This window comes from Cydia strobilella, chromosome 25, assembly GCF_947568885.1.
Source record: "Cydia strobilella chromosome 25, ilCydStro3.1, whole genome shotgun sequence".
Lineage (NCBI taxonomy): Eukaryota > Metazoa > Arthropoda > Insecta > Lepidoptera > Tortricidae > Cydia > Cydia strobilella.
In genome coordinates this window covers 5,763,300-6,051,657 of record NC_086065.1, presented here as the reverse complement: position 1 = coordinate 6,051,657, position 288,358 = coordinate 5,763,300, and the positions used below count along the sequence as shown (strand labels likewise).

At 37.0% G+C, this 288,358-nt stretch overlaps 9 protein-coding genes, 1 long non-coding RNA gene and 2 other non-coding genes across 12 annotated transcripts in view; 5 read left to right on the top strand and 7 right to left on the bottom strand.

The window, feature by feature from the left end:
• Trnak-cuu (transfer RNA lysine (anticodon CUU)) overlaps positions 1-71 on the top strand; it is a 73-nt gene extending 2 nt beyond the window's left edge. Inside the window, exon 1 of the tRNA in view lies at positions 1-71. This exon is cut by the window's left edge and continues 2 nt beyond it. This is a non-coding gene — a tRNA (tRNA-Lys).
• A 322-nt stretch (positions 72-393) lies between these two features.
• On the top strand, positions 394-466 carry Trnaa-agc (transfer RNA alanine (anticodon AGC)). Its single transcript has one exon. It is a non-coding gene; the product is annotated as a tRNA-Ala (tRNA).
• Positions 467-81,033: 80,567 nt separating this feature from the next.
• Positions 81,034-82,921, bottom strand: LOC134752933 (uncharacterized). The gene is made up of 3 exons (XR_010128775.1): positions 82,809-82,921; positions 81,888-81,954; positions 81,034-81,162 (listed from the first exon to the last, which is right to left on the bottom strand). It is a non-coding gene; the product is annotated as an uncharacterized LOC134752933 (long non-coding RNA).
• Positions 82,922-85,538: 2,617 nt separating this feature from the next.
• On the bottom strand, positions 85,539-86,426 carry LOC134752627 (uncharacterized). The gene is made up of 2 exons (XM_063688297.1): positions 85,990-86,426; positions 85,539-85,773 (listed from the first exon to the last, which is right to left on the bottom strand). Exons 1-2 carry the CDS (start codon positions 86,391-86,393, stop codon positions 85,539-85,541), a joined length of 639 nt encoding a protein of 212 aa, XP_063544367.1. The 5' UTR covers positions 86,394-86,426.
• A 69,069-nt stretch (positions 86,427-155,495) lies between these two features.
• LOC134752698 (cysteine dioxygenase type 1) lies at positions 155,496-175,956 on the top strand. Its single transcript, XM_063688379.1, has 7 exons — positions 155,496-155,630; positions 164,442-164,548; positions 166,034-166,183; positions 168,152-168,298; positions 172,985-173,166; positions 173,768-173,937; positions 175,333-175,956. The coding sequence occupies exons 2-7, from the start codon at positions 164,457-164,459 to the stop codon at positions 175,369-175,371; spliced, it is 780 nt and encodes a 259-aa protein (XP_063544449.1). The 5' UTR covers positions 155,496-155,630; positions 164,442-164,456; the 3' UTR covers positions 175,372-175,956.
• A 9,336-nt stretch (positions 175,957-185,292) lies between these two features.
• On the top strand, positions 185,293-200,391 carry LOC134752576 (putative uncharacterized protein DDB_G0282133). Its single transcript, XM_063688244.1, has 13 exons — positions 185,293-185,369; positions 187,081-187,301; positions 189,413-189,748; positions 190,246-190,560; positions 191,059-191,373; positions 192,084-192,377; positions 194,527-194,820; positions 195,692-196,006; positions 196,664-196,978; positions 197,498-197,791; positions 198,262-198,576; positions 199,226-199,519; positions 199,958-200,391. The coding sequence occupies exons 1-13, from the start codon at positions 185,363-185,365 to the stop codon at positions 200,357-200,359; spliced, it is 3,717 nt and encodes a 1,238-aa protein (XP_063544314.1). The 5' UTR covers positions 185,293-185,362; the 3' UTR covers positions 200,360-200,391.
• Positions 200,392-201,189: 798 nt separating this feature from the next.
• Positions 201,190-207,854, bottom strand: LOC134752941 (E3 ubiquitin-protein ligase RNF113A). The gene is made up of 8 exons (XM_063688718.1): positions 207,638-207,854; positions 207,268-207,413; positions 206,277-206,429; positions 204,921-205,048; positions 204,130-204,191; positions 203,470-203,576; positions 202,328-202,401; positions 201,190-201,381 (listed from the first exon to the last, which is right to left on the bottom strand). The coding sequence occupies exons 1-8, from the start codon at positions 207,729-207,731 to the stop codon at positions 201,210-201,212; spliced, it is 936 nt and encodes a 311-aa protein (XP_063544788.1). The 5' UTR covers positions 207,732-207,854; the 3' UTR covers positions 201,190-201,209.
• Positions 207,855-211,663: 3,809 nt separating this feature from the next.
• On the bottom strand, positions 211,664-232,141 carry LOC134752874 (probable chitinase 10). Its single transcript, XM_063688644.1, has 6 exons — positions 232,058-232,141; positions 224,071-224,174; positions 219,884-219,997; positions 218,526-218,661; positions 213,985-214,096; positions 211,664-213,622 (listed from the first exon to the last, which is right to left on the bottom strand). Exons 1-6 carry the CDS (start codon positions 232,062-232,064, stop codon positions 213,451-213,453), a joined length of 645 nt encoding a protein of 214 aa, XP_063544714.1. The 5' UTR covers positions 232,065-232,141; the 3' UTR covers positions 211,664-213,450.
• Positions 220,829-223,709, bottom strand: LOC134752955 (transcription factor Adf-1-like). The gene is made up of 2 exons (XM_063688735.1): positions 223,512-223,709; positions 220,829-222,067 (listed from the first exon to the last, which is right to left on the bottom strand). The coding sequence occupies exons 1-2, from the start codon at positions 223,660-223,662 to the stop codon at positions 221,382-221,384; spliced, it is 837 nt and encodes a 278-aa protein (XP_063544805.1). The 5' UTR covers positions 223,663-223,709; the 3' UTR covers positions 220,829-221,381.
• Positions 228,541-230,657, top strand: LOC134752842 (DNA repair protein Rad60). Its single transcript, XM_063688603.1, has 2 exons — positions 228,541-229,849; positions 230,560-230,657. Exons 1-2 carry the CDS (start codon positions 228,697-228,699, stop codon positions 230,625-230,627), a joined length of 1,221 nt encoding a protein of 406 aa, XP_063544673.1. The 5' UTR covers positions 228,541-228,696; the 3' UTR covers positions 230,628-230,657.
• An 18,718-nt stretch (positions 232,142-250,859) lies between the features above and the next one.
• LOC134752806 (uncharacterized) lies at positions 250,860-268,396 on the bottom strand. The gene is made up of 12 exons (XM_063688541.1): positions 267,714-268,396; positions 265,759-266,661; positions 264,706-264,825; positions 263,977-264,159; positions 263,338-263,409; positions 259,509-259,610; positions 259,237-259,329; positions 257,646-257,744; positions 255,325-255,473; positions 253,920-254,025; positions 252,270-252,377; positions 250,860-251,688 (listed from the first exon to the last, which is right to left on the bottom strand). The coding sequence occupies exons 2-12, from the start codon at positions 266,635-266,637 to the stop codon at positions 251,623-251,625; spliced, it is 1,977 nt and encodes a 658-aa protein (XP_063544611.1). The 5' UTR covers positions 266,638-266,661; positions 267,714-268,396; the 3' UTR covers positions 250,860-251,622.
• Positions 268,397-274,877: 6,481 nt separating this feature from the next.
• On the bottom strand, positions 274,878-287,481 carry LOC134752626 (uncharacterized). The gene is made up of 13 exons (XM_063688295.1): positions 287,295-287,481; positions 286,442-286,547; positions 283,277-283,362; positions 282,731-282,873; positions 281,597-281,729; positions 280,811-280,937; positions 280,442-280,509; positions 279,426-279,552; positions 277,168-277,283; positions 276,460-276,651; positions 276,146-276,288; positions 275,538-275,667; positions 274,878-275,014 (listed from the first exon to the last, which is right to left on the bottom strand). Exons 1-13 carry the CDS (start codon positions 287,356-287,358, stop codon positions 274,878-274,880), a joined length of 1,572 nt encoding a protein of 523 aa, XP_063544365.1. The 5' UTR covers positions 287,359-287,481.
• Positions 287,482-288,358: the final 877 nt, after the last annotated feature.

The window sequence follows — 288,358 nt, the reverse complement described above, 5'->3', positions numbered from 1 at the left end:
CCGGCTAGCTCAGTCGGTAGAGCATGAGACTCTTAATCTCAGGGTCGTGGGTTCGAGCCCCACGTTGGGCGAAATACTTTTTGGGCTTTTAAATGAGAATCTGTAGTTTTATATTTTATTTTTGTGTATTATTTTGTTTTGTTATTTAATTAAAAATATTTTAAATTTTTCAAGTTCTAATTAATGTTATGTGAAAAAACCCACATTTTCTTATAACAATATTAATAATATGTATACGGGTAAATACTTTCACAGTGAAATTGAAATAGATCGTTAACTTTTTATATGAACAATACGCATTTTTTTGTCTAATCGCCTTGTCAATACAGATTACGTCATAAAACCTAAAGTAGTTACGGCTACTAAACATTAATTTCGACAGCTCATTCAACCGGGGGTGTAGCTCAGATGGTAGAGCGCTCGCTTAGCATGCGAGAGGTACGGGGATCGATACCCCGCACCTCCAATCTTTTTCCTTTTTAAATTTTATTTTTACATTTTATGTTCACGCTCGCGAGTCTAGAGCTATTCGTGTTGAAATAATATTAAAAAGTACAATAGAAGAATTTTTGTATCTACGTTCTCGGTTTAGCGAAGTGAGAACGAGATAATCCATTTGTGTTTAAAAGCCTACATGTGTGGTGTGGTTAAGAGGATACGGGAGCTGAGATTTAAATATTTTAGGTGAATATATCCGTCTGGCTAACGGAAGCGGCTCCTAAAACTAGTGCGAAAAATCCTGCGTAAAAATCTCAAAAAACGAGGTTTCGTACTCGACTTTTTCCTCCTCCAAAACTTAACCAAATGTAACTAAATTTTGATTTTATTTTTTATTTTTAAATGGTAATGAAATTATCTGTCGAACTGCTTTGCTTTTTAGGCTAATTGATGTCAGTTTTGAATACCATGCTTCTCTTTGCGGCCTAGTAAGTAAATTAGGTCGTTTTTGCGAATATTTAAAGTGCACTAGCGCCTTAAAAAACAGAAATAAAAAAAAGTAAAACAGTCCGACACAGATATTAATAATAACAAAACTTGATAATAATAATCTGTGTTAAAAAACTCATTGCTCTAGCTTCAAAAACCACGGAGGAAATAGTCTAGTACGTTTGTATGGAGAAATGACCACTTCCTGTTGCTTGCTAGGAGACTTATTGATATGTAATATTTGTTACATATCAATAAATAATTCTGTTAACATTCCACAATGCCTGAAAACTCGCCTCTTCAACCAATGTGTCCTGCCCACCATGACATACGGTGCCGAGACATGGACGCTCACTAAGGAGGCTGTGCATAAAATCCGCGTAGCACAGAGAGCCATGGAGCGCGCCATGCTCGGTATCAAGCTTCAAGATCGAGTAAGGAATGTCGAGATCCGTCGACGCACCAAGGTGCAAGACGTTGGTTTCGCCATTACCAAACTAAAATGGAGTTGGGCGGGACATGTTGCTAGGCAGAGTGATGGCAGGTGGACTACAATGTTAACGGAATGGTGGCCGCTTTCGAATGAAAGAAGCCCCTGGCGTCCATCGGCTCGTTGGGTGGACGACATCCGGAAGATTGTGGGTCACTTCTGGATGAGATTAGCTCAGGACCGGGACAAGTGGCGTACTGGAAGAGAGGCCTATGCTCAGCAGTGGGCGATAAAGGGCTGATATGATGATGATGAATATTTGTGACGTTTTCAATCAAAAGGTACCACATTGTCGGTTGTCGATAAGGTTGATTTCTAATTGAAACTATATGGAAATAGCGCCTTACTGACAAGCGACAATATTATTGGTATTGTGTAAGGGTGGTATTCCATTCCACCTGTCACAGATGGAATACCATCCTAAAATATGTACTTGTTTGTTAAGGACAGTTGGTGGTTCTCTTAAGAAAATAATTGTCCTTTATCTACAAAGTATGTATTTGCCTCAAACCTTTTCAAATTCGGTATATTTATATTGATTTATATACCTATTTTTATCTTATCTCTAAATCTTATTGTCACAGGCGTCACGACCCTCGTTGTCGGATTGAAATCAATTGACATTTTGAAGGTAAAATTGACATTTGACATGTCAAGGGTCATTAGCGCAAATGTTACTTTGGTTTAACCAAATTGTTCATTACGTACTATAATTATCTATGATATAAGAATGTCCTTCGTTATTATTTTAGCAACATTATAACCTCAATAAGCCATTTATATAAATCAGACCGTCGCCTGCAAGTATTTAAGCTATCCGACGCTAGATGGCGCAGAACGCAATCCTTTACCCAACTATTTTGGCTTCCTACATAGTTTGCCATTCCGAATATCTGCGCTAAAACTTTGAATTTATGCCAAAATATGGAGTCGATAGAGGGCAAAGTTGGTAGCTTCGGAGACAGTAGATTAAATTGAAGTTTTGCCTCATTGTTCGCTTAGTTTGTAGTCAAAACCATAATATCCTAACGATTGTATGAGATGAAGTTAAGCTGCAATTTGAGCTGTTTGAACTCTTACGTACAGGCACTGCTTTTGCTGCTATGAATTAGATAGCGAGTGACAGCCAAAGAGTATAAATACATTGGAATACATTTTATTTCTATGGTAACACACGTGTGCTGGATATTTGATGATGACATTGCTGACTGTACATTGGGTTAATAACAAATGTCTAAAGTAGAATAACGTGAGAAAAGATTTATTATATCATATTTGGGGTACTTCTTTGGCAGGATGCATTGATATCTCGAAAAAGTTAGTCGTTAAAATTGCTCGTTAAAAACTTACAGGCGTGGCTTTTTTGTGTGCAAACAGCAAGCACGGGAAAACGATTGTTTAAAAATGCTACGTAATTATCGGTATTTGCTTTTACTTGCTTTTATAAAAATAATAACCATAATTACCGTTTTTCTAGGATTAGTTTGCCAAAAAACGCAATAGTTACTAGTTTAATGTTATACAGTATGTATTTTTAATAGCAACGCAAATATAAAGACGTAGGTCAGTGCAAGTTGAAACGGAGCGATTTTGAAAGAAAATCTTAATTTTTGAATTATTTCGAGCGGCAATGTATTCCGTCCAGTCATCACTTATGACGTTGCGTCAGTAAGTGCGAAGTTTTGAATAAAAACAAAGTATGTAGGCACCAAAGATAGATATCTATATTTAAATACATTCTATCGTATTTTTATAAATCTTCATTTTTAGTTTTAAAGTGTGTCGACAGATGGCAGTGAATTTACTGGGGTTACATAATTTACTATGACAGTACCGCTCTAGTATAAGTTACTCTATGGTAGGCACATTGCATGCCGAATTATTTTATAAGGAAAACTTGAAGTCGGATTTTTTAAACAAAACATATGAAAGTGTGTCCATTAGGCCTGATACTTTAAAATATACGCTGTTGAATTGAAAAAAACCGGCCAAGTGCGAGTCGGACTCGCGTTCCAAGGGTTCCTTACATTACACAATTTTTAACAATGCATTTTTTTATGTGAAACGAGAGTGAATTGTCGTTAAAAAACCCGTAGGGGTCGGATCAAAAACTAAGTAAGTCCGACTTACGCTTGACTGAACATTTCTAATAAGTTTTCCTGTCATCTATAGGTAAAGAACTATTTTGTGTTTTTTTCAAAATTTTAGACCCAGTAGTTTCAGAGATAAAGGGGGGGGGGGAATGGTAATTTTTTGCATATTTTCTACTATTATTGTATAGAATTAAAAAGAAATAGATTTCTGAGCGCTTAAATTATTCTGCTTTTGATAATCTTTAAGCCTCCTTAATGGCGGTAGTTTGACATTTGCGAAATGTCAGCTTTCAACAATAGAAAGGTCGGTAAAAGGCACGCTTACCCCTCTCAAATGTCAAATAGGGTAAACTAGGTTAAGCGAACATATATAAAGGTGTTATTTTTGATTTATCTACTATTTGTATAATAAAAGCACAAAAAAACCATTTTATTTTACTTGTAAGTACACGAGCAACAAACATGTTCAAAAATAATAATACGATTATACGATATGAGAACGGGTCGAAGTGTTAAGCAGATGGCGCCAGCATAACTTGCCCTGTCAATCCCTAGAATTGTGTCAAATTTTTGCTTTTTTAATGCCCAGCCCTTTAAGCCAAATCTCATAGAAAAAGGGGCAAGCTATGATGGCGCCATCTCTGCAAACCTTTGACAGTTGCCAACCCCATTGGTACACTTGTATATGGTTATTATGGTTCCGATTATTCATAGCAACACAACACAAGCCTTATTAAGGTTTACAGTGGGACTTAGTCAATTTTTGTATCGCAATTCATTCGCAGTCCATCGCAATTCAACGTGGTAACGCGGCTAGTGTGATGGGCACCTTTGCGCCGGGGACAACTCGTGGGGGACTTTTTGACTAGGCTTAAGTTTAGTCTTAAGTTTATTGAATTGTTTTTGTTTTTGTATTGACTTGTACCTGAATAAATGATTCAGAAAATGGATTGTAAAAAAAATTTCAAAATACTTATCCATTTGTGTAATAATGTCCTATATGTATAAAATGTATATTTAGGTATTTATTTATATTTAATTATTTATAGCATTCGCTGAAAAATCTAAATAAAAAATAGTTTCGCTACTTGATGCTAGATGTAGAGACATGTAGACTACGAAAATAATAGTCTTTTTGGTAACAAAAAAAAACCGATGTATGGAGTGAGCACTCTGTCTTCGTAATTCGACGACTGGTCTTGCCTAGTGGGTAGTGACCCTGCCTGTGAAGCTGATGGTCCTATGGTAAGGGCATTTATTTGTGTGATGAGCACAGATGTTTGTTCCTGAGTCATGGGTGTTTTCTATGTATTTATATATTATATATATCGTTGTCTGAGTACCCACAACACAAGCCTTCTTGGGCTTACTGTGGGACTTAGTCAATCTGTGTAAGAATCTCCTATAATAATATTTATTAATATTTATTTTCTTTGTCTAAATCTAAAACCTCCCTTTCACAAGTCGGTTAAAACCTTGTTAACAATAAGAATCTCTTCACTTGATCATCCCCGTAATTAAAAGGCAAACAATTATGGCGCATAAAGCTCTATAATTAATATTTCCGTTTTAAAATGGCGGCTATTGTAAACGCCATATTGTTTTGCGGTGCTATTCCATAGGCATGTTACGGGAGTGATGACTCAGTCGAACCGAAGTTAAAAAAAAACATGGGTTCCGTACTTTTTAGTATTTGTTGTTATAGCGGCAACGGAAATACATCATCTGTGAAAATTTCAACTGTCTAGCTATCACGGTTCACGAGATACAGCCTGGTGACAGACAGATGGACAGACGGACAGCGGAATCTTGGTAATAGGGTCCCGTTTTTACCCTTTGGGTACGGAACCCTAAAAAAACCGGACAAGTGCGAGTCTGACTCTCCCACCGAGGGTTCCGTACTTTTTAGTATTTGTTGTTATAGCGGCAACAGAAATACATCATCTGTGAAAATTTCAACTGTCTAGCTATCACGGTTCATGAGATACAGCCTGGTGACAGACAGACAGACGGACAGATGGATAGACAGACAGACGGACAGAGGAGTCTTAGTAATATTTGACAGCTGCCAACGGTCACGATATATTGTTATAGCGGCAACAGAAATACATCATCTGTGAAAATTTCAACTGTCTAGCTATCACGGTTGATGAGATACAGCCTGGTGACAGACAGACAGACGGTCAGATGGATAGACAGACAGACGGACAGAGGAGTCTTAGTAATATTTGACAGCTGCCAACGGTCACGATATACTGGGTGGTGTGAGAGTTGGGCTGAAAATGAATGGGAATATAGGAGTGCTTTTGACGCAATCTGCGCTTTTATTTCGCGGTTTTTATAGGCCTACTGTCACCAGTAATAGTATGAATAAAAATAAATAAATATTTGGGGAGAATCTTCCGCAGATCGACCTAGCCCCAAAATAAGCAAATATACATACAAGTAAAGATAAATACCTACATTCAGATATAGATTTAAATCTCTTTAGAATAATAGAAATAAACTTGCCCCGAAATCATCCAAATAAATATGAGATACTACGAAAAATCCCTGTAAAAACCGCCTATTATAATTAAAGCTATTTAATAACAATAATAAGAGTAATGGATGCTAAATTATTTAATAAATTACCTGACTCAATTAAAGATCGGATGTAAAGGCGTTTAACAAATCTTTAGTAAAAGTATTGAAAAAGAAGATGCCGTACAATATAATAGTTATTTGTGCAACAAGAGAGGAAAGTTGGTTTTTCTTGCGAGTGTTAATTTTGAGTCCCGAGAAAGCGAAGCGAGTGATTCTAAGTTAGAATCTTGATCGTAGCGAGGGACTCAAAAACACGAGATGTAAAATAACTTGGCTCTCGTGTGACACATATAATTATTCACCTCAATAGTGAGAACATATTAAAGGTTAAAATGTATTTCGAACTACACAGAATAATACAGAAACAAAAAAAAACTAATTAGTAATAGAAGTATGAAGTGGCAGTTCATGGCCTTCAATAAATTAAAAAGCTACTTTGGGTCACTCCCTGGAGTGAGAAAAGTCGCACTTTCGTCACTCCCTGGGGTGAGGAAAGTGCGACTTTCCTCCAAGGAGTGATGAAAGTAGGCTTGTTCGAGCTGCTGAGGTGAAAAAACAATTCAGTAACCTAAGAATAGTCACTAAAGGGGCCAGCTGATTATCAGTCTGTCGGACTATATCTGCCTGTCAGTTAGAAGAAAAAGTTGACAGTTCCGAACAACTGACAGGCTGATATCGTCCGGCTGACTGGTAATCAGTGGGCCCCTTAATAGCCAATTAGACAATAATAATGTTGAATTAAACACGTCGTTTATGGCACTCTGTAGTATGACAATACAAAATTCACTTAAAAAACCCAACAGATTTGTACTACGTTTAAAACGGCGGTCTCCTAATGAATCCCCTTATCTGGCCAAACAAGCAAATTCACCCCCACGGGGAGGGGGGAAAAGGGAGGCGCAATTGATAAAAGGCTAAGTCACGGACTTTAATTGTTGAACCATTTAGAGTTCACTACATTAGATATTTCATACAGTTAGTATTGACAACCAAATTAGCTTGAGCCCTTTATGGATCAACAATTAAAGTCTGTGACCATACCTACTAGAATGTGTGAACGTGAATAAAATAGTTTTGTGTGTACTTTTTTACACTATACACGGTGGCTAAAAAATAAGTGCAATGCCGTTGCCAGGGAGGTTTTGGGATTATACTGAGCAACTTTTACTATAGGACCAACCCCAAAATCGCGAAAAAAAATGTGGCTGTTTAATACATTTTGGCTGGTCCATTTTCTATGGGAGGGTATTTTTTTTTGTCCCGTAGTAAAAGTTGCTCAGTATAATCCCAAAACCTCCCTGGCAACGGAAATGCACTTATTTTTTAGCCACCGTGTATAGTGGCAAATAAGCGTACGGCGATGAAAAGCTCGCAATGTAACCTATATGGACAATTGCTTCAAAGAAATCAAATACCAGTTACCATTCTTACCAACTATATAAAGATATACAAGGGTGCTGTATACTGAATTCTGTATTGAATAAGGAGTCTTGGCCCCCTACATACCTTAAGTTAAAGAAGCTTTAGTTTTTAAAATTCAATTTTGAAAAAAACCCTTTATATAAGAGGATATAATAGGATAGAGCGGTACTGTCATAGTAAATTTTGTAGCCACAGTAAATACACTGACATCTATCGACACACGATTAAAACTAAAAATATTACACGATTAAAAATAAATGTATTTATGTATGGATTAATGATGTTTTTTATTTGCATTAATTATTTTTAAATGATTTTGACCCATTCTTTCACTGCTATGCCTTACAAATGTTAAATAACAAACGAAACTGTCAATGCCATCTATTCGAGAGTAGCCCAAAGGTTGGCGCCATCTGTTCGAGTATCAAATTTTCTTGATTTTCGAGGCACGTTTTTTCCTTAGACTGTATCTATCTATGACGGAGTTATATATATATCTATCTTTGCCTTTATATTCCTTATAAGGGCCTCTGGGACTCAGAAGATGGACGGTCTGTCGTCGTCGTGTGCCTGGTTCCGTACCCAAAGGGTAAACATGGGACCCTATTACTAAGACTTCTCTGTCTGTCTGTCTGTCACCAGGCTGTATCTCATGAACCGTGATAGCTAGAGAGTTGAAGTTTTCACAGATGATGTATTTCTGTTGCCGCTATAACAACAAAAAAAGTACGGAACCCTCGGTGGGCGAGTCCGACTCGCACTTGTCCGGTTTTGTCTGGTAATTGTCATGACGAATTTCGAATTTAAATGTCAGTCGCTCCAAATATATCAGGTCGCCAGGGAGGTTAGAAGCCCAGACAGAAGGATAGCATTATATAAAAAAAAACGTATAAAATAAACTAATCATTTGACAATTTGTTGCATATAAAGCCATAGTATACATATTTATTATACTTTTATGTGCTTTTATGAACACTCTTTCACATAAGGCTTATCATTTACTCTTTGATTTTGTCGTGTGGACACATACGTAATGACGAAATCACAGGAAATTGCTGGACGACTCTATAATTTCCTCGTCTCTGATTTATTATTATTATTCTAGGAATATTATTATACTACCTATATATACAGATATAAATAAAGATAATTCAGTTTTTTGTAGACGTATAAAGCCTGACCATGAATATATGATCACGCGCCATGTTGCGAAATTTCACTGGAACTAATTTTTTCATACTATACTGAACTGTCGAGTGTAGGGCACTACACTCGGCGACAGACAGAAAGAGGTGGCGGCAAATTGTCCATGAGAAGCTGCTCCCTAGAAGTGACCACGACCCTCAGTGATGAGGAAACCGATGCAAGGAGTAGGATACTGAACTGTGACCGTATACATGAAAATAACAGCGCCCTCTTGACAATGATCATATATTACTGGTCGAAGTTTGACGTTTAAAATAACACCTGCACTGCGTGTCCTTTTATCTCTGCAGACTTTTCTTGGTTTAACTCTAGTGTTTAACTCTAGTATGTAACTCTTGGTTTAATCCTAGTTAACTCTAATCCTAGTCATAACTTTTGACCATGAAATTATGACTTTTAGAATGGCACGCACACTTCGTCACCGGAAAGTGCAGAGTTAGCTTGGACCCTCTCTCCAACGATAGAGTAGTTTCAGTTTTTAAATAACACTTCATCACTCAGAGCATGCACGTATGTGTAACGCACAGCTAGGGGAGGGGACGATCGTAGTGATGGTATGTTATCGAGAAAAATATTTTTAACGTTACGATTTTGATTTTTTGAATAACTTAGTTACTCAGAGCAAAGATATATGTAACTCCGTATAACATACTCGGCTAGATGGCGTTAAAGGCACCATTTGATATTTAACAATTTTAACACATATCAGAAAGAACATGGTTCAAAATCATATAGCATAAAAAAAAACAAAACATTTATTCATATATATTTGTATATATAATTGTTTGATGTTTTTATACCTACATTTTCATATTTAGTTTTAATCGTGTGTCTATAAATGGCAGTGAATTTACAGTGAATACACACTTTACTATGACAATAACATAAAAAACATAACAGCTTAAAGAACAGAGTTAATTATATATTGTGTTATACTTATTACAGATTCTTTGAAGGAAAAGTGAGATATTTTTTTACGTATACCTAAAGGTAAAGGCAACATAGATGTTGAGAAATGGTGCATCTAGATTGCCTAGATTTTTTTGATTTTTTTATTTGTTATTGTATTTTATTTTATAATTTATGTGTGTGTTTTGTGAATTGTAATTGTATGTCACTAATATTAAATTAAAAATTCTAATATTAATTTTAAATTCGAGTATGTCACTAACCTTAATTAATTTTAAGTTTTGTTGTACTTACTAACACTATATGGATCAAAATGATTCGAAATAAATAGTTGAATTGAATTTAATTGAAAGGTAAAATTAAAGGTAAAAAACAACGATAACACTGACGTGAATTATTCGTCGCTATTAGGTTTGTTGCTCTTTAAATGTTTTGAAATATGTCTCACGAAAGTGTTAAGTAGTTAATGAAAGTGAAAAGCAGAGGGTTGTAATTTGATTCTCCCCCCGTGTCTCGTGTCTGTTAAGATGACAAGATCTATTCCCTACACAAATAGGGGGACATTATTGACGCTTTAAAAATGTTTTGGTGTAAATGAGACGTAATATTATTTTATGAGTTGACGAGATTTATAAATTGTAGTCATTTCATATTTTTATATCTGTCTACTTATGCATAAATGTAAAATGCAATGTTTTTCTCTATGACGAAACTACCATTATTTATAAACACTTATCAACAAGTAAGATCAGTAAAAATTAATATTTAAAATTATATTCTTATTACTTTAATATCCCGAGCATCTACAACTAGTATACTAGTACAATATGGGGTTCTTCATAAAAGAAGTGTACAGGTTTTTAAAAGGTCGGAAACGCGCAATTAACACCGCTGGAGTTGCAGGTGTCCATAGTCTACGGTGACTGCTTACCATCAGGCGGGCCGTATGCTTGTTTCCCACCGATGTGTTATAAAAAAAACCATTTACGTTTGTTATAAATGAGACAAAACAAATTCTAAACTATCAGGCTAAGAGCATCAGGATTTTTTAATAGTTTTAGATTTATCTATGGTGTAATGAACAATGACTTCACAATTTCTAATTATCGACGACTTACTGTCTGCTACTAGTTGACCGAGCGAAAGCAGAGGTCTCCCGTTCAGCTTGGGCAAAAATTCTTGGGCTAGATGTTCTCCTCTACAGGTCGCATATCTCAACCGATTCTCGTCAAATTTGGTGAGCAGGATCGATAATTATACAGATTTTTTTGTTTATTCACTTCTTGTTTTTTTTAATGCCATAGTCATGGGGATTCGTGAGGTCTACTACAGCTCACGAACCACTAGTTATTATTATTAAACAAATAAAAATTATAAATTAAATATGTATCTTCCAATCCCCTAAAGTTCCTAACACAATATTCAACAAGCAACAGATTTGCCAAACTTCGTCCACTTAATTTCCAGCAACTATTAATTATCCTCAAAATTAATAAAATCACCCCATCGATAAATTAACAATTAGGTGTCCGTCACTAAATGGGCGCCATCTTTGAATCGAGTTACTTGAGAGTCCATCATGTCGGTTAATGGCCTGAAAATTGACGGGAGACGAATTTCTTGACGTTTTACTTCGCGATAGTGATGGGGCGTAGTCGATTAACGAGTGATTTAATTAGTGTCATTAAGGTCGATTAGTAAAAGGGATTTCTTTAGTTACCTACCTCTCAAAAGCAATATTGTTGTCGATATTTTTGCTTTTCATCTTAACTTTTACTAGCGACCCGCCCCGGTTTCGCACGGGTAGTTCAACTAATTTAAACAAAACCTTTACAAATTATACATATAAGCCCTTCCTCTTGAATCACTCTCTGTATTAAAAAAAACCGCATCAAAATCCGTTGCGTAGTTTTAAAGATCTAAGCATAGGGACAGACATACAGACAGCGGAAAGCGACTTTGTTTTATACTATGTATATAGTGAAGATAATTATATTAATTTCAAACCAGTGGTTTTATGCCGATATGTTTAGTATGAGGACTGTAGAAAAAGTTCTCATAATTTTTGCAGCTTTTAATTTCAACATTGTTTTAGAAGAAGAAGGAAAATATAAACAAATAATACCCAATTTATAGTGCAAAGACTAATAGTAACTGTGCGCTCTGGGATGGTATTCGCCACGTGTGTCTCTTGATTTTAGATTAAATTGTCTTAAAGGACCTCTGCGCTATTGGGTTCGGCCCCACGCACGCCTCCCAAAACCTTGCCCCATGGTCCCGAGATATGGAAAAGACATACAAATAATAAAAGCAACAATTGGTAGGTAGTTAATTTAAGTAACATAATTTACTTTATCCTTTCACGTGTTCTAGCCAAATTCACTTTCCCTTTTCGAAAAGAAAGAACACTTTGCTATCACAAATCTTAAGAGAAAAAACGCTGTCAAACTGTTAAGGCTTTCGTGTACATATATATGAACCGTGATCTTATACCTCACAGTTTATACGGATTTCTAGCTAGCATATCATCTGGTTTGCTTCAGTCAATGTGAGCTGTAGGAATACAGGATAACTTCTTCGCTGAGACGAATCCTAATGTGACCCACGTGCCCTATTCCACGTACCAACCTTTTGGTTATTACTGCATCTCTTGCTAAAGAAATACTGTTACATTCTCATGTGTAAGCTTGAATCAGAGAATAGAGATGGTGTCACTTAATTTTGACTACAGTTGTTATCTACAACACCAAATTCAGTAAACAGTTAATTACGCAAGTAGTTATTTTGAAAATGTTTAATTTCTGAGACAACATTTTTAGGAGTTTTTAAAAGTACAATAATCAATAAACTAATAAAATTAATCCACATAAAAATATGCCATTCATTAACATTAATAAACAACAGATACAATTCTATTATAGGAAATTAAAATAAAAAACAAAGTTAATTGAATAAACTGGAAGATATCTCTTATAAGGATAAGTTCGCCTTTGTAACAGGTAATTCTTTAGGATATTATTTTAATCTCTGTTGTGTAGACTAAAGTGTTAACATACATGGAACCAATAAAACATATGAATTTTCGAAAAGATACAGTATCTAATAAGCGATATTATTAGAAAAATGATCATTATGTGAACAAAATTACAATAAACAAAATTTAACATCTACCTATCTCTATACAAATAAATCCATTTTCTATTCAATGTTGCGCCAGGTTTTGAAATGAAAGCTACAATATACAAAAAGCTTTGTAAATATCTGAAAGCAATGGACCGACACAAATGTAAGAGATTGCGAATCCGATAGATTCACAGGAATCGTATTGTGATAAACATTGATATCTGTAGTCCGATTCTGATTTAATAATTCGTAACGGTTTTGTTCTTGTTTCGTACGACTATGGCCGCAGCTCACTCTGATTGGTCAGAGCAAAGTGCACTGGAAGTCGGTCGTTAGACATTTCGCTTGCGCTATTTGTGCCCGTGAGATGCACCGTGAGTCGTGTCAATATATAGGTAAATTAAATTAAATTTCTTTATTCAAAATATTTAGATCAGTACGGTTTTTACTCACTATTATTTTTAGTCGCTTTTGGCGACATGTTTCGGATTCTTTGGGAATCCTTCCTCAGGCACGAGTGTCCGCGACTAAAAATAATAGTGAGTAAAAACCGTACTGATCTAAAAATTTTGAAATAATATATGTCTCACGATAGTTTAAGTGCGATTAATTTCTTTATTGTCGGATAACAAATGATCCATTTTTTTTGTTAGTACTAACAAAAAAAAAATTCTTATAAATTATTTATAAGAAATCTTAAAAATAAATGTTAGTAATAAATCAATTCTAATGTACCTATAATTTAAAACTTATATTCTAAATTTGTTTTGACAAGCTTGACTAACCCAAATATTATGGGACAGTCAAGCCTGTCAGGTACAGTCTTCAGAATACGGTTGTTATATAAGATAAAAATCATAACAAATCGGTAAATCAGAATTGGCCTCCTGGCCGCGTGCAAAAATCTGAGTGAGTTGAGTTTTAAAGCTCCAATGAAATATGAACTTGACATCCGTATGATCTATATTAGAGAGGAGATCACTCGTACACTGGTCTGTCTTAGCGATTAATAGAGCAAGTAGAATGCTCTTTAACTTTATTATGCAACTAGAATTCATGTTCTGATTGCCTTTTTACAGTTGATTTAAAGTGACAAAGTAAACTTTTAACCCAAAAATTACAGGTTTAGATTGGATATTCGAATAATGTAAATAATTTTGAAATTGATTCATTTGTACCGCCAAACACAAATGGGGCTATTTAAGAACCAACAATACAAAGCAATATTAATTACGACCAAGAAGACAAAAGTACTCCTTATCAATCTTTGACTAAAACACTTAGAAGAACTTATATGTAGCATATACAAAAGTATAAAAGATAAAAGCCAATCAAATATCTTTAAATGCATTTTGTGCTTTTATGACCTTATTAAGCGGCGGTGGTCGAGTGGATATGACGTCCGACTTTCAATCCGGAGGTCGCGGGTTCAAATCCTGGCTCGTACCAATATGTTTTTTGGAACTTATGTACGAAATATCATTTGATATTTACCACTAGCTTTTCAGCGAAGGAAAACATCGTGAGAAAGCCTGCATACATCTGCAAAGAAATTCAAAGGTATATGTGAAGTCCCCAATCCGCATTGGGCTAGCGTGGGGACTATAGCCCAATCCCTCTCCCGCATGAGAGGAGGCCTGTGCCCAGCAGTGGGACGTATATAGGCTGAATTTATTATTATGACCTTATGAATTCAATACATTCCAGTAATGTTAGACGTAACATTGTCTGTTATCTAATTTAGGTTCCAAATATGCTTAAAACTAGGATAAACGTCAGGCACAGCCTAGACTTAATAATAAACTCCCTCGAGCAAATATTTCTCGGCGGCTTACATAATTCTGTCTGGATGTCTATTTTCTTGCCTAGAACCGTCCATATTAAGCCCACACCTTTGTATATTTGAAATGTGAAGTACAAGTTATAGTTTTGGTATTATTTAGCTACCTTGGGGACCTATTTCTGTAATGTATTTTGCTCATTTAGATACTAACTAGTCCTTTTTATCCACCTGACTGGCTTATTACATGCAGTATGTAGTACAAAGCCAATTATTGTTTTTGTTGTACTTATCCAATGTATAGATAGAAAATAGAAACTTCTAAATTTGTTGTAGTAAAAACTTGTTAGAAAAACATTTAAATATATATGCTTTTGCGTCAACATCTAATAAAACTCTAATTGTGATGAATTGTGGTGAATTCAATGATATAAACCATTCTAACCATGCATGCCATGCTATATACATACTATTCTAAAAAAATACGTTTATTCTTCCTTTTTCGGCAATATTTCTTGTCAGAAGTTACCTGGTTTTTGCCCGTGTAAAATTATCGATAACTGCACAGATTCCATCACTGGCCATTCAAACGAAATAATTTCAAAATGAAAAACTATCGATATCACCTTTCGTGTCGCATCACTATCCGCTCAGACGACCTCTATCGATCCAGCATCCGTTCTGTCCGCGTCTTCCAACCAACGTACTATTGACCTGTTTATTTTTAGACCCACTAGGGGCGGGCACTGACATACAACATACATACATACAGACGAGGGGTGTTAATGTTTTAAAAGGTTTGACTGTGTGGTAACCTCTTTATGCGAATGCTTTCAAAGTTTTGTCAAAATAATGGTATGCTATTTTTAGCATTTGTTGATATATTTGTTTGCATTTCGGCACTCCTTTGAAAAAATAAAGATAAAGATAGTGTATTATTCAAGTAGGCATATTACAATGCGCTTATGAACGTCAAATAAAGATACGCCGGCTCTAACCCTACACCTCTGACCCGAGAAGATTTAAATCCCCCTCAATTAGAGGAGGGTATCCCAATATGGGACCGGCAACAAAATCGGCGGGACACATCTTTTTAAAACATAATTAAATGTCCTCACACTGCAACTCAAAGTTGAAAGCCAGTAACTGTAAGCATCCCATACATAGATACCAAATTATTCTTTTGATTGACAGAAAGAGACGAGTTTTTTTTCAAACTAGTGCCGATTTGCGGTTCAGTTGTATTGCAAATAACAAAAGAAATATGGCGTTATGATAAACACGTAACAAGCCTCAATTAGATATTAATCATTTCTTAATCTATCATTTTGACTTATTTATTTGTAAGACAGTGATAAAACATAAATTTACCGCTACTAGGTGATAGGTATTGTTATTGCTGTGTGTATTTGTTTGTCGCTTTCTGTTTTTGTTCCACTAGTTTTTAATCTTAATTGTTACTAAATAATAAACTATTATGGACCATTGTCGTCTTTAAATAAATAAATCGAATTGAATTGTAAAGTTTTATGAATAAGGAGGTAATTTTAACACAGGCTACCTAATGTAAATTAATAACAACAAGTAAAAATATTGTCCAATGGAGTTCAATTTACTCTTAAATAAAAAATAAACTATTTAAGTTTATAGAATTCTTAACAATCAGTGTTAATTTATAATATTGTTAACATAGCTTAGGTACGGTAACAGCTGACATCTCAATACAATTTATGCCATTTTATGCGTTTTAAGGTTATATCTTGTATGAAAATCAGAGCTCTCACTGTACCCAAGCTATGTGAAAAATACTATATTAATAATGTCCATCTTCATACTAAAGATAGATATAACTCCGTAATAGATGGATACAGTCTAAGGAAAAAACGTGCCTCGAAAATCACGAAAATTTGATTCTCGATCAGATGGCGCCACTAGTTTTGGCCTACACTCGTATAGAGGGCGTTGACTGTTTCGTTTGGTATTTATAATTTTAACGCATACCAGTGAAAGAACATGGGTCAAAATCATATAAAAATAATTAATGCAAATAAAAAAATCATTTATCCATATTTAAATACATTTTATCGTATTTATATAAATATTTATTTTTAGTTTTAAAGTGTGTCGACAGATGGCAGTGAATTTACTGGGGTTACAAAATTTACTATGACAGTACCGCTCTAGTATAAGTTACTCTATGTTCATACCTAATAAGTGAAAAAAAGGAAGCATAAAATTCATGCTCTCTTAGATATATTGCTTACATATTTTATATTTATTTTAGATGCAATACACTAATATAAGTTATTACACAACCCAAGACTACTCTAAAATATCAAGCTATAAAGGTACCCTATAAAACGGAAACCCCTCTCAATATCGAGTATTATTTTTATTCAAGTATTAAGAAACACGAATATATGTATCCCTTATTCAATATACTCCCCCTTGCGGCACAGCCATCAATCTCACAGCCGCGGACGATGCAATTTTCATATATAAATATTTTATTAACTTACTATGTGAACGCGTACCGTGAAAAATAGTGTTTTCCATACAAAATTACCTTACATAGCGCCTGCAAAAGTTTTAATGGCAATTGCGTTTAGTTGAAGTTGCTCGTATATCTAATACAGGCGCTTCACTTTTTAACAGTAAAATGGAGGTGGCTTTTAATGAAACTGCACGATATTAAAAGTAAATAAAATAAAGTGACGTAGTGTATGTCTTAACGAACTTTTTACCCATCAACTCGATAAGAAAAAACTTTTCATTTTTATTATTTTATTATTATTTATTTGATACACTAGCAGCTCTTGCAGCTGGTGCGTGTATATCGAGCACTTGTATTTTATTTTGCATTTTTTAAGAGTTTATCAACGTGCTCACTAGCGCCACTGCTAAATAATAGTGTTTATTTAAATTTAACGATAGATATTTAAAAAAGGGGGCCGCTACTTACTGTATAAAATTTTATATTTAAGTACCTTTAGAATACGTCAAATCAGTTTTTATGTTGCTGGATTCGTCGATCTATGAACTCAAAACAAAAAACGGCCATTTTAATTTTAGACGAATCCAGCAACGTAAAATCTATTATAATGTATTCAAAAGGTACTTAAATACAAAATACAGTACGTAGCGGCCCCCATTTTTTAAACCACGGCAGATGTATGCCAAGACTAAAAAAATAGTACCTAAGTCTAGAGTAATGTATAAAATAGATGCAGAGATTTGATGTGTATAGATTAGTTATATATATATATAATAGTATAATATAATTATATACCTAATAGTATTAAGCAAACGCGGATCGGACCGCGTGAACTCGCTAACTATTACATAAACCAGAGGTTTACAATAGTGGCATGCTGGCAAAAGTTGTATGAATATTTAAAGTGAATAAACAAAAAAAAAAATATCTATCGTTAAATTTAAACAACAATATTTTACGCTTTCAATATGTAAGTAAACATACTTGATAACAAATAAACATGTTATCTTACGTAAATACTTTATTTACTTTAATATATTTACATGAACCAAATATGAAACGTCTCAAAAACATTTGATTAACGTAGATGTTTGTTGTCTTGCGCGCCTGCAAAAGTTTTAATCGCAATGTGTGTTTACTACAAGTCATTTTTATTTCTACTCGTCGACTGTAATGGTTGAATAAGGATTTCTTATACCAAAATGTAATTGGGTACTTTCCATCAACTATAATATTAATTTCGAAACGGTTTAATCAACTATAATCAATTTGACCAATCACGTGTCGCCGCGGTCCAGTGGAAAAGAGACCAACGCGCGACTATTTCATGAGTAATATCTATTCATATATTATGCACGCGTGTCTTTTGTACTAGTAAGATACTTACCAAATTTTCTTTAATTATTTAGGTTTTATAGTTAAAAAGTATTATTTTAGATGACACGTAGAAAAAGTATTGTATACAATAGTGATATAATCAAGCTTTTCAATCTCGGACCTTCATTAGGCCACTCAGCAAGCTTCGTGGCCTAAACACGCGGTGCTCGGCTGAAAAGCTCTCTATTATATCACGATTGTATAAAATATAGTAGGCGTTTAACGTTTTATAGTCCAGTGTAGCAATGTATACATATTAATGCATAGGTTGGGGTCACAAAAGGTCAGCTATTAATCAACCAGCGCTGTGTTGTCCTGATAACTTACTCAAACAAACATTAATTGATGTTTGGGTATAAAGGTTCAATCTATAGGTGATCGAGGTATAAGGATATTGGAGATTTAATGTCAAATTATAATCCATATCAAAGAGAATAGAGTGTATAGAGGGTTATTGACGTTATTGTCATGGTAAACTTTGTAGCCACAGTAAATTTACTGCCATCTATCGACACAGGAAGGGATCGAGGAATTACGAATGAATGTGGATAGGGAAGGTATGAGGAGAGAAAAACCGGGGATAAGGTGGATGGACTCTGTGAGAGATAATATGAAACGAACGCAAGCGAATGATGAGATGACGGGTGACAAAGAGGTATGGAAAAAAAGACATGCTGCGTCGAACCCAAGTGAATGGGATACGGGCAAGCGAATGATGATGATGATGAGATCAGTTTCTTAACCAATATCAAATATTGACTGGAGTCTTTTATAAGACTTTGCTTTTAATCGTTGTTAGCCTCTCTTTCTAACCAAAATGGTTGTTAGACCGAGAGGCTAACAGTGCTTGCAGGAAGGCTTTTATAAAACGAGACTAGGTTACTATATCCATAGAACTTCAAATCTACCACTAACTTCTAAAAGCATAATTTTAGTGACGCCATTTTTTCTACCATTCAATTATTTATTTAATCGTATGGTGATATAGTCACATAGGCAACATTATTTACAGTTTTTTTTTGTAATATATTTATCCAAGTTTTGCCACCACACATTCCACAGAGCTTCCAAAAGGAGATAAATGGAGATGGACATGGGTATATACCTATATATCATTCCCTATTTTAATTGGATTGTCTGCTGTAAGTTCTTTGACCTCCTCACCAAATCCTTCAAAAAAGAGGCAGTCAAAGCCGACCTGGCTTACCCAGACCCAGACCTCAAGGAAGGGACCAATATTACTCTGAATTCTGCTCAATTATGAAGCCATAAGCCCTCAGGAAGTTGTATATTCGGAAAAATTTCCAGAGAGGCTTTGGACACCTGCTGCGATTGCAGAGGACGCTGGTTCGACTCCAGCCCTGGACACTGGAGGCCTTGTTCGCTTTTTCTTCGTATATGACATTTACTTCTATTTATAATTATGGAGAAGACAATGAAGGCCTGGCTTACCCAGACCTCAAGGAAGGCACTCATATTACTCTTGAATTCTGCTCAACTATGAAGCCATTAGCTCAGGAAATTGTATATTTGGAAAAAAATCGATCCATGCCACCGTAACCCAGTTGGCTGAGGGGCTTTAGGCACCTGCTGCGATTGCAGAGGACGCTGGTTCGACTCCAGCTCTGGGCACTGGAGGCTTTGATCGCTTTTTCTTCGTATATGACATTTATTTCGGTTTATAATTATGAAGAAGACAATGAAGGCCTGGCTTATCCAGACCTCAAGGAAGGGACCTATATTACTCTTGAATTCTGCTCAACTATGAAGTCATTAGCTCAGGAAATTGTATATTTGGAAAAATTCGATCCATGCCACCGTGACCCAGATGGCTGAGGGGCTTTAGGCACCTGCCGCGATTGCAGAGGACGCTGGTTCGACTCCAGCCCTGGACACTGGAGGCCTTGGTCGCTTTTTCTTCGTATATGACATTCATTTCGGTTTATAATTATGGAGAAGACAATGAAGGCAAATCAGAAAAAAGAATGTAGATCAACCAGTTATGACTATCCTCAGTCATAAGGGAACTCGTTATCTGTTGTGGTCATTGGTTAAGGGATGGTTTTTCAACCCTTAGCGATATCGAATAAACGCTAAAAATGGCAGTTGATGGAGACATGCCGATTAAAAAGCATTTTTTTGAGTTGGTATGGACCAATAATAGTATTAAAAGTAGTTACTGTAGCCCACATACATATTAATCTCGCAGACAATAGTTGAGGGTTAAAAAGCATCCTGTATAACTGACGAGTCATTGGATACTTACTTAAGGTAGGGAACAGTGGTTCGGGAATAAATAGCCGGATACAGTGACTCACTCAACCTAATTCCAACATGAGAGAGGCTATTTGCTTCCCTGCTAATACAGCAGAAACATTCAGCAATGGGAGAAATTCAATTGGACGAGCAATGATTATTCTAACACGTAAGGGTACTACAGTGTATAGCAATATTTGGATGACTGAGCCACTGTTTGCGTTGAGCCACTGTTCCCGCCTTAACCCTATTCCTAATCGTCTGTTAAAAGTAATAATTTAGAAATAAATCGTGAACATCGAACGACCCAAGAGAAGCCCAAAATTCCATCATTCAAAAGCCAAGCTTTCACGTCATAATCATAACATTAAAATTAACAAACTCATCTCATAAACGAAGATTAGTAAATGGAATTATTAAAGCTAACCAGACGATGTCTTATTTAATATTCCGTCAACTTTAATTATTTTCACCTTCCGAACGGTACCGAATAAGGCACTAAGCAGCTCCTGCAGCCAAGCCAATGTAGATCCAATCGGGTAGAAGTTAGAGTGCACTTTAATTTAGCAGCGGATGAGACGTTATTTTTAATCCCACTTCTGCATCAATCAATAACTAGTGTTAAAAATATCAAAAACCGCATTTTAAAACCCGCGAAACTACATTTTTAATAAAACGCTTAAAAACTAGACTTACCTTGAATCAGCACAAGCACAACACCTTAAAAAAATTAAATAAAAAACCAAAGAAACAAACTAAAATTTTATTAAAATAAAAACGAGTCTGAATTTTAAAATCGACTCGGGGAAATAAATGCGCGTTACGTGCTCACGCTACGGAACGTACTGGCTCTCTGGTTCTTAGAAGACGGGGGCGGGCTTATATACCCGAGCGCGGGTGGAGAGGGGCGCCGTCCGCCATCTTGCCGTTGCCATGGCAACGCGGAGATGGCCTATTAGGGGGAGCAGATTAGTTGTACCGTTAGCAACGCAGGGATAAATAATTAATTTTATGATATTATGGCTAAAGCTTTTAACATGTTTATGATTGTTGGTTTTAATTTGGTGGGTTGGGAGATTATTTGTTGTTGATGTCAGGTAAAATTTTATGTTTATTGTTTATTGAGATTTCATTTGAAAAAGGGTAGTGCCACTACTAGTTTTATTTATAAGTACAATTCATGTATTAATTATTAAATATTAATTCAATTTTTAATTACCAATATTAAAATAACATGTTTATGTTTATGAACATTCATTTTTGAGTTTCAACAAAAAAATGTATCGATTACTTACATTTTTTTACGGTTCGATCAAAAATTTAATTGTGCGTTTTTAGAAGCAATTTTCATATACATATTTAGCTTTCATGTAAAAACTTGCAGTTTTAGACCTATGTTTGTAAATTTTGTAACGTTATTAGAGAAAGAATTGTGATCAAAAAAGGCGCTATGATTTTGTAAAACTTTGCTAGCTGGACCTATATATAGCACTTATATACTCGTACAGTCAGCTGCAGATAAAATAAAGGTACGCCCCCTGCCCTGCATAGAAATTTGTATGCAGGGGGGCCTTTTCTCTGCAGCTGACTGTACAAAGTGTACAATCGGGGCCATTGGCGGTGAACCAACTTAAGGGGCAAAAATCGTTTAAACGTCTTGCAGGTCAGGTCAGGGGATATCATAAAAGTGACCAATAGCATGGCACTTAAAAATTTGTGTGTTGACAAAAAAAAAGGTTAGCTCAGGTAAATTTTATTTCCGTTCATTGCCTTTGTGACGGCCGGCATTTGCAAACTAAGATAAGGAATCCAAAATGCATCCTAATTGGTTGTCTTTATGGGGAGGCGAAGCTTAGCCTCAACAACAACTAATAAACTGTCCTTTCTACCTATTGTTTGTCTCATTACCTATTTTTAGGGTTCCGTACCTTGAAAGGAAAAAAAACGGAACCCTTATAGGATCACTCGTGCGTCTGTCTGTCTGTCTGCCTGTCTGTCTGTCTGTCCGTCTGTCACAGCCTATTTTCTCCGAAACTACTGGACCAATTAAGTTAAAATTTGGTATACATACGTAAGTTTGTGACCCAAAGACGGACATGTAACATAAACAAATGAATTTTAAACATGGGGGCCACTTTTGGGGGGTAAATGAGAAAATTAAAAAATAAAGTTTTTCAAACCATATCATGTTACATATCAAATGAAAGAGCTTATTGTGAGAATCTCAAATATTTTTTTTTTTATAATTTTAGGATAAACAATTTAGAAGTTATTCAAGAAAATAGGCAAAAAATGACCATTCCTCCCCCCCTTTATCTCCGAAACTACTGGGTCTAAAATTTTGAAAAAAAAAAAAAAAGATCTTTACGTATAGATTACAGGAAAATCTATTATAAATTGCAGTCAAGCGTGAGTCGGACTTAATTACTTAGTTTTTGATCCGACCCCTACGGGTTTTTTAAAGACATTTCACTCACGTTTCACATAAAAAATACATTGTCTAAATTGTGTAATGTACGGAACCCTTGGAACGCGAGTCCGACTCGCACTTGGCCGGTTTTTTTACCCTTTTCGTTATTAATATAAATAATCCTGAATGCATTGTAATTGGTTATCTCTATGGGAGGCGGAGTTTAGCTCGCTCGTGATGATAGAGATGATAGAGAGAATTTTTTCTGAAGTGGTTCACCGAGAATGTTCCCGATAGTACATAGTTACTGAAAGGAAATGCAAATTTTTTCGTCGATGTGCATTTTTTTTCTGAGCAACTTCTTTCGTGTCGTAAACTGAAATAGATGTCATATATTAAAGAAGGCCGGAATCGGGCCTTCACCACTGGAGGGATTCGTCACTTTTTCTTTAATACATGACATCTCAATTCTATTTCAGTACGATACGATACGATACGATACATTTATTGATAAAATTGTACAAATTTTACACGTCAATTCAGCCATACTATAATATACAATGTCAACCATATAATTATAATAAATTTATACTACGTTACAATATACAATTTGTGTTCGTAGTTCTATTGATAAAGTTCATTATTACAATTATTATATTTATTATTCGTTATTACAATTTTTTATGTCAGGGCTTATTACACTTCCTTAAAATAAATTCATTCACACTGTAGCAACACAGGTCAAGCAACATTTTTTTAATCTTATTGTAAAATATTTTATCGCTCGCCGAGGTAATTATGTCACTAGGTAGGGTATTATAGATCTTGACACCTAGGACAGCGAGTGACTTTCGAGCTTTAGCGAGTCTGCGGTGCGGGACAAGTAGTTTATCACTATATAGTATAAAACAAATTACAATAAGTTAAAACTACGCAACGGATTATGATGCAGTTTTTTAACAGATAGAGTGTTTATATGTATAATTTGTAAAGGTTTTTGTGTAAATTAGTTGAACTACCCGTGCGAAGCCGGGGCGAGTCGCTAGTCATTTATATACAGTAGTATGACTACTTAAAAAAAAAAAACAAAGCAAAAATACTTAATAACTTTTTTAGTTTATTATAAACCTGATACATAATTATAGATCCTTAATAAAATAATTTAATTTGTTCCCAAAGTTCTTCTTTCGTGTCGTTATGGTCGTCTGTACATTAAATGGCAATGTCCTTTTAAGCTTTTATCGAAATCGTTAGAGCAGTTTCTGAGAACCGGTTGACACATAACATAAATATTCTTATCGTAACGTCGTTGGTTTAAAAAAAAAAATCATTTTTTTTATATTAATAAAAACTTTCAAATTGTTAACTCATAAAAAAATTGGTTTGACTGTGTAGTTGGCTTATTTGTTTATTGGTAAGGTTAAAATTAAGTTTTCGGAGAAATGAAATACAGTGCAAAAACATATTTTATGAAGAAAAACAAATAAAACTATCAACCTCAGGGATACATACTCTATCAAAAAAAAAACTTTTTTATTATTATTATATGCCAAGGTTGTTTAATAATAGTCCATTTTGCCACTAATCATAGTCGTAGTAATTTAAGTACTCTATTCAACAATGTGTAACATTAAAAAAAATATATATATTAAAATCTTTCGCATTTTTTGCACACCGTACCATCCCTGCGTCCATCTCAACCCTCCATCACCCACACACTCAAAACCCACGCACACACCCTTAACACACCTAAGTACAGATGCTGAACACAGAATGCCTATACACGTTTTCCTACTACTGAGCAAATTCGCACACATGAACAAATACAAGAGGGAACATACGCTGAGTTTCCTGCAAATGAAAATCTACCTAAAAGCAGGTATGTAAGGTTCAAAATCGCGTTACACTATGATAGGTTAGTTCTCTTTGGATTCGTATTTTAAAAACACTGTGAGTCGCTAAAATGCTTGTTGGAAAATAACGCCACGATCTCAACCGTGCAGCATCTATCGATGTATAGCGCTATCTCTTTTTAACCAGCATAGCCATGTATGGTGCTGTCTTTGTTGCACCGTACACGGAGATGCTATGAGAAGTTTTGTGTGCACAAAAGTTGGACCCAGGTAATTATTTTTAGTGCTATTTAAATAATTTATTGTGAAGGAAACTTATGTTTTGTACAGGTTTTTAATCTATTAGGGACGCATAAAAATATTACAGGACTATTTTGAGTTTCATGAAATGCACTCAGACAGTTATTTTGGTAAACGTTTTTATGATTTATTATATTGTAGGAATTCTCTTTTATAACAGCAATCGAAAAAATTAAAATAGTTTTTATTGCATGAGAAATAAAATATCAATATTTATTTTCATTTAATTTGTGTTAAATTATAGTATTCTTTATTCGTTTCAACCGAATAAAAAATATATGTGATTTTCTTCCGCGCCAGAGTGTCCGCTATTCGCCACCAGATGGTGTTCTCAGTAACATCTGCCTGCATGAAAATAAAACTTAAATTTATATGAAACAAGGGTCTTAATTTAATTGAATAGTAAAAAAAGTTTTGATTAGAATTAAAACTATAGGTATATAATAAACATATTTCTTACATTACAAGTTTTGCTACTCGGCGAGAGATGGCACTACTAAACGTATGCCATATTCTTTTTCAATTCCATCATCATTTAGGTAAACGTCTAAAAATCATGATTTATGATTTGTATTGAATTGAGTACCATTAAGGGTCCGCAGTAAGCTTGGCCGATTTTCACCTTCCCATACAAAACGAGTTTCGTTCTCATTTTAAAACTATGTGTTAGATTGTAATGAAACTTTGCATATGCAATGAAATGAGGTATATCTATGCTTGTAATTAGTATATTTATAGCTCCAGGTTATAAAACAAACGAAATTGAGCAAAAACAAGTTCTGTATGGAAAACTTAAATTCGCTGTATTTTTTATGGTATCTGAAGCTAATAAACTAATTACTACAGGCCTATGCCTGTAGTTAGTTTATGTAGCTTCAGTTAGTTTCAGAGCAATTTAGCTAGTCGTTTTAAAATGAGAGCGTAACTACGTTTGTATGGAGAACCGAGCTTGCTACGGACTCTTAAGTAATTGAAAATTACTTCATAAGAAATTCTTTATTTGTGTTATGGGTTACTACTGGATCTTGCTACAAGATTTTTTTTAATGTTGCACCTACTAAGAAAGTGTTTTTTAATTTAACTCCTAGGGGGGTGAAAGTGGGGTTCAAAGTAGTCGTGGGAGGAGGCTACTTATTCATAATTATGTACAAAAATTGCCGAAAATCGTATGTTTGTATGTATCTATTATATTCATATTGTGTAATGTGTTTCTATTAATGTAATAAACTTATGTAGTTTATAAGTAATTAGTTTGCTTTTCTTTTAATTCATTTTTTTTTCTTTCTGCACCAATTGTATTGTATTGTATTGTATTTATTTAATTGTAAGTGTCTCTGTTTGTCCCTATGGTTGACTGGTAGAGAATGCCATTCGGCATTAAGTCCGCCATTTGTACATTGTTGTATTTATTTTAAACTTAATTAAGTTAAAATAAATAAATCATCATCATCTTCCTCGCGTTGTCCTGGCATTTTGCCACGGCTCATGGGAGCCTGGTGTCCGCTTGGCAACTAAAGGGGTCCACTGACTATCAGTCCGCCGGACGATATCGGCCTGTCAGTTAGAACAAAAATTTGACAGTTCCGAACAACTGACAGGCCGATATCGTCCGGCGGACTCATAGTCAGTGGGCCCCTTAATCCCTAGAATTGACGTAGGTACTAGTTTTTAAGCGACTGCCATCTGACCTAAAGAAATAAAATCATAAAACTAAACTTTTCCTTTAGCTTTTCTGCAGTCGGTTACCAACAAAAGCCAAATAATCCAGTCTGCATCTGTTTCGCAACAATCCTATAAACGTTGGAAACAGTTTTAATTTTTATTATCATGCGAGTATGAGTATGCAGGTTATTAAAAAACTTGTGCGCGGTATGTGGCAAGCGCGAGTCGGGTTTAGGGTTGAAGGTTCTTAAAATGTTAAGTCACACAATCCCGCCCCCCAACGGGTACACTACATAATTCCGAAAAAAATTATGTCGAATTTTAACTTTCGATTTTTAAATGCACGACCCATCAAAATTCCAACTGTCGTAATTACGAATGATGAAAATCAAGAAGATTTATATTTCCAAAAAACCGAAAAGCCGAATATTGTAAATTCCGAACCACATAGTTCCGATTATAACAATTCCGATGGTGACAAGCACCGAATTTAACAATTACGATTTTTGAAATCACGAATTCCGAATTGCCATTATTCCGAAATGTTAAATTCCGAACCACATAATTCCGATTATAACAATTCCGACAATGACAAACGCCGAATTTAACATTATCATATCAGCCGCTGCCATACAATCGATTAAAACGACATCCTCAAATTACAAGAAACTTGGCATGAATATTTACGAAACTCCTCCTTAACTCTAGTACCTTTGTAGGTACAAATAAACATTCCAAAAGGTAGGGGGTCAGCCTATTCTTATTTTTTCTTACATAGGGGTGGGAGGCGGTAAAACACTACCAAAGTCGTCTTACGTAATAAATGAATGGCGCCTGGGTTACCTACGAAAATACCATACTTTGTCGTAACTCCGTGGAAGTAGTAGTTTAAGGACATAATAGGGTGAAATTGCACTTATATTGTATAAAGAACTCTACCGAGATCCCTATAAGACAGGTTTACCTAGTTTAGGGCTCAGGACACTATTCCTAGGCTGTCTAACAATAGAATACTCCTAAAAATGTAATTCTACTATGTAATAAGCTGCATTTTTGATACATAAATAAATCATTTTTCATTTTAATTTTCATACAAAATTTTATCGTAACAAAAAAATCGTTAAAAAAAAATCGACAACAATAAAAATTTGCCCTATTTTTATTTCATACAGTATAAATAATGCTATATCAGTCTACACGAATTTATATTAATACGATCGTCAATATTTTATAAGTATAAAGGCGCCCACTGATTATCAGTCCGCCGGACGATATCAGCCAGTCACAACAATAATTTGACAGTTCCGAACAACTGACAGGCCGATATCGTCCGGCGGACTGGTAATCAGTGGGGCCCTTCACATTAGGTAATATTATTTGCCAAATTTATAATTTTAATGTCAAAAATGAAAAGAAATAGGTACATGATATATTACGATGCAAGTCTTTGTTAAATGCATATCCAATGTGTTAAAAACGTCGCGGAAAGCGGACGTTTTGTAGAAATTATAAAAGTTAATAGGTATAATTTCTACAAAAAAAAAACCGTTTTTCGCAACGTTTTTGACCCAATGTTATTACGCATCTGCATAATGTAACGACTAGAAGCGCTGGTGACCTAGCGGTAAGAGCGTGCGACTTTCAATCCAGAGGTCGCGGGTTCAAACCCCGGCTGTACCAATGTGGTTTTAAACTTATGTACAAAATATATAGTTACCAGTCGCTTTTCGAAAACATTGTGAGGAAACCGGACTAGTCCCAACAAGGGCTAGTTTCCCCTCTGGGTTGGAAGGTCAGATGGCAGTCGCTTTCGTAAAAACTAGTGCCTACGCCAATTCTCGGGATTAGTTGCCAAGCGGACCCCAGGCTCCCATGAGCCGTGGCAAAATGCCAGGACAACGCGAAGAAGATGCTGATAAAAATAATATAATTTCTACAAAACGTCCGTTTTCCGCAACGTTTTTGACCCAATGTTATTATGCATCTGCATAATGTAACGACCACAGACCTAAAACCATAGAGTAACTTATACTAGAGCGGTACTGTCATAGTAAATTTTGTAACCCCAGTAAATTCACTGCCATCTGTCGACACACTTTAAAACTAAAATTGAAGATTTGTAAAAATACGATAAAATGTATTTAAATATAGATAAATGATTTTTTTTATTTGCATTAATTATTTTGATGATTTTGACCCATGTTCTTTCACTGATATGCGTTAAAATTGTTAAATAACAAACGAAACCGTCAACGCCATCTATACGAATGTAGGCCAAAACTAGTAGCGCCCTCTGAACGAGAATCAAATTTTCTTGATTTTCGAGGCACGTTTTTTCCTTAGACTGTATCCATCTATTACGGAGATATCTATCTTTGCCTAAAACTTATGTGGTAACGACTACGGTACCCTAAAAAAAGCAATTATTTCGTATGCACGCGGCAATCCGACGCACTAAGCAGCGCTCGCAAATACTTCTTACAACACAATGCAAAGCGAAATACACCTTGTATATACAAGGTAAATTTTAATATTTAGGTAACGTTGCGTATTGTTTAACAGATTGAAATAATATGTTACTATATAAATTAAGCTATATTAAACTATAATATATGAACTTACATAAATAGTAAATAGTAGTAGTAATAGTAGTAGTTAGTTTAAATTCGATTAAATTCGATGAACTTACATATCTACACGATGAAATTTAATCGGTGATTAGGAACCAACTTTTCTAATTCAGTCATCGATGATTGGGAAAGGGAAAAATACATCCTGTATACATAAGGTAAATTTTACTGTTTAGGTAATGATACGTATTGTTGAAAAAAATATAATTTAAGCTATATTCAACCATAATATATGAACCTACAAATAAACCATACAGAAGTACAAGTTGTTTAAAAATACACTGAAGAAGAAGAAGTTTACTGTGTATGTACCAGAAGGTCTCTAATAATTATGTTACTAAGTTAGTTTAATACATAAAATCATTTATTTCTATTTCTATTTTCTATTTATTTATTTCAAAAAATATAAGCATTACAGTCAACAGAAACCAAGTCGCTTATATACTAGGACAATTCATAATATATACATTTAGATAGAAATAATCACAAAAAATAATACAACTGTCATAACAACTAAAATAAAAATTAAAGTAAAATGTCACAATATACATTATATATATTTTTTAAATTTTTTTTTTTCTTGGGCATAGATTTAATAACAAACTATACAATAAGACAAGTATATTACTTTGTAGATTAAGAAATTCGTTTTAAAATTAAACTAAAACCCTGCAAAAACTACACACAATTTATTAGATAATAAGTGATAATAAGTAATAGATAATAAGTGTTTAAATGAATATAAAACTAAAACTAACTACAATTATAATAACTAACTTGCTTATAAGTACTTAATAACGATTGCGGGGTCGTGATCTCAACCAATTTTTTTTCACTCACTAAACGTAACGATACTCATGAATTTACATATAATGATCATTAACTATGACAGTACCGCTCTATCTTATTATATCCTCTATGTTAATACTAAAATAAAATATATAAACACAGTGTAGAAATATTTTCTATTTTAGCATATTAGGCATTAGTATAAACAGCAAAGCGTGAGTACGCGGAAACGCCCCATTAATCTGGCCGAGTGTACAGTTATCGTTTTTGACCTGACTGTACTGTAATGAACATTTTTGCACATTCCGCGACGTAGTGCCGCTGGGGGTGCTGGTCAATTGTTTATACAACAGTACAATTTAAATCGCTTGCTACGCAAAATAAATAAATGTGTCATTTTCAATCAAAAGGGTACTATTGTCGGTTGTAAATAAGGCGCTATGTCCATATAGCTTCAATTTGAAATCAACCTTATTGACAAGCGACAATGTGGTACCTTTTAGTTGAAAATGTCAGAAATGTAAGTACATATGTGAACAGTGGAATTTCAGTTCGTAGCTAAATAGTCTTCCAATCCGACCTATAGAGTTTATAAATTTATAATTTATAATTTAACAAATAAAAGTGTACTCGTCAAGATAATTAATTATTAATAATAATTATTGTACTTTTGTGGACATCTGTTATTGGCTATGTTTTCTGTTCACTATGATTTGTATTAATTTTTGTATTGCTGTTGATGACCCAAATAAATAAAATAAAATAAATAAATAAAATAAATTAGTATAAGTACTAATGTAAGTGAATTGTAATATTCTTATGAGTAATAAAAATTCTTTAAACCTAATTTATATATAGTAGTGTGACAACTTAAAAAACACAAATCAAAATATTTAATAAAATAATTAGATTTGTTTCCAAAAACTTGTTCAAGCAAATCTTGTCAGTAGAAAAAGGCGGCAAATTTAATAAATGTAGGCGCGGGTTCTTGCCCCATAGCAAATTTGAATTTAGCGCCTTTATCTACTGACAAGATTTGCTTTCATGGCCAGTCAGTGACCACGAACGTAACGTCACGTTCGAAACGTCAGGCCATAAATAAACGTAGGTTTTTTACGCGATTAAGTTTTAGTTTAAAATTAAAAGGGAAAATCGTCCGCATACCTACCATGGTGGGCTGCCAATGTGCGCCATAATGAAGTTCTCATAGCCATTTCAACGTTAAACCTTTATTTTGACACATTATACCAACATTATTAAAAAAACCGGCCAAGTGCGAGTCGGACTCGCGCACCGAGGGTTCCGTACTTTTTAGTATTTGTTGTTATAGCGGCAACAGAAATACATTATGAGTGAAAATTTCAACCCTCTAGCTATCACGGTTCATGAGATACAGCCTGGTGACAGACAGACAGACGGACAGACGGACAGACGGACAGACGGACAGACGGACAGACGGACAGACGGACAGACGGACATACGGACGGACGGACAGACGGACGGACGGACAGACGGACGGACGGACAGACGGACGGACGGACAGACGGACAGCGGAGTCTTAGTAATAGGGTCTATTTTACCCTTTGGGTACGGAACCCTAAAAATACTACATTTCATTCATTCACCATGGTAGGCTGCGGGTGTGCGCCATAATGAAGTGCTCATAGTCATTTGTCGGTGTCGGCAAATCTCACAACAGCGTTAAACGTTTATTTTTCACGTCTACGTGTAATTACTAAGTTTAAAAACGAATACAAAGTCCAGTCGAACGTATTGGCTTATTACAAGCTTTTATTTAACTTGCAATGTACTTATGTAAGTATGTACAGTTAGGAGCAAAAGTGAGTCAATCAATAGTAATATACAGATATATTAATAATAGTCAAGCATAACTTAATTACTTTAAATACAACTTATAGATTATGAAATGCTCTATCAATCAGTTCACTAATGATCTGTGTATCATTCATGGTTTTTCACTAACTTAAAAGGCTAAACCGTAAAATTCATACTTCTTTGTATCCCTGACATAATTATCAGGCAACTACAAACGTAGCGCTGCTTACTACGGCGTAGCACCCGTAGCTCGTAGCCTATTTACGCATTCAATGCCAACATTTTAGTAGCGCAAAGCTCGTAGCCGAACCCATCGTTTTCCCGCTTTGTAGAAGGAAGCGACGACGAACAGAGAACCCGCCAAGCGGGTTCCCGGCAATCAATGTTTTAAAAGTAAATAACAAAAATACAAACGACGGAGTGACTAAAAATACGTGAGTGAAACCGCTAAGTTAGTTAAGGCGGTTCCCTGAGCCAGAAGGCGAAAAATCTCCTTATATGATCATGTTTTTCTAAGAGGCGTTGATATTCGTAGACGTGGAAAAAATATATGTAATTCTTGACTATATTATCTTTAACAACATAGCTTCCGATATACGAATTATGACACTTCGCTCGATAAATTAATTCCCAAAGTAACCTCTAACTCCGACTTTTAATCCTACTTTACTCGGTTATTTATTATGTGATACTATAAACAAAAAAAGAAGAAAAAACTATCTTTACATAAATAGTAATTTCATAGCTTTAGAATTTCGATATTGTAAGGTAACGTTTTTAAAATAAATAAAAACCGACAAAATTCGATCAAAATTGACACTTGGCGCGTATGTTATTTTGGTATCTGAAGCTACATAAACTAATTACAGACATAGATATACCTTATCCTATTGTAAGTACAAAGTTTCAGAGCAATTTAGCTAGTCGTTTTAAAATGAGAGCGGAACTACGTTTGTATGGAGAACCGAGCTTGCCGGAGACCCTTAATATTTTTTTTTAGGTACTTTGACGTCTATTATTAACAACATTATAAGATAGCAGCAACATCACATGCTACATTCTCGATTCAAATCGGGCCCCAGACTTATAATAGGTACGCAAACAGTAACAGGGCCGAATCTAAATGCCTGCGCATGACATTTCAATTTCTGCTTATCTCTAAATGTAAAACGATGTATCTCTGAGCCAGTAGTTTTTAGGGTTCCGTACCCAAAGGGTAAAAACGGCACCCTATTACTAAGACTCCGCTGTCCGTCTGTCTGTCACCAGGCTGTATCTTATAAACCGTGATAGGTAGCTAGACAGTTGAAATTTTCACAGATGATGTATTTCTGTTGCCGCTATAACAACAAATACTAAAAACAGAATAAAATAAATATTTAAGTGGGGCTCCCATACAACAAACGTAATTTTTTTGCGGTTTTTTGCGTAATGGTACGGAACCCTTAGTGCGCGAGTCCGACTCGCACTTGGCCGGTTTTAGTTTTTACACTTGAGTAGCTACGTCCGTTTACTAACTCTTTCGCTTAGCTGCATACTTTAAGCACGGCTACCACGTTGGCATTTGACATTTACGTTAGCGCATGGAGACTATATAAAGGAGCCAAATCTCTATGTATGAAAAGTGTCCATCAAAAAACAGTAATTAGGCGGCGCCACCATACACCGAAATACTACCAAAAACAACGTACGTAATTTGGTCGGGTTATTTGTTGCCTTATATAATTCATGTTATCAAAGATAGATATAACTCCGTAATAGATAGATACAGTCTAAGGAAAAAACGTGCCTCGAAAATCAAGAAAATTTAATTCTCGTTCAGAGGGCCTACTAGTTTTGGCCTACAGTCGAATAGATGGCGTTGACGGTTTCGTTTGTTATTTAACAATTTTAACGCATATCAGTGAAAGAACATGGGTCAAAATCATAAAAATAATTAATGCAAATAAAAAAAAATCATTTATCTATATTTAAATACATTCTATCGTATTTTTATAAATCTTCATTTTTAGTTTTAAAGTGTGTCGACAGATGGCAGTGAATTTACTGGGGTTACAAAATTTACTATGACAGTACCGCTCTAGTATAAGTTACTCTATGATGTTATACTCATGTCCCAGAGCCTAACTAGCGCCACCGGAGAGATTAGGAACTATTATTTAAAGCTGAAAGCGGTCGCTTTTGCAACAATTCTGCCATAAGAGATTGGCATCCTTTCTATACCATCCATACGTTAGCGACTGCGTGAACTCGATCGCATTCTAAGTGCGAGCGAGATAGACTGCGATCGAGTTTCAGCAGTCGCTAACGTAAACATCAACTCGTGGTATTAAAATTTTGTCCGTCAGATCCCTCGGCTATATCACTATTTTATAATAAAATTATACTGCTATGTTATGTATAGGTACAGTCGCCATCAGATATATCTGAGAGGACAACGTGTTCACAATATCTGATCACGCACTCTAACGCCCTGACAATAGAGGCGTGTTCAGATATTGTGAGCGCCTCGGGCGCTCTGATATATCTGATGGCGACTGTACAGGGTGCTGCGAAATTGCATGGATAAATTATGAATAAATTCATTGATAGTCGCCATACACTTTTGCGGCTGATGGTACAATTGAAAATATATAAAAACCGATCAAGTGCGAGTGGGACTCGCCCACCGAGGGTTCCGTACACATTTAACTTTTCTTTATTTTTTTTCAAATGTATAGTTCTCAGATTTTTTCCTGTACTTGCATTTATTTTATTGTATATAATTTATAAATTCTAATTTGTGTTTAAGCACTGCGTTTCGAGTTTCTAGCTTAATATAATTGGGAATTTTATTTGTGATTAAAATACATTTATATTGGGATATTGGGGACTGTTTTTACACATCTCAAGGTTAGTCTTTGGTATTAGTAGTTTATTTCTATACTGTGTTCTAGTGTTTCCCTTGTCTTGTTTTAACGTGAATAAATTTATATATTATGTTATATTATTTATTGGTCAAAACTACAATAAGCATGTTACAATTACACAATTAGCATAATTACACGACGTAACTATTAGTCAAACCCGTTTGTTATCGCGTCCGGTGCAAAAGTGCCCATAATGCTCACGGCATTACCCCGCTGGATGCATGCCTCTGCACCAGAAACGATTCGGAGCGGGGTCCTCTCCCTTTTGCCTATGTTATATATTTTTTTAGGGTTCCGTACCCAAACGGTAAAAACGGGACCCTATTACTATGACTCCGCTGTCCGTCTGTCCGTCTGTCTGTCTGTCACCAGGCTGTATCTCATAAACCGTGATAGCTAGACAGTTGAAATTTTCACAGATGATGTATTTCTGTTGCCGCTATAACAACAAATACTAAAAAGTACGGAACCCTCGGTGCGCGAGTCCGACTCGCACTTGGCCGGTTTTCTGAAGATACTGCCTCAAAATAAAACATGTGGCACCGAATCTCGTATCCGCCGGACCGAGGCAAATCAAAGGTGTCAGGTCAAACACATAAACGCTTCATTCTGAAGTCGGTAAACACTGACCACAAACACAATAACATTCTAGTCGGTAAAATGGTCTATAAATATAAAGCGACTACCACACTGATAGCGGGACAAAACGGATCGTGCTGAGTAGGCTTTATCTACTGAAGCGACCCGCCCCGGCTTCGCACGTGTAGTTCAACAAATTTACACAAAACCTTTACAAATTATACACATAAACCTTCCTTTTGAATCACTCTATTTATAAAAAAAACCGCATCAAAATCCGTTGCGTAGTTTTAAAGATCTAAGCATATTTAGGGACAGACATACCTACAGACAGCGGAAAGCAACTTTGTTTTATTGTGCCGTTGGAAATTTTTCACAATTGCAAAATATCCACATTGAAAAATTTTGGTAACTTCTCATATTTTTGAATGAGGATCCAAATTTTACGTTTCAAAAATGAAAGTTTCTTTAATTTTCTATGATTTTGTCTGAAATTTCCGAGAACTTTTTTACCTTTATTAAATCCGCAACTTTCACATCTGTAGCTTTGTCTCTAAGTGAGTGTATGCTTGTTTGCCACAATAACGTTATTGAAAACTAAAAATTCCGTACTTTATTGATTGAATAAATTATTTATTATTTTGTTTTTGGAAATTTTTCGAAATGACTGAGCCATTGGGGACCACGAGGACTGCAGCTAACAGAATATGTTAAAAATTAATATATATATTTTTTTTTAAATAACATTTGAATATATTATCCGGGATGATGGCAAGAGGCTCGATGGGATGTCCTTGGTTCCTTGGAGCTTGGGACGGACGTTAGTGTGGGATGCTACCTGCGTAGACACACTGGCACCGTCCCACCTCCAACGGCCTAACGTAAAAGCGGGCGGAGCGGCGAAAAGCGCCGAAATTTTAAAACGTAATAAATATATCAAAGATAGATATAACTCCGTAATAGATGGATACAGTCTAAGGAAAAAACGTGCCTCGAAAATCAAGAAAATTTTATTCTCGTTCAGAGGGCGTTACTAGCTTTAGCCAACTGTCGTATAGATGGCGTTGACGGTTTCGTTTGTTATTTAACAATTTTAACGTATATCAGTGAAAGAACATGGGTCAAAATTATAAAAATAATTAATGCAAATAAAAAAAATCATTTATCCATATCTAAATACATTTTATCGTATTTTTAAAATTATTTGTTTTTAGTTTTAATCATGTGTCGATAGATGGCAGTGAATTTACTGTGGTTACAAAATTTACTATGACAGTACCGCTCTAGTACCACTGTATATATCTTCTTTCTTTTCTTGATGGACTTGAGGGCGGTGTTGCCCGTAGCCAATGTCACGTAAAAGGGTAGGAACAAAATAAATGCTCTTAGAGCCCGACGCTGTTCGGTGGTTGTTGTAGTTGTCTCGTAAAACCGATAGCTGGATTTTACGAGAAGCACGTGGACTACCGGCCGTTGACTCCAAAATGGTGGTTAAACACGCTTTGAGATTAATTCTCCATTCACTGCACACTACCACATTAGATTATTGTATAATAAAGCTATCGATATTACACTTTAAACAATATTAATGAGCAAAAAACAAAGGAATTAATCACGAGGCTACTATCAAGATGGCGTTCGAACCGGAAGTCCTGTATATATCTTGTATGTAATTAAATGCCTTAAAAAATTGAATGTGTTATTTCAACATGAATACGAAACACATCTTACATACAAAGGTTCTTATCTCCATCTTAGATTGGCTTTCATCTTGACATTTCAATTTAAACTTCCACATATGTCAGCGTTGAAACAATGCTGTCAGTTGAGGGCGGACAGACAGACAGACGAATATCGGTGACAATGGTTCGCGCGCTTCCGATGCGACCATTTTGTTTATGGTACTACAGTGGAACCTCGATAACTCGAATTTCGCGAAATTCTCGTTAGCATGAAATAAATTATTGAACAAAGATTTTTTAAATAATTGAATTGCCTTTATTTGCTCGTTAGTACCGTTACCTTAAAACGTTTCATTGTGTTGAAAATAAATAACCTACTTAGTCTTCTTTTAACATTTTTTTTACTTTGATTTGGTTCTCAAAGATGCGTACATCTTAGCCAATTTGGAGAACCAAATCAATGTAAAAAAAGTGCTAAAAAGTTTTTTCACCTTACTGCATTGTAATAAAGTGAAAAAGAACTACCAAGAAAGATATATCAGGGTATACATACTACAGGGAGGACTACATATATACCTATATACTATATACAAGTATAGGGTACTTTCCCACTAGTCAAATCAGTTTCTTTTTCCGAACTTTCAAAACGATTTGTCAATATGGATTTTTTATGAAAACAATTGACGTCACGGTCAAATCACCAACTTTTTTTAGTTCTATCCGATTAATAAATATAAACGGTTTCAAAAATAAGTGCTGTGTTTTCCTAATCATTATCTGGTGCATATTTCGTGCATGGTGTGAAATAATTTATTTTTACCACACCAACGGGTAAAGGCTCTCTTGATTGTTCAAAAACTGATAAGAAAGTTGCATTTTATTCACATGTGAGGCAAAGTAATCTGATGCTTTTGAGTTGTTTCCTTATGTTGGCTAGTAGAATTGACTTTTAAGTGATTATTTTGAATGATAAATATTTAATTTAACTTGAATTTTATTTTGTTTGATTTTGATGGATATTTTACGGTTAGAATTTTCCTTGCATTGTTGTGGTGAAAAATTTTGTGTTTCACTCGGTGGCAAAATTTGTTAAACCTTCATGCCTTGAAACCCTCGCAACGCTCAAGATTCCCTTTTCGAACCACTCGCTACCCTCGTGGTTCAATTTTGGCATCTTTCGCTTGCTCGGGTATCAACATAAGCACGAACGGTTAAACAACAACTTTAACCGTACGCAAAAAAGGCAAAAAAAATCACGTCTGTTGTATGAAAGCCCCATGGTAAATTGCGGTTTACGATTTATGACGCTTTAAAAAAACTACTTACTGGATCTCATTCAAACCAATTTTCGGTGGAATGGTGGATTTATTTTAGTTTTATCATTCTCTTATTTTAGAAGTTACAGGGGGGGGGGGGGCACACACATTTTACCACTTTGGAAGTGTCTCTCGCGCAAACTATTCAGTTTAGAAAAAAATGATATTAAAAACCTCATACATTTTGTAACCTTCCGACATCCGATATCGGACCGGACAATGCGAAAAAGTTCTTAGGATAAAGGAAGTCTCAGTGACTTTTTCCACTTTTCCTTTATCTCTAAGCATTGTGGTATCGTTTGCAGACTTTTTTGCTCAATGCAAAGGTAATTTACTAGTTTACTACTGGTTATTGTTTTCGTACGTACGTAAAGCGATTTCGAGTTGAATCTCGATCGAGATCCTCTAGTAACCCCGGCACTATCTCCCCACTTCCTGAGTTTTTGATTCTAACGGAGGGGAGATTGTGACCTATTTATAGTCGTTTCACATGTGTTTATCTATAAAGTTGTCTTCTCTAGGCAAATTCAATGATACAATAATAGCTACTTACGCAGCGTTACTACGTAGGCGAACAACACGCGAAAGCGAAGCGAAGCGATGCGGCGCGGGGTGAATCAATCCTGTGATACCTATGGAGGTGTCCTAGGCGATCTCGTATTTTGAAAGAATATAGAAAACAGTTCATTACCCATATACATATGACGATGATGATGATGATGATGATGATGATGATGATGACATATACAGCTAAAAACCTATAAGTATATTTATGGAACTGTGTATGAAAATGCGAATATACGTAAAGTCGCCGGCATAGCTACTATTCTGGTAGCATTCAATACCGTGCAATAAGTGTCGAGACAAGTTTAATCTTGCCGGAGTCGGCGCCGGAACCGAACCTAGTAACTTGTTGCGTCTACCACAACACTACGGACTTTGGACATCTTCATATGGGGCATTTTCTATGAAAAGGGACCTTATTGTCGATGGCGCTAACGCCGCACAGCGTCGCGCGGCATTGTATTTATACCGGAGCATCGTTAATAATGGCGTAAGCGCCATCAACAATGAGGTCCCTTTTTATAGAAAATACCACATATACACGGTGTAACATGAGGAAACCGAATAATTTTAATAGCGTATTCCTGATCATATTTAAAGACTAAAATGTCCTATAAACTTTTCTGTAATTCGCCTAGTTTCAGTTAATACCAATTAAATAAAACAAGTTTTTATTGTTACATAGTGCAAAACGCATTTTTGATGGCGATGTTGCCAACTTGCCACTATGGCATGGAGACTGTATAAAGGAGCCAAATCTCTATGTATGAAAAGTGTCCATCAAAAAACAGTAATTAGGCGGCGCCACCATACACCGAAATACTACCAAAAACAACCTACGTAATTTGGTCGGGTTATTTGTTGCCTTATATGGTTCATGTTATACTCATGTCCCAGAGCCTAACTAGCGCCACCGGAGAGATTAGGAACTATTATTTAAAGCTTAACGCGGTCACTTTTACAACAATTCTGCCATAAGAGATTGCGATCCTTTCTATACCATCCATACACTATGGGACGTAGTCTTTCTTATTGATAGATGTCAAAAAGTGACAAGTACCACTTTGTAAAAACTAGGTTTAACGAAAAAAAAAGTAAAAGTCCATTTTAAGTGACAAGTTTTCCAATAACATTTATTTTTTGTGTAAATACATTAAAAAATAAAAACCGGCCAAGTGCGAGTCGGACTCGTACACAAAGGGTTGCGTAAACTTACGCAAAAAACGGCAAAAAAATCGCGTTTGTTGTATGGGAGATTAGGAGCCCCACATAAAACAGAAATACATGATCTGTGAAAATTTCAACTGTCTAGCTGACACGGTTCATGAGATACAGCCTGGCGACAGACGGACAGACAGACAGCGGGGTCTTAGTAATAGGGCCCCGTTTTACCCTTTGGATACGGATACAGAATCCTAAAAAATCAAAAAACAAAACAAAGATTTTTTTGCGAATTTGACCTAAACTCTTATGACATTTTCATTTCATTTCATTTCATTTACATTACATACACACATTTTTTCCTTCTTTTGGCCTCAGAAAAGCGTGGTTAAAATCTTTCGGATTCCTCGTGAACACCTTGTGCTATCCACGATGTCCATGTAGATAGCCCATAGACATCGTTCAAAAAAGGCGAGGTAAGTACCTTGCATTAAGGCGGTTCCCTGAGCCAGAAGGCGAAAAATCTCCTTATATGATCATGTTTTTCTAAGAGGCGTTGATATTCGTAGACGTGGAAAAAATATATGTAGTTCTTGACTATATTATCTTTAACAACATAGCTTCCGATACACGAATTATGACACTTCGCTCGATACAATTAATTCCCAAAGTAACCTCTAACTCCGACTTTTAATCCCACTTTACTCGGTTATTTATTATGTGATACTATAAACAAAAAAAGAAGAAATAACAATCTTAACATAAATAGTAATTTCATAGGTTTAGAATTTCGATATTGTAAGGTAACGTTTATAAAATAAATAAAAACCGATAAAATTCGATCAAAATTGACACTTGGCGCGTATGTTCTTTCCCGTTCTTTCTTGCGAAATGTGACAAAGACAGCGGCAAACCGATGGAACGGCCTTAACCAAGGATCGGCTGGTTTTTTATACCTGGCCATCCTCCTTCTTCTTTTTCTTTGCTCCATCCCACTTTAGGTGGGGTCGGCTCTCCTAATTTTTCGGCGCCAAGACTGCCTGTCATGGGTTGTCGGGTCGGGTAAATTTAATTTATTAGCTAGTTTGGTCATGCTGGTCCACCATGTCAGCAAAGGGCATCCGCGGCCTCTCTTACGTTCCGGGAGGCATAAAGCTTTTTTGACCACGTGTTCTTCGTCCCTACGCATTACGTGGCCATACCACCTTAAGCGACTTTCTATTAGTTTTTCGGGGATAGGGGCCACTTTTAAGCTACCACGGACATATTCATTCCGGACTTTGTCGATTTTAGTTACTCCTCCTGACCATCTTAACATTTTCATTTCTGCGGTATGTAATTTTTGCACATGCGACTCTTTATACCTGGCCATCCAGCCATTTTAAGATGGTCATCACGTGAGTTTTCCACCACTTTTGTTTAAAACATTGCTTGACAGATCCCTAAACCATGTTATTTTATACCAAAGATAGATATAACTCCGTAATAGATGGATACAGTCTAAGGAAAAAACGTGCCTCGAAAATCACGAAAATTTGATTCTCGATCAGATGGCGCCACTAGTTTTGGCTTACACTCGTATAGAGGGCGTTGACTGTTTCGTTTGTTATTTATAATTTTAACGCATACCAGTGAAAGAACATGGGTCAAAAACATATAAAAATAATTAATGCAAATAAAAAAATCATTTATCCATATTTAAATACATTTTATCGTATTTTTATAAATATTTATTTTTAGTTTTAAAGTGTGTCGACAGATGGCAGTGAATTTACTGGGGTTACAAAATTTACTATGACAGTACCGCTCTAGTATAAGTTACTCGATGTTTATACTAAAATTTATCGCAGTTTTATATACCATAGTATATAGAACTGAAAATATATTTTTTTTATCAATCCAACTAACTTTTTATGGTTTTGGTTGGTCTGCCTTTGCGAATTTTGTCTATGTAGTTTTCGTGTGATTTTTTTCATAATATTTGGCCTTGATAAAAACCAGTGAAAAAGCAACATACAAACTACAATGCGTTAGCTTCCTCTTAACCCATTAGCGCCTACACCTACATTTGGGAACCCACCATTTTTCTAAAGCTGTTAAGTAGTTACAGTTGAAAATCGAATCAAACGCCGTAACATACGTGTACCCAAGTGGGTACAATGGGTTTGTCTCAACTCCAAAGTCTACAGAGTTACAATCGCGGCAAACTGCAAAACTCAATTTAAACAGGCATTGTGTTTACAGACACCATTGTCTAACCTTTCTGTTCACTTACCTGTTAACAGTTAGTTCTGATTCTGTTATAGTAATAACTTTACACGCAGTTACGAAAACAATAGATTATAAGCTCGAACGCGTGCGATATGTTAAACTCACTCACGACAGAAATTCAAACAATATGATTATTAGCTTTATTAGTTATATGCAGTGACGAGATATATACACGGTGGCTAAAAAATAAATAAAACCGGCCAAGTGCGAGTCGGACTCGCGCACCGAGGGTTCCGTACTTTTTAGTATTTGTTTGTTATAGCGGCAACAGAAATACATCTGTGAAAATTCCAACTGTCTATCACGGTTCACGGTCAGCCTGGTGACAGACAGACGGACAGACGGACAGCGGAGTCTTAGTAATAGGGTCCCGTTTTTACCCTTTGGGTACGGAATCACTAGCACTGGTACGTTTTTGCCCCCGAAAAACCGGTCGATAAACGATTAACACCTAACAGCTCACTGCGCAAGTTTTCTACCAAACCCCATTTCCATCAACTACAAACGTCAAAACGTCCATTTTTCAATGTTAAACGCAAAAAACATAGCGTCCTAAAACCGGAAGCCGGAAGCGTGCGACACCGCATTTCCGGGCAGCCGGATTCAAATTTCGAACAGGCGAGATAACGGCCGGCGGCGACGGAAATTGAAGTGGACAGTTTTCAGGTTAATGCAGTCGATGAAGGGTTACATTTCAGATGTACTTGGAGTGCACTGCAAGAAATACGAGCTTAAATAACAGTAACGAATTGTATTTTTCAGTACATATGGGGCTAATTTACCGCATTAGTGCGATAATTAGCACATTACGCAACTATGTCGAAAATTTAAAGGGCCATATGTACTGTTAAACGTTGTACGATACATGTGCGAATAGGTAATTCGCAATTCGTGTCGATTTTTAATTTATCGCCACTCGTTTCGAATTTTCTATTTTTCGCACTTGTATCGTAATGTACTATTGTGCAACAGGTACATAATAAGGGTTCTTAAAATTCAAGGGCCGAAAAAATGTTTGTAAAGACAGGCCCGAGAATTTTAAGACCTAATTATATAGGATGTAGGTACCGTTACACACAATTTTTTTAAGACAGCGCAAACACCTAAACTTATAAATAAAATCAAAGTAAATAATTGTTTGTAGATCTTTGCCTAGAACACAGAATTGAAAAAAAAAAACAGTTGCATAATATTGTATGAATATCCCTAAGAACAATGCTGTTAGGTTAGGAATGTTAGGATTCTAAGAACACTGCGCCGGGGCCTTGATTTGATTTGATTTCGATCTCACTGGCTGGCTGGCTGGCTGGCTGGCTGGATACGAGTCATACGAGTATTACAAGTACAAATGTGACGTTTTCAACCAAAAGGTACCACATTATCGCTTGTTGATAAGATTGATTTGTAATTGAAGCTATATGGAAATAACGCCTTACTAACAAGCGACAATAAGTACCCTTTTGGTTGAAAATGGCACAAATAATTGCTGTGTGGCTACCACCAGTTTGACACTAACATAAACGCTATCGAGAACGTAACTTACTTTCTATGCATCTCGCTCGTACTCGCATTATGCGAGCGAGATGTATAGAAACCATAACAGAAACTAATACATAGAAAGATTAGAAAGTAAATTACGTTCTCGATAGCTTATATGTCAGTTTTCACACTGTCAGTGACTCATGGTACGGTTACTGGAGTAGAAAAATATTTATTTTATCGCTACTTACCTACCTATAGTTTGTCAAAGGACTGTCTCATTTCAAACATAGCCAGAGAGAATCATACTATTTTTATCTTACATTAACTAGTACTAGCACCCAAAAGAAAAGGATGAGTAGAGTAGGTATAGTTTTTTTTGTTCTTATTTACTGACTTTTTGGTTTGACCAACTTAGGTTCTGGACTTGTGAACTATGGTGTTACCAGTTACAAAACCGGTTTTAGGATATTAAGCGCAAAACTTGATTTCAGATTTGAGTATCTCGATGATAAGGTCTTATCAAAATAATATCGAAACCGTAACAAATTGTATAATGTGAATCGGGTTCCTAGTTATGTAAAACACGACTTTTATGAATAAAGAAGCAATTTCGATAATATGTGTATTTTTATAGATATCTATGATGCATGTTAGTCTGGCTAATTTTAAATTTGACGCGTTTCCATTGCACTTTTAAAATGTTTATAAGCCAAATTTAGTAATACAGGCAAAAAAATTTTAACATTAGAAAGAAGGTAAGCGATCTTGACGTGTTTTTTTTATTAAAAATCACTTGAAAAATAAGTCACAGCAAATGTGTTACAATTATCATATACGGTCTTTTACATTATTTTGATTTTATAAATAATATAAACTAATTTTTTAAAAGCGGGTTTCAATATTTTTCAATAAAAAGACACGTCAAGATTTTTTACCTTTTTTCTAATGCTTAAGAAACGAACTATACCAATGCGAATGTGTCCATATTTTGCGTTCCCTATTCGTCTCTTAGAATTCTTGTACATAATATTTTGTACATGGTGTAAATATTAAATGCTAATTCCGGCTTCTCTGGTAGCTACGGATAGGTATACGGTAGTTGCCTGGCAGGTGAATTGTTTGACATACAAACATTTTTATTTATCTATGAATTTTGCACAGATATGTCTACCAGACATCTGTCTGCAGACATATTTGTACCTGACGGACACATCTGTACCCGTAGCCCTAGTATAATCGTATATAGTAACGATATAACGTGTCGCCATTAATTTTAGTTTAAGTCAGGTCCCCACAGAAAACCAGCGCCACGGTTTGCCGCGGCATTATGCTGAGTCCTTTTTAGCGTCCAAATGTTTTTTTTTGTCTTCATGCCTTTCTTCTTTTTTATGTACTATGTTGTGGCATTAAATAAACGTATTTTCTTTCTTTCTTCTTCTTTCTATATAAAATCGTGAGACATTGGAAACCCGTCTAGATCTGGGATACAGCACGGACCCGCCATATTCCTGCTTTTCAATAACCGTTAGCGTGCATCGAGGTGCAACCCGTTTGAACGCAATAAGGTATTTTACACCTATCAAAATAGGTATTCTTATTTATTATAAGGTGGGCCAAAAGTACGTAAACAAAAAATGTTTAGGAATATAATTTTACCTATAATGCGGCATTTTGAGTGTGTCATAACCGCTATTAGATGATAGTTATTGTTATTGATGTCTGTTTTCGTTTGTCGCTTCCTGTTTTTAGGGTTCCGTACCCAATGAAAAACGGGACCCTATTACTAAGACTTTGCTGTCCGTCTGTCCGTCTGTCTGTCACCAGGCTGTATCTCATGAACCGTGATAGCTACACAGTTGAAATTTTCACAGATGATGTATTTCTGTTGCCGCTATAACAACAAATACTAAAAAGCTCGGTGGGCAAGTCTGACTTGTCTTTTAAATTAATAAATTAAATTGAATTGAATTGATAATTATTTGTGTAATCTTAAATTTGTGCAATGACGAAGCGTGTGTTTCTTTATTTCTTTATAACTAAATAAATAAAATAAAAAAAACCTAAAAAATTTAGAAGTAAGACAAACAAGGCCATAATAATTTATAAACTTGATGAATAATTTCTGTTTCGAAGAAACGGCCCCATCTGCGCCCGCCCATGCAAATACAAGTATTATTGTGCTATAATTTTATTAGAATTGTGCACAGTTTTTACCATAAAGCGGAAATCTGCATAAATGGAGTCCGCGAGCCAGGGATAATTGGTATTTTATACAGCTCCTTGAAGTTTGGGACAAATAATGGAGTTGAGTGGATAAGACTGTTTTTTTAAAGACCTACTTAGTTCCACTAGACTTATATTGTCCATACTCATACTCATACTCATTAATTAATAATTATTTACAGATTACATTATTTTACAGTTTTGGGTATTGTAGGTACAAATATGTCAATTTGTTTATTTTATTAATACTTTATTTCAAGCAACATGGCTCATAAAAGCAGTGAAACATTAAAATTGAAAATAAAAATTAAGAATAAAATTTAAATTAATTAAAATTAAAATACAAATTCTATTGACCTATGGGAAACATGTCAGAAAATATAATTAAGATTTAGAAAAATATAAACATATTATTATTGATTGTATTCTTATTTCAATTTAATTTAATGTCAAAACTAAAATCATTAACATGTCTCCGATAAATCAATTAATATTGTACATATATCTTTTTATTATAAATATATCTCTTATTTCGCCCAATTTTGAGACACTGATGCATGCAATGACAACCAGTGTCTCACAAATGGACAGTCAAGTCGGTCCGCGACAACCGCTAGTAGGGCGCTGCCACTGGTGCGCACGCGGCAGGCAGCTGACCAAGCCCTCTTGCGCATGGTGGCGTAAAAACAATCCACGCGCGTCTCCGCGAACATACCTGAGGCGCTGCAAAACCGCGGCAGCCGCAGCAGCGGCTTATTAATTTTACAATTGTGAATATGAATTAGTATTGTTACATTAAATTATTTTTTGGATGTCAATTAAATTATATATTGTAGAAGTCGTTCAGGCTGTAAAAGGCATGGGAGAGGAGAAATTTCTTTAATTCACGCGCAAATAAGTTAGACGATTTTATCGTGGTGATGACTTTTGCCAATTTGTTAAAAACTTTTGGGGTCAGAACCTGCATGGTCTTAGAGGACTAAGTCAATCGGTAACTTGCGGGAAGCAGGCGTTTTCTTTGCTTCCTATTCCGGTCAATATAAGTCTAGTAAAAATAACCGTGCGTGAATTATTCAAAACCCTGACCTGCTTAGGTATTCATATTGATTTATTTAATAGTATGGTATTATAAAAAAAGTGTGTGCGTGTAATCTTTACGCGTGATTACTCTATTATAGAAAGCGAGAAAGCATATTACTCTATTATAGAATGTTTGACTAAGATTTACTGCATGACATAACCCTGTTTTGACTATTATTGTTTTTCTGTGATATTATGATTAGTGTGTATTTTTATTGAACTTGTATGCCAATAGGCACGACATAGTGATACTGAAATATTTATTTAACATCTTGTAACTTTTGACGATGATTTTTATCGCTATGTTGGCACTTTGACGTGTATCCTATTGTGCAATTTGTGCATGTGTTACTACTGAGCGTTACTTCCGTCAGAAAAAAAATCAGAGTTACCTAAGTTTTACTTAAACCATAAATCTAACTCCAGTGACTGTGGAATCAAACAAATTACAAGAATAACAGATTAAAATACAGAAAAGTTTGAAAAAAGCTTGTTTTTTTCGAATTATTTTTTTCGAAAGGAAACGAGCCATTTTGGAACAATCCGCATTTTTTCCTGCTAGTCAGTTACTATAGCATTTATTATATTAGTAGAGATTACTAAATCAAAATAACTAAGCGCTATTTCATTTTAATAATTAAGGGTTAAAGCCGGATCCACACTAAACTCTCGCGTCACCCTCCATATTGAAATGAGCACGCGGCGCCGCGCGCTCTACAAACAAACAATGATATTATAATATTTATATATACATACTTGTTGCTTCTTAACGTAATCTGTTTGTTTGAGGCTTTGTTTCTCTGTTCATGGAAAGAGGATTACATGTTTAATACGAGTTTTTTTTATCTTACGAACACTATACATATACACCGTGTTTTTTCCTAAGATTAAATTGTTATTTTTACAAATACATCGGATTTAATTAACTCCATTGTAAACGTAATCAATAATTTAATTTTTATTTGATAAGGCCCTTACGAGCGTGTACACTTGCCTTAGGGCCTGTTGATATCTTGATTAGTGTTTTTGAATGATTCACGGTTAGTTTCACTAGACTTATATTGACCGGGATATAGACCGTGATTACCTTTTGAATTGTTTATGAGCTCCCGATATTTCGACGCAATTAAATGCATCATGTTCATCTTGATTAGTGTTTAGTATGAGTTCATACATTTGCTCCTAAGCGCTAATACTATCTCGGATTATCGATATTCGAAAATACATTGATATGTCATAGTCATAGCTTTCAATTGTGTGGTCGAGTTAAATACCTATATCATTGATTTCATTGAATTCAGTCCCCCAAAATACTATAATAAAATATTTAGGCAACTCTTGACGGCTGAACCCTGAAAACTACCGTAATTTCGGCCACGAGAGTAATAAACTTTTAATATCACTTCAATTCGTGTAAACATAAAACACAGGGCGTAATACAAAAATTCACTAACTCGAATATACTCCCAGACGGCCATTTTATTACTCCAAAATGTCTTAAACATACTCAGGAGCATTAATATGTATTTGATTCTTATCTCAATGGATTTAGGAGCAAAATTGCATATGAAGATACTTTCTGGGCGGTTAAAACGTTTTGGTATTTGGAGGGTAGTTTTAACAATTCAGTCAGAAAACTAACAGTTTTACAGTGCCGTTAAAGTTAACGGGTCGTTAAATTCGCTAAACAGTTAGCATACAGAGCAGTTTTTAATTTGTAAGGCTTTTTATCTGAGATTTTGTTTAGGGTAATATTTTACGCTTAATTGACTTAAAGTCTGATTCAGATTTCATAATTTGTTCTAAATTTGAACTGGTTTTGATACGGTCTTGACGATGATCGCTTTGGTGATTGGCGCGCATCTCACGCACAATTTTCTCTTCATTTCACATGCACCAACTAATCAAGCGATCAATCTTCAAGATCCTATCAAAACAGTATATGTCCTTTGATTAATATACTTATGTTTGCCGGTGCAATTTAGTTTAGGTAGGATAACTGAAACTTAAACTAAGTAAAAATGATGATTATTATGACGTAATACGGTACCGGTAATTTTTAAATATACTATTTTCAGGGTTCCGTACCTCAAAAGGAAAAAACGGAATCCTTATAGGATCACTCGTGCGTCTGTCTGTCTGTCTGTCTGTCCGTCTGTCACAGCCCATTTTCTCCAAAACTACTGGACCAATTAAGTTGAAATTTGGTACACATATGTAAATTTGTGACCAAAATACGAGAGAACAAATACCCAAAATGTAACGTAAACAAATGAATTTTAAACATGGGTCCACTTAGAAAATTAAAAATAAAGCTTTTCAATCTATATCGTGTTACATACCATTAAAAAAAGCACATTTGGAGAATCTCAAATATATTTAGAAGCTATTTAAGAAAATAGACAAAACATTACCCCTTTATTTTTATTTTATTTTATTTTGATAGGTACAATAACATAATGCAGGCAAACAACATTGTAAAATATTTCTTACATAAGCAACTTACACATTACTTACATTAGGCCAGGATTAGACTCGTAAGTTTTACTTACGTAAGTAGGGACAAAGCTATTTGGTAGAATGAGATAACGATATTCATATCTCATTCTGTAGTATAGCTGTGTCCCTACTTACGTAAGTAAAACTTACGAGTCTAATCCTGGCCAAACGATTACAATTGTACATTGTACACAACATTATCATGAAATAATTATTAAGCTAAATACTAATTTTGACTATAAAATCTTCTGTTATTAAAGTTCATAAAAGAATATAGTAAAAACACAATAAATTGTTAGCACAAGGTAACAACACTTACAAATATACTTACAAATTTTGAGACAGCAAAACATTTTTGAACTTAGGTAAAGAAAAGCTCAAAATATCAAAATCAATATCTAAGTTATTATATAAACGACACTTTCTCTAAAATTTTGAAAAAAAAAAAACAAAATAGTTATTTTTATAGATCACAGGAAAACCTATTAGAAATGTGCAGTCAAGCGTGAGTCGGACTACTTAGTTTTTGATCCGACCCCTACGGGTTTTTTAAAGACATTTCACTCACGTCACGTTTCGCATAAAAAATACATTGTTTAAATTGTGTATATTTCTTTGTAGTTTTACATGTATGTAAAATGTATAATTTTGGTGCAATAAAGAATATTTACTTTCTTACTTGTGTAATGTACGGAACCCTTGGAACGCGAGTCCGACTCGCACTTGGCCGGTTTTTTACGGTTAGGGCTAAAATGAGAGCGTAACCTCGATTGTATGGCGGCGCGGCTAGATTCGTATGACGGTAGACCTATAGTAAACCGTCCAGAACATAAGTAACAAATACTACGAAGTGTCTGAAGGCTATCGAACGAAGCCTGTATGAAACATTCATGGCAGCTCATTGATTTTTCAGAAAATGAAATGAAATGAAATGAAATGAAATGAAATGAAAGGAAATGAAATGAAATTGAGTACACTGAGCGGCGAGGAGGCTTAAACTCACTACCTTCACTGCCTTGGTTATTTTTTGCGTTTTTTTTATACTACGTCGGTGGCAAACAAGCATACGGCCCGCCTGATGTTAAGCAGTCTCCACAGCCTATGTACGCCCGCAACTCCAGAGGAGTCACATGCGCGTTGCCGACCCTAACACTCCTCTCCCTCGTTGAGCTCTGGCAACCTTACTCACCGGCAGGAACACAACACTATGAGTAGGGTCTAGTGTTATTTGGCTGCGGTTTTCTGTAAGGTGGAGGTACTTCCCCAGTTGGGCTCTGCTCTAGATCTGGAATGACATCCGCTGTCCTGTGCCCTACCACACAAAGCGAGATGTCATTCACAGTGCCCATACCTCTCTTTTGGACGTAGTTTAAGGTCATACCCGGGTTTAGCGTGACTCCGATTGTATGGAGGCGGCTCCGTATGCCTCTTAAACGGAAGACCTATAGTAAAATATCCAGAGCATAAGTTACAAATACTAGGAAGTGTCTGGAGGCTATCGATCGAAGCCTGTATGAAACATTCATGGTACCGCATTGATTTTTCAGCGCCGGGCGGACACGCCCAGCGCGAGTAGGAAGGCTGAGCAGAGTCGGTGTGCTTGTTGATGCGGTATTTTTTAATGGCGTTATCATAAACGCTTTAAGAGTCCCGGCAAGCTCGGCCGAATTGCACCTTCCCATACAAACGTAGTTCTGCTCTCATTTTAAAACTACGTGTTGGATTGTAATGAAACTTTGCACATACAACGACATGAGGTATATCTAGGTCTGAAATTAGTTTATATAGCTCCAGTTTATAAAAAAAAGAAATAGAGCAAAAACAAGTTTTGTATAAAAAAAACTTAAATTCGCTGTATTTTTTTAACTATGGTATCTGAAGCTACATAAACTAATTACAGACATAAATATACTTATCCTATTGTAAGTACAAAGTTTCAGACCAATCTAGATAGTCGTTTTAAAATGAGAGCGGAACTACGTTTGTATGGAGAACCGAGCTTGCCGGGCTCTTAAACTCTAGCGAATAATAAGAATAAGAATATTTATTTAAAAGAAAAAACCTTAATAACAAAACTTATACACTTTTGTACACATAATTAATCTCATTACCGGGTATTACGAAATACAAAAAAAAATATATATATATATATATAGTAGTAGTAGTAGTAGTAGTATCATAGAGTAACTTATACTAGAGCGGTACTGTCATAGTAAATTTTGTAACCCCAGTAAATTCACTGCCATCTGTCGACACACTTTAAAACTAAAAATGAAGATTTATAAAAATACGATAGAATGTATTTAAATATAGATAAATGATTTTTTTTATTGGCATTAATTATTTTTATGATTTTGACCCATGTTCTTTCACTGATATGCGTTAAAATTGTTAAATAACAAACGAAACCGTCAACGCCATCTATATGACTATATGCCAAAACTAGTAGCGCCCTCTGAACGAGAATCAAATTTTCTTGATTTTCGAGGCACGTTTTTTCCTTAGACTGTATCCATCTATTACGGAGTTATATCTATCTTTGGTAGAAGTAAACTCTTTATTGTACAAATATACATATTAAAAATATATGGATACATGATTATTTTATTTGTCTTTATTTTTATATGATTTTGACCCATGTTCTTTTACTGATATGTGTTAAAATTGTTAAATAATAAGAGAAACCGTCAACGCCATCTAACCGTGAATAGGCCAAAGGTTGGTTGGTATTGGTGGTGCCATCTGTGGGGGAATATTTTTATTTTATTTCCGAGGCAAGTTTTTTCCTATGAATACTTATTACTTACTGGCGCAGCGACCCAGTGTGTCTTGGCCTCCAACACGACTGTTCGCCACTGATCCCGGTCCTGTGCTGTTTCTCGCCAGTCTTGGACCTGGAGCTCGCGCAGATCAGCGTCCACCACATCCGCCCATCGGTACCTAGGTCGCCCGACCGGGCGGCGTGCCGTCGGTTTTCCCACAAACGCAACGCTCTTTTCACCGCCCGATCGCCTCCCATCCAACATCCTCGGTCCTATGAATACAGTCTATGTATTCATCTTATACGGAGTTACATAGGTGTGGTATAATTTAAACAATTTTCATAATAAAAATAATAAGGGGAAGTTGGGGCGGGTGGCGAAGATATATTAGATTTTTTTAAACTATTTTTAAGCATAGAATAAATTTAAAAGTGGAAATATTACTGCCTTGGGTGAGACTTGAACTCACGGCCTCTGGAGTTCAAGTCTCACCCAAGGCAGTAATTTTTCCACTTTTAAATTTATTCTAAGCTTAATAGCATCGATCGCAGACGTTTCTGCTTGTTAAAAATTAATATTTTTAAGCAGTTCATTTTATTGAATGGATACCCATCTACTATCTACTCTATTTCTTGATAAAATTAGTGTTTTACTTGGGCGAAGCTTGACACCAACGGTGAAGTTTGGGTACCCTACAGAAGATACTTTTGCTAACCCTAAATTATAATGAATTACATAACGAGGTTTGTCATATAAAAATCGTCGCAGATTTACTGTGGTTTACCGTGAGACTTAGCCAATTTGTGTACGAATGTCCCTATAATATTTATTTATTTATTTATTTATCAATACCGCATCCAAATTTTCGACATCCTCAAAAAGTTCGCCACGCCCACCGCTGGCCCCGCCCCTTTAGGTAGGCGTGTCTATATAGACAAGATAACTTATATACGGAAGTACATAACGTGGAAAACTAACCGATGGAGGAAAAGAGGTTTGAGAGTTCTATAACAGTGTGAGAGGTTAGTTTGCATATGCTGAATTTTATTGCACCTATAGATTATATTAGTAGTTTATGTGATTGTTACATAATGAAAGGCATTCAAATACGAGTGAATTTTTGAAACGATCTGAAAGCAAGTTTGATAAAAACATCACAAGAAAGTTTTAATGCCTAGAGTTAGACCAAGAAAAATCAGCAGAGATTTTGACAGTACACGCAGTGCCATTGTTATTTATGCCAGTGTGTGCTGTCTCTTTCTGCAGACTTTTCTTGGTCTAACTAATTATGTACCTACTATTACATACACTCCTTTTGCGTTCGGCATAACACGCTCGTAAACGTTATCTCGACTGATATTCGAAATGAGGCCAAATAAAAGTCTTGTTTTTCAGACGTTCACAATTTAAATGTCAATTAATGACATTACCTATTTAATCGATTATTTTATTACGCAACAATAACATTTCTACAGTTAAAAAATTTATGAAATAAAACGGATTATATCGCGTATATTGAATTTATAATACATCCCGACGTTTGGAAACATTTACAGCGTCTAGAGTGTCAGCGTTTAGAGTTTAAACGTCGGGATGTATTATAAATTCAATATACGCGATATAATCCGTTTTCATAGTTTTATTTCATGAGTAACTATCGCGGTAACCGAAGACAATATTTAAGAAATTTGTTTTAACAAAATAATTTATCTAAGTTGGCCGTAATTTGCGGTTTCTGAACGCGTCATAGAGGGCTTATGACATGTGTGTTGATAGTTTTTGAAAGTATAGTACATATGAAGGGTACACGGAAACAACATGTCTAGTCACTTTATTCGGAAAATGAGATTTTCATCTCAAAATGTAGAGCTCCTAATGAGCTATTAGTTATATCTTTTGCTACCACTGTATAATATATGTAACACAACTTTTTCTTTAGTTAAAAAACACCTGGTCACGGAATAACCATACATTGTGATATGGTTCCAAATTTTAAAACCGCGATTGCTCAAAATGTTACTTAAGTGACTAGACATGTTCTTTCCGTGTACCATAGAGTAACTTATACTAGAGCGGTACTGTCATAGTAAATTTTGTAACCCCAGTAAATTCACTGCCATCTGTCGACACACTTTAAAACTAAAAATAAATATTTATAAAAATACGATAAAATGTATTTAAATATGGATAAATGATTTATTTTATTTGCATTAATTATTTTTATGATTTTGACCCATGTTCTTTCACTGATATGCGTTAAAATTGTTAAATAACAAACGAAACCGTCAACGCCATCTATACGACAGTAAGCCAAAGCTAGTAGCGCCCTCTGAACGAGAATCAAATTTTCTTGATTTTCGAGGCACGTTTTTTCCTTAGACTGTATACATATATTACGGAGTTATATCTATCTTTGCGTGTACCCTTCAGATGTAGTGCATAATAGGGTAGAGGAGGGGGGGACACTAGAAATATAGTTTAAGTTAGTAAAGATGGTAGCGATTTCTGTTAATTCATAACGTCGCTTTCCGCTGTCTGTATGTCTGTCCCTTTGTATGCTTAGATCTTTAAACTACGCAACGGATTTTGATGCGATTTCTTTTAATAGATAGAGTGATTCAAGAGGAAGGTTTATATGTATATATAAGGTTTATATGTCAAGGAAGGTTTTGTGTAAATTAATTGAACTACCCGTGCGAAGCCGGGGCGGGTCGCTAGTTAATTATAAATAACAAAACAAACAAAAAGAAACTAGCCAAGTGCGAGTCGGACTCGCGCTCCAAGGGTTCCGTATATTACACAATTTTTAATAGTGTATTTTTTATGTGAAACGTGAGTGAAATGTCTTTAAAAAACCCGTAGAGGTCGGATCAAAAACTAAGTAGTTAGGTTCGACTCACGCTTGACTGCACATTTTTAATAGGTTTTCCTGTTATCTATAGGTAAATAACTATTTTGTGTATTTTTTTCCAAATTTCAGACCCAGTAGTTTCGGAGATAAAGGGGAGGTAGGGTCATTTTTTGCCTATTTCCTAGAGTAACCTCTACTATTTATCCTTAAATTATTAATAAAATATATTTAAGATTCTCACAATAAGCTCTTCCATTTGATATGTAACACGATATAGTTTGATAAACTTTATTTTTTAATTTTCTTATTTACCCCCCCCCCCCCCCTCAAAAGTGGCCCCCATGTTTAAAATTCATTTGTTTACGTATCATGTCCATCTTTGGGTCACAAACTTACATATGTGTACCAAATTTAAACTTAATTGGTCACGTAGTTTCGGAGAAAATAGGCTGTGACAGACAGACAGACAGAGACGCATGAGTGATCCTATAAGAGTTCCGTTTTTTCCTTTTGAGGTACGGAACCCTAAAAATGTCGAAAATTAAATAAAACTCCTGTGAAACTCCCAAACTCCGGTCCCCAGACCAAATAAAAAGGCAATATAAAATAATTAAGGCACTAATCTTCAATTTGGTAAGTTTGCCCGCACATGGGGCAAAGTTGCGAAGTTTGGTCATAAATATAATGTTTTGTCGGTTGTGATTGTTTTATTTCGGGTTTTAGTTTTTGGAAGGAGTTACAGTTGAGAAAAGTTTTGACTGAAATAGAAAAATTAAGTGACAATGCACAGATATAATAATAATGTCTTATGTATATTATGACATATACATATGTATGGTTATTATGTGTGTATTATGTTTAAAGGGTAGGTAATTAAAACACAAAAAACATACACGGACGAAGTGGATGTGTTTACTGGCTTAATTTATTCAGACAAGATATACCTAATAATAAATGGAACTACCTACGTTGATAAATTTGTAAATTTGAATTCAATTTTTTTTACAAGCTTTTATTTAACTTGCAATGTTTGTTTATAATAATGTTTGCTGGGGTTTAAATCTTGCAAGCTAAAAATATACCCACTCCCCATTATTCAATAGGAATGTTGACATGATTTGCGAATATATTAAATGTTATGGTTTTACAATAGCATGGAATATTAGAATGCTGAAATAGTAGATTGTGTTACAAGGGAGCAAAATAACATATTTACGGCGAGGGCGTACTTTGAATCCTAAACGAAGTGAAGGATTCTATAATAGAATCCCGAGAGTAACGAGGGATTCTAAAGTAGAATCCTGAGCGTAGTGAGGGATTCAAGTGTGTTACGCCCAAGATGGAAATAATTTTGCTACCATATGACACATACCTGCTTTTCACATCACCTATGAGGTAATTATGATGTTTAAAAATATTATTTAAGCTAAAAAAATAATGTGCTTTTTTTAAAATAGTGTCCCAGTACAGAAAAGTGTTACTTTGATCCCTCCTAGCAGGGAAGAAAAGTGCCACTTTGATCCCTCCTAGCAGGGAAGAAAAACCCCTTTTTCGAATTGGTGATGTGAAAATCATATTTTGTAAGTGTAAATATGCGTAATAAATTAATTAAAAATAATTAAAAGTATTTAAAATAATGCCCAGCATCACGTGACTGCAAACGCAAATCGGAGCGCGTGACGTCACGTTGTGAGAAACACGCACAGACAAGTTGTCAAACCTGGTGGTGAGGAGCACCAGGTCAGTGCCAGAGGTGGCACTGACAGCAATTTGTTTATCACATCGTTACGTCATCAAGATCACGTGACAGCTTGGACCGTTTTTGCGCGAATTTTAAACACTAAACTAATTAGTCGATTTTTTATTAAAAATTAATGTAGATTAAAAAACATTCTTTTGCAATAATTACGTGTCTAAAAAATGAAAACGGTTCTAAAAAATTGTCAACATCCCTTTTGAGCCGAAACTTCACATACATAATGTGTTGGGTGACAAAGCAATATTATGGTACCAGCGAGCTGATCTGATGATGGATACAGGAGGTGAACAAACCTAATTTAGATTTAGATTTATTTATTTTAGGATAAAATTACACTATAAATTTGCACCAATGTCAAAATTATGCTTATCTTCTTATCATGATCGTCAAACATTACATACTAAAAAATATAAAATAAAAAATAATTTTCTCTCCCAATAAGGATCGTCATATAAGTATGTATAAACAAAAACATGTCAAAAATTGATGTCAATCTAAGCAAATAATTGTTTTTGGGTTTGTTACAATTATTTCGACGAGTATTAGGCAGTTGCCTGTTTAAAGATAAGTATAGTCACCGAAAGCTTGTATCATAAATTAATTTTTTGACCAAAAACTTATTTCTACATATCTATAAGCTAATTTTCACTTTCACCAAAACGAAAATTCCCCTTTTCCGGAATTTTATTCTCCTTTCCTTACCGCAGACCCCAGACTATAAAGCCGTTACCGGCTCCTTAAATATTTACACGCGCCGGGCGTCGTAAATATATGGGTAATGCCCGCTATATTGTCCAATTACCTTGACGGATGTGACATGACCTTGTTGCCAAGAATTTGACCCGTACCTTTCTATTAAATATTTATAGCATTGTGAGATCTGTTTTTTACCAAATTCTGGACAAAAAATATGAAAAATTCTTATAAAAAGGATCTCGTCTTTTTTGAATTTTGAATATTTTGTTTTAGAACAATTTTACGTTTTTACCCTTTGGGTACGGAACCCTAAACAACGATTTTGCTCAAAATGGATATGGTACAAACGTATTCTCAGCCGATATCATATTCTTAGAATTTTCTTTCTCGATTTGTCTTCCATTATTAGTATTCTAGAAGTAGAATTTGGTACATGTCATATTTTTATAATGTTATAACTATTATAATCTGACCTTATTTATTGTAAATATATGGGTAATGTGCGCTATATTGTCCAATTAACACGTTGGCTGCCCGTCATACTTCACCTAATGGTGTTGCTCGCACGCTCCGTACAAATTTAGTGATCCCACCGGTGATGCTCACAGCATCTATTACTGAGGTTAATTAAAGAGGTAATGAGCTTTTGATCCCACCGATGAAGCTCATGGTCACACAGAGAAGATTACGTGATCCCCCCGGTGATGCTCATGGCAACACAGAGAAGATTACGTGATCCCCCCGGTGATGCTCATGGCAACACAGAGAAAATTACGTGATCCCCCCGGTGATGCTCATGGCAGCCAACTTGTTAATTTGACGGGTGTGATGAAAAACGACAAAATTATCACAAACGTAAAATCTTCCGTCCAGGGATCGAATAGCGGTATATTTTTCATACAAATTAACCGGTGTTCAATTTCGGTATCTCGGTTTGTGTATATTTTTCCATTTCATTTAGGTAATCTGATAACTCATTGTCCTAACCTAAATACCATTCTACAATATCAAAAAAATATGTCGAATGCTACGTGATATTTTGATTTTAAGTTATACCGGTAACGATACATGCTTCCGTCACAAGTTTCGCGCATCGCGCCTAATCTTTTGTTTTTTTTTCTAATTTCCAGGCTTTACTTTAGAAAATTAGAGCAATATGTTTTGCGTTAAGGGTTATGGAAAAAATATTACTTAAGTTGTGACTTTATGAACTTTGGAAACAAATCAAATGATTGTATAAAATATTTTGACTTAAATCTAATAACGAACATCAGTCCGCCCAAAAACATCAAAACATCCCCAATACGAGTACGTACAAATACAGAAAAACAACATTTAAAAACACGCCTTCATTTAATACATTCAGATCTCCCTGTCTCAAACAAATATTTCACAAAAACATCCCTGAACTGGTTGACCTCTGTACACAAACATTTCTGAAGCAAACTAGTGTCTACCAGTATTTGAACCCTTGAAATATATCCGAGGTATCGGACGTTACGGACGTCTTAGGTTAGCTTTCGTCTCACGTACACCCTGTATGTATATATTGTGTATATACACGTGTATACGACTGTACCTGTATCAAATTTAAATATACATCGCGAGTGTACGTGCTTACTCATTACGGTGAATACAGGGGGTGGGAGTTTGGTTATTTTATATTTTGTGGTTTATTTTATACCAGCTTTTGCCCGCGATTTAGTCTGCGTTACCAAGTGCGAGTCGGACTCGCGCACGAAGGGTTCCGTACCATTACGCAAAAAACGGCAAAAAAATGACGTTTGTTGTATGGGAACCCCACTTAAATATTTATATTATTCTGTTTTTAGCATTTGGTGTTATAGCGGCAGCAGAAATACATCATCTGTGAACATTTCAACTGTCTAGCTATCACGGTTCATGAGATACAGCCTGGTGACAAACGGACGGACGGACGGACGGACGGACAGCGAAGTCTTAGTAATAAGGTCCCGTTTTTACCCTTTAGGTACAGAACCCTAAAAACTACCCTATGTTCTTTCCCCGCGCCACAAACTATTTTCGTACCAATTTTTATCTAAATATTCTAAATTGGTTCAGCGGCTTAAATGTGAACGGGTAAGACAGTTACTTTCGAGTTAACTATTATAGTAGAAACCAATGAATAATAAAAAGTATAAACTCGACTGATCTAGTCAAAACGCTTTTTTAAGTATCTATAAATACTTTTTACAGATATCTATCTAGTCTAGAAATTATTCGAAAACATCGGAAACTATTTTGGTAATATCTGGAAAATTTTACAGTTTAAAATAATTAAAAATTTAATTTAAAAAAGTTAAATTATTAAAATTAAATTTTATTAATTTAAATAATTAAAATTAATAAAATGTAATTTTAATAATTAAAATTAATAAAATTTAATTTTAATAATTAAAATTTAATTTTAATAATTAAAATTAATAAAATTTAATTTTAATAATTTAACATTTTATTTATACTTTTTGGAAATGGTAGTTTGCCGTATAAAATTGAAAGAAGTTTTTAAATTCTTTAAATTCACAATTTTTGATTTTTTCCTCTGTACATAAATTATTCGGATAAACTGCAGCCAAAACAACCAACAACAAGTTTTAAACCGTCTACATAAGGTTTTATAAAACGGCCGAGAAATTCCGATGTTAATTTTAGAGCAGCCTGTAGCTGTAGAGAGGGGCAGTATCGAAAGTAACCGCGCGGTAAGTGCTGTATTTTGTACGAAATTATAGCATTGCGGCAAATAGGGAGGGGAAATGGCGATGAATTCTATATCGATATCGATAAATGACATATATAATAGTTATTAGGTTTTATTTTTAGATTTTTTTGGTTAATTATGCTGTTTATCGTTTGTCTCATAAGGCACTGTCTATAGTTGGTCACAAAATGACAGACATCTTTTGAATTAGAATTTAATATGATTAAATTAATTTCTTCAAGACTGGTATTCTTTAGTTAGAGTAAGATGTATTACTATGTAGTAGTAGTACATATAATTCAAGTTAGTTCCTATCTATACGTATAAAAAGATACATTTCAATGTGCAAAATCCAAAAATAAAAACACTATTCAATAATAACGTAAGACGCCTACTTTCGCCTACGCCTACTTAATTATAAAAACATAATTAGGCTAAGTAGCTTTAGCCTAATTATGTTTTTGTTTTTGTTTTGAGGTAAAGAACTATACTATTAAAGGATTTCAAACAAACAATTGATACTATTCCTGAGAGGGTCATGTTTAATTAATAGTATTAAAATATGTATAGATACTTAAATTAATAGAGTACTTGACTTCAAATCAGTTTATTTTTCGAACCGTCAAAACGAATTTGCTACTATGAAATTTATATGAAAGACTAGCATGTGACGTCACAATCAAATTACTTACTCTTTATAGTTTTAAATACGGGTTATAAAATAGAAATTGTGTCTAAAATAACTGCTGTCTACGTTTCTTATGGTGCTTTCATGCATACTGTAAAATAATTTATTTTTAATACAGTAAAAACCCTATTGTGTTCTATTTTTTGGTTTAGCGACAAACGTCAATATTTATCTACATGAAAACCAAATATTTAACAGATACCATTGGACATTTATCGACAACTCATTATCTCATCCCCGCCCTACTAATACTCCCTGCAAAGTGCAGTCTCGCCATCATAAGGTGTACAACGTACAACACTAATTACTATCGATAATACCTTAAGTACGTCACTACACCGTATGACAAATGTATCGTTTAGGAGTGCTTTTAAATTGTTATGTATTGTTTTATCTAATGGATTTTGTCTGGTTTTGAGACTAAAATTATGGATGTCCGCCGCTATTTCACCACGGTGACAGGTGGGACAATTGTCGACATCACTGTTACTGACGTCACAGGCGTCCATAGGCTACGGTAACCAATTACCATCGGACGGGCGGTGTGCTTGTTTGCCACCAACATTTTAATAAAAATAAAACTATTATATCGCCAATAAAATAAATAAGTACTTATTTTGCAAAGCTAATGACAAATGTCACATTTTTAGGGTTCCGTACCCAAAGGGTAAAAACGGGACCCTATTATTAAGACTCCTCTGTCTGTCTGTCTGTCTGTTCGTCTGTCACCAGGCTGTATCTCATGAACCGTGATAGCACGACAATTGAAATTTTCACAGATGATGTATTTTTGCTGCCGCTATAACACCAAATACACCAAATAAATATATATGCCGTGTGATTTTTTTGCCGTTTTTTGCGTAATGGTACGGAACCCTTCGTGCGCGAGTCGGACTCGCACTTGGCCGGTTTTAGGGTCCACAAAGCGCATGACCACTCTGGAGGTGTAAGCGTCCATATCCTACAGTGTCCACTTACCATCAAGTCAACAAACGTCTAATCAAATTATTTCGCCTTGTAAGTCCCAGTGCAATAAAATGCAGCATGCAATGGAGTTGCATTAATATTAGATCCGTCTGGCCGCTGTAATAAAATGCAGGCGAGTGTATTATTAACTAGTCTGAGGTCCGGTACAGTCGGACATAGTTACAATTTTGTGTACAGTCGTCAAATATAGTTAAGATCCGCTTTTTCAAAATATTGGTATATCTCCATTATAAATTAATAATCAGAGCTAAGACATTCTTAGCTCTGATTCTTAGTAAGAATTTATAAGAACTTGTCTTTTCTAGTCAAGAAAGATATAGGTAGGTAGGTAGGTATTTAAAACCAGGGACCGGGCAACCCTTTCCGCGATAAAACCCTTTCAATGGGCGACACTTAAACACGGCTAACACATTGAAAGACTTTCCCTTTTGAACTGCAAGCCCATTCATACCCTTACCTTTGACTAACCCTTACCGAAAACCGAAAAGCTAACCAAAAATAAGGCTAGCTCTTAATAAGGGTTACCCTTATCTTTAAGCGCTTTTTATAAAAAAAATTGCGTGAAAGAGACAGGATTAGTATATATCTACGGTAGTGTATGAAAAGGAAAGAAAATACGTGCCTAGTCAAAGAACGCCGCCGTCGCCGCCAACGATCGCTCGGATTCGAAGTAATGTGTGCTTTATGAACAAGGTAGACGACTTAAATTAGCACGCTTATATGCTAAAATGGAAGCCCTTTATAAGGCTAACCCTTATAAGCAATATGCAAGGTGTTGGTGAGTGGATGATAAGGGTTTTGTAAGGGTATTTGGGCTACCGATTACTCAAATGTGATAGCTTTATATAAGGGTTTTTAAAACCAAAACAAAGGGTTTCGTCTGGCAAAGGGTATGGTGAGTTAAGCCTTATGCAATACCCTTATAAAACCCCGATAAGGGATAGCGGGCCGGTCCCTGTTTAAAACAATAAAAATCAAAATAGGTAGGTACATCTTTATTTATTATTATTATTTTTTTGTTACACTAGCAGCTCTTGGAGCTGATGCGTGTATATCGAGCACTTGTATTTTATTTTGGACTTTTCAATCTTTCTTTAAACTTTCCTTCTTCCTAATATTGTCTTCGGTTACCGCGATAGTTACTCATGAAATAAAACTATGAAAACGGATTATATCGCGTATATTGAATTTATAATACATCCCGACGTTTCGAACTCTTTACAGCGTTCGTGGTCAACGGGTGACTGAGGAAAAATTACAAAATGCAAAATACCCACATACTAAAATAATGAACAATCATAGACTACAAACTTTAAGGCTGGTTGTACATGCAAAATCGGTTCATAAGGCTAGTTATACACTATATTTATTTTTCAAGTAAAGATATATATATATACGCGATAAAACTATGCCGGCTCCAACCCTACACCACGGACCCGAGAAGATTTAATTCCCTCCTAAATTGTAGGAGGGTATCCCAATATGGGACCGGCAACAAACTCGGCGGGACACATCTTTTCAAAACATCAGAATGTCCAGCATCATCCAACACTACGGTCTCACAGTCTATGTCTCGCTTGCTCCTTTCCTTCTTCCTTTAAAAAATAGGTACATCATGTACCTTGTACCTTGTAAAAATAGGTACATGTTAAACGAGCAATTCTTGTATATATATTTATATATTTCGAAGATATCGGAAACGGCTCTAACGATTTCCATGAAATTTGCGATATGGGTTTTCGGGGGCGAAAAATCTATCTAGCTAGGTCTTATCACTGGGAACCCGCGCATTTTTGAGTTTTCATATGTTTTACGAGCAAAACTCGCTCTCGCAGGTACTACTCAAGTACCTATACAGGTTGGCTAAAAATAAGTGCATTGCCGTTGCCAGGGAGGTTTTACTATATGGTTTTAAAATCGCGAAAAAAAAATTACCTTCCCATATAGAAAATGAACCAGCCAAAATATAAAACAGCCAAATTTTTTTCGCGATTTCGGTGTTGATCCCATAGTACAAGTTGCTCAGTATAACCCCAAAACCTCCCTGGAAATACGTGAATGCACTTATTTTTTTGCCACCGTGTATATGATTTGGTACTTTTGGTCGGTAGTCGGTAGTACTGTCCCCGCGCGAATTCCGTGCACGGCTGAGGAATGTTGGGCGTCATGACAGAGTGGTGTCATTTTGTACGTACGAGCGCGGCGCAACCCCCCCCCCCCCCACTTCCTCGACCTCCGAATGCACGGAATTGGCGCGCGGACAGTATTTTGTATTTATCTTATTTTTTGTTGTTGGGCTAAATAAACAAAATACTTGTTAGCCATTAACTTTGCCAGAATCTCTTCTGTATTACAGATGTAGTGCATAATTATTTTCCATCGTATTTCCTCGGAAACGTTCGTATTTGTCACGCTACCAGTCAACGTCAGTACTTTTTGTACCGAGACTGACTGAAATGGCAAGACACGTTCGTACGTTTCCGTGAAAATACGATGGAAAATGATTATGCACATCTGTAAATCTTTGTCAAATCACTTTAACATTTTATGATATACTTACAACAAACACCCACCATTTGGTAAAGAAGGTATTGAATAGGTAATATTACTGCAATGTTCTGCCACCAGAGTGCAGCACTAGCCTTTCTAGTAAACCATAGAGTAACATTCATACTGTGCCTATTATGGACGGTATAGATAGGACGACAATCTCTAATGGCAGAACTATTGCAAAAGTGACCAGCTTTCAGCTGTAAATAACAGTTCCTAATCTCTTCGGTGGCGCTAGTTAGGCTCTGGGACATGAGTATAACATGAACCATATAAGGCAACAAATAACCCGAGCAAATTACGTAGGTTGTTTTTGGTAGTATTTCGGTGTATGGTGGCGCCGCCTAATTACTGTTTTTTGATGGACACTTTTCATACATAAAGATTTGGCTTCTTTATATAGTCTCCATGGTGCCTATAACAGGTTTTGACAAGTTTTCAGAGATAATAAAATATGACATTGATGCATCAAGGCGGATTTTACAGAGGACCTACCGGGACCGTAATTTCGCTATCTGCCTCTTTATCGCTCGAATATGCAAGTGACAGAGATGTTAACGAAATTTCGATTTTCTTGTTTCGCGATAGACCCTAAGATAGTGGTAGTGGCGCCCCCTACGCAGAGTTTCGCGTAATATTCCCTATTCATGAGCATAAAAATATTATAAGTTGTATCAAAGAGGATATAATAGGATAGAGCGGTATTGTCATAGTAAATTTTGTAACCACAGTATATTCACTGTCATCTATCGACACACTTTAAAACTAAAAATATAGATTTATAAAAGTACAATAAAATGTATTTAAATACGTATAAATGATGTTTTTTACTTGCATAAATTATTTTTGTATGATTTTGACCCATTTCTTTTACTGATATGCGTTAAAATTGTTAAATAACAAACGAAACTGTCAACGCCCTCTATACGAGAGTAAGCCAAAGGTAGTGGCGCCATCTGATCGAGAATCAAATTTTCGTGATTTTCGAGGCACGTGTTTTCCTTAGACTGTATTCATCTATTACGGAGTTGTATCTATCTTTGGTTGTATCAAATAAGACACCATTATGCATTTCACACCCGCAACATCACCTGAAACATTAGGGTAACCATAATAATAAATTGCAAGGGACACTCAGCCCGAAATAAAAAGCTTCTCATATGCAATAAAGCTTTTAAAAGCCGTAAGCACGTGACAATAACATGGCGTGTCAACAAACAGTAAACTTAGAGTAGGGTGGCCATGTTCGTGGGTCATTGTGGGACAGTCCCGAACAAAATCCCTATTTACTTATTTTCAAACACGTGTCTGATGAGAATTTGCGACGTTCAGCTCTTGCCATTAAGTATGAGGAAACGAACTAAAAAAAATAGCCACAACCGAATACAGAACCTCCTCCTTCTATGAAATTGAAGTCGGTTAATAAAAGAGTGATTAGAGCTCATTAATGACCCCAAGGAGATTGCGCCACAAGCGACTCGTACGATATCGTAATGGCGATGGCGCGGAAGAGGTTTGACACATAGAAGTTTATTATAGCCAATCATATCATTGACCAATCATATTAATTAGCTGTCATTCGCGCGTTAATTTCACGCGGTTTTGTCCGCACAAGTATTTAGTGTGATTGCCAAGCCCGCGCGAATGACAGCTATTTGATATGATTTCAAGCTCATTTAAAATATCGGTTTGATGTCAGTGCACGTGCGAAATGATACGCAAATGAAATCTAGTATTTATATATGTAGTGTGTATATAAGATGATTTCACTTGTTGATATGGATTGGAACAAAGAATAACTTCATGTGTTGCTCTGTAAACAAAGATTTATTATTTTATAATACACGGTTTAATTTTAACCCACACTATATGTACTAATACTAACAATACCGACCTGTAAACAAAGAAACGACATTTAAAGTTTATTCCTGCTTCAGTCACTCCTTTCTCAATAACAAATTACAAAATTATAACGGCGATAATTTAAAGCGGCATTGCAATCTACGTACATAACCTCACTTCACAATTTTGACGTATGACGTGTGACACAGACAAAAGTGACAGGTCAAAGCAAAGTATGGCCACATTAAAAAAGTAAACGATATCGTTTATTTTTTTACATGTATATTCAAAGATGGATTAAAACTGTCTCATTTAGAATAGAAAGTGTGTACACCATACAGTGCACCGTGTGAAGGAGCACGTCCGACGCATCCAAATACAACCGTTTAGCGGTAAAAGGAACGACATTACAACATCGTAAACAGCATCTTTAAGCATTTACATTATACACGATAGAAAATTAAAGAGTGTGAAAGAAGAGGAAATTATAGGAAGTATCTATAAGAGAACAGTACGGCTACCATCAGTTCGGCACTGACATAAACTCTAGCGTGAACGTAACTTACTCTCTATGCATCTCGCTCGTACTGACATATTAGTGCGAGCGAGATATATAGAAAGTAAATTACGTAGACGTTAGAGTATATGTCAGTTTTGACACTGTCATTCACTCATGGTACGGGTACTGGTAGTATTTATGAATTATGATAGCTAACTACTGCCCGAAATGTCTACGTGGAATGATGATAAAGATTGATAAATACTCCCCTATACCAGTATTTTTTTTATTTGCATTAATTATTTTTATGATTTTGACCCATGTTCTTTCACTGATATGCGTAAAAATTGTTAAATAACAAACGAAACCGTCAACGCCATCTATACGACAGTAGGCCAAAGCTAGTAGCGCCCTCTGATCGAGAGTCAAATTTTCTTGATTTTCGAGGCACGTTTTTTTTTTAGACTGTATCCATCTATTACGGAGTTATATCTATCTTTGATTTAAATCAGTTTAAGCGTGAAGAGGTAATGTTTTAATAGTATGTTGCACTTATAATCTGGACTTATTGGCTTTGATATATTTCTGCTGTAATGTTATTATAGTACGTTGCACCAGAAGAAAGAAATGACAAAAATGTTTTGTATAAAACGCCCATTATAAATCAGTATATTTATTTTTAATGCGTAAAACAAATAACTAACTGAAATAATCCACATAATAATTATGTGTTGGTTCAATGTTAATGGCACAGTGCACAGTCACATCTTAAATAGATTCACGATCCTATATTTTACTATATTTGATAAAACTATCATTATTCTTTACTAAAGATCTTAAATAATCATTCAAATTCTTCATATCACTCTCAACATTCCTTCTTAGGACCCTGTGTTCATTTAGTTTATCATCTTTAATTTCAATGTTTTCAAAAGGTCTATTGGCTTCATTTCTGTCATCATTTTCATTTCTGGCTTCATTTCCTTTTATATTCCTATAATCATCAGTAGCGTCGGCAAAAATGGTGTGTTTTGTATGTTTCTTGCCATAGTAGTTTAGGAACTTGTGTGATTTTCGTTTTCGCTGATTGTTTGATCGTTTTGGCTGCCGACGCTTTCGGATCTGTTCTTGGTACATAACTGAAGACTGAAAAAGAAAAAAAAAGAAAATTGGATTTTATTTTTTGAAGGGCACTAGTAAGGCGTGCTGATTTAAAAATCGAGATCATATTCAAACCCCGGTTAAGTTTTACACAACCCAATCACAACTTTCTGTCTGTTACCTTTTCAAGTTTAAAAACTGCAGGTGATTTATATATGAATTTTGGTATTAAGACGGTTGGAGGCCCGAGGAAGAAAATTGTATAGTTTTCATCAAGGAAATCATCAAACTACGCTTTAAAAGCCTTGGGTAGAACAGAAGCTAACCAAATAATTTATAAATTGAAGTTAGTATTGTCAACTACGGTTGTTCTTAGTCATTAACTAATAAACTATGCTATCGAGAAATGTGTTCTCTCGGAAACGCTAAACAAGAAATACTCCAATTGAAATACCCCATATTCGTTGAAGTTAGACAACTGTATGTGTAGATATTGTAGCTGATGCTCTAGATACTCCCTTACGCCGCTCATTTTGCTCTGAAAAAGAAACAAATAATTCACATTTCACAGTCGAAGGTATGGCATAGGTGGGTCATTCTGAATAAATATGCCTGCGGTCTAATTGCAGCGACCCATACAAAATATATAAAGAGTGGCAATTAGACGCAACGGCAGACATATTCTGAGCCTCTGTTCCAATATAATTTCTCTATGCTAATGTAATGTGCTATTATTGTTGTTATAATTGTTGCTGTTATATGTATTATTATTGCCGTTAGTCTTAAGTTTCGTGACGCATTGGTTCAACTGTAATGTCGTGTAAACATTTTTATCAATAAAATAAAATAAAATATTCTCAGAGAATGACCTAGATACATTTGCCTTTCCACTTGTAACTTAACTTAAAGAAATCGCAATGGAAGCGTGCATTAACTGTAAACGGTAGCACAGAGCCGAACTTTAAGAATTTTCCTGAAAAGCGTGGCAGTAATCGCGAAACTTTCCGTCACATCACATTATAGTTTTAGACTTTTGTTATGTTTTGGTCTACCAATGTAAAGAAGTAAGAAAACTCATTTCGGTTTAGGGTCATGAGAATATGTCTGTGGTTGCATCTAATTGCCACGACTCTTTTCATAAATTTTGTATGGGTCGCGGCAATTAGACCGCAGACATATTTATTGAGAATGACTCTTTATAGTTATAAAATATGTCAAATTCGAAGCACGTTTTTTTTCTTAGATTTAAGGGCTACCCCCCCCTAGCGTCCTTTGAGGGTCGGCATCAAGTCAGCGCTATGGAAAATGGCGTCGCTACGCAGTTGCGCCAACGTCGCGTCTAGCAGCAGCCATAGAGTTGACTAGTCCCCGACGCTAAACGCTAGTGTGGGGTGGCCCTGTGATTTAACACATCTAATAAAGTCCCACCTTGTCTTCCTCACTCATCTCATCATATTGCATTATGAGGTCTTCTACATCGTGTATAGTACCCAAGCATTCGCTCCTTGCGTCGGAAGACAAGAGATCATCGAAGTTGTGTATATTCGACATAGGACCTTAAAGAAAAATTACTATAGTTTTTAATATTGTCTTCGGTTACCGCGATAGTTACTCATGAAATAAAACTATGAAAACGGATTATATCGCGTATATTGAATTTATAATACATCCCGACGTTTCGAACTCTTTACAGCGTTCGTGGTCAACGGGTGACGGGCGGGTGGGGTTTTTACACGAATTAATAAACTAGTGGATGTGAAATGACTCCTATTTAGTATGAAAACCAGTGTCGCTAAACTCACACATTCATAGCCACGTTAAAATACGTCACACACTTACAAAATTGCTCTGATTCGTAGCAGCTTTCCATACCAAAAAGTTATTACCGGTGGACATTTCTCGAACGAATATCAACTGTAGGCTACATGAGTGACGGTTTAAATTATAATGTCAAAACTATATGACATACGACTCTTTTATTATCTCATTCATCTCACAAAAGCTCGCTCAACGTTCACCTAATACAACTACTCAACACCAGATGGCGTTATTTTATATAATTTTAAAATCACTACTTATTACAGGCGAGAAAAGGGCTAAAAAACCAGTATAAGTAAGGTCTAATTACGCATGGTTTGTTACGGATCTCACGGTCACGTTACACTGGTGTTTTCGAGACCTCTACACGCCTGCGAGTAGCTAACCGTTGGAACTTCTTTCCATTCGACGATATAGGGAGGGGACAGTGTAATCGGAGTGTTTTATCGATATTTGTGTGTTCAGTTAGGTATTGATATTTCATTACCGTATGTTTTAACACATTTAGATGATACTTTATTTATGATTATAATATAGGTAGTGATAATCGTGATTGTATGAAAAATAATATGTAGTACAGTACAACAAATATCTAACTAGAAATTTGTTTCTTATTAATTGACCAACTAGGTTGTTAATGTGAACATTAAATATATCTTAAAGTCAAACAGATAAAATCATAGTTCTTTAAAGGTCTATTAACTCGGTATTGCTGTTATTTTGTGATCACAAATCTGCAATTACTTACATAGGTAAGTATTCGTCTTTAACAATATATTTACTTGTAGCAGCATTTAAGGCCAATCTAGACGGGACAACCTGATTATATTGTAAAAATTAATTGTATGGTGTGAAATCATACATGAAACTGGCTCATCGATCCCACTTGATTTGATTGTAAGATTGTGACCTATCAAATCAGGAAGGGGGGCGGCAAAATTCCAATATTTGACGCTAGTTTGCGTGGTACGGAACACTTTTTATTAATTAAGTGAGCCCGAATGTCACTAATAATTACTAAATTAGTAACTAAGTTTTAGGCGTGTGGACGCTAGATGAGATGTATGGCAATTTTATCCCCAGAAATCTTTCTCTAAGAAATGCTCCTAGCAAATGGTGCTATATTTTTGCGGAAACTAATTTTCTTGCCCAGTAGCATTGATCCATTTATTTTTAATATCGGCATCTTGTGGTAACCTACAATAATTAATAATAAAGAAATAGAAAATATAAAACGTTTATTCATGGCACATTGCATGCATTGTACGCATAAGTGCATTAAGTACCTAGTCTAATTATATTAACGATAAAAATATGATGGGTGTAAAAAACAAAAACGTATGTAAAGGATGAAATGACCCCGACTTAACTTAGTGCTTGATGACCAGTGCTGCCATATTTACTAAGACATTGATTATCCCAAATAATAATTAGAAACGTGTCTAAAATAATAATTTATTACCGAACTACCAAACATCAAACTTGAAATATCGTAACTTTAACTTTATCGATATAAATATCGACATTGCGCAGCATCTGAGTAGCGAAGTTATTTGACATTTAGGATAGCGAATATTCCAGATAAACGTAAAGAATAGTGACAAAGGATTGTGAACTCTAAGTTCTAACTGATAAAATATAGATTTACTTAACGAACATTCGTAAATAATGCAAAAGAAACAGATTTTTCTTATTTATCGGATTATATTTAAATAAATAACCACCGGTGATAGGAAATACCTCCACGTGAAAGATTGTTTAAACCGCTGTGATTTCTGCAGCTTAATACTGCACAATACGGCATTTTAAATTTAATTATCAATTTTTGTTAGACGAGCGTACGTACGACGTGAATGTCATTCGAGCATGAAGTTTACACAACAACTGAGCATAGTCTGTGCATAAAGTGAGTCGGTCGCTACTAACTGTCGGATAGACGGGAAGGCCTACTTGCCATCTCCATCCTACTCTGTGGGTGGTCACGTCGGGCGAGGACAAATGGGAATATACCGCTATAAAGTGTTATACCAACCAGCATCGTAAGTATCTACAGAGAAACCCGCATCGTTGCGTTCTTCAGTGCCCGGCGATGTCAACCAAGCGAGGAAACTGCGTAGGTCTTCCGGTAACTCTGAAATATGAATTACACACAAAGCTATTTGATAGAATGAGATAATTATATTCATCTTTCATTCTGTAGTATAGCTGTCTCTACTTACGTAAGTAAAACTTACAAGTGTAAGTGTGTGTAGTGTGTAAGTGTGTGTGTGTCTCAGGCCTAAAACTAAAACTTACGGATGCAAGTCTTCTCTCGAACCTGGACGTCGACCAGCTCCGACATGAGACCGACTACCTGCTGCATCAGTGAAGATGCCTGGTCGCTATCAGCTCGCACTGAAAATCAAAAACTTTCAAACTAAAATGGGACTTCAACGTGGTAACGCGGCTAGTGAGATGGGCACCTTTGCGCCGGGGACAACTCGTGGGGGACTTTTTGACTAGGCTTAAGTTTATTGAATTGTTTTTGTTTTTGTATTGACATTTATTGAATAATGTATATGTGATCGCACCTAAACTATCGTGAGACATATTTCAAAATATTTATCAGTACGGTTTTTACTCACTATTATTTTTAGTCGCTTTTGGCGACATGTTTCGGATTCTTTGGGAATCCATCCTCAGGCACGAGTGTCCGCGGCGGTGGCAGTGCACGACGTACAACCGCCGCGGACACTCGTGCCTGAGGATGGATTCCCAAAGAATCCGAAACATGTCGCCAAAAGCGACTAAAAATAATAGTCAGTAAAAACCGTACTGATACATATTTTTAATGTATATGTGGTATATTTTCATTTAAATAAACAAATGGGACTTAATCGCATACACTTAGGTTTATTATTTGGCCTTACAGTTTGAAACTGACATTAATTAGCATTAATGCTAAAATGTATGGAAATTATAGCGTTTTTTTTTGATAAACAGGAACTGCTGATGGAGACCATTCAACGCCTAGGAATCCAAAAAATACACAATTTTGAGTAATCCCTAAATGACTAAGAACAATATAGTTATGTAGTTGCTAAAAAAAATCCAAAAATCAGGCTCTAATGGATAAAACCTTTTTAAATTTATTTTCTACTGTTCATTACATCCATTACTGCTGATAGTCACCTTCCCTATTGGTAGTTTCATGGATAACCTGGGCAGCTTCCTGGCACACTCTCTTCATGTTTGCCGTCAAATCCTCAAACACACGCTTGCCGGAGTCCTTCTAAGATATAAATAATTTTAGGTTTGATCACTATTTACTAACACATACATATAATCACGCCTATTTCCCGGAGGGGTAGGCAGAGATCACGGATTTCCACTTCCTACGATCCTGGCATACCTCTTTCGCTGCCTTCACTTTCATAACATTCCTCATACACGCTCGCCGGTTTAGGGTGCTCTTGACCTGACTTTTTTTCAGGATTTCCCCGATCTGATCAGAGAAAGTCCGCCGAGGTCTGCCCCTTCCAACTCCCGTTTCTACCTCTCCCTTATACACTTTTTTTGTTTGTATTTATTAACACATTTCAGTTTTACTTAGGCACTGATCAGTGTAGGTCCTACACTGATCAGTGCCTAAGTAAAAACATATTTATCATGATAAATATTTAAATTGCAAAATGTTAACGGCAGCATATGATAGGATAATACATTATAACCATAGATAGAAGGAGAAATATGATCGGACACTTAATACGACACTAACATCTAATTAATAAAATAATAGAAGGGATACCGAGGAAAAGTTACATTCATATAGATCAAATAAAGCAACGGATAGAGGGGATAGATAGAGTAGAACCTCCACTTGCATTAAGAAAAGACTTGAAAGAACTAAACCGACAAGTGATACTCTTAATTTTGAATAGAAAAGAACACGGGCGCACGCGCAGGCGCCGGTTGCGCGCGCGCACGCTCTGCTCAACTCCGTGCTCGAGGCAAACCCGGAGTGTGATTTATTTGTGAGTGCAATCGGTGGTGATGATTGAGTGTAAGAGAGTGATAGAGCGAGAGATGCCTGTAAGTAGTATTATATAAGTATAATTAATATTGTCATGAAAATACTTTTGTACCCAATGTATAAGTATTACTACTGTCTCCCAACTCGTGCCGCTTGGCTCTAGCTGTTAAGGTACAATTGACAACAAGTTTGGGAACAAATCAAATTATTTTATTAAATATTTTGATTTGTGTTTTTTTTAAGTAGTCACACTACTATATATAAATTAAAAACTGTAATAGATGTCATATATTAAAGAAAAAGTGACGAAGCCCTCCAGTGGTGAAGGCCGGATTCGAACCGGCGTCTTTAGCTATCGCGGCTAACGCCATGAACCCCTAGGCCACCCCGCCACGGCGGTGCCCGTCCGAATTTCTCGACTATATGCCATCTTAGTAAGACTAGGCGTCTTTGACCAGCTCTAAGGGCAAGCAGTGCGCGCTTGCACCTCCTAAACGAACTCCTTACGGATTTACGGAACGTAAATATATGACATCTATTACAGTTTTTACAATTGTCAAGTTAAATAATAAATAATAAACATATTTTGACGGGTGGAGATATTTACCCTTTTCGGTAAAGCTAAGCGGTTTTCACTTTTGACATAAATTACTTACGTTAGGTACAGGAACAGATCTCTTGTTGTGAGTGCTAGTTTTGTTCCTGAAATTGCAATACGTACAATATGTCAACACTATAGAAGATATACTTATTTGATATTTGAAAACACATAGAAGATAATATTACAGTTCTATGACCATCTAAATGGGTCAAACACAGAACTGTGTTCACGTCTTTTCATACGTATATAAATAAAAGGAGTGCCTTTTCAAGTGGATAAGGGTTAAATAAGAAAATTAACGTTTATAGCCCTTAACTTTTGGGTATGTCTACAGGAAAGACGTAAACACAGTTTTCTGTTTGACCGACTAAAAAAACTGATACTGATGCAACGCAAGACTAGTTAGGACGTTGCAAATGCGTCCATTTGCTTATTTAACCCTTATCCACATGAAAAGGTACTCCTTTCATTTGGATACGTATGAAAAGAACGAACGAACGTTCGTGAAAGAACGTTTGTGCATAACTACGTGTAGTTAGAGTTTTGAATGATTCACGGTTAGTTTCATTACTTATATTGACCGGGATATAGACCGTGATTACCTATCCCGGTCAATATAAGTCTACGTGTAGTTATGCACAAACAACTAACAACAGCAAGTAACTAGGTAAGTCTATATTTGTATTAAGCAGAAACGTCTGCGAACGATGCTATTAAGCTTAGAAACAAATTAAAAGTGGAAAAATTCACTGTCTTGGGTGCGACTTGAACCCAAGAACACCGGATAGCTAGCCCGGTGCTCTTCCATCTGAGCAAAGAGGATATAATAAGATAGAGCGGTACTGTCATAGTAGATTTTGTAACCACAGTAAATTCACTGCCATCTATCGACACACTTTAAAACTAAAAATAAAGATTTATAAAAATACGGTAAAATGTATTTAAATACGGATAAATGATTTTTTTTTATTTGCATTAATTATTTTTATGATTTTGACCCATGTTCTTTCACTGATATGCGTTAAAATTGTTTAATAACAAACGAAACCGTCAACGCCATCTATACGACAGTAGGCCAAAGCTAATAGCGCCCTCTGATCGAAAATCAAATTTTCTTGATTTTCCAGGCACGTTTTTTCCTTAGACTGTATCCATCTATTACGGAGTTATATCTATCTTTGATCTGAGCTACCAAGACCTTACCCAATAGAGCGAATATTTCCACCGTATATGAGCCTTAGGCCCTAGCGACATCTAACGTAAGAGTGTTATACTTCTTAAACGGCTACCGGTGTTTTAAGTCATATTGGAAATTCACCAGTAATTATGCGCTATCCCATACTAAATTAATTTTAGTATCAAGCAGATACGTCTCCGAACGATTATATTAAGCTTAGAAACAAATTAAAAGTGGAAAAATTCACCGTTTTGGGTGGGACTTGAACCCACGACCACCGATGCGGGCTAGCGATGGTCGTGGGTTCAAGTCCTACCCAAGACAGTGAATTGTTCCACTTTTAATTTGCTTCTAGGTAAGTGATGCTCCGCAAAAGTTTACTGCGGTTTGGATGCACCTTAAATGATAACGTGGATGAAATCTTACGGGGATATTACTTTTTACATATTTTATCCTCTTACCTTGCATTTTTTAAATTCCGATCCTTTTTCCTCTCCATGATACGATTTCTTTTATCTTTTATACTTTTAGCTAGCATCTTGAACTTCGAACCTATCCAGTTATCTTTACCCATAAGATCATTAAATTTAACAGCCGATTTATCCTTCATATCGTCTTCCATAGGGTCTTTGATACCATATTCATCGTCATACATGTCATTCCAAAATATACTGTCGCCGTCTGCACTCCTTTTTACTACAGTTCTGTTGAATTCCTTGTTTTTGCTTTCAATGTTGGATAAATTTGCTATTTTGTTAGTTTCTATAGTTGCGTTTGCATGTTTATCTGCAATATGACAACGCATTAAATAATACAATTCATATTTTTTACTATTTTCAACACTAATTGAAGATAACATTTCTAAATGGCGAAAGTAACACCCTTCCATTTTAGAGTCTTACTAACTAAAGTACTTAAAATAGAATAGCTAAATGCATATGCAATGGCAGAATCATACCTATAGATATAGTCAGCAATACTATTAGCTTAGCAACTTTACATAAAAACTTCAATGCAAGGAAGGGGTACCGTTTCTCTGCAGCTGAACTGCAAAAGTGCATACCCACTTTTACAGCTGGTTTATTACTACCCCACTACGCATATCCCGTTACTGCATTTTACACAATAGGGAAAAAAGTGCCACTCACTACAGTAATAATATAAACTTCCCTGTCAATCGTGGTCGAACCGGGAACAAAAGTGTACACCAACTATACCTACTTCGTGTTTTTAGCATTATAAAGAACTTCGATGAGGTAAGCTTGTGGTTCCAAATCGGGTACTTTTTGCGGTAAAATATTGAAGTAGATTATAAGAATTGACCATGCTTCATTAGATAATTCCATTATTAATAATTAGAGTCTGATACGAGATATAGATACTGGGCCGCGCTTACTTCTGGTGAGCACTTTCTAATGCTAAAAAACGAAGTATAGGTAGCTTGAACAGTAAAAGACAAAAATATAAGTTTGATATAGCTCATTTATTTCAATTAGGGAAATTACAATGATCTTTATTGCCAAATATGAAGATTTGTAACAAAAGACAGCCGTAATTCTTAAGACAATATTTTTATTTCAAATAGATTTTTACAGAACACTTTTTGAAGGTCAAGAAATGTAGGAAATAAATATTAGAAAGAGTCTGATACGAGATATAGATACTGGGCCACGCTTACTTCTGGTGAGCACTTTCTAATGCTAAAAAACGAAGTATAGGTAGCTTGAACAGTAAAAGACAAAAATATAAGTTTGATATAGCTCATTTATTTCAATTAGGGAAATTACAATGATCTTTATTGCCAAAAATGAAGATTTGTAACAAAAGACAGCCGTAATTCTTAAGACAATATTTTTATTTCAAATAGATTTTTACAGAACACTTTTTGAAGGTCAAGAAATGTAGGAAATAAATATTAGAAAGAGTCTGATACGAGATATAGATACTGGGCCACGCCTAGTTCTGGTGAGCTCTTTCTAATGCTAAACAACGAAGTACACGTAGCTTATACAGTAAAAGACAAAAATATAAGTTTGATATAGCTCATTTATTTCAATTAGGGAAATTACAATGATCTTTATTGCCTAAAATGAAGATTTGTAAGAAAAGACAGCCGTAATTCTTAAGACAATATTTTTATTTCAAATAGATTTTTACAGAACACTTTTTGAAGGTCAAGAAATGTAGGAAATAAATATTAGAAAGAGTCTGATACGAGATATAGATACTGGGCCACGCTTACTTCTGGTGAGCACTTTCTAATGCTAAAAAACGAAGTATAGGTAGCTTGAACAGTAAAAGACAAAAATATAAGTTTGATATAGCTCATTTATTTCAATTAGGGAAATTACATTGATCTTTATTGCCAAAAATGAAGATTTGTAACAAAAGACAGCCGTAATTCTTAAGACAATATTTTTATTTCAAATAGATTTTTACAGAACACTTTTTGAAGGTCAAGAAATGTAGGAAATAAATATTAGAAAGAGTCTGATACGAGATATAGATACTGGGCCACGCCTAGTTCTGGTGAGCTCTTTCTAATGCTAAAAAACGAAGTACACGTAGCTTGAACAGTAAAAGACAAAAATATAAGTTTGATATAGCTCATTTATTTCAATTAGGGAAATTACAATGATCTTTATTGCTAAAAATGAAGATTTGTAAGAAAAGACAGCCGTAATTCTTAAGACAATATTTTTATTCCAAATAGATTTTTACAGGACACTTTTTGAAGGTCAAGAATTGTAGGAAAAAATATTGGCAGGCAGGCCAGGTAATATGATACAGTCGCCATCAGATATATCGGAGCGGGCAAAGTGCTCACAAATATCTGAACACGCCCGTATTGTCATGGCGTTAGAGCGCGTATTTCTGAGCACCTTGGCCGCTCCGATATATCTGCTGGGGCCCGTTTCTCAAAAGCTTGTAACTTGTAATACAAGCGGATGTCACTTTTTGACAGCGTTTGTTAGCAAGGGACTTCCACTTGTAATACAAGCTACAAGCTTTTGAGAAACTGGCCCCTGGCGACTTTACTAGCCTGGGGCCCGTTTATCAAAAGCTTGTAGCTTGTAATACAAGTGTGTTATGTATAGATATGCGGGTACCTATAGTAATGTATGCATACCGTCAGTCGGAATAAAGCATCAGCTGTGTTAACGTACTCTCGTGGTTTCAATTATTAAAATACCTCATTGGCGACGAGGATGGGATAAAAAATGCCAACACTGCTGCAGTGCTTTTTGACAGCTTTTAATAGAAAGGGACTTCCACTTGTATTACAAGCTACAAGTTTTTGATAAACGGGCCACTGAACTGTATGTCCTATGCTATGACGTTAAATAAATGTAATTATTTTCTTTCTTTTCAACACGCCCCACTTCCCCTAGCATAACTAGGAAGTGTAATAAGACCTATACTGAATAGGTATCGATGCATTTATTCTCGTTCGCGACTCCGGGTCTCACGCACAAACAGGCGATGTGGTAGTAATGACTTGGTACGTAGGAGCCAGGTCTGCAGTCCACCAAGTCCTCTGAAAGTATTAATTAATAAATTAAAAAAACTTTTATAAAAAAAAAAGATAAACCGACTTCAAAAAGGATGAAATAAAATATTATCCATTTTAGGGTTCCGTGTTTAAGTATATGCGTTACCAACTGATATGTTTGAAGTCGGTGCCAAGCCAAGTACTCCAAGTAGTAACAATACCAGTCAAAAATAATCAGCTTTATTAGACTTATATTGACCGGGATATAGACCGTGATTACCTTTTGTATTATTTGTGAGCTCCCGATATTTCGACGCAGTTACATGCATCATGTTCACGGGTGACTGAAGATAGCGGGTGGGTGTCCAAGTTGTGTAGACAGCGCTCTGTCTACCCTCATTCTTGCGCGTCGGCTGCGTTCACTTTCAACGTTACCAACGGTCGCATTCACACTTGTTGGTCCGGTCGCGTTCACACTCGTTGGTCTGTCCAAACACACTACACTCACGGTGTCACTACGCGTGTTTGATTCGGATATCACTGGTTTTTTACACAAACAAATCACAGGATTCCACACATTTGACAGTTTAAACCCATCTTCACGATTAAAATTTTTGTATTTGTGAATTTCAACGGCTTCTCTTACCAATCTTGGTATATAGTGGCGTTCTGTCGAAATGACCTTGGGACTATGCAACTCGATCCAGTGATTTGTACCCGACTCAAGGAGATGCTGAGCAATAGCTGACTTGCGAACGTCATTGTTCTTGACCGCAGCAATGTGTTCTTTAATTCTGCAGGCAATAGTGCGTTTGGTCTGCCCAATGTACGAACTACCGCAGCTGCACTCAACTTTGTATACACCAGGTTTTTCCAGGGGAAAATTGTCTTTGGGCGACCGCAGAAATTGTGCAATTTTCTCAATTTTCTCAGGGTCTCGGGGTCTTCAGTCACCCGTGGACATGATGCATGTAACTGCGTCGAAATATCGGGAGCTCACAAATAATACAAAAGGTAATCACGGTCTATATCCCGGTCAATATAAGTCTAGTGAAACTAACCGTGAATCATTCAAAACTCTAATCAGCTTTATGTCTATAAATCCTATTGTCATGGCATTAGAGCGCGTGTTCAGATATTTCTGAGCACCTTGGCCGCTCCGATATATCTGCTGGCGACTTTACTAGCCTCGGGCCCGTTTATCAAAAGCTTGTACCTTGTAATACAAGTGTGTTATGTATAGATATGCGGGTACCTATAGTAATGTAGGTATGCATACCGTCAGTCGGAATAAAGCATCAGCTGTGTTAACGTACTCTCGTGGTTTCAATTATTCAAAATACCTCATTGGCGACGAGGATGGGATAAAAAGTGCCAACACTGCTGCAGTGCTTTTTGACAGCTTTTAATAGAAAGGGACTTCCACTTGTATTACAAGCTACAAGTTTTTGATAAACGGGCCCCTGAACTGCATGTCCTATGCTATGACGTTAAATAAATGTAATTATTTTCTTTCTTTTCAACACGCCCCGCTTCCCCTAGCATACCTAGGAAGTGTAATAAGACCTATACCACCCTATACTGAATAGGTATCGATGCATTTATTCTCGTCTGCGACTCCGGGTCTCACGCACAAACAGGCGATGTGGTAGTAATGACTTGGTACGTAGGACCCAGGTCTACAGTCCACCAAGTCCTCTGAAAGTATTAATTAATAAATTAAAAACCAAGAAATGCCAAATCCTTTCAACGGTGGGCGATCCGAATCGGGCGTCACTTTTTACAAGCTTTTATTTAACTTGCAATGTACCTATGTGGTGGTAATAGGGGGTGGTCTGTGTATGTAAGTATGTATGTAAAATGTTTGTAATTGTCAAATCTTGCAAGTTAAATTTGACCCACTTCCCGGTTTCCGATGAAGCTGAAAATTTGCATACATATGTAAGTCGTGTGACAATGCAATATTATGGTACTGATCTGATGATGGAGACAGGAGGTGGCCATAGGAACTCTGTGATAAAACAACGTAACCTAATTGTGTTTGGGGTTTTTAGAATTGTCTCGATGAGTATTAGTTGCCTGTGGAAAAAAAGTACAGTCAGCGATAAAAGCTTGTACCAAAATTGAAATTTTTGCCAAAAACTTATTGCCTAGGAGGATATAACCAAACGGAGACGCCACGTCTGTAATTTTCTGTACAAAAAATCTGCCGATTTTGCGGGGGAGGGGGAATTCACTGTCTCTGGCAAAACCCGAAGTCACGAATCTGAATCACTAGCCCATCGCTCTACCAAATGAGCTACTGAGCCTTACTTGATGACAGCGAATTTTCCCTCTTTTTCCTTTATTTTTAAGCATTAAGGCAGCGTTTAAACTATTTCAATGTTACTATTTACGATAAAAATATTGTTAAAATAACTTACGTGGGTCATACTTCGGTGGCGGCCGCATGCACTCGCTATAGTCAATGGTTAGAACTAAAAGGAGTCCCTGAAATAAGTGTAGTTTAGTCAATTTATTTTTCAATACAATGTCCATAGCTAATGTAAAAGTATACACAAGCAATAGGGAATATTACGCGAAACTGCATAGGGGGGCCACTACCACAATCTGAGGGTCAATCGCGCAACAAGTAAATCGAAATTTCTTTATCTAACGTCTCTGTCACTTGCATATTCGAGGGATAAAGAGGCAGATAACGAAATTTCGGATTCGCGTTCGAGTCCTCTGTAAACAAACCGCCTTGATGCATCAATGTCATATTTTATTATCTCTGAAAACTTGTCAAAAACCTAGTTTTTAGAGTTGTTAAGAGTTTTATGTATACATATAAGTTACTCTATGGTTTACTAAAGCTTATGCACTGGTGGCAGAACATTGCAGTAATACCCCCTATTACTTATCGTATAGTGTAGTATAATAGGTAGGTACAGTCGCAATCAGTTATATCGGAGCGGGCAAGGTGCTCACAAATATCTGAACACGCCTCTATTGTCAGGGCCTTAGTGCGTGTTCAGATATTTTTGAGCACCTTGCCCGCTTTGATATATCTGATGGCGACATTGGCGACTGCACCTCAAGTATTAAAAAAGACTGTGCGTGTAATTTTTACGCGCGATTGAAGTAAAACTTCTTTGACGATGACGTTTATCGCTATGTTGGCACTTTGACGTGTGTCCTATTGTGCGTGTGTCACTACTGAGCGTTACTTCCGTCAGAAAAAGATCTGAGTCACCCTCTAGTCGCGCCTAAAGGAGTTTTACTTCAATAATTACAATAAAAAATATAGGTACATTGTGTTTCTAAAGTTGATAATTATTGTACTAAAAATCAAAACAACTTACCAAAATAAAATATTGCAAGTATTTCATCTTTTACCGAAAACTGTTTTCAGCTAAACTGGAACTTGAAAACTATGGCTAATAAACGTCGTATTTAACTTTTATAGGTTTTCGTGGAATTTTGTGGGTTGCCATTAAAAAAACCGTAAGTTTGAAGAAAAATTAATAACAGTGTCTGAACAGGTTTGCGTTTAAGAAATCCCTAAATGAGTATTTTTCTGGCATTACTGAAAATTCTTAGTGTCTCCGTTTTGTAAATTTCATCTGATTCCATGTACTATGTACACTGTACACTACATAATTCCGAAAATTTTTATTCCGAATTTTATCATTCCGATTTTTAAATGCTCGGCACATCAACATTCCGGCTGTCATAATTACGAATGATGAAAATCACGAAGATTTGTATTTCCGAAAACCCAAAAAGCCGAATTTTGTAAATTCCGAACTACATAATTCCGACTATAACAAATCCGATGGTGGCAATGGCAAACACCGAATTTAACAATAACGATTTTTGAAATTACGAATTCCGAGTTGCAGTTATTCGGAAATTTTAAATTCCGAACCTCATAATTCCAATTATAACAATTCCGACAGTGACAAACGCCGAATTTAACGTGAGTCTTCATGTGAATATCACGGATTTCATTTTTCCAATCTTACAAAAAACCGAATTTCTGAATACCGAATTACTAAAGTAAAACGTGAGTCTTTATTTGAATATCACGAATTTCATTTTTCCGACCTTACAAAAGACCGAATTTCTGAATACCGACACACACACAGACAGATTGACTAAGTCCCACGGTAAGCTCAAGAAGGCTTGTGGGTACTCACTCAGACAACGATATATGTATATAATACTTAAATACATAGAAAACATCCATGACTCAGGAACAATTATCTGTGCTCATCACACAAATTAATGCCCTTACCGGGATTCGAACCCAGGATTATCGGCTACACAGGCAGGGTGACCCACTAGGCCAGACCGGTCGGTCGTCAAATAATAGAATAATAATAATAATTTATAGAGCTCATTAATAAATTGGAGTAAATAAATGGAAAATTGTACGCCTTACGGCACAACATAGTGATACAATGATTATGTGAGACCTGTACTTATGTACCTTACCTATGTTGAACAAATAAATGCTTTTGACTTTTGACTTTTTGACTTTTTTTGAATATTCTGGTAACACTGAATTATGCAAACTAAATCGATTTAGCTTCACGGTCTGAGTAAGGTTTTAATATAAGTAAATCTATAAAAGTAGTAATTAAAAAAAATAAGAGCAAATAATAACACAGTGTAAAGAATTGGTCAGTCACGCATTAAATTTTATACGTTTCCCGCTTCCCGCTACAATGTCACAACTGTATTTGTATTTTGACAAGCTGTTTTAGGCAGATTAGAATGTCATCTTACCAAAAAAATACTTTTTTTCGTGGACAGACTTTATGTAAGACCGCTTTCCCACTGACGTCCAGGTTCTTGCGGGTACGGATTTCTGTAGGATCCAGTTTTCTGACTTTTCTGTTGTATGAGTGCAGTATCCCGCAAACAGAATGCTCGTATAAACGTTACTATATTAGCACGTCCACTACACCTGATCCTGCAGAAAACCGTATCCCGCAAAAAACTGGACGTCAGTGGGAAAGAGCTCTAATGCGTTTTGAGTGTTTCATTCCAATAAAATGTGTTGTAACAGTCATTTTAACAAGTCCATTTGTATCAAATTTAAATTTGAAATTTTTCAATTGCTGTTACAATCGCCATCAGATATATCGGAGCGGTCGAGGTGCTCAAAAATATCTGAACACGCACTCTAACGCCTTGACAATAGAATTACATTTGCAGGAAGTGAATTCCACTCCTTAGCCGTTCGCGTGATAAAGCTGGATCCATAGCGTTTAGTGCGAATCAGTGGCAGAGTAACGACGTCAGATTTGCGTAGTGGGGCAGTGTGAACATGTTTACAAACATCTCATTTCTTAAAGCGAGGTTTAGACTAGCAAGAACTTGCATGCTATTTAAGTCACATTGCCGACTACTAAAGTAAACTGTTTTCAATAGGTTGATCAGATACCGCAATGCAACGAAAATTGTTTTTAACTCGTGTGTTTTTATTGTATTCTGGCAAATTGATACTGTCAGTAGAAACAAAGCGGTAAGTAAATAAAAAATGTAGGCGTTTAATTGGAATATAAGTAGATATCGAGTAGAGACCTAGAGACGGTCTGATGGGGCCAATTTTGGTTTGAAGATAGTGCGAGGGCAAATGAAGTTTGCTTTATAAGTTTATCGATAAACTTTGATTCACATTTATTATTATTTAGAAATGGCTTCATATCAATATCGATACAATTGTAGTCGATATTTAATTAATCATTAACACTCATCATTTGTGACATTTGTATCACAAACAGGATGTCGCTTAAGTGTGCCATAATTAACATTTAGCGTAACCAGCAATAAGTTAAGTAGCATAGCAAGTAGAATAATTTAGTTAACTATCTTACCTGCAGACAAACTGTGAGAACAGTGTTGCAGGAAACTGTATAGCATAATGTATAACTTTTGAATAATAAATCTCCCTATCTATCTATCTACTCGTGCATATTTGCTTTCGTCAAACCGGAGAAGGAATATAAATTATGAAAAACGCCTTTTTTATTGACAATAGGTACCTAAGTATTCCAGACTATATTAATTTATTCCACATACATTTATTTCTTACTTGTAACTACGTACGATTCATTCACATCTTTTTCATAGGTCGTGGATGTGACATTTTCTGTTTCTTCGAAAGACATTAAGACTCTGGACCTGTGGCCTATATTCTCCACTCTCTCTGAATCAATGGAAGTTTCAATATATCTTGTATCATTCATTACTTTTTCTGGCAAAGTGTTGTTTCTCGAATAGTTCGGATTTAGCATTGTGACAAAATTATAAAGAAACCTACAAAAAAAAATATTTTAGCAGAGACCACTGTATGGAATTGATAACTTATCTGTATCTATTAGCACTTTCTACTCTGGCAACAGTAAACAAGATGCCTTGGTAAGCTTGCAGTAGTAAAAGTATCGCCAAAGTGTAAAGTGCTGCTGGTTTAGTAGGTACTATCAATTTTCGCATTTGAAGTTAACCTAATGAACCGTATGTCTTTTACTATACCTGTAACCATTATCGTCTTGATTTGTATCGAAACCAGCCAAAAACATGCAAAGGTCTGCAAGCATACTAAATATCTCGCCCAGACCCCATGATGTACTGGTGTTATGTTTGTAAGTACCTTCGTTAAATTTTATAGCTTTTTGTTCATGGGCAATAGAGTCAATAGTTTTATTATTTGTTTTATTAGTCGCATTATTAGGTTTATATTCCCCTTGTATGATAGCACTTATATATTTTAGGTTATTCTGTTCATTATATTGTAGGTGATCTGAATTGTTAACATATGGTTCAATATCACTGGTAGAAGGTGCGATTTCATCATTTGGTTCTTCAGTTTCTACAGATTTTAATGATCGTCTGTGACCAGAAAACATGACATTGCGTTCTTTATGTTTTTGATTCATTTTCAGGGTAGATTTAATCCGAGAAGTAATAGTTGCAATTGTTGAGTTAGAGACTTTGTCTACAGTATTAGACGTTTTTTTAGCTTCGATGTTATTGTTCTTTATTTCAGAATGAAACATTTTCGAGAACTTGTTCGTCAGATCGAGCTTTTTTAAAAACGTATCTTTTTCTATGTTTGATGCGCCGTTAGATTTCAATTTTATTCTTTGCCCATGTTGATTATCTTAAATGAAAAGATACATCTTGTCAAAAGAATTACACAAATATAAATTCTTCTTTTATATTATACGTACCAAAGTTATTGTTAAACCATTCTATTTTGTGTGATTTGTCCGATTGTATTGAATTAGTATTCCCTGGTGCCATATTGTTTTCAATCATCTCTTTCTTATTGTCCAGAACACCATAATCGCTGTAAGCTTGAGCCATTGCTACTAATTCATTATAATTACCATTTCCTTTTAAATCTTCTTTATCTTCTTTAAAGTTTGGATTACTTTCTTTGTGCTTCATGTCATCTATCTTACCTGATTTCATTTTCATAGCTGCGTCAATTAGGTAGTTGATTTCTTCACTATATTGGGGTGTTGATGATTTTAAATCAGAAATTTTCGAAGTTTTTGATTTAGGCTGTTTTGTTTCGGGAACAACATTTGTTTCCGTTTGCACGTATATCTCCTGGAATCATTAATCCTGCACAGTATTTATTATTATTTTAAATATATCTATCTCAGTCTTATCTTAGTCCTTCTATCTTATTTCATTACTAGTTTAGTATTATTACCAACAAAATATTTTGATTTTAGGTTACTAATTTAACCTCAGGGTTGTTATTATTTGCATTAGAAAAATAAAGACTAAGAAAAATACAAGCAGAAAGAAAAGAAACTGCGCCATATGTGTTGTGATCACTGAATTATTAAAAGTAAACTTTTGACAACCAGGGTTACCGCATAATGTACTGAGCTGTACAGTTATATGCAATAATATGTCACACGCTCATATGACTCTACAAATAAGATCGTGTCAAATATTTCTGCAGCCTTCATTGTGTAACAAATTATTGCAGGTGACTGTACGGCATGATCTACATCCGAAGTTTTTTTCTCATCTTACACAATGAATCTTTGTTACTAACTGACCAATGACTTGACGTCGGCTGTCCGTTTCTCTCTTTCCCAAGCCTCTTTGGTTTGTTCTTCATAATCTTCAGTTGCGCCTGGATCATCGTCTTCATCATCATCATCATGTTGAAGCAATCGACGATGCCGCGTGGCGGGTGATTCTCTAAAAATATATATCAAAATATCGAAGGTCCGTGACATCAGACAGATGAGGGCATCTAAGTCATGACATCTCACCGGCAGATTAGATGGCGCTGATCGCCGCACATTCGCCACAGCAAAGTCGCGTTCAGTTTTAAAATAGAGCCATGTCGTACAGCTGCGTTCGTTCGTGGCCCTCAAAATGGTCTCGCCGGAAGATCAGCGCTGACTTTTGGGTTAGCATTATGCTGAGGCGGGACCATTTCGTGGTAAACTATTTATTTTTATATTTCTTTGTTGTTTTTATACTTTTATATGTTATAGTTTATCACGAATAAATGCGATGATTTCTGATTTCTGATTTCTAAGCGACGCCGGAGGCCGACCTGCGGGCGGTTAGTGCTTAGCGGAGCTCAGCTTTTACTCCCGCAGCTTTACTTCGGCCTCGCGTGTAGGCGCGCATCTTCTAAACATAATTCACTCCATCAATCAGTTGGCCGCATTATGGAGGGTTTATAATATGTGTTGATAACAGCTTGTATTAATAAAAAAATGCCGATAAAATTATACCTGCCAAATATCGTCTCCAGCCATTGCGTATACTTGTTATGGGATTTCATATTATTTTTCGCTGCCTTCAAATCTTCTGTTTGAAACAATTTATAGAGAACATTATTGTTTCCTTTATCTTTGGCGCCATGTTCGTGCTGAACTTCATCATTCTTAATAAGTGACTGTTAAATTTTACATTTTATTAGCACATTATCTGTAGGTGTACAGCTGTACAGGTGACCCAAAAATATGTTGATAAAATATTTTTAGGAAAAATTTTCTTACTTACAGGTACGTTTTTTACAAAATAATCTCGTTTTGCTTTAATACACAAACCAAACGTAAAGGTATGTTAAAATGGGGCATTTTCTATGAAAAGGGACCTTGTTGTCGATGGCGTTTACGCCGCACAGAGTCGCGCGGCATTGTATTTATATCGGAGCATTGTTAATAATGGCGTACGCGCCATCGACAATAAGGTCCCTTTTTATAGAAAATACCACAAATATCATTAACAATGTGCACAGGTAAAGAAACTTTTGTCTACGTTTTTCTGGATCACCTGTTTTTTTTTATATATATTTTACCAGCAGCATCAGTACTACACAAAATAATATTTTATGTACTGTTGTAATAATATTTTATGAGAGCAGAATTTTTTTATTGATTTCGGGTTTAGCCCCATAGTAAAAGTTGTTTAGTATACACTATATACTCAGCCGTCAGTTTGGTCAGTGATAACAAAATCACCCTGTTTCCATATCCAGTTTTTATAACTTACTTTTTCTTTCTCCAAATCATTAGACACGCCTGCATTTTCTTTATTCTTCAAAATATCCTTCGCAGTTTTCAAATCATCACCCAGTGGACAATTATTAAAATTTCCTTTATTTGTAGGGGTCTCAGTATGTCTCTTAGGGCCCCCGAAAATTTTAAGGGACCTTTTCAATCGTGCGTTGGGGTCAGTTATGTCGATGTTACCTCGCTTGGTGTTTCCGAGGCCTTTCTTCAGGTTTTTGATTTGTAGGTCGGTTTTTAACAGTTTCCTGTAAAAATCTGTAACAAAACATACGATCTATCAAGTAGGTAATGTCCTTGTCCAAACATGAGGATTTAAGATCACATTTGAAGGTGTATTCCCACTTGTCCCCACCGAGAACGGATGGCAATAGGTGTTTGCATGCAGGAAGGTTAACTTTAATTCTGTTACGCTCAAATATACATTAACTATTCACTTTTTAATATGTTGTGCTCTACATTTTATCGATATATGTGTATCGGTAGTCGATAAATGAGAAATCCTTATGATACTCTAGTAGTTCAAAAATGCCACGATAATTCCGGCCTCTGCTCATTTCTTTATTTCACTATAAAAATTACACTATAAATTTGCATCAATGTCAAAATTATGTTTATCTTCTTATCGTGATCGTCAAACATTACATACTAAAAATATAAAATAAATTAAATTAATTTTCTCTCACAATAAGGATCGAGGTAGGTATAAACAAAAACGTGTCAAAACGTGTGTTAGTACTAATAGGGAATGCAATAACCGGACCGAATTGAAAACCGGTTATTAACCGAAAACAATGAGCAAAAACCGGTTAACCGGTAAAAACCGGTTTTTTAAAAGACATTGCAAAACTACATTTCTGTATATTTTTTTAGGTTTTCTTTGTTAACCGGTTAACCGGTTTGCAAACCCTAGTACTAACCTCGTAAGTTAGTGCTGCTGTAGCCCTCGTTAACCTTGACAGGGTCCAGTATGCTTGACAAATCTGGTGACAGGTATTCGGGATAGTCTTCACCCTGCGGACAAAGTTAATTAATGTCAGTTATGAACTTTAAGCATAACTAAAATGTGACTAAAATTAACCTTACGCTGTGTCTTACGTAAGCGAACAAGTCGCGAACGCGAAGCGAAGCGGCGGGCCCACGGCGTTCGCGTTCGCAACGAGATCGCCCACGTAGGACACTTCTATAGGTATCATAGTATTGATTCACCCCGCGCCGCATCACTTCGCTTCGATTCACATTCAACGATTTACTCGATAGTATTCATTTTATGGAAGGTAGAAATTAGGAATACAATCTCCATATATCAAAAAGTCCGTCAAAAAACCTTAAACAGGTTGCGCCACAATACCTAGAAATCCTAGAATATCTGATAAAAAATTCAAATCATTGACAGCGCCACGCCGCTATGCGTTGGTTCCCCTATAACGTCCATGAGGACCATGAGTATAATAGTATTCAAAATCGATTTTTAAAGGATATAGTAAACTTAAGGCGTACAATGTGATAATCATTACACAAAAAATGTTTATTAAAACCCACTTAACCCTTTCCATCTCCACATAAAAACCGTTTAATAATTAACCCAACGAGCGTCGTTAGGGGTTCGTTGGGCGGCTACGTGCATAAATACGGCGCAGGTGCCGGCCTTGAGTTATATGCGCTTTATTTTGCTAAAGTGTTTACTAATACACTAGGTAACACAGGAAACAGCGAACGTAGATTATTTAAAATATTAATAGGTACAGATGTACCTATGTCGCGGGTTCAAACCCCCGCTCGTACCAATGAGTTTTTTGGAACTTATGTACGAAATATCATTTGAAATTTACCAGTCGCTTTTCGGTAAAGGATAACATCGTGAGGAAACCGGACTAATCCTATTAAGGCCTAATTTCCCCTCTGGGTTGAAAGGTCAGATCGCAGTCGCTTTCGTAAAAACTAGTGCCTACGTCAATTCTTGGGATTAGTTGTCAAACGGACCCTAGGCCCCCATGAACCGTGGCTTAAAATGCCGGGATAACGCGAGGAAGATGATGATGATCAATACACATGTACTACAGCTTAATTAAGAAAATGATACGAAAATTATCCCAATTTAGGAGGGTCACAAAACTAAAACTAAAAGTTTAATAAAATGAAGTCATATGTAATTTGTTGGAAGCTTATTGAAAGTAGAATAGAATAGAAGAATATTTTCAGTCTTTCAAAAAAAAATTATAAAAGTTTTGCTAAACTGACTTTATTGCAAAAGGGTAATTGTGTGAATTTTTAAATAGGGCAATATGTAAATTAAATAGACATCCTGGCCATACCCCGGGGGTTTTAGAAGCGAGAGTGTATTATACTACCCAAAAAATAGGTAAAACCTGAAAAAATAGTAAATATTATTATATTTGGGCTGATTAATGCCCAAAGGAGGAGGGGCATTTTTACGTGTCTGCGGCTAAAAATGGTTGAATTTACTGCTCGAAAAATCTGGATAAAAGCAGGCGTTATTAGCCTTTAAACTGTCTGGGACACTATAATTTCTTTATTGGTTATTTATAATTAATAATACAAGAAAAAAAATGTCAAATGCGAAAAATGATGTTCGGTGGGGTGTCCCGCACCCAGATTTTTTGAAACAAAAAATCTTGACTCAAAATAGGGTTTTAGATCGGAGTTATTATGGGGATTCATGTATAAGGTATTAGTTAACTTATCATATTCTTTATATCAAAATAATATGTTTGACAAATTTATGATGTGTCCCGGGCTAGTGACTGACTTCGGTGCAAATTGTAAAACATGTATTGCTTGCATTTTAATAAATTAATGATACAGAATATCTGCCAAGTTAAATGCCATGTCGGTAATGGTACATGTGTAATTTTATTACGATCGATTTATTAAACTTGATAATTTTAGGAATAAGGTTTAATCTACAATTTGAATTGTTTATAATGTAATTTAATAATATGACTGAGTACAATTGGTAGTTTAAGAAATGATTTAAATTATAGTTTGACATGCGTGAATTAATATAATGTAATTTAATAATATGATTTATTGTAGTATGTAAGTGCTTTGGTTTAGGACTTGGAAATAAATAAAAATCATCTCTCATAAAGTCTCATAAAGTAGTAGACTAGGAACTCAGTGGCACAAACACAGTATGTTTTAGTTGTGCCTTATCAATCAATCGATGTTTTATTGATAAAGTATAAGTAAAGTAAATATTATACATGTCAATACAATACTTATAGCTAATGGGAACCGCATTTTATTATATTTTGAATGAAATTATTACTAACTTATCTAGGGTACATCATTATTTTTGGGTCAAAATCAATTTTAATATATTTTAATTCGAATTATACAGTAATTTAAATATAATTTAACCGTTGAATAAAGTGGCGGTGCAGTCACTGTATAATAAGGTGATTTTTAAATTCGGTGGGTTTGGTCCTATGTTTTTTTGAGATCGATTGCAATTTACTCCTACAGTTTTAGTGCATTTATCGTTATGCAAATGATTAAGAAATCCTCAATAGTTTGATACTTTCAACGTTTTAATTAAAAAAATACCCAAACAGCCCTACTGTTTTAAGCTAAACTCTGTCATAATTACTGGGCACTCAATTTATTCACTTTCTTAGTACCAGCAACACAATTGTATATCAGTAGACCTTATGTCTATGAAGTGAAGGTTCAATATTGGTCAATTTATTTTATGACTAATACTGGCCGTATCGTTTCGTGAATTAGTAATTAACTGACAAATAATTGTCAAGCGGATGACTTTCTTAAATGGGCTTCGGCCCATCAAGTAAGACTAGTCCTTTATATTTTTAGGGTTCCGTACGCAAAGAGTAAAAACGGGACCCTATTACTAAGACTCCGCTGTCCGTCCGTCTGACAGTCTGCCTGACCGTCTGTCACCAGGCTGTATTTCATGAACCTTGATAGCTACACAGTTGAAATTTTCACAGATGATGTATTTGTCTCAGATCGTGACACGCGCTCAGACACAATGGGCGACCGCTCACAGAAACGAAACAATGGCTTTTGTTTAACATATTAGGGCCTTAGGCGTAAATATCATTTGAGAATCTAGATTCAAATCAAACTATAAATAAAAGCTGCTAAAATATTTGCCACGGCTCACTTTTTTGGGAATTTCGAAACCGTTCGGCAACCTAATCCATAGAATTAGTACTAGTTTTCACGAAAGCGACTGCTGATCTTCCAATCCAAAGTGGAAACAAGGTCTTATTAAGATTAGTCCGGTTCGGTTAGATAAGTATATTTTCACATCACCTATTCGAAAAAGGGCTTTTTCTTCCCCGGTAAGAGGGATCAAAGTGGCACTTTTCTGTTCTAGGACATGATTTTTTTTCTTTTTTGCATACAATTTTTTTGGGTTAAATAATATTTTGGAACATAACACAAGTACCTCGGTTCGCTCGTACAGTGCGATGGCGATATTGACCGTGACGTGAAAAACCGGATTAGCACAGGATGGATGAAATGGCGACAGGTTACGGGAACCATTTGTGACGCCCGTATGCCCCTTCGGTTGAAGGGTAAAATTTATAAAACGATCATAAGACCTGTCGTCATGTATGGATCAGTGTTGGGCCCTAAAGGTGACGGATGAAAAGAGATTGCATGTAGCGGAGATGAGAATGTTAAGGTGGATGTGTGGCGTGACGAGAATGGATAGGTTAAGGAATGAGTATATAAGAGGAAGCCTGAAAGTTGCACCCATAACAGAAAAAGTAAGGGCAAATCGCCTAGCATGGTACGGGCATGTGATGCGGAGGGATGAAAGTCATGTGACGAGAAAGGTATTAAGAATGAATGTGGAGGGAAGTACGAGGAGAGGAAAACCGAGGAAAAGGTGGATGGACTGTGTGAAAGATGATATGGAACTAACGCAAGTGAATGATGAGATGACGGGTGAAAGAGATGTATGGAAGAAAAAGACATGCTGCGCCGACCCCAAGTGAATGGGACAAGGGCAAGCGAATGATGAAATGAATATTTTGGAACATAACAATTTCCTCATAGGTGATGTGTAAAACAGTATGTGTCACATGGTAGCAAAATTATTTCAACCTTGGGCGGTAACACTATCCCTCACTACGCTCAGGATTCTATTTTAGAATCCCTCGCTACGCTCAGTTATAGAATCCTGACATGCAATTATAGAATCCTTCGCTTGGTTCAGGATTCAATGTGCGCCCTCGCCGTAAATATGTCATTTTGCTCCCTTATGACACAATCTACTATTTCATTTATCAAAAAGCGATTGCTAAACGACAACCGCAGGTTCGGAAACCACGGCATACCGCTAGGCTACCAAGCCCCGCGCCCGCGTATTAAAACATGCAGTATTGTAACGCAAGGACACCTCGCCGGCTAATGCTGGTTTTTAATCTGCCGCCGCCGCGGGCCCATTGTTATCTGCGGACAGACTGTACGAGATTTCCTACCGCAAGATGGAGTATTTAATGCGATTACCACATCGGTGGCGAACAAGTGCCTGTAACTAGGGGTGTTACAGGGGTGCTACAAAAAGGTACAACAGGAACCCTTATGGTGCAACTCTGTCCGTCTGTCCGTCTGTCTGTCACATTGCTAAATATCTCGAGAACTACTTAAGCTATCGATTTGAAATTTGGAATAGTTATGAACAACGCTAACACATCTTGGAAGTGTATTTTTTAATTTTTTTTTATTAATTATGGAAAATATCAAATTTAAAGAGGGAGCAAAATTTCAAACTCTAGTTACCAGGTCAAGTGGGATATCATTTCAAATTGTACATTACAAAGAACTTTTTTATTCTTTTTTCGCAGTGAAAAATAAATGGAGTTATGAAGGAAAGTGTGAAAAAATAAACCATACCATTCCCCCCCCCCCCTTGTTTCTGAAGTTTAATAACAAAAAATTATGAATCTCTAATTCATTTCCCAAATCGCGCTGTAAGTATTTAACTGAGACACCAAGATAGAGGGCATAAGCGGAGTCTAATGAGCAGTAATCAACGAGACGGACGGACGGCCCTTTGTTATTGTATGTATATTATATATAAACCGCTAGGGATCTTGGAGCATTGCGAAAAATGAGTCTAGAAATGCATTCTGGAAAGTGAAAACTTTCGTCATTTTAAAGACAACTTTGTGCAACGTTTAAAATTACTTGATAAATATCGTATGTGGATAAAAAAAAATATGGTTGTCTGTAAAGTCGGTTTAAGGACGATAATTTTGCGTGATAATGTCATAAGAAAAAATTGATGAAATAACCGTAACGTTACGACAACGAGACAAAATAACAGTACAAATAAGTTGATGGACAAAGTTTCATTTAAACAGTTTAATAACCAGTTTAGTTCCTCGCATTGTCCCGGCATTTTTGCCACGGCTCATGGGAACCTGGGCTCCGCTTGGCAACTAATTCCAAGAATTGGCGTAGGCACTAGTTTTTACGAAAGCGACTGCCATCTGACCTTCCAACCCAGAGGGGAAACTAGGCCTTGTTAGGATTAGTCCAGTTTCCTCACGATGTTTTCCTTCACCGAAAAGCGACTGGTAAATATCAAATGATATTTCGTACATAAGTTCCGAAAAACACATTGGTACGAGCCGGGGTTTGAACTCGCGACCTCCGGATTGCAAGTCTCACCCTCTTACCGCTAGGCCACCAGCGCTTAATAACCAGTTTAGTTCATTAAATAAAAAAATAAATTAACATGTTTGAGCTTTCAAAAGTTCATAAGATTTTAATCGAACAAATGCATTGAACGTCATAAACAAATACACAGACTTCAGTAAATAAGCGCGTACAAATAAGTTGTGACATAAGATGAAACATGAAATGAAATCATTATGTTCCACATGAGATTCCAACTTATAAAGAATCAACCTTCTGTCTGTCACTTTGCACAGTGATATTTTTGGCTTATTTTTCAAATTATACATGGCTCTAGATGCCTGAAACTGCTTTTATCTTATCTAAAAACATCAGATTACTGTGCAATAGTGTGGGCAGGCCCAATACTGAACAAATAATAACATATCTTTTTGTTTCAGACGTTGCGGCCTTGTACGGCTACGTCGTGTCGTCCTGACGGCCGACGTCAACGTCCATTACGAACTATAAATTTTTTTTTTAGTGAATACTGTTATTTTGTGTTTAAGTTTTTTGTGCTTTAGTTATTGTAGATACTGTTACGGTAAGTGGATGCATGCCGCAACTCAATCAGGCGATGGCACACCATATCTAAATTTTAATTGTGTACAATGCGACAACTCTTTTAAAACGCAGAGAGGCCTCAATATTCATATTTCCAAAAAACACCGTCTTTGTATCAGCCAAAATGATGCCGTTTTTAATTTAGACCAACCCTTTTTGACCACCCCCCTTTCTGACCAACCAAATTCCATCCCTTTCCATTCATACCTTAGCGAACTTAAAAATAATGTGCCCGTTGTTAAAAGAGTTCCGCGCGGCGCCAGGATCACAGTCGCTAATCACCTTTCAGGCCTAATTATAAAATGTGTGGAAAATAATCAAATTGATGATTGGCATAATCTTTTCCTTTTTTCATTCAAAACCCTTCATGCCAAAAAGGATAAGACAATTTCTTTAACACAAAAAATCAAAAACAATTGCGTTTCGAATACAATTCCACACATTTCTCGACCTTCTGGATGCGCCTCATCCACTTTCAATAGAACTAAATTAATTGAAAGTAAAATTAGCGACGGCGATCTTAAAGGTGCCGCTCGTCTTCTTTTCACAAATGACGTGCTATCGCCAGATACTCCTGATACCCTCTCGGCTTTACGTTCTAAACATCCCCCAGCTCCTTCAGTACCACACTTGTTTGCCCCACCTACATCTGACCGGGCCTGCCTCCAAATCGAAGACAAAGACGTTATTGACGCCATATTTTCTTTCAAAAACGGTTCGGCGGCCGGCCTGGATGGGATCTCGCCCCAACATTTGAAGGATCTAATTTCTCATTCCGTGGGCGACGCAGGTGTGCAGCTTATCAGTTCCCTTACTAAATTAGTAAATTTTATGTTTTCAGGCAAAATTAACACTGAAATCCTCCCTATTCTATACGGTGCAAACCTGATCGCCCTAACCAAAAAGGACGGAGGGGTGAGACCCATTGCTGTGGGGTCTACTTTACGACGTCTGGCATCAAAAATTGCGGTTAGACACGTTAGATCAAAATTGCAGTCCCTTTTTGAACCAATACAGCTAGGTTTCGGCACGAAAGGTGGGTGCGAGGCAGCCGTCCATGCCCTAAGGACCTACCTTTCACTCAATGATTGCGAAATTGTAGTCAAAATTGACGTTAAAAATGCTTTTAATTCGGTTAGTAGGGACACTTTGCTGACAGAAGTAAAGGACAAAATTCCAGAGCTATACAATTACCTTTTCTTTTGCTATTCAAACTCATCTAAATTAATGTACAAGTCACATGAATTATCTTCTGAGGTTGGCTGTCAGCAGGGTGACCCTCTCGGGCCAGCAATTTTTAGTTTGGCTATAAATCCAATTATTAAAAATTTAAAATCAAAATTCAATGTCTGGTATTTAGATGACGGAACTCTAGGAGGCGACGTGAATACTGTGCTCTCTGATTTGTCTTTTATTAAGAGTAGTTTCGAAAATATTGGTTTAGAACTGAATTTCAGCAAATGTGAACTCTTTATTCAAAAACCTTCTTGTTCTTTGGCAGACTTACAACCCAAATTTGACGATCTGGCTCCTGATATCAAATCAGTAGACAAGTATTCTCTTTGCCTCCTGGGATCTCCTATATTCGAAGAATCTTTTCCCGGTTATATTTCTAACTCTATAACTAAATTCAAAAGTCACACGAATCGCTTACTCGAAATTAGCCCTCATTATGCTCTTGTGATTCTTAAATTTTGTCTTTTTGTCCCTAAATTTACATATGTGCTCCGCTGCTGTCCTTTTTGGAAACATCAAAATTTATTGTCGCCTTTAGATGATTTGATCAAAATTAGTTTAGAGACTATTCTAAACATTCAGCTAAGTGAGCCTTCCTGGTCTCAAGCGTCCCTCCCTATTCGGTTTGGAGGTTTAGGAATTCGCAAAATTTCCAGTGTGGCTTCCCCAGCCTTTTTGGCGTCCACTCATAGCACGTCTGGTCTCATAGGAAATATTTTAAGGGCTTTGCCCACAAACTGTGAGATTGCGGGCTTTGGGGACGCCAAAAATGCTTTTAAAATTGCTTGCCCGGGAAAACAATTTCCAGACAACCCAAATTCACAAAGGAGTTGGGATAATGTTTACTGTGATTTAACTTACAATATTCTCCTAAACAACTGTACAGGTCCAGACCGCGCGAGGCTTTTGGCGGTCGGAGCCCGGGAAGCGGGTTACTGGCTACATGCCCATCCTTCGCCTAATACTGGTACTTTCTTGGATCCGGCCTCCCTTAGACTGGCGACTGGTTTGCGACTCGGGGTTTCGGTGTGTACGCCACACATATGCTCTTGTGGCACGGACGTGGACCGACTGGGACACCATGGATTATCTTGTCAAAAAAGTGCCGGCCGTTTTTCAAGACATGCGTCGCTTAATGACATAATCCGTCGGTCTCTTGCCACCATCAATGTACCCGCTCTTCTTGAGCCGACTGGCATTATCAGAGATGATGGCAAGAGGCCCGATGGGATGTCCTTGGTTCCTTGGAGCTTGGGACGGATGTTGGTGTGGGATGCTACCTGCGTAGACACACTGGCACCGTCCCACCTCCAACGGACTAATGTAAAAGCGGGCGGAGCGGCGGAAAGCGCCGAAATTTTAAAACGTAATAAATATAAGAGCCTCGGTAGAGAGTATCATTTCGTTCCATTTGGAGTTGAAACTCTAGGTCCATGGGGTCCCAGCGCGCATAAGTTGTTTGCAGAAATCGCGAAGCGTCTGGTTGACGTAACTGGTGACCGAAGAGCTGGCGGCTTTCTCGCACAACGTATCAGCATTGCGATACAGCGGGGAAATGCCGTCAGCATCCTTGGTACAATGCCTCAAGGGCCTATTTTAGATTTAAGCTAGTTATTAATTTCGTTTACGTAGTACCACTGTATATATCTTGTATGTAAATAAATGTATAGAACATTAAAATAAAAAAAACTTATAAAGTTAAAACATCCATTACTTCCCAATAAGTTACCAAAGTTTTCCTTCGTCTATTCAAAATAAATGATACACAAATTCACATTTCCAAATTAATTAAATTTCATACAAAACCTATTTAAAACGACATTCAAACATATTCTCAGTTCAATTTACCGTAATTGTGCAACATAAGGGACATCCATTTTGTTCGAAAGTCCGCCATTTTGAATTCGCTGTCAAACGTCATATTTCGCGTAGGTTAGTGAACTTGGCCACTTGTTTATGTGAAATCGATGTCAAATCGGAGGCTCGAAACTTTGACAGTTAAAAGTTAGAGGGAAACAAACATACACGTATCGTACGGGGTCTTGGGTTAAGGGGAAGAGGATATTACGAAATTAAATTTACATTTTACAATAGCGGTAGATAAGTAGGCACCAAAGATATATGTAACTCCGTATAAGATTTGTAATGTCTAAGGAAAAAAACGTGCCTCGGAAATCAAGAAAAAGTTATCCTCGAATAGATGTCACCACACATTTGACCTATACTCGTGTAGATGGCGTTGGCGACACCGTTTGATATTTAACAATACATATCAGTAAATGAACATACGTCAAAGTCATATGGCGTTCTAAAAACAGAAAAAAGAAAATATGATATATCCAATTGTATTAGCCATGGAGGGAAAGTGCCTTAAAACCTTAAAGTAGTTTTATGTTGAATCTATTTAATGTTGTCACTCAGTAGTGTACCTACACAGAAATAAATATACCATAGAAGACGCAAATGCATCTATTTCGCGTGTCCGAACCCCGACCAAGCGTCGAGGTTGACCGTCGCTCTTTACAGTCCACGCGGCCGGTTGTTGCAGCCGGACGTCCGTGAAAACTTAAAAAATGCTTCGTTGCATGATAATTAACTGCAACAGCCCAAATATTGCGAGCACCCAAAGGCAAGAACATATTTCCTATCACAGATAAGTAATTTTAAAATTATATTATGCGTAAATTTTGCATGAAAAAGTCGGCACGCTTGGTTTCAATACAAATTGTGGTGTTTGCGTCATCTAGCGTATATATTAAATCTGTGGTAGTGTATGTGGGCAGTAGTTAGTCAAGAAAATGTAGCCTATGATTTAAAAAAACTATTATAAAATTAACCAAAGTGTAAAAATCTTCATTTATTTAAACTTCCCGTAAAATATGTTACGTATGTATTAAATCAAGGCTAGGGTTAAATTTTCATTAAATAAATTACATAGTTTCAAATATTATGTACTAACATAATTATTCAAATCTGAAGCGCAAGCTTCCCCTTAACCCAATTCAAATTATCCGCCCATTACTAACATGTGACGAACGTGTGGCACCAAATTAATTTCCGTCCCTTACCCACCCGCCGCGTTAGAGCGGGACGGCGAATGCAATACTAGATGAGATTAAACTGTGTTACCGGCGAAGGTGATTTGGAGTCAATATAACTTGAAAGGTAGAAATTAATATTTAAATTAACATTCGTACAGTCACCATCAGATATATCGGAGCGGGCGAGGTGCTCACAAATATCTGAACCCGCCTCTATTGTCAAGGCGTTAGAGTGCGTGTTCAGATATTTATGAGCACCTCGGCAGCTCCGATATATCTGACGGCGACTGAACATATATTTATAAGTAACATTTCTTAAGAGGAAAGGGGACGACCGCTCCTCCATACAAACGTAGTCCCCATTTTCCTCTCTTAATTAACATTATAGGAAGTTGTCAAAAGTTCTAACCTTAGCAGCATAACTTTACTCTACGCGACAACATTTCCACCACTTAGCGTTAGCGCCACTTGCACCATTCCACTAACCCGGGTTAACCAATTAAACCTGGAGTTCCCATGGTTACCCGTACAATTTGACACTGGGTTAACGGTTTAACCGCTTAACCCCGGGTTAGTGCGACAGAAAGACATTAGCGTTTACGGCGCGAACGATTGGCATCTTGCACCTTTAAAACTTCGAGAAAAGAGCGTTTCTAGTTTCTATTCCCATATATTAACCCATTCAGGAGTGTACAGGTTTTTAAAGGGTCGGCAACGCGCGTGTAATATCTCCGGTGTTGCAGGCGTCCATAGGCTACGGTAACTGCTTACCATCAGGCGGGCCGTATGCTTGATTGCCACCGACGTGGTATAAAAAAAAATTCAGCGCTAATCACGACACGTTTTCGTTTTTCCTCTACGAAGCATTTTCGCTACATACCGGGAAACCCATGTTATCGGCTACGACGTAGCGCTACGACCGTAGCTCTGCGGTGAACGTATTAAAGGCGGCGCTAATTTCTTACCATCAGGCGAATCGTCTGCACGTTTGCCTCTTAATATGTGGCTTTCCATCACAAAAGGGTCCTTATGCTTTAAGTGCAATAAGGTCCTTTTTATCTGAAATTCCAACAGAAATTCTGATAGAAAGGTCCTTATTGCACATGAAGCGTAAGGATCCTTCTCTGATAGAAAGCCACATATCATTAAAAGAATTATAACGTCACTATACTTTGAAAAAATCTAGTATCTCGTTCACACTACTACTCAAAGTTGAGAGGCAGTAACTGGATGCATCCGATCAGAGTCCGGAATTATCTCAGAATAATGACTAAAGCAAAGAAGCCGGGCAAAAATAAAAGCTTGGTAAAAGATATCGTATTCACAACACGTTATTACTTTTTGTCTATGAGTGAGTGAGACAACAATCCGCAAGTTCTTTCGTTTTTTCCAGTATTGTCATAAGATAAACTGAGGGAAATGTCAAATGGTCCTATGTGGTTCTATAATATAATCCAGCCAAATAAAATATATGTTCGTTATTTCACAGGTATGTGTCAACTGTAACAACTTGACATAGTCGTATTATTTTAGTTGAAATATTCGGGATGTTTCAGCGGTCATCTTGGTTTATTTTAATTATATTTTTGCTATTCCTGAAAGATTGTTGGAAAACGTGCTGAGTTTTTATTTGTAATGGTTTGAAGTTCCCTTTGTGATAATATCTTGTGTGATCGAGGGCTGTAAATCGCATACAGGAAGAAAAGAAAATACGCACGAACCGATAACCTTTAATCGGTGAGTTTTGTTCAATTTTGAAGAAATTTATTTATAGGACCTGACCCTAAACATAGAAATCGATATGTTGTTTATGTAATTATTACTTGCATTCAAGTCTATATAGATTTTTGCATATATTTTCGAACTTTTCTGCTAAGTATGAAAGGTTATATTTTTGGCATAGTGATGTATCGACCTCAGATCAATAACCTATCGACATTTACAGCTTTCTTATAGTTTGGCCCAGGACTGTCTCATTTTAATTTATGAGTACAGTCAAGGGCATAAATATATATACATTCCCAAAGTCTCAAAAATATGTGTACGCTCAGACAATAAAATCGTGTTCACATATTTTTAAGCCATTTGTCTGGATCGATATTTTTGCCTTCGACTGTACCTATAGTTTTCTTTGTTCTTACTTACTGACAGATTGTGTTTGCCAGACTATAGTTTAATACTAAAAACCGGTCAAGTGCGGGTCGGACGCGCGCACCAAGGGGACCGTACTTTTTAGTATTTGTTGTTATAGCGGCAACAGAAATACATCATCTGTGAAAATTTCAACTGTCTAGCTATCACGGTTCATGAGATACAGCCTGGTGACAGACAGACGGACAGCGAAGTATTAGTAATAGGGTCCCGTTTTTACCCTTTGGGTACGGAACCCTAATAAAAAAGACATTAATGATCATTGATGAATGTTCCTTTTATTAATATTGTTGGTCACAAAATTCAACTTTTTATTTCAGATTTCCAAAGGACGAGGAATAGGGGATATTACTGCAATGTTCTGCCACCAGAGTGCAGCACTAGCTTTTTTAGTGCACCGTAGAGTAACTTATTCATACTGTACCTTTAACAGGTTTTTGACAAGTTTTCAGGGGACCTACCGGAAAACTCGAATCCGAAATTTCGTTATCTAGCTGCCTCTTTATCGCTCGAATACGCAAGAGTGACAGAGATGTTAGATAACGAAAGTTCGATTTTCTTGTTTCGCGATAGACCCTCAGATTGTGATAGTGGCGCCACCTACGCCGAGTTTCGCGTAATATTCCCTATTATTAAATAATAAAAAAATATTACACGAACGTTTTTTTTTTATTATTTCCTATTTGGTACAGTCAGCTGCAGAGAAAAGGTACCCCACGTCCATACTAATTTACAGAACTTTGTATGCAGAGGGGTGCCTTTTCTCTGCAGCTGACTGTACATGACTAGAAACTATACTTAGTCTTTTAGCATTAGAAAAAACGGTAAACCATTTCCACGTGTCTTTTTATTGACAAGTTTTTTTATAAATATAACAATATTTTACTTATGAAAGCAAAAGTATGTAAATGATCGTATATTATATTTGTTGTGACTTATTTTCAAAGTGTTTTTCGATAAAACGACACGTTAAGATCGCTCGCCTTCTTTCTAATGATAAAAAAACGAGAGGTATAGTTAGACGGTTCTGAGTGGTAGACTGCAAATGTGATAAAAGCTATATTAGGTACATGCATTAATCCTCATATCAGGCGGCTCTTTGATTCCAAGGATTGCATAATTTTTATACTTTTTAATGATTTTTAGAATATGAAAATTATAAAAAGTGTAAAAGATATGCAATCCTTGTATTCCACACATTTCATTTCAACGAGCCGCCTGCTACAGATTTCTTGAAATTGCCGCGTTTTTTCAGGTTCAACTTTCATTAGCCAGACTATTATCAATTTGCCAATTTCGTGATTATTATTTTACACGGCACATAAACTTATGCATAATTTATCGATATAAAAAGTCGACACAGTTACATCCCTAGCAAATTATCAAACTTATGACACCGTACGTAAATGAGAAATAACAAGCATATATGCATCTCTTTTCGGCACATTATCTAATTCGTAAGGAAGTAAAGTACGGGTATACATATTTGCGAAGCATTTTTGCCCGACTTCTATGCTTTAGTCATTATTCTGAGGGAATTATCGCGGCAAAACAAAAGACTGTCGCAATCTTGCTAGAGTCAGAAACATTTTTTTTTTTCGATATCGATAGTTGTGTAATAGAAGAAAAATACGGTCAACCAAATGAAAACAATATTTCAAAAAAATTAAATTGTGATGTTTGTATAAAATGATATACAAACAGACACAATTAATAGTATACATAAATGGCTTTATATTGATAAACGAAACTAGTTGAGTGTGCTCAGGCCATAAAAAGGTCAAATACGGCGTTCTCTAAACAAAAGATTTCCTTTGGCAGAAATAATCTATGTGTTCCTAAGATGTATTTAAAGCTCGCTCCAGACTACGCGGCGTGAAGCCGCGAACGCGAGTGTGGAGTCGATTTCGCTGATTAGCGAACTAGACTCCACACTCGCGTTCGCGGCTTCGCGCCGCGATACGCGCATGAGTGTGGAGGGTACTTAAGAATAGATAGGTACCACATATTCCTTTTGATTGACAGAACAAGATACGAGTTTTTTTTAAGTACCTATTGCCGATAAGTCGCCTTAAATCGCCATTATTCAATCAGTCAATATCAAGCTTTTATCAATTTGTAACCAAGGTTCAAATAATACAGCGCGCGTCGTATGAACTCGCTCCATATTTTTAGGGTTCCTTATCCAAAGGGTAAAAACGGGACCCTATTACTATTACTAAGACTCCGCTGTCTGTCTGTCTGTCCGTCTGTCACCAGGCTCTTTCTCACGAACCGTGATAGCTAGACAGTTGAAATTTTCACAGATGATGTATTTCTGTTGCCGCTATAACAACAAATACTAAAAACTGAATAAAATAAATATTTAAGTGTGGCTCCCATACAACTAACGTGATTTTTTTGCCGTTTTTTTGCGTAATGGTACGGAAACCTTCGTGCGCGAGCCCGACTCGCACTTGGCCGGTTTTAAATTCAACCACCCCTGTATAATTACTGGGTATTTATTGAGCCTTCTCCTAATTGAGTTTGAGACATTGTGTATTACCGCTACTAACTCGTGGAGATTTATAATGGCTTTAAATCGACGCTTGAATACCATTTGGCTTAATTAAATTGTTCAGGTGCAAAAAAAAATGAGAATATTTTATAAGCAAACAATTTCGAATAAAGACAAGACACAATTTTAAAAGTGGAAAAATTACTGCCTTGGGTGAGACTTGAACTCACGGCATCTGGATCGATACTCCAGCGCTCTGCCAACTGAGCCACCAAGACCTCATCCATAGTCAGCAAATCTTCCCACTATATAGATCTAGGGGACCCATATAACACCCAAGGCAGTAATTTTTCCACTTTTAAATTAATAGCATCGATCGCAGACGTTTCTGCTTGTTAAAAATTAATTTAAGACAAGACACGTTCGAAACGTCAGTATGTTTTAACGCGATTAAATCCCGTGTTAGTTTAAAATTAATTAATTAAGATTGTTAGTACCTTTATTATCTATTTGCAAACCTCATTGATTTATTCTTATTGCAACTGTAAATATTTGACATCTGACATTGACTCTAATAGTCATTTTTAGGGTTCCGTACCCAAAGGGTAAAAACGGGACCCTATTTGCTAAGACTCCGCTGTCCGTCTGTCTGTCACCAGGCTGTATCTCATAAACCGTGATAACTAGACAGTTGAAATTTTCACAGATGATATATTTCTGTTGCCGCTATAACAACAAATACTAAAAAGTACGGAACCCTCGGTGCGCGAGTCCGACCGCACTTGGCTGTTACACTACATCAGGCCGTGAGGATCATTAAAAACACCGAAAACTCCATGATATTTTGTATGGTTGTACTTTATATATTTTGATTACAACAGCCAGACATCAGACTATCATTATGTACACAAAAGAGCCGGCGAGGCAAAAAGAGCAGTCCAGGGTTCAAGTCTCGTTCGGGCACGGGACAATCTGCGAGAGGCCAGGGGCCAGCCATCTTATTTGATAGTATTATTAGTTTTCATTTCTCATGCTCTGAAAGAGGTTCGTTGTTGTTCTAAAACGTGTGCAGAAAATTATACGTTTCTGCACTAGAGCATTTTACATTCCACGTACGATTTTAGATTTTTTTAACGATAAGCAATTGAAATTTGGATTTAAATGGATTTGTTATACAATTTCCATTATGATATTTAACTCCCCATTCCTTAAATAATTGTCCGTATGTCATGCTACTTCAGTCAACCTCAGTACTTTTTATACCGAGACTGACTGAAATCGGTGACATTTTTTTTTTAATCGATAGCCCGATAGTGATTCTAAGTAGAAATAATCCAAAGGTTGATGGATTTTCGAAAAAAAGTACACTTTTTAGTGAAAATGCCCTTGCGCTACATCTGTACATATTTGTGCCATTTTCAACCAAAAGGGTACTTATTGTCGCTTGTCAGTAAGGCGCTATTTCCATATAGCTTCAATTGGAAATCAACCTAATCGAAAAGCGACAATGTGGTACCTTTTGATTGAAAACGTCACATTTATTTTCTGTTAACGCTTTTCCGACGTCAGCTCTTAGGCTACAACATTATGATGAAGCCCGCATCCACGACCTTTTATTTTGCCATTTGGTGCTTTCATAAATACTTGTTGATATTCGCGACCGTTTTTAGGTACGGAGGAAAAACGAGAAAAAGCATGTTTCATGTTGTTACCCTTTTTTCAAAGAAACTTGACTTGAACTGTTTTCAAAGAAACTTGACTTGAATTTCTTGAATTTCTTGAAACTTGACTTGAAACTTTTAAGACGTGTTTAAGATTTAAATTAAATTAACATGTTTTATAAAATACCCTATTGTGGGCATCATACCAATGGTGGGCATTTTCAACATTATTAAATTGATAGATTGGGGTCTAAGCCCCCTTATTTTTTTTTATTGTAGCTGAAAAAGCATTTTGTGTCTATCTAGGCGTCATTCATTTATTAGGTACTAGCTTTTGTCCGCGACTTCGTCTGCGTGGACCACGGACTTTTTTTTTAATCATTCAATTTGAGTATGCAAACAAATTATCAGACAATTCATTAATTATCTCAATTCCACCCCGTATTTCACCGTCTTAAGGGATGATTTTCGGGATAAAAACTATCCTATGTCCTTCTCGGGGACTCAAACTATCTCTATGCTAAATTTCAATTAAATCTTTCGTATTTATAATGTTAGTATGGATATGATTTTTGCCAGTTTTTTACTGCCTCCTACCCCTTTGTAAGAAAAAAATAAGAATAGACTGACCCCCTCCGGTGTTTAGTATAATATTACGTAAGAAAGTACGTAAAGGAAAAATGTAAACATATTTGGTTTGTTTTAATTTTTAATTTTCAAAAAAACAGTTTTTCGGGACATTTATTTGTACAGGTATGGTACAGGTACTAGTTTTTTTTGAGTAATGATTAACTTTGGTTTTATTTTAAATATTTTTATTATTAATATTTACATGAGACGCTTTTCAAAGTATAATCTTAACTTAATTTTTGTGATCTTACATACTACCCGTTCGCTTCAAGATTAGCAGAATATTGCGAATATTCAACTTTTTTATATCTGTTTAGTACACGCCTTAGGGAGGCGCAAAAAATTTACATACATACATACATATAATCACGCCTATTTTCCGGACGGGTAGGCAGAGACCATGGATTTCCACTTGCTTCGCTTCCTTCACTTTCATAACATTCCTCATACACGCTCGCCGGTTTAGGGTGCTCTTGACCTGGCATTTCTTCAGGATTTCCCCGATCTGATCAGAGGTCCGCTGAGGTCTGCCCCTTCCAACTTCCGTTCAAAAAACTTGTGAGTTGACAACTCTTAAATAACCAATTATCCAAAGACAGACAAAGAAAAATGCATCTCCAACGTCCCATTCACAAATTCCCAATCGTGTAAGTAATAAATCTGGTTCTAATGGGGAACCCCCACAAATCACTTAAGGCGCGCGTCGCAAATAAATAAAACGGGACTAAGCTGGTATGATTTGTCGGAGGGGCCTTAACAACTACAGGGTGGTGTTTTGAGGGGATAACAAGTTTAATGGCATTATTCATAAACGGGTCTATTGTTTGACATATAATTATTGAAAGTCATAATGTAATGATTGTCATATTATCATTAGTTATAATTTGTTTTTTTTCTCAGAAACACGTAACTTTTCAGGATTGCCATAAAACAAATCTAACCTAACCTAACCTATTTATAGGATAACCCGAGGAAATCCTGAAAAATTAACGGTTTCAGAATTATGACTTATGATAATATGACAATACACTATGACTTTCAATAATTATGTCAAACAAAGGGACCCCTTCATAAACACGTTACAAGCCTCAATTAGCTATTCATCGTTTGTATATATCTGTCATTTTGTATGAAATGAGGCATGTAAATTTTTATGAATAAGGAGTTTAATCACTATTTTTATAGGTAACTGTTACCTGACTTAATATTAGAATTAAAAATGAAATTTTTCCTTTTACTGCTCTACAATCAAATTCCATAAACTGTCGTATAGTATTATATAATCTGTGCTGTCGTTAACATTAAGGGGCTATAACGCCAATGACCTTCGATCTCAATCCCTTCGATGTTTAATGTAGCTTATCATATTACCAGCAATAGCTTTAAGCAATATTGTATTCCATATTTACTTTAAAGTATTGCCTTTGGTCGAGGCATCATACTCGATCATTAACCCGGCCCCTGGAGAAATAGAGCCTCTTCTCTATTTCTCACTTGGGTAATTCTCGTCCGGCGCGTCCCAGTCGCGGGGGTGGGCATCCTGCACCTCAGTAGTTCGGGGTGCTAGGGTGGCGGAGTTCGGATGAGGACCCAGCACCGCGGGGTATAGCGTGGTCCCCTGCCCAGGGTTACGGGTGAAGACCTCAACGGCTGCTAAAGCGGAGATGGCGGACATCGGTACGGTGGAGCAGGCGGAAGAGGCAAAAGCCCAGTGGAAAGCTGACCTGCCATTAGTGGGACACAGGTTACACTGGAGCTGCATCGCCAGGCAGGGCGATGCAGTAGGGATGGCGGCGGATGAGGCCTCGGCCCAACGGCGGCGCCCAAGCTCTACAGGAGAGTTACTGCCTTGGCGTCAGGCGGCAGCCGGCCGTAAAATCTAAAGCCAAAACCATTTTCTCCTCACAAAAAATTTACTTTAAAGTATTGTCTTCGAGATACCTATTTGGCATCAAAGTTGAACAATTTTAGGCCAAAAAATTGGTTTTCTGGCCATAATTTTTGTGTTAATGAGTTTAAAATTAAAACCTTTGATACCTTTTTCTAAACGTCAAAGTCGAAACCAAATATGTAGATTTCGTATAAAAATTCGTTCTTTTAGACAATGTTTAAAAAAAACCTTAGAAAATAAATATTCATTTCTTTTAAAATCCGGTAGACAAGAATGGAGATAAAAGATTGAAGAACCCATAGCCGTTTTTCTTATAATTCTATCTGTAGTGCAAATGTAGGAGATACGATTCAAAACTTGTCAAAAATCGATGAAAACCGAGGGTAGCCCCATAAACATAAAATTCTACATTCATATCTTTTTTTTAAGTTGTCTCTTTGCCTTTAACTTCTCCGAGCACCCTGTATATATTTGCTTAAGGCACCAATTGACTCCCTTCACCTTACAAAACAATATATTAATATTTATATTTTAAGAAGGGTTCCTTACATTATCTCTTACAATGTTGCCTTTTACAAAAGGCATTTAAAAACCTACTCTATTTTAATAAAAATAAAGTCTAATTTAAAAAAAGCAATTAGTTAGACTTAGATGTTTTTGGTACAGAAATTACAAGCAAATTTCAATCTTATAAAGTATTAAATAGGGTTTGTTTTAAAATGGAGGGTTTCTAAAGAAGTCGATTTTGTCGCAGTTGTATTTGAATTATTTACTTTTAAAATTATGGTTTTTTCTTTGGAGAATTGAATAATCATATTTTATGATAGAGGTAAGTGTATTTTATGTCAGTTTCATAATGGTGTGTTCCTGCCGGTGACTGCTTACCATCAGGCGGACCGTATCCTTGTTTGTCACCGATATAGTATAAAAAAATAGAAGCATAGACAATATAATTGAAAGTGTTCCTTCTCCATTTCCCGTTTTTTTTTTAACAAAGCCTCAACCACTTCGACAATCAGCCGCTAAAGCATAAAGTCCAGACTATCGCTTTACAGTAAAAAAACTCTTTGTCACTCGGCGGGCCCCTTTAATTCATCAACAGACAAAGGGAGGACAATACGGACAGAGATGAAAAATATACAAATATTCTGTAAGTATAGGCACAGGGCGGACACGCTATATATCAAAAATTACTTGCGTTTCTATGTGTGAACGGCGCGTCTGTACTACACGCGGCATTGTGTGAGTAAGTTGCTTAAAAACAGTACTGAGCGGTCAGCAAAAGGTCGTCAATCTGCTGTCGCGGGGCGAGGTAATTTGAATCGGGGCGGGGCGGTGCGTGGCCGTTCTGTATGATAATACTATTACTTATTCTGTGGTATAGGTACACAGTTGTGAAAACAACTCTTAAATGGGCATTTTCAGTCTCATTTTGTATGGGATTTTGAACAGCGCGCCAAGCGGGACGTTTTGGAAACTCATAATCCCATACAAAATATGACTTATAGCAAACGCGTACGTCACGTCACACTATCGAATGACATTACCGTTTACTTTTTTAGGGTTCCGTACCCAAAAGGTAAAAACGGGACCCTATTACTAAGACTCCACTGTCCGTCTGTCCGTCTATCCTTCTGTCCGTCTGTCCGTCCGTCCGTCCGTCCGTCCGTCCGTCCGTCCGTCCGTCCGTCTGTCTGTCTGTCTGTCTGTCTGTCTGTCTGTCTTTCTGTCTGTCTGTCTGTCTGTATGTCTGTCTGTCTGTCTGTTTGTCTGTCTGTCTGTCTGTCCGTCTATTACTATGCTGTATCTCATAAACCGTGATAGCTAGACAGTTGAAATTTTCACAGATGATGTATTTCTGTTGCCGCTATAACAACAAATACTAAAAACAGAATAGAATAAATATTTAAGTGGGGCTCCCATACAACAAACGTGATGTTTTTGCCGTTTTTTGCGTAATGGTACTTGATATTTTCATGCAAAAAAAATTTTTTAGAGAGGTTCGCCTTTTTTCTATGAATATAGTTTCATGAATGTTTCATGGCTATACATTATTTTAACCTTAAAAAGTATTTATATTATATTAGTCTGTTAAAAGGTTCTTAACTGAGTTTTGCCCGCTGATAATAGTACATCGAAAAGAAAAATAATGCTACGAAAGTCACGTGACTATTTATTTACATACATTATTTGAGTTTCAATTGTTTTGTATTGTGTATGTTCGTACTTGTGTTGTGATCGTCACAAATAAATGTCTTTTATCTTTTATCTTTATCTATCAACAATTGTCATTTTGGCTAGGCACCCAAAGAATTCTTGCGTATAGATTACACAATCCTTAGCCACCAACGTTTAAAAACATCATCCCTCAACCCCTTCGACGTGTATACACGTCGACGTGTATATACGTCAGTGTTTATCCAGGGACATCGCAATCCCTTTCTCGAGGGGCTGCTGCGTTACTAGCGGTTTGTTACTTGACTAGGTGAGATTGTATTTGCTTTTGCTGGCAGAAATTCTTAGTGTTCCTAATATTTTGTAAGTTTGCTGATATATTATGTATTGGTATATAATGTAAGTAAAAAAACCAGCCAAGTGCGAGTTGGACTCGCACACGAAGGGTTCCGTACCATTATCTATAAAAATGGTCACCCATCCAAGTACTGACCCCGCCCGACGTTGCTTAACTTCGGTCAAAAATCACGTTTGTTGTATGGGAGCCCCACTTAAATCTCTATTTTATTCTGTTTTTAGTAGGTCAAGGGTTTCCCGAATAGAGAATGCCTTATAGCATTAAGTCCGCCTTTTGTACGATTGTATTCTGTTATGTGCAATAAAGGTTTAATAAATAAATTGTAGTAGATATTTTAGGTAGATACTAGAGACGAAAAAACAAATAAACGCCCCACCAGGCAATAACAAAGTTTTGATTTGCCATTCTAGTACAAAATATACCCTGTTTTGTACTAAAACGGTACTTAAAGCCGTAAGTACTTAAATTGGACTTTAAAACTGTCGTTTTAGTACCTCAAAACTTTTAGTACCTCAAGGTTGCTACTCAAATTTTTGGCAACCTCATTGGGATATATATAAAAGCGCTATGGCTTTTCAAAAACTTCGTTCTCTAAGACTACTGCACCTTAAGGAATGTCACATCCTGGACGTTACTCTTTACAAACCTGTATAACTACACTTCTTAGGGTCACTTGCACCATTCACTAACCCGGGGTTAACCGGTTAAGCCTGGAGTTACCATGGTTACCAGTACAATTTGAAACTAGATTAACGGTTTAATTAACCGGTTAACCCCGAGTTAGTCGGATGGCAGAGTTGGACGTTATCTAGATAATTTCAAATAAATTTATTCGAAGATAAATTCAATCACAAATAGTGCGTTGACAACTTTTTTATTTAGATAAATTATCTAGATGAAGATAACTGGCCTCGTTTGTTATGGAAGTAAGCTTATAATAATAAATTTGTAGAATGTCACGTCGGATCAAACCGTCACACTGACACTGTACTATTGACATTCATTTTTTATTTAAAATCCCAACTAATTTATCTAGATAAAAATGAAACTGATGTAGATAAATTCAAAATAACAAAAGACGGATTATTTAGTTATTTCAAATAAAAGATGATTTAGTTTCTTACCGGTTATTCGTAAATAGATAATTTTTGCCCAACTCTGTCGGATGGTGCAAGTGGCGGTCACTTTTAGCCAACGAATTCGGGGGTTAAATTGTACTGTCAACTCTGGGTTTAACCGGTGTGGCTAACCCTGGATCGCGCAAGTGGCCCTTTAATGAATCATAAATATCATAATTACTTTTAACCATTAAATTTTTTACCATTAAACTTTTTTTACTGAACTCGAGACCGTGGTACCGCAGCGGACGACTGATTGATAAAAATTACTCCCAAAACATTAAAGTCTGGAAATATAGCATCCTGTATAAGGCCCGGAGGGAGCTATATATCTGCCGTATCGAACTTTTATATAACCACATAAAACATAGTTTACAAGTGGGGTATTTTATGTAACTTAGGCGACAAGTTCAGTCAGCGGGAGTTGTTTGAAATGAGACAGCTTCCTTTGACAAACTATAGTTATGATATGGAAGTAGATAAAAACACTTACCCCACTGTGTAAGTTGGATTCCCTGGCGTCTGAAAAAAGAATATGAAAATTTAACATTATCAAACATCAAACATTTATTCAGCAAATAGGCCACAGGGGCACTTTTACATGACAATTTTTACAAACAATAAAATTAACCCAAAATTACAAAAAACAATTACATAAATATAAATGTCAAATTACACAAAAAAATACTAATAAAAAATATACAAACAACAGAAGTACTAAAATTGTTTAGAGATATAAAAGTCTCTAGGTGTCAGAGATAAAATGTATATAATAATAAAAGAGATCATCAAATTCTCCAGAGATGTAAAGGGTCTCCAAGACTGGAATTGTTATATAATTAATAAAAAGACAAGATATTAAATCAGACCAACAGACAAGAACCGAATGAAGTGCCTCACGTTAATGCCACTCAAAAGTAAAGTTACATAGGTAAAATGAAGCCCGTGTAAACTTAAACAGACCGGTCTGCATAAAGTATAATCTAAATAAAGCATAGTAACGGTAGAAAGTATGAGTAAATGTAAATATTTTTGTTTTTACCATTTCAACCCCGGCTCGTACCAATGAGTTTTTCGGAACTTATGTACGAAATATCATTTGACATTTACCAGTTTTCGGTGAAGGAAAACATCGTGAGGAAACCGGACTAATCGTGCCTATTTTACCCTCTGGGTTGGAAGATCAGACGGCAGTCGCTTTCGTGTAAAAACTAGTGCCTATGTCAATTGTTGGGATTAGTAGTCAAGCGAACCCCAGGGTCCCATGAGCCGTGGCAATATGCCGGGATAACGCGACGAAGATGATGACTTTATGACCAAAATGGCGTTACCTTTCCCTGTAAGCTCAGAGATCTCACTCATCAGCTTCGATTTAGATGCCTCCCAAGGTTTTCTGTAACAATAACACAGAATTTATCATACCATAGAGTAAATATACATGTTTACTCTTAAAAGTCCCCTATAGAGACCGTGTGTGTTGAAGGGTATGCCATCTCGTGACCTGAATCTAAAGCGGAAACAATTCACGCTTCTAAGCAGGTGCTGCCACTGCTGCCCCTACACTCCATGCTTTGAATAGTAGGGTCTGCCATCTAGTGGCTTAAAATCTAGAAATGGAAACTTGACATAATGCCACAGAATAAGTAATAGTATTATCATATAGAACGGCCACGCACCGCCCCGCCCCGACTCGAATTACTTCGCCCCGCGACACCAGATTGACGGCCGTTTGCCGGCCGCTCAGTACACTTACAATGACGCATGACGCGTGTACAGACGTGCCGTTCAGACAGAAACGCAAGTGATTTTTGATGTATAGCGTGTCCGCCCGGTGATAATGCTTCGCTTCAATGAATAGGGGGCTTCTATGCTGCCGTCTACAGAAGGCAAACGAACAAACGATGGTGGTTAGCGATTACTATCCCTAAGGACAAGCTAGAGTAGAGGGTTTCTAAGTACAGCTACGTTGCCGGCCTATATAATGTTACGTTGATATTTTACCTCTCAACTTCGTTAACAGCATCATTACTCCGTCTCTCTCTAGTCTCCGTCAGATCGGATATGATTGCTGGACAGCATATGCACTTCAGCACCAGGATCACAGTGAGGGTGCCGACTGCCACGATTAGGGCCATCATGAGTTTTGGAGATTCGGAGGCCAGGAGCTTCTTTAGACTGAAATATAATCGATTAAATGAATTAGAAATTTGAAATGGCGACCACTTTTAACGAATTATTCAACGGGAAATGCATTTCAATGCATATAGCAAACTGAACCAGAAATATTCTTGATGCGAGCGTACATTTTTGCAAAACATATCTAACTGAGGAGATGTGGTGAGTGATCTACTGTGTCCATGGTACTTACGAGCATGAGGTGAACGAGAACGTATCGTCTGCGTTCTTGCTGTGGTTCGTCTGCATACCCGCCTCAGTGCAGTCACACTAGGAATTAAGATAAAACAAGTTTCATCCCTTGGTTACAAGGGATGAATGGCACCCATTACACTGTCGAGGTAGTTTAGCGCTCGAACGCAGTGAGAGCGCCAATAGTTCGAGACTGAAATCATCTGAAATGGTGCCTTTCATCCGAGTTAAACTAGTTTTCATTTCGAAGGCGGGGAAAGTAAAATACACTTGCATTAAAAAAAACCGGCCAAGTGCGAGTCGGACTCGCGCACGAAGGGTTCCGTACCATTACGGAAAAAAACAGCAAAAAAAATCACGTTTGTTGTATGGGAGCCCCATTTAAATATTTTTAGTATTTGTTGTTATAGCGGCAACAGAAATACATCACCTGTGAAAATTTCAACTGTCTAGCTATCACGGTTCATGAGATACAGCCTGGTGACAGACAGACAGACAGACGGACAGACGACAGACGGACAACGGAGTCTTAGTAATAGGGTCCCGTTTTTACCCTTTGGGTACGGAACCCTAAAAACACGTTTAAATATAAACTTTAGTAGTATTTTTTGTACTTTCAATTAACAGTCTATATACTATTTTTTCCTTCTGATTTCCTAGTATTACATCCCCTTTTAAGATTATTAGAAAAATAATACAAATAAATTTATATTTGCATGCGTAAATAATTGGAAATTAAACGTGAAACTGTACCTTTTGTGATGTCTTTGGTTGAACTGGAGCTGTACATGGCATTGATTTCTTTTTCTTCACTTTCACAAGATTCACTGTTTCGGAGCTGGAACAAGACAAAAACAGTATAAATAAAAAAAAATGGTTTCGGTCGGACACTAAACATATTTAGATGTATATTTAATTTTAAGTGCCACTTGCGCGTTCTAGGGTTAGCCACCTAACTCGGGAGTTAACAGTGCACTTTAACCCTGTATAAACGGTTAACTCCGGGTTAGTTGGCTAACCCTGGAACGCGCAAGTGCCCCTAAAGATGCAATAAAAAAACAGCCAATCAACTTTTTTTGTTGTTATTTAAAAATAACATTACAATAATAATACAATAATGCTGTAATGCGGTAATATATTATTACACTTATCAGGTAATCCACAGAAAAGAAAGGCAATAAACAATTTCGTGTCAAAATCAAACTTTTCAAGAGTGACCCAGGAGACACTATACCTCTATGGCAAACGAGCCAACACAAAAAAAAATTGATTGACTGAAATACGGGTTATTCCAGTTTGTTCTTTACAAATATTAAATCTGTAATTAAATAAACAGTTAAAAAGGCACCTGGAATCAGAGCCTCCGAGTCTCCTGAAAAGTTTAGTGACGGGTGACTGTGTCTCCTGTGGCACCTTGCAGAGCCCGCTGAAAAGACAATTTTATCTTTTTTACAAGCTTTATAGGGTTCCGTACCTAAAGGGTAAAAACTGGACCCTATTACTAAGACTCCGCTGTCTGTCTGTCTGTCACCAGGGGGCCTACCGCAAAAACCGAAATTCGCAAATTGTGGGGACCTTTCTCTTTTACTCCAATGAAGGCGTAATTAGAGTAACAGAGAAAAATGCCCGCAATTTGCGAACTTCGATTTTCGCGGTTATAGCCCAGGCTGTATCTCATGAATCGTGATAGCTAGACAGTTGAAATTTTCACAGATGATGTATTTCTGTTGCCGCTATAACAATAAATACTAAAAAAGTACGGAACCCTCGGTGGGCGAGTCCGACTCGCAATTGTCCGGTTTTTTTAACATGAAATGTTGATAGTTTAGTTATGTTTATTCCTTTGTATGTCTATCAGTACAATGTTATTTAAAATACACACCATTTATTACTTTTGAACATGATATCAACAAATAATTATAAATAAATCACTTATAAAAACGTTTCTCAGTTTGACATCTGTCACAATTGCTGTGGTTTCTTCTTTATTTTACTGCTGTCTAAATAACATCTTGAGAAAATAGTTTGTACTTCCTACAAGATCCAAGAGATTAGTACCAAAGAATATAATACTGATTAGTATATGGATGGTATAGAAAGGATGCCAATCTCTTATAGCAGAATTGTTGCAAAAGTGACCGCTTTTAGCTTTAAATAATAGTTCCTAATCTCTCCGGTGGCGCTAGTTAGGCTCTGGGACATGAGTATAACATGAACCATATAAGGCAACAAATAACCCGACCAATTTACGTAGGTTGTTTTTAGTAGTATTTCGGTGTATGGTGGCGCCGCCTATTTACTGTTTTTTGATGGACACTTTTCGTACATAGAGATTTGGCTCCTTTATATAGTCTCCATGGATTAGTACCTATAGTTTGTCAAAGGACTGTCTCATTTCAAACATATACAGAGAGAATCATACTATATTTGTCTTACACTAGTAAATATGTAGTACCTACTGTCAAATTACTACGGTGATAGGACACTTAGCAAACGTATACCCTAATTACTTAACACTTTGCCCGGGGACATAGTCTTGGAACCCAAAAAAAATAGTTTTAAAGATCGCTTAAAAAAATATCTCCTTGATGCGCTATAAGCGATTGTCTTCCTTATAGAGTATTCTGGATATACCTACTTACTTAAAGATAGATATAACTCCGTAATAGATGGATACAGTCTAAGCAAAAACACGTGCCTCGAAAATCACGAAAATTTGATTCTCGATCAGATGGCGCCACTAGTTTTGGCCTACACTCGTATAGAGGGCGTTGACTGTTTCGTTTGTTATTTATAATTTTAACGCATACCAGTGAAAGAACATGGGTCAAAATCATATAAAAATAATTAATGTAAATAAAAAAATCATTTATCCATATTTAAATACATTTTAACGTATTTTTATAAATCTTCATTTTTAGTTTTAAAGTATGTCGATAGATGGCAGTGAATTTACAGTGGTTACAAAATTTACTATGACAGTACCGCTCTATCTTATTATATCCTCATTGCTTAAACTATATCTTCATGTAACTATTAGATTAAGTAACTCAAAATTGTGCTATATGTTACCTACTTAATAATTATATAACTTTAAATAATAGTGTAAAAAGAGATTGATACTTGACTCCACAGTCAAACTATAGTTGGTCAAGCAAATCTTGTCAGTAAATAGAAACAAAAAAACTACACTCATCCCCTTCTTCTGGGCGCCAGCACCAGTGCAAGACAAAGACACTATGACTCTCCGTCTACGGCCGAAATGAGACAGTGCCTTGACAAAGTATAATTACAGTTTTGTGGAGCTTTGTTAAATTGTAATTTTCAATATAATAGAGCGGTACTGTCATAGTAAATTTTGTAACCACAGTAAATTCACTGCCATCTGTCGACACACTTTAAAACTGAAAATGAAGATTTATAAAATACGATAAAATGTATTTAAATATGGATAAATGATTTTTTTTTATTTGCATTCATTTATATATGATTTTGACCCATGTTCTTTCACTGATATGCGTTAAAATTGTTAAATAATTTGTTAAACCGTCAACGCCCTCTATACGAGAGTGGGCCAAAGGTAGTGGCGCCATCTGATCGAGAATCATATTTTCGTGATTTTCGAGGCACGTTTTTTCCTTAGACTGTATCCATCTATTACGGATTTATATCTATCTTTGTGTGTAGGTAATGAAATGACCAAGTCTCACGTTCCATCTTGTAATAGTTGATGTGTCTTGTGCTTAAAACCAAAGATAGATATAACTCCGTAATAGATGGATACAGTCTAAGGAAAAAACGTGCCTCGAAAATCAAGAAAATTTGATTCTCGTTCAGAGGGCGCTACTAGTTTTGGCCTACAGTCGTATAGATGGCGTTGACGGTTTCGTTTGTTATTTAACAATTTTAACGCATATCAGTGAAAGAACATGGGTCAAAATCATAAAAATTATTAATGCAAATAAAAAAATCATTTATCTATAATTAAATACATTCTATCGTATTTTTATAAATCTTCATTTTTAGTTTTAAAGTGTGTCGACAGATGGCAGTGAATTTACTGGGGTTACAAAATTTACTATGACAGTACCGCTCTAGTATAAGTTACTCTATGTTAAAACTTTATAAAAATAAAACTAATAATAACTAATGCTACCTAGGGGTCTGAAAATCCCTAAGGGCCACTAAGCCCGCAATTATAGCGCCACACATCAAATATCGTTTTACCGCCGTAATGGTGGATACACGCAATTCGCTTGAGTGATACTACTTCTTTTTTAGGGGTCCATGGGTAATAGGTAGTAGGTAATAACTAAACCCCGATATGAGTTAGGGTTAAGTAAAATGAAAATCTATATGGAAAGTCGTGGTTTCAAAAGTATTATTATCGGCTGTCGGTAGGTACTTTATTTTGCAGAATTATACATTATGTTACCTAATTTGTCTCTCAATCTGTCTTGATGAGTCTCTCATAAAAAGTCGCTTGCATACAATCGAAGTTAAGCTCTCATTTTAAAAAGACATGCATGTTTTACACGAAACTTGGCATAATGTATCTGGTACCAAAAAGGGAAACCTATCCTAATATACATGGAGACTATATAAAGGAGCCAAATCTCTATGTATGAAAAGTGTCCATCAAAAAACAGTAATTAGGCGGCGCCACCATACACCGAAATACTACCAAAAACAACCTACGTAATTTGGTCGGGTTATTTGTTGCCTAATATGGTTCATGTTATACTCATGTCCCAGAGCCTAACTAGCGCCACCGGAGAGATTAGGAACTATTATTTAAAGCTGAAAGCGGTCACTTTTGCAACAATTCTGCCATAAGAGATTGGCATCCTTTCTATACCATCCATAATAATATAGTAACCACAGAAAATTCACTGCCATCTATCGATACACTTTAAAACTAAAAACCGGCCAAGTGCGAGTCGGACTCGCGCACGAAGGGTTCCGTACCCTGTTTTTAGTATTTGTTGTTATAGCGGCAACAGAAATACATCATCTGTGAAAATTTCAACTGTCTAGCTATCACGGTTCACGAGATACAGCCTGGTGACAGACAGACAGACGGACAGCGGAGTCTTAGTAAAAGGGTCCCGTTTTTATCCTTTAGGTACGGAACCCTAAAAATGAAGATTTATAAAAGTACGATAAAATGTATTTAAATATGGGTAAATGTTTTTTTTTTATTTGCATTAATTATTTTTATATGATTTGACCCATGTTGTGCAAGCATTATTCATTCTCTCAATTTTGAAATCCATTGTCTGTGTCATGGCATGGCAACACCAAACTTCGCACTGCGCAGCCGCGAAAAGAACAAGCGTTCAAATGGACCAATCAAGTAAGTTGATTGTCGGTTGTAAAAATGTCGAATGTAAAAGTTATCTCAGTGCATCAAACTAAGATTTATATTGAAATAGTGTGAGAAGTGAACTCATCTTTACCTAAAAAAGATTTGTAATATAACTATAAGTGTGTGTGCATAAAGATATATACGCTGGGCCCGGTCGAAACATTTAAATCTGTGCATGAACAATCTAGCGCACATCGCCGTCGTCGCATGTCATCAAAGAGGTATGTGGATTCATTCTTGGTGGTTTGTGTAATGCTAGTACAGTTAAAGGTTTAACCTATGCATGGAGACTGTATAAAGGAGCCAAAACTCTATGTATGAAAAGTGTCCATCAAAAAACAGTAATTAGGCGGCGCCACCATACACCGAAATACTACCAAAAACAACCTACGTAATTGCCTATGGTTTACAGTTAGCAATTATAATATCGAAGGCAAAAATACACAACACATGTCCTTTCGCTGATATGCGTTAAAATTGTTAAATAACAAACGAAACCGTCAACGTCCTCTATACGAGAGTAGGCCAAAGGTAGTGGCGCCATCTGATCGAGAATCAAATTTTCTTGATTTTTCCTTAGACTGTATCCATCTATTACGGAGTTGTATCTATCTTTGCTATTACCAAAGACCTAATATAACTCCGTATAAGATAAATAAAGTCTAAGGAAAAAACGTGCCTCGGAAATCAAGAAAATTTGATTCTCGCACAGATGGCGCTACCACCACCAAACCTTTGGCCTATTCTCGTTTAAATGGCGTTGACGGTTTCGTTTGTTATTTAACAATTTTTACTCATATCAGTGAAAGAACATGGGTAGAAATCATATAAAAATAATAAATACAAATAAAAAAATCATTTATCCATATACATATATTTATATTTATTCATTTTATGTTATTTTTTAGTTTTAATCGTGTGTCGATAGATGGCAATAAATTTATTGTGACTACAAAATTTATTATGACAGTACACCTGCACTATCCTATGACAGGATATATAGGATTCCTATATACTCGTATTCTCTTTGCTATGACAGTTCATTATTATATGGATCAGCTGTCACGCTTTGCTGTCACGTAAAATGTTTTACAATGCATGTGCTCGAAAAGTGCGTTTCCTACGGAGCCCTATCATGCGGAAAGTACTACTTTTCCGCACTAGTGCTTTTTGTTTTAATTTTTTTTTTTACAGTTCATATGGTGCTACTTTCTCGCACTAGTGCGGAAAAGAGCACTTTTCGTGCATATGTCAAAAGTTTAAAGGGCTATATGTACTGTAAAACTTTGTACGATACACGTGCGAATAGGTAATTCGCAACTCGTGTCGATTTAAAAAACTCCTTTTAATAATTAAACTTATTTGCCATGATATGTTTTTTTATTTACTCGCACAATGCATAGTAAAACAATGTATGATACACGTGCGTAAAGATGATTTCCGACTCATATTCCTTTATACACTCGCTCGCTTTGCTCGCTCGTGAATAAAATTCCACTTTCCGCACTTGTTGCATAAATAGCTATTTAGAGATTTAAGTAAAAACATATTTCGTCAATTATTGTTTAATTTAAGCCTATCCAAAAAATAACTTGGAGGGACTGCCATAGGGGATTCATTTGACGCGTGAAGTAAAGTTTTTTTGCTCAAAAGAAAATAGAGCGAGCAGAAGTTTTATACATAAACGTTTATAATTAGAATTAAGCGATAAGGACATTTTATTTTAAAGCAAAAACCACAAGAAAAACAAAAATATTTTTTTTACTGCCCCACGGAAGTACACGGAACCATTACATTCAACGTAAAATTCAACCGCCATTTTTTTAGGGTTCCGTACCCAAAGGGTAAAAACGGGACCCTATTACTAAGACTCCGCTGTCCGTCTGTCCGTCGGTCCGTCCGTCTGTCTGTCTGTCACCAGGCTGTATCTCATGAACCGTGATAGCTAGACAGTTGAAATTTTCAGATTAAACATCAGATGATGTATTTCTGTTGCTGCTATAACAACAAATACTAAAAACAGAATATTATAAATATTTGAATGGGGCTCCCATACAACAAACGTGATTTTTTTGCTGTTTTTTTCCGTAATTGTACGGAACCCTTCGTGCGCGAGTCCGACTCTCACTTGGCCGGTTTTTTTATTACACATATTTTACGTGCACTTTATTTGTGCCGGTTACGGAGAGGAGAGTTATGAGTTTTATCCGTAAATGTTTTACTGAAGTAAATTATTGAATGTTCAACTTTATGTGGTTATGGCTTGGAGGATGTAATTCTCTGTACAAAACAGTCTACCGATTTTTGCGGGGAGGGGCACGTCAAATTTATGAGCAAAGATAGATATAACTCCGTAATAGATGGATACAGTCTAAGGAAAAAAGTGCCTCGAAAATCACGAAAATTTGATTCTCGATCAGATGGCGCCACTAGTTTTAGCCTACACTCGTATAGAGGGCGTTGACTGTTGAGTTTGTTATTTATAATTTTAACGCATACCAGTGAAAGAACATGGGCCAAAATCATATAAAAATAATTAATGCAAATAAAAAAATCATTTATCCATTTTTATAGTTATTTGTTATACAAGGGTGCAAAGTTGTATTTTACCCGCGAGTGTGGAATTGAAACATGAGCAAGCGAAAGGATTCTATAGTTGAACCACGAGCGAAGCGAGTGGTTCTAAAATAGAATCCTGAGGGTAGCGAGTGTTTCAACACACGAGAAGTAAAATACATTTGCACCCGTGTGTAACACAAAACTTTTCCCCTCACTATAGCGAGGAAAGTGCAACATCCACAGGCGTTAGATCATCTTCATAACTGGAATCACTAATTTTTTTACGATATTATAACAGAAAACACTAGAAATTCTGATTTTTACGTGAGTCGGTGAGAAGAACAGTAAAAATTTTGTTGACAATGTTGACATTTCTGTTCTGATGTATGAAATGTCAACGATGCGTTTTGAAATTGCATCGACTCAACTTGTGCGTTCAGAATTATATTTAACATCATTACAAAAAATCTAACGTTTCTTATGGAATTTTAAGGTTTATGACTTAAAATTATTAAATAAAGCTAAATTTGGTATTTTTTATTAGATTCTCAAACCATTTATTTAATGATAATTAATATCGAACGAACCATTATCATAAGCGTTTTACGTTTTGTTATCTGTCAAGCTACTTAAACACGCTCCATCCAAGGTCAAATTACTTTCCCCACTAGTGGATAAAATGCGTTTTTCCCCGCTTGTTTTAAAGGATAATAGACGGCTTTCCGAGCTAGTGAGGGGAAAAATACATTTTATTATATTTTTATAAATATTTATTTTTAGTTTTAAAATGTGTCGACAGATGGCAGTGAATTTACTGGGGTTACAAAATTTACTATGACAGTACCGCTCTAGTATAAGTTACTCTATGTTATGAGTAACGTAAAAATATCCATGTCAGATTAACGTCAGTCCATACAATGTGTAGTCATAGAGTTTTTCTACTCATAGGCTACTCCGTTTGGTTAGGTCAATGAGGATATAATAAGATAGAGCGGTACTGTCATAGTAAATTTTGTAACCATTGTAAATTCACTGCCATCTATCGACATACTTCAAAACTAAAAATGAAGATTTATAAAAATACGTTAAAATGTTTTTAAATATGGATAAATGTTTTTTTTATTTGCATTAATTATTTTTATATGATTTTGACCCATGTTCTTCCACTGGTAGGTATGCGTTAAAATTATAAATAACAAACGAAATAGTCAACGGCCTCTATACGAGAGTAGGCCAAAACTAGTGGCGCCATCTGATCGAGAATAAAATTTTCGTGATTTTCGAGGCACATTTTTTCCTTAGACTGTATCCATCTATTACGGAGTTATATATCTTTGGTCATAGTCATAGAGTTTCTCTACTCATTCTCACTCCGTTTGGTTATCGTATTTAATGACGGTCGTTTTATGTTTCTGTGTATAACTGGTATTTATAAATACAAAGTTTGAGAAAAGTCTGGGTAGTATCGAGATATACAGGATGTCTCTGACGATGAGGATTTAAATTCAGGGCTCGATTCTACTCGGTAAACTGAGCTAGTTTTATTATGGCACCAACCCCAAAATCGCAAAAGAAAACGTCGACATCTGATGTGTTGAAACTTGAAATTCTTTATTTCGAACTTGACGTCCATAGGGTTAGGTCATACAATAACTTAATCTAGAGTTAGTATTACAATTAATTAGACAAAACAAACAATTGGACGAAACAAACAGAACAAAACATTACATAACAGAACATTACATTTATAAGTTTTGCGGCGGAGCAGCAACAGGTGCGTGTAGCTGCATGTACCGCTTGACTAGGGGCGAGTCCCAACGCTGCGCCAGCGTACTTAGGATGCTGTTCGTCCTGTTTCAGCTGCGATTGAGGAGTGACGCGCATCGCTTCCTCATGATGGCAAAAAAACAGTCTGTTTGAGCCTCAGCAAACATCGCTGAGGCACTACAATACCGCGGCAACCTGAACAGCATCCTAAATGCATCATTGTATTGAACACGCAGAGCGCCGTACGCCCTCTGCGTAAAGTTAGCCCACAGACCGCACGTGTAGAAAGTTTGACAAAAAGCTTTGAACAATATTAACTTTACTTCTTTACTACCACGTGCAAATGTATGAAAAAGCCAATTTTTTTTTCGAGATTTCCAGGTTGGTCCCATAACAAAAGTAGCTCAGTTTAGGGAGTAGAATCGAGCCCTGAATTTAAAGCCCCATGGTCAGAGACATCCTGTATATATGTATGTAGAATCGAGACGTCTTACCGAGCGTATAGCATATGTATCAATGACAAAGTGAGGAAATATCATCAAATTAAACGAAACACCCTATTAGGGTGTGGGTGTGGGTCATATTTTTTTCTGAATCATTTTATCGTTTTTTTTTTTACAGTTGAAAGTTGCCAAATAAGTACTATGGGACGATATGTTCCACAAGAGCTCATATTTCCACCAAGTCGTGGAAATACTTCCCCCACCCAAGCCAAATAGGTCAGCAACATTTTTAGGGTTCCGTACTCAAAGGGTAAAAACGGGACCCTATTACTAAGACTCCGCTGTCCGTCTGTCCGTCTCTCTGTCACCAGGCTGTATCTCATGAACCGTGATAGCAAGACAGTTGAAATTTTCACAGATGATGTATTTCTGTTGCCGCTATAACAACAAATACTAAAAAGTACGGAACACTCGGTGCGCGAGTCCGACTGGCACTTGGCCGGTTTTATTTTTTTAAATGGTCCCTATGTGGGTTGTAGGTCAAGGGACCATTTAAAAAAAAATCTTTCACCTCGCAGACAATTTAATTCTAAAAGACACAAATTACAACCACCTAAATTTATTAATGACCTAAATGTGTCCTACTTTGCCACTAAATTTTTCTGAAAAACCTCAGTACAGTTTAAAATGACTTTCCAGATGTTCAGAACCTTTTCAATCGCGCTTGATTTATATTCCCCGCACACGTTTCCGCTAAACGAAATTTAAAAGCAAACGCGTATTTGGAGCGATTTATCTGAGATCTGAACCAGTCAATATTTTATTATATAAAAATTTAATTTAATTTAATTTAAAAACATTCATTAAACAAATACGGACAATATTTATTAAAAGTTAGGTATAGAATATAAGATGAAATCGAAACTCAAGATTCCTTTATCCCTTATAAGTTATTAGGTACTTAGCTTAAGACAAACTAACTAAATCTACGGATTGTTATGATCTGCAATAAATGATTATTTCATTTAATTTTAATGTATGGTTAAATGAGTGTGGCCGCACATTTGCTGCAAAGATTGGCTACGTCAGTCACATGAGAGGACACCAGCGACACTCTTAGCGGTAGAAAGCAATCGCTGTGGCCGAAAACGGCTTTGGAGATGATGATGGTGGTTAAATAAGCTTTAGCTGGAACTGTATTATTTTGGGCTGTAACTTTTACCAGGCGGTTTATCCAGTCATAAATACTAATAAAACAAATATTCCTCACTACCGATACCATACCCAAGACTTGCAACTTAGGTACAGATTTTGTAAAAGCTGGAATTATTGTTATGATTGTACCATCACGCCCGCGATTTTTATAGCATTTAGGGTCCTAACTAAATTGGTTACGCCATACTTACGCTATAGAATGTCTAATTTAGCTAGAACCCTAAATGGCATAACAATTACGGAGCGTGACTGTACATTATTATTAAATATTACAGAATTGAACTGCCGCCTGCAGTATTTCCGAACCGATACCTTCAAACCTTAAGAAAAGAGCGTACATGTACCTACTCCGTACTTGCAATGCAAATTATAAACCCTCTGGTCAGGGGCGTAGCTAGAGGATATAGCCAGCGCCCGGGGCAGTCACTAAATTTGCGCCCCCTGACGACTGACAAAAGTTTCCCTGCTTCTAACTTTTACCAATTTTCTTACCCCCCCCCCCCCCCCCCCACCCCCCCCCCCCCCCCCCCCCCCCCCCTAGTTACGCCACTGCCTCCGGTTGCGGATATCTATTATGGGCGACGGTAATCACTTTCCATCAGGTTAGTCATTTGCCTTCTATATCATAAAATATACACCTAAAAAGTTAACAGTAGCGTCCTGATATTTTTTCTCCTAGGAGGAATAACTCCAGTAGCTGATGTGTATATTTGCATAACCCGGTCCAACTAGGTGGGCCCACAATCGGGAAACGTAATAGATATCTACGCGTTCAACATTGCACCACTCTTAAGGGGCCCACTGACTATCAGTCCGCCGGACGATATCGGACTGCCAGTTGTTCGGAACTGTCAAATTTTTGTTCTAACTGACAGGCCTATATCGTCCGGCGGACTGATAGTCAGTGGGCTTCTTTATACGATTTCAAGGTTTCAGTTTTTTGACGGGATTTTACAAGGGGACTAGAATTCGAGAATTTTATTTAAATAAACTACATATTGGTTTTTATGCTATGTGTTTCTTTAACATTGTTCATTATGGAATAAACCTGAAGAAAAATAAATACAATGCAAAAAACCGGCCAAGTGCGAGTCGGATGCTCACGAAGGGTTCCGTGCCATTACGCAAAAAAAAAACGGCAAAAAAATCATGTTTGTTGTATGGGAGCCCCACTTAAAAAAATACTTTATTCTGTTTTTAGTATTTGTTGTTCTAGCGGCAACATAAATACATCATCTGTGAAAATTTCAACTGTCTAGCTATCACGGTTCATGAGATACAGCCTGGTGGTGGATACAGACAGACAGACAAACAGACAGCGAAGTCTTAGTAATAGGGTCCCGTTTTTACCCTTTGGGTACGGAACCTAAAAAACCATGATAGTTTTCAAGTGTATATTTTTATGCTTTTTGTTTTAGAAACATATTAATTTCGCACTTATTTTTGGGTTACGAACCCGTGATATAAAAAAGCCGCGGCTCTAGATGCGCATGCGCAAGCAGGGGTTTTAAGAGAGTCAATATATTCTTTATTCAAATAGGCCTAGCAACAAGCACTTTTAAATTGTCAAGTTTCACAAATATTACCTTAATTCAGAGCAATTTATTGATGCAGCTATTATTGTTCTTAAAATCATTGAATTATAGATTTATGTCAAACTTAATAAGTAATAAGAATTTCACAAAAGGATCGTCAAACACCAAAATTGTATAAAAAATAGTAGTCTAGAAACTGTCTAGAATAAAAATCTAAATGTCAAAAAATACGGATTACCTAATATAGGTATTCATTGAATTATCAATTTCATCATTATTAACACAATATTTTTTTATATATTTACATACAAGATATATACAGTGGTACTACGTAAACGAAATTAATAACTAACTTAAATCTAAAATAGGCCCCTGAGGCATTGTACCAAGGATACTGGCGGCATTTCCTCGCTGTATCGCAATTCTGATACGTTGTGCGAGGAAGCCGCCAGCTCTAAATAATTAATTATTTTCAATCACACTTAATCCCAAGGTCCCATTCATGTAGTTTTGTGTGCTATAGGCTTTAAAGATAAACTTACGTTTTACATAATTTTTCAATTTATTAACAGACAATTAAGTTTTATTGGGCGAAGGGCCGCAGCTTACTTTGGGATGTCACGTGTGTGAGTACTTTTGCTCCCACTCATCTCGCGCGCACGGTGAACAAGGCAGGTGCAGCGGCTGAAAGTGCTGCTAGGTTCAAGCACAGCAAGTACGCGAACCTTGAACAGGTGTACGATTTTGTCCCGGTTGCCGTCGAGACGGCTGGGCCTTGGTGTGCCGAGGCCAAAACCTTTATTAAGGATATAGGGCGACGCTTAAGGGAAAGGGGCGGCGACCCTCGCTCTGGTTCTTTCCTCGTCCAAAAGATATCCCTGGCCATTCAGCGAGGTAATGCCGCCAGTATTTTTGGCACATTTGGTGCGGGGGATAATCAGAGTGGGGGGTAATATTGTATTTGTTGTAATTTAGTTTTACTTTTTTGCATTAATTATTTTTATTAACAAAATTGTGTAAGAACAATAACACCTGTACCTAAAATTAAGTATTAAGTGATGATATTTGGAAGTTTAATATAAAATCTTACACAATTACCCGTGAATGTTTTTTAATTTTATGGAGCCGAGTGAAGGGCACTGTGAGCTTATGCTTATTTCTAGTATTAATCTTATGTATGTCACAGTTTTTCTTAAAACTGGCAGTGTTTTTATGTACATACAGAATATTCTCATAAATATATTGACATTATGTCAATATTCCTTAAATTTATCTCTAAGTGAGTCTCTATGGTTCATTTTATATATTGCTCGAATAGCCCTCTTCTGCAGAATAAAAATGGTATTTATCTCTGAAGCACCACCCCACAGTAAAATACCATTTTGGAATTACGACAGTGGTTCTTCAAGTCATTCCAAAAGTCAACTGGTAATTTCTACAGCATGGGTCTTTTTCAAAAAATTTGCCGAGCCCTGCCCTAGACGGTGCATTTTTCCTATTTTTCCCAATATTTCAAAAATTATCCTCGAGTAGGTAGGTTGACAATACCTGATCCCAGTAATAGGAGTGCTCATCCAGTATTTGACAGCTGAGTATGTCGTCAACAAGCATACTTGATCCAGGCTTAGGAGAGATTTGACAAGAATACAGTGCGGGCGTGCTAAACTGGCTCCTGCATTACATTTTTTCGTTTTAAGTGTAGTATGTAGCCTCTTTCCGCCATCGCTCTACGCGACAACATTTCCGTCTTCACCACTTACAGCCCGGCCACGATATCGCGCGGCGCGGCGGCCATAGGTTGGAGCGAGACACAGCAATCGGACCTTTCGTTCCCACCTATGGCCGCCGCTCGCCGCTGCCGCCACCGCGCGATGTCGTGGCCGGGCTGTTAGATGGTTGGCAGTCTTAAACTATTCGTTTCTCCAGAAACTTCCTGCCTCGCACAGCAACCTTCGTCTGCGGTATTTCCAGACCGATACGACCTTCAAACCTTCAAGAAAAGAGCTCACTCTCATCTAAAGGCCGACGACGTACTTGCAAACCCTCTGGTGTTGTGACCCTTCTGTGTTCATTGGAGATTGGAGAGTTATCCATACATTAATGCTAGCGGCAGTCGTTCGAACTAATTTTACTCCATAAGATTTAAAGTAGAAAGGCCCACAAAAGGAGGACGAGTAGCGAATACATCATTAAAAAAAGTGTAAGTAAGTAAATATTCTTTATTGTGCACCATAAAGTTAAAAAATACACAGAAAGCGAAATACAAGCTTAAGACTAGTTAACAACAGGCGGTCTTATCGCTAAAAAGCGATCCCTTCCAGACAACATTTTACCAGGGAAGTTAAGTATGTACAAACCGTACAAATGTATAAATTAACAAACCGAAGACACAAATATTTTTGTAACACATACAAATACAATAAATATATACACATATACATACATACATGTTTAATCATATACCTAAATACAGGCAAGTTAAAGCGATAGGTAATGTGATTTCAATAGATTTTTAAAAATGGTAAGGGATTTAGCACAAGTGTGAGTACGAGCGTCGAGTAATTTCGAGCTGAGAAAAAAGCCGCGCAAAAGCGAGCGAAAGGGTGTGTAGGAGCTTCTGTAAAAAAAAGCGATATGTAAATATCTAATTCCAGCAGCCAATTCTCTGAACACTGACTATAATAGCCGTAAAAAAGAAGTACAATCGTAAAAATGTCGTGTCTCTCTCCGTCGCATTACACATCGATACCTCGATACACGGACTGTTGTGAGACAGAAGAGGTAGCGGAAAGCAAAAACCGGCCAAGTGCGAGTCGGAGTCGCGCACCCAGGGTTCCGTACATTTTAGTATTTGTTGTTATAGCAGCGGCAACAGAAATACATCATCTGTGAAAGAATGAAGCTATCACGGTTCAAGAATGCAGCCTGGTGACAGACAGACAGACGGACAGCGGAGTCTTAGTAATAGGGTCCCGTTTTTACCCTTTGGGTACGGAACCTTAAAAATGGCAATATACATAGATATGTCGCAATACTTCCGGAGCAATGGCCTAGTACTAAATCTCAACAAGACCCATTTTCTTCACTTCTATCTCTCTATCTCGGGGGTGGGGGCCCAAGAAACGTTGGAGTGTTTGTGGATGGTACCCAAGATGGTCAGGTTCAGACTACTACATTCCTGGCTTTTGAACTGGACAGAGGGCTGCAGTGGGAATCGCACATAAGCAGTACAGTCGCTATTAGATATATCGGAGCGGCCGAAAGACTCAAAAATATCTGAACACGCACCTAGCGCCATGACAATAGAGGCGTGTTCAGATATTTGTGAGCACCTTGGCTGCTCCGATATATCTGATGGCGACTGTATAAGCTAGCGAGCCTGCTTTGCCCTGCGCCGTCTATTATATTAAATAAGCAATTACCTAATGTTATTGTAGGTATACTTTTATTTGACATGTATTGATAACGCTAATTATAATCTCCAGAAATGGCCAGTTTGAGGCCCGGGAAAGGACATATAGTTTTTACCAATCATCATCATTTCACGCAGACGAACGCGGGTAGAAGCTAGTAAAAATTAACCCGCTTCCTCTTTCACCTCAAGCCCCCTAATTTGTAGGGTAACACCCTCGACCTACACCTATGGGGTAAACCAACCATTTTACGACCGTTCCGGACCGCGCTAGCCCCAAGTTCCCACACCTCACCTTTGCGTCAATAATATCTGCACAACTTTCAACTTTGTTCTTTTCGTATTAAGTTACAAAGTTGACTTGTGTGGGTTATTTTTCGTAATTGAATCCATGTTAGGTATCGATTTCATTGGGGTTCTGTAGGACTAAGGTTTTATTAGGGTTAATAGTAAAGATCACCTTGTTCGTCGTTGCCACATCGGGGAGAAAAGTCTATTATTTCGGAAAATTACATGGCACGGTGTTGGAACTTACGTTGATATTACTTTATGATTTCATTTATGTTTTATATACGGTGGATCGATGAGGTCCAGAAGGACCTAGGTGAGATCCTGGCGGCTGAATGGCGTCGGATCGCACAGGATAGAAACGAATGGCGAAACCTGGTATCGGAGGCCAAGATCCACTTCGGGTCGCTGAGCCAGCGAAGTAATTAAGTAGTATTATATCCCAAAAAATAACTGTATTGTGTTTGCATTGATATTTTAAATTTTATCAAAATATTTAGATCAGTACGGTTTCACTCACTATTATTTTTAGTCAATCGAAATAATAGTGATTGAAACAGTACTGATCTAAATATTTTGAAATATGTCTCACTATAGTCACTAAAACAGTATTTTTATGTATTTTTTCCTTTTTCTCTATTATGTAAAAATCTGTGTGACTTATTTGTTGTTGTAATTTTTTTTTCTGGATTGTTCTGTATACCTATGTCATTTCTGTATTTGAATATTTTGTGTGTATTGTGGCAAACAAATAAACAGTTTATCTTTCTATCTATCTATCTATAGTTTAATTTCGATTAAATTTTATCGTATAAATTTTATCACTTGTTTATCATATGCTTTGAAAGTTTATTTTCTTATGGATACTATTTAGCTACAGAAGGAAGTAGCAAAATGTGTAGTAGTTGTGTTAGCAGTTTGTTGTGTTGTGTTTGTTTGTAAGTATTGTATTGCAAATATTTGATTATGTAAGTACTGCGGAATGGAGTATCGAGACAAACCATTCTGGTTTAACGATGCTTTTTATCAATTATCATGTAAAATTTGTGATTTATCTCTAATAAATAAAAATAAATAATAATAAACGTGTGCGGAAAAGTATGGATCCCTCCCGCATACGTGAATAGAAGAGGTAGGTAACAGACAGACAGACAAAGAGAATTAGTAATAATATTAGTAGGAATTTAAATATCATCGCGATTTTACCGTCCTCATATCCAACTTCGGTTACACGACAACATTACCAATAAAAACTTACCGTAAGCACCATAGGTGTGCCCCAGACTATCATGCCCCACGCCGGAGCGCGGGGCACATAAACATAATAAAATTAGACGCGGCCGTAAACAAGCCGGAATCGAACCCAAGACCCGCGCGGCGCGTGTTATTTATGTGCGTCTGTCACTCACATATTAGCTACTAGGGGTGGCAATAGTTAAAAGTCAAAAGCATTTATTTGTTCAACATAGGTGTCGGGGCTTCTAACCTCCGTGGCGACCTGACATAGACCGACTGACTGACTGACTGGCTGACTAACATACATATTATTTGGAATAACTAACTAATCATGTCATCTTAGCTCATTTGAATTTTATTAAAAAAATTTGGAGCCATTTCAAATATACACAGTTTAGTTTAGTTTAGTTTTATTTCAAGAAAAAAATAGTTTTTGCCAAAAAAAATTTTGGTATGGTACAGGCTTTTATCGCTGACTGTACTTTTTTTACCACAGGCAACTAATACTCATCGATAAAAATCTAACACAATTAGTTTGCGTTGTTTTATCACAGTGTCGTCTGTCGTCTTTCATTTTGTATTCATCATCAGATCAGCTCCATGTCATCATAATGTTGCATTGTCATCCGATTTACATATGTATGCAAAATTCCAGCTCGATCGGAAGTCGGGAAGTGGGTCAAATTTGGCGTCCAAGATTTGACCCACACCACACCCACACTGAAATACTAACGGCAAAGTTAAATAAAAGCTTGTATAAAGATAATCGCAGTTAGAGCGTTTTCACATTGTCCGATCCGATATCGGATGCCGGAAGGAAGTATATGTAAAATATATGTGTTTCTCTGTATTTATTTATGCATTTAACAAATCATTATTACTAAAAAACGACAAATAACGCAAAAAAAGGCGGACTTAATGTCAATGGTCTCCTGCAGCTATTTTTGTCATAGGCGCCTTCCAACATCGGATATCGGAAAGGCGCTTCCGATGAATTCAGCTATGTCGGAGTCGCCCCCCGTCAGCTGTCGGACCGATAAAATTTGTTTGTGTGCGTATGTGTAGGCATAATGTTTGTTGTAATGTGCGATGATCGATAAAGACGGCGTCCGGGCGCGCCCCCGCGGCCTGACTACGCGGATGTCGGATCCTACAACCGATATCGGATCGGACAATGTGAAAACGCTCTTAGAGTCCATCTAAGCTAATTTTACACCGATTTTAATAGAACAAGGAAGTGTCATTATAAAATTAAATGTTATAGAAATTTGACATTACTTATGATATCGCCACACTTTGTCTTTGCAAACGCCATGCAGAGTTAGCTTGGTCCGACTCTAAATCACGTCTTGCCGCGGTCTAGAGGACAAAACCAAAGGATAGAACAAAACACATCAACGAGCTTTTAATTAAAAAGAAGTTCGTTAATGTCTTTTGTTCTATCCTTTTATCTAGGTACTGTAATACTTACCTTATTTTGTTTAAAAAAAAAAAATTATTAGATTTTTTAAAGTAGAAAAAGTATTTTATTACAGTAGACTCATGGAAAAAGTATTGTATACAATAGTGGTATAATCAAGCTTCAATTTCAATCTCGGGCCTTACTAAGGCCACTCAGCACGCTTCTAGTTTATTATATTAATTCGTGCTAAAGAAAAAAATGAGTTACCCTCTAGTCTCGCCTAAAGAAGTTTTACTTCAAAAAGCTCTCCATTATATCACGATTGTATAAAGTACTATTATGTCTGTCTCCATTTTTTTTAACGTCATAATTCACTTTCTGGCCTTTTGGCAACCCTAGCGATACGACCCTAAGATGATATTTAGCGGCGCTCGGCGATGTAACCTCGTTCTTTATTCACCCGTCCCAGGTTCGAGTCCTGTTTATGACCATGTGGCTTTTGTTTTTTTTTACCTTAATTAAATATTTACAAATGTCTGTAGTCCTTTCTTAGGACCCGACTTAAAATAGGAGTGTAATGTATTTAGTTATACCCCCTTGTTCATAAAACTTTGCGTGCCTGATTTAGTTCAATTATATTTTATCCCTGTCTTACAAATACATAAGTCAAAATGACAGATAAAGACAAACGATTCATAGCTAATTCAGGCCAGTAACGCGTTTATGAATAACGCCATTAGAGTATACCTCGATTCAACAATGCGGTACGATAGGAACCGATCTGTCAGTGTCAAAAATCACGTTATTTTGGTTGAAGAAATGTCACTTTTTACACATCAGATCGGTATCGTACTGCTGTGACTTCTTATAAGCATTGTTCAAATCTGACCGTAAGTGAGCCCAGTGTGTGAGGCCTGACTGGACTCAGTGGACGCTCGCTCGGCAGGGTGTGCAGTGTGGCGTCGGGCTCACGAGTGATGTGAGCTCTGAGCAGCGTTCACTACAAATTAAGCAAATGAAATTGAAATGATTAAATTAATGAAAATGTAATTTTGTGGCATATCGGCACTTTTATATACCTTTTATAACCAGAATTGTTATAAAAGTGCCGATATCTCAAAACAATCACATTTTTCATTAAGGGTAAATTTGCTTAATCTTCTAGCCCATATCAGTTGTCTTTTAAGCCCTTTAAGTCTTGGCGTTGATTTTAGGGACACCCTGTATAGATGAGGCATTTGTAATAGGGATCTTGTTTAAATTTTAAATAATAAATAAAACTCAAGAACAAACCTATGTCTGGAACCCCGCTCCCCTGCAGTCAGCTGCAGCAAGAATGTTCGGAATACAAAATGGCCGCTCGCTTGAGCGGCGGCTGAAGCATTGTTTTCATTTGTAATCCTATTCTGAGATTATCCTGCTTGCTATGAGTTGTACCATAAGTGTGGCTCCGATGTCTTAATTTAATTTCCTTCCTTTTGCTGAGATGGTATCCCTCCATACTAATATTATGGGTCTCTATTGTTTGACATAATTATTGAAAGTCATAATTATGTCATAATGTAATGATTGTCATATTGTCATAATTTGGTTTTTCTCAGAAACGCGTGGAAACGCGTAACTTTTCAGGATTGCCATAAAACAAACCTAACATAACCTAACCTATCTATAGGATAACCCGATAAGTCCTGAAAAGTTAACGGTTTCAGAATTATGACTAATGATAATATGGCCCATCAATCATTACATTATGACTTTCAATAATTATGTCAAACAAAAGTACTCCTAGTATTATAAATGCGAGTGTGACTTAATGTTACCTCTTCACAATTAAACCGCTGAACAACTTTCATTAAAAAAAATATAGAGATAGTTTTAGTCACAGGGAGCGACATAGGATAGTTTTTGTCCCGGAAATCATCCCTTAAAAGGGTGAAAAGCGGGTTGTAAGTAAGATAGGTATTTGAGATAATTGCGATGCATCGCCTGATAATTGATTTACTCAAATTAAATGATTCCCATTATTTTTTATCTAGGCGTTACGTTCTCTCAAATTAGGAAGTTTGTATGGGAAATTGTGAATTAATAATATGCGTGTATTTCATTGTACCGTAGATAAATAGAATTTTAATAAACAATATTTTACATTATTAATACAGAAATCAAAGCAGCGATCAGACAAGGAACTAATCCGGTTACAATGAAGATAATGTAATTCGCGAAGCGTAAGCCGCGACCGCGGCAGATGCTGCTCATTATAATATCCATCTTTTTTTCTTGTTTTTATAATAGATATCCTTTAACTTGCAACTTCTGTGGATAAAGTAGGGTAGAACATTATCCTTAAACCAAATGACATATTGTTTCATTCTCAATTGCTCAAAGGTTGACTGGAAGAGATCCCTTATAGGGATAAGTCCGCCTTTGTACATTGTATATATTTATGTTCTTTTATTGTGTTTGTAATCTGTCTTATGTACAATAAAGTGTTTACATACATACATACATACATATTATGTATGACACCGTAAAATTGTGTAAAGGTTAATTTACAATCTAACGTAGGTTAGGTTAAGTTATTTTGTATTTTTCTACCGTTAGTTTATAACTTGAGAGATTGTCATGACGAGTGTTTACAATTTTACGGTAACATACATATAGGTGCCTAATATAAATTAAGTCGTTGATGTCTTTTGTACCGAAAATCCTTATAAATATAATATTACAAAGAAGTTACCGTACTTAAAGTTTAATAAACATTTACTTAACTTAATTAAAATGCTTAACGTACGTAACATTTTATATTTTGCAAACCATTTTAAATTTTCATGCTTTACCTATAGTGTTGAAAAATCTAATATTTATGGTATCACTAGCTTTTGCCCGCGTCTTTGTCTGCGTAGAGTTAGTAATTTGGGTAGCTTATATTTTTTTATCTAATCTGCTTATTATTGATTTCCCATATTAATTTCCACCCCCATTTTCACCCCCTTAAAGGATGATTTCTGGGATAAAAGCTACCCTATGTCCTTTCCCAGGACTCAAACTATCTCTATAGCAAATTTCAACTAAATCGGTTCAGCGGTTTAAGCGTGAAGAGGTAACACACAGACACACTTTCGCAATTATAATATTAGTATCGATAGTAGTAGTAGTAGTAAATCACTTTATTGTACAAAACAAAAATTGATAACATGAAATTCATATAAATTTAGGTACAAAGGCGAGCTTATCCCTATAAGGGATTTCTTCCAGCTAACCTTAGAGTAAATGAGTGGAAAATTCGAATTAGATAGATAGACAAACTTACAGAACGTACAATAATATTTAAGAAGGAAAACTACAATATTAACGTCTACGATTAACTAAAATACATCAATTGCATTATGCAATAAAATAAATATGTACTAGCATACATAAATATATAGTACTAAATAAATATTAAATAAATATATATATATATATATATATAATATATAAATAATATATATATATATTAGCACTCAACCAAATCACAGTTCGTGGGAAAGCCAAAGCTTTTTCAGATTAACTATAGTATGGATAGTATGGATTAGCTTCTGCCCGCGACTTCGTTTGCGTGGGAGGATGATGATGATAATTGATAAAAACGACGCTATGTCCTTCCCTGGGCCTCAAACCATTTCCATACCAAGGTTTTGCGGTTTAAGCGTGAAAATGTTACAGACATATTTAAATACTTTCGCATTTATAACTCGTGACTACTTTAAAAAAAATCGTCTTGTTCTGTCAATCAATAGTAGATTGTTAACCAAGGGATGAAAGGCACTTATTTCTGGCGCTCGAACGCAGTGAGAGCGCCAATAGTCCGAGGCAAAAATGATGCCTTTCACCCGAGTTAAACACTCTACTTTTATTATTTATCTCCACGGGACTTAATCGTGTAAAATAGTTTTAAATGTCGACCCGGTAGCATCCCTAGTGCGCAAAACGTTCAAGTTAATAAACAAGACCAAGTGCGGGTAGTTCGAAAAACTCGCGCGCCTAGAAGATGTTGATGTCAACTTTAGCCAGTCTTCTCCGAGACCACGGGGACAACGCCGTCCTCGAAACGTCGGAGGTAAATTTAAAACTATTTTACACGATTAAGTCCCGTGGAGATAAATAAAAATGAGTAAAAATCGTGAAAGTTTAACTCTACTTTTAATTTCGAATACGAGGAAATGCATGCGTTTTTTTTTAAACATGACTAAGTATACATTTTTATAGTATTTCTTGAGGGTACTTTTATTTAACAATTCAGACAAAAGTATCGTTATTTATGAAATGGAGAGTCAAATATCAGAATAGAAATTGTAATAACAAATCCATTTACACTCTTATTTTAATTGCTTATTGTAAAAATATTTTTAAAAATCGTACTTTGAACGTAAAATGCTCTAGTGCAGACACGTATCATTTTCTGCACACACCTTTTAGAACAACAATGACCCGATCTCAGAGCATGAGAAATGAAAAAAGAAAAATGTGGTAACTATGTATGGGATGCATACAGAGTTACTGCGTTTTAACCTTACTTTTGTCTTTGATTCCGACACAGAACTCATTCCTGTCAAGAATTACCGAGAATTCTTTTAAATCTTCTGACAATTGTCATGAGCATCATCATAAACTTCGCAAGAGAAATATTTGTGTTTGCCGATATAATAGTATTTTTTAAATAATACAATGGTGGTGGCAAACAGGAATACGGCCCTCCCGATGGTAAGCGGTAACCGTAGCCGTGGATGCCTGTGACGTCAGCAACAGTGATATTTTATAATAGTCGCACCTGTCACCGTTGTGAAATAGGGACCTGGCCCCATTTTTATTTTGTTGTTGATATTTTTACAAAAAGGGGGGGGTGGAGGAGGCCTTCACCTGCGGAGGGGTTCTTGCAGAATAAGTATTTTTATAGTCTCAATAAAAAAATATAAGTGTTTATCATAATATAGAATTTTAGTTATGTAAAAATTCTGGTTGCAAGAACTAAAAGGTTTTTTTATTTTATTTTATTATTTATTTATTATTTAAAAAAATATCTGGTAGACAATTTTTAATTAACTTATCTTTCCTCTATTTACACATGCAGGCGTATCTTTTCACTTTATTAATAAAATAATCATGTAAAAGTAGTTAAAGAGTTTAAGGAGGAGTATAGGAGTGGTAAAGAAGTATAAAGGGTGCCAGGCATCCATAGGCTACGGTGATTTTCTAAAGCAATAAATTTTTGGCATAAATTTCATTTATGGTACAAGCTTTTATCGCTGACTGTACTTTTCTTATCACAGGCAACTAATACTCATCGAGACAATTCTAAAAACCCCAAACACAATTAGGTTGCGTTGTTTTATCACAGGGGAACCACCACCTCCTGTCTCTATCATCAGATCAGCTCAATCGGACATCAGGAAGTAGGTAAAATCAAAGATTTGATAAAATTTAGCTGCCAATATTTGGCCCACACTAAAATCTAGAAATCGCATAGGGAAAGAATAAATCAGTATTTTTTTGTATAAATTATGCAACATTTTGAATATGTAGCATTTTGTATGCGTTTGGTACTTTGCATGTACTTTGTATGACGGGATATAAGGAATACGACTGTAAAAGATACTACTTCTGCCATCTACCGTTGAGTAGTAGTTAATAACATTTTGGCATAATTTATAAAAAGTTTGCTAAAATCTGTGACTACGTTATATAAAATTATTACTAACAAGCACCTCCATTTTATGCGTTGATTAATATAAAACATTACTGAATAAAATTAATTTTGGCAATTTAATTAAGTAACGTTTTCTTTGTTTAATAATTTTGATTACTGGTGCTGCCACCTATTGCAGGGTGTGTTACACATGGTTACACTATCTAGCGTTTCTTAGTGACTAACTGACTGAGCTCTCTTTGTAACTTGGAAATACCAATGTCTACGAAGTTCAACGACATGTATACAGATGGCGTGGTAATAAAACAAACTTGAAAAGCCGACGTCAAAATACCTGAAGGTACCCAAAGGGTAAAAACGGGACCCTATTATTACTAAGACTCCACTGTCCGTCAGTCCGTCTGTCTGTCTGTCGGTGTGTCACTAGCTAGAAAGTTGAAATTTTAACAGATGATGTATTTCTATTGCCGCTATAACAACAAATATAAAAGTACGGAACCCTCGGTGGGCGAGTCCAACTCGCACTTGTCCGGTTTTTAAGGTATCCAAAGCTACTTAAGAACTCTTCCTATACCTTATTCGGACATTTAATAATAATAAATAAACGTCACTAAACCTTTCGCGGTTCGGGTACTTTTCAACTTTTCGGGTTCAACTTTTTCAAGTGTCAAAGTCTAGATCTGATTCCATCAATATTTGAGGGGTTCCCTCAATTCCATATGGAACCCTTCATCAGAAATGGACTTTGACACAAATGTTAAAATAAAATGTAGAATTTTAAAACTACTTACTTACTTTTATCAAAGATAGATATAACTCCGTACTCTATGCTTTTATATACCACGTCGGTGGCAAACAAGCCTGATGGTAAGCAGTCACTGTAGCCTATGAACGCCTGCAACTCCAGAGATATTAGGTACATGCGCGTTGCCGACCCTTTAAAAAGCTGTACACTCCTTTTTTGAAGAACCCCATACTGTAGCCCCTCGGGAAAACCTCGGCATAGCTCATTCCACAGCCGAAGTGTCTGCGGGCGGAAATTCCTCTTAAACCGCACAGTACGTCAGTAATTTACTACGATTTAGGATAAAATGGCTAATGACATTTATAAAATATAGTTCAATACCCTATTATCATATTAACGTAATCAACGCGACATGATAGAATGTAAACAAGTTGAAGTTGTTATAAAAATTCACTCACGCCTTAAACGTACGTTAGCCTACATTACTAGCATTCTAAGTGCCTTGCTATTTACGTATTACACTCAGAATGTATGAAAACATACGTAAATTAGTTACACGTAAGTCCTTTTGGTATTAAGTTCAATAAATAGTATACTACTTTTGCTCTGTGACTGTTTTGATCCAAAAAGACTTAAGTTGACTACTGCTAAAATAATAGTGTGTTTACATTTTTAGCTATATCTTCTAAACTACTAAACCGATTTGGATTTATCTTTCGCTGTTAGAAAGCCAATTAGATAAGGATTAATTTCGTATATTTTTCGTTGTAACATATTTATGCATTGTTCTTAAAAATAAGAAAATTACAAAGCAATGCGGAAGAATTTTATATTTTTAAAGAAGGATAAGCCGTTTTGTGGCGAAAAGGATATCGTGATCTCGTTTAAAAATGGTATACCACTTTTCAAGTATTTTTAGAGTAGTTTAAAAAGGTATTAAGTTATGGAAATATTTGATTATTTTGTACATTTTGGATGTAATGTTTCGTTTTCGAAAGCGGGATACGGTACAGCTTTCATTGCGAAAGGCATTTAAGTATTTAACGTTTTACGGTGAAATGTTTTTGCAATCGCGAATGTGTTTCGAAATGTGAGAAAAGTTTGGTTTAGTTGGTAATTGGCTCCATACGTGGTTATAGAATTTTTCGCAATTTTTCAAAAATGTACCTACTATTTTTAACTCATCATTGGCTCTTTCGTCTATTGCAGATATGCAGATTGCTGGTGGGTTTATAGATCGATGCGCCTCGGATAAACTGGAGAGAATTACAATGACGGGCAAAGTTGAAGGCACGAAACCTCAGGGCAGGAATAGCAGCCTGAGGAATCTTCAATAGAAGGTCATGATGTCACGATCCTCAGCATTGAGGGAACGACAAGAAGATCGTCTTTGTAAAGATCATACCTACGAAACTGATTTTTGAACACTTTCCTATAGCTACCTAGAAAATCGGTGTCTCAACTCTGTAACTCTAAATGGTCCCGCCGGAAGATCAGCGCTGACTTTCGGGTCAGCATTATGCTGAGGCGAAACCATTTCGTGGTAAACTTACACCTACCTATTTTATAAATTCCTATAGTTTTAGTTTTACTTTTGTATGTAATTTTAGTTTTAAGTTTATCACAAATAAAACATTTAATTCTGATTCTGATTCTAAATGTCTTCTATCCATTTGTTTACTCCGTAGATCAGCTCTAGACAAACAGACAAACAAGAAAAAAATTCGACGTAGTTGTGGAAACTTTTCTCTAACATTTTGGAAGTTCCCCTAGTTCTTAGCTACCGAATGACACCTTTTTAGGGTTCTGTACCCAAAGGGTAAAAACGGGACCCTATTACTAAGACTCCGCTGTCCGTCTGTCCGTCTGTCTGTCGCCAGGCTGTATCTCATGAACCGTGATAGCTAGACAGTTGAAATATTCACAGATGATGTATTTCTGTTGCCGCTATAACAACAAATACTAAAAAGTACGGAACCATCGGTGCGCGAGTCCGACTCGCACTTGGCCAGTTTTTACACATCAGAAAGGAATTTGAGTTTAATTTGGAAAACTTAATATACCTATAAATAAGAAGTTGATCAACTTTATTTTATACTAGCTCTAGTACCTAAGTACAGCGCCTATATAAAATCTAATGGCAATAGTTTCGAGAATAATGTTATGTTATGTTTGTACTAACCCTAGATTTAAGTATTAGTATGTATGTTAAGTTATAGATGGACTTTTGTTCGAAATCAATTCGAAATAAATCCCAGGTAGCAAACTGACGTCAGCGACGTCATACTGACGTAACACTGACGTAACACTGACGTCATAATGACGTTATAAAGACGTCGCTGACGTCATAATGACGTGTAAATGCTACCTGGGATGATTATTAATTGATTGATTATACGTCGTTAATGGCTCCACCATAGCTGTCCAACCACAGTATTATGGGTATATATAGGTAGTTAAGTACTAATGTTAAAATCTAATGTACTTACTTATTAACACCAAAGATAGATATAACTCCGTAATAGATGGATACAGTCTAAGGAAAAAACGTGCCTCGAAAATCACGAAAATTTGATTCTCGATCAGATGGCGCCACTAGTTTTGGCCTACACTCGTATAGAGGGCGTTGACTGTTTCGTTTGTTATTTATAATTTTAACGCATACCAGTGAAAGAACATGGGTCAAAATCATATAAAAATAATTAATGCAAATAAAAAAATCATTTATCCATATTTAAATACATTTTATCGTATTTTTATAAATATTTATTTTTAGTTTTAAAGTGTGTCGACAGATGGCAGTGAATTTACTGGGGTTACAAAATTTACTATGACAGTACCGCTCTAGTATAAGTTACTCTATGGTACTTATTAACACTAACCTATAGCTTAAAGTTTAGTTTATTTGTTTTCTTGTCATATGTTACTAACAACTATGAAGTATCTTCTTCGAAATTAAGATATTTTATTCTATTTTTTTTTATAATCGGAGCGGGCAAGGCGCTCAAAAATATCTGAATACGCCTCTATTGTCAACGCATTAGTGTGTGTTAAGATATTTGTGAGCACCTCGGCCGCTCCGATACATCTGACGGCGACTTCACCTATTATATATCTATCCTTCACCCAACACCGGCACTTTCATCGACCCGAACACGCTCAGAATTGCTATCGGTCTCCGGGTCGGGGCCGATGTATGTGTGGACCACAGCTGCGCCTCTTGTGGAGCCTCCGTTGACCGTCTCGGCCACCATGGACTCGCCTGCTCCTCGGGCGCCGGCCGCCTATCCCGTCATGCCGCTCTCAACGACATCCTGAGGAGAGCGCTCGTCAGCTCCAACGTCCCTGCGGCTCTGGAGCCCCAGATCGCAAGGGATGACGGCAAGCGCCCCGACGGGATGTCGTTGATCCCCTGGCGGATGGGCCGCGCGCTGGTGTGGGACGCCACCTGCGCAGATACGTTGGCGGCGTCCTACATTTCAGCCACCAGCAAACAGGCCGGGGCGGCGGCTGACGTCCGAGAACGCTTCAAGGTAAACAAATATAGTTGTCTCGGCGCACACTACGAGTTTGTAGCATTTGGCGTCGAGACACTAGGCCCGTGGGGTAGAGGGGCACGGGGGCTCCACAAGGCGCTCAGCAAACGCCTAAGGGAGGCCACAGGTGACCCTCGCGCAGGCGGCTTTCTCGCGCAAAGATTGGCCATAGCAATCCAGCGCGGGAACGCTGCCTGCGTGATGGGCACAAAATTTTGATAGGTATTTTTAATTTTTAGCTTTAGTTATTACAATTGTAGTTAGTTTTAGTTTTATTATTTATTTTATGTGTGTTATATTTTTTTGTAATACTCTTTGTATTAATACAAACCTATTATATAACTGACTTATTTACCGAAGATAAATAATAAGCTGTTTAAATCTGTGTGATAACAGTTTCATGACTGATATAAGTGTCATAAACAGATTTATCACTTTTGATTATCGACACCCCCTACGAAACGATGTAAATATTACTGCAATGTTCTGCCACCAAAATGCAGCACTAGCCTTTTTAGTAAACTACCTATATAGACTAACTTATACATACTGTACCTTTAACAGGTTTTTGACAAGTTTTCAGAGATTATAATATTTATAATGCATCAAGGCGGTTTGTTTACAGAGGACCTACCGGTCCGAAATTTCGCTATCTGCCTCTTTATCGCTCGAATATGCAAGAGTGACACAGATGTTAGATAACGAAATTTAGATTTTCTTCTTTCGCGATAACCCTCAGATTGTGGTAGTGGCGCCCCCTACGCAGAGTTTCGCGTAATATTCCCTATTCTAAATATGTTTTGTACTGATTCATACGAGGTGAAATGATTCATATGACATTGAAACAAAGTCGAATTTCGTCTGGCTCATTAGTAACCTACGAGTAGTTTAACCTGTCAATATTTTACTCCCTAGTAAAATACGACGTACTATACTTCGTTTTTAGGGTTCCGTACCCAAAGGGTAAAAACGGGACCCTATTACCACAGATTATATAATACTATACTAGTACTATTACTAAGACTCCACTGTCCGTCTGTCCGTTTGTCTGTCTGTCACCAGGCTATATCTCATGAACCGTGATAGTAGCAGTTGAAATGTTCACAGATGATGTATTTCTGTTGCCGCTATACTCGTAACAACAAATACTAAAAACAGAATAAAATAAATATTTAAGTGCGGCTCCCATATAACAAAAGTGATTTTTTGTGGTTTTTTGCGTAATGGTACGGAACCCTTCGTGCACTTGGCCGGTTTTTTTAGCATTACTAAAAATTGAAAAAATCTTGACGTGTTTAATTACTTTTGGATTTCACGGGCCTATAAATCCCAATCTTTGATAGGATTGCGTGGGGATATAGATCCACCAAGTAGAGAGGCCCCTTGGAGAGCTTTAATGTCATGGAGCAGGCATTGGGAGATTGGGACATTTGGGACTATTGTAGAAAATGTGAACAGTATCGCCGGTCTATGGATTGAAGTTTGGATGGACAATGAGACTGGGCTATCGTAAAGACGTCCGGGCACCTGCCATAACATTGTTAGTACACGTTATAGAAGCAGGTGGTGTCTCGCCGCTGACTAGAATGGGCCCCTGAAACTACCGTCGTGAAGAATTAATTATATTATTAAATTAACTTGCTGAGTGGGGATCCGTTTTGGCGTCCAAATGTTTTTTTGTCTGCATGCTTTTCTTTTTTATGTACTATGTTGTGGCGTCAAATAAATGTATTTTCTTTCTTTCTTTCAACTTGTCAAAAATAAAAATAAATAATGGAGAGGGAACATGGAAATCAAACAAAGTAGAACAAAACGAATCAAGCGTAAAGTTAACATCGATGCTATTTAAGAAATAATAGGAGCAATGTTGAGTCAAAGCTTTCGCCTATGCATATGAATGATATAAACGATGCACATGAATTATGCAGACTGAAGGCTATTTTGACAATTCACGTTAGAAATATACGTTAGCACCAGTAACGGAGAAGATAAGAAGTAGTAGGTTAGCGTGGTATGGGCATGTGATGAGGAGGGATGAATGCCATATAGGCAAAATAATGTTAGGGATGAATGTTGATGGACGGAGAGCGTATGGTAGACCCAAAAAGCGATGGATGGATTGTGTGAAAGAGGATATGAGAAAGAAAGGAGTGTGATGAGGTGACGAAAGATAGAGGAGAATGGAAGAGAAAAACATGTTGTGCCGACCCCACATAACGTGGGATAAGGGTAGGAAGAAGAGAAGAGACGTTAGAAATATACGAGTATCGCACAGATCTATTCACCAAGCTGTGCGAATGGAATAAATGGCATTCATCATTGTGTGGGTTCATACCCATTTGAGAAGATAAATAAGTAAATTTTAAAAGTGGAAAAATTACTGCCTTGGATGAGACTTGAACTCACGGCCTCTGGATAGATACTCCAGCGCTCTGCCAACTAAGCCACCAAGACTTCATCCATAGTCAGCAAATCTTCCCACTATATGGGTCTAGGGGACCCTAGCGACATCTACCGTAAGAGTGTTACACTTCTTAAACGGCCACCGGAGTTCCTAGTCATATTGGAAATTTACCAGTTACGATGTGCTACCCATTCTAAATTAATTTTTAACAAGCAGAAACGTCTGCGATCGATGCTATTAAGCTTAGAATAAATTTTAAAAGTGGAAAAATTACTGCCTTGGGTGAGACTTGAACTCAAGAGAGCCCGACTCTTGAGGCGAGACTCTTGAGAGGCCGTGAGTTCAAGTCTCACCCAAGGCAGTAATTTTTCCACTTTTAAAATTTATTCTAAGCTTAATTTAATAGCATCGATCGCAGACGTTTCTGCTTGTTAAAAATTAATTTAGATAAATAAGTACTTTTGATGACTTACTACTTTGAGTACTTTTGGCCTAGTGGGTAGCGAGTAGTGACCCTGCCTGTGAAGTCGATGGTCCTGGGTTCGAATCCCGGTAAGGGAATTTATTTGTGTGATGAGCACAGATATTTGTTCCTGAGTCTTGGGTGTTTTCTATGTATTTATGTATTTGTATATTACATAAGTTGTCTGAGTACCCACAACACAAGCCTTCTTGAGCTTACTGTGGGACTCGATCAATCTGTGTAAGAATGTCCTATAATATTTATTTATTTATTTACTAATATGATCCTGTGATTTTAAGAAAAGTTAATTTTTTTTTTAAATAATTGTACCGAAAATTGAAAAAAATATGTTTATATTTTACAAAAAAAGATAATTTAATTTATTTATTTGGGAAACATACAGCACATAATAATACAATAAGGTAAAAGATATAGTTAGAACATAGGCGAAAAGAGTTTCCACTTATAGGTAATACAAATTTCCTTTGCTCCGGAAAAAAAAGTACATTTATTAAAATTATTATTATTAATTATTATAATACGGCTTTTGGGCGCAATTCGGGCGCGTTCCTTCACATTTTTGACGTGATAACGTCTTATAAATCGATGAACACAAAAAGTGTCATGTTGTGGACAGATCTCCATGGTAATGTTGTAGACAGATCTCCATGGTAACGTTGTAGACAGATCTCCATGGTAACGTTGTAGACAGATCTCCATGGTAACGCTGTGGACAGATCTCCATGGTAACGTTACGGTCACTTTGTGGACAGATCTCCACGGTAATGTGACAAATTCAATTCATAAATAAAAGTATGCAATTTTTCATCAATGTTTTCTTATGACGTTATCACGCAAAATTATCATCCGTAAACCGACTTTACAGACAACATAGTCCGCCATTTGTACATTTCTCTTTGTTTGTGCAATAAAGTTTAAATAAAAAAATAAAACAGACATAGTATATACACAAGTAGTTATAGACGCGCCACCGAGCGACCGGGGGTAAGAGAAAGAATATTCTTATAAAATGTATACTACGCAATTTATCCGGTTTGCATGTCCAATGTCTTTTCTCTTTCACTCATAAATTTCGGTATTTCGCCATCGCCTCCTTGCTATGTTGCCCACATGATGCCATAACCCGACCATGAAAAAATGCCCGGTCGGTGATAAAGACAAAGCATGGCACTATTTTCTCTTTCCTCTTATAGGAATCGCAATAAGACTATCTTTCTCTATCAAAGAGTGCCAGGCCCTTGGCAGACAACCATTTTTTTTTCTTTTTCCTATCGTACGAAGGCGCGGAATGATTCCATTGTGGTTGGTCCGACATGCACTTGGGTGTTTAATTTAGGCAATTGTTTCGCTTCCTTACAAGATAATGTGCTAACTGTACCTACTTGGTATCCTTCATAAGAGAGCGTCAAGTTTACTTGAAACTTGTTCTACCTATTCAGGGGTAGAAAACCTTCCATCAACGTCTTTTTAAATCTTATGACTTGTGATACTTTGTGATCAGTTAAATTTACTTACATTTTTTTACATGTTGTAGTTAAAAGCAGAGACTTTTCCATTGACCCGCCTGTTGCTGCTTCTGTTGCACGCGCATAATTATATTGCTGTCTCGCCCATGATGCCGGTTGTCAATGTCACTGTGCGAGATTGACAGCAATATAATTATGCGCGTGCGATAGAGCTAGCAACAGGCGGATCAATGTACAAAAATCTATATGGAAAGCGTCTCTGCTTTAGGTAATATACCTATAGGAATTATTTCAGTTTCAGTAGTCACCGTCTAATACCGCGCCGAGTGTTTCAGCCGAATTATGTCCACTCCTGAACATAGATAATTCTAAACTGAAATAGATAAAATAAATTAATAGATAAAAAGAAAATAATTATCGCAAACTACGCACATATATTATATGATTCCGCCGCCGCCTATCGAAATCACGTATAATACTTACATTGATTCCGCCGCCTCATATCGAAGAAACAGTTAAATGTAACATTGAAGAACCGCTCAAGAAGATTGTTTGGAAAATATATCGACGAGGACGACGGATTAACGGGGTAAGTCACCTGCGAGTGCTGCATTTCTATTTGGACTAAACTTTGAAACACCGCGGTATCGGCACCAGCTCCGTGAATATCCAGTCTTTTACGATAATCTTCATCATTCTGGTAGCGACCAGAACAACACCATCGAGCCCAGTGTGGCGGTGTCATCATAGAGAAAAAGAAAAAGTGACGAAGCCCGCCTTCCTATATAGTAGTGTGACTACTTAAAAAAACACAAATCAAAATATTAAATAACATGATTTGATTTGTTCCCAAACTTGTGTATAGATAATTCTGTTTTCAAACTTAAAAATTGGCGTCTATTTTTTAACAAGTGACTGCCATCTGTCCTTCTAACCCAGAGGGAAAACTAGACCTTATTGGGATTAGTCCGGTTTCCTCATTTTGTTTTTCTTCACTTAAAATAAATGATTGCCAAAGTAATATTTAATTTCGTTGTAAATGTAAACAAAAAGGCTTTTAATTTGTATTACTAGCAATCCGCCCTGGTTTGACACTGATGGTATATGAGTAGGTAATGCATACATAAATACATACATACATACATACATACATACATACATACATACATACATACATACATACATACATACATACATACATACATACATACAGACGCGGCGGAGGACCTTGTTTTATAATAGTATATCGTAATCTAGTATAATGTAGGTATAGATATTCATTTATAAATAAATGTTTGTCACCCCTGTCCCAGCATAACTAGCTAGCTAAACCACTCCTAGATTACCTCGATTGGGGGCGCCACTGGTCTTTAACTATCATAGAAACATGCTTACACTAAATTGATCTTAACTGGAACTTATCACGTTGCAATAAGATTTACAATAGTTGAGCTAATTTAGTATTCTGTTAGTTTACGTTTTTCGTCAGTAAAAATACACTGGTAGTATTAGCAACTCAACTCGTAAGTCTCGTAACTCAGGGTATATTGAGTAGGTAAGTTAGAGATGGGAATTTTATCGATATTAAATGTTTGAGATTATTTTTATTTATAATAATAAAATTGAGCTTACCTGCTCGTAATGATTTGACTAAATTTTTTTAGTTGACTGTCGAATCTAAAGTTCGCTTAAGTTTTTATGCAACTAACGCTGCGTCTAACGTAAGCGAACAACTCGCGAAGCGGCGCGGCGGGCCCACGGCGTTCGCGTTCGCAACGAGATCGCCCACGTAGGACACTTCTATGGGTATCAAAGGATTAATTCACCCCGCGCCGCATCGCTTCGCTTCGAGTTCGCGTGTAGTTCGCCTACGTAGTACGCTGCGTAAGGGTCGGTTGCACCAAACTGTTTGTCATCGTTAAAGAGTTCGCAAAATTTTATTGTATGGAAAGTTTCATAGTAAACCGCCGCGGCACGCCGGGTGACGTTGATCAGTCTGTCAAGTGCGGATAGTGCAACTGGTACTTAATCTGTTGTAGAAATATCTCGTCTTTTTTAGAATTAGATAAGACACACTTGCACAATTTTCAAGATTCTTATTTATTTATTTTATTTAGATAAACTTTATTGCACGATATAAAATTGGGCAAATAGCGGAATTAATGCCATAAGGCATTCTCTACCAGTCAACCATGGGTCAAACAGAAACTTGTAATTAGAGCAGGGTTGTAGGTTCTTAATATAGAAGAATTTGCAGTAAAACAACTTCTTCTGCGTTACAAGTGTAATTTAGGACTTATACAAGAAATATTTCGGTTCGGTTCGGTTCGGTAATTAGGGTCACATTTAACACGGTGTATAAAATGACGACAATTTTCATTAAAATTTATAAAAACACTTTTTCAACAGAATAATTAAACGGATTGTATAAATGCTGGTTTTTATTAAAGGTGCATTTTTTAAGTACCTAATGCTCTAAAAAACTCGCAAATCAAAACACTGGAGTTGGTACCTTAAACGCAAAGTCTCGTGACCGAGAGGCCAATTCGATAGCATACTTTGTCATCAAAATGATATCTAAATGTACATTTCGCTCGCGTACTTGTCCGCACAGATGTAGAGCATAATTGTTTACCATCGTATTTTCTCGGAAACGTTCGTATTTGTCATGCTACTTTAGTCAACCTCAGTACTTATTGTACCGAGACTGACTGAAATAGCAAGACACGTTCGTAAGTTTCCGTGATAATACGATGGAAAACAATTATGCACTACATCTGTACATGTATTAGCGCGAGTGAGACACAAGGCCGAATGAGAAAAAAGGACATCAATTCGAAATCATTTTGCTGACAAATGTAAGTTTAAATTGGCGTCCAAGTTGAGTTGGGGGCTCTGCAGATCTCACAGATATTGTATGTCAATTTTTGTACTTAATTGATCGATTGATTCGTTATACTTGTATCAAAATTCGCAAACTCCAGTAGGGCTGTAACCGCGATATTCGATATACGTAAATTTCGAGCAACTATTTCTGTCACTCTAATTACTCCTTCATTGGAGTAAAAGAGAAAGATGCCCGAAATTTGCGAACTTCAGTGTTCACGGTAGGCCCTCAGTACTGCGTATTATATTTGTAACCGGTGATGTCCGCACATTTGTTTGTTGAAATCAAATGGAAACGTTCATTATCAACACATTAAATTATCGCTTACGTCTCATTACTTCTCGTAAACAAACCTACGTAAGGACTGAATTTGAATAGTAGTGAATAAACTTTGATAAGCTATCACACGAATACAATACAAAATATGTTTACTGTTCGATCGAGACATATTTATTAGATAAATATGTACATTCTATTTTGTTAGATAATTTAAATTTCATAATGGCCTTTGAAAAATAAAATTAATGGCAGTAAAGCCGAAACCCCACTGCTGCGCACGCCACACACACAAGCGATACACATCTACATCACGCATGTACACATCAATATTTCCACTAACACGCTAACACTGCTCCCAGCCGGGCTAGCACATGATTGACGCGAGAGTATGGCGAGATACACTACCCGTCCCCCTTTAATTCATACAGTTAGTAAAAGACTGGTAGTCTATCTCGCGACAATCCATACTAATATTATAAATGCGAAAGTCTGTCTGTCTGTCTTTCTGTCTGTGTGTTCCCTCTTCACACTTAAACCGCTGAATCGATTTAGATGAAATTTGGCATAGAGATAGGTTGAGTCCCTGAGAAGAACATAGGATAGTTTTTATCCCGAAAATCATCCCTTAAGAAAGTAAAAAGCGGGGTGGAATTGAGATAATTAATGAAGTGCCTGCTAATTTGTGTGCATAATATGCTCAAATTGAATAATTGCTATGAGAATTTTTCCAGGCGCTATACTTAGTTTAGCTGCTGTTACTAAGTCCACGCAGACGAAGTCGCGGGCAAAAGCTAGTAATATATATACGCGATAGAAACTACGCCGGCTCCAACCCTACTCCTCGGACCCGAGAAGATTTAATTCCCTCCTAAATTGTAGGAGGGTATCCCAATATGGGACCGGCAACAAACTCGGCGGGACACATCTTTTCAAAACATATTATACTCAGGATGTCCAACATTATCCAACACTAAGGTCTCACAGTCTATGTCTCGCTTGCTCCTTTATCAGATGGACTACCGGATCCCAAGCTAATAGTTAGTTAGTTAGTTGGCGTAGTTCTTATCGCGTATGTATATCTTTACTTGAAAATAGTTGTATTGTATAACTAGCCTTATGAACCGATTTTGCATGTACAACCAGCGTTAAAGTATAGTCTATGATGGTTCATTATTTTTAGTATGTGGGTATTTTTGCACTTCGTAGGTTTTCCTCAGTCACCCGTTGACCACGAACGCTGTAAAAGGTTCGAAACGTCGGGATGTATTGTAAATTCAACATACGCGATATAATCCGTTTTCATAGTTTTATTTAATAGAGTGATTGTTGAGGAAGGTTCAAGTCACAGATTAAATATATAATTTGTTAAGGTTTCCCCGTGCGAAGCGGGGGCTGGTCGCTGGTTCGATATAAAAATGAACTGTCACACGGACCATCGTTCATTCGTCATTCGAGGGAGGATCATTCGACGTAAGAGATATTAATTATCGATAATCTCCCCGCACTATCTAACAGTGTCAATAGCTCTCAACTATGTTGTTTCCTTTTTTTTATGAAATAGGAGGCAAACGAGCAGACGGATCACCTGATGGTAAGCGATTACCGCCGCCCATGGACACCTGCAACACCAGAGGAGTTGTAAGTGCGTTGCCGGCCTTTAAGATGGGAATACGCTCTTTTCTTGAAGGTTTGAAGGTCATATTTCCTATAGAAAACGACTCGTATCCGCTATAACAGTTTAGACCTGACCTACGCATTTAATGATTATTCCATACACAACTATAAACTAGTAATACTGCGTAATAAATAATAATCGTCATCGTCATCGAAAAAGTTATTTATGGCCTATACTCGGCTAGATGGCGTTGGCTATACCGTTTGATATTTAACAATTTTAACACATATCAAACAACATCCATGGGTCAAAGTCATGGCGTTCTAAAAAAACCGGACAAGTGCGAGTCGGACTCGCCCACCGAGGGTTCCGTACTTTTTAGAAATACACCATCTGTGAAAATTTCAACTGTCTAGCTATCATGAGGTACAGCCTGGTGACAGACAGACGGTCAGACGGACAGACGGACAGTCTTAGTAATAGGGTCCCGTTTTTACCCTTTGGGTACGGAACCCTAAAAATCATTCATTTTTAGTTTTAATCCTGTGTCGATAGATGGCAGTAAATTTACAGTGTCTACAAACTTACTATGACAATAACCCTCTATACTATCTATTCTCTTTGATACTACTGTATGATGTTATTCAATCAGGAAATAGATGCCAATATTATTATGCAGGTATCCTTCTTCAAAAGGCATATATATCAGAATAACTTCTGCCGGAAGAACTACACACACATATAAGGGTGTATTCCATTCCAGCTACTGTTAAAGCGATTTTACATTGTCCGATCCGATATCGGATATATCGATAATTGGGTTTATCGATATAGGAACTCCCTTTCTGTCATAAACTGACCCTTCATCTGATCTGTCAATAAATTTTGTAGTACGCGAATGCGTAGTCCAATCAAAGAGGATATAATAGGATAGAGCGGTACTGTCATAGTAAATTTTGTAACCACAGTAAATTCACTGCCATCTATCGACACACTTTAAAACTAAAAATGTAGATTTATAAAAGTACGATAAAATGTATTTAAATATGGATAAATGATTTTTTTTACTTGCATTAATTATTTTTGTATGATTTTGACCCATTTCTTTCACTGATATGCGTTAAAATTGATAAATAACAAACGAAACCGTCAACGCCATCTGTACGAGAGTAGGCCAAAGGTAGTGGCGCCATCTGATGGAGAATCAATATTTTCTTGATTTTCGAGGCACGTTTTTTCCTTAGACTGTATCCATCTATTACGGAGTTATATCTATTTTTGTTTTTTGTAATTGAAGCTATATGGAAATAGCGCCTTACTGACAAGCGACAATAAGTACCCTTTTGGTTGAAATTGGCACATATTGTGAGCATATGGTTCTTTCCGAGAGTAATTAGGCGAGTAGGTAACTATAGTTGGTCAAACCCATTTGTCAGTAAATAAGAACAAAAAAAAACTATACTCATCCTTTTCTTTTGGGTGCTAGTACTGATATAAGACAAATATAGTATGATTATCTCTGTCTATGTTTGAAATGAGAGAGTCCTTTGACAATATATATAAAACATACCAAAATCACTATAGATGTCAATATTTATATTTCTATGGATGTGACATTGAACCTCCTTAGAAATTTCGACTCACTTAAAAAAATCATAACTACTTAAACTCGGCTTTAGTGTTATTAAATCCAGTTAGGCTACTTAGACAGCTGTTAACTATGATATAAGACACCACACCAAAGCCACATCCCGAGCCCAGCCGGTTCGAGATAAAAAAAATCAAAACGTCAGTGAGAGCGCGAAAACATTCACTTGATATCCGAACGCGCACCAAGCAACACAGACATTTTCTGACCCAAGTGTTTATATTCCCCGTGCTGTTTATTTTGTGAAAAGTGGATATTTAATTTGAATTAAAAAACGTGAGTGGATTTAAATATTATTAAGAATAGTTTGAGAATGTATTAAATAATATTTTAGTACATTGGAAGCTGAGCTGATTTGAAACAGTTTCAAAATTGTTGAGGAAGCTTTTGGCAATATCACAATCAAATTATATGTAAGTAGTTTAAATTGGATAGACTTCTTAAGGAAACTAAGATTTTTTCAATATGGAAATTTATTAATTTCAAAAAACTTTACACTGGCACAACAGTAACACTATAGCGTATTCGGACTCAGCACGGTCGCATTTTTATCCCCTGTCACCATGCCTGTCACGTTCTAACAAGTATGTAAGTGCGAAAGGGACAGGCATAGTGACAGGTGATAAAAATGCAACCATACTGCCACCGCTATTGCAATAACTAGACCCCGTTATCTTGTCGCACTGACATTTCTTTTCAGTAGAGCGTGAATGTTTTTTTTATCGATCTCAATATCGATGTTTATATTATGCAATAAGTATATGCTCAATCTTAATGAAAACTTTTGATCTCACACATTCGGCTTTTTCAAGACGTTTCACTCACTTTTCACGTACAATAAAAAACATTGGTAAAAAATTATGTGATGTACGTAACCCTTGAAACGCGAGTCCGACTCGCACTTGACCAGTTTTTTTATCATTTATATTTTGATCCAAAGTAATAGTACCTACAGTCTGGCAAAAAAGAGTAGAAATTAAAAAGTGGCAACACTGTAGTGTCGTCCCGTTTTTCTTAGGTTGATTTGAAAGGGATGACCCTACAGTGTTGCCACTTTTTAACTTCTACTCTTTTTTGCCAGACTGTACCTAGTGACACTTTGAAATTATCACATACACACATACACCACATACACATACATCTTTACTTTATTATTACATATAACTTTAAGTTCTGCACTATCGACATTTAGATAATCGATAAAAAAAACATTTACGCGTTACTGAAAGGCAATGTCAGTGCGACAAGATAACGGGGTCTGGATAACAGGTTATAAATTTGATCTGGATTTGTCATGGATATGATCTAGCTGTCATGTCAGTGTCAAAAGTGAAAGGTTGAAGAAATGTCACGTTTTACACTGACAGATCATATCCATAACAAATCCAGATCAACTTCATAACCTGTTGGTACAATCAGAATACGCCCCTGGGACTGGGACCCAGCATGGGATAAGTAAAAGTCAACGACAAATATATACATTAAGGGGCCCACTGACTATCAGTCCGCCGGACGATATCGGCCTGTCAGTTAGAACAAAAATTTGACAGTTCCGAACAACTGACAGGCCGATATCGTCCGGCGGACTGATAGTCTGTGGGCCCCTTTATTTACTTCACTGAACGCGCGCACTAACGTCTTGGACAAACATTTGTTAGACCGAGACGTTTCTAAACTTAACTTTTTTGACCAATGCTTTTCTCAGCGTTAACTTTTTTGACGAAGGCTTTCCTAAACGTAACATTTTCTTAACCACGGCGTTTCTAAAGTGCCAGTGAAGTTTTCTGTGATTGTGTTTATTAGTGGAAGTCTTAACGGAAACTAAAGGTTGGTTTATAAAACGTAAATTTTTCGTATAATTAGTAGGTTTCAGGAATCCAAAGCATGTTTCCCTATTTATGTATGCGAACAATAGAGGCGTGTTCAGTTATTTTTGAGCACCTCGGCCCCTTCGATATATCTGATAGCGACTGTACTATTTCAAACACAAGTTTACACTACCTACCCGATGAACGTAATAAAATTAATGATTATTGCTATAATGATATCATTAATAATATTAATAGCAAATCTAATAGTTAACTTGTGCATGTTATTGTGATATTTGAACTTTTGTAGCATGTCATTATCATATACAGGGAGGCTAAAAAATATGTGCATAGCCGTTGCCAGAGAGGTTTTGGGATTATACTGAGCAACTTTTACTATGGTACCAAGTACCAACCTCGAAATCGACCACGAACGAAATAAGGTGTAGTGTTTTTTTTCACGGTTAGTACGATTTTCCTGTTTAAAGGGGCCCACTGACTATCAGTCCGCCGGACGATATCGGCCTTTCATTTGTTCGAAACTGTCAAATTTTTGTTCTAACTGACAGGCCGATATCGTCCGGCGGACTGATAGTCAGAGGGCCCCTTAAAACGCGTTTTTGGCGTGATAATTTCAGAATATTCTTAAGCGGTTATTACTGTATTTGCCACGATTGTAACATTTGTAACTTTTCCTTTCTTTTCCAAAGAGTGTTATTGACTTACGAAAGTTACTAAGTCGTTAAAAAATCACGTCTCAAGCAAAACAAATATGAAATAGAAAAGTTATTAGTTTTACTAGTAGAAAAGTAAGTTTATACAAATATCTGCAAACATATGTTCTAATCTAATAGGGAGTAATACGCGAAACTCTGCGTAGGTGGCGCCACTACCACAATCTGTCTTGAGGGTCTATCGCGAAACAAAAAATCGAAATTTCGTTATCTAACATCCCTGTCACTCTTGCACATTCGAGCGATAAAGAGATGAAGCGATAAATTTCGGATTCGCGTTTCCCGCGATTAGGTCCTCTGTAAACAAACCGCTTTGATGCATCAATGTCATACTTTATTATGTCTGAAAACTTGTCAAAAACCTGTTAAAGCCTGACCAGGAATATATGATCACGCGCCATGTTGCGGAATTTCACTGGAACTAATATTTTCATACTATACTGAACTGTCACCCTATACATGCACAACAACAGCGCCCGATTGACAATGATCATATATTAAGGGGCCCACTGACTATCAGTCCGCCGGACGATATTGGCCTGTCAGTTGTTCGGAGCTGTCAAATTTTTGTTCTAACTGACAGGCCGATATCGTCCGGCGGACTCATAGTCAGTGGGCCCCTTAACTGGTCAGGCTTTAAAATCACAGTATATATATAAGTTACTCTATGGTTTACTAAAAAGGCTAGTGCTGCACTCTGGTGGCAGAACATTGCAGTAATATCCCCTATAAGGCGAAAATTCTAAACATATTTTTTAACGTTGACTGTAAACGATTCCATTCTGTCATTATATAAGAATGTAGGTACCTATGATGTTAAGGGTCCCACTGACTATCAGTTCGTCGGACGATATCGGCCTGTCAGTTAGAACAAAAATTTGACAGTTCCGAACAACTGTCAGGCCGATATCGTCCGGCGGACTGATAGTCAGTGGGCCCCTTTAGACGTCTTGAATAACATGCTTATCTTGTTATGTTCTAGTGTTAGATCATTAGATGGATGATTGGAAAGTGTCTAGAAAAATAGAGTAAACATGTTTTTACCAAACTGAAATAAAAAACATCTAAAGAAAAAGTGACCAAGTAAGTGAGTAGGGTGAAGACGCGGGTTCCATTCCCGCCTTGGCCACCGGTGGACTTGGTCACTTTTTCTTTAGTATATGTTATCCATTTCAGTTTATAATTCAGTTTCAGTTCCTTATTAGCTTTCTTAAGATACAAGTATCATGCAAAATTGTATACAATATAATAACGTTCTTCATCAATTCTCATCTACTCAAAGGTTAACTGGAAGAAATCCCTTAAAGGGATAAGTTCGCCTTTGTACTGCCTATCTCTGTGCCATATTTGTGTTCTATGTCTTTGTACAATAAAGAGTTTATACATACATACATACATACATAACTTAACCTAAATCATGCATAACAATTTATATATAGTAGTGTTGATTTTCCGTTGTTTGAAAATTGAACGAAACAAAACAAAAGCGACTATTCCAATTGAATATGATTTAAATTTCATCAAACTGAAGAAGTACATAGGTAGGACTATGGACAGTATAGAAAGGACGACAATCTCTTATGGCAGAACTGTTGCAAAAGTGACCAGCTTTTTAGCTCTCCGGTGGCGCTAGGTAGGCTCTGGAACCAAAGAGTATTATAATATATGTATAGGATACTCTACTTATGACATGAACCATAGAGGTATCATAATGTAGAGATGAAATGGAGGAGGGGCAACGGGCAACAAATAACCAGACCAAATTACGTAGTTCGGCAGTACGACAGTTCAACTAATTTACACAAACCTTTACAGATTATACACCTAAACCTTTCTGAAGAATCACTCTGTATATAGGTGAAAACCGCATGAAAATCCGTTCAGTATTTTATGAGTTTATCGCGAACATAAAGACAGATAGACGCGGCAGGGGACTGTTTTATAATAATTATGTGCCTATTGATGTATAATGTTAAAGCTCTTGCGTGGCATAACGATAGTTGACGTTGTTTACGTAGCTTGTGGCGCGCTTTGCAATAAGGTATAGTCGTTCGATTTGTAGCTGGCCCCGAACGGCTAATCCTTTGTCTATTGTTAAGTAAAACGCCATGTGCTACTACCCAGTGCCGGCCCGAGTCCTTGATCAGGGTAGAGCGAAATGGGGTTTTGGCGCCCTTCGTTAAAGCTTTTTACCCTTTTTTTCTCATTTGCCATTTTGGCGCCCCCCTTGCCATCCGGCGCCTAGAGCGGCCACTCCACTCGTTCTACCCTAGATCCGGCCCTGCTACTACCTGCAAAAAAAGGGTCGTGTAATTTTAATTGGCACCTGAGCGCGGGCTAGTCCAACGCTCAAAAAACCAGTGTAGGTGTGCTCTCTGATAACGCGCCTTTGTTACGCATCTCAATGACACATTTTAGACTGAATCTGTAGCGTTCGACTCCACGGCACTCAACACACACAGCCTCGCAAAATATTTTTGCATTAGTTAATTTTGAATCATTCCAATTTCCATAGAGTCATAATTTGAAAACCGTTTAAACTTTAAAGCGACCCATCCTTTTTCTATACAGGTAGTACGTGCGGTTTTACTTAAAAATAGACAAAGGATAAGCCGTTCGGGGCTAGCTACAAATCGAACGACTATAGATGAAATATCAATTCAGCCGATTCGTCATAAAACTTTATCTTTACGAATACAAAAGGACACAATACAATCCTTTTTTTATGCAGTCGTGTAAAAAAGATGTGTGAAGTGGTTTGCTGCACCACGTCATCTACGTCTCGTCCATATAACGGGAATAACTAGTTATGACATCTACCTTGTTGTTCTAGGATAATATCGACACGTTGTTAGGTAAATTAAACTTTTTTTTCGACAGAAAGTTTATTTTGAAATTAATGTTTCTTTACATAAAACATAAATCTTTTATTTTTTTAAACAATAGACTTCGAATTGAACATTTGTTAGTCCAAGTAGGTTCTACGTAGCAATAGCAGGAGTTAATAGGGGATGTTACTGCAATGTGCCACCAGAGTGCAGCACTAGCCTTTTTAGTAAATCATAGAGTAACTTATACATACTGTACCTTTAACAGGTTTTTGACAAATTTTCAGAAATAATAAAATATGACATTGATGCATCAAGGCGGTTTGTTTACAGAGGACCTACCGGGAGACGCGAATCCGAAATTTCGCTATCAGCCTCTTTATGCAAGAGTTTCAGAGTGACAGAGATGTTTGACAGAGACGCAGAGTTTCGCGTAATACTCCCTATTGTTTTATTGCCCTATTACCCTATATCGGCTTACTTTATTTTTCGCCTACTATAATGTGCTATAACATAATGTGGACGATGGCACGTCTTATATCGTCAAGAAGCATAATATTTACAATATTAATCCGACATATTAGTTTATACTAAAGGGGAAAGGTTGAAAAACATCTCACATATTATCTTCTACTTGACTAGGTACATTTAAATTGAAACCCTATCTCAAGAGCTTTAAAGTCTAAATCAACTTGAAATTATGCTGTCTGAAATTATAATTAAATTTATACCTTATTACAAGATCCTTAAAGTTGAAATATGTTTGACATGAATATGAACTGACCTATTAGAATATTTAGAATATGACTATAAGAAAAGGCCTATGTTTTATGACAAATAAAGGCGGTTATGCCCTTATGGAATTAAGTAAAGCAAGCGTTGTTATGACGTGAAATCTTTACTAACTAGTATGACGAAATTATCTTAAAATTACGTAGGAAGGCGTGAAAATATATCCATATTATTATTATCATACACAAGTATGTTTTTATTTTTACTAATTGTACTAATTGACCTAATTGTTGATAAAAGTAGGTTATTTGTTTATTATATTTCTTTATTATCACACCGAGTTGAGGTTTATTGGCCGAGCGACTGCGAAGGTCACCCTTTCAACTTGGGCAAAAATGCTTTCGTGAGGTGTTCCTATGCCCCTAGTGTAATATCGCCGCTATACTGAGTCAACCTCGTATCTACAACACTCATTTGATGACAAAAACACCCGTATTCCGAACGAAAGAAAAGCGACATTTCCATCAAATGATTGTTGCAGATATGAGGTTGAGTAAGTATAGCGACGATATGTGTATTTCATTCGATAGCGTGACGGATTGCGTTATGAATATGATACCCACTGCCTATCAGTCCGCCGGACAAGGGCCTGACACTCTTTGATAGAGAAAGATAATCTTATTGCGATTCCTATAAGAGGAAAGAGAAAATAGTGCCATGCTTTGTCCTTATCACCGACCGGGTGGCATCATAGGTAGGCGATGGCAAAATATCGAAATTTATGAGTAAAAAAATCCTATGCTGTTAAAATTTTATATGAATATTCTTTCTCTTACCCCCGGTCGCTCGGTGGCGCGTCTATAACTACCTGTATATACTAGGTCTATGCCGCCGGACGATTTTGGCCTGTCATATGGATGGTATAGAAAGGATGCCAATCTCTTATGGCAGAATTGTTGCAAAAGTGACCGCTTTCAGCTTTAAATAATAGTTCCTAATCTCTCCGGTGGCGCTAGTTAGGCTCTGGGACATGAGTATAACATGAACCCACAAATAACCCGACCAAATTACGTAGGTTGTTTTTGGTAGTATTTCGGTGTATGGTGGCGCCGCCTAATTACTGTTTTTTGATGGACACTTTTCATACATAGAGATTTGGCTCCTTTATATAGTCTCCATGGCCTGTCAGTTGTTCGGAACTGTCAATTTTTTGTTCTAACTGACAGGCTGATATCGTCCGGTAGACTGATAGTCAGTGGGCCCCTTTAGGTATTAATATATGTAGGTATATCCTAACCTGGTTGACCTCGAATGTACCAATGTTTATGGTGTTAAATCAAATTTATCTCTCTCTCTCTCTTAAAGTTAGCGTGGTCTATTAAAAGCAAAGAGAATTAAGTAAGCATAGAGTGCTCACTCCATACATCAGTTTTGTTACCAAAACGACTATTATTTTCGTAATCGATTTCATTACTGCCGGCCTAGCCAAGGTGACAATCGCTATCGCTTCGCCATCGAATCGCTTTAATAAAATTCTTTATTTCAGGCCAGACTGCCCATAGATTGTTAGTTATATACAGACTTATAATATTAGAGTTAGTACATCTTAACCTAGGCATTATGGTTCTTATTTTTTTTACTTATTTGGGGTCCCGGTAAACAGGACGATGAGCCGACGCCCAGTGGCTAAAAAACGGACAATCCCACCTCTCGGCTATATCTACCAGCAAGCTGTTGGTGCTACCCCGTAGGCGATACATTTGAGAGGCGATTCTTTTTCTCATTATGGCATGAAAATCGTCCATTCGTGCTTGTGCAAACATGCCTGATGCACTGCAAAAGCGTGGTAGCCCCAACAGCATCCTGAAGCCGTTATTGAACTGGACACGCAGAGCACTGTAAGCACGCTTCGTATAATTGATCCACAGGCCGCACGTGTAGAATGATTGGCAATACGACATGAACAATGTTTTCTTGACCTCCACTGTACAACGCGCAAACCTGCGAATCAACATATTAGCTCTTACTGCCAGTGCCCTGCGTTCCCTCTCAATATCCGCATCGTCCTTTAGATCATCGGTGATTACATGTCCCAGGTATTTAAAACTGGATACTCTGTTCAAGGCCACGCCGCCGAGTGTCACCGGCTCAACTATTGGTAGGGTCTTGTTACCAGCTCGGAAGATGATCTGATGATCTCACTTTTTTTAATATTATAGATGAGCCCGTGAGACTCCGCATACGTGTCACACACCTTTAACAATTTGTTCATAGCACTGATCGACGGGCTCAACAGCACCATGTCGTCAGCGTAACTTATGTTATTTACCATTTTACCACCGATCGAACAGCCAACCATGGTGCTGCTGAGCTCGACAATCAGCTGGTTAACATAAATGTTAAACAGTAGTGGAGATGTAAGTCCCCCTTGCCTTACTCCACACTGAGCTCTATAACCATCCGATACCGACATCCCCCACCTCACAAAATTATACTGATTGTTGTACCAATATTTTAACAGTCCTATCAGTTCTTGAGGAAGACCCGCCTTCTGCAGCTTCTCCCATAGTTTTTCATATGACACTAGGTCGAAGGCCTTCGAAAGATCGAGAAAAGCAGCGTAACGGTCAGTGTCTTTCTATCACTCTTCCATATTAGTGTGACAGTGACAGTTGCGTTTCGTTCGCTAATAGTTCGCTACGTAGCATTAGCGATTGGCAAGTTGTCTACGGGGCCTGCTCCTCGACACTCGATGTCCCGTCTGACGCGACTGACGAAAAGTGCTCAACGATTTTCAACCTAATATTACCTGAAAATCGGTGACTTTCCTGACTGAGAATTCCGCTACTTGACGCTTGATGTCGACTACGAAGATAATAGTTGTTTTGGTAACAAAACTGATGTATGTAGTGAGCACTCTATATCTACTTAATTCTCTAATTAAAAGTCAATACTTTATCAGTAACATTCCTTTTTTTGCTCTAGAATATTTAATACAATATGGACGTGGAGAACGCGAACTGCAAAATGAGGGTGTCACAATGCACCGATATGGAAGTGCTACCCATCGAGAGACCCATCAAAATTGACCAGTGAGTACTTTCAATCAATCTCTCTCTCCTTAGCATTATTATTCCCATCTGATTGTGGGGTCTGCTTTTCTTGTCTTTTCTCTCCACTTCGCACTTTCAATTTCAGTACTTTCAATGAATCAATATATTTATTTTCAAAATAACAGTTAGAAAAATTCTTAAAACCAAAGATAGATATAACTCCGTAATAGATGGATACAGTTTAAGCAAAGAGGATATAGTAGGACGGAGTTATAGTATCTGTCTTTGGTTTAAGCAAAAAACGTGCCTCGAAAATCAAGAAAATTTGATTCTCGAACAGATAGCACCATTACCTTTGGCCTACTCTCGAATAGATGGCGTTGACAGTTTCATTTGTTATTTAACAATTTTAACGCATATCAGTGAAAGAACATGGGTCAAAATCGTATAAAAATAATTAATGAAAATAAAAAAAAAACATTTATCCATATATAGATACATTTTATGCTACTTTTATACATCTTCATTTTTTGTTTTAATCGTGTGTCGATAGATGGCAGTGAATTTACTGTGGCTACAAAATTTACCATGACAGTACCGCTCTGTCCTATCCTATTATATCCTCTTTGATTTTACGTATTGCCAATGCACTTCTAACTCAGGACGGACCGCTGTCACCTTAACTGTCGCCATTGTTATCAATTTTCTTTGCAATATTCCATTAGGCTTGCATTAGGCTTAAAAGAAGATAAATAAATTATGGAAATTAAAACAAACAGAAGACAGCACCAATATCGAAGATATAATTCAAAACTTTTTACTTGGTAATAATACTAAATCTAGAAAAAACGCACGTTTCATGGGATAAGTCAGTACAATATTGGTATGGATGCCTAGGGATTCCACACTTTGTCACTGCAAAGTCTCTGTAGAATTATATGCCATTTAATAGACGGATTATACCATGTGATACTGATGATTTTGATGATAATCTTGTCGGTACAGCGATTTCCATGTATATAAGATAAGATAAGATAAAAGACATTTATTCGTGACGATCACAATACAAGTACGAACATGTACAGACAACAACAGCAAGAAAAGAAGAGATCATCAAGTGTGCATCACGAAATGGACCCAACTCAGCATAATGCTAGCTATAAAGCCAGCGCTGGTCTTCCGTAGGGCCCATTCGGTGATGCCACGACAGATAACACACAAAGATACATATTAAAACATTACAAAGCTACACACAAAGAATACCTAATTATATACAAACATATTAACCAAACCAAAAAAATATACATGAAGAGCACAAACAAAAATAAAAAACCAAGTATACAAGAAAAAAAAGAAAAACATTCAAGAAACAAACAAACATACATATATCATATATCGATCCTCTTGCCTTCTTATCAGCCTGATAAGACACGACGTTGAGTTTTTCCTTTTCTTGATCTATGTACGCTCCTTGGTCCTTCTTTCTCTGCTTCACATGATGATGATTGAGCTTATTCTCCGCAGTGAAATCACAGGGCTGGAGAAGCTGATAGAAGAACTGCACGCCATCTTCTCCCGCGACCACGTCAACGTCCAAGATGTTCAGAAGCTGATGCTGGGCTACAAGAGCAACCCGAAAGACTGGAAGAAGTACGCCAAATTTGACCGTTTTCGGTAAGTTTTCCAACATCTTAAGTCTTTCCCCCATAAATTGGAGGAGGGTATCCCAATATGGGACCGGCAAGAATCTCGGCGGGGAATTTTTCAAAATATTACGTCTTGTTATACATGTGTCATTTAAAAAATACAATTAACGACATTTACCTGAACTGTGTCACTTACTATATACACAGACTAAGATAAGGATCCAGAGATTACTTTTGGAGAAAGTGGTAGGAAAATAAGATGGCAATTCAAAAGGAGTGGGTTTCATCTTAAGACTACTTTGCCCCACATGTGGATAAAATGCAACTTTCTCATCAGTTTTTGAACAATCAAGAGAGCCTTTAGCAGCTGGTGTGGTAAAAAAATATCTCTAATCGCGTGACATAAGTAAATAATCTTATCTTTAAGTGGAATTTCCAAACCTTCTAATGATAGACCAAAGTACATCAATGCTGTTATTTAAAACAGTACGATAATCTTGTATTTTGGCAAATCAGGGATTATCTTTATCAATCAGTCACTGTCATTTGCGAAAACACCTTTTACTAACGCAGCGTACTTACTACGGTAGGCGAACAAAACGCGAACGCGAAGCGAAGCGATGCGGCGCGGGGTGAATCAAGCCTTTGATACCTATAGAAGTGTCCTACGTGGGCGATCTCGTTGCGAACGCGAACGCCGTGGGCCCGCAGCCGCGCCGCGCCGCTTCGCTTCGCGTTCGCGAGTTGTTCGCTTACGTAAGATAAACATTATCCGTTCTGCTTACACGTGTAATATTTTTTTTATTACAAGATTACTGTAACTGTGCCGTATGATATTGAAGTTATCATTTATAATATTTATCTTATCATTGCTGATGTATATCTTATCTTATATTTGGTCAAAACAAAACTATATGAAGGGAACCATGTACATGTTAACAAAAAGCGGCCAAGTACGAGTCGGACTCGCGCACGAATGGTTCCGTACCTTTACGCAAAGAACGGCAAAAAAATCACGTTTGTTGTATGAGAGCCCCACTTAAATATTTATTTGATTCTGTTTTTAGTATTTGTTGTTATAGCGGCAACATAAATATCTACATCATCTGTGAAAATTTCAACTTTCTAGCTATCGCGGTACATGAAATTCAGCCTGGTGACAGACAGACAGACGGACACACGGTCACTAGACAGTTGTTTTTTTTTACAGATGATGTATTTTTGTTGCCGCTATAACAACAAATACTAAAAAGTACGGAACCCTCGGTGCGCGAGTCTGACTCGCACTTGGCCGGTTTTTAGTAGTCCTGTTTTTACCCTTTGGGTACGGAACCCTTAAAATCACTTATCATATATTTATTTACTTTTGTCTTAATCTATCCTTGACTGTTATGGACGTGTTATAATAGCATGAGAAAGACGAGCGGTATTTATTTCTACGCACCAGAGAGCAAAGTCAGATACAAGCATGTTGTCGAGAGGCTTTTACTTAAAAGAAAGTACTAAAGAAGTCGCCAAAAATAGTCTCCAAAGCTCCTCTCCAAAGGACCTAAGGCTTGTAAAAGCTATGAGGGTCAAATTATATTATTTTGTTACCTTTGCAAGTAAAATAATTTAGTTTTTCACCCGCGTACTCTTATCCACTAGGTGTGATAAGAGTACGCAGTTCCCATTTTTGTTAATTGTTATTATTATTAGAAAACTATCATAGTTTTGCTACTTTTTATGTCACTTTATGGAAGATGATTAAATTATAAGTACATGGAATAATAGCAAATTTGATTACCCTCTTATCGTTATATTTTTTTTTAAATTTTTTGAACTTTAAGTGCGTACTCCTACACCAGCTAAAACATATACTAATCTACGGACCAGCTTACCCTATGGAAGCAAGTTAAATAAAAGCCTGTAAAAATGTATTGGTTATTCGAAAAAATTAAATGGTACATGTATTTTTTTTATTCTCCATATAATTATGTACATTTCATTTTTCCAGTTACACGAGGAACCTGGTAGACGCCGGCAACGGAGCCTTCAACATCATGATTCTCTGTTGGGGGGCAGGTCACGCCTCCCCCATACACGACCATGCGGACTCACACTGCTTCATGAAGATACTCTCTGGAAACCTTGAGGAAGTCAGGTATGACTAAAGGACTGTTTCAGCAACAGAGCGTTTAACATTATGACATGATCCTCTGTACGGGTTAAGTCATGCCTCTCGCATACACGACCATGCGGACTCACACTGCTTCATGAAGATACTCTCTGGAAACCTTGAGGAAGTCAGGTATGACTAAAGGACTGTTTCGGTAACAGAGCGTTTAACATTATGACATGATACTCTGTACGGGTTAAGTCACGCCTCTCCCATACACGACCATGCGGACACACACTGCTTCATGAAGATACTCTCTGGAAACCTTGAGGAAGTCAGGTATGACTAAAGTACTGTTTCGGTAACAGAGCGTTTAATATTATGACATGATACTCTGTACGGGTGAAGTCACGCCTCTCCCATACACGACCATACGGACTCACACTGCTTCATGAAGATACTCTCTGGAAACCTTGAGGAAGTCAGGTATGACTAAAGGACTGTTTCGGTAACAGAGCGTTTAACATTATGACATGATACTCTGTACGGGTTAGGTCACGCCTCTCCCATACACGACCATGCGGACTCACACTGCTTCATGAAGATATTCTCTGGAAACCTTGAGGAAGTCAGGTATGACTAAAGGACTGTTTCGGTAACAGAGCGTTTAACATTATGACATGATCCTCTGTACGGGTTAAGTCACGCCTCTCCCATACACGACCATGCGGACTCACACTGCTTCATGAAGATACTCTCTGGAAACCTTGAGGAAGTCAGGTATGACTAAAGGACTGTTTCGGTAACAGAGCGTTTAACATTATGACATGATCCTCTGTACGGGTTAAGTCACGCCTCTCCCATACACGACCATGCGGACTCACACTGCTTCATGAAGATACTCTCTGGAAACCTTGAGGAAGTCAGGTATGACTAAAGGACTGTTTCGGTAACAGAGCATTTAACATTATGACATGATACTCTGTACGGGTTAGGTCACGCCTCTCCCATACACGACCATGCGGACTCCTCCGGAAACCTTGAGTACTATGTAACTATACATATTTGGATATTGATTATAATCAGTTATAGTTTTAGGATTAGGATTTTTTTGAGTAATTTTAAAATACCACTGTGTACCAATGTAATTCCCTTCGAGACGTTACCAGAATCTTCCTAAAGACAATCGAAGAACAACACGAGACAGACGATAAACTCTGAACCGACATTATATCCCATAAACAATGAACTGTTTGACCCCGCAACCGGTTCAGGCCCGATTAAAATACTTTAGATAATGAAGATGGTCATTCAGGTAGTTCTATCGTTCTCGAAGCTTGTTAGGTACCTAGGTTTGTACATTCCCCCAAAATTCTCTTGTCTATCTAACAAAACCGATGGTTGACAACGAAATGATACGAATCAGATCGTTTTATTGTTCGATCCGATATCGCATGCCAGATTCACGACTACAAAGAAGCAAAAAGTAAAGTGCCTTTTTGGGGTTCCGTACCCAAAGGGTAAAAACGGGACCCTATTACTAAGACTCCACTGTCCGTCTGTCTGTCACAAGGCTGTATCTCATTAACCGTGATAGCTAGACAGTTGAAATTTTCACAGATGATGTATTTATGTTGCCGTTATAACAACAAATACTAAAAACAAATAATAAATTAAATATTTAAATGGGACTCCCATACAATGATACAACATACGTGATTTTTTTGCCGTTTTTTGCGTACTGGTACGGAACCCTTCGTGCGCGAGTCCGACTTTTATAATTTTTATACATTTAAAGGGCCCTCCACACTCGTGCGCGAATCGCGGCGCGAAGCCGCGAACGCGAGTCTGGAGTCTAGTTCGCTAATCAGCAAAATCGATTCCACACTCGCGTTCGCGGCTTCGCGCCGCGTAGTCTGGAGCGGGCTAAACAATTGTTTGTTGTTCATTAGAAAGCGTCAATGCAAAAATAAAATGACTTGATGCCATACAGTATTTTCCAGCAGCTTTTTTTCTCCAAAGGTCATCATCATCAGTCACACGATCTCGGATCGGACAATGTGAAAACGCTCTACGTACTAGGGTTGCCACCTTTTTTCTATACACATATAGTATTTTTGTCAAAATATTGAAAAAATATAGTATTTACTGGGAAATAAGAAAAAAAAGGACGCCGATTTGAGGCGAATTAAAAATCCAAGTCGCATACGATGCGATATCGGTGACATTTGTATACCCCATTCTTGAGTGATGAAAATATAGTATTTTTCGTACTACATTGTTTTTATATAATATAGTGACTAAAATATAGTACGATACTATATATTATAGTATGGGTGGCAACCCTACTACGTACCTACATGACTGTTTGACGATTTAAAATGATAAACTAAAATTATAAGATTTCTCATTGCAAACGTGCAGAAAGCTTGGTCCAATTCTAAGTAGTTATAATACAATATCGTGTCGCCATCAGATAATATTATACACGGTGGCTAAAAAATAAGTGCATTCTCGTTGCCAGGGAGGTTTTGGGATTATACTGAGCAACTTTTACTATGAGACCAATCTCGAAATCGCGAAAAAAAATTTGTCTGTTACATAACATTTTGGCTGGTCCATTTTCTAGGGGAGGGTAAATTTTTTTTCGCGATTTCGTGGTTGATCCTATAGTAAAAGTTGCTCAGTATAATCCCAAAACATCTATGGCAACGGGAATGCATTTATTTTTTAGCTACCTGTATAGGACCGGCCAAAGCGCTCACAAATATCTCAACAATATCAATATCACTTTAAGGAAATTGGAAGTTTGGGAACAAATCAAATTATTTTATTAAATATTTTGATTTGTGTTTTTTTTAAGTAGTCACACTACTATATATAAATCCGGCCTTCACCACTGGAGGGCTTCGTCACTTTTTCTTTAATATATGACATCTATTACAGTTTTTAATGTAAGGAAATTATTCAAGTTTTTGTACGCCATCAGGCAGGGTATAGTGCTACAAACATTTATTTACCGCCACTGTAATCAGTTTGACATGTACTCCAAATAAAAACATATACTACAAATAAAAACATTTTGAACTTTGAACATGCCTGTTAAAATCTTGGTAAATTCGATATATCGGCACAGAATAACTAATAGTACTACCGTACAGAAAATTCACTCCTTCACAAAAGCCAGATTTAGGTATAAAATTATACCTACACTCGCCGCCTGCAAGCAAAATTGAAACTTATAACCGCGCACGAACCGTGAATCTTCTTTGCGCGCCGCAGTTTTATGACCGAGCTGCGAGTGTCGGCACGGGGTTGTCACTTGACAAGTTTTAAGTTAAGTATGTCTGATTCTCACGGAATTAGGTATGCCACATAAGTACTTATTCCTTTGAAAATATGTCGGTCAATATAGTCAGGAATTTAAAAAAAATGATTTTTTCTGCTTCCTTGTTCTTCCGTTTATTCAGACATCCGTAAACAGAACATTATCTTTTATACAGATTGCGATTTAGGTTTCGAAGCCATTGCGTATTTTCAAATTTTTCAATTTTGCCCGAGCGCCAGTTGATCACGTGACACGACTATCGTGCGAGCCGAGCGGCAGCCCACTGCCATACACCTGCCCGGGCGGTGCGCCGGCCAAATATACCTAAACTGCGCAGTGACACCCCCCTGATATCGGATGGCGACTGTAATGCACCTCCTTGAACCAACAGATGGCCCTGGCAACTATCTCAGAATAAAAACCTTTAATATATTATATCGGCGAGAGATAAGTAGCTTTCCATTTCTCGCAAACATACGATAGCTAGATAGTGGCACGGTCAGCGGTCAGCGTTCGTTTTGTTTAAAGTGATCAGTTGGAACTTTCGTGATTAATTTGAAACGTAAATCATTTGACAAAAACGAAGAACCAACTTCTCGAAATTAGTTTTATTGATTTAGTTTTATTATTCATTAGGAGTTCCACAGTTACGTAGTTTTTTTTTCAATTTCCAGTTTTAGGTCGAAAGGCGGTTTTTGAAACCAAAAAATTAAATTACCTTAACTTAACCTATTTGTTTTGACCCCTAGTAAAGTTGACTGGACTTTTCGCGGGACTTCGGTGCGTAAGCTTAGTATAGATATAGCTTGTAACCCTGGGATTTCATATGAAAAGTTTGTGTTTGGTTCAGAAATGTTATAAATTTATAATTTTACAAGTATTTAGAATAACTATAAATAGAATAAATATAAATATACTAGCAGTATATAATATGGCATTGACGAAAAATGTAGACACTAGTTTTGACATTCATGCAAACAAAGAAAAGTACATATATATAATATTTTTCAATGTTATTTGTGCTCAAACCATACGTCTTATCTTATCTTTATCTGATATTTTTAACTTTTTTAACTTTCTATTGTTTACCTTTATGACCGGGGTGACGTGCGAAATAGACGACAGATGTCAATATTTGTTATTTTGTTAATGCTATCTCTTTTTGGTTGAAAGATAACTCTTTAAACTCATTAGGCAAGTGTATCAGTACCTTTATTGTCCGCTGGTTGACGGGATATAATAACAACAAGAAATACCTCTTTTTTTTTTCAAAAAAGTATAACACATTTTAAACTTATACAAGTTTCGCCAAACTTGCGTTTAACGGCGAAATGGTGCACTCATTTTCAATGTTAGTACCTTAATCCCAATACTTTACCTAAAATTGAAAAAATACTTTACAGATATGACTGGCCAGAACACGTGCAGCCCGAAGTCCTAAAGAAGCTCAAAAACAAAAGCTGCTGCGACAAAATGGCGGACCAAGATGGCTGCCGGTGTGAGGAAGATGGCGGATATGATGCGGGCGACATGAAAGAAATAGGGAGAGCGCGGCTTGAGCTGAATGATGTGTGTTATATCAACGGTGAGATACAGATACTTACATCGCTTGTTGGGAAAGCGAAGGGAGGAAGGTGGATAAAAATAAATAAATATTATAGGACCACAGCCCCACATTAAGCTCTATAAGGCTTTCGATGTAGGTACTATAGAGACTACAGAACGTTATATATAATAAGATTAATATAGATAAACAGTTAAATACAATTAAAGAAAACATCCATGACGAACGGTCTGGCTTAGTGGGTAGTGAACCCGATGGTCCTGGGTTCGAATCCCGGTAAGGGCTTTTATTTGTGTTATGAACACAAATATTTGTTCCTGAGTCATGGGTGTTTTCTATGTATATAAGGATATAAGTATGTATTTATGTATTTAAGTAGGTATGTAATTGTATATATTGTATAGGAGGCTGTTAAAAGGCCGTTTTTAAGTCGGTTAAAACGACCTGATATAGTAGTTAAGTAGTCTCTTTATTGTACACAACACAGGTTTATAAAAATAAATTACAGTAACGGAAGTACAAAGGCGAACTTATCCCCCTACTTATTTTTTTATTAACTTATTTTGATATCCTCCTGCGTCGAATTTTTGAAGTCTATTCATGAAAAATATTGTATTTCCAGACGCTCTAGGCCTCCACCGGGTAGAGAACCCCTCGCACGCCGACAGCACCGTGTCCCTCCACCTGTACTGCCCGCCCTTCGACAGCTGTCGCGTGTTCGACTCCCGGACCGGGAAACCCACCACCGTCACCGCTACCTTCTGGTCTGTTAATGGGAAGAAAGTGAAACGGGTAAGTCTCTCTCCCTCATCTCTCTTCGCCTTACTGCCCGCCCTTCAACAGCTGTCGCGTGTTCGACTCCCGGACCGGGAAACCCACCACCGTCACCGCTACCTTCTGGTCTGTTAATAGGAAGAAAGTCAAACGGGTAAGTCTCTCTCTCTCACATCTCTCTTCGCCTGTACTGCCCGCCCTTCGACAGCTGTCGCGTGTTCGACTCCCGGACCGGGAAATCCACCACCGTCACCACTACCTTCTGTTGTATTAATGGGAAGAAAGTGAAACGGGTAAGTCTGTCTCTCGCTCTCACATCTCTCTTCGCCTGTACTGCCCGCCCTTCGACTGCTATCATGGGTTCAATCCCCGGACTGAAACAACGTCCTGGTCCAAAGGGAAGAAAGTTAAACGGGTTAAGCTGCCCTTCTGTTTCTTTCTCTCTTTCTCTTCGCCGGTACTGTCCGCCCTTAAACAACTGTCATGGGTGGGGGGTAAAGGCGCGACCATTAAATTTTATTATGGGAGTTCAACCCATCGCGCCCGCATTTTTTAAATGGTGACGACATTTTCTACTGACGGTAATGCCTTGCCAAACTATAGTTTCTGAATTAATTTACTTACTTAATAGTTTGGCGCGATAACCCAAAATGAGTCTCGGCCTCTGTAGCCGCCGTGCAGATCTCGACGACAAATAAAAAGACTTCGATTTGAAGTAAACTTATAAATAATAGGTGCTGGTTACTTTACAAGGTACAGTTGACGTAAACTGTTAAAGGTGTAGAAGTGGTGGTAATAGTATGGAGGCTGATGCGAAAGTGATTTAGCTAATTTTGAATGTTAAAATGGTAGTCTAAATTTAGGTGCCTCTAATTGGCCGCGATACAGGTTACGTGGAGCGCTCCTATTGGTGCATTTAAATAAGCCTCCGCATAGTAAGCGAGCCCGACGGCTGCGTTTAGCTACTGCATTACAAATGAGAGGTTGCGTTCGGAACAGCTTCCAACACAAGAGTACGCCATTTTACGCGCTCCCGCGCCTGATCCTGATTAATAGGGGATATTACTGCAATGTTCTGCCACCAGAGTGCAGCACTAGCCTTTTTAGTAAACCATAGAGTAACTTATACATTGTACTACTGTACCTTTAACAGGTTACAAGTCTTCAGAGATTAAATATGACATTGACGCATCAAGGCGGTTTGTTTACAGAGGAAACGTGAATCCGAAAATTCGCTATATGCCTCTTTATCGCTTTAATATGCAAGAGTGTCAGAGATGTTAGATAACGAAATTTCGATTTTCTTGTTTCGCGATAGACCCTGAGATTGTGGTAGTGGCACCCCCTACGCAGAGTTTCGCGTAATATTACCTATTTACTACTCTCTCCTAATAACTATATATTATTTTTTAGGGGATGCGGGCCAACGAATGTGCAGACAGCCAGAACTGAGGAAAATCTACCTATATTAATTGGGATACAGAATAAAATGGGACCAAAAACGTTGTATTTTTTTTTATTATATAATAATAAAATCATATTGTTAAGTAAGCTAAGTAAGTAAACTCTAAAGTAGTTATGATCAAAAGTAACTGTTGGATTTATCCAGGACAACGCCATTTCGAATGAAGTCCGCCATTTTTTATTGTTTTTGTGCAATAATGTATAAATATTTTATATTGAACAACTAACAATCATAACATAATAATGTAAATATAAATGCTGTCCCAATATGTGTAACAAATCATTCCATTTGTAGGTGTAGGTAGTAAGAAATTATACATATCTTAAATTGTTGTAATTTTAGTTATAAATACGAAGAACTTAATGTTATAAAATACCTAAAGTACAAACGATATAACTTTTGTACTCAATTTTATAGTTTATAAGTCAATGTAATATTATTGTAAATACTTGTTAATTTAAAGACTCGTTTTTAGGTTTGGTATTCAAATTATAGATTTTTTTTCTTATTTTCTCTTATTTTTGTAATAAGTGTGTACAAACTATAAAATAAATTATTGTATTAAATTGGCCAAAAATTATGGTGCTATTTATGAAAATGATAAATAAAATAATTATAATTTATATCGTGTTTAATTTGTGAAAATAATTTATGAAAATCTCTTCATGAGTCCGATTTACATCTAAGAAATTGTTACCGTTTTGGTCTTATTTTGATACGACCATTATTTATTAGATCGCTTACGGGTGATTAGAACATGCCAAATAAAATAAGGGAATTTTTTTAGTGCTGAAACATTTATTTTTTGTATGAAAAAAATAATAAAGGGCTTTTTAAGGCGATTCTAAAAATATACCACATCATTAGATTTCAGCCAATTTTTTTTAAATTAAAACAAAAAGAATTTTCGAAACATACCAAGTTTGGGCTCCTCCAGATACGATTGCAGATTTTTTTTGTACAATATACCACAAATAATACGTGATATCCTCATATCCAACCCCAATAAAGCAATTTTGAAAATAATATCATTAACATTTTTTTTTAAATTTTACTAAGTGGCACAGTTCTACTTCAATACCTATTTTATGAGACTTATGGAGTTTGCGGTTTGAAATTGGGGTCGAGCGGCTTCCACTATAAGCTTAGAATAAATTTAAAAGTGGAAAAAATTTATTACTGCCTTGGGTGAGTTTTGAACTTACGGCCTCTGGATCAGGCAAGGCAGTAATTTTTCCGGCAGGTTTTTTTTTAAATTGTGCTTTATTATGTTTAAATATGGTAAACTTGGTTTTTTAGGGTTCCGTACCCGAAGGGTAAAAACGGGACCCTATTACTAAGACTCCGCTGTCCGTCTGTCCTCTGTCCGTCTGTCACCAGGCTGCATTCATGAACCGTGATAGCTAGACATTTGAAATTTTCACAGATGATGTATTTCTGTTGCCGCTGCTATAACAACAAATACTAAAAAGTACGGAACCCTCGGTGGGCGAGTCCGACTCGCACTTGGCCGGTTTTTACTACAACCTTTTCAGGGTCCAAGTATATTTTTCAAATAAAGATCTCTATCATCGATATATACATCAGTTTTGTTACCAAAACGACTATTATTTTCGTACAATAGATGTCGCGACGAACGGAAAGTCTAATACTCAACGATCTTCAGCTTATATTATAACCGGATTAACCGGAACTCTATTTTCAACTCCTACTGTTTATAATATTAGTTGTAAATTGTTGAGTAATACTCTTTTCGTCAGTCGCGACACAAGTGACATCTAGTGTCGGGTAGCAGTGCCGATAATTCCGCTACTTGACGCTAGATGTAGACTACGAAAATAATAGTCTTTTTGGTAACAAAACTGATGTATGGAATAAGCACTCTATGTCTACTTAATTCTTTTTGATCTCTATCTATCTTTCTAAGTAACCTGGGTGCGTAGCCAACGTGCAATCGTTAACGCTCCGTAGCGAACGAAACGCAACTGTCACTGTCGCACTAGTATGGAAGAGTGATAGAGAGAGATGACTACGATACGCTACGGAGCATGGAGACTATATAAAGGAGCCAAATCTCATGAAAAGTGTCCATCAAAAAACAGTAATTAGGCGGCGCCACCATACACCAAAATACTACCAAAAACAACCTACGTAATTTGGTCGGGTTATTTGTTGCCTTATATGGTTCATGTTATACTCATGTCCCAGAGCCTAACTAGCGCCACCGGAGAGATTCGGAACTATTATTTAAAGCTGAAAGCGGTCACTTTTACAACAATTCTGCCATAAGAGATTGGCATCCTTTCTATACCATCCATACTTCTCAGTTTCTCAACGCCGTGTCAAACACAAAAGCTGTCACTCGGACGCCACGCCACCCAAGTGTCAAAACTGAAATTGAACTTTATGTTAAAAACGCAGGTCTATGTTGCTCTGTGGTCTGTGACGGATTAATCGGTCTTTGGCGTTGGACCTGCGCTGCCGATATATCGGTCATTGGCTTCTAAAAGGTTAATTTCCCACTGTGTATGAGGAAGTGCCTGTTGTCTACTATAGTTCAGCTTGTATGTTTGTTTCTTTTGATATTGGTAAGCAATAAAGAATATTTGTATTGTGTTGTATTCTCTACAAGTGTTTCTCTTATCCCTTCTGACCTTATTTACATATACTTAACATATTACTTTTATAAAACTACGGAAACAAATTAAAGCCCGACCAGAAATATATGATCATTGTCAAGAGGGCGCTGTTATTCTCATGTATGTGGTGACAGTTCCAGGCGCGGATCCACCGTTGTGGGCAAGATGGGCATGCCCACAACCTTTTTTACACTTTCACGGTATATTGAGATCGATAGGCCTTCATAAAATAAAAAATAAAAACAATGAATCGTGCGTGATTCGGAACGCAGCAAAGAGCCATAGACAAAAATGGTGATACTTTTTGTCACATTTTTACAACATATTATCTGTTTCTTTTGGGCGCATGAATATGTATTAGAAAAAAAGAGATGACTACTGGTTGGAAGCGCGCACTCGCGCAGACCATAGACAATAGACAGATCTACTAATTTAAAAGCAAGAGTGATTTGAGTTGTATGCATGCACATGTAGATTCCCGCCAAAATGCCAAAAGTTCCGAGGCAAGCCGCCATTCTTGAAAAGTTTTTTGTTAATGTCAGTCAGGGTAAAATAGCTGTGATAGTGTGATTGTTGTTTCGACACAATGGTAAGTTATTTTAATGAAATTATTGCTATTTTACCGCTCTAATGCAATGCCCTACTCTATATATCATTTGTAACTTTATTTTAACTTTGTTTTTTGGTCATTTCGGCCAGGGTTTACCTAAACAATCAGAGCAATTTATCGCTCTGATTGTTTCTCGACGTGTAAGTAAGCTACTCTATGTATATTACTTTTATAATAAAACAAAGTTACAAATTATCCAATAAAATATTCATTACCTACATTGTTTATCGATTTATTATTTGTACCTATGATATTTCGTGTTGTGTGTGATTTGTTTTCTTGAGGGGGTTTTTTGGCGTCTTCTAGTCAATGACTAAGTAAATATCTTGAAAATTAAATCCTACAACTACTCACGCAGCTGTGCAATAGGTATATATTTATGGGGCATATCATGCTATTTCGACTGAACATTTAGATTTAAAAATTTTAATTGGGTAGATTCTTTATGTACCTAGTCTAATATAAAATAATTTACCTACATATTTAGTGGTCGATTGAGTAGTAATGGAATACCTCATACTATAGGGAAATAAGTCAGCTAAGCGTAACTACGTTTACTAAGTATTAGGTTCAAGGGAGTTTAAAAATGATTCATAATACGTATGTATTATTAGTAATTTTCAAACTTTACCATACTATATATTAAGTAAGGAAACTGGTATATGGAGTACTCTATGCTTACTTATTTATCTAAGATTTGTACCCTAACATCAAAATGTTTTTACAAATATTAGCAACTCTCCCGGTTAGCGTTGCTACCGCAGAGAGATCTTTTTCTACTCTTCGCAGAGTAAAATCTTGGTTGCGGGCCTAAATGGCAGAGGAAAGGTTATCCGGGCTAGCTCTCCTGAATATACATAAAGATACGAACCTAGATATAGATCAAATAATCAACGTTTTCGCAAAAAAGAAACGTAAGCTTGAATTTGTAATTTAAGTATATACTTAAATAGCAAAATCAAACTTACGTTTGGGTGCTCCCACAGTTATACCTCGTTACCTCGCGCGTCCAATGATGATGCCTATGACAGTTCATTTTTGTATGGAACAGCTGTCACGTAAAATGTTCGTACACTTTTTTGGAAGTATAGCACATTCGTTTATTTAGAAATGTACTAATTAACTAATAAAAATACGGTATAAACATAAAATATTTCTTATCTTAAGTTCTTAAGCCTATTCAAATTTGACTTTGGAAAGTAGGTAAAGGTGTAAAACTGAGTCAAAAGTATAGTACCTTAGTAATAAATGTAATAAATAGATATATATTGATAATAGTCTGGCATGACTTAATTGCTTTTAATGCAACTTATAGATTATGAAAAGCTCTGACAACTAAGTAGTCCACAAATTAGCTGTCTATCATTTATGATTTTTTACTTAGCCTCCTTGGGCTTACCGTAGGACTTAGTCAATCTGTGTAAGAATGTCCTATAATATTTATTCATTTATTTACTTACGCAAAAGGCTAAAATGTAAAATTCTTACTTTTTCATAACCTCGATACGAATGACTCCCTGTATACATAAGTATATAACAGATTGGCTCAAATATTTTTTTGCAAAAAAATATTGTAAACAAAGAGAGTGGTGCAAAACTGAATCATTGCAAATAAATATGTATGAAGCAGACCACTGATTAATTTTTGCACGTAGTATTTATTTCTGCAATAATTACTAGATTTAAGATTTGAGAGAATTGCTGTTTATTATAAGACGCGTTACAATAACAAAACAAAATAATAATAAAATTTTATAGGAATGTAAATAGGTATAGTGTTGTAGCACTATACCTATTTACATAAAAAAATCCTATTTTTTTTTAAAGTTCCTACTTAAACCAACTTGTCTGAATTATATTGGTTAAAAAGGAGTAGTTATATTACTAATCATCAGTCATGATCATTATCTTTAATTTCTATTTAAGTAAAAAAAATAAACTAATTATCTATTTTTAGTTCATGTACGTATAATAACTTGATGGATGTCAAAGGATATTTATGAAGATCTTAGAAGTTTTGTTATGAAAAAAAAATAGACTACCCGACTACCCGCCAATCATACCTCTATGATCCTGACCTTTTTAAAGATAAAATAAGATAAGATAAGATAAAATTCAACATCCTATTTTCAAATTACTCAAAATGGGAAATAATTTACAGCAAACATAATTGCTTACCAAATTCGTATACCTACATTTAAGATTCATTTCAAAGTAGAGTAGAATGCGGTTCGGTTTAGCATCTAACTGTAAATAAAGTTATTTAATGTAAAATGTATACTAGCGTTTAATTTAATTTGATATCATTTGAAGTAGCCGAAATTTCATCAAATCGGTTCAGTAGTTGTAAATTAAGTCTCGCCTGGTGCATGTCACTTGCTGGTCACACTACAATTTCCGAGACACCGTCAAGACACCGCCCAGTTTAGTGTCCCTATTGGCTTACTAGCTGTGGCTAGTATAGGAAACAAAAAAAAAAGATTGATTGAAATTGATTTGGAATTTAATCAAAACTGACTATTTAATTGGACGAAATCAGCTCTGAATTAATTCAAAGCCAAAGTCCTGATGCGCAGGAAAAAGGAAATAGGTAATCAAATTCAAAAGTCATTCATGACTCATAATTGCTTTATGAGCGAACTTAGAGTCGCACTTGGCCGATTTTCGGTTTTCGGGTGGCTGTGACCACAACCTTTTTTGAGGGCTGGATCCGCGCCTGGACAGTTCAGTTAAGTATGAAAATTTAGTTCCAATGAAATTCCGCAACATGGCGCGTGATCATATATTCCCGGTCAGGCTTTAGGTACTAACAGTAAAAAAATCTGTGTATGCACTCTTCTGCTATATTCGCATTTCATTTCGAAGTCATTGTGAAAATTCCGTGACTGTCAAATACGGTGCCCCGTGTCTGGACCATCCGGATTACAAGGATTTGGATTACCGAAAGTCCGGATTAACGAGATTTCTATACATAAGTACATAATATCTGAGAGCCCGAGCTTGGGAAAACTCAAACATGCGCGTTTTCCCAGAGATAAGACCTAGCTAGATCGATTTTACGCCCCCGAAAACCCCCATATAGCAAATTTCGTCAAAATCGTTAGAGTTCCAAAATACCCGAAATATACATATATTTGTTTTTGTATAAGAATCGGAACAAGCTAACTCTGCACGTACTTTCCAATAACTAATTTTATTGTGTCATCAAATTTCTATAAAATTACTTATGAAAACTAAGTTTTATAGTACCAAGTTAGATTCAAATGTTTAATTAGTGTTAATCCACAGAACTAATCATAAATCATAAATCATAAATCATTTATTTCGTGATAAACTGACATACATACGAATCTAATCATAATCTAAAGTGTCCGCAGATACTAGTCAGTACCTATGATAGATAGTGTTATTATCCTAATGTCAGTGTCAGTCAATTTATCTTTAAGAATTAGCGGCCATTTGATAATTGATAATAAATTCGCGAAAGCAGTTTTAATTTTTTGGGTTGAATATGCTATAAGAAAATAAGTAAAACTCCAGTTGACTTAAAGACTACACCATTGTTTTCATATCTCATACTCTGAAATTGTGTCGTTGTTGTTCTACAAAATGCGCAAGAAAATGATACGTTTCTGCTCTAGTGCAGAAAAGTGGTGTACTCCTCTGCGTCCCCGTCCCACGAGCAACTGGGTAAAAACAGAATGGAAAAATAGTGTCATTATTTCCCCGCCTGGAACAATTGGCAATTATTTAATTTTACTCATCGAGCATTGATTTTTTTAAAATCAAAAATGATGTAAGTAAATTGTTAAAATAAATTATTCTTGATTTATTTTGATGAATTGTATTTACTCGATTTCATAAGGCGGGTTCCAAAAGGAATACACCAAAAATTTTTAAACCTTACACTTGCGTAAATGAGCAAAGGCAGAATACAGCCAAGGTTAAACGTTTGTACGACATTAAATGGGGTTTTTAAAGTTATTTAGCACTATATTCATAAAAGAAAAGATAAAATATAAGATAAAAATTGCATTTTTTATCAAATTGTTATTTAATATTTAAATTCTTTAAAATATTTTTATTATTTGGCTAAATGAGTAGGATGCCATTGACTATTGGGAGTTTTAGAACGAAAAAGTAAAAAAAATAAAAAGTAAGAGGCAATTAACAAATTATTTTAAAAATAACTGCAGTTTGTTAAAATATGTGTTTTCGTTAATATTGCAATCTAAATGTTTTTCGGTAGGGGTTATTTATCTTCCTTCACACATGTAAAGTCGATTGCAAAGGGAAAAAATCATGGTCGTATTAGGTCTATTAGGTACTTTAATTACTGATTTAGCAAAATTGCCTTGTCTTGTTTGGTTTCCTCGCATTCGATATGAAAAGTAGAGTGTTTAACGGGTGAATGGCACCATACAGAGATGGGTGCCTTTCAACCGTTGGTTAACAATCTACTATTTCAATATGACATTTAAAACCTTCGCGCTTTGAACTCATATTGTCACATTTATAATCGGGTCTATCGCGAATTCATTTTGTTACCTTTATTTACCGACGTTTCACGATAGACAACATTGTTTTCTTTAATATTATGTTCCTATGTCTTTACCATTACGAAACAATGGTGCTCCAGACCTTAGGGAGGCGTGCGCGGAGCCGAAGCCAACACGTAGAGTCCCTTTTGAGACTGAAGTGAAATGTAAGGGGTACAACGAGCGGGTGCTACCCTTGCCCGTGTCATAGGACGCACGCAGAGTGTAAGGACTATTGAGAGTTGATGGAATCAAAAGTGTAATGTTTATTATTTTTATTGTTTATATTATATATTTGGTACTCCTAGTCCTTTTTTTAATTTCAATTTCCCACCAATAAGCAAGCACCTGCCTTCTTCTTCATTACCATTTACATTACAAAATTTCGTTACGATTGGTTAAGTTTTGGAGGAGGAAACAGTCGAGTACGAAACCTCGATTTTTACGCAGGATTGTTTGCCTAAGCTGCAATTGTCCTTATCACACTGGTTTTAGGAGCCGCCCCGTCAGCGCGACGGATATATTCATCTAAAATCTGAGAAGGGGCTCAGCTCCCCTGTCCTCTTAATCATCTTGGAAACAAATAAGTAGGTATCAGTGTTGGCCGAAACGTTAATGCAATTAACCAGTACAAATTGAACCGTAAACTGTAATCGTCCGTTACGATTTACGGTTCATTTGTACTGGTTAATGGATAATTGCATTGAACGTTCAACCAACACTGGTAGGTATGTTATGAAAAGGTCGAAAATAATTTTAAAACCTTATAAATGGAAAGAAGGAATATTCTTCAAAGGCTGTTTAGGGGAATCCGGGGCAATGTATTTTTACATTTTTCTTCATAACCTTTACCTTTTTTTTATTAAAAAAAACTGTTTTGGAATGTAACTTAAGGTCTTTCTATTCATACCCCACTTGAGTGTTTGGGTTGGGTTTTTGGGATCTTTGGATTAGTTTTATAAATAACTATTCCAAATTTCAAATCGATAGCCTAAGTAGTTCTCGAGATATTTACCGGTCAATTCGAACAACGTGATAATTACTAGATACGAGAGCAATACGAGGTCTAATAGATACGTTATAGTGACAGACAGACGGACGGAAAGAGTCGCACCATAAAGGTACCTTACAAACTACATAATGCCTTGCGCGGAACCTATGGCATGCAAGTCTGACTTGCACTTGTATTAATTAGTTTTTAATCGTTTGATGGAAATTTCAGCCGGAAATAAATTTTTATCGCACTAGGGGAAGGTGGCGCAAGGCAAGGCAGGGGGCAATACAGACCACCCGCCTTTACGCAGCGTACTACGTAGGCGAACAACACGCGAACGCGTGAATCAATCCTTTGATACCCATTAGAAGTATCCTACGTGGGCGATCTCGTTGCGAACGCGAACGCCTTGGGCCCGCCGCGCCGCGCCGCTTCGCGTTCGCGAGTGTTCGCCTACGTAAGATAGATATAACAGTCTAAGGAAAAAACGTGCCTCGAAAATCACGAAAATCTGATTCTCGATCAGATGGCGCCACTACCTTAGGTCTACTCTTGAATAGATGGCGATGACGGTTTCGTTTGTTATTTAACAATTTAACGCATATCAGTGAAAGAACATGGGTCAAAATCATATAAAAATAATTATGCGAATAAAAAAAATCATTTATCCACATATAAATACATTTTATGGTATTTTTACGTCTTAATTAAATTAATGCATGTCACGTTTGTGGTTTCAAATTCGCATTGTTTCCAGGCATAGGGCCAGCTTGATAACTAAAGACCTGTCTGCCACACTTACCCGTATTAATCTCATTATGAAGATGAAGATGTCACTTATTCATGAATTTTACGAGTCTATGTAAATGTCAACATCTTGTGAGCAACCGATAGGTTCTTTACCCCATTACCTATTCCATCTTGACCCACCATCCTACACAGGCTACGCATACTTTCAGGACTTAGATTAATTCAGGGCATTTACAAGATTAAGACTTGTTTATAACATCGATATACCTAATTTACAAATTCTAGATGCAATAAATCTTATCAGTCTTGTATCAAAAGTAATTACAACTATATAATGAGAAGATACGTGATAAAATAATCAGTTTAGTTCTTATTCAAAGACACTGAAGTGTTCCTTAAGAGCTATAGTTTCTTTTATTAACGTGTCGCGTCCCATTTGACGCCAAAATGATCGGTAAGTTCTACACAAATTGGGCCTTGTTTAACAATGTGGAAGTTGTAGAACATTTAAAAAAAATCAGGAACATTCTCGGAAGTTTCTGGCAACTTACACGAGAATTTAGAGCAAGTTTCCATTCAGAAATATGCTTGTGGGAATTTATCAAAAGAGTATTATTGATAATTTTATATACTTATCACATATTAATTAGCCAAGCAGAGTTAGGATAATAGATAAACAATCTATTAAGGTTTTGACATGTTTCTAGTTAATACCAAAATATTACTTTGCTAATCCGCGAAAAGATAACGTACTAGTCAATCAGTACTTACTTGCTAAATGAATCATCATGATGATGTTTTTAGTAAGTATTTGCTAAATTTAAATTTCTGATAACTTTTCCTATATAAATTTGGTAACTTCGGAAACTTCTTATTAATATTTTTTAAACCCAAAAATAACCGATTTCACAAAAAAATTGTGTCGCTTAACTTCAAACTCAGATAAATCGATTTGACGCTCATTTTTACTAGTATCCAACCGAAACCGGATTCTTTGACGAAGCCGAAACCGAAGGCTCGGTTTTGCTGTAGTTTCGGACGAAACCGAACCTTCGGCAGAAACATGATTTGTATGCCGACACCTGCCTAAACAGAAACTTCGGTTGGACACTAGTTTTTCGTAGTTACATAGGTACCTGTGTTTCGTTATTTGTATATCCAGCATATACAAAATGTAGACATGCCTCTGTCGAAAAATCGATTACATCAAGATTTTTCGACCACTTATTTATATTTTCTGATTATATTTATACGAAGGGAACCGTTTAAAAAATGCGATACCGACGAATTAAGAACCTCCTCCTTCAAAAGTCGCTTAAGGCCGTTCCGTCGGTTTGCCGCTGTCTCTGTCACATTTCGCAAGAAAGAACGGGAAAGATCATGCGCGCCAAGTGTTAATTTTGATCGAATTTTGTCGATTTTTATTTATTTTAAAAACGTTACCCTACAATATCGAAATTCGAAAGCTATGAAATTATTATTTAAGTTAAGATTGTTTTTTCTTCTTTTATTATTTATAGTATCACATAATAAATAACCGAGTAAAGTTGGATTAAAAGCCCGAGTTAGAGGTTACTTTGGGAATTAATTGTATCGAGCGAAGTGTCATAATTCGTGTATCGGAAGCTATGATATTAAAGGTAATATAGTCAAGAACTACATATATTTTTTCCACGTCTACGAATATCAACGCCTCTTAGGAAAACAGGATCATATAAGGAGATTTTTCGCCTTCTGGCTCAGGGAACCGCCGGTCTCCGGCAAACTCGGTTCTCCATACAAACGTAGTTCCGCTCTCATTTTAAAACGACTAGCTAGATTGCTCTGAAACTTTGTACTTACAATAGGATGAGGTATATCTATGTCTGTAATTAGTTTATGTAGCTTCAGATACCATAGTTAAAAAAATACACATTCGCTGAATTTTTCATACAAAACTTGTTTTTGCTCTATTTCGTTTGTTTTATAAACGGGAGCTAAATAAACTAATTTCAGACCTAGATATACCTCATGTCATTGTATGTGCAAAGTTTCATTACAATCCAACACGTAGTTTTAAAATTAGAGCGAAACCAATACGTTTGTATGGGAAGGTATGAGCTTGCCGGGGGCTTAATAAATAAATCTGTTCTTTCCACAATGTTTGTATATCATTTTTTTTCCAGGAAAAATCCTAATTCTCGCCACGGTCGCCGTGGCCAACGCCAGACATGTTTTGGTAGAAAACAATGGAGCTTCAACGACGAGTGATCTTTGTCCAGCGGAGGGCCACCACCTGCTTCCCCACGAGTGGGACTGCACAAAGTTCTACTACTGCGAGTATGGGCAGAAGTGGGTCACGCCGAGGGACTGTGCTCCGGGAACTGAGTTCTCATATGAAATTCAGGTATTACCTTGACCAAAGAGGATATAATAAGATAGAACGGTACTGTCGTAGTAAATTTTGTCATTAAAACTGTTGCCAATTAAAACTAAAAATAAAAATATCAAAAAATGTATTTATATACGGATAAATCTTCTTCCTCGCGTTATCCCGGCATTTTACCACGGCTCCTGGGAGCCTGGGGTCCGCTTGACAACTAATCCTAAGAATCGACGTAGGCACTAGTTTTTACGAAAGCGACTGCCATCTGACCTTTCAACCCAGAGGGGGAACTAGGCCTTGTTAGGATCAGTCCGGTTTCCTCACGATGTTTTCCTTCACCGAAAAGCGACTGGTAAATATCAAATGATATTTCGTACATAAGTTCCGAAAAACTCATTGGTACGAGCCGGGGTTTGAACCCGCGACCTCCGGATTGAAAGTCGCACGCTCTTACCGCTAGGCCACCAGCGCTGCATTTATATACGGATAAATGATTTTTTTAATTGCATTTATTATTTTTATATGATTTTGACCCATGTTTTTACACTGATATGTGTTAAAATTGTTAAATAACGAACGAAACCGTCAAACGCCATCTATACGAGAGTAGGCCAAAGGTAGTGGCGCCATCTGATAGAGAATCAAATTTTCTTGAGTTTCGAGGCACGTTTTTTCCTTAGACTGTATCCATCTATTACGGAGTTATATCTATCTTTGCATTGACTGATGTCCGTAACTGACTTTAACTGAAGGTGGCAGTTAGCAACCTGAAGACATTGCTATATTTTGTGAAGAAGCTGGGATGGTTAGAGTAACGCTACCTCGTTTTCAGGCAAAATAGGCACAATGGTTATCGATTTATTTGAGGAAAATGCCCAGCAAAACTAACTAACTGATGTCGGAAATTTTCCAATTAGGTATGCGAAATTTACACTTGGAAAAAAATCGGGAACTCCTCATATTTTAGTAATGGATTCGAAATTTTTCATTTCCAAAGTGAAAGTTTCCTTCGTCTCCTACAGTTTCCGAGGATTATTCCAACTTGAGGCAAAGTTTGTAACTTGCTCATCAGTCATCCTTGACCTTAAACCACAGGCTAAGAAGACAAGCCTTCTTGAGCCTTCGCTTAAAGGATGACTCACGTTAGACCGGGCCGAGCTTCCGGCGCTTCGTTTTCTATAGAAAGCATCACGTGATCACCTGTCATGTCATAGAAAAGTAAGCGCCGGAAGCTCCGGCCCGGTCACGGCCCGGTCTAACGTGACTAACGTGACTTAAGCTCATACACAACCACTGTTGAGGGTCTAGCCAAATGACAATTTTTAAAAGAAAACGCCAATCATTTCAAGTTTGCTGCTTTCCTAGTTTTCAGACAGTAATATTGCGACGGCTCATGGAGAACATAAAAGCCAAGTCTTAATTACTTTCCTACAAACATTTATGTTTGACAAACCGGCACTGCCAGCTACGGACATGCCGAATAAAGGATGATTCACGTTAAACCGGGCCGTGCCCGGGGCGGAGCTTCCGGCGCTTCGTTTTCTATGGAAAGCACCACGTGATCACCTGGCATGTCATAGAAAAGTAAGCGCCGGAAGCTCCGGCCCGGACACGGCCCGGTCTAACGTGAGTCATCCTTAATATGTAAAAAATTGGCCAAGAGCATGTCGGGCCATGCTCAGTGTAGAGTTCCGTACTCACCATTCTGTCAGAATAGGCTAAATAATAGCCCCCTATTAGTAAGAATCATGTACACACAAGCAAAAGGGAGTATACTTTCGCAGCGCTTTGTACGTCTTTTTACTAAAAAGAGAAGATTTTTTGCAATAACTCAAAAACGGCTGTAGGTACCTATTATATTCGCTATAGTTTTCATTGAAAGTATTTATTACGGTTTTGTTTTACAATTTTTATTTATAAGTGAGAGGAAGGGGGGGGGCACATTTTTTATTTTTTCCTTCGGAGCGATTATTTCCGAAAATAATCACTTAATCAAAAAATGGTTGTTGGAGATCCTTATTCATTTTGAAAGACCTTTTTTTTTGTCGGAGTGGGAATGCACTTACGCACAGTGTGTGGGACTCGCCGCTCCTTTTCCCTCTCTTATCTTACCTTATCGAGTTCTTTTACAGACTTGTGTACACCCGGATGATGCAAACTGCCAACTGCCAAGAGTTCCTCCTACGTCCGAAAAGAGCGAGGAGTCAGCGGAGACCGAAGCTGGAAGCGCTGAGAATGGAAACAGCAACAGTAACGAGCATAACAGCAACGAGAACCATGGAAACAGCAATGAAAACAACGGAAGTAGCGAAGAAAGCGGCATTTTACCCAACGGATGCCCTGCTGGCTTCAACGTCCATCAGCTGTTGCCTCATGAAAGTGATTGTGCCAAGTTCTACTACTGCGTGTTTGGAATGAAGATCGAGAGAGATTGTGCCCTGGGAACTCATTTCAACCCTACTTTACAGGTTACTTGAATTACAAAATAGCCTTTAATAGTATTTTGTGCAACAGGTACATAATAAGGGTTCTTAAAATTCAAGGGCCAGTCACAAATTAAACGAAGTTGAGTTTTGTAAAGACAGGCCCGAGAATTTTAAGACTTAATTATGTACCGTTGCACACAATATTTTACTAAGACAGAGGCAAACACCTAAAATTATAAATTAAATCAAAGTAAATAATGGTTGGTAGATCTTTGCCTAGAAGCCAGAATTTTAAAAAAAACTACAGTTGCGTAATATTGTATGAATATCCCTAAGAACACTGCTGTTGGGATCCTTATAACACTGCGCCGGGGCCCCGCACACCGCGCTTCTTATGAAGTTGATTTCGATCTCTCTGGCAGTCATTTAATCTACAAATAAGAGTGCTGGAGTAGAAAAAGTACATATGCTGTAACATTCATATTTCAATCTATAAAACCATCATTTTAAAGACTGTGTCATTATTAACTTTTTCTCAGGTGTGCGACTGGCCACAAAACGCTGGATGTGCCAACGCCGGCAGCGGTGAAAACGAATCTACTGGAAGCGCTGACAATGGAAGCAGCAACGAAGGAAACGGAAACAGCGGCAGCAACGAGAACCATGGAAACAGCAATGAAAGCAACGGAAGTAGCGAAGAAAGCGGCATTTTACCCAACGGATGCCCTGCTGGCTTCAACGTCCATCAGCTGTTGCCTCATGAAAGTGATTGTGCCAAGTTCTACTACTGCGTGTTTGGAAAGAAGATCGAGAGAGATTGTGCCCCGGGAACTCATTTCAACCCTACTTTACAGGTGACTTGAATTACAAAATAGCCTTTAATGGTATTTTATGCAACAGGTACATAATAAGGGTTCTTAAAATGCAAGGGCCAAAATCACAAAACTACACGAAGTTGAGTTTTGTAAACAGGCCCGAGAATTTTAAGACCTAATTAAGTACCGTTGCACACAATATTTTACTAAGACAGCGGCAAACACCTAAAATTAGAAATTAAATCAAAGTAAATAATGGTTGGTAGATTTTTGCCTAGAAGCCAGAATTTAAAAAAAAACTACAGTTGCGTAATATTGTATGAATATCCCTAAGAACACTGCTGTTGGGATCCTTATAACACTGCGCCGGGGCCCCGCGCACCGCACTTCTTATGAAGTTGATTTCGATCTCTCTGGCAGTCATTTAATCTACAAATAAGAGTGCTGGAGTAGAAAAAGTACATATGCTGAAACATTCATATTTCAATCTATAAAACCATCATTTTAAAGACTGTGTCATTATTAACTTTTTCTCAGGTGTGCGACTGGCCACAAAACGCTGGATGTGCCAACGCCGGCAGCGGTGAAAACGAATCTACTGGAAGCGCTGAGAATGGAAGCAGCAACGAAGGAAACGGAAACAGCGGCAGCAACGAGAACCATGGGAACAGCAATGAAAGCAACGGAAGTAGCGAAGAAAGCGGCATTTTACCCAACGGATGCCCTGCTGACTTCAACGTCCATCAGCTGTTGCCTCATGAAAGCGATTGTGCCAAGTTCTACTACTGCGTGTTTGGAAAGAAGATCGAGAGAGATTGTGCCCCGGGAACTCATTTCAACCCTACTTTACAGGTGACTCGAATAACAAAATAGCCTTTAATAGTATTTTGTGCAACAGGTACCTAATAAGGGCTCTTAAATTCAAGGGCCAATTTGTCGTCAGAGTGGACTGCCCACTGATGAGGCGTTGGAACCAATTACATGAGCCCAGCGCATCATCGAAATAATTAGTTTTTAGGTATTTATTGTTTTACTACATAGTATACACACTAACATAGATATAGGTAGCATATTATAATTTTTGTACTAACACTATATGGGTTCTGTTCTGTGCCTGAAATAAATATTTTCAATTTCAATTTCAAAAGCACAAAACTAAACGAAGTTGAGTTTTGTAAAGACAGGCCCGAGAATTTTAAGACCTAATTAAGTACCGTTGCACACAATATTTTACTAAGACAGCGGCAAACACCTAAAATTAGAAATTAAATCAAAGTAAATAATGGTTGGTAGATCTTTGCCTAGAAGCCAGATTTAAAAAAAAAAACTACAGTTGCGTAATATTGTATGAATATCCCTAAGAACACTGCTGTTGGGATCCTTATAACACTGCGCCGGGGCCCCGCGCACCGCGCTTCTTATGAAGTTGATTTCGATCTCTGGCAGTCATTTAATCTACAAATAAGAATGCTGGAGTAGAAAAAGTACATATGCTGAAACATTCATATTTCAATCTATAAAACCATCATTTTAAAGACTGTGTCATTATTAACTTTTGACAGGTGTGCGACTGGCCACAAAACGCTGGATGTGCCAACGCCGGTAGCGGTGAAAACGAATCTAATGGAAGCGCTGAGAATGGAAATAGCAACAGTAACGAGAATAATGGAAACAGCAACGAAAACAACGGAAGTAGCGAAGAAAGGGGCATTTTACCCAACGGATGCCCTGCTGACTTCGATGTTGATCAGCTGTTGCCTCATGAAAGTGACTGTACCAAGTACTACGACTGCGTGTTTGGAGAGAAGGTCGAGAGAGATTGTGCCCCTGGAGCTCATTTCAGCGCTGCTTATCAGGTTAGTTGATCTACAAAATGGCATGTAATTGTATCGAAAACTCGAAGTAGATAATATTGTCTTCGGTTACCGCGACAGATACTAATGAAATAAAACTATGATGAAAACGGATTACATCGCGTATGTTGAAGATAAGTTTAATTTCCTTAAATTTAGTAAGGGGCGATGCCGCTTGGCACGATTGTTCCTTAGGTCAAACAAAGCCGAGTTGGTCCGGTAGCCACGAGATCGTACCGTGCCTACCCCCAAAAGAGGAAGGAGGAAAGGGTCGGCTCCACAGGTCCAATCTATGCTATATTTCTTCCTGCTCTTAGCAACTAGGGCAAGTTATAATTATATCATTTTCGTATAATTTAGGGACGAGGAATTCATTTTTGATATAATTATTATACCTTTCCATACAAAAATGTTTTGCGACAATTTTGGCTATTACAATCACATTGTGGCGATTCGCAATAAATAAAAAAGCGGACAATGTAGCCCATCTATTCTTCAGTTTAGAAAATATCACTTTAAAGTAGGTATTCATACTTTTTTTTCGTAAAAGAATAAAATATATAGCGCGGGGCGGTGACAATTTCCATACAAATGGAACAAAGGCCAAAGTCAAAGATTAAAAATCTTTACAAAAACACTGAATTTGGCATTTTAAAAGTAAAAATGTAACGTAATGAATCGATTTCAACAATTTTTGTTTTATTTAAAAGAAGGTATTTTTATTGTAATCTCATAAACATTTTAAGTATAGCAAACACCCGCAAACGCACTCAAATTGCAAATTAAATAAGAAAATGTTTTTTGATAATTAAAAAAAAATTAAGATAGTGTGATTATATTTTTCCTGTAATATTTATGATAATGTTATTATGTAAAAATTAAAAAAAAACGTTGGTAAACTTCGGAGATAAGGGGGGGTGGTATTTTTTTCACATTTTCCTTCATAAGTCAATTTTTTTTTCACTATGAAAAACAAATAGAAAATTGTTTTGTAATGTTCAATTCGAGCTCATCAAATGATGTCCCACTCGAACTAATAACTAGACTTTGACTTTTTGCCCCCTCTTTGTATTGGGCATTTTTCATAATTAATATAAACAAAATTAAAAAAATACACTTCCAAAGTGTTAAGGTTAGCGCTGTTCATTATCATAACTATTCCAAATTTCAAATCGATAGCTTCAGTAGTTCTCGAGATATTTAGCAATGTGACAAACAGATGAGACAGACGGACAGAGTCGCACCATAACCACCAATTTGACATGTAATTATTAAGTATTTGCGAAATTTTGTAATTTGTAATTTAGTGTTTATGAGTGAAAGGAGGCTAACAAAGAGAGTATATAAGGGAGATGTAGAAACGGGAGTTGGAAGGGGCAGACCTCGGCGGACTTTCTCTGATCAGATCGGGGAAATCCTGAAGAAAGGCCAGGTCAAGAGCACCCTAAACCGGCGAGCGTGTATGAGGAATGTTATGAAAGTGAAGGAAGCGAAAGAGGTATGTCAGGATCGTAGCAAGTGGAAATCCGTGGTCTTTGCCTACCCCTCCGGGAAATAGGCGTGATTATATGTATGTATGTATGTATGTAATTTAGTATAATTTTGAGTAGTTTTAGGATACTTTTTTATAGTTTTAGGATAGTTTTTGCTCCTTATATTTCTTTCTTGCTGTGCATGCTTGCTTTGGATGGCATTCTTATGCAATACCTACCACTCATGTACTCTTTGTAACTATGTTGAATGTTGTCTGTTTAGTGTGCCTTTTAAATAAACAATTATAATAAAAAAATAATGGTTCCTTTTGTACCTTTTTGGTACGGAACCCTAAAAATATGTCTCTAATGCCTAGCCAATGAGTGTTGTGCCGAAACTTATTATAAAGAATGTGCGTTATACTAACTCAGCATTAGGTTGAAAGATATTATATCAAATACCTGTTATACTGTATGAGAGATATATCTGATAAAAATATGTCATTCGTATGTATATGTCTTATAAATTATATACCTTGATTGTTATATCGACCAATAATATATCCATAGTTGTTATATACAGTGAACCGCACTCGGTTATCACGTCAGCCAAGTCTAGGTATTTACTGGACTTGTCTTTCTAGGTTTTCAACCGTGTCCTTATAATTAATTTTTCTCAGGCATGCGTCAGGCCAGAAGACGCTGCATGTGCCAACGCCGGCAGCGGTGAAAACGAATCTACTGGAAGCGCTGAGAATGGAAACAGCAACAGTCACGAGGACAATGGAAATAGCAATGAAAGCAACGGAAGTTGCGAAGAAAGCGGTATTTTACCCAACGGATGCCCTGCTGACTTCGATGTCCATCAGCTGTTGCCTCATGAAACTAACTGTGCCAAGTTCTACTACTGCGTGTTTGGAGAAAAGGTCGAGAGAGATTGTGCCCCGGGAACTCATTTCAACCCTACTTTACAGGTGACTTGAATTACAAAATAGCCTTTAATAGTATTTTGTGCATCAGGTACATAATAAGGCTTTTTAAAATTCAACTAAACGAAGTTGAGTTTTGTAAAGACAGGCCCGAGAATTTTAAGACCTAATTATGTACCATTGCACACAATATTTTTTTCTAAGACAGCGGCAAACACCTAAAATTAGAAATAAAATCAAAGTAAATATTGGTTTGTAAATCTTTGCCCAGAAGTAAGAATAAAAAAAACAACAGTTGCATAATATTGTATAAATATCCCTAAGAGCACTGCTGTTAGGATCCTTATAACTGCACTGCGCCGGGACCCCGCGCACCGCGCTTCTTATGAAGTTGATTTCGATCTCACTGACAGTCATTTAATCTACAAAATACAAATAAGAGTGCTGGAGTAGAAAAAGTACTTTGTATCTAAGAGGATATAATAGGATAGAGCCGTACTGTCATAGTAAATTTTGTAACCACAGTAAATTTACTGCCATCTATCGACACACTTTAAAACTAAAAATGAAGATTTATAGAAATACGATAAAATGTATTAAAATATGGATAAATGTTTTTTTTTTTATTTGCATTAACTATTTTTATGATTTTGACCCATGGTCTTTCACCGATATGCGTTAAAAATGTTAAATAACAAACGAAACCATCAACGCCCTCTATACGAGAGTAGGCCAAAGGTAGTGGCACCATTTGAGCGAGAATCAAATTTTCGTGATTTTCGACGCACGTTTTTTCCTTAGACTGTATCCATCTATTACGGAGTTATATCTATCTTTCATTTTATGCTGAAACATTAATATTTCAATCTATAAAACCATCATTTTAAAGATTATGTCATTATTAAATTTTTCTCAGGTGTGCGACTGGCCACAAAACGCTGGATGTGCCAACGCCGGCAGCGGTGAAAATGAATCTACTGGAAGCTCTGAAAATGGAAGCAGCAACGAAGGAAACGAAAACAGCGGCAGCAACGAGAACCATGGAAACAGCAATGAAAGCAACGGAAGTAGCGAAGAAAGCGGCATTTTACCCAACGGATGCCCTGCTGACTTCAATGTTCATCAGCTGTTGCCTCATGAAAGCGATTGTGCCAAGTTCTACTACTGCGTGTTTGGAGAGAAGGTCGAGAGAGATTGTGCCCCGGGAACTCATTTCAACCCTACTTTGCAGGTGACTCGAATTACAAAGTAGCATGTTAATAACTATACTATCTTAAACCCCATGTTCAGGCAAATACACATCATCAACTACATAAACAAATAACACGGTAATTACCTGTTGCTAACCGCCTCGAAGCCGGCTTCAATGGGGCATGGGGCAGAGCCCCCGCTCTCGTTGGTTCTTAAATTTAATGTTCCGAGTTCCTTAACACCTTTTACACAAACACAGAACCGCCACAGGTCAAATGTACAGCATTTTCACAATAAAACCGTTTTTAATACAGCGCGACAGCAAAAACGTGCCGCCCGTATTTTGTTTTCTCTTGCGACTCGTTTCCCTTTTTAGCCATGGGCGGAGCTCACCGGAGAGTGGCGTGACTGTCGCGCGATCGGCGCAAGGGCGGCGTTTTTCCGCGTCATTTGAATTATGTAGCCGATAGACATGTTTTATTATGCCTGAACATAGCATTTAATAGTATTTTTGTGCAACAGGTACATAATAAGGGTTCTTAAAATTCAAGGGCCAAAGGCCAGTCACAAAACTAAACGAAGTTCAGTTTTGTAAAGACAGGCCCGAGAATTTTAAGATCTAATTATGTACCTGAAACATTCATATTTCAATCTATAAAACCATCATTTTAAAGACTCTTTATTAACTTTTTCTCAGGTGTGCGACTGGCCACAAAACGCTGGATGTGCCAACGCCGGCAGCGGTGAAAACGAATCTACTGGAAGCGCTGAGAATGGAAGCAGCAACGAAGAAAACGGAAACAGCGGCAGCAACGAGAACCATGTAAACAGCAATGAAAGCAACGGAAGTAGCGAAGAAAGCGGCATTTTACCCAACGGATGCCCTGCTGACTTCAATGTCCATCAGCTGTTGCCTCATGAAAGCAATTGTGCCAAGTTCTACTACTGCGTGTTTGGAGAGAAGGTCGAGAGAGATTGTGCCCCGGGAACTCATTTCAACCCTACTTTACAGGTGACTTGAATTACAAAATAGCCTTTAATAGTATTTTCTGCAACAGATATTTACATAATAAAGGATGACTCACGTATGACCGGGCCGTGACCGGGCCGGGTACTTTTCTATGACATGACAGGTGATCACGTGATGCTTCCCATAGAAAACGAAGCGCCGGAAGCTCCGGCCCGGTCTAACGTGAGTCATCCTTTATTATGTAAATATCTGTTGCACAAAATACTATAAAATAAAATATATTGGTTTGTAGATGTTTGCCTAGAAGTCAGAAAAAAAAACAACAGTTGCATAATATTATATGAATATCCCTAAGAACACTGCTGTTAGGATCCTTATAACACTGCGCCGGGACCCCTCACACCGCGCTTCTTAATAAGTTGATTTCGATCTCACTGGCAGTCATTTAATCTACAAATAAGAGTGCTGGAGTAAAAAAAAGTACATTTTACGCTGAAATATTCATATTTCGATCTATAAAACTATCATTCTAAAGACTGTTTCATTATTAACTTTTCTCAGGTGTGCGACTGGCCACAAAACGCTGGATGTGCCAACGCCGGTAGCGGTGAAAACGAATCTAATGGAAGCGCTGAGAATGGAAACAGCAACAGTAACGAGAATAATGGAAACAGCAACGAAAACAACGGAAGTAGCGAAGAAAGCGGCATTTTACCCAACGGATGCCCTGCTGACTTCGATGTTGATCAGCTGTTGCCTCATGAAAGTGACTGTACCAAGTTCTACGACTGCGTGTTTGGAGAGAAGGTCGAGAGAGATTGTGCCCCGGGAACTCATTTCAACCCTACTTTACAGGTAACTTGAATTACAAAATAGCTTTTAATAGTATTTTGTGCAACAGGTACATATTTACATAATAAGGGTTCTTAAAATTCAAGGGCCAAAGTCACAAAACTAAACGAAGTTGAGTATATTTTATATATATACATTTTTCTAAGACAGCGGCAAACACCTAAAATTAGAAATTAAATCAAAGTAAATATTGGTTTGTAGATCTTTGCCTAGAAGTCAGAATAAAAAAAACTACAGTTGCGTAATATTGTTTGAATATCCCTAAGAACATTGCTGTTGGGATCCTTATAATACTGCGCTGAGGCCCCGAGCAAAGCGCTTCTTATGAAGTTGATTTCGAATATTTCGATCTCACTGGCTATCAACAAATAAGAGTGTTGGGGTAGAAAAAGTACATTTTATGCTGAAACATTCATATTTCAATCTATGAAACCATCATTTTAAAGACTGTGTCATTATTAACTTTTTCTCAGGTGTGCGACTGGCCACAAAACGCTGGATGTGCCAACGCCGGCAGCGGTGAAAACGAATCTACTGGAAGCGCTGAGAATGAAAGCAGCAACGAAGAAAACGGAAACAGCGGCAGCAACGAGAACCATGGAAACAGCAATGAAAGCAACGGAAGTAGCGAAGAAAGCGGCATTTTACCTAACGGATGCCCTGCTGACTTCAATGTCCATCAGCTGTTACCTCATGAAAGCGATTGTGCCAAGTTCTACTACTGCGTGTTTGGAGAAAAGGTCGAGAGAGATTGTGCCCCGGGAACTCATTTCAACCCTACTTTACAGGTGACTTGAATTACAAAATAGCCTTTAATAGTATTTTGTGCAACAGATTTACATAATAAAGGATGACTCACGTTAGACCGGGCCGTGACCGGGCCGGAGCTTCCGGCGCTTCGTTTTCTATGGAAAGCATCACGTGATCACCTGTCATGTCATAGAAAAGTAAGCGCCGGAAGCTCCGGCCCGGTCACGGCCCGGTCTAACGTTAGTCATCCTTAAGGGTTCTTAAAATTCAAGGACCAAAGTCACAAAACTAAACGAAGTCGAGTTTTATAAATAGGCCCGAGAATTTTTAAACCTAATTACTTATGTCCCGTTGCACACAATATTTTTTTAAGACAGTAGCAAACACCTACAATTAGAAATAAAATATAATGGTTTGTAGATGTTTGCCTAGAAGTCAGAAAAAAAACAACAGTTGCATAATATTATATGAATATCCCTAAGAACACTGCTGTTAGGATCCTTATAACACTGCGCCGGGACCCCGCGCACCGCGCTTCTTAATAAGTTGATTTCGATCTCTCTGGCAGTCATTTAATCTACAAATAAGAGTGCTGGAGTAGAAAAAGTACATTTTACGCTGAAATATTCATATTTCGATCTATAAAACCATCATTCTAAAGACTGTTTCATTATTAACTTTTTTCAGGTGTGCGACTGGCCACAAAACGCTGGATGTGCCAACGCCGGTAGCGGTGAAAACGAATCTAATGGAAGCGCTGAGAATGGAAACAGCAACAGTAACGAGAATAATGGAAACAGCAACGAAAACAACGGAAGTAGCGAAGAAAGCGGCATTTTACCCAACGGATGCCCTGCTGACTTCGATGTTGATCAGCTGTTGCCTCATGAAAGTGACTGTACCAAGTTCTACGACTGCGTGTTTGGAGAGAAGGTCGAGAGAGATTGTGCCCCGGGAACTCATTTCAACCCTACTTTACAGGTAACTTGAATTACAAAATAGCTTTTAAAAGCATTGAATAATGGAAGTGAAAGGATTCAGTCCTACTTCGTTTTTTGTTTCGAAAAAACACAGTTGATCATTTTTTAGGGTTCCGTACCCAAAGGGTAAAAAGGGGACCCTATTACTAAGACTCCTCAGTCCGTCTGTCTGTCACCAGGCTGTATCTCATCAACCGTGATAGATGATGTATTTCTGTTGCCGCTATAACAACAAAATACTAAAAAGTACGGAACCCTCGGTGGGCGAGTCCGACTCGCACTTGTTTTTTTTGTCGTTCTGTCCCGTCAGCCATGACACAACACTAATACAGTTTTATTGAAACACTTTCTCCTTGTTCAGTCGATGGCCCATAAAGTTACCTAATATGCTGATATAAAACCAAGATTTTAATGACTGTGTCATTATTATTTTTCTCAGGTGTGCGACTGGCCAGAAAATGCTGCATGTGCCAACGCCGGCAGTGATGAAAGCGGAGAGAGCAATGAAAATAACAACGGAGAATCTGGAGCTAGCGAAAGTGCTGAAAACGGCAGCCAAGAAGAATCAGACAAATGTAAGACTTCTTGCAATGTAGGTGCATGGGCTCATGAACACGACTGCGATAAATTCTGGCGCTGTGACGGAGAAAACGCTGTCTTAGGCACATGCTCTGAAGGTCTACATTTCAATGTTCAGACTCAGACTTGCGATTTCATCTGCAATGCTAACTGCGTGAGAGATGATGTCGAAAGTACTCCGGAAAAAGAAGGTTTGAAATTGTTCCTGCCTTGGAACAAGGTTGATAAGACTATCAGAAAATTATATCTTGGACATAAGTAATTCTTGAAGCTTTAGTTCAGTAAAGATGTCAGGATAACCCTAGCATACTGTATCTAAATTAAATACGTTTATGTAATATTTGAATGTTAGTTTTGTAACGCTATTACACCTTAACATCTTGTCTGTGTCATGATATCAGGTAGCAGTGACGTCAGCGACGTCATAATGACGTAATGATGACGTAATTATGGCGTCACAATTACGTCGCTGACGTATAACTGCTGTTAGGAGGGATCCTGCCGAATTTGTAATCATTTTCTCTTTGCTTTATATAGCACGCAAAACCCACGATTTTTGACCAGCAGTACCAGCACACAGATATGAAAGGTACAAGGTGAAAGGCACATTCGCGGACTTTAATTGTTGAGCCTTTTAGGGTTCACTTAACATTGGATATTGCATACAGTTAAATTAGAATTGATAACCAAATTAGCTTTAGCCCTAAATGGATCAACAATTAAAGTCCGTGACCTTATCCACATCTTGAATTGAAATATACTGGTATATTTTAACTGAACTAATATTATATTTATGTGATTTTGTAAACTCGAAAAACATATGTAAATTATTAGGCGATTTTGTTGAAAAATAAAATCTTTTTAATATTGTTAGCTACATTAATAATTGTTGAAAAATAAAATAATTGATTCATTATACGATTTTTGTTTTCAAATTAAAATTTCATAAATATTAGCACCTTAATTTAGCGGCAACTACTACGGCTAGACACCAACATTGGTGTGGGCCGCATGTACTTGTAGCGACGCGACGAACGCGGAGTGAGCCATGCCTGCTTAAGGTCATCAGTGAAATGATAGCAAATATGCCAGTTATTTTAAATAATTTATTATCAATCATCATCGTCATCGTCATCATCATCATCATCGGCTCGCTGCTTTAGCTTAACCTCCAGTTCCTTCGCTGGGTTAAACACTCCGTTGGTCTGTGTGTTGCAAATGAAACACCGAGTTGATTTCTTGTAGTTGTCTAAAGCGCATTTTTCACAGAAGTAGTGTTTACATCTGAAAAAAAAATGTTCTCAAATAAACCGGTAAATGAGATAAAAATTAAGTTCTTAAAACGTGCAAGCCAAAAAACACTGTTTTTAGGGTTCCGTATCTCATGAACCGTGATAGCTAGACAGTTGAAATTTTCACAGATGATGCATTTCTGTTGCCGCTATAACAACAAATACTAAAAAGTACGGAACCCTCGGTGGGCGAGTCCGACTTGCACCTGTCCGGTTTTTAACCTTTTGATAGCCAAAGACGTCACCTGACACGCACGGCTTCAGCGTACATATTTTTCATCACTCCAGGAAAGTTCATCTTTCATAGGCTGATAGCCGGGTGGAAAATTGCTTTTACCACTCTAGGGTGGAAAGTAATTGTAATATAAATATGCCTGGCAAAACTGTTAATTTTTCGAATTGTTCAAATTTTACCGTAATCTTCAACTAATTTAATTTCATTGTTGTTATGTGGATTACATACCTATAATTTGTCCTAAAGAAATATACTTACCTATTAAACAGTTTTTTAATAATTTGTTCTAAAGAGATATGGGGCATTTTCTATGAAAAGGGACCTTATTGTCGATGGCGCTTACGCTGCACAGCGTCGCGCGGCATTGTATTTATATTAGAGCATCGTTTATAATGGCGTAAGCGCCATCGACAATAAGGTCCCTTTTTATAGAAAATACCACATATATGTACTTACCAATAATAAACCTACATTTCTTGTGTTTGACTTTCCTCATAGTCGAAATGAAAAGTAGAGTGTTTAACTGAGTGTGGGTAAAAGTAACCATCTCACCCTCGAACTATTGGCGCTTTCACTTCGTTCGAGCGCCAAAATATCTCGCATGGAGTGGTTCACTTTCCACCCTTGGTTAACAATCTACTATTCCGCCTGTTTCTCAATTACTTTGTAATTGTATCAAAAACCTTATTATAATTTTACTTACTTTGTGACAACGGGGTCTGTGAAACTACTTCGGCATATGAAGCATCGGAACGGTAACTCATCATCACTGTGTATCTGTAACGTAAATAAGTTATTATAAATTATAGATCGTTAGAGAGATTAGTAAAGAAACGTAGACAGCAGTTATTTTTTGCTGTTATATGTATTATTATTGCTGTTAGTTAAGGCGGTTCCCTGAGCCAGAAGGCGAAAAATCTCCTTATATGATCCTGTTTTTTTAAGAGGCGTTGATATTCGTAGACGTGGAAAAAATATATGTAGTTCTTGACTATATTATCTTTAATATCATAGCTTCCGATACACGAATTATGACACTTCGCTCGATACAATTATTTCCCAAAGTAACCTCTAACTCGGACTTTTAATCTAACTTTACTCGGTTATTTATTATGTGATACTATAAACAAAAAAAGAAGAAAAAACAATCTTAACTTAAATAATAATTTCATAGCTTTCGAATTTCGATATTCTAGGGTAACGTTTTTAAAATAAATAAAAATCGACAAAATTCGATCATAATTGACACTTGGCGCGCATGATCTTTCCCGTTCTTTCTTGCGAAATGTGACAGAGACAGCGGCAAACCAATGGAACGGCCTTAAGCTTCGTGACGCATTGGTTCAACTGTAATGTCATGTAAACATTTTTATCAATAAAAAAAATAAAAAAAAATAAAAATAAAAATGTAGGCACAATTTCCATTTTAAAGCCCGTATAAAACTATAAAGAGTAACTAATTTGATTGTGACTGACACGTGCTAGTGTTTCACATAAATTCCATAGTAGCAAAATCGTTTTGACAGTTCCAAAAAGGAAACCGATTTGATTAGTAGTCAAATACCCTAGTTTTGTACCTCATCAAGGGCCTGACACTCTTTGATAGAGAAAGATAGTCTCATTGCGATTCCTATAAGAGGAAAGAGAAAATAGTGCCATGCTTTGTACTTATCACCGACCGGGTTTTTTTTCATGGTCGGGTTATGGCAGCATAGGTAGGAGGCGATGGCGAAATACCGAAATTTATAAGAGTGAAAGAGAAAAAGGATTATGCTGCCATACATTAACCTGTCAATAGATGTCGCTCGGTTTCATGTCTATAACTACTATACTATGTCTATGTACCTCATAGTCGGAGTCCCCGCCCCCGCCCCCCTCGGGCGCCACCTCTTCTCGCTCCAGCTGCCACCCATGCTTGTAGTCCGAGCGATCGTGAAGGAATTTACACGAATCTGTTGATGAAGGATCAATTGAGAGTCATAAACTGAAATATACATATACTAAATAATCTTGGTAGCTTCACTTCTTAAATCAATCCTTGGGTCTTAAGGACCAATCCTGTCAAAGGAAATCTAAGGTTCACGAAACGCCGTATTTTATCGGCTGCAACGGCCGCTAAATAATAAGGAGGGGACACTAACGCGAAATAAGGAAACAAGAAGACTTACGTAAATAATCAATATATTCGATCGAATAACACCGGTAAGTAAACGCATACGACCAAACGTCCACCATCGTACTACTAGCGCCACATGGCCATTTTAGGAACTAAACATAAAAACTAAAGCGCAAATGACAGCTAAGTATTGCATTCAGCCAATATCAAATTTCTATATTCAATACTTAGCATACTGAATACAAGTCGCACTTCGTCGTTCCGATGCGGGATGTCGCTATAATGCGTGCATAGCGTGGTCTCGCTCAAACATCGGAGCGGCGAATCGTTATCAGTGTGCTAAGTGCCTTAGAGACATGTATAATAATTTTGGTTGTGATTGAACTTACCTCCAAACCCACAAAAACCGGTCTCCTTGTAGTCCTTGCATATATCAGGTTGGTAGTCCCATCTGTAAACAAAACAAAATAACCCCATATTCAATCGTTTTATATAAATTTTAATTAAGTATTGTTGAAAGTTAATCATTCAATCTGGACCACAAAAACTCAATTCATTACAATATTTACAATAGACCCTGCAGTTTTATAACAGGACAGGTGTGAGACTTTTTTTTTTTTCTTCTTGATGGACTTGAGGGCGGTGTTGCCCATAGCCAATGACACGTAAAAGGGTAGGAACAAAATAAATGCTCTTAGAGCACGACGCTGTTCGGTGGTTGTTGTAGTTGTCTCGTAAAACCGATAGCACGTGGACTACCAGCCGTTGACTCCAAAATGGTGGTTAAACACGCTTTGAGATTAATTCTCCATTCACTGCACACTACCACATTAGATAATTGTATAATAAAGCTATCGATATTACACTTTAAACAATATTAATGAGCAAAAAACAAAGGAATTAATCGCGAGGCTACTATCAAGATGGCGTTCGAACCGGAAGTCCCTGTGAGATTGTTCTCTTGCATGTCCGCTATCAGTAGGCCTAGCACATGATTGGCGCGACAGTATGTCGCCGCGAGATAGGCTGCCCGTCTTTGTCAAACTGTATTAATTAAAGAGGGATGGGTAGTCTATCTCGCGGCAACATACTGTCGCGCCAATCATGTGCTAGCCCGGCTGGACGTCCAGCCAGCCAGCCAGCAGAGATGGTTATATTATATGAGATAAATCAATATTACCTGACAGTGGCCCTCAAATTTGCCGGGGCCCTGATGGGACCTTTTCGCACTAAGCCGGAGCTAGCATTGCCTGCAGCTGTATCTCGCTTCTTGTAGTATTGTGCATAATTGTTCAATCCTCGGTACACCTACGCAATCAGTACATATTTTAAGTAACAACTAAAGTAAGGCTTAGAACGCAATGCAAATTAATTTCTTGCGGTTTCAGAACCGCAAGTAGTTTATTTATTTAGTCGTATGGCTTATTACAATTCATGGTCGCTTTACAAATTTGAAGCAACTCGAACTCGAGCTGCTGTGAGGTTATTTTACAACAACAGGTACAGCAGCCATAGTTTGTTACTCGTTTAGCGCCACCCAGGGGACACGTGCAGAGTGTTAGTGGCTATTCCTACGGACGTGAGTAACTTCATCCCCGGGTTCCGTACCCAAAGGGTAAAAACGGGACCCTATTACTAAGACTCCGCTGTCCGTCTGTCACCAGGCTGTATCTCATGAACCGTGATAGCTAGGCAGTTGAAATTTTCACAGATGATGTATTTCTGTTGCCGCTACAACAACAAATACTAAAAAAGTACGGAACCCTCGGTGGGTGAGTCTGACTCGCACTTGTCCAGTTGTTTTTTTCCAGGTAGTGGCACGTGCTTAACAATAGACAAAGGATAAGCCGTTGTTTGAAACCTACAAACTAATTTAATACAAATTTCTATTGATTCAGGAATTGGAATCTTTTCAATATGGCGGAGCCATTCATTTCAGTTCTAAGTTATAATAATAATAAAATGCGATGTCTACAGCTCACAAAGCCTCTATAATGTAAAATGTTTTTTGTTTCTTATATCTATTTTTTTATTCTTTTTAAATGGGGTTTCGTCACTCAGTGACGGTGTCAGTGTGGGGTGTACTGAGATCTATAGTAATAATGTAGTACTGCAATATTACCTACACAACTACATTATTTTTAAGTATAGCTTGCACATCATCCTGATCTCGTCTGACAGTGGCCATGCCAGGACGATGTTGCAGCTACCTATATTGGTAGTTTTGATAAATGTCATGTCGCTACTCAGCGCCTCTTTGCGGATGTTTAGTTTACTGTTAGTTAACAAGTTTGGGAACAAATCAAATTATTTTATTAAATATTTTGATTTGTGTTTTTTAAGTAGTCACACTACTATATATAAATTAAAAACTGTAATAGATGTATATTCACCACTGGAGGGCTTCATCACTTTTTCTTTAATATATGACATCTATTACAGTTTTTAATTTCCAGTCCTGTTAGTTGATTAGTTTAACAACTCCTAGTCTACTGATCTGACTGAAACTGATTTTATTCACAAAGTGTGTATCTACCTTATCATCAGCCTGTCCCTGCAGCTCTTCATTGATCTTCTGAGCCTTCTCGAAGATGGCCTGAGCATCTCGGTCTGTTTCAGTATCTAGTTCATATGTGGCAGTTGCGTTTTCCCGCTGTTGCTGCACTGATAGCGTCAGGTTCTGCTTTGGCTGGAAACATTAAAAATATGGCAAATATTCAATTAAAACTTAATAATAATAATAATAATAAGCCCGCAGGGCAGCTTGTGGCGAGCTGTTGGGGAGTGACGACCCCACGGACCCGAGTGCTCCAGAGAGTCGGTCAAGGTCTCCGTCTCCGGCGTGTCTTCGTCGTGTTGGACCTATATCCCCACGCAAGCCTATCAAAAGACCGGGATTTATAGGCCCGTGAAATCCGAGGAGATACAAATAATAATAAAAGACGTTTATTCAAGAAGTTGTAACATAGATACATAATAAAAGTACACGATAATAACTTGTTATCTGCTTGTTATCAACTATCTTTGTTTTTCCATCAAAGAAGGGTCCTTATGCACATGAAACATAAGGACCCTTCTTTGATGGAATGCCACATTAAATCTTAGACAAGGAAAATATTGGTGTTTTATTTTAAATTGGAAGCTAATATGTATGTTGGTCCACCAACCCGCTGGGTAGACACTGTAAAGGCCTGCCAGGGATCTACACAGGCGCCTATTATCAGGAAGGCGGAAAATCAGAGCCTTTGTGCACAAAATAACGACCTCATGTGGTTGCGACCCTCAGACATGAGAAACCGCGGAAGAAGATGTATGTTGGCGGCCAATCGCAAAATTAGGCAGATCACGTAATTCCTAGGAATATGGTGAAATGTCAAAATCATTGTCTCGTTCCCTGGGTCAACGGAGCCCTGCTAAAACCCCGCCCAAACTGGTTTCGGTCTCAATTAGTTTGGATAATCAAGTTTCTACTGTACTCATGTCAATGTAGAACACTAAAGATTGTGTCCCTCGCAAAAATAACTTACTTTGTCCTCATTGTCACTGCTATCATCATCATGTATCTCAGGCCTCTGCCGCTTCGTGCCCGTAGACTGTATGTTAGGGTTGGCCTTCTGAGGTCTCTTAGTTGGCAAAACAACGGTCTGTTCATCTGAATCTGAACTGTTCTTTTCTATAAAAAAAATTACAAAAAAAATATTATGTTATCTGCCTCTGACGCTGGTATATTCAAAATAGAGAGACAGATAACGATATTCGAAGGTAGGTTCCCAGGTCTCTCCATGACTTATGAGCTGCCTAAAACTTCTAAGCCCTTGCAAACCAAAACATAACCTCAAACATTATCCGTATAACATTAACACAAAGTTATAATAACAATCTTAAAACATATTTTACCTTCTGAACTGGAAGTTTTGCGCTTTCTACCACCTCTATTCTTAATGGTTCTCTTTTTAAACGTAGAAGGAACTTCAACCTCTGCATCGGACATTTTTATTGTAAAGTAGCAATTAATACGGATTTATAGCGTCACTGGGTATGAAATACAAATCCGTAGTTCGCAACAAACAAGATTCTACACGATAACTATTTGATCAGAAAGTGTTTGTGTTTATAAAAATTAATTCGCTAATAATCACAATTCACAGCAGTGTTTGCACTGAAGTGAACGTTCCGAAACCTAACTAAGCAGGTAAGCAGCAATAAACAGTCATGACTTTACTAATAATGATCAACTCTACAATAAAATAAAAACATAATATATTTAATCTCTGTGTATACAACATACGTCTAAACGTTTGTTACGATTAAAATTTTATAAAATCATAAATTAATTTTTATTGAATGTTAATTAATAATTAAAGAAAACTTACGAATTTTGGATGAACGCTATTTTAGGTTCTGTCATAAAACGTAAACCATGGTGACTATATAAACGTAAACGTCAAAACGTTTTGTTTTCGCACTAGTTATAGTCTTGGCATAGTTTCACAATCATTACAAACCAAATTTTCAGTAACAAAGTATTATATGATCTGTGGTAACAAGAAGATAAATATATAGTTGGTCAAGCTAATCTTGTCAGTAGGAAAAACGGCAAATTTAAAAAATGTAGGGGCGAAGGGATATCGTCCCATAGAAAATTTGAATTTCGCGCCTTTTTCTACTGACATGATTTAACTATAGTTTATCAAAGGACTGTCTCATTTCAAACATAGACAGAGAGAATCATACTATCTTTGTCTTACACTAGTACGAGCACCCAAAAGAAAAGGATGAGTATAGTTTTTTTTTGTTCTTATTTACCGACAATTTGGTTTGACCACTAAACAAAAAATTAGGGTCAAAAAATCATTTCCACTTTGCACCCGTTTAGTTTTTGACATTTGTCGTATTTTCCATTTCATTTCATTCCACACTGGTAGCATTTTTCAGTTCCGCACAACAGGGCACAACCCATGGCCCGCACTCAAGAGTCACAGTCACTGCTAGGCATTAAAAAAAAATATTCCATCCCAACGTGTCAGTAGAACTTGGCGCGAAATTCAAATTTTCTATGGAAGTCAGCTCTGCGCCTAATTTTTTTTAATTTTCCGGGGTTTTCCCGTGTTTTCTACTGACAAGGTGCCTGTGACTGTGCCGGAGTAATCTTTTTATTTCTTAAAAAGAGTTTGAATTTTAGTCGGTGCCAAGCCAAATAGTTACAATACTGGTTATAATACTGGCTATATACTGTTTTTTTTTTCTTATAAATTTCTTCAAACTGTTCAAACTACACCAGGGTTGGCATTCGATTTGACGGGGTGTTGACGCTTTTAAAATTTGGCTTGGCATCGACTTCAAACGTTTTAGTTGCTAGCGCTTATAAAACAGGATAATAGTTTATCTTATCCCTCTGAATGTACCAAATTTTATTTGTGTGTCGTTGGCGTACGTGTCGCCATTATTTTTAGATTAAGCCAGGTCCCCACAGAAAACCAGCGCCACGGTTTGCCGCGGCACTATGCTGAGTTCCGGATCCTTTTTGGCGTCCAAATGTTTTTTTGTCTGCATGCTTTTCTTTTTTATGTAATATGTTGTGGTGTCAAATAAATGTATTTTCTTTCTTTCTTTCTTTCTTTCAAATAATCGTAATATATAAAGTCATTTATTTTGATTAAATGTAAATAGATAGGTTAGGTACTAGCAACTTACCTTCTAACCATTCATATTTGTGCACAAATAAAGAAATTAAAATCCAACATTAAATCTCCTTTTATTTTTGATAAATTAAGGGCAATCAACAAAACTAAAGATATATTTATATAGAAATTTTATTATTAAAAAAAAAATACATTAGTGAAACCAGCACTATCCTTAAAACTATTGATAACGAAGTGTAAAATCTACAAAAAAATACAATATTCATCAGAAAATCTAAATATAACATCGAAATTTTTGCTAATAATATGTACTCGAAATCCTTTTTCGTTTTGAAATATTTATTGCACAAAAAATTGTATTTACGTTGTTTTTCTTACTCAGATACAAATCTATCAATACCTAAATTCTTACACACCTATGTAATAAAAAGATCCATTTTTCTTTTGCATTTTTGCTTTCAAAAAGTGAGGCATGGAGACTATATAGAGGAGCCAAATCTCTATGTACGAAAAGTGTCCATCAAAAAGCAGTAATTAGGCGGCGCCACCATACACCGAAATACTACCAAAAACAACCTAAGTAATTTGGTCGGGTTATTTATTGCCTTATATGGTTCATGTTATACTCATGTCCCAGAGCCTAACTAGCGCCACCGGAGAGATTAGGAACTATTATTTAAAGCTGAAAGCGGTCACTTTTGCAACCATTCTGCTATAAGAGATTGGCATCCTTTCTATACCATCCATAAAGTGAGGTATTTATATTTACTTAATATGTCAACATCAATTTGTCAAGCTTTAAGAATACAACAACAAAATGTGACGTTTTCAGTCAAAAGGTACCACATTGTCGCTTGTCGATAAGGTTGAGTTCAAATTGAAGCTGTATGGAAATAGCGCCTTATTGACAACCGACAATAAGTACCCTTTTGGTTGAGAATGGCACAAATACATATTTTGTGCAAGAATAACGCAAAACAATTATTTAAAAAAATACGACTAAAGCCCCTCAATTGGTTTTTAGGTATATAAAGTTTCTTAACTAACTATATACTTAAATTGTATTATAGCCTAATTTATAGTCGTATTTTATCTATATTTATTTTTAAATTTGGAAATTGTTTATATAACATTTTTAGCTAATATACATTAATGTTTGTTCATTAGTGAAAATACTGAATGTTCACACAAATTCACAAGTACATATAGGTATTTAGTTAGAGATTTATAAAAAAATATTTATTTACAAATAATCAAAAATCTCAAAATATTAATAAATAGAAAGTCCATGCATATTCGTGATCAGCAACGCAGGCTCCGTCAAGTGGGCACAAAAGCAAATCAGCTACAGGCTACGTCATTTACTTACAAACGACGTAATCCGCAACAGGCTTTGTCAATGATAACCACTAAATAAAACTAGGCTATGGTGCCACCCCGGACCGTAGCCGGCCCAAACGTCCCCATGACACTGGCAGCGTTGCCCCGTTGAATTGCCAAGATCTGTCGGACCAGGTACGATCCGGAGCGAGGATCGCAACCCCTATCTCTCAGTCGCCGACCCAATTCCCACACAAACTCCTTAGTTTTGGTTCCAAGGCAGAGTACTTCGTATGCTTCTGTTTAGCCGCATACTCCGCAGCTGAACCAGCAGCACTGATGGTCTGACTCAGATGGATGGGGCAAAGGTGCTAACACACGTTGCGTCCCATAAGAGGCTCCGACCCTTCTGCCAAGGAATCAATGTAAGACCATCTGGCCTGCCCGGCACAATCTCGGAGGCTCCAGGACACAGGGAACATTGGCTGAGACCAAAGCCCTGCGAACTACCTCATTTATCGCGATGTGACGCGAAAAACGCCCAGCGCACCTCTGACAACTAAGAGAGAGTTAGAGATTGCTCCTAATATATCCCAGGTAGCATTTATACGTCATTATGACGTCATAATGACGTCACTTTGCTACCTGGAATCGTATATTGAGGTTAGAAGACCAATATATATCTAAGCTGCAAATAGATTAGTATTATCACTTATCGCCGTGGATAAGACATAATATTTGATTGTGACATGAGATTATGAAGGGACGTATTAGTTGTGTTTGTGTTTGATACCTGTAACTGTAATGCCTGGTTTTACATGCGTGGCAAGCCTCGACAAGCCTCAGGGACGCAGTTATGTGTTAGAGGGAGCAAGCGATATTGCTCTCATTCCACCGCATAGCTGCGTCCCCTAAGGCTTGTCGAGGCTTACCTACGCATGTAAACCAGGCATTACAGGTATCAAACAAACACAAGAAATACGTCCCATCATAATCTCATGTCACAATAAAATATGTCTTAGCAAATGTACACTTAACTTCCTCGAGTTACGACAGTCGGTGGCACCTCGAGTCGAATGATGGTCCCAAGGAGACTATATAAACGAGCCAAATCTCTATGTATGAAAAGTGTCCATCAAAAAACAGTAATTAGGCGGCGCCACCATACACCGAAATACTACCAAAAGCAACCTACGTAATTTGGTCGGGTTACTTTTTGCCTCATATGGTTCATGTTATACTCATGTCCCAGAGCTTAACTAGCGCCACCGGAGAGATTATAGGAACTATTATTTAAAGCAGAAAGCGGTCACTTTTGCAACAATTCTGCCATAAGAGATTGGCATCCTTTCTATACCATCCATAGATGGTCCCTTTATTATATGACAGTTCCTTAAAATCTCTTGGTTGGGCTTGATTTAAAAACAATTGAAGAATATAATAAATGAATTTAATGAAGTGTAATGTTACAAATTATGACATGCAACCTTAGTTTAATAATTCCTGACTAGTCGCACTAGTTAGTATAGATATTGTGTACATCATCACAGGCCTTTGCGTCCATTGCAAACGATTTATACATTGTTGTTTAGGCAACGGGTTTGGTGACTGTGGAGGCCGATGCGTGAGCGCAAAGATAGATGTGAGCGGAACGACCTCCCACATTTTTGGCAGAGAAAGCTCATGCCACCCGAGGTTCCAGTCCCGGTTTGCTTTCTGCGACACCTTCTGCTATCTAACGCATTAAACCAGGCTTGGTCGCATAGCCTACTCCCCTCCACAACACGCTTGCGCCATCCGTCACGGTCCTCAGCTAAGGTTTCTCAGGCATGGTGGTCGATTACCATGTGTGATGAATAAAGTATAAACTATTATCTATCTATCTATGTTTTGACTGTATTTTCATAACATAACTTACATGTCTCTTTTTTAATAAATTATTGTGCTTAACTTCCAGAAAATGTCTGTCTATAAAAATGAACTATCATAAGGACTAACTGTCGACGCGAGAAGGTATAATTTGTAGCTTTAGAGAGACCCCACTCTAGCGTCTCCCGAGCGTTAGCATCTAGTCAACTCTATATAATAGCTGCCGCTCGACGCAACGTTGGTGCAACTGCTGAGCGACATTACTTTGTACTGACTTAAGTCTGTATCATTAGGTAGGTTTTTTTTTTAAATGGCATCGGGCTCCTGGCGCATTCAGCCAAGGTAGTTATTTAAAAGAATGTAAACAAACCACAATTAGGTATTTTATTGGGCAAGAAAACTCTTCAGATCAATTAATTTAACTCGATGTGCCAAATGCCAAAACTTACAGAATTTTTACTGCGATATATTACTTTCTCAACATAACAACGAAGCTGCTATAATCGGGCTATTTTGTTAATAAGAATAAATCGAAATGACTTGATCAATCTATAGTAATTTAGTATTGTAATATTTGCTATTACTTCGCCCTAGTAAAGAACCTAAAACGAGATCGAATATCTATTCTATCTCATTTGAGGGTACATTACACGATTAAATGAAATAGGTTAAAGCCAGAACGATGAAGGAACAGATCCGGGCAGTTTTCTATTTTGGTTGGTTAACTGATAAATGTTTCAAGTACCCGAAAAGCTAAAAACACATTGTTTACATTTATTTAACTACCTAAAGATACAGACGACGCCGACGTTCAAAAGACGCCAGTGTGGGGTGGCCTTTATAAAATAAAGCTGGTCTTCGAACTTCACAGAAATAAAATTACTTGTACTCAATAAATTCTCCGCCCAGCTCGTTATGCTGGCTGTCGACGCACTTGCTGTTGGCCTCGAAGTCGCACTGCTGCGTGCGTTCGTTGAAGAACAGGCCGTCAGAGCAGAACGCGGCTTGAGGTACGCCGTTGGAGCAGCTCCAGTAACGCTGGCAGTCACCTCTAAAAACACCAAGTTGCTTTTACTATGTGGCGTATAAACTAGTTAGGCCCCATTCGCACGAGAGCTTTTTCAACGCGCGTTAAAAAGCGCTTGAATCTGCGGGCAGACGCTAAATTCGATTTAAAGACCAAAACCTAAAATTGAAAATCCAACAACGCTTGATAAAAAGCGCTACCGCCATCGTGTGAATAAATGCACACGTTTTCATTTGTGTCATTCAAACGCTTTTTTAACGCGCGTTGAAAAAGCTCTCGTGCGAATGTCCCAGCGCTGGTTTTCAATTAATCCCGAATTACAGAATAATAATAAAAATAAATAATAAATAGAATAATAAAATAAAAACAATAAGTTTCTTCCTAACCTGTACGGCAGCCGCTTGGCAGCAGACGCCGGACTCTCGCAGTCCAAGATGGTGCGGAAGTTTTGTGCATCCACTGGTTTCACGACAGCACTGCTCAGCAGGTCCAAGACACCTGGAAATGGGTATCACAGATTTAGCGAACTGGCTCTGATAACACCTTTACGCTATCCAGCAGGCACGCAGGCAGGGTGTTCATCCTCACACCTTATAACATCAATGATGGTCACGCACTGTGCGGTTTAAAAAGAATTTGTACAACTTTTACTGTGCAATAAAGAAAAAAAAATACAATTTCCTCCCGCGGAGGCTACTGCTATGAAATGAGCTCTCTGCCGTTTACTAGAGACTAGTGTGTTGTTTTCTTCAAAACTTTTTGGCAAAAATTTAATTTTTTGTACAAGTTATTATCGCTGACTTAGTTTGCGTTGTTTTATCACCGAGTTCCCATTGCCGCCTCCTGTCTCCATCATCAAATCAGCTCTATATCAACATAATATTGCATTGTCATTAATTGCATTGTCATCCGATTTACATACGTAGGTATGCAAAATATCAGCTCAATCAGAAATCGGGAAGTGGGTCAAATTTAGCTTTCAATATTTGTCCCACACTAACTAACTGACACACCTACATACAGGATGTCCCAGAAGAACCACGTCACAGTGACACCGGAGGTAGGTCAACTGAGAGGAACCTCACCATTCAAAACTCTAACCAGCGTGTTTTTTTACGTGGAGTAATGCAGTTAGGCATTCCGCCCAGCCGAACATGACCCCAGTAAAAGTTGCATGGTTTTCGAGTTATCGATGCTGGTAGGTACTAAAAAAATTTGTTTCGGTTAAAAAAAAATACTCGAAAACCGTGCGTCTTTTACTGGGGTCATGTTAGGCTGGTTACGTTCCTCTTGAGTTGACCTACCTCCGGTGTCACTGTGACGTGGTACTTCTGAGACAACCTCACTACTACTACTACTACTACTAACACTACTAACAGCTACAGCTACTAAGCTTGTAAAAACGACTGTACAGTGGAGAGTGTATTGTTCGCTCTCCTTAGCCCACGAAATCTTCACTGGAATATAGACCGGCATATAATTTTTTTGGTTAGTTGGCTTCTCCACATTGACCTTAAGAGCCAACAGGAGTGGTCATTTCTCCATACAAACGTACTCGACTGTTTCCTCCGTGGTTTTTGAAGCTAGAGGAATGATTTTTTCAACACAGATTAATATTGTCAATATCTGTGTCGGTGTGTTTTGCTTTTTTTGATATTTTTGTTTTTTAAGGCGATAGAGCCCTTCAAACATGGCCAAAAATGGCCTCACTGACTATGCCGCAATGAGAGGCGTGGTATTCAAAACTGATATCAATTAGCCAAAAGATCAAAACAGTCCGACACAGACAATTTCATAATCATTTAGATTTCCAAATTTGGTTACGATTGGTTAAGTTTTGGAGGAGGAAACAGTCGAGTACAAAACCTCGATTTTTGAGATTTTTACGCAGGATTTTTCGCCTAAGCTGCAGTTGTCCTTATCGTACTAATTTTAGGGGCGGGGTCAAGTTTCTAAATACGTACACAGACAGAAAAGTGATGGGCAATTGTCGACATTGAATGTCGATAATCTAGTGATGTGATAAGATCGATAAACCATTACAAAGTCGCGATTTGCCTCTTAGTAGGCGAAGTAAGTAAAGTGAGTATGCACTTTGGCCTCAGGGGATATACTATTTATTATTCCTTGGTTCATACAAAGCTGAGCTGACGCACTAGCTACGAGATTAAGTCCTGGCTACCCCCCAAAAAGGAAGGGGAAAAGTCGGCTTCTGCGGTCCAGTTTGCCTCTATTTCTACCTATCTGTTGATCATGATCTATGAGATCAAATTTGGTATAAATTTTGTGTAAATTAGGGACGAATAATTTATTTTAGAAATAATAGTTTCACATTTTCATACACAAATCTGAATATATGAACGAAACATTAAAATAAAATAAATATTTAAATGTCGCTCCCAAACAACAAACGTGATTTTTTTGCCGTTTTTTGCGTAATGGTACGAAACCCTTCGTGCGCGAGTCCGACTCGCACTTGACCGTTTTTTGTTAATAGCTTTTGAACTTTTTTTATGTGGGAATAAATTAACGCTTCGAATACATTTTTCTAAACATCATTCCGAATCCAATGAGGTATCATACGTATTTTTAGGAATTAGTATCTCTATTAGTGGCAGCCGTACAAGCCCAATTTCAATGAAAAACCGCAAATCGATGTACAGGTTAGCCGTTTGGCACACGCATACTAAGAGGTCAAAACAAAATTTTTGACCCGCAGTTCCTAAAAAAAATCCCTTATTATGTAAATTAAAACAAAAAGAATTAAACAAGTTAAAGGGTTAAAGAGGTATTTCCCATTGGATATATGGATATTACGTATCATTGTATGATTAATATGTACCGTATCTGCAGTACAGTTCCATAAGTCTCGTAAAATCGGTATTGAAGTAGATTGTGTCACTTTGTATTGAAAAAAAAAAAACTAAATAAAATTATTTTTAAAATTGCTTTTTTGGGGATCGATATGAGGATATCACGTATCATTTGTGGTATATTGTACCAAAAAAATCAGCCATATCGTAACTGGAGGAGCCCAAACTTGGTATGTTTTGAAAATTATTTTTGTTTCAATTTAAGAAAAACCGGCCAAGTGCGAGTCGGACTCGCGTTCCAAGGGTTTTCTGTACATTACAAAATTTAAACAATGTATTTTTTATATGAAACGTGAGTGAAATGTCTTTAAAAAACCCGTAGGGATCGGATCAAAAACTAAGTAATTAAGTCCGACTCACGCTTGACTGCAATTTCCAATAGGTTTTCCTGTAATCTTTTGGTAAAGATCTATTTTGCGTTTTTTTTTTAATTTTAGACCCAGTAGTTTCGGAGATAAAGGGGGGGAATGGTCATTTTTTGCCTATTTTCTTGAATTACTTCTAAATTGTTTATCCTAAATTATAAAAAAAATGTATTACAGATTCTCACAATGAGCTCTTTCATTTGATATATAACACGATATAGTTTGAAATACTTTATTTTTAATTTTCTCATTTACCCCCCAAAAGTGGCCTCCATGTTTAAAATTCATTTGTTTACGTTACATGTCCGTCTTTGGGTCATAAACTTACATATGTATACCAAATTTCAACTTAATTGGTCCAGTAGTTTCGGAGAAAATAGGCTGTGACAGACGGACACACAGACAGACAGACGCACGATCCTATAAGGGTTCCGTTTTTCCTTTTGAGGTACTTCGAAAAGCCCTTTCGTATGATAGATAAGAGAAGAATACGATAGGTTTGAAAAAAAAAATTATATAAAAAAAAGGTTTCAGCACTCCCTCCTAAGGGAATTACCTTACCTCTAGTATACGTGTACCAAACGGGTAACCTGTACATCGATTTGCGGTTTTTTTATGCGAACAGCTTACACTATATTTTTCACCCCCTTGAACGTTTTGTAGACTAGACTATTGTCCCAAATTGGGGTTTCATATTTATTCCGACCAGAATTAGCTCTTCAAACATTTTTATCAAAATCTGACTCATAAATAAAAAACGGACAATTAATAAAACTGTATAATTACATCAAAGTAAGAAATATCACATGTCACATGTTTCTTTGTTATGATATTTTATCTAACCTGAGGCTATTTTTGTCTATTCCACGTAGCCGGAGAGCGGCAAATTTGTTTTTAATCACACTTGTCCGAAAAGATCTTATTCTATGCAGGTGCACTGAAGGGAAAAGGCCTTATTGTTCCCGCGGGAGTTATAGCTTTCTTTTTTAAATAGGTATGTCACTAATTCATACGAACCAAGTAAGTTATAAGTAAAATACTTTGTTGAAAGTCAAGGTATAGGGGAGTTTTACTTTTAAAATACTCACGACTATAATTTAATATTATTGTTTATATTTAAAAATATTTAATTGGATTAATTTAACAGCCGTTATCTTGTATGTTTTTATACAACAATGTTTTCTTGTACTTATGTCCATGTTATGTTATGTTTTTTTACTCTTCTGTACCTCGAAATGTTAATTAGATTGCAGGTTGCAGAAGGATATTGAATTCAGTTACTTAAAATCAAGGAGTTAACCACAATAACAGGGAATAAGCAAACGCTTAGTGGTGGTAGCGAGCGAACGAGTTATAATCGAAGAATAAAGTAAGAAAAGAACTGGGTGGTGTGTGGCGTGGTATGTGGTATGCATAGCTATAGCGTAGCGGGCCGGACAGCAGAGGCCGGCGAGGAGCGCAAAATGCGTGCGCGTCTGTGTGCGTGCACCACACACACTGGGATAGTCCCATTAGTCCCTCGCTACGCGGTACCGCCCCCGTCAGAGCGACGGCGATATTCAACTTGAAATCTCAAAATTGAACCCGGGCTCACCTCCTGTTGGCTCTTAAGCCGCTCCAGACTACGCGGCTTCACGCCGCAATTCGCGCACGAGTGTGGAGGGCCCTTTACGTTTTATTTTTCCTTACCGATCTGAGCGTTGTCCTTCGGAGACCAATGTTCTTCGCTGCTGTCTCCGGAGCCCTCGAAAGATTCCTCACTGGAAGAATCTTCCTTAATCGGCGGGCGAAGCTCGCAAGTGGTCGCCCAGGACCACTCGCAACCCTGCGGGTCATTCAAAATTATTTACATTACATATTATCCCAGGTAGCAAAATGACGTAAAATGACGTCAGCGACGTCATAATTACGTCATTACGACGTCGCTGACGTTATTTTGCTACCTGGGATTAAGAGCCCATCAACGTGCTCATTAGTCACTAGCGCCACTGCTAAATAATTGTGATTATTTAAATTTAACGATAGATGTTTAAAAAATGTATAATCTTAGTTTTAGTTTGTAATTGCCTTGTTAATTTACGAATGTGCATGTACTGCATGTTGTTTCTCTCAGAGCAATAATTGTGTTACCATTAAGTGGAAACTGTTCTGGCTGTTGTGTCAACTCAATTTGTTAAACTATATGTGTGATTATATGTTGTTTGTTTCCCTTTGCAATAAATAAATATATAAAAAAGGGGGCGTACGTAGCGTACGTGTATTTTGTATTTAAGTACCTTTTGAATTGGGTACCTATTCTTGTTTAATCGTACGTTCATATAAAACAGGGGTCGGCAACCTTTTAGCACCCAAGGGCCACATAGTAGTTAACGAAATTGACGCAGGCCGCACTTTGTTAATATTTATGACTATCAGGTATTGTCGTTTGTCAAAATTATATACAAAATAGCCAAGGAGGCTCGCGGGCCGCCTGTTGCCGACCCCTGATATAAAACATTGAAGGGTGTAGACTGTAGGTACAACCTAAAACTAAGACGAAAATATGAGACAATGATGATAACAATGATAACATTGTAAATGTTGGTAACTATAGACCTAAAATAGTGCGTCCCTGAGGGACAGAACATACGCAATGCGATAAAATTAAAATCACGTTTTAACATTCCCGACAACATACCAACCTACGTAATTTGGTCGGGTTCATTTGTTACCCACTATAAAAACTGTGGGCAACAAAAAATTCTACGTCACTTAGGACTTTTTAGAAGTAGGCAGAAAGGAAAAGTGAGACTATGACAAGGACAAACAATAATAGCGCTTTCTCTGCTACTCCTACTGAAAGTTCCATAAGACTCATAAGAGCATCTCGTTCGGTCAAATGGGGGAGGGGGCATTTTCTCTCTATATTATTGTATCTCACCTAACAGCATTTATACGTCATTATGACGTCAGCGACGTCATTATGACGCCATAATTACGTCATTATGACGCCATAATTACGTCATTATGACGTCGCTGACGTCACTGCTAAATGGTTGGTATCTAACCTGTATTTCAAAATCAAAGATGGTGCCTTTGGGACATTGGAACTGAACCTCCTTTCCGTGAGTACACATGTAGAACTTATCGCACTCTTCGTGGTGAGGCAGCAGGAGGAAAATCTGAAACAATCATAGACATAGTATATACAAGTACATAGTTCTAGACGCGCCACCGAGCGACCGGGGGCACAGATTATATAATAGTTCTCCGGGGGTAAGAGAAAGAATATTCATATAAAATGTATACTACGCAATTTATCCAGTTTGCATGTCCAATGTCTTTTCTCTTTCACTTATAAATTTCGGTATTTCGCCATAGCCTCCTTGCTATGATGCCATAACATAACCCGACCATGAAAAAATGCCCGGTCGGTGATAAAGACAAAGCATGGAACTATTTTCTCTTTCCTCTTAGAGGAATCGCAATAAGACTATCTTTCTCTATCAAAGAGTGTCAGGCCCTTGGAAACAATAGTCACCATTTTAAGGTGCCGTAGGCAAGGAGCCGTGGCTCGTAGGTTTTTGAAAAATCCTACCGCTTTTTTAAATCACAATACGGTTTGCCTAAAATGTTATTAGCAATGTTGAAGATTACCTTTAGTGACTTAATCAATTCGAATTATGATTTTTAGGGTTCCGTACCCAAAGGGTAAAAACGGGACCCTATTACTAAGACTCCACTGTCCGTCTGTCTGTCACCAGGTTGTATCTCATGAACCGTGATAGCTAGAAAGTTCAAATTTTCACAGATGATGTATTTCTGTTGCCGCTAAACAACAAATACTAAAAAGTACGGAACCCACGGTGGGCGCGTCCGACTCGCACTTGGCCGGTTTTTTATTATTAAACTTTTAAACTGTTATAGCAATACATATATAGGATTTTTTAAACAAAGGAGAATAAAAACTTAAATAATAAATATTAAAACACTTTCGTCTCCATGTACATTTTATTTCTTAATTTGCCAACAGTCACAACTAACATTTATCTTAGCTCTCATAGAGTCCAGGTTTCGCTTCCATATGTTATAGTCCAGAAGCGTAGGGATGGGCGTATGGCCACGCGTTGTGTGGACAAAATAACGTCAGAGACAAGCCATATCACAGGCTAGCATACACGGGCCCCTAAGGGGTCGTCCAGAAATCATGTGATCATATTTGACCCCCCCTCCCCCTTGTTGATATTTGGTGATTTTAACTTTGTATTCTTGAAGTTAATGCGCAATCCTTCCTTTTCAGCCTCTTCTGCTAGATCTTCTGCCTTGTCTTGGAGTTGCTCACGCGTTGTTGCTATAAGGCAGAGGTCGTCTGCAAAGTCGATATCCTTGAGGTCTGCATACTGCATAGGTATTTAAATTATCTCCATATTAGTTAACCTCTTCATGTATGATACCAAAGTTTTAGTAATCTTTTTGCAATTTTTCGAGAGCAAATTTTCCCGCTCTACACATTACAATTGAGGTTTGAACCCGCGATTTTTGACCACGACACACAAACGTTACACATTAATCTGTTTGATCATTGTTTTGCATATCTGAATATGAGTTGTCTGCATTCTCTAAATCTGTTGAATAATTTAACACCGATGAATAACTTAGTCTTTCAAACTTTGTTGCCACCAAAATCTCATATTTTGACAGGATATTATTCATCTCCAGTTTTGCTTTCGCCTTCTCTATTGGAGGTAGATTCCGCAGCACTTCCTCAAGATGGCGACAAAACAAGTCTATGTCATCTCCCTTCTTTCTATTGTTCTTAAATAAGGTACTCGGTTCTTTGTCTCGTTCTTGCAAGGGGTCATCGCTATTTGTCAGTTTTGCTATTTTTTTCTTAGGCGATGCGTCTATACCATTACTTTCTGAAATACCGAACATTTGTACATCCGTTTCACTGTATTCTTCTTTTATAATTATATCTGGCATTAACATGTGTGCGTCTGAATCATTACTTAGTTCCGTAGAATTTTGTATTTCTCCCTCTTGCCAATGATTTTCTTCTTCCAATAATTCTTGGGTACCACCACAATAACCTCCTCCTGATCTTGGTTGGGGGGGAAAGCTGTCCAGAAATGATAATAAAATATGCCTCCGATCTTTCGTTTGTTTAGGAACAGCACCAGTAGCTCTTATTTTCTTTTTATATCTGTGATAGGTGTCTCTTATGCATTTCCATTTCTTTTTACAATCCCCACCTGTAAGCAAATAATAGGTATGTAGTAACACAAGTGTTCAGTTTTATGATAGCATACAGCTGCGTTCGTGGCCCACAAATGGTCTTGGAAGATCAGCCAGTGCTGACTTTTTGGTTAGCATCATGCTGAGGCGGGACCATTTCGTGGTAATTTTCGTATTTATTTTATATTTATCTTATGTCTTATTTATATATTTCGGGAATCTCAGAAACTGCTCTAACAATTTCGATGAAATTTGCTATATGGGGGTATTCGGGGGCGAAAAATCAATCTAGCTAGGTCTTATCTCGGGGAAAATGCGCATTTTTGAGTTTTTATATGTTTTCCGAGCAAAGCTCAGTCTCCCAGATATTACTTCTTTATACATGTATTGTGTATGTTATAGTTTATCATGAATAAATGTGATGATTTCTGATTTCTCTTGTTGTTGTAACACACTTTTTCTTGTACTTCTTCTTGTTTGCATGTCTATCAATTACTTATTGATACCTTTCTAATGAGGCTAAACTCGATGTGTTTGTGTTTTTCCATCAAGGAGTTCCATTTGCTACCTTCCAATTCCAACTGCATCATCAGACCAGTTAAATATTAACATTTGCACTATCATCGGAGTTAAGGGAGTAGTCCAAGTTTCAACTGAATCGGATACCAGGAAGTTGCTCAGAAAAGTTATAATTTTGAAGGGTATACTAATATATGCAGTGAAGCTAAGTAATAATGTACATTGTTTTCTACATAGTCTTGATGCGAAACTAAAGCCAAAAAACTAGATATATCCTATATTGCTATATACGAAGCTAAAGAAACACACAAAGGTAAACATAGTTGATTTCACTCGTTTTGATGCATTTGATAAGAGAAAAACTTTCATAAACTAAGCAAAATATAGATATTTTATATTTTACCCCAATTGAACAATCATGTTTCAATTTAAGGCCGTTCCATCGGTTTGCCACTGTCTTTGTCACATCTCGCAAGAAAGAACATACGCGCCAAGTGTCAATTTTGATCGAATTTTGTCGGTTTTTATTTATTTTAAAAACGTTACCTTACAATATCGAAATTCTAAAGCTATGAAATTACTATTTACGTTAAGATTGTTTTTTCTTCTTTTTTTGTTTATAGTATCACATAATGCACATGACATGTAATGTTGAATAAATATAAATATAAATATAATAAATAACCGAGTAAAGTAGGATTAAAAGTCCGAGTTAGAGGTTACTTTGGGAATTAATTGTATCGAGCGAAGTGTCATAATTCGTGTATCGGAAGCTATGTTGTTAAAGATAATATAGTCAAGAACTACATATATTTTTTTCACGTCTACGAATATCAACGCCTCTTAGAAAAACATGATCATATAATTGAGATTTTTCGCCTTCTGGCTCAGGGAACCGCCTTAACTTAAATTTTAGTTATTTCGATACAAAATGAAACTCACCGTTTCTGTTCAACTCCTTTCCAATCTGCTTCCACACATTGTCCTTAATTAAATTACTTTTATAATTTGCATGAGACGCATTATATAATATATCATGAGATATAACCATTTTAATTAATTTCTCTTCCTCGGCGTCTGTAAACGAACCCATTTTATCGGGAACGGGAAGCTACATTCGTCACTTATCAACAGAATGTGCAGGTGCAGCAACAGCAAATGCAATAGCAATACAACTAATTTCAAAACATGTTGTGAAATAGCCGAAAACATACCGTAAACAATGTACGCAATTTAGTCGGTTAGTAGTCATAACGCTTTGACAACCGTTTTGACAAATAAAAGTAGGGATGTCCGAAGACGACGCAATAAAGCGATCTATCGATTAATTTTTGAATCGAATGCACGCCCTCGACCTCTGAGGGACAAAAACGAAAATCGTAATTAATTATTTATCCGCCTCTCTATCGCTTAAATGGGCAAGAGCGATAGAGGCAGAAAACGAAATTTCGATTTTCGTTTTTCGCTGTCGGCCCTCAGTATGTTGTTATATGGTACATACCTGGCCCTCAGGGTCGCAGGAGAGGGTATTGGGGTTCACACCCTCGAAGGAGCGGTACGTCGCCATGGTGGCTCCCAGCGCCAATAAGAAAGTTAAACTTCTAGCTGCAATAAAAAACATATGGTTAAATAGGTTTCGGTCTATGCTAAAGACAAACAGTCGGACAGCATCCCAGCAGTAAAGTTAGAGTAATATTTAGTTACTTTGCGTGTTTTAAGTATTTTCTAATGACACGATTGTTTGCCTATAGGTAGGTATGTATTTTTTACATAAATATTTTATTTCGCCTTAAGTACTAAGAACTCTGTCAGAATTTACATATTAGGTACCTACACCTAATCCAAATCAAATATTTAGGGTTTAAACCAGATTATAGCACAAAAGATAAAAATTTATAGCACGGTGACGCATTTTTCCACGAATTGCAGCAATTAACTTCGTGATTTTTATAACGTCATTTGCGATATTTATAAAGGAGCAACACGAATATTCTGTATTATTTATCTGTAGATAATATTAAGGAATTAGAATATCACCCACCGTAAATACAATTGCGTCATAGATATGATTTATTTTATTTATTTCCTGTAGTGTAGTTATTCTAATAAGTACCTAATATAATACAATCTTCACATAATAAATTAGAGTATCATAACTGAGAGTGCCAAAAGGATGGAACATCATCATAATCAGCTTAGTCGTTTCATGTAACACCTCACAAGAGTATTCATTTTTGGTAATTTCTCATTCCAAATTATATTTAAAAATAAGTTGTAGGTATACATTTTGTTTCAAAAATCTCAATTTTGATAGGTACTAATTTCTGTGAGTTGGTTTCAGTTCTTTTTTTGCAAACATTTTTGCCTTTCGCACTTGCGTTAAGTCGAACTTAATCGATTCTGCGATATCGGTTTAGCCGTTTAGTAATGTAGTAGAATATCCAACACATCAACCTACGTTTTTAAATTCCCCCAAATGACGATAAAACCGTGTTGTACCACAATAAAGTATAACAAAGAAAAAAAAGCGCGGGAAACGTGAAACGTGGCGGTTGTGTTTTGGTTTCTCGTACATTTAATTAAATTTAAAATAAGCTTAAGATCAGTGAATTGGTAATTTGTATATATTTTAGATAGTATTACATGTAAATATTGTTGTTTCTTGTATATATTGTAACATTCATTCATATTAGGTAAGTCTTTTGTAATTCTTTACAATGGGGGAGGATGATCCTCCCGACCCTGGAGGGGAAAACCTCCAGGTGGCTATTAATGTTGAAATCGAATCCAGCATGGACACAGATAGTACAGATACATCTGTAAACAATAAAAACGATTTGAAAAGAAAAGTATATAAAAATAAGAGGTGTAAAGATTGTAACAAAAAGAGAAAGCGAAATGCTGGTGGAGAATATGTTTGTGAGTGTGAAATTGTACAAAAGACCCAAGCTCATTCTAATACAAATGCGGACACAAATAAAGTAGTTTCTGATAATCAAACAACAAAAGTAGGCAGAAATTTATTTTCAACATCTGATGTTGCACCGTTTACGGTGCACGTTCAATTAAAACATATTACAGATCCTAACTCGTCCCTGCACCCGGTGTCTTTTGGTAGGTTCTTAGTAAAAAACGCCTTCAAAAATATTTTAAAGGGGAGTGTGAAACGTATTGGCAGGACTAGAATTTCTATGGCTTTTGCAAATCATATCGATGCTAATTTGTTTGTGACCAATCCTCAACTTGACAAAGAAAATTTAACAGCGTACATACCATCATTTTCAGTTACGCGCATGGGCCTAGTCCGTGGTATTCCATCACAATGGTCGGAGGAGGAAATAGTGTCGAACATTTCCGTGCCCACTGGGTGTGGAAAAGTACTTAAAGTTAAGCGTTTGAACCATAGAGTTACAGTTAGTTAATGGTTCCGTTTCATGGCAACCCTCTGAAACAGTTGTCCTTACTTTTGATGGCCAAGTTTTACCAAAGCGGGTATTCTCTTGCTACAACTCACTGCCTGTTGAACTGTATATTTTTCCCACAATTCAGTGTTTCAACTGCACTAAATTTGGACATACAAAGACTAATTGTAGATCAAGACCCAAGTGCTTTAAGTGTGGTCAATTACATGCCGGTCATACCTGTTCTGTGGAGGACGAAGATGCCATTTGCTGCTTATGCAATGGTTTTCATTTCGCCACAAATAGGGCTTGCCCAGAGCACAAGAGACAGAAGGATATTAAAATAACTATGGCTAATAATTGTATTTCGTATGGTGAAGCTGTTAAATTACATCCAGCTGTTTCAAAATCATTTGCCGATGTCCTTCTGACACAATCACCGCCACAGTCACAGTTTCAGCCAAATTTACACCGTAGGGTCCATAATCCAGCCCCGGGTACAACCACGCAGTCGCATAGTTATAAAAAGACAGTTTTTTTGAAACCACGTACAGTTAGAAAACACACAACAGGGTACGATGTAGCTGCTCACAATGCTTTAATTAAAGATTATATCATTCCATCTCCTCAAAACGGCTGTGCACTACAGCAAGAGTCTCTTAAAGATAATGTATCAGTAGCTGAGGAAATACAAGCATTAATTAATCATTTATCTCAGTCTAATGTAAGTATACCGTCCTACGTTGCCCCCATGCTTGAAGAACTTGTTTCAACTATTAAAAATAATGGCCAAAATTGTGCAGTGGAACTGCAGAAGTATAATTAATAAAAAACAAGATCTAATTCATTTATTAAACAAATTTCAACCCTTTGTTTTTACCCTCTCTGAGACATGGCTCAAGCCTGGAGCTCTTCTTAGAGTTACGGGATATTCATGTCTCAGAGAGGACCGTCCTGGCGGATGGGGCGGAGTAGCTCTACTCGTCAGGAATTCCATATCATTTTCACCTTTTCATCTTTCATCCCATAGCGATGATTTTTCAATTGTTGCTGCTATTGTAAATAACATCTGTATCATTTCTGTATATATTCCTCATCCATCGTCATCCATTTTTGTTGAGCTTGAACAAATAATTTCTTCTCTTCCTAGGCCCGTTTTAATTTTAGGAGATTTTAATTCACATCACCAGGTTTGGGGTAGTTCATCGTCTAATTATAATGGAGATCGCCTCATACATATCTTAGATGAACACAATCTTTGTATTTTAAACAATGGCTCTCCAACTCGCCGAACAGCTCCAACAGAGTCAATTAGCGCTATTGATTTATCAATTTCGTCAGTCGATCTTGCGTCATCTCTCACTTGGCATACTCTGGAGTCAACATATGGGAGTGATCACTACCCTATCATTATTACATTTCCATCTTCTATTCCGCCATCTCCAAAACCTAGCCCTAGGCTTAAGTATAATTTAAGTAATGTTGATTGGAAACTTTTCAAAGCCCGTGTAGAGGAGAGATTGTTATGTTTACCAGCCATAGATGATAGTAATGTAGTTACTTGCTTTTTTTTCTTTAGCCGAGACAATGACTGAAGCAGCTGATGAAATTTTCCCGATAAAAAACAGTGCATCGGGTAAAATACCTTCTCCGCCTTGGTGGGATGATGATTGCTCTCAAGCAATCAGAAACCGCAAGGAGGCTGCTGTTTGCTAAAATCTCTTTGCCAAAACCTGCAACTAGTATGTTAATTCGAATGAGATTGGGTCACGTTTGTACACCGGAACACCTGAAACGACTAAATCGCGTGGCCAGTTCTGCATGTACATGTGGAGCTGATCCCGCTGATCTTAATCATATATTCTTTGCATGTAACCTATATGACCGTTCTATATTATTAAGACAGCTTTCAGATTTGAAAGTTCCGTTTCCCACATATATTACAACACTCCTGTATATTAATGATTCTTCTCCATATATATTTAAATCATTATATTTATTTATCTCACGTCATAACATTAAACTTTAACTTACTATAATTTACCTTTTCCTGATCCTTTTCCAAAATTCCGAATTACCCGTTATCCCTTATTGTATGTAATCCTTTAATTCCGTTTCCCCGTTTTACTCGTTTGGCTGAATGCGCCAGGAGCGCGATGCCATAAAAAAAAAAGTATAACAAATATAAAAACGCCCAATAGGTACAAATAAAATAATTTGGAGAAGGAACGAAACGCAGCAAAATTATATCGAGTAGACGCGATCGATATCTTATCTAATCGTCTTTTAACTTCAATAATCGATTGTTATGGCGTTTTGTTATTGCTTGTTCAAATTAGGTACCATGTATCTTTCAGAAATAAACTTTTATTATATATTAATAGTATCCTTATAGTATCATATTATATTATTCATTTGACATTAATGTCTGTCTGACTACCACCTTACTGATTATTGTAGCATTGTAAAAAGTGAAAAATAATCCATTTAAATTACTTTCTTATCACCTCATCAATTTGATACGTGCGCTCCCAAAACGTATTTACTCACTGAACATCATTTGACGGCGCTGGCAACTGGCAACTGACATTTTAAACCATAAAAATCATAAAATAACTAAACTAAATAACGCTTGTCTAGTTGACGTAGTACGTCTTTGTGATAAATTGATAAACTTGCAATTTGTGTTTTATACAATTGTATTATTTAAATAATTCTCAATAAAAATGTCTTCATCGGATTCTGAAGATGATAGCTTTTTGAATCCTACTCAACAACTTAAGTCCATGATGAACAACTTTAAAGCGGACACGGACTGTAACTTCAACGATTCCATACCACTCGACACTCCAACAACATCACCGTCAAAACGAAAAAAGGTAATGAACACATCTCCATCAAAGAAAAGAAAGAAATCTACAGATTCGTGCAGTAGTGATTCCATAACTATAGAAGATTTCCGTGCTTTATATCCGCCTATAACCGACACAAGACCCAAACGAAAAACAAGAAATTCAGCAAAGACTGCTAGTGCGCAAAATTCACCAAACTTGGCTGATACTCAAAAGTCATTGCCCAAACGTAAAAGTAGAAAAAGTAACGCCAACTCTACTACCACTACTACCACTATGGATACTGAAATGGCGGGAAATTCGAGTAGAACTGTTGAAAGTGTTGAAATCGAACCACCGAAGCAGCTGGCCCGCGGGCGTGGCAGGGGACGCGCCCGAAGACGCGGCAGAGGCAGAAATAACTCAAATACGTGGAGTTCTAGAAATAATTCAGGAAATCACAGTATTTTAAATATGCTACAAGCCATGATACCTATATACAGCGTTGGAAACACGGATGAATACCCCGACCAGTGTGATAATCAACAGTTATTCAGCAACCAAAAAACCAGTGATGTTGTAGAGATAGAAGATTTAAACGAAACTCTAGAGGAAAACGAATTGATGTCCGTAAAAGTTGAATGGAGAAGCAAAACAATTTTAAAGTTTGAGCTACGGAAATTTCAAAAATTAACACCAATATTTGAGCATTTTAGTAAAGCAGAAAATGTGAGTTACAATAAACTATATTTTTCATATAATGGTAAGATAATAAAGCCAGAAGATACCCCAGACTCAATAGAATACAGTATTGCAAAATTTATAGACGGTGGCATAGTCAGTCAAAGTGTGGTTTCCTCGTCAAGTAATGAAAATGAAATCAGAGATGGAATAAAGCTGAAGTTCCAGTGTCAGAATGTAAAGAAGCCGTTTGAGATTATTGTGGGGCCGGATGATAAAATGGCCACGGCCATGTTGCGGTGTGCTGAGCACTTTGAGAAACCTTTTGATAAGCTTAAATTTGAATTTGATGGTGATATAATTTCAGGTGAGTTTTTTAAATTATTTTGCTTAATTTATTTTATTTTACTAAGTAATGAGAGTAGTGAGCTTTCCTACTGCTGCGTGTAAAAAAAGTGCAGAGATAACTGTGATGTACAGAGCTTACATCTAATAAGAATGTAAATACAGTCAACTGCAGATTGCAGAAAGTTTTGACATATTTTTGTATTGCATAATGTTACTTGGCAGAAATGTCATTTGGCAGAATTACCTTTCGCATACTGCTTTTCGCATAATATTACTTTGCAGAATTTCTTTTTGCATAATATTATTTGGCAGAAAACCCTAACCTAACTAACCCTAATAAATACTAATTTATGAACATGTGTTCAATTATGGATTTCCAGAAAGACTATCTATTATTTTTCCAATATAAACAAAAAAGCACGTTCTTTTAATGTTTTAATAATTGATGGATTAAATTAGAATTTCAATTTGCTGTAAAAAAAAACTTTTTTAAGATGCCAGCTATTACAAAAGTCTAGTAATAGTCTGCACCTGCAGTAATTTTAGATTTCCCACCGAACGGGCGGAGTCGGCGCGCATTTCACATTTGTACGGACGCGGACGCGGACGGCTCTGGTCGGACTCCATCGCTTCTGCCATACATAATTTGTATAGGCACATGAAAAATGCTCTCCGACGCGTACATTAGTATATATTTCTTTTTGCTTTAATCATATTTTTTTGTTTTAGGTAAAAGCACGCCACGAGAGTTAGACCTTGAGGGCGGTGGATGCATTGATGTAAAAATACTGAATTGAATGAAGTTACAATATATTTTATTTAATATTTTATTTATGTGTGTTGTCATTCATTTTATTGTTGTTTCTACTGACTGAACGGGAACAACCTCGTTTAAAAAGAAATTTTACCGTCCTATATATAAGGTTCAAAATGTAACAGCTCATTCTGAGGCCACACACAAGTCAACCGATCGTCCTTCATTACCCAAACTCGTTACCTCAGAATGAGCTGTTACATAAATTTGAACCTTAATAATATTATCTACATGGGTTGCTTTGGCACGCGACTAAAGCGCCTCTCCATAAAAGAAACAAAGCCTTTTGTTTAACGGATTAGGGTCTGAGGCATAAAAATCATTTGAGAAAATTCATACTATAACTGCATGGCTTTCAATGACAAAGTGTGGTCATGTCATTATTAATGTCAAAATTCTATGAAAATATTACGTTAACAATGCCACTCCCTCACTTTGTTGTGTTCTAGTCGGTGCAAAGTACTGCAAAGTTAGCTAAGACGGGCTCTGAGTACATTGCGACATTTGATCGATTAACTAAATTAATATTCATTGAACCTGTAGTATGAATTATCTCAGATGACTTTTACTTATCATCCTAATCCGTTAAACAAAAGCCTTTGTTTTATTTAAGAGCGGTCTTCAGCACGTGTCAAAGCAACCATGTTGTTTAAAAAGCAACTATCGTGATATTAAGGTTCAAACTTATGTGACAGCTCATTCAGAGAACAATCAATATTTTCTTCGGAGGTATCGGAACAGCTGGTTTGGTGTTTCATGAATTTGAACCATATAAATAGAATGGTAAAAAGCGCTGGTGGTCTAGCGGTAAGAGCGTGCGACTTTCAATCCGGAGGTCGCGGGTTCAAACCCCGGCTCGTACCAATGAGTTTTTCGGAACTTATGTACGAAATATCATTTGATATTTACCAGTCGCTTTTCGGTGAAGGAAAACATCGTGAGGAAACCGGACTAATCCTAACAAGGCCTAGTTCCCCCTCTGGGTTGAAAGGTCAGATGGCAGTCGCTTTCGTAAAAACTAGTGCCTACGTCGATTCTTAGGATTAGTTGTCAAGCGGACCCCAGGCTCCCAGGAGCCGTGGTAAAATGCCGGGATAACGCGAGGAAGAAGAAGAAGATAAATAGAATGGTAATGTTCCCATTACTTATGTCTAGGATATTAGCAGTAAGCAGTGTAACCACTGCATAAAGGAAACAATACCTTTTGTTTAACAGATTAGGGCCCAAGCCCGAAAAAATCACCTGGGATAATTCATACTATACTTGATCGGCAATTGAAGGGTATCTTTTCAATTGACTTATTTCTCTATAAAAAAAAACATACAAAAATAAGCCCTTTTGAAAAGACACTCGTATATCGTATAGGATTTGATGCAAACGATTTGAAACTTCTTAGAAATAAGTGGAACTTACCAATCATTACGTTAAATTATTTTTTATACTGGTAACACTAAACACTTGTAGTACAACACAATGGACAGAAAAACAGCTCAACTGGTTTTCTACTGTCTGGCTCAAAACTCGTATGATTTCCTTATATAGACTTTTATTATTTTCTGACAATCTTATGGAAAAATATCAGACGAAAACAAGCAAATAAGAACCTTATTAATTTATGAATAAAGACACATTAAAAAAAGTAATATCTTCTAGGAACCGAGGATTATTTGATATGGATTGATAAAGAATTAATGAGATTAGTTCAATACCTTTTTTTGCATTGATTAAAGACTGTACACGATGAAACCCGGCCATGCATGATGTGGTAAATCTTTTAAATGAATGTACATTTTCAAGCAGCACTTTCCTTTAATAATTTGTGGTTATCAAACTACAACTACATAATAAAATTAGAAACATAATATAAGACTTCGCCTCCTTATGCGTGTTCTACCGCTTGTACAATTGGCTGTGCTCTGAAGAGTGAAGAACTGTTTGACATGATGCCAACGGCCGCTTTCTATCACCGCACCGCTCGCCATCGGCAGGGTGTTCATCCGTTCATCCTCACACCCTAGCACCTAAATGGTCGCGTACTGTGCGGTTTAAGAGGAATTTCCTCCCGCGTACGCTTCGGCTGTGGAATGAGCTCCCTGCCGAGGTTTTCCCGAGGGGCTACAGTATGGGGTTCTTCAAAAAAGGAGTGTACAGGTTTTTGAAGGGTCGGCAACGCGCGTGTAATATCTCCGGTGTTGCAGGCGTCCATAAGCTACGGTAACTGCTTACCATCAGGCGGGCCGTATGCTTGATTGCCACCGACGTGGTATAAAAAAAAGTTAGATTGTCTGTGACTTCAGCGTTATATATATAGTTGGTCAAACCAATCTGTCAGTCAGTAACAACCAGGAATATCATATTCATCCCTTTCTTTTGGGCGCTAGTAGTTTTTTTTTTTTTTTACCTTATTAGGCCAAGAAATAAGAAGGTATAGAGGGAAATGCTTGGAACACAATTTTTGACTCCGTAACTTTGTTTGGACTAGTTAGGAGGTGAACATATCATACAATTTATAAAGAATGATCCTATAATGACGACACAGATTATATAATACTATGACGATGACGTCAACTACTTATTAAAAATAATTCTAATTGAACATAACGCTAATCACTAGACTTATATTGACCGGGATATAGACCGTGATTACCTTTTGTATTATTTGTGAGCTCCCGATATTTCGACGCAGTTACATGCATCATGTTCACGGGTGACTGAAGATAGCGGGTGGGTGTCAAAGTTGTGTAGACAGCGCTCTGTCTACCCTCATTCTTGCGCGTCGGCTGCGTTCACTTTCAACGTTACCAACGGTCTCATTCACACTTGTTGGTCCGGTCGCGTTCACACTCGTTGGTCTGTCCAAACACACTACACTCACGGTGTCACTACGCGTGTTTGATGCATGATGCATGTAACTGCGTCGAAATATCGGGAGCTCACAAATAATACAAAAGGTAATCACGGTCTATATCCCGGTCAATATAAGTCTAGTGAAACTAACCGTGAATCATTCAAAACTCTAATTATAACGCTAATCATATGCAGTTTGAGCATTACACATATTTACGAATACGGTTCGAGTAAAGCATTTTATACGATTGCCAAGTCATTATACGTATTAAAAATTTGCGTTCGAAAAGGAAGGCGAGTGGTCGACAATAATCGCAATCGCATACGACAAATTTTCACAACTTTTTTCGCATTAACTTTACCACCGCCATGATCAACTTTATAACCATCCCATGGCCAATACCACAACCACCTCATGGCCAACCCCATGACCTCAGCATGGCCAACCCTTAACGACCCCATGGACAATCCCATGACCACCCCATGGCCAACCCCATGACCACCCCATGGCCGACCCATGACAACCTTATGGACAATCCCATGATCTCCCCATGGCTAATCCCATGACCAACGCTTTACCGAACCATGATGACCAACTCATGACTTTCTCCACTATCACTGAGAAGGTAAAGTGGCTATGGCTCTCTTCGATACTATTCACACACAATACAAGGCATTCAAATTCTAGTAATCTAATAGAATTGAATACGAATGGTCAATACCACTCGATTCCCAATTTCCATCGCTCGTATTTTCAAAAATAGCATTTCATCGTTTTGAACAGATTTTCGAGTGACAAAATCGAACGATCGAAATTCAAAAATCGGCCCCCTGGAAACACACCGCTGATGATGCCCAACTCGCTGAACGAGGTAAAATACCGGGATTTGATTTGGTAGCGGCATTTATCATTATATCTACCACAAATAATAATATATATAACTCGGCAATAGAAATACATCATCTGTGATTATCAACTGGCCGCGTAGCCAACACGCCAATCGCTTACGCTCCGAAGCGATCGAAATGCAACTGTCACTGTCGCACTAATATGGACGAGTGATAGAGATACACAAAGCGTTTCGTTGTCGTAGCGCAAGCGATTGTCACCTTGGCAAGGCCGGCTGTTATGAGCTTGAGCTTGCTATCACGGTTCATGAGATACAGCCTGGTGACAGACAGACGGACAGTGAAGTCTTAGTAATGGGGTCCCGTTTTTACCCTTTGGGCACGGAACCCTGAAAAGGATCAAACAAACTGAGGAGAACTTCCTCTTTTTTATATTAGAGTTTCGTAGTCACCTAGGAACCCTTAGTTTCGTCATGTCCGTTTGTCTGTCTGTCCGTCCGAGACTTTGCTCCGTGATCGTCAGTGCTAGTTTGGAATTTGGTTTAAAATACATTTTTAGTACGGAACCCTAAAAACGGTCACACACAAAGCATGTGTTCTGTTCGTCAGAGGAGCCGATGTAATGTTATTTTAATGGACTTACAAAATAATCGATACTATCGTTAAATTTTATCGACAAAATCATAATATTATTGACTGATAAAGAGATAACATGTTGGTTTCAATGTGCAGACATGTTTTTAAGGAAATAGTTATCTCTTAAACATAAATTATAGCTTAATAGGTATCTGGTTAGCTTTTGTTAGATAATGTTATTAATTGAGATAATGTAATGTTAATCTCTGACCTAATATTTATTATTAATTTGTTTTTCCCCTCACTAGCTCGGAAAGTTGTCTTATATCCTTCAATACAAGCGGGGAAAAACGCGTTTTATCCACTAGCGGGGAAAGTAATTTGACCTTGGCTGGAGCGTGTTTAAGTAGCTTGACAGATAACAAAACGTAAATCGTTTATGATAATGATCCGTTCTATATTAATTATCATGGTTTGAGAATCTAATGAAAAATACCAAATTTAGCTTTATTATAAACCTTAAAATTCCATCAGAAATTTGTTTTTTTTATAATGATGTTAAATATAATTCTGAACGCACAAGTTGAGTTGATGCAATTTCAAAACGCATCGTTGACATTTCATACGTCAGAAATGTCAACATTGTCAACAATTTTTTTACTAAAAAACTTTTCTCACCGACTCGTGTAAAGGACTTCCGGTTCGAGCGCCATCTTGTTAGTTAGCATCGTGATTAATTACTTTGTTTTTTGCTCATTAATATTGTTTAAAGTGTAATATTGATAGCTTATTATACAGTAAACTAATGTGGTAGTGTGCAGTAAATGGAGAATTAATTTTGAAGCGCGTTTAACCATCTTGGAGTCAACGGCCGGTAGTCCACGTGCTTCTTGTAAAGTCTAGCTATCGATTTACAAGAGCTAACAAATCACCGTACACTTTCTTGTACAACCGTACAATTTTTGTCGTTTTTAAACCTCTTAATACCTTGATACTGGCGTAATAGTCCCACTGGGCTGAAGCCATAATTTTAAAAGAAGAAGAAGAAGACTCGCGTAAAAATACACAACGTCCAGAGTTTTCTGTTATAATATCGTAAAGAAATGAAATGATTCCAGTGATGAAGATGATCTAACGCCTGTGGAGGTTGCATTTTCCTCGCTATAGTGAGGTGAAAAGTTTTGTGTTATACACGGGCGCAAATGTATTTTACTTCTCGTGTGTTGAAACACTCGCTACGCTCAGGATTCTATTTTAGAACCACTCGCTTCGCTCGTGGTTCATTATTATGACGTTGCTGACGTCATAATGACGTATAAATGCTACTGGGGCTGCACGTGTCACCTGGGTGGTGCTTAAATGAGTAACGTCTTGTTATAGGCAACATGGCAAATCAGGCTATCGATTTACACAATGGCGAATACATGCGATATTTCTACACCGAGAAGCTCTACCCAGAACCCTCAGACGAGGGCGACGAGGATTAAGTTGAACAATTTTAGGCCAAAAAACTGGTTTTCTGGCCATAACTTGAGTTAATTAGTTTAAAATTAAAACCTTACGCAAATTTTTAGAGACGTCAAAGACTAACGATTTCGTATATGTAAGAGCCTTCACAGCAATTGAGATACGAAAGTGTTTTTTTAGAAATGTTTAAAAAAATCATAAATAAATAAGTATTCATTTCTTTCAAAATCCGGTAGACAAAAATGGAGGTAAAAGATTAAACAACCGATAGCCGTTTGTCTTATAATTCTATATGTAGTGCAAAAGCAGGAGATCTGGGGCCCATTTCTCGAACAATATTAGTCTTGTCTAATATTATTAGTGTATTGTCATGGCAACCCATACGATTTGACAGTTCGTGGACTAATAATATTAGTCTAACATCGTTCGACAAATTTATTTATTTAGTCGTATGGCATTTTTTTCAAAATAGGCAATTACATAGATACAATTATACAGTTGTATCGCGAAATGATAAAACGGGTCCAAAAGAATACAAATCGAAAAAGTTATAGGTCAACATTTAACCAATTGAGCCATGGGAAATGGGACCCTGGAGATGATTCTAAACTTGTCAAAAATGGATGAAAACCTCGTGTAGTCCCTTAATGTGAATAATCGTGATCAAGATATAACTTAATTAAGATAATCTAATAGATTTATATATATGCAATTTCATAATGAGTCAGACGGGCACCAGCCATGCAATAACATCATGATGCCTGGAGATTAGCAAACATTAGTAAGGTAGGTCCTAACCTACCTTACTAATGTTTGCTATTATCAATTGACCTATCAAATGAAAAGGTACAATACAAGAACAAAAAGAGAAGAGAAGACCTAATAGACGGAGCAACCATGCACCTACAAATGTGTGGATCATTTAAGGTTCCTTGGTTGCACTTGCACAGTAACTGATACCAACCTTGATGAGGAAGAGATAGATCTTCGAATCCAAAACGCCCTAAGATGCTCGGCAGCACTCCACGACCGACCGACCAAGATTCGAGTCTACAATACTGTAATTAGACCAATTTTGATGTATAAGCGTGAAGCTTGGACGCTGACTCAGAAATAAGAGCAAACTCATAGTCGCGGAGAGGAAAATCTGGCGGAAGATTCAAGGGCCTATCAGAGATGAAGATCGAACTTGGAGGCGTAGGAGAAATAGGGAGCTAGAGGAGCTGGCAGCGCCCAATATAATTGGCGAGATCAAAGCCACACGACTCCGCTGGCTTGGTCACCTGGAGAGGAAGGGAGAGGATCGTGCTGTGAGAAGAGCGTATGTGGGGCACCCGGGCAGAAAAAGTCCGTCTGGGCGTCCCAGATACCGCTGGAGTGACGAAGCCCTAAAAGACCTGTCCGCCCTCACAATACCCAACTGGCGTGAAGTGGCGCAGAATAGGGTAGAGTGGCGCTCTCTTGTGACAGAGGCCAAGATCCTTTTTGGGTCACTGGGCAATGAAGTAAGTAAGTATATTGACCTGCTTATTCGTATCTCTATCGCACAGGCGTAATCATATTGGTGTCCTGCCGGCGGCAGGGACCGGCACGCTATCCCTTACAGAGGTTTTGTAAGGGTTTTGCATAAGGCTTAACTCACCATACCCTTTGCCAGACGAAACCCTTTCATTTAGAAGCAAAAATACCCCAAACAATGGGTTCTTGTGCTCCTTATTCATAGCTTCGTTTTCTATAAAACAAAATTTCATAAAGTTGATTTACCGATAAAATATGATACATAAGATGTTCTTCTTAATATTAAATTCGTCTGAATTACTATTTATATAATAATGAACAGTTTAAATAAATATTCAAAATTTCCTTAATGTGGAGCAAAAACTGGAGCAAAGTAGGGAGCTCGAGGGAGAGGAGTGTTAGGGTCGGCAACGCGCATGTAACTCCTCTGGAGTTGCAGGCGTTACATAGGCTACGGAGACTGCTTAACATCAGGCGGGCCATATGCCTGTTTGCCACCGACGTAGTATTAAAAAAAAGGGCCATTTTACGGTACCTTATGTACTACGTCGGAAATCAAACGTACCTACCTATTTGCCAGATATTATGCGTCTAAAAGGGGTCCGGCTGGGGAGTAAAATCTGCATCCGGACTACGCCTGAACCCGCTGATATCCGCGACTTCAAGATATAATTTAAATAACAGATGAATGTACCTGTTAAATGTACCTCTGAATGAATTGTTTTTTATTTATTTTTTATTTCAAAAATGGTCTCATAAATTATTGTTTATACATTTTATTTTTTACAATTTTAATGACCAGATTTTAGGGCAGGTATTCCTCAACAACACATTAAACCGCGTCAGCCTTAAAGCGAAATCAAAATAATCTTTCGCAAATAAGTTTACAACGTTTTCCTCAATATTTCTATAATTTAATTAATCGTATGGCATTATATTATACAGATATAGAGAAATCATAAATCTAAATCCAGAAAATTTATCCACTTGATAGCTTTGTCGTTTATTTTTATCAGGTCTTCCGGGGTAATATAATGTTTCTATTAATCGCCCAGCCGGGCTGCGTAGCACATGATTGGCGCGAGAGTATCTCGCCGCGACATAGACTACCTTTTTAACTTGTTGCTTCTTCTCGACACCCTTTTGGGAGGGTGTGAGGGGTCTCGAACGCATTCCTGCTGCGGAGACTGTTTCCATTCGCGCCCCATCTTCGTGGGGAGGTCTTCCATCGTCATTTTGGGAACGACTGTGTAATCTGGTGAGGGCCAGCTTTTTCGCTACCGGCCGTTATCCAACCTAGACTATCCGTCCCTCTTTAATTCATACAGTAAAAGACGGGTAGTCTATCTCGCGGCGAGATAAGTAGGTACTGTCGCGCCAATCAAGTGCTCGGCCTACTGATACGGTAAACCCAAATTCGTCTACGCGAATTATTGATAGCTTAGATTGTCTAATATAATTGCTTATCGTTTGTCTTTTTAGAATAAGTACGTTAAGATACGATTGGATATCTAATTCGTGCCAGACAGGTGGCTTTTTCTAATGATAAAATTCATTTCGTCATTATGTAAATAAAATAGTAAGCGTACTATGAGTCACTGACAGTGTCAACACTGATATACACGGTGTTTCCTGTGCAATAAATTAAACTGGAGGCTGTACACCTACTGACCAACATTTGTTCAGTATTTTTAAAATTATGAATTTTTTAGATTAGGTATACCGTTTTTATACTAATTAAATATTATTTTCAATGTACGCTGCTATCTGTGTGTTTGACGTTGCTTGTCACCCTTTAAACATAACAAATTTTACAGTACATATGGTGCTACTTTCTCGCACTAGTGCGTAAAGAGCACTTTTCGTGCATATGTCGAAAGTTTAAAGGGCCATATGTACTGTAAAACGTTGTACGATACACGTGCGAATAGGTAATTCGCAACTCGTGTCGATTTAGAACACTTCCTGCGGTCGTGTTTTTATTTATTGCCACTCGTTTCGAAATTCCTCTTTTCCGCACTTGTATCGTATATAACTATTGCAATACATTCATCATCATCATCATCATGTCAGCCGATAGACGTCCACTGCTGGACATAGGCCTCCCCCAAGGCTCGCCACTCCGACCGATCCTGTGTCGCTCGCATCCACCGCATTCCCGCGACCTTCACCAGGTCGTCGCTCCATCTCGTTGGAGGCCTACCGGCAAGTTCGTCTTCCGGTACGCGGACGCCACTCCAGAACCTTCCGGCCCCACCGGCCATCAGCAATACATTGCGTCTTATAAACTTTAAGGTGTAATGAAAATCAAAACAAGTTATTTTTAAAAATTGCTGAACAAATGTTGGTCAGTTTGAGGAGTACAGCCTACAGCTTAATTTAATGCTCCTGTTACAGGAAACACCCGGTACTTATACGCTAACGTCTACGTAATTTATTTTCTATACATCTCGGTCGCACTCATCTCAGTACGAGCGAGATGCATATAAAATAACGTTCTCGATACCGTTTATGTCAGCGCCAAACTGGTGGTAGCCACATAGGTACCACAGAATTAGGTACTAAACTTACCTGCATGCCCAACATGACGAGAGAGAAGTCCAAAGCAGTTGAGGACAGTAAATTTAGTTAGTCTAAAACAGTAAATTTACTGCCATCTGCTTGATTGTATCTATTAATTTATATAATAATGTAAATATTAACCTGTTGGACGCCAATGACCGATATATCGGCACCGCAAGGTCCAACGCCTAAGACGGAATAATCCGTCACAGACCACAGAGCAACATAGACCTACGTGCATGTGCATAAAGTCCAATTTCAGTTTTGCCACTTCGGTGACGTGGCGTCCGAGTGACAGTTTTTGTGTTTGACACGGCGTCGAAAGGGTTAATGACGATCATAATATAAATTCATGTAGATTAGTCTAGCATAATTTATAATTTAATTTCATATTATGAGAATAAATATCTAATCTAATGACTAATCTAATCTATGGTTATGTTATGAGTGGTGTTGTGTTGGGGATATATTAAATGTGTCGAGTAGGTACCTTACTTTAGGCGTCTTAGCGATATAAAAAATAAAAACAACATTCAGTTCTCATATTTTTAATGGGTAAACATTCGGTTATGAACAATTGATCGGCTATCTTACACTAGTCACCGATTATGGACTCTACAACTGTACGTATAATTATATAGAGTTAGACCAAGAAAAGAATGCAACGATTTTGAGCATACGCAGCGCACGTACGTTGCCCGTGTGGTGCCGGGTAAGAATAGCACCACCCCCCCCTCTCTTTCCGTGGGTGTCGTAAGAGGCGACTTAAGGAAATCCGGTGGATGGGAAGCAGCGTCCTCCGAGAACTACCTCTATCAAACTGCGGTCGCCAACCCGCCTGCCAAGCGTGGCGACTAAGGCAATCCCCCCCAAGGGATAAAAACAAAAAAAAAATGCAGACACAAATAAAACCCAGACCCCTAGTCCCCGGCAGCCCCGCTATTCCTGGCTCCGGTAGCGGCCAGGGTAATGGCGGGGCAGGGAGTGCTACAGTGAATCACCGGCAGAGGCCCGGCTACCATAACCGACGATGAACTGCCGGTAGGCCTCCAACGAGATGGAGCGACGACCTGGTGAAAGTCGCGGGAATTCGGTGGTTGCGAGCGGCACAGGATCGGTCGGAGTGGCGAGCCTTGGGGGAGGCCTATGTCCAGCAGTGGACGTCTATCGGCTGACATGATGATGATGATGACGCAGCGCAAGTGTTATTTATACGTCATAATTTCATGGATGTTTGACGTTTAAAATAACACTTGCACTGAGTGTACTTAACTATCAAAATTGTTGCAACTTGTTTTTTATTTTATCCTCGTAGGGGCCACCAAACAAAATTTTCCTGTTTTAAATTTGAATCTTTTTAGGGTTCCGTACCCAAAGGGTAATAACGGGACCCTATTACTAAGACTCCACTGTCCGGCTGTCTGTCTGTCAGTTGAAATTTTCACAGATGCTGTATTTCTGTTGCCGCTATAACAAATACTAAAAATTCAATTTGTACGGAACCCTCAGTGGGCGAGTCCGACTCGCACTTGTCCGGTTTGTTAATGATAAATTGGGATTAATTTCGCTTGTCCGAGAAAGGAATGAGACAAAAGAAAAGCTACTTTATTTGGATTGCGTAAAGGTTTTAATTAAATTTCAACGGAGTGTACCTTGTATTGCACATTGGGCCTTACAAGGTAACAATTTTTTTTTTTGTAAGTTGTGACCAAAACTCGAAAGCTTTTTGCACACATTTAATAAAAAGTTCATACAGTTGCTAAGCGAAAAGTATGTTTCATACAGTTGTAGTGTCATACAAAAATTGGCTTATCTACTTAGACCGTTTGCTAGAACTTTTAAAAACCGGTATTTTATTCATTTTACAGCGTTTTAAAGATTACATTATTTTTGGATTTGAGAAAAGATTATTTACAATGTTTCTTTTAGGCCTCATAGGCACGAGCGCTTTTTCAAAACGCGTTAAAAAAAAATAACGACCAGCGATTAAAGTCGAAAATCCAACAACGCTTGATAAAAAGCGCCACCGCCATCTTGTGAATAAATACACATGTATATCCATTTGTGTCATTCAAACGCTTTTTTAACGCGCGTTGTAAAAGTGCTCGTGCGAATGAGACCTTACTCCAGGGTTTAAGATATAAGCATTCGTCTCTTTCTTATCAGGAAGTGTGAAAGAGAGAAATAGATTATATCGGTTTGACATGATAGTCCTGTAGTCCCATTTTTAGAATTCATTATATAAATCTAATTAATCTAACTACTTATTCTATATTTTTTTATAAAAGAGGCCGTGAGTTCAAAACTCACCCAAGGCAGTAATTTTTCCACTTTTAAATTCTTCCTTACTTTGTTCTCCTCGAAAATGTAAAGTAATGTAAATAATCTAAATTATTGAAATTTGGACTACCCCCGCCTAGTCCAAATTTCAATAATTTAGATTATTTACATTACTTTACATTTTCGAGGAGAACAAAGTAAGGAAGAATTTAAAAGTGGAAAAATTACTGCCTTGGGTGAGTTTTGAACTCACGGCCTCTGGATCCAGAGGCCGTGAGTTCCAGTCTCACCCAAGGCAGTAATTTTTCCACTTTTAAATTTATTCTAAGCTTAATAGCATCGATCGCAGACGCTTCTGCTTGTTAAAAATTAATAAAGTAAGGAAGCTCGGCACGTAGAATTTTTGTATCTGCCCGCCTGTTCCTATCTCTATTGCACGCGCGTAATTTTATTGTTGTCCCGACCATGATGCCGACGGTCAATAACACTGTGCGAGTGGGACAGGAATATAATTATGCGCGTGCGCTAGAGATAGGAACATGTTCTGTATGAAATTCTTTGTGATTAGCGTCCTAACTTTAGTAAAATTTGTGTAAGATATTATAGATGACGGTGTGCACGGATAACCCGACCAACTTTTACCATAGATCCCTAATTTTGGAGTAAAGTTTTTTAACGTACATATATGCAATCCGCAAAATTAATTCACTCAATATCACTAAAACGTTTTCTTTTTAAGTATTCTTTAGGCCTCATTAGCAGGAGCGCTTTTTCGACGCGCGTTTAAAAACGTTTGAATGACACAAATTGATACATGTGTATTTATTAACACGATGGTGGTGGCGCTTTTTATCAAGCGTTGTTCGATTTTCGGCTTTATGCGTTGGCCGTTAGATCGAATTTAGCGTGCGGGCGGATTCAAACGCTTTTTTAACGCGCGTCGGAAAAGCGCTCGTGCGAATGAGGCCTTACAGTTTAAGCGCCCTTAAAGTGGTTCAGAGGGCCTAGAAAACGAAACGCTATTGGCTCTCCAATCTCTCCATCACTCTTCCATATTAGTGCGATAGACATTAGAGACAGATAGCGTTTCGTTTCGTTTCTCTGCGAACGATTGACACCTTGGCTAGGCACCCAGGTTTTCGCTCAGGCTGTACAAGTAAGTACCTACGTAAAATGTTTCATTTCAGAATATTTAAAATAAAGTATTTGTTAACACTCAAAATGTTTCATCAATAAGTTTTTCGGAACTTATGTACGAAATATCATTTGATATCGCTTTTCAGTGAAGGAAAACATCGTGAGGAAACGACTAAGCCCAATAATTATGCTTAGATCTTTAAAACTACGCAACGGATTTTGATGCGGTTTTTTTTAAATAGATAGAGTGATTCAAGAGGAAGGTTTATATGTATAATTTGTAAAGGTTTTGTGTAAATTAGTTGAACTACCCGGGCGAAGCCGGGGCGGGTCGCTAGTTATGTGCATTTGTTTAAGGATTATATTGGCTCGTTTGTGGCAATAATGTTGGCACATGTGTGCACATTATGTGTATGACATGTGTGTGTAAGGTTTATATTGGGTCGCTTGTGCTAATTTTGTTTGCACCTTAGGATTCATCCATTAATTACGTCACACGAATTTCGAGGTTTTTTGACCCCTCCCCCCTCCTTGTCACACTTGGTCACATTTGGCAAACCCCTCCCCCCTGGTGTGACGTCACATTTTTGCAATGAAATAAATCGAATTAAGTATTATTAATATTTTATCAATATATTTTTGACAAAATATTAGCAAAGACTAATATAATAACTCCGTAATAGATGGATACAGTCTAAGGAAAAAACGTGCCACGAAAATCCACGAAAATTTGATTCTCGATCAGATGGCGCCACTGCCTTTGGCCTACTCTCGTATAGAGGGCGTTGACGGTTTCGTTTGTTATTTAACAATTTTAACGCATACCAGTGAAAGAACATGGGGCAAAATCATATAAAATAATTAATGCAAATAAAAAAAATCATTTATCCATATTTAAACCCACCACCACTGCTTACCATCAGAAGGGCCGTATGCTTGATTGCCACCGACGTGGTATAAAAAAAATACATTTTATCGTATTTTTATAAATCTTCAATTTTAGTTTTAAAGTGTGTCGATAGATGGCAGTGAATTTACTGTGGTTACAAAATTTACTATGACAGTGCCGCTCTGTCCTATTATATCCTCTTTGATATTAGTAATTTTATAACCCAAAACAGAATTATTCTAATAAGTTAATGTGACGTCACAAAGTTTGTGCCCCCTCCCCCTTGTCACAACATGTCACATTTTCTTGACCCCCCCCCCACCCCCTAAACGTGTGATGTAATTAATGAATGACCCCTTATGTGTATGCGTGTAAGGTTTTTGGCTCGTTTGTGGTAATGATGTTGGCACATGTGTGAACGTTTCATATGTGTGTGTAGATTTGACAAATGACAGTGCTTAATAGATTAACCTCAAACGAATATATAACTTCATTAAAAATTACCAAGGTTTCGTGAAAAGGTTATATTAGATAGGGTTGTGGGCTTATTTTTAAACAAAAACAGTTTTTCAGTAGTCTAAATTATATTCTAAAAAAATAAGCACCTGCGTTCGCGAGGAAAACTTAAATCTAATTAAAATTACGTAATAAAATATTTTATCATGTAAAACAATTTCAACTTCGTATTATGTACAATCAATATTTAATTTTAGAACAAATAAAAAAAAATGTAAATATGTCATGCATGTCAAAATACAGAAATCAATTCTTAATGAGGGCTAACGCGTATGAATTCGCCGCTAGGGGCGCTAGTGTAGATGGTGGTCTTTTCCATAGTTCGAAATGACAAATGTCACTTGTCACTTTAATGAATGACAGCTTTTCTATAGTCTTTTGGACCACCATCAACAGAGGCGCCAACTGGTGAGCAAAAAAACGATAGCCCTCATTGGAGTACAAAAAACTTATACATATATTGTATAGGCGAAAACAAACGCAAATAACAGTTTTTTATCTTAAAAACAAATGAAAGATAAGAAATATATAAATTTTCCAGACATTTTTCCCTGTTTCCTTAAACGACCTCACGCCGTCATTAAAACGTAGGTTCAGATTGTTATAGTAAATATTTTCCTTTTGCGTCTTACAAAGTTAAGTCAAATGTGACGTTCCACGGGTAAAGGGTACCTTATAAGGGTAAGGGTACAGCCGCAACAGCGTCCTGGCCATGATCGCAGACCGGCTGGATTGCCCGTATATGAGTCACTGTGTAAGTGTTCATGTACGGGCTCCAGCAAGTAAATGATTGTTTATAATTTAGTGTAATTTTTTAATTTATGTAATTTTAATTTAATTGATAACCTGTTTTAATTTAATTTATAACCTATTTTAATTTAATTGTAATTTTTAATTTGTATTATTGTGGACCATTGTTGTCTGGAATTAAATAAATGATTATGATTATGATTATGATTATGGCGGTCGGCGCTTACGCCGCGTAGTACCGCATTAGTACTGGAGCATCGTCAATAGTAGCGTAACCGCCAACCGCCATAAGGTACTTTTACCATTGGAACGTCACAAATTATCAGTTACACGTAACTGAATGAATCAGCACAGCAATTCCGATAGCTAATCAAGCACTTCTAATCGCCGTCGGATATATCGGAGCGGCCAACGCGCACAAACACGTACTCGGCGCCTTGACAATAGGATTTTTGACTTTATTAAAAAAATATACCATGCATGAAATAAAGCAAGCAATTAATAGAGAAACGTAGTCATAATGTATTGTTTGTCCACATTATCGTTAGTCATAATTTGTGGTATTTCCTATAAAAAGGGACCTTATTGTCGATGGCGCTTACGCCATTATAAACGATGCTCCGGTATAAATACAATGCCGCGCGACGCTGTGCGGCGTAAGTGCCATCGACGATAAGGTCCCTTTTCATAGAAAATGCCCCATTTGGTTTTTCTCAGAAACGCGTAACTTTTCAGGATTGCCATAAAACAAACCTAACCTAACCTATCTATAGGATAGCCCTTGAATACATAGTGATGTATGTATGTACACAACAAAAAATATATAATTTTATGCATAATTAGGTAAAATCTATTTGGTCCTGTATAATTATTTTGATCGTAAATTAATACGCTTTCCGTTGTTTTATTCAAATTTGCGCAGTATTTAAGTTTAAAAAAAATACATTTCTTTTAACACGAAATGGCGGAAAATTGGAAAAATTTGATGATTTTTAGTATGTAATTTAGGCGGTTTTTTCGGGGTTTGTAATTATTTATATTTAAAATCTTTATTATAGGTATATTACAAATAGTATAAATTTCTAATGGTAGTAAGATTTTTGATATATCTTTTACCAATAATTGTATAAATTTACATAAATTATTATTTACCCTATGTAACTTCTAATACTGGTTAAGCAGTGAAAATCGATGTTTTAATTTTAATTTTTCCTAGAATCAGTAAACAATTATGTAAGACATATATTAATTCCAGGCAAAAAGAAAAAATCATGCATTTAAGGGTTAAGAAAATCCTAAAAAGTTAACGGATTCAGAATTATGACAAATGATAATCTGACAATCATTATCACATTATGACTCAATAATTATGTCAAACATCCGTATCCGCTCGACTCGCCACACCAAATAATCTATCTAATCATTTCGATAATCAGAGCCACATATGTGCATCCGTGGGACACGACCAGAGCCCGGTATTCTCGTAGCATTTTTGAGCTGTCCTAGGTACTTCCCGTTTATCGACTTCCGATTATACATATGTATATCGATAAATACAGAATTATTATTATTACGAGCCTATTGTGTCCCACTGCTGGGCAAAGGCCTCCCCCCTCTTCTTCCACTCCTCCCGGTTTTGAGCTACATCTGGCCAGTCGCTCAAAAAGGAGTCCAAGTTATCCCGCCATCGCCGACGAGGTCTGCCGGATCCCCGGTTTGACTCATGGGGCACCCACTCTGAGGTTATTTTGGCCCACATGTCATTCGGCATGCGGCAGACATGACCAGCCCAGTCCCACTTTAACTTGTCCGCTTTCCGAGCTACATCTATTATTTGGGTTTTAGAGCGCAGCGTGGTGTTCAATATAGAATACAATATGTAAAATATGATAACGATTAATATGATTATTATAAACGGAAGTCGACAAACGAGAAGTCCCTATGGCAGTTCAAAAATGCTACGAGAATTCCGAGCTCTGGACACGACAAAAAAAAACCTGGGCTTTGACGACGGGGCGGCCCTACCCCAGAACTCCACCATTAAGAGTTCCCGGCAAGCTCGGTACTCCATACATACGTAGTTCCGCTCTCATCTTAAAACGACTAGCTAGATTACTCTTAAACTTTGTACTTACAATAGGTATATCTATGTCTGTAATTAGTTTATGTAGCTTCAGATACCATAGTTAAAAAAATACAGCGAATTTAGGTTTTTCATACAAAACTTGTTTTTGCTCTATTTAGTTTGTTTTATATACAGAACTAGATATACCTAATGTCATTGTATGTGCAAAGTTTCATTACAATCGAACACGTAGTTTTAAAATGAGAAGGAAACTCCGTTTGTATGGCAAGGTGAAATTCGGCCAAGCTTGCCGGGGACTCTTAACCAACTCTCTTTATGTTTTTCTTGTTTTTGTTTATAAAATTAATGTAATTTGCTGTTGCAATAAAAAAATTGTTCTCTAAATAAGATAATATATCTAATGATTTATTAGTTCTAAGATAACAAATTGATTGTACATAATCTTTTAATACAGAGTTTAGTACAGCGCCCTTCAAACACGTCAGTAGCTTACCGAGATTATTGAAGTCAATTTAGATAATACGGGTATTGACTTCATATTATAGGCAGGGTTCCGTACCCAATGGGTAAAAACGGGACTATATTACTAAGACTCCACTGTCCGTCCTTCTGTCACCAGGCTGTATCTCGTGAACCGAGATAGTTAGACGCTGACGTAGCTGATAGTTGAAATTTATACGGATGTATTTCTGTTGCCGCTATAACAAGTACTAAAAAGTACCCCCCCCCCCCCCCCCGCCTGCCCCACAGACAGATGTAGTGCATTATTGTTTTCCATCGTATTTTCTCGGAACCGTTCGTATTTGTCTTGCTACTTCAGTCAACCTCAATACTCTTTTTCCTAATCAGAACATGATACTGAATATGCCCTATAACGGATTCCCACTATTTTTGTTACACCTCGTATAATCGTTTAATGGGAATATCAACCTCTGTATAACACGCATCTATAAAAGATATTAGGCGGAATAAGTATTTGTTGATCACGGATGTTACGGAGTTCCGGTTCCGTTAAGTCGGAACTTCCGATTGGTATACCAACATCCGCTTCGGTTCCGATTCCGTTATGTTTGAATCGGAAGTTATATCGGTTGTCAAAGTTTAGAGCGGCATCAAAAACAATCAAGTTTATAACTTTATACTTCTCATCGCCCCGAATTTTTATTTTTAATACCTACTCTTAACATCTCATCCGCATGTCCGGGCTCCGATTCTGGTTCCGATTCCGGTTCCGATTCCGTCTCTGGTTCCGATAAACTAAATTTAAAACATTTGATTCCGCTTTCGGTTCCGATAAAATCACATCCGTTACGTCCCTGGTGTAGATATGCAGTTCATCTTTTCAAATTTCTTTTCGTTGTGTGAGGTTGTCAGTCTATATCTACTTGTCTTTGCTCCAACTCAATTTCCTTTTCAATTTTGAGATCATTAAAAATCACTGGTTATATTTATACAATGGGGTTGGCGGGTCGAAGTGTTTTACAGATGGCGCCAGCATAGCTTCCCCTAGAAATGTGTCTTAACTCTTTTTTTTTGGAATATTACGGCCTGAATGAGAAACTAGAGAAAAGGGCAACTTATGATGGCGCCATCTATGCAAACTTTTGACAGTGGCCAACCCCATCAACACAAGGTTAAGAGGCCGTAGTCGATTTTGGAGCAAAAATTTAAAATTGATAGATTTAGTCGTTGAAATTATACACGTTTTGTTACGTAATATCTAAATAACAAGTATTGATTTCTATTAGCACGTCTTCTCATCTTGCCTTTTAATAATGAGGTCGCGAGCGTGCGTCACCGGTAATGCATGAAGAGAAGGGGCAGTTTTTAAAAATTCATCAAAAAATCATGGTGGTAAATTATACAAATTGATGTATAAGAATAGTTTCAGCAAATGTTGTAGATTGTTTAAGTATCAAAATTACGTTGAAATTAAGTCGTTTTTCAGAGAAATTGTCACTTGTTTTGAAGTAATTTCTGGAGAAAATTGATTTCGTCTAACTTTCATTTACACTACTTCAAAGTCATAATAATAAAAATGTAGTCTGATAAACGTCAAGTACAGGATATGTGTAATACAAAATTACCATGTTTAGCTGTCCAAACTTTACGAAATTTACAAATAAGAGCGACAAAATCAGTGCTTTACGCGCGTTTACCTAAACGTCCATCAGAAAAGCAAACATTACTAATTTAGTGAGTCTGTATTCAAAAAATTGATCTGTTAAAAGGTAAGATAAGAAGACGTGCTAATAGAAACCAGTACTTGTTATTTCAATTAGGTAGCAAAAGGTGTAAAATTTCACGGACTAAATCTATCAATTTTACATTTTTGCGACTAAAATCGACACCAGCCTCTTAAGGTTCTAACAAGTTTCAAAGTAATTTAACAGTCTTTGTTAATACTTTGTAGTGCTTAAAGGACTCTGTATTAAAATATATTTACGATTCAATTAAAAAACAACAAAAAAAAAATCACAGATGCCAAATTCAAAAAATATAAATTTCATATTTCACTTAATAATAAATTAAAAAAAATAAGTTTTAATTCATAATACTCGATTGAAATTCAGTTCGAATCAACATTTTTTTAAACTTAAAATTAATTATTTGTGGTATTTTCTATAAAAAGGGACCTTATTGTCGATGGCGCTTACGCCATTATAAACGATGCTCCGATATAAATACAATGCCGCGCGACGCTGTGCAGCGTAAGCGCCATCGACAATAAGGTCCCTTTTCACAGAAAATGCCCCATTTATTTAAAACTGTATTCAGATTCTAATGTTACTTCTTATTTTAATAATATATAATAAAATTATCGAATATTTGCATTTCGACAAATTATTTTCATCCATCACAATTTTTTTTGTTCGAATATAAGAAAACAAAATCCATTCATATATAATCTTGTTTTTATTTTCTCGCTCTAACATTCCTCTCTTTCTAGCCATGATTAATTGACAGTGACAATTCTTAACATTTCCAAATATTGTGTCAAATATTCGATACTTTTACATTAAAGTACTTAAAACCATATTCAGACATTTTATATTTTGTTTACTAAATATTGTTTTGCGTAAACAATAAATACATAATTAAATTCAGAAATTACGACTTCTATTTCACCATTAAAATCATATTTCTTTCTTACGCAGCGTATTACGTAGGCGAATAACACGCGAACGCGAAGCGAAGCGGCGCGGGGTGAATCAATCCTTTGATACCTATAGAAGTGTGCGTGGGCGATCTCGTTGCGAACGCGAACGCCGTGGGCCCGGAGCGCCGCTTCGCTTCGCGTTCGCGAGTTGTTCGCTTACGTAAGACGCAGCGTTAGATCCGTGAGTGGCGGCCTCCAACTGAGCTACCGAGTTACTAGCTCTAGTCGGCGAAGTGATTCACATTTATTATATTTTACGAGTTCTTTAAGATCCTTATAATAAAGTTACGGAGAATGTCTGAATAATATTAGTTAGTTAGTTAGTTGTATTTACTGTGGGTTTATCCGGGAGGCAGGTAGGTGAAGAGGCGGTATTTGTCCCTTATGTGTGGGCGTACATCTTCTTTCTGAAATTAGAAAGAAATTTTAATAATGGACATCTATAATTTAATAAATTTTTAACAAGCAGAAACGTTTGCGAAGGATGCTATTAAGAATTTAAAAAAAAAAAAAAAAAAAGAAGTGAAAAAATTACTGCCTTGGGTGAGACTTGAACTTGGTATATGTCGCTAGGATCCCCTAGACCCATATAGTGGGAAGATTTGCTGACTATGGATGAGGTCTTGGTGGCTCAGTTGGTAGAACGCTGGAGTATCTATCCAGAGGCCGTGAGTTCAATGCAGTAATTTTTCCACTTTTAAATTTATCTTATAAATATAAGCTATAAGCACAGGGCGGACACGTTATACATCAAAAATCACTTGCGTTTCTATGTGTAAAAGGCACGTCTGTACACGCGTCATGCGTCATAGTGTGAGTAAGTTGCTTAAAAATAGTACTGAGAGTACGCCAGAAGTCCGCCAGATTTCTGTCGCAGGGCGAGGTCATTCGAGTTGGGGCAGTGCGTGGCCGTTTTGTATGATGATACTATTACTTATTCTGTGCTATAAGTGTGTGTAAAGTATAAGCGGATGATGACGGCACTCACAGTGGCCAGATCCTCGAGGAAAGGAAGCAGCTTCAGCAGCTCGTTGTCGCTGCGGTCCACGAACCAGCTGTCAATGGGTATACCGTTCTCTAGCTGGTAACCAAACGCCTGAAACAAAATAATAGTAAGTTGACTTTTATTCATAAACATAGTATATACAAGTAGTTATGGACGCGCCACCGAGCGACCGGGTAAGAGAAAGAATATTCATATAAAATCTGGGCAGCATAGGATTTGTTCTCTTTCACTCTTATAAATTTCGGTATTTCGCCATCGTCTCCTACCTACGATGCCTCCCGGTCGGTGATAAGGACAAAGCATGGCACTATTTTCTCTTTCCTCTTATAGGAATCGCAATAAGACTATCTTTCTCTATCAAAGAGTGTCAGGCCCTTGCTTTTATCAAACATGCGCGAAATGTCAAATCGCGGACTATGTTTTTTTTTCTGGTCAAAAATTGTATAATCTCAAAAGTAGTGGTAACTTTTTCCCTCCAAAATAAAAATGGACGAGATAGAGAACTGTGAATAAAATTTCACGTTTTCTCCATAGTAAATGTATAGTTTTTTTTTTATTTGTGGCTTTTAAGTACATTACCGTAAGTTGACCCCTAGGAAACTATTGATACTGTATAGGAACGGAATCGATTGGCATAAAAAAATAGCATGTGAAAAATAAAAGTTTCATTTTCATACAAATTGTATGGGAAAAGTTTTTCTCGATTTATGGCTTTTCTAGCCGTTTTTTTTTGTCCCATACAAGCTTTTGATCCTGAATAAGAATGGGATCGATCGGCATCAAAAAAAAGTTTGTCAAAAACTGACCTTTTTCTCGCAACCTGTATGTCTTTACCAAAATCTGTAAACGCCAATTCGTTAATTTGAAATCGAGGGAAGATCTTCTGAGTCCGTTTTCGCGTAACAGCACGGGATCTGGTAGCTGCCCTCTGGTGTGGTGGTGGTGGTGTGGTCTGGTAGGGTCTCTATTGTTTCTCATAAAGTTTTAAGTCATAATTCATAATGTATTGTTAGTCCGAATTATCGTTAGTCATAATTTGGTTTTTCTCAGAAACGCGTACCTTTTCAGGATTGCGATAAAACAAACCTAACCAAACCTATCTACAGGATACCCTTACGAAAATCCTGAAATGTTAACGGTTTCAGAGTTACGACCAAAGAGGATATAATAAGATAGAGTGGTACTGTCATAGTTAATTTTGTATCCGCTTTAAATTCACTGCCATCTATCGACATATTTTAAAACTAAAAATGCAGATTTATAAAAATAGGTTAAAATGTATTTAAATATGGATAAATGATTTTTTTATTTGCATTAATTATTTTTATATGATTTAGACCCATGTTCTTTCACTGATATGCGTTAAAATTATAAATAACAAACGAAACCGTCAACGCCATCTATACGAGAGTAGGCCAAAACTAGTGGCGCCCTCTGATCGAGAATCAAATTTTCGTGATTTTCGAGGCACGTTTTTTCCTTAGACTGTATCTATCTATTACGGAGTTATATCTATCTTTGGTTATGACTAATGATAATTTGACAATCATTACATTATGACTTTCAATAATTATGTCAAACAACGGGATCCCCCTCATTGACCCATTAAGAAATTCCACCCTGTATACATACCTGTGGACTATTGTCCACTATAACGGTTTTGCGCAGATCACGACCCAGAATGGAGAGGTCCTTCACGTAGTTCCCGTTCACCAGTAGACAGTGCTCTCGGAATAACCTGGGACAATTAATAATCATTCAAACGTGTTTTCAGGATGCACAGAATGGATATTTGGGGCATTTTCTATGAAAAGGGACCTTATTGTCGATGGCGCTTACGCCGCACAGCGTCGCGCGACATTGTATTTATATCGGAGCATCGTTAATAATGGTGTAAGCGCCATCGACAATAAGGTCCCTTTTTATAGAAAATACCACATTTAAAAAAAAAATAGCAACTACAGTGTTTAGTTTATAGCTGGGGAGCCGACGATGCTAAATGTGTAGTTATTCGAGCGTCGTTGAGATCTGTTGGAATCGAAAGATTAGATGATAAGAAAAAAAGGTTATATAAAGTTTTTTTTTCCAGCGAGCAGGAAAGTATCCACAATTTCGGGGGTAAAAATGAAATGAAAAAATGTTTATTTGTTAACAATAAGAGGGTACAGTTGTAAAGGTTGGAGTCTTCTAGTAAGTATTAAATACCTGCGACAGAAGACCCCGCTCTTCCATAAAATCAAGTGTAGAACTTAATTAACAAATATAGAACAAGATTGTTGACTAAAAAGCAAAAAATATAAATAGCTTAATATTGACAATATTAATTAATTAGCTATGTAAGTATTATATTTACTAATGCATTTTAATTTGGCTTGATTTGATTTGAGGAAATTTTAATCTAATACAAATTACCTAATAGACCGCGGGCCAGGAACAGATTTCCATGACCAATCGCCTCCCGGGCGAAAACTCGTATAGTGGCTATGTATGATGAACCCTCGTGAACGTCAGCTGCCGCTCCGTTGGTGGGTTGAGGAATGGCAGCAAATAAAGTCTATAAAAATTTTTTTGTCGTCGCCTCCCGCTTGATACTTTGTCAGATGATAGTTTAGATGCTATTGTGAATAAACAAAATCGTCAGCCGATTGTATCGCTGTGGAAAGACCGTCAGCTGGTCACATGAACATGTAAAAAAGAAAATTCTTTTTAGGCATCGGCGTCATCTCTTCCCGTTTGATACTTTGTCAGATGATAGTTTAGATGCTATTGTTAATAAAACAAATCGTCAGCCGGTTGTATCGCGGTGGAAAGACCGTGTTACGCGTTTCGGAAGCTGCCATTTCTTAACCCACCAACAGAGCGGCAGCTGACGTTCACGAGGGTTCATCATACATAGCCGTTAACCGCTATACGAGTTTTCGCCCGGGAGACGATGACTGACGAAATTTGCACCTGGCTCGCGGTCCATAAACTGTATGTGTGTGTGTGTGTATTTATGTGTTGTAACCAACGTCTCTACACGAATGTCTATAGCTACCTGTATTTGATCCAGCGTCGCTCCGGATCCAGCAAGTTGAGCAGCCGGTCGGCGTACACGCGCTTGCTGGCCGTGAACAGGATCACTTCGTATGTGCGCGACACGCGTGCCAGGAACTCTGCGAAGTGTGGCCGGGTGCGGACGAATACCTGGACGGAAAATAGGCAAGGCGCCATTCATTTATTATGTAAGACGATTTTTGCCGGATTTTGACCCCCTCCCGCTATGTAAGAAAAAATAAGAAAAGGCCGACCCACATCCTTATATTGATTACGTAAGAATGAAGGAAAAATGACCACATCGGGTTTCTTTTTATTTCGATTTTATACCAGCAAGACCAAAAAAAGGTTTTTTTTTTGCAATAATCAACTGGCTTAATTTTACAGTTTTTATTAATAAAATAAATAAATAAATAAAATAAAAATGTTATTTATTTAGGTATCAACCCATTACATTAAGAATAATTATTATATTAATCTAATTTATACATTCTAATCTATATTAAATTTTACTATTCTAAACTAAACTAATTATTACCTAATCTGACACTAATTAAATATTTGCAGCGGAGGCCTTGCTCATACAGTAGGTTGCGTACACTACGCACTACGCTTATTTGTCGGCACTGTGATGATTACACAATAAATAGTACGACCATAGAGTAACTTATACTAGAGCGGTACTGTCATAGTAAATTTTGTAACCCCAGTAAATTCACTGCCATCTGTCGACACACTTTAAAACTAAAAATGAAGATTTATAAAAATACGATAGAATGTATTTAAATATAGATAAATGTTTTTTTTTTTGCATTAATTATTTTTATGATTTTGACCCATGTTCTTTCACTGATATGCGTTAAAATTGTTAAATAACAAACAAAACCGTCAAAGCCATCTATACGACAGTAGGCCAAAACTAGTAGCGCCCTCTGAACGAGAATCAAATTTTCTTGATTTTCGAGGCACGTTTTTTCCTTAGTCTGTATCCATCTATTACGGAGTTATATCTATCTTTGGTACGACACACGACTCCCGCTAGCTTCACTCCGTTGGGCAGTGTCATGGCGAGCGGGAGCTTAGCGGAGTGCATGAGCCATAACAGTTGTCTTATTTGTTCATCCAATACACGACGGAATCCGGACGTTACAGGCACACGCACGCTTTTTCGAAGTATAAATCTTTACTTGCGCATTTTTGTGATCTTACGTAAGAACTATCAAGAATTCCTCCCACCCCCTTTCCCCACTAAATTTCCTTACGTAATAAATGAATGGCGCCCAATGAGTGGTCAGCCATTATTTATTTCTGAGGCTAGAAACAGAGCTTGACCGACGGTTAGCGCGTACAATACCGTCGGTCATAATCAAACAAGTGTAAAGATAGTGATAGACCGACAATAAGCGCGTAGCAGACGCGCTGGTTGTATGATCAGTAATGGGCGGCTGACGGACGCAAAATACGTCAAAATAATGTCGAACGATATACGTTATATGGATATGACTACAACTGGTTTAAAAATAAGAGAACATGATTGTAAAAATCCTATAGAATTTTATTGTTCAACAATAAAATACATATATAATTATATTTTCAGTCCATTCGTTTAATAGTTCACTATCCACTTATATAGGGAAAATGACCTCTACATCTACAGATGTAAGAGGTGCGTATTCATAAAGTGATACTTCACCATTATTTGGATATGTGCCATTTTCAACCAAAAGGGTACTTATTGTCGGTTGTTAATAAGGCGCTATTTCCATATAGCTTCAATTCAAAATCAACCTTATCGACAAGCGACAATGTGTACCGATTGAAAACGTCACATATATAAAAAACACTGCATACATTTTTTTACATAAATATTACTCAAAATTTAATAGACAGACATAGAACATTTTTATTCAACATCACATGAAATGGCAGAGTTAACAGATAGCGTAATACATTTTTTACAGATAGACCTTAATATTTACCAAAAAATTATACATTGTTTTATTAACCTATGATCTCCACACTAGGCTAGTGTAGTCAGTTGAGACAATTCCAATTTTTAATTAAAAAATAAAAGTAAGTTATCCATATTACGCTTTCGTCACCATATTGCATCCGTCAGCCGCCCATTAATGATCAGTCGCAAATACAAAATACAATTACAAATAACTTTATTTCGTATGAAATATGGTACAAAAGGTGGTCAGACAATATTATACATAAGTAACACATATTTCGCGAGTGATTTGTCGCCTCGATCAGCGGCGTCAGATTGAACGCATTTGTATACAACCACCAATCAAATGTGTATAAACATGTACTAACCGTATATCGGCAGTCCTGGAACAGCACCGGAAAGTGGAAGCTCGCATCCGCAAGCTCCTGAAGAGAGCAATGCACCAACGTCTCGTCCAAGTCCAACACCTGAGACAGATATATATATACATAAATAAATAAATATTATAGGACATTCATACACAGATTAACTAAGTTTCACGGTAAGCCCAAGGAGGCTTGTCTTAGGGATACTCGGACAACGACATATATAATATATAAATACTTAAATACATAGAAAACACCCATGACTCAGTAACAAATATCTGTGCTCATCACACAAATAAATGCCCTTACCGGGATTCGAACCCAGGACCATCGGCTTCACAGGCAGGGTCACTACCCACTAGGCCAGACCGGTCGTCATACATCATTCGTACACATTTTTAAACTAATAATTTTCTTAAGGGGATCCAATTCCCCAATGACCTATCTGAATCCCTTAGTTTTCTTATGTTTTTTGTAGCTTATCATATTAACAGCAACGTTTTAAGCAATATAGTAACCCATATTTACTTCAAAGTTCACTGACTTCGAGATATTTGGCATTAAAGTTGAACAATTTTAGGCCAAAAAAACTGGTTTTCTGGGTATAACTTTTGTGTTAATTAATTTAAAATTAAAACCTCTGACCAGTTTTTAGAGTCGTCAAAGACTAACCCAAATATGTAGATTTCGTATATGTAAGATCTTTCACAGCAATCGAGATACGAAAAAAGTGTTTTTTAGACAATGTTTAAAAAAGTCATAAAAGAATAAGTATTCATTTCTTTCAAAATCCGGTAGACAAAATTGGAGATAAAAGATTGAAGAACCGATAGCCGTATGTCTTGTAATTCTATGAGCTGTGAAAAAGTTGTGCGAAAGTGACCAATGAGCAAGTACGCAAACCAAAAAGCGTGAAGATTGAGGAACCTTCTTCGAAATTAGGAAGTCGGTTTAAAATTACAGGTATTAATAAATAATTAAATATTAGGTGACATCTTACACAGATCAACCTAGCCCCAAAATAAGCAAAGCTTGTACCAAAGATAGATATAACTCCGTAATAGATGGATACAGTCTAAGGAAAAAACGTGCCTCGAAAATCAAGAAGATTTGATTCTCGTTCAGAGGGCGCTACTAGCTTTGGCCTACTGTCGTATAGATGGCGTTGACGGCTTCGTTTGTTATTTAACAATTTTAACACATATCAGTGAAAGAACATAGGTCAAAATCATAAAAATAATTAATGCAAATAAAAAAAATCATTTATCCATATTTAAATACATTTTATCGTATTTTTATAAATCTTCATTTTTAGTTTCAAAGTGTGTCGACAGATGGCAGTGAATTTACTGGGGTTACAAAATTTACTATGACAGTACCGCTCTAGTATAAGTTACTCTATGCTTGTACTATGGGAGCTAGGCGACGATATACGATATACAAACTTATATTCCATACCTGAGATAAATACATATAGATAACACCCATGACTCAGGAACAAATATTTGTGTTCATCACGCAAATAAATGCCCTTACCGGGATTCGAACCCAGGACCATCGGCTTGACAGGCAGGGTCACCTACTAACGGCTTACCAGACTGAAGTCGGGACTCGTCCTCGTCTTGAGCGGCAGCGCGGGGTAGCGCGCGCGCAGGGCACCGGTCGCTACGCTCTCTAGCGGGGGCAGCTGGAAACATTTACTTCATTAGAATTATTAGTAAAATAATAGACAAATACATAAGTTTTGGCAAAATATTCATTTTTGGTACAAGCAAGTACAATTATATGAATAACATCTCGAAACTGTCTCTGATGAGTGACCCGTCGTGTATAGTTTTCTAATTTAAAAACTTTACGAGTAAATACCTGCTTGATGAAGAGATAGGGGTCAAAAGCGTCGACCCAAGAGGAGATCTGCTCGCAGTCCACTCGATTACTGCACGACGATATCACATCCGCTGCTTCCTCCTACAATAACATTACAAGATTAGTGAAAACACAAACAAGTAAACATGTGAATGGGCATTTTTACTTAAGTCCCCAGCAAGCTCGGTTCTCCATACAAACGTAGTTACGCTCTCATTTTAAAACGACTAGCTAGATTGCTCTGTAACTTTGTACTTACAATAGGATAAAGTATATCTATGTCTGTTATTAGTTTATACAGCTTCAGATACCATAATTAAAAAAATACAGCAAATTTAAGTTTTTCACAAAAACTTGTTTTTGCTCTAGTTCGTTTGTTTTATAAACTGGAGCTATATAAACTAATTTCAGACCTAGATATACCTCATGTCATTGTATGTGCGAAGTTTTATTACAATCCAACACGTAGTTTTAAAATGAGAGCGGAACTACGTTTGTATGGGAAGGTGCAATTCGGCCGAGCTTGCCGGGGGTACTCTTAAAAGGGTACCCTTTTTTTTCGAAAATCCATTAACTTTTGGGTTATTTCTACTCAGAATCAAGAGGACTATCGATTAAAAAAGAAAAAAAAGATGTCCCCAAAAAAATTACAGTTTTGTAACCCATTTTCACATACATTTTGTATGGACCGTTACGAAACTGACTCCCAAGTATGAAAAACTGGGGACACATTTTTTCTTTATCTCATTCAATAGTACCGTGATTCTGAGTCTAAATAACCCAAAAGTTGATGGTTTTTCGAAAAAAAAAAGTAAATGGTACCATTTTTTCTATAAAACCCCCGAATAGTTATCTGTTTTACAAAAGGGCAAAGTTGTTATTTAACCGCGCGAGCTAATATTGATACCCGAGCAAGCGAAAGATTCTAAAATTGAACTATTACTAACTAAACGAGTGGTTTGAAAAGTAGAATCTTAAGCGTTGCGAGGGTTTCAAGGCACGAGGGTTACACAAATTTTGTCACAGAGTAACACAAAAGTTTTCACTACACCAACGTGACGAAAATACTAACTGTAAAATATCAATCATCAAACCAGATCAAATTCAAATGAACGTTATTAAATATTTATCATTCAAAATCATCATTAAAAATCAATGCTACCAGCAAACATAAGGAAACAACTCAAAATTTGCATCAGATTACTTTGCCTTATGGGGCATGATGTGTGTGTAATGCAGAATGTGACGAGCTCGGAATGTGACAAACTCAGAATGTGACGTACAGAAAGTGACGTCCTCAGAACGTGACCTAACTCGAAAGTGACCTCTTAAGCATGTGACATACCCCGCCTAAACCTAGCTATAGTTATTAAGTTACCTCTAGCGTTTTGTTAAAACATAAACGTTTTGTTTTCAGTTCCAAGATATGGTTGATCAGTGATAGCGCTACAAGGCACGATTGAATAATACATCATTAGCTTTTCTACATCTTAACCGATGAAATATTGTTTATTGCTTTAATTCCGTTACGCAAAAGTAAAAAAACCCGTAATTGGCCATTAAAGACTGCCACATAGAACTACCTCTCAGTACGGAGCGTCGCGCAGTACTTTCGAATTACTTCATGAATCTTCAAAACCAATCGAGATGCCATTATAAAAAAAAAAATAGGACATTAGTACACCATAAGCTTCATTATTGTGTAAAAATAAAAAATATAAAAAAATGCGAAGTTGGAAAAAAAAAGATATTGAATACTAACTTCCGGTTTGTTATATGAAAAAAAGATAAAAAAACTTTTTTTATAAATTTTCAAAGAAATCAACTAATATTCTCAAATAATCACTATTTAGTTATAATTAAATCCACTGAAAGAATTGCAATAATAATTTTTAAAAAATCCGTTCCTCAAATTTTGTAGTTTTTTCAAATGCGTATAAATTTTTAACGAAGCAATATATTAAAAAAGTAATGATGCCAAATTTTTTAATTCACATATAGGTCCAATTAATCCAACTATGAACAAAATCCAGAACCTGACAATTTTTTTGCTGCCCGCTTGACGTGAAATGCCCCTTATATGTGGATAAAATGCAACTTTCTCATCAGTTTTTGAACAATCAAGAGTCTTTGCCAGCCGCATTGTCCTGTCACGGTCGCCATGAGGCGAGGGATAGGGGGGGTAGTCAAGTCAAACACACAAGTCTTTTATTTGCCGATGACCTGAAACTGGCACTACCAATCAACAGTATTGACGATTCTTCTCTACTGCAACTGGATATTGATAATATTTCGGCCTGGGCTCGTAATAATAGTTTGACTCTGAACAATGAAAAATGCTCAGTCATTACATATACGCGTAATCGGCACCCTGTAAATCATCTTTACACAATAGAAGGTAAAACCCTGAGACGAGTCACTGAAGTCAAGGATCTTGGTACATGGTTTGATACGCAGCTCACGTTCAACCAGCATATCACGAAGACCTGTAACGAAGCCCGAAGATGCTTAGGATTTGTCATACGCCAAGCCAAGTTGTTCACGAACAGTCACGCTATAGCTGTCCTCTACAACGCATTCGTCCGGTCCAAGCTAGAAACAAATGCGATCATATGGAATCCCCACGAAAAACATTACACGCTTGTAGTTGAAAGAGTCCAAAAATCGTTCGTAAGATTTCTTTATAAAAAATTATACGGGTATTATCCTCTTCTGTATCCAACACTGTTCGTGTTGGGTATGGTAAACTACACATCCCTCGAAACCCGCAGGAGTATATACCTAGTGAAATATTTCGTCCAATTAATACGGGGGACAGTGACTAATCCCCAATTACTGTCACAAATAGTACTCCGTGTTCCTCGACTCACCGCTAAAGTGCTACGTCCTCGACGCCGTGGTCTCTTCGCTGTCCCTACAGCTCGAACTCGCATGCATGCTAACTCTCCTCTTTATCAAGCACAGATGCTACTGAATGACATTTTAGACAGCGACGACCAACTTGACATCTTTATAACAACCGAGACCAAATTCCTAGCTGCATCATGTCGTTATATCGAGAAAATCGTTACCCCTAGCTCCATTATTTACTAATGAGTGCATATAAAAAAAATATCATTAATTATTATTTTTGTACAATTTGACTAATTTTCTTAATTTTGTTATGTAGAAATGAATTCATTATTAATTTTATTAGAGTAGAATGTGGCATTTACTTAGGCCTGTAAAGATGAGTTTAATTTTATTTTATTTTTTAATTGAGAAAATTGTGACATTATTATTAACTTATTATTCCTAATTCTGTATTCGGTTATGTATAATTTATTGATTCAATCTAATTTAATTTAAATTTATTTTATTTACTGTAATTAACGGCCCTATTTGTCTTGCCAAATATTGTATTTTTTTTCCTTCTATTTTAAAGTAATTAATGCATGTTAGATAATAAGTAATATAATGCCAAATAGCACGTAAGGTTTATCTGTTAGTGCTGTCTGATTAATATAAATAAATAAACAATTATATCAGTGTAAAACACAGGCACTCTATAGAATGGTCCGTTTACTGCCAATACAATAAACTGTCTCCTCTCTCCGCTCCATATCTATGCTCTATGCTATTACCTTAACTACACCATAGTCATAGTCATTTATTCATATAACAAAATACATTTCGTTTGAACCAGTTGGTGTGGTGAAAAATATTTTATTTGTTTGAAAGGCAGTAACTTTCCGTTGGTCTCACTACATTAGGATCTTTTGATGGAATCCTGGAGAAACCGAGGCAATTCGTACAGGTATAGTAAAAATATATTGAGAGCAATTCTTACCTCAAGATCAGAAGGCGGTTGTTCATCATGACAAGTCAAGGATGATTCGTCAGCGGCGATATCGGAAGTGCTCTGTAAGTAAATTATTTATATAAGGCCAGGATTACACTTGTAAGTTTTACTTACGTAAGTACAGCTATACTACAGAGATATGAATATTGTTATCTCATTCTAGCAAATAGCTTTGTCCCTACTTACGTAAGTAAAACTTACAAGTGTAATCCTGGCCTAATACAAAATAACACTTGCAAAGTCTGGGCTATCAAAATCGTTGCAGAGTTGTCTTGGTCTAACTCAAAGTTATAAAAATTAAATTAAATTTCATTCGAGTATGAGTATGACTATAATTTATGATTATTAATGATTAACGCATGAATTAGTTTTATCTTATTATTATTGTTATTTTTTTTTTGACACTATTTTATTTTATTTAAAAGTTTATATAAGAAATTAAAACTAGGTATAAGTTCAAAATAAGTAGTTTAAGATCCAATATTGTACACCCTAGCAGGGTATCATGTACCTACTTGACCAATATGTAAGACCAGTATGTACAAATGAATATGATTACAATGGAATAAATGATATGATATGATAAAATATATTTTTGTCTAAGGGAGGCAGAAAAAAAATACATACCCATCCCACGGCCTCAGCCACAAGGCTTTGCGTTATTTCATGAAGGAAGCCCTCGCTAGGACTTCTTGCCGAAAGCGCTTCCAAGCTTTCAATAGCCGTGCCTTGAGTGTCGCAGGTCGACGAGATCTCACACTCGCTGTCTCGCACGTAGCCGTCCTGCTCTAGCATTGTCACGAAGTCCGGCTGCGAGAGAAAGATAGTTAGTATACATACTAATATTATAAATGCGAAAGTCTGTCTGTCTGTGTGTTCCCTCTTCACGCGTAAACCGCTGAACCGATTTAGATGAAATTTGGCATAGAGATAGGTTGAGTCCCTGAGAAGGACATAGGATAGTTTTTATCCCGAAAATCATCCCTTAAGAAAGTAAAAAGCGGGGTGGAATTGAGATAATTAACGAAGTGCCTGCTAATTTGTGTGCATAATATGCTCAAATTTAGATTGCTATGAAGTTTTCTCCCGGCGCTATTCTTACTCTAGCTGCGGTTACTAAGTCCACACAGACGAAGTCGCGGGCAAAAGCTAGTTTAGTATATGTGAAAAGGGAAGGCCCAAAAACTTATTATAGTTCGTTCGCGTTAAGGATGCAGTAAAATCATATCGGCCGGCGGTTTGAATTTGAACATATCTGTGTCGGCAGCATCAGTTGTAGATGTGGGTTGATACATTTCTAGTTTATTGTTGTAAGCTCGCACTATTAGAGTGAGACAGACATAAGTTGTTATATACCTGCACGTATTTGTGCTTGTGTTTGAACACATCTGTGTCCGCATCATCAGTTGTAGATGTGGGTTGGTACATTTCTAGCTCGTTGCTAGATTTACGACGCGCTTTCTCTGTGGTCATCACCTGTGAATATATCAAGTAAGATTAGTAACAGAAACATTTTTTTTTTTCAATAATTATATTAACCAAAGAAGAAAGAAATGCCAAGACGTGTAACGTAAAGCATAATAATGTGCATAGTTTTGTGTGAAAATTATTTTAATTTTAATCTAATCTGTATTATGACCCTGCACTAACTCAATCTCTCCGTTTAGCCCTTGTTTGACTGGTAGAGAATGCCTTCTGGCATTAAGACCGACATTCGTACTTTTCATGTATTGTGCAAGAAAGTTCAAATAAATAAATATTTTAGTGGCAATTTTGTCAGCTGAAGAAAATGGCGTTGCACAGTGGTATACATTTAGTAGTATTTAACTAGATTGTCAAACAGTCAATAAATTTACCGCAAATAATTTACTACAATATTTGAATTACTATCAGTGTATTGTTAAAATTTGAACCACTTGCCGGTATCTGATTCAGTTGAAATTTGGAGTACTACCGTAATTCCGGTGACAATGCAATAATATGCTATAGTCTGCATCTTCTCAAATGATTTTTACGCCTAAGACGTTAATGTGTTAAACAAAAGCCATTGTTCCTTTTATGCGAGTGGTCACCCATTGTGTGCCATTGAGTCTGAGCGCGTGCAACGGCGCGTGTCATTGTCAGACAATGTCTCTGACAAAAGGAACAATGGCTTTTGTTTAACACATTACCGTCTTAGGCGTAAAAATCATTTGAGAAGATGCAGGCTTTAACATGGAGGTGATCTGATGATGCAATCGGATAGTAACCAAAGGAACTGCTTGATGGAAAAAACAAACACATAACACATCGAGATTAGGCTCATTAGATAAGTCTCGAGAAGTACTTGATAGACATGCAAATGAGAAGAGGTATAGTCAGCAATAAGTGTCCCAAAAATTTTTTTTGATAGTAACTTGTAATCCTTACCTTAGCAGCTCTATCAGCTAAGTAGTTAATATCCTCATCTTCAGCCGGTAAATCTTGGTTGATCAGCCTGGCGCACTCCGCAATAGCCATGAAATCATTCAAGCAGTCATTTGGAAGACACAGCGACGACTCCACCTGAGTCTCAGAGTCTGACTCCTCGTGCTTTGGAATTGGGAAGTCCACAAATGTAGTTGTATGCGGCTCGTACATGGTTACATCATTATCTTCCGTGTTCCAATTGTTTTGCTCCGGAACTATAGCTGCTTTGGTCTTAGTTTTCTTCTTAGGACTTTCATTGGTTGAGCTTACAGCAATCTTGCTTTTCGCTGAAGGTATACCGAGCTGACGGACTTTGCGGATCGGTGAACTGTTTAACGAAGCCGATTTCTCATTTTTATCCATACGCCTGGTTTTTCGAGGGGATGATATCTCAACCGATTCAGACTTCTTTTCACGATTTAGTGAGCTGTGTCGGAGTTGAACACTTTTTGTGGTTCGTACATCTTTAAGTTTTGGCTTGGAAGTTGTTGTAACTTTATCATTCTGTGTCTTGTCCCTTAACTTTGTAGTGGAAGTCACAAGATCCTTATTAGTGCTACGTACAACTGTTTGGAAGATCGGTTTCTTTGTGCTTTTCAGCTCTTTTTTGTGCTCTTTCTCCATGCTAACTAACTTGGTTCTAACGGGCCTAGTTTTTAGCTGTGACCGAGTGCAAATATCGGGTAAACCATTTTTGGCAGTGTCCCGCTTGAGAACTTTCTTCCAGGTGGCGTTGGGAGGTGACAAGCGACTGTTTAACGGTTTTGCCTTCAATTTTGTCACTTTGGATGTGTTCCTCTTGACTGAGAGGGGCTCCCTCTTTCTACTTCTTAACCGCATTGCAAGTGCAGAGGGGAACTTAACCTGCAATAAATTTACGTTATTAGTGTCATTAGACATTCGGAATTGGGATCTCCAAAGATACAGATGATAATCGACAGAAGAAGAATGGAGAGTTAAGAAGATTTATGTAGACATAGAACATTTTTATTCAACATCACATGAAATGGCAGTTAACAGATAGCATAATACATGTATGTTTAATACATGCATGTGCATGTGTGTAATACATGCATGTATGTGTGTTTTGAAGATTTGTTTGAATGCTGGGGCAATTTTTAAATACAATTTTTGTCACAGAAATATTTTTTTGGTCTTTTCTTCATTGAAATTATTCGTATCAATAGTCTTAGCTTAAAGTCTATGACTTGTCCAGAATAATTGAAGAGTGTCTTATCAAAAGGGTTTATTTCTCTATGAAAACCATACAAAAAATAAGCTCCTTTGAAAAGAAAATCCTCAATAGAATTTTAGAGCATCATGCTAAATTAAATTAAAAATAGTGTCATACTAAAAAAAAACATTTTCAAATCGGCTCAGAAATGACGGAGTTCTGAGGTAACATACATTAAAAAAAATAAAAATATGGTCAAATTGATAACCTCCTTTTTTTAAGTTGGTTAAAAATGATGATTGGGAAAGAAATACTTGGGACATTATTTTACTATCTGCTTATCCTTGTGTCACCCAATGTGCATTACAAGATACACATTTTTCAATACAAATTCATTTCTTGAAACAAACTAGCATTATTTTAAGTTGACATCATAAAAAAGTCTTACTTTCACTTTTTTAAATAAAATTTAATTCATATTGCTAGTGAAAAATAAATGACAGTTGATGCAAAAAACAGAAATCTATGTTTTTGATTCTCTGATCATGCAGATTTTGACAAATGATTAAAATTAGGTTTTTTTTTCATTCTGGCCCATTTAATATTTTATATGTACGGAAAATCATCATAAAACACGAAAGTAAATGTAAATTAGTAACATGTAAAATCTAAATAATTCTTAGTTCTGTGTAGATTGTATGAGAATTTCGTATAAGAAATCGGAAATCAAATTGTTACTTACATGTACCTAATGTGGAGAAAGATAGTTTCCACGCCATATACCTCCAGAAAATTTGTGCGAAATTCAGTTATAACACTTGCAGGGTTTCGTAAACATAACGCAAACAACTCTAATGTCTTTGTTTCGCACAAACACTCAGTTTTATTTTCGTCCCAAAATCTACAGCGGTAAAAAGCGTTCGCGCCTTTTTGACATCACACATTTAATGATATTTCATAGTTTATTCTTAAATATAATTAGTTAACCACACAGTTCAGTACATTATTTCACTTATTTAAGCACTTAATCATGTAGTAATATCAAATTATACACAAAATAAGCATCGAGAAAATAAAAATGCGGCACGGGCGAATTTATCGATTTATGCGCTGCTGAACCGAAACGAACATTGCTGATGCACCATATTTCAGTAATCGGCTAATAAGCGAAACTGTTGTGAAGCGAAAATGTAAACATAATCGCTGTTACACGCGTAATTACATGATAATTTATATTTATTAAGAACAAAAGCCAAACAAATGTCAAAATGGCGGCGTTTCTTTTTTTGTCTCTTCAATTTTTCTGCAGAGGGCGCTTTGCTTTGTTCTATCGCGCATGCGTTTTGCAACTGCTTTACGTGATCGATAGCGAGGAAGTGGAATTTTAATTTCCGTGCATTTCCGCAAGTGCAGTTTCAGCAATTCAACTGGAGAATTACATAAATCGTGTTATTTAAATTAAAAGAAGTAGTGTTCTCGTTTATATCGTAGAGTTAATTAAAGAGCAAATTATAAAGCGATTTCTAATTTATTTACATTTGCGGTCTATTTTGAATATATTTTCACCCTGTCTTATACAAGATAATAATATTAGTCTGGAGTTTTATTATAACTATGAAACCTGAGGTGCTACCGAGAACATCAAAAGTATAGTGTAGGTAGTAGGTATCTCTGTCTCTTTCATACTAACCACGTTGAAGTGACCGAGATGGAGATACATGATTTTCGATTTTTCAGTTATGTTTCAAACAAAACTCGACTTAAATGCTTCACACACCTTATTTAATTAAAGTCCAATCTGGCATCCTACTTAGAATAGTTAGAAGTTTGAAACTCACGTCACGACAAACGCATGTCAAAACAGTAGACGTCTTGTTGTTCCTCATGGACAGCAATGAACCATGAACCCGACTAAATTACCAAAAAATTACGTAGGTTTGTTTTTGGCATATTGACAGAAATATACTTGCGCATTTGTGTACGTGTTCGGTGTTCCCGGTAGCGTGAGGGACTCCACACTCATACGCGAATGACGGCGCGAAGCCGCGAACGCGATTGTGGAGCGGCTTTAGAGGGCCTACGGCTAAAACGAAAATTGAAATTTTGCTATTTGTCTCTCTATCGCTCTTGCCTATTCTAGTAATAGAGCGGCTGATAAAGAAATTACACGTTTTGGTTTTCGTTTTTATCAGATCTGTTTGACTTAAAGGTCTCGTAGCCGGGCCATAAGATAAAATAAAAAATTTGAAAAAGTTTCATCTGTCACAGCTGTCACTGTCACTGCTTTGGCTTAAAGTAAGAAAAGAAAGTAACCAAACCGTTGAAGCTTTTGAATAAAAAAGTCGTTCTTTGTTTTATTATGAATTAAGTTTAATTTACAAAGGGTCTGATTTATATTGCATTTAAATAAACAATCCAACAATGTCTACAACATCAGTGACATCGTCAAAGAACGAGGTAAAATAGTTGGACCAGAAATATGAAAAACATTAGTGATACTGGGAAATAGGGATGATGACACATGTTGAATTTTATAACAAAATCTAGTAAAAAAGATAGCAAATGAGCAATTTAACGCAATAATGTGGATATTAAAATATTAGAAGTAGTATTAAAAAAACACTATTGCACAAAAAGAAACATAAAACAGGAAAAAACACACATCATTTGTACAAAGGCGAACTTATTCCTTTCAGGGATCTCTTCCATTCTAGTTACCCTTTATATGGAAATTATGAAAAAATACAGCATCTAAAAGTTTCAAAATTTAGTTTTTTTTTAACTTCCAAAGAGGAATAAAGTAAGGGGAAAAAAAGATTGTACAGCAACAATATGCATAAACGCAATATTTCTCTGACAAAATCGCAATTTTACTTATTTTCCATACATTCAAGATGGGCTCACAGTGACCGACTGACCGTGACGTCACATCCACTTATTGTTTTCTTAGGAGCGTTTCGAGAGTGAAGTAAGACTGTCGGACTTTGACTATTATTTCTGACTTTTGTATTGCTTTAATGCAGTGGGTCCCATATAGACATTTGAACCCAAAAAAACAAACCTGATTGATTGATACCATTAATAAAAATTAGTCATCTAGTCTATTATCATTGTAATATTTTAAAAAACTTGTTTTTTTTTCAGAGAGCTAGATCTGATTTGCCAATGGAGCTTGAAGCGGCTCGCGCATTAAACAACTGTCTACGAACACATTTGAAGAATATGAAGATGCTTAAACAAACTATAATTCAAATAAATGGACACATTAAAACATTGCACAAAGTAAATAATCAGTGGCTTGACATGGGACGAACAAAATGATTTCTTTTTAGCGAATCTTCCCACTATATGGGTCTAGGGGACCCTAGCGACATCTACCGTAAGAGTGTTACACTTCTTAAACGGCCACCGGAGTTCCAAGTCATATTGGAAATTCACCAGTTACAATGTGCTACCCATTCTAAATAAATTTTTAACAAGCAGAAACGTCTGCGATCGATGCTATTAAGCTTAGAATAAATTTAAAAGTGGAAAAATTACTGCATTGGGTGAGACTTGAACTCACGGCCTCTGGATCTTTTTAATTGTTTTCTTTTATTCTATCACGGCAAAGATATTTTGTGCTTGTTTATTTGGTTTTCATTGTGTCATATTTAATCTTTTGTTTTCAATGTTGTTTATGTACAGTCGTCATCAGATATAGCGGAGTGGTGTTTACAATATCTGAACACGCACTCTAACGCCCTGACAATAGAGGTGTGTTCAGATATTTGTGAGCGCCTTGTCCGGTCCGATATATCTGATGGCGACTGTACAGTGAGCTGCAGCAAAGAGAATTAAGTAGACAGTGCTCACTCCATACATTAGTTTTGTTACCAAAACGAGTGTTATTTTCGTAGTCGACATTTAGCGTCAAGTAGCGGAATTATCAGTACTGCTACTCGACAATAGATGTTGCGAACGGAAAGTCTAATGCTCAACGATTTTCAGCGAATATTATAATTTATAACCGGATTAACCGGAACTCTATTTTATACTCCTTCTGTTTATAATATTACTTATCAATGAGGGCTAACGCGTATGAGTTCGCCGCTAGGGGCGCTAGTGTAGATGGTGGTCTTTTCCATAGTTCGAAATGTCAAATGTCACTTGTCACTTCAATGACTGACAGCTGTTCTTTAGTCTTTTGGCCACCATCAACAGAGGCGCCTGGACTTCCGGTTCGAGCGCCATCTTGATAGTTAGCATCGTGATTAATTACTTTGTTTTTTGCTTATTAATATTGTTTAAAGTGTAATATCGATAGCTTATTATACAGTAAACTAATGTGGTAGTGTGCAGTGAATGGAGAATTAATTTTGAAGCGCGTTTAACCACCATCTTGGAGTCAACGGCCGGTAGTCCACGTGCTTCTTGTAAAGACTAGCTATCGATTTACAAGAGCTAACAAATCACCGTACACTGTCTTGTACAACCGTACAATTTTTGTCGTTTGTAAACCTCTCAATACCTTGATACTGGCGAAATAGTCCCACTGGGCTGAAGCCATAATTTTAAAAGAAGAAGAACAGGGGCGCCAACTGGTGAGCGAAAAAATGATAGCCCTCATTGTTGAGCAGCTTTTCGTCAGTCGCGACACGAGTGACATCTAGTCTTCTTTGAATTGACTTTTGTCTTTTTTATTAGGGTTCCGTACCCAAAAGGTTAAAACGGGACCCTATTACTAAGACTGCTGTCCGTCCGTCCGTCTGTCTGTCTGTCATCAGGCTGTATCTCATGTACCGTGGTAGCTAGACAGTTGAAATTTTCACAGATGATGTATTTCTGTTGCCGCTATAACAACAAACGTGATTTTTTTGCCGTTTTTTGCGTAACGGCACGGAACCCTTCGCAGGACCGACTCGCACTTGTTTATTTAACTGTTTGCCGGCCGCCAACAACAAAACAGCCTTGCCCATAAAACAAAGTTATTGTTATTTGTGTATATAATAAGATAAAGTTGATAAATTGGAATACCAATGGTCAGTTGAATGGTTAGTCTCATATAAAATTAGTATGGGAGTAGCAATGTGTGGTGAGTGTGGTGACCGCTGCCCTATATTCTGCCAGTTTCTTCTACTCATTACAAGGATTTTGTATCTATCTGAATGACACTCTGTGTTAAGCCCGCTCAATGAAGAGGTCTTGCCCAGCCCAAACCGTGAGTTGTTACAATAAAGTATTATAAAACAAATTGTTTTGTTATTTTGTTGGATGTGTACGTGGAGTTTTCTACAAATTTACACTAAGCAGCAGAAATTGTTAACTATATGATGCCATTGCATATTTTTAACCTTTTCGCTGCCATTGAATTGCCACCTTCCCTTTCAATTAGTTTGTAAGCATTATCGTGTACTTTTATTATGTACCTGTTACAACTTCTTGAATAAACGTCTTTTATTTTTTTTATTTTTATTTATTGACTTTGTAAAGTAGGTACATTTCGTACCCCACACGGCCACACGTGACACACAACTTGTGGAAATGGGGTTAATAAAAATACTGATATTATTTCTGAGTCAACACTTTCTAATCTAGCTTAACAATTAATCTTTATAAAATATACAAAATTCAAATGTTTTGCTACTGCTTTTATAAAATTAATTTGTAAATGTTACTTGACGCTAGATGGCGCTATTATAAAAGTAGTCTAACTAAAGTATATTAAATTAAGCTACTCGGCGTCAGAGGGCGCTGTAATTAAAAAATATCATTTCATACGTGTCCTGCTAGCATGAGTTGCGTGCTCTCGCGCGACTCCATACAACTAGCGCGAGTTCAAGGATGGAATGGACTCGCGCGCTAGGACGCAATTAACACTAGCCGGTATGGAGTATTAAAGTTAATACATGAAATTATATTTAGCTACTAGACGCCAGGTGGCGCTGTAAGAAACATGCCCAATTTCTCCAAACACAAACTTAGGTAAACAAAGTTGCGTGAAAGTAATCCAGCAGATTTTACATTCCTATGCGGACACTACATGGACCTTATGGACCCAGATGGGTCAAACACATTTCAAAAATAGGTCTCTTTCTCTTATGTCATAGAGAAATATAAGTAAAGAAAGAGTGATAACTTCATACATCAGTTTTCTTACCAAAACGCGCTTAATTTCGTAGTCGACATCTAGCGTCAAGTAGCGGAACTATTAGTACTGCTACTCGACAATCAATGTCGCGGTTGGTCGCGGTAAACAAAGTCTAATGCTCAACGATTTTCAGCTAATATTATAACCAGAGTAACCGGAACTATATTTTCAACTTCTACTTTTGTTGAGCAATACACTTTTCGTCAGTCGCGACACTCGTGACATCTGGTGTCAAGTAGCGGTACTGATAAATCCACTACTTGACGCTAGATGTCGAATACGGAATAACCCGCGTTTTGGTAAGAAAATTGATGTATGGAGCATGTATGGAGTTAGCACTATCCTTACCTATTTCTCTATGGTATGACCCACAGGTCAAGCAAATTACTTTAACTTTAGTTTACTTCACTATGGTCTTACAGTCTGACAAAAAAAAAATAGAAATTAAAAAGTGGCTACACTGTAGTGTCGTCCCGTTTTTCTTAGATTGATTTGAAAGGTGGACAACTAGGTGTTCCTCAAGGGAGCAACTTAGGTCCCCTATTGTTTTTAGTATACATCAATGATCTACCACGGGCAATCTCGCATAAGTGTATACTATTTGCAGATGACACAACTTTATTAATAAGGGGTGAGAAAGTTGATACATACGAGACTATCGTAAATAATGCATTGGTTGACATTAACAATTGGACATGTAAAAATAATTTAAATATCAATATGGCAAAGACATTTTTTATTCAATTCTACTCATATAATAGTATTCCAATTCAATTAAATATCAATTACAATAATTTATCTATATCAAAATGTGAAAATATTAAATTTTTAGGATTATTCATTGACCAGCATCTAAACTGGAAAGAACATGTAAATGCGGTGTGTAGTAGATTAGATAGGTTCGTCTTTGCATTAAGAAAATTAAGATATACTGTCAACTTTGAGGCAGCTGTCACAGCCTATCACGGCGTGGTATCGTCAGTGCTAAATTATGGGCTATTACTGTGGGGAAATTCGGTAGATGTCGAAAGAGCATTTCTATTGCAGAAAAAATGTGTCCGTGCAATAATGAGAGCCTGGGTAACTGATAGCTGCTGACCACTATTTCAGAAATTAAAAATATTACCGCTGCCATGCATGTATATTAAAAAAGCATGTTTACTTGTAAAAAACCGTCCAGATTTGTTTAAAATGAGATCTGAATTCTTCTCAAGCCAGAGAACTCAATACCAAAATCTACTTTATCAACCCCGGTGCAACTTGGATATATATAAGAGGAATGCGTACAATATGTGCATAGTTCTATACAACAATTTGCCCAACAGTATAAAACAACTAAACGCTATGGAATACAAGAAAAAACTAACTAGTTTTCTGTTAGAGCACTGTTTCTATAGCGTTAAGGAATATTTGGAATGTAATTTGCAGTAGTACCTAAGAATTAATGGTTGAAAAATGTATTTATTTAAGTTAAGTGTTCTTATTATTAATTAATCAATCAATTACTTATTATGAATTTTAATATTGGAATTTTAATCTATTAATTATACTATTAGATAACATTTTTTTTTTGAAAATTTGCATGTCGTTATGCGACTGAATACTGTACACCATATTTTAACAAAACAACATCTGTATTTTAGAATTAAGTATTCTTGCAAATAAAGAATCTTTATCTTTATCTTTAAGGGACGACACTACAGTGTTGCCACTTTTTAATTTCTACTCTTTTTTGTCAGACTGTAAGAGCCTAAACCTAACCTAACTTAGTTTGATCTATTTGTTAGTAATGTCAGTATTATCAATATCCTTAAATAATCCTTCCGAATGAGCTTCCATTGCCTCAGAGACGCCCAGGTTAGCCGGCGTAGAAATGACAGGTGCACTTTCTAGTTTTGCGCGCGGACTTTTCTCTGAAAATAAGGTCGAATTCTTAAACTTTTGACAGCCTGACGCCTATTTCACCAACTTGACAACTTACACCGGACACTGAGTAATATTTATTGTTTTGTTACTAGGTATTCTTTTGCGTATAAAAACAAAAGATAGCTGTACTATGTACGTACGTACGTAAATAATTATATGTACGATTATGGCAAATACGTTTCATGTCGTATGTATATAGGCAGGAACTAAATAAATTTCTTTAGTATTTCGAGGGGTGAGCGGTCAAACCCTCGAGCGAAGGGTTTTTGAAATTAGAACTGTATGTGACGGGCGTAGAGTTCTTTTTTAAATGAAATAAATCCCCCTTTCCCCCGGCACCAGGATTACGGCCGGGGACTTTTGATATGTTTATATCCTAACTAGTCCAAACAAAGTTACGTAGTCAAAAATTGTGTTCCTAGCATTTCCCTCTATACCTTCTTATTGCTTGACCTACGGTTTAATATAATTATTTAAAATTCTATTTAAGTTTCTAAATGAGTTACTTACCAATCATACAAATTGAGTATTGAGGAGTGTCACAGGGAAGACCGTAAATGAGTCCTTTCAAGTGGTCTTGTCTATCCAAATTCAAGCAGGAGTTGTCCCTCGTAAATTCTTCATCCAACCACGGCGCCGTCTATCGGTGAGTAGCGGAAACATTAAAGAGTAACATTCGAAAAATTAAGAGCCCATCAACGTGCTCGCTAGCGCCACTGCTAAATAATTGTCTACGTACTGTTTGGTACTGTATATTGTATTTAAGTACCTTTTGAATACATCAAACAAGGTCCATCTATGCGTCCAACGTCCAAAGTTACAACGGCCGTTTTTTTTTGAGTTCATAGATCGACGAATCCAGCAACATAGACTAGTTTGATGTATTCAAAAGTTACTTAAATACAAAATACAGTATGTAGCGGCCCCCTTTTGAGGCTCAGAAGCAGGATGACAAATACGAACGTTTCCGATAAAATACGATGGCAAAGGATTAATTGTTAACTAGTTTCACTACATGTGTACCTACAAGCCGGGGTTTGAACCCGCGACCTCCGGAACGAACATATCATTCATTCATTACTGCACTATTTTATTTCTCAAAACAGTTTTGAACTTACATAAATTCCTTTTGAATTCCTTCGGGTCTTCGGGTCTGGAATAGCCTTGTTGTTAAATGGGTTATACCATCCGTATTTAATGTCGTCTGTTGCGAGATCTTTTGTTATATTTAAACGGCCGGATATCCAAATATGTTCAATAGCTGCAAAAAACATGCTTAATTTGATTGCGCTTGATTAAATATAAATATGACGAGTACTTTGTGCAAATGTTCTGTCTGTTTTATGTGTTAGTAAGTGTCATTGGTGTTTTACTATGCTACTAACCACTAGATGGCGCACCACTAACCACCAATAAATCGGCTAAAACTTACGTTCCTCCTTATTTTCCCCCATAAGAAGCAGCAATTGGGTCATTATTTCCGAAGTCTCCGGATAGGCCAACGAGCCGTTCATTTTGTTACAGTTTTCGTAAGCGTGCTGCCAGAATAGCAGTTGTTTGACAAGCACATAGTAGTAGGAGTCGTCGCTAGGTAGCGGTGTAGCTGTTCGTAATGCCGGTGAACCTAAAATAATTATGTATAAGAAAAAAAAAACTATCACGTTACCAGAAATTACAAAAATTTTCGGGTGCCGAGAAAGTGAGGTACCTATATATGTAACACCATATTCACCTACATACTTTCATTTTAGATAACTGCAACATTTGTGTAAAAGTTCATATTAGTTCGATCTTTATTTTTTATTTGTATCTGACAAGTATCTGATGTAATGTCACTAGTTGCTACTGTCCGCAAGATGGCGCTATTATGAAAAGTTGAGTACACCTTGTGCAGTACTTTGATTTATGAATCCGTATAAAACTATCCATAAAAACAGACAATGTAATAACTACCCAGTTAGTTTACTAACAAGGAGGTAAGTTATCAAACTGAAAGTACTTATTGCACTTAATAAACATTAAATAATAATCTTCGTGAAGAAATAATATGTCTACTCACCGCTAGATAGTTCTATTATCAAAACGATTAGCACTTGAAATATTGCAAAGAAAATAGTAATAATGGCTGCACCTTGTATACCTTGATAGCAGATAAACTGCATCTTTCTTTCGCAGCGTGCCTCCAGGAATATCGGTGGGTGATTAGCGTGCCGGTCTAGTTGGAGGCAGCCATTTTGTTTTACTGATGTTCTGTCTCTGAAAAAAAAACACACAGAGTGAAAACAAGTATACACAGAGAGAGAGAGAGAGAGATAAGAGACACCGTCCAAAGTTAACTTTAGTGAGGTAATAATAGAGTATAAAATTAACCCCTCCAAACGCAACCTTGTTGGAAGTCGCATTAGAAGTTTCACTTCAATAGTTAATGGGTGTAGGTAATGGCTTACCAAATTATCACCTTGGTTGTAACACATATAATATATCTTATGGTAAATTGTAATTTTAAAGATATCTACCGCATTTTCTATCTCGTTACCATTCTTCATATTTTTATGATGGTAACCGAATGGAAACTGCCAAACATGTATAGCTCAGGGACCGGCCCGCTATCCCTTATCGGGGTTTTATAAGGGTATTGCATAAGGCTTAACTCACCATACCCTTTGCCGGACGAAACCCTTTGTTTTGGTTTTAAAAACCCTTATATAAAGCTACCACATTTGAGTAATCGGTAGCCCAAATACCCTTACAAAACCCTTATCATCCGCTCACCAACACCTTGCATATTGCTTATAAGGGTTAGCCTTATAAAGGGCTTCCCTTTTAGCATATAAGCGTGCTAATTTAAGTCGTCTACCTTGTTCATAAAGCACACATTACTTCGAATCCGAGCGATCGTCGGCGGCGACGGCGGCGTTCTTTGACTAGGCAAGTATTTTATTTCCTTTTCATACACTACCGTAGATATATACTAATCCTGTCTCTTTCACGCAAAGGGAAACCTTTATAAAAAGCGCTTAAAGATAAGGGTAACCCTTATTAAGAGCTAGCCTTATTTTTGGTTAGCTTTTCGGTAAGGGTTAGTCAAAGATAAGGGTATGAATGGGCTTGCAGCTCAAAAGGGAAAGTCTTTCAATGTGTTAGCCGTATTTAAGTGTCGCCCATTGAAAGGGTTTTATCGCGGAAAGGGTTGTCCGGTCCCTGGTATAGCTATGTTCATTTTAAACCCTATTCCAGATTCTACTTTATTCAATAAAAATTACCTTTATTTCCTCTCACTCTCCGCTAGATTTACCTCCATACCTTCACTAAGTATATTTAGTTAAAATAAAAATAAAGAAACAGATAGATGTAGAGTTATAAACTGAAATAAATGTCATATACTAAGAAAAAGTGACCAAGGCCTCCAGTGCCTCAGGCTGGAATCGAACCAGCGTCCTCTGCTATCGCGGCAGTTCGCAAATTGCGGGTATCTTTCTCTGTCACTCTAATTACGCCTTCATTGGAGTAAAAGAGAAAAATCCTCGCAATGGGGTTGGCAACTGTCAAAGGTTTGCAGAGATGGCACCATCATAGCTTGCCCCTTTTTCTATGAGATTTGGCTTAAAGGCTGGCCATCTAGGGCATAAAAAAAACAAAAATTTGACACAATTCTAGGGACTGACAGGGCAAGCTATGCTGGCGCCATCTGCTAATTATTTCGACCGGCCAATCCTATTTGCGTAATTCGATTTTCGCGGTAGGCCCTCAGGTGCCTGAGCCATTCGGCCACCGAGGTCACGGCGGCATAATCAAATTTTTCCAAGTATATTATGCATTTCTTACGAAAGGCTTATGGCGCCCCCTGGCTATCCCTAAGGTAGAACAGTATTAAATATAATTTAATTTTCACATCACCTATTTGAAAAAGGGCTTTTTCTTCCCCTCTAGGAGGGATCAAAGTGGCACTTTTCTGTTCTAGGACATGATTATTTTTCTTTTTGCATACAATTGATATTTTGGAACATTACAATTTCCTTATAGGTGATGTGAAAAATAGTATGTGTCACATGGTAGCAAAATTATTTCCACCTTGGGCGTTAACACTTGAATCCCTCACTAGGCTCAGATTCTAATAGATTTAGAGTTGTACCAGGGGCCCATTTCTCGAATGGTATTCGACTAATATTATTTAGTCCACGAACTGTCAAATCGTATGGTTACCATAGCAACACTAATAATATTAGCCTAATACCGTTCGAGAAACGGGCCCCGGACACAAAAGGAACTTGTATTGCAGAGAAGAAAATACCTAAGACTGGAACAGAGAACTCCTCACTGTCAAGAGATTCTCTCTTAAACTTGAATAGATAGAATTAGCAATTCTACTGTGGGTGGGACTTTCCCGATTTTGATTACCTCATAGGTGGCCACAAGGCTGTACCCACGTCGCTATAAGGGCTGGGCAAGAAGATGCTAGCTCCCGAGTCCACCCAATTCCATTTCCCGAGCTCTCCTCTTGCTCCGACCCACGCGTTCTCGATGCCTGTGCAATTTGCAAATGCTATCATTATAACTATAAATACCTAAATGTTATTGGATAATTTTACTGATCTCAAAGGGTTGTGAGGACAACGATACATTCATACTTAATATTTATTATAAATCCGAGTGTCTGTCTGTCTGTCTGTCTGTTACCTCTTCATGCTTAAACCGCTGAACCGATTTAGTTGAAATTTGGTATGAGATAGTGTGAGTCACGGGGAAGGACATAGGGTTATTTTTATCCCGAATATCATCCCTTAAGAGGTTACTATACTACCATCAAAGAGGATATAATAAGATAGAGCGGTACTGTCATAGTAAATTTTGTAACCACTGTAAATTCACTGCCATCTATTGACATACTTTAAAACTAAAAATGAAGATTTATAAAAATACGTTTAAATGTATTTAAATATGGATAAATGATTTTTTTATTTGCATCTTTTATTTTTATATGATTTTGACCCATGTTCTTTCACTGATCAAACGAAACCGTCAACGCCCTCTATACGAGAGTAGGCCAAAGCTAGTGGCGCCATTTGATCGAGAATCAAATTTTCGTGATTTTCGAGGCACGTTTTTTCCTTAGACTGTATCCATCTATTACGGAGTTATATCTATCTTTGATGGTAGCATATATCAGTGAAAGAACATGGGTCAAAATCATATAAAAATAAAAGATGCAAATAAAAAAAATATTTATCCATATTTAAATACATTTTAACGTATTTTTATAAATCTTCATTTATAGTTCTAAAGTGTGTCGATAGATGGCAGTGAATTTACTGTGGTTACAAAATTTACTATGACAGTACCGCTCTATCCTATTATATCCTCTTTGCTACCATCTACAGTAAAGCAGATTAAAATTTCGAATTTTTAAAACTTACTGGGCCTGGTCTTTAGCATTGTAGTGCCAAGTTTTTTCAGACACTTCATCGTAGCAATGTTGGCTAAACTGAAAACAATTCAAAATCATCATTATCATCGGCTGTAAGATATATTGCAGAATTTGCAAATAATAGGTACTCATTTATAAGCGGGTTCTGCTGTACCTACAAACTTTGTCATGTAAAATATTGAAGTAGGATTTAATTTATAGTTGGTCAAACCAAATTGGCAGTAAATAAGAACCAAAAACACTATACTCATCCTTTTCTTTTGGGTGCTAGTACTAGTGTAAGACGAAGATAGTATGATTATCTCTGTCTATGTTTGAAATGAGACAGTCCTTTGACAAACTATATAAGTGTACACACCTCATCTTCCTGAGCACGCAGTACGCAGCCGCCTGATGCCAGTCCAAAAGTCCGTCGTACATCCGGTACAGACCGGTCCGGCACCGAACCGTTTTTAGCTCCTTTATCAGCTGCCGTGTCTGCGCTTCTGTTTAAAAATAAAATGAAACATATACCTAGTAGCACCTCCATACCATTGCCAGTCGTTGGTATTTTTTGTTATTTATTTCTAGCTCGCATTAAGAAAACTCTTTGATCGTAGGATAATTTTTGAACAACAACGAGTTCTGCACCTAACCTAAACTTTTGAATGCAGTGCTGGGGGCCTAACCAACATGGCAATTGTGGATAGGTAACGCCAATTGAAACTGAAATGATGTGTGGAAGCAGTCACATAACTTTTCGTAGCATCTGTTCTATTCGCTTGGCGTTTGTCGATTGATATCTTGGCTATGTATGATGATAACTGATCGAATCAGAAACACGGAACTACGCTCCAGAATTGGAGTTGTAGATGTAGGCGTCAAGACAACCAAGCTGAAGTGGGACTGGGCTGGACATGTCTGTCGCATGCACCCGGAAAGGTGGGCCAAAATGGTTACTGAGTGGGACCCACGGAACACCATAGACGGTGCAGGTCGGGGTTCAGACAGACCGAAGGAACTCGCTACGCTCAAGATTCTAAGTTAGAATCACTCGCTTCGCTCGTGTTTCAATTGTAGAATATTTCGCTTTCTCGGGACTCAAAATAAACACTCGCAAGGAAAACCAACTTTCCTCTCTTGTTGCACAAATAACTATTCTCACCTCTTTCACAGACAAAAGGTCTTTCCAGTTCGCAGGGAAGGTCCAGGAAGACTCCTCGATCGTGAGACACTCTTTGCACGGCCACGCAGTCGGCGCCTGTGTCTGGGACTGGCACGTGGGTTCTGTTCTGCCACTGGAAAGTCAAATAATAGTCATCATTAGGTTTCATCATCATCATCATGTCAGCCGATAGACGTCCACTGCTGGACATAGGCCTCCCCCAAGGCTCGCCACTCCGACCGATCCTGTGCCGCTCACATCCACCGAATTCCCGCGACCTTCACCAGGTCGTCGCTCCATCTTGTTGGAGGCCTACCGGCAGCTCGTCTTCCGGTATGCGGATGCCATTCTAGAACCTTCCGGCCCCACCGGCCATCAGTTCTGCGAGCAATGAGCAATCATTAGGTTTAGATTGTTATTATTTTTACCCGCATAGTTGGGAAGAACTTGAACGTTGGTACTGTAGCAAGGCCTGGGGTTTAAAACCGAACGTCATAGGTTTAGATCCCGGCTAGTTTCAGTGAGTTTCAGTTTCAGTGAGTTTATTTGAATTTATTTACGAAATAACCGGTCACTCTTCGGCAAAGGAAGGAAATGTGTAAGAAAACCGGAATGGTCTCAATAAGGATTAGTTTGAGTTGGAATGTCAGATGGTAGTCGCTTTCATAAAAATTGGTAAAAACAAGTACCAAAACGAAACTGAAAGGAAACTGCACAGGACCGGGATCAGTGGCGAACTGTCGTGTTGGAGGCCAAGACACACTTTGGGTCGCTGCGCCAGAGGAGTAAGTAAGTAGTAAGTAAAAACAAGTACCGCACCAATTCTTGGGATTACTAGTAAGTAGATATCCAAAAGCGGACCATGAGCTCATCATCAGCATGAGAAGTATTTAGTAGGTAAGTTAAATCAACAGATACAGGCAGAAAGAAATAATAGATATCAGTGGCGGATTAGCCATGTGGCAAAAGTAGTAAATGCCACGGGCCCCGCGCGTTTGGGAGCCCCGCGCACCTACGCATTGTGGCCGTAAAAAACCAAAGTTTCACTTCGTCCGACAAAATTAAATCCATGAGCCCTATTATAGAATTTGCTACAGGCTCCGCGCTGGCTTCCGGCACTGAGTGATATCATACTGCTGGATATTGATCAACGTCTTCAGGACTACTCCTCCGGATGTCATCAGCTGTGCGGCGCAGTTCCAGCAGGTTTCCCCAACGGTAACCATCTGGGTCGTCACCGCCATGTCTCCGAGCACCAACCCATACAGAGTCGATCACTGAAATAAACAGTTTCAGTTTTCAGTCAAACTTAGGGGCATAGCTATGAAAAGTCAAACGTCTGTCTGTCCGTCCGTCTGTCTGTCCGTCCGTCTGTCTGTCCGTCCGTCTGTCCGTCTGTGAGAGCCTATTTTCTCCAAAACTAATGGACCAATTATGTTGTAATTTGGCACCAAGGTTGAAATTTGGTTCCTGCCGATTAACAATATTTCCTGGCGATTCAAAAAATACACACGTAATTGTTTAAGTTTTCACTTCTGTCGGCACTCCCGGAGTGAGGTTTTTTTTTCTCGTTGTTGATGTATTTTTGTAATGTAATAATGATGTGTTGCCCGAATAAATATTATTCTATTCTATTCTAATTTTATTTCTTAAAGAATAAACTTTAATTGTTTAACTTACCAAACTGTGATTCAGCTAAAGCTTCAGCAAGAAATTCTGCCTTTTCTTTCGTATCTAATATAGCCAATGTTCCATTATGGTGACCACTGAAAATACATTGTAGTAATTAATCAATATATTGAAATCTAAATAATTAAATTAAGTATCACAAAAAGTCAGAGGCGTCAAAGTGTGACCTTTTCGAGAGTCGTTCCAAGTTAATTTTGCACTTTTTTAAATTAAAGGGAAAAAAAAACATCATGGATAGAACATTCTTACGATGCCTCCCTAAGGCGAGTAAACAATAGGAAGGAATGGAAAAAAACCGGCCAAGAGCGAGTCGGACTCGCCCACCGAGGGTTCCGTACTTTCTAGTATTTATTTTTATAGCGGCAACAGAAATATAAAATTTCAACTGTCTAGCTATCACGGTTCATGAGATACAGCCTGGTGACAGACAGACGGACAGCGGAGTCTTAGTAATAGGGTCCCGTTTTTACCCTTTGGGTACGGAACCCTAAAAACCAAGTCTCAGTTTGTAAAGAGCGATTAAACCGCTGTGCCAAAAGGTCGCAATTTCAAATCACACCCGAAGCAGTGAACTTTTCCAATTTTTTGCTTGATAATAGTTATTTGTGCAACAAGAGAGGAAAGTTGATTTTTCTTGCGAGTGTTTATTTTGAGTCCCGAGAAAACGAAAGATTCTAAGGTAGAATCTTGAGCGTAGCGAGGGACTCAAAAACACGAGATGTAAAATAACTTTGCTCTCGTGTTGCACACATAATTTTTCACCTCAGTAGTGAGAACATATTAAAGGTTAAAATGTATTTCGAATTACACAGAATAAACAAAAAAAAAGTATTATAATATGTACGATACGATAAGATACGGTACGATACGATACGATACGATACGATACGATACGAGACGAGACGAGACGAGACCGGACCGGACCGGACCGGACCGGACCGTACCGTACCGCACCGCACCGCACCGCACCGCGCCGTACTTTACCGTACCGTACCATAAAAAAAATGTAATAAAAGTATGAAGTTCATGGCCTTCACTAAATTAAAAAGCTACATTGTTTCACTCCCTGGAGTGAGGAAAGTCGCACTTTCCTCACTCCAGGGAGTGACGAAAGTAGGCTTGTTCGAGCTGCTGAGGTGAAAAAAATAGTTTAATTCTGCACAGACTATGCAGTGACAGAATGTGGAAGTGCCACCATATTAAGGCACATGCCTATCTAAAAAAATATGTTTTCAACTACCTACTGTTAATATACTGATTTAAAATTTAAACTAACACGATCTTCACTCATAATCCTCCTGTAAATTGTTCCCTGTTCCTGTTTCCTGTGACCACGAACGTAACGTCTGGTTCGAAACGTCAGGCCATAAATAAACGTAAGTTTGTACGCGATTAAGTCCCGTCATAGAGTAACTTATACTAGAGCGGTACTGTCATAGTAAATTTTGTAACCCCAGTAAATTCACTGCCATCTGTCGACACACTTTAAAACTAAAAATGAAGATTTATAAAAATACGATAGAATGTATTTAAATATAGATAAATGATTTTTTTTATTTGCATTAATTATTTTTATGATTTTGACCCATGTTCTTTCACTGATATGCGTTAAAATTAAGTAACAAACGAAACCGTCAACGCCATCTATACGACTGTAGGTCAAAACTAGTAGCGCCCTCTGAACGAGAATCAAATTTTCTTGATTTTCGAGGCACGTTTTTTCCTTAGACTGTATCCATCTATTACGGAGTTATATCTATCTTTGGTCCCGTGTTAGTTTTAAAATTATACCTACTGTCAGTTAAAATACTGTTAGATTAGGCTTTTGGATTGGACTGTAACTTTTTGCATTTAGTTTCAAATAATTCATTTCAACTTTATGCATTCGAGACCCCAAGGAATGAATTAGTTGCTAGTTTAGACTGTTAAAACCTGTGTGCAAGTTTAATTTTTGAATAGATAAATATATGTATAAGGTAATCTAGACCTCTAGTGAATTCATGAACACTAGCAATTTTCCAATTTTGAAAAATCATTTCTCAGCATTCATTCATATATTTTTTTTTTTTTTTTTTTTTATTTTTTTTATTTTTTTTTTTTTTTTAGCCTACTAAGTGTCCCACTGCTGGGCAAAGGCCTCCCCTCGTTTCCTCCACTCGACCCTGTCGTTTGTAGTGTCCCGCCAATCCGGATAAAATGCGTCTAAGTCGTCCCGCCATCTCCTTTTCGGCCTGCCTGCACCCCGGCCAGCACCATCTATGGTGTTCCGTGGGTCCCACTCGGTAACCATTTTGGCCCACCTTTCATAATTAAACTAATTAAATGCAATTTAATCAATCCTCATTTAAAATATTCATTTAATAGACAAGAATGTAATTTCTGCGATTTTTATTACATTAATACTCAATACTCAATATCTTTATTGGCTTTATTACATTCATAGTTTTAGAGATGAAACAAGCGTTTTCAGCTTTATTTTAGTAGATATAACGAAAGCGTAATACCGAGTATCTGTTGCACCTACCTAAAAAGAAAAGATACCTACATAATAAAAAATAACCGCAAACCACTATATTTAATTTGATTAGAAAGTTGTTAACTGGGGGGGTTCAATCATTAGAGGGTTTACCCTACACAATATATCAGCACTTATACCTACGTGATTGACGATTTGACAAACCGATTTATTTAAGTACCTATAACGTTCACATAATTTTAGTTTCCTCCATGGGTGAAGCTTTCGAAAAAACTGGTAACCGAGCCAATTATTTGATTAGTTAGAAGCAGAGCGTCCCTGCACTTCGTTAAGGAGGACTCAGTGGCGGATTAGCCACGTGGCAAAAGTAGCAAATGCCACGGGCCCCGCGCGTTTGGGGCCCCGCGCACCTACGCATTGTGGCCGTAAAAAACCAAAGTTTCACTTCGTTCACTTCGTCCGACAAAATTAAAACAATACAGGCCCCGCGCTGGCTTAATCCGGCACTGGGAGGACTCACGCTAGAACGGTCCGGGTCCGGGCCGAGGTCGAGGCGACCGACACTTCGTTTTCTATTATAGAAAGCATCACGTGATCATCCGCCATCATAGAAAACGAAAGTGTCGGACGCCTCAGCCCAGACTCGGACCGTTCTTTGGGATACAAACGGGATGACTTACCGGCACATAATCTTAGCATTCTCCCAGGTTATCGCCAGGTTCTGGATGACATATTCCTTGTCTTCATACACGAAGGACTCCCATTTATCCGTACAGGTCTGGGGTACTGTAAAATACATTGTGCCTACCTTAAAATAGGTTTTTTTTCTCTGTACGGCACGATCCAGGTTTCAACTCTGTTTCAACTCGATTTTTGACTACCACACACATCATACGAAAGGTTACTCGTACTCCTCACCTTTTTACCATTTAGGATTTTACTAGATATTTCTACCCAGCGGCTAATCCAGTCCTAAACTTTTACCTTTAAAATGGTAATAGCTGGAAGTAAGTCCAAAAAGTGAGCAGAAAGTAAATTGAGAAGCTGAAACGAAATCGCTTCGAATTAAAGCTGTTATTATTCATTTATATTTTTGAATCACGTTACAAAAAACCCCACAAAACATTAATTATTACCTATTCAAATAAAACGCGAATAAACGCGTTGAACAAATTGTCCTTAACAGGGATCAATGAAATTGTCCACTAAATTTTCTTTTAATTATAACTACATTTCTTATTTCATTTCTTTTCTTTCGTATATGGGAGAGGTAGAAACGGGAGTTGGAAGGGGCAGACCTCGGCGGACTTTCTCTGATCAGATCGGGGAAATCCTGAAGAAAGGCCAGGTCAAGAGCACCCTAAACCGGCGAGCGTGTATGAGGAATGTTATGAAAGTGAAGGAAGCGAAAGAGGTATGTCAGGATCGTAGCAAGTGGAAATCCGTGGTCTCTGCCTACCCCTCCGGGAAATAGGCGTGATTATATATATGTATGTATGTATGTACATTTCTTAAATCCATCCTTTAACTTACCTCTATACTGCTCATGAAAGCTGGCGCCACACATCGCCACACACAAAATGAACACCAATAACATATCGACGTGCTCCCACAGGCCCGAGACAAAGAGTTATGGGACATTTTGAAACGATTTTCAAAATGGTAGCTTTGATTTCTTGCGATTATTTTTCGTAGGGTGACCATTATGATGTCGTGAAATGGAACAGAACGGGAACAGAAGTTGTTTACCATACTGCATGGACCTAATACTTCACTAGTATAAAACAGTCGCTTTCCGCTGTCTGTATGTCTGTTCCTATGTATGCTTAGATCTTTAAATCTACATAGTGATTCAAGAGGAAAGTTTATATGTATGATTTGTAAAGGTTTTGTGTATATTATTGAACAACCCGTGCGAGGCCGAGGCGGTAGTAATAAATAGTTTAGGACACGTATGAGTTACTGTAACTACCTAAGATATGGTGTATGACACACATTTTATAGTATGTTTAACTCGTTAGCGTCTTTCCTGTAGACATCACAAAGCTAAGAGAATCCACCGCTAATTTCTACGCTGCACCCAATGATTTATTATAACTCCAATAGGCGTTCCAAACTTGAATTGCTTACCTTGTGACAAATTGTACAAGTGGCCTTTAGTCGCACCTGAGCAAGCGAGAAATGTGCACGTGCTAACGAGCTCCCGCTCAACGAAAGAGAAAGAGACAAGCTCATGTTTAAAAACGAGTGTGACAAAGATGAATGGAATGCGAATATTAATCAAAAATAACAGTCTTCTTCGTAGGTATAACTATAAATATGGAAGTATTTATTGCGCTCTTTATGTATGAGTATAACCTATCTATAGTCATATAATATCATTGGCTGAACCCCTACAGGCGAGATAAAAAATTTCAGTACTTGAGACTCAAATTATCCGTTTAAACTTTTTCATTCTGAGTATGACTAGGTACAAACAGCAACACTCTTAACTGTCCATCGCTGAACCTTATGCCTTAACAGTGTGGGCGATGGTACCACAGATTTTAACGGCCTAACAAATCGACACCACAAAAAAGGGCTTTTCCATAAGTGAT

Coding starts and splice junctions, on each gene's coding strand:
- LOC134752874 (XM_063688644.1), bottom strand. Junction 218,662..219,883: donor TCTTTGATTTTGAAATACAG/GTTAGATACCAA, acceptor AATGACCCGCAG/GGTTGCGAGTGGTCCTGGGC. Junction 213,623..213,984: donor GCCAAGCGGCTGCCGTACAG/GTTAGGAAGAAA, acceptor TGGTGTTTTTAG/AGGTGACTGCCAGCGTTACT.
- LOC134752842 (XM_063688603.1), top strand. CDS start 228,697: ATGTCTTCATCGGATTCTGAAGATGATAGCTTTTTGAATCCTACTCAA. Junction 229,850..230,559: donor TGATGGTGATATAATTTCAG/GTGAGTTTTTTA, acceptor TTTTTGTTTTAG/GTAAAAGCACGCCACGAGAG.
- LOC134752698 (XM_063688379.1), top strand. CDS start 164,457: ATGGACGTGGAGAACGCGAACTGCAAAATGAGGGTGTCACAATGCACC. Junction 166,184..168,151: donor GCCAAATTTGACCGTTTTCG/GTAAGTTTTCCA, acceptor TCATTTTTCCAG/TTACACGAGGAACCTGGTAG. Junction 173,167..173,767: donor TGATGTGTGTTATATCAACG/GTGAGATACAGA, acceptor TTGTATTTCCAG/ACGCTCTAGGCCTCCACCGG.
- LOC134752806 (XM_063688541.1), bottom strand. CDS start 266,637: ATGCGGTTAAGAAGTAGAAAGAGGGAGCCCCTCTCAGTCAAGAGGAAC. Junction 252,378..253,919: donor TAGTGGACAATAGTCCACAG/GTATGTATACAG, acceptor ATTTTGTTTCAG/GCGTTTGGTTACCAGCTAGA. Junction 251,689..252,269: donor TCCTCGAGGATCTGGCCACT/GTGAGTGCCGTC, acceptor TTCTAATTTCAG/AAAGAAGATGTACGCCCACA.
- LOC134752941 (XM_063688718.1), bottom strand. CDS start 207,731: ATGTCCGATGCAGAGGTTGAAGTTCCTTCTACGTTTAAAAAGAGAACC. Junction 204,192..204,920: donor AATTTGAGGGCCACTGTCAG/GTAATATTGATT, acceptor TTTTGTTTACAG/ATGGGACTACCAACCTGATA. Junction 201,382..202,327: donor ACAGACCCCGTTGTCACAAA/GTAAGTAAAATT, acceptor TTTTTTTTTCAG/ATGTAAACACTACTTCTGTG.
- LOC134752627 (XM_063688297.1), bottom strand. CDS start 86,393: ATGAATCAAAAACATAAAGAACGCAATGTCATGTTTTCTGGTCACAGA. Junction 85,774..85,989: donor CAAGACGATAATGGTTACAG/GTATAGTAAAAG, acceptor TTTTTTTTGTAG/GTTTCTTTATAATTTTGTCA.
- LOC134752576 (XM_063688244.1), top strand. Junction 189,749..190,245: donor ATTTCAACCCTACTTTACAG/GTTACTTGAATT, acceptor ACTTTTTCTCAG/GTGTGCGACTGGCCACAAAA. Junction 196,979..197,497: donor ATTTCAACCCTACTTTACAG/GTGACTTGAATT, acceptor AACTTTTCTCAG/GTGTGCGACTGGCCACAAAA.
- LOC134752626 (XM_063688295.1), bottom strand. CDS start 287,358: ATGTTATTGGTGTTCATTTTGTGTGTGGCGATGTGTGGCGCCAGCTTT. Junction 286,548..287,294: donor CTTTCATGAGCAGTATAGAG/GTAAGTTAAAGG, acceptor TGTATTTTACAG/TACCCCAGACCTGTACGGAT. Junction 275,015..275,537: donor ATACTCAATTTGTATGATTG/GTAAGTAACTCA, acceptor CCTTATTTTCAG/AGAAAAGTCCGCGCGCAAAA.
- LOC134752955 (XM_063688735.1), bottom strand. CDS start 223,662: ATGGGTTCGTTTACAGACGCCGAGGAAGAGAAATTAATTAAAATGGTT. Junction 222,068..223,511: donor AAAGGAGTTGAACAGAAACG/GTGAGTTTCATT, acceptor ATTTGCTTACAG/GTGGGGATTGTAAAAAGAAA.